A 211,756-nucleotide genomic window follows, 5' to 3' on the forward strand; every position below is an offset into this window, starting at 1 on the left:
TTTTATGCCATGAAATTCTCGGGCTGCATACAGGAGATTTGGTCCTGGCAAGACTAAATCATCACTCAAAACTTTGATTATCAGTTGATCTGTGCAGCTTATTTCATTTTTAATAAACCGCTCCAATACCCGGTACTGTTGAAATATTCACTTTAGAGAGAGACCTTCGATCTCTTCGTACCTCGACCCAAACTAGCACTACACCGAGGCTCCAGAAGTTCCGCTGTCGTCAATGTCTTCAGCTCTGGACCCGAACTGTAACTAGTACTAGTAGACTTCGTTACTTTACGGTATTTAGTCCTTTTCATTTTCGATCACTAGATCTTATAAAGCAAGCAATGGACACTGACTGGTCACTAATCGACTGTATGAATTGTCACACTTACCTCTGAAGTCTCATTAACAGATTCTGTTGTACAGATCAACAGGGAAATTGAAGCCGCGTATTTATATTCTAGAACGTTCCGCAGATAAAACGATTCGTAAATATTGCCAAGTAGTTCGACTCCTTCTCTTATTCAAGAACACTTCCTCTACAACGAATCGCCCTACGTGCAGCTTCCATCGCTACATAGTGCTTAAGTTCGCTGCGACAATACCAAAAGCGCAAGAAAGGTTTACGTACGTACAATATTATCAACAACAGAGTTATTAAACATTATCCGTCTTGCCTTGATAAGTATTTCTCTCCTTAAATTTTCGTCACATTTTATTCAAGAAAACAAGAACCTAATTTTATGTAGTGCACGCTGAAAAATTTCCTGGAGGTGCTACAGCCCCTGAACTAGGGTTACCAGACGTCCGGTTTTTTTCGGACATGTCCTACATTTTGAGCGTCATATAATATAATTAGGAAAATCCATATTTAAATTGAACAAAAATAAATCATGCAAGTTACAAGTCTAGTCTAGTGAAATTTATTTTGGTCCAGTCATTGTCCGAAAAATAAAAAAAAAGTTTGCTCTGCTATATAATGCTCTATTTCTCTTCTGGGGAGAGTAACCTGCCTTGGCTCGGCCTGTTACTTGTTTTCGTTACTTCCCCAGGCAAATAATTGGCATAACACTTAAAAAACTAACGATGTGGTTCAATCGAATTAAAGACATAGAATAACTACCATATTCTTTGCTATGGACATTAGGGGAAAACTCAGTTCTTTTATCTCAATGATACCCAGACGTTCAGTTTAAAAATATACCTATAAAAAGACTTATTTGTTTCGTGGTTTAAATATATACAAAGAAATACATAAGAAATAACCCCCACATAAGAAATGACATGATCCTCTTCAATTGAAACACTGTTATATAATATATATAAGAGAGGTTCGTACGCTGGCCTAGACCAGTAGTAGGCTACTAGTTAAGAAATGTATCTAGGTTGTCACTAGCATACATGACAGGTTTCTCTAATTCGCTCCCCTTCTTGTATATAATGAAAAATTGCCTTGCAAAAATAGAATAAACTTGATTGAAATTACAACTAATTATGCGCTATTCTTGAAATTATATAAAACAAAACCGTTATGATTCCTTTTCCACCCTGTCACAGTCCCTTTAATCCCAGATTAAATAAAAACCGGACCCTTGACAGTGTCGAATCTGCAAATTTAAACTAATAATTTCGCGCAACAAGTTACTTAAATTTTCGGAAATTTTCGAGTCATTCCCCAAAGAACTGAAAGTGTGCCACTTCAACACGGAAGGTCTGCTAAATTCTTTTGACGAATTTAAATACATAATAAACAAATTAAATTTTCAGATCATAGGAATTACCGAAACGTGGCTTAAACCACATATTTCGAATAACACGGTAGCATTAGATAATTATGATATTATCCGTAATGACAGATGTGATAGGACTCGAGGAGGCGTTTGTTTATAATGACATCGAAGCCTTAGCTGTCGAGGTAACCGTACAGAAGGTGAAGGTCGGGATATTAGTCGCATACAAACCTCCTAAAGTTAAATATACACATCTAAGCGATATTGGGGATATCGTGCAATATTTTCATTTGAATTATGCTCATTACGTTGCGATTGGTGATCTCAACGTAAATATGCTGAAACAAAATGAACCCAACACGCGATTCTTAAACGACATCATTGCCGAGGCTCACGGTAAGCAAATCATCACAAAGCCCACGAGAGTAACGCCAACCTCAAGGACTTTAATCGACGTTATCATCTGCTCTGATAACCTGAAGGTGACCCACGTCGATCAGAATATAATGTCCGGTATATCAGACCATCACCTAACATACGCCGTGTTCGGAATCAACTGCACCAAAAAATATAACAAATTGGTTCAAGTCAGAAGCTTTAAGAACTTTAACGAAAGCGAGTTTAACAAAGACGCGGGAAATATTAATTGGGACTTAATATGCAGCAAACACGACGTAAACGAATCCGTTTTTCTCTTGAACAGCAACATTATTGCGTTGGCTGACAAACATTTTCCAGTAAAAACGTTTCGAGTAACTAGACCACCCGCCCCTTGGATATCTGCAAAAGTAAAAGAATTTTGGAAAATACGCGATTACTTTCACCTGAAGTATGTTAACACCGGAGATCAAGACGCGCTTCTCTCTTATAAATATTTTAAAAATCGTGCGAAAAAAGCCGTGAGAAACGCAAAATTCCACCATTATGACCGGGTTCTCAATGAAAAAGTTATAAACGCTAGAGCATTTTGGCAGACATTAAAACGAGAGGGAGTTGTTACTAATAAGTTTAACCAAAAATTACCCTCAAGTGTACTCAATGCGGATGCAATAAATGACTTTTTTGTAAATTCTGCTTGTCAGCAAACAAACACGACCGAGGTTGAGAAATTAATCGAGTCATATAAAACACGGCAGACAAGCGGAACCTTCAAACTGAAGAAGGTTAATGAGGCTACTGTGTTGAAAGAGCTCAAAAAAATACATTCCAATGCCAAGGGCCATGATGGCATCAGTCTAAAAATGTTGAGACTCTGCATCCCACATTGCCTAAAGAGCCTAACTCACATCATAAACTGCTCTCTTTTTCAAGGGGTATTTCCCGAAGATTGGAAAAAGGCTGTAGTGACGCCCGTACCGAAAACCACTGTTTCCCTTGATGTTAAAGATCTAAGACCAATAAGCGTACTGCCTATTATGTCTAAAGTTATAGAACGCATAGTAAAAGAACAATTAGTAGACCATCTGATGTTGCATGACCACTATTCTCCACATCAATCAGGCTTCAGGAAACAGCACAGCACGGTAACTACTTTAGTTAGCGTTGTTGATGACATAGCCAAGGGGATGGATAATGGTAAAATTTCGTTTCTGGTACTCCTTGATTACACCAAGGCATTTGACTCCATAAACCACAACCTTTTGGCAGAGAAATTGAAATCTATCGGCATAAGAAATAAGGAATTGTTATGGTTTCGGTCTTATCTAACGAACAGGCAACAATGTGTAAAATTAGTACATGAGAATAAATCGTGCATGTCTAAATGGCTTGATATCAAACAAGGAGTACCACAAGGAAGTATTCTAGGACCTATCCTATTTTCGCTATACATCAAAGATTTTAATGATTCACTAAAACACTGCAAATACCACCAGTATGCGGATGACACACAAATATATATACAAACACCATTAAGAAACAGTGCAATGGCCCTAGAAGCATTGCAACAGGACCTAAATTCAATATCTAAATGGTCTGAATGTAATGCACTCAAATTGAATTCATCCAAGTCTTACATTTTAACTTTAGGCACAACGAGTAACCTCAAAAAGTTAGAACAATTACAACTCCCCCTCCCTACACTGAATAATTCCAAAATAAAGAAAGTAGAAACAGCACGCAACCTTGGCATAATATTGGACGAGAATCTACAATGGGGTTCTCATGTCACACATATAATTAAAAACTCAATAGCCAAACTGAAATCACTTTTTCCATTAAAACATATGCTAAGCAAAGAAACGAAAACTCACCTAGTCAACACACTTGTAATGCCAAAAATTGATTATGCTTCCCCAGTTTTTATAAACATCCACAGTGCTCTAAATTACAAGATACAAAAACTTCAAAACAGTTGCATAAGATTTATACTGAATGTCAAAAGAAGAGAACACATATCCCCGTACTTACAGGAACTTAATTGGTTAAACGTTAAGAATAGGAGAACATTTTTGGCATTGTCTTCATTGTACAGGATCCTGAACAATAAGGAACCAAGATATTTATATGATCAAATTGCTCCGTACAGGAAGAAAGGAAAACAAATTAACCTTCGTCAAAAAACACACTTCACGATTCCTGTACACAGAACAACATTCTATGGGAATTCTTTCATAGTCACCGCAATAAAAGAATGGAATGACCTCCCCCCACCACTGACCTCAGGGGAGCTCCACCCTGCAACATACAAAATAAATCTAAATAAACATCTGCTGTCCAAACAATAGTGCCTGGCTTTGTATTTTCTGTAATGAATGGGAATGAGGTATTGGTTGTAGTTTTAGCTGTAATAATTGTATTTTAATTGTGGTATTTAACTCTGTACCTTCAGTACATTAATTGTTTACATTATAAGTAGGAATGTTTTTTTTTAATTTCTTTTTTTTTGTATTTTTTTTTTGTATTTTTATTCTTTCTACTGCAACAAAGATTTTCAAGAAGTGGAAAGTGTCAATTGTAATATGTTTTTTTTAAAGGGTTTGTTGTAAGAACGGCCCGCGAGGCCGAAACACGCCCTCTCAATAAAGACGATATTATTATTATTATTATTATTATTATACATATATTGTACTTGAAATTAAACGTGTCCCTTAATTCCTTCGGATACGACGGTTCTCTAAGAATAATAACAATGTACTCTTGAAATTTTATATAATCGCAGAAATTCCACAGATCGTGTCGTTTATAAGAAAAGTGTACTTACGAAACAGAAATCTGGTTCCAAGTAACATCATATGACGTCGTCTGCGAGAATAAGCAGTGGCGTATTGTCTCAGTCATGGGGGCCCGGGTACCTTGTCACATGGGTCCCCTCCAAAATGCAGAATTAACTTACTTACTCCGCAGATGGCCATAGATGGCCCTCATCTCATATCTTTATAGCTACGCAGTTTGTCGTAAAAGTAGGGTAGTGTGTCAATTGCCTGTAGTTATGAATCCAGCAGAAATATTAAGTTGCTCAATCAGTCGATGCCCTATTGTTATACAACAAACATCAAACTTGGTAATTTTAAAACGTAACTTCAAAAGCCCCCCCAAGCCTTTTCATATGATATGATATGATATGATTTATTTCCATCCACTTGATCATATAAGTACAATTAGCAGCTGAAATGAATTTCGACATTGTCTACACATGTTACGTTTTACTTCAAAGGGGCCAAAAAACTCAGTAGGAGGTGGAGTACAGGGGCAATTATTCCTTTGTCCTAAGGGCCATTATCCCCTCCTCTGACACACAGGGTATATAGCGTATGAGTTAAATGTGACCATTTCTTTGTGTAATTTTGTGAAGTTCATTTTTCTTATATATTGAATTTTTTTTAGACATTTGTGTGGAACCAGTTCTTTTCCAATGTGTTACGATTTTGTGACCTGCAGTGTTCGAAGTATACATTTCTAATTGCGAATTTCCTTGTTCGAGTTTGGGGATAGAAGGAAGGATCCTTGCATGGATCAACTTGAAGACAACACAGTACGTGGAGGAGGATGCTTATGCAAATTCGAGCACTGATGATCACACTATTAATACAACGGTTCTTGTTTCATGAAGAAGTATTTTAAGAAATGATCAATGGTCTATCGAAAAGAAATGGCAGCGTAAAAATTATGGATAATGATAATGAGGTCCAGTAACACCAAAATCAAACACCATGTCTGTGGCACCATTTTTTTTTGGAGGGGGGAGGTGGGAGGGTTCAGTCCTTCCAAGCGGCATTTCATTGAGTGACAAATTTTCAGTGAATAGTGTCTCATCCCCGTTTTATTATCTATCTCTCAAGACTGGAGTCCGCGACTATTTCTTCGTAGCAGATTGCAACTGACCTTGTGATGTTAGGTCACCACCGACAATCTAGAAGTCCGGTTCAACCCCATAACTAAATTGATAGGTTTGCTTGAGTATATTACTTTTTCTTTCACTATTAGTATTAGAAGGGAAATGTGGGCGGCTCTTTCGTCGACGCTTGGCCTGGCTCAGTCAGGAGATGGCTTAGAGGCTGAAGGGGCATTTACCTGAAAGTCCAAAAGAGAAGTATTTCCTAACCTTTAACAATTCCCCTAAAATAAAATATTTGGCGGCGGGAAGCTTCCCCCTCTTCCAAAAGAGATTCATAGCTGTGCCGCTGCGTTTAAGTGAGGAAAAAATCCCAGATTCTTCTTCCAGATATTTATCAGAGATTCAGACCATCCTGATTTAGTTTCAACAAGGTACTATACTGATATATAAGTCGATAACAAAATGGGAAGGCAGAGTATGTGGGGTAAAAGTTAATTTCTTGTACAACAGGGGGAGGTTTGGTTTGAGTGCACAGTAAGGCTAATCGGGACTGGACCTACAGTTTAGAGTGGAATCCGAACCACTATGTGCCTCCACCGGGTATCGAACCCGGGACCCCTAGATTAAACTGGGGGAGGGAGGGGTGACTAGCGAACTACGGTATTATTATACGTCCGACCTACTCGAGCACCATATATATATATATATTTGCCACTAGGGGGCCCCAATATTTTGCTTGCAGGGGGCTCCAGACAACTGCTCTTCGCCACTGTGCTGAACACTATATTACATGTGAAATATCAGCATTGTGCCATGAAAACTTAAGTGGAAAACAGACTGTTTTGACGGCTCGGTGAGTTGTTCAGTTGCAGAATGGTGTCCTTTAATCCACAACACTCCATACCTTTCAATAGGCAGTGGCCTTGCCCCAGCCCTCCCAACCCCAGCAATGCGGGTGGGGGGGGGAGACAAGGTGAAAGGGCCCCACAATGGTTTTCCTATATACATTTTACATAATTCCAGAAATTCAACAGATACTGTCGCTTACAAGAAAATAATAAAAAAAAAGGTTTACGAAACAGATGTGGTTCATCAGTGGCACAATTAGAACTCCAAATTCTTTGAGGTGACCACTGAATAGAAAGACCCGATCTTTTTTTTTTTTTTCCTTGTAGGTGAACTTAGAATAAGCATCAAGGGACGCGCGCAGGATCGAGTATTCTGGGGGAAGCGTAAGAACCTTTCTCTTGAGATTTCGGCCTGCGCCTGCGTATTAACTTACTTGCTCCCAGATGACCATCAATAGGGAAAAATTCATCATCTCATACTTTATAGCTACACCGTTTGTTTAAATCGTCTACAGCTATGAATCCAGTAGAAATATTTAGTTGCTCAACCAGTCGATGTCTTATTGCTTATAGCCCGACCCTGTGGCCGAGTGGTTAGCACATCGCGCTGCGACGCCAAGGGTCCCGGGTTCGAATCCTGGTCGGGCTTGGTTGTTTGTGAATGTCCATTCATCAATTTCATCATTTCATCAATCATCCCCATCTTCGCAAATTAGCCAAGAGGCAGAAAACGCGAAGTAAAATAAACAAAATCAAATCAAATCAAAATCTTATTGCTTACACATTAAGCAAGCAAACTGGGTAATTCATGAACTTTTACCCATAATATTAGTTTCAGGCGTGTTATTTAAAATATAACTTTCAACCAAGGACGTATTTAGGGGTCTGGACCCTCCGAAAAATTTATCAAGTACTAAAATTAAATAATGAAAAATTTATTCGTTTATCCGTCGTTATATAATTTCCTCTGAACTTATTGTAAGACAAGGATTTTATTGGGATCATACGGCTTTGAAGGACACGAAGGACGTATCTCGGGGGTCCGGACCCTCCTCCCCCTACACGAAAGACTTACTAGGTACGAAAATTAAATCATGAAAATATACTCGTTTAGCATTTATTGTATAATTTCCTCTGAACTTATTGGAAGACAAGGATCGTACGGCTTTGAAGAACGGAGAGGACGTATTTAAGGGGTCCGGACCGCCATTCCCAACCGATAGACTTATTAAATATGAAAATTAAATAATGAAAATATACTCGTTTAGCATTTATTGTGTAATTTCCTCTGAACTTATTGCAAGACAAGGATTATATTGGGATCATACGGCTTTGAAGGAGAGGAAGGACGTATTTAGGGGGATTCAGTGGTCCGGACCTCCCCCCCCGAAAGATTTACCAAGAACTAAAATTAAGTATGAAAATATTAGCATCTGTTGCATAATCGATGGTTATTAATTTCCTCTGAACTTTTTAGAAGGCAAGGATTATATTGGGATCATACAGCTTTGAATGACATTACAAAGATGATTTATGTACACTACTACTCAAAATAATATGCATAAGATATTAATCAGAAACTTACTTTTCTCCAACTACATGTAACATCATTTTTGTTTCTCGATAAATATTCAATTATTCATCTACTTGACATTAATTCATTGCCAGGGCACTTGTTTTTATTTTAATTATTCCGATCTTAACTACAGGTAAGCTAACGTAATGAATATGCGCTGTTATATCTCTATTCTTATACAGTATGTTTACCTATTCGTGTAATAATAATATAATATTAATTTATGTATTGTAATTAGTATTAATTTGATTTAATTTATTATTTTAATTTAAACATTATTATTATTATTATTATTATACCTGAGACACTTGGTTCGGACCCCCCCCCCCCTCCGAAACATATTTCTAGATACGTGCCTGCTTTCAACCAAATATTTTCAAGGGGCCCCCAACTCTTTTCATATTCAAATAAGAGCTAAGATAAATTTCACACATTGTGTACATCTGTTATGTGATACAGGTTATTTTCGATTTTTAGCTATATTACAATGACTAGTAGTTGATTTTTCTTTTAGTTGTTAGCACTTCAAAGGGGCCCAAAAATGTAGCAAGAGCTGAGATCCAGGAGGCAATTATACTCTTTGCCTAAAGGCCACCTCCTTTGTCGCGCAGGGTGTACGGTATATGAGTTACAGGAAACTGCGCTTCGCCACTGTCATGAGGGAAATCTTCGATAGCTGGACCATTGATGGACACGAATGATTTCTCAGTTGTGCTTTTTACATATAGGGTGACCAGACGTCCTCTTTTGTCCGGACATGTCCTCCTTTTTAAGTGTCTGTCAGGCGTCCGGGCGGATTTTGTAGAAATCTGTAAATGTCTATCATAGAAAATGTGCTGCATAAAGAATGCTTCCACGCCTAATAATCATCATGTGTTATTTTACGTCTGAAGTATATCACTTGGGGCGCGTTAAGTATTCGAGCAATGTACACTGAGCATTTCAAGGCTGAACCACGATCACTTTGTCCAAATGAGTCACAGTATTAATCTACAGGGTGGCCAAAAAGTCCCTTTACACCTCCACTTATATAATCCCTACATTCATAATATAATGTTCTGCTTCCGTTCATGGACCCACACACTTGTCACTAAGCGCTCCTCCAAAGTGAAGTCACTGGTATTTGCCATTGTTGTTCACCAAACACGGAAAGGCAAGGACGGAAAGGCGCGACAATGAACAGGTCAACGCATAGACTTTATTCTCCCTCCGCAAGCAGTCACGTGGCAGTTACGCGGCAGGCACATGGCAATTCACGTGAGGAGCACTGTTGCCATATCAATGATCCGGATGGGAGGTAAAAATCTTAAATATCTTTCCATCTTACATTGTTACACGCATTTAGTTCGGGTGTAAAGGGACTTTCTGGCCACACTGTAACTCGTTGCATAGCTGTCTGAGCGGGAAACGCATGAAGTTTGTGCAGTTTCGTTTCGAATCATACATACGCGATGCAGAAAAGCGTAGTGAGAATTTTTATTAAGTAATTTTTACTTTGTGGAATAACGAAGCGAAAGTGTAAATTCAACAATGATCTCGTAAGAAAATATATAGCTTTTAAGGATGAAAGCAACGAATATGAGGAAGAGTGGAAAGTTGTCATTCTTCCCTGCTTTTGAAAGAGTGTTAAAAATATTCTCGGCATTAAAATCATATTTCTTGTTCCAATCTAAACTACTTAAAATGTTAAGTCAGAATTCTGGAAGTAGTTAAGCAAAGCTGTGCATTCACCTATGGGGATATTTCATTCTAAAATCCAAGAATTGGAAAAGAAGCAAAACTCAATTATAGACTGGAGGCACATAGGGGTTCGGATCGCACTTAAAACGTTAGGTCCAACCCCGATTAGCCGCTGTGTGCATAAAGTGAACTAAACACCAAAACTCAATCTCAAACAGGGGCGGCACCAGAAATTTTCGACCGGGTGGGCAGAAGCTCCTTATTGATAGATTAGGGTGGGCAGTATAAATGCAAGACGATATATAGTATATATGTGTATGTAAGACGTATGTATCCCCCTCTCTCTTACACTCCCAATTTTCCCCTTACTTCTTTTCCCTTCCCCTTTTTTGTTTTCCTCTTTAGTCTTTTCTAATCTATTGTCGCATCTTATTCCATTTCCTTTCGCTTTGTCTCTGATGGACACAATTATTTCAAGGAAGTGTTTACCCATACGCAGCCATACATTCTAATCACATCCTTTCATGCATGTTAATACAGTGAAATAAATGTGAATTAGGTTTAAGCTTGTGTTGCAAATACAAGGCACATACTTGATTTCATGTATTCGGCGACAATGATAGAAAGTGCGATGGTAGACAATCGTGAAGTTTCTCGTAATTTAAATGCATGTTCCTGAGCATAGTATTTTCATTGTATGAGTTTTTGACTCAAAGAGTTTTCTTACTCCTTGGGGTTTCTTTGCTTAGCCTGCAAGGTTTGTACAACTGAGAAATTATCTGAATGTTTGTAGTAGCGGCGATTGGGTGCCAACATTTGAGGGGCAAGGACAATATACTTTTTCTTGGCAGAAAAGGCTTAGCATAAAGAGGCCATAGTGCGGGGGCAAAAAGTGGCAAAATGTGTTGGGGAAACTGCATCCCCCACTTCCCGCTCCTCCTAATTGCCACCACTGAATGTTTGTATTAAAATGAACGTCTTATTAGGAATGATTTAAAATACACACAGAAAACAAATTCTTTGTTCATTGTCCATAAAGTATTCCTAGGCTAATGAAAGGCTATTTTGACAAAATATCACTCATAAGTAATAAACAAGTAAGATTGAAAAATCTGTTCAGAATTGAATAACTAAGTTGCTATTCGTTTTCTCAACTGTCATGTTACTAATGCGGGAGAAGCAATACACGTATGGTTACATGAACATATTTTTTGAGGTAACAAAATTATTTAGGACACAAGGAATTCATCGAAGTTGATCACCGTGCCAGTAATAATTAATAATTCATCTATTTTTCATAGATGACTTGGGTTGTATGGTGTGACCATTCGAACACACTAGAATGTCAACCTCTACCCTGTGCAGCATACCCTGGAAACTTTATTCTTTCAGGGCAACGAGTCCCTACCACTTGGAACCACTGTCAAAGCAATAATTTATGAGGGTTTGTATTTTGAGTGTCAGCATGTGTTTGTTTTCGCCCCTTCGTTACTTTCATCTAATCACCATTGAACGTTATCATTACAAAAAATATCAAAATTAGCAGAAAAATGACTTTAAACAAAACAAATCAACCACAACTTACTCTTTCAAAAATGGAGTTTCATTAGTTTATACCTCTTACAATGTTGAGGTGGTAGTTTCAATTGCATAGCGTTTTATTAGTGGATCAAGGCAGCTAATTCCGTGAACAATGACGTTGTGTCCCGAGTCTCAAATATTTGTTTCAGGCAATCACCCTATTAAAATGGACGCATCTTCTGTGGTGATAAAATGCCACGTTTGGTGCGAGTTCTCTCTGTATATTTTTCCCCAATGGCATAACACTGTCGCATTATAATGAAGAGGTCCTGTGTTCGACTTCCCCCTCCTCTGGTGGAAGCACAATGCACACTGGTTCGGACTACACGTTAAACTGTAGCTTTAGTGCTGATTAGCCTATCTGAGCATAAAAGTGGGCTTAAAAACAAACTTACAAAATCGTCTTCTGGATACTTCGTGACATAACTTTTTTTTTCTTTACTTCAGCTGTGTGTACAGATTCTGTTGATATTTTCGGTTGATTAATGTGGGACGAGGATTTCTAAATAGGATAAGTCACTCATTAGTAGATAATTGAATAATTCTGTAGCTTTTTCCATACATAACTGGTTTATTACAATTGATTCACTTCAGTATTGTAGTGATTATTGTGATTCCTTTTTATTAGTAGAATGAATATAAAGTTGATATTTCCCATACCATATTGATATTTGAAGATAACAGGTATATAAAAATTGTAATGGAATAAGAAAAGGAACCCTTCCTGAATTTCAATGCAGAGCTAATTAAAACTATATTATATACTCTCTAGCATACTTAAACCCACAGGTTTATGGCTGCAGCAACACAAGCCTTCCATCTGTCCCTATTCGGGGCAAGATCAATCCAATCTTTCCCATCCTTGCCGATTTATTTTAGGTCCATCTCCACGTTATCCCTCCATCCTTGTCTTGGCCTTCCCACTGGTCTCATACCATCAGGTTTCCCAACAAGAATCCTGTAAACTATTCTCTCCTATGCCATTCGTGTCACATGGCCTGCCCATCTAAGTCTTCTTGATTAAATTATTTTAATAATAATTAAAAAGTCGAAATAAACAATAGTGTTGCCGGAGGAAGTAAAGCTAAGTAGTTGTTTTTATTTGTTTACTTGGAGATTATTTTAACCATACCCAAGGCGGGAATCATATACATATGTGGAGGCCCGGAGCTGCAGTACTCAAGTTCAACCTAAATTCTGATCTAATCTTGATCATACCCTGCATAATTTTGAGCCTCCTAAGCCTACTAGCTGCTTTTAATCATGGAAGTATTCATTTGATCACAGTTTTTCTTTCAATAGCTCTAGTAGTTCCTCTCACTCTCTAATGACAAAATTGGCTTTTTATTGGTTAATATGTGAACATTTCTAGCATAGATAATATTCACAAGTAAAATATCGAAACATTCATATAGCTATCTCCAAGCTTATATACTTATTGAATTTGATAGGGTGGGCAATCGGGTGGGCACAGGAATTTTTGGGTGGGCGCTTGCCCACCCATGCCCACCCCTGTCGCCGTCCCTGATCTCAAATTATAGATATTCTTAGTTATTATTGTCAGGTGTTAAAGAATAGATTAGGGTAAGAGGAAATTATTGGAAAAAAATCATCGGAGAAGTATATGTGAGCAAAGTGTTGCTAAGATGAGACATTTTTATTAAATTAAGAATAATGAAAAATGGGTTGCGATATATATATATATATATATATATATATATATATATATATATATTTGCGGTGTCCTCTTTCCAATGGCTTTGTCCTACTTCTCGCCATGCTCTGTCCTCTTTTTTGAATGTATGTGTCTGGTCACCCTATTTACATAGTTAAGAAATGGTACACTGAATGCTTTCAATTCAATTTACTTTGAAAAGAATGAAACATTCCTGGCAGAAATGACAATAATTTTCTTTTTCCGGGGATATAATTTTTTGTGGGGTGAAATCTCCCTCCCTCTGTTAATTCCCACATTGTATGTATCGTCTAACGCCACAGATTGGACGCATGATCCTTTTTGGTCGAAAGTATGTGCGACCTACGTATTCCGACAAATACCAATTCCACACACCCGCATACATAACAACCTGTCCACAAACTTCATCAACATTCCTCTAAAATTTTTCACAAAATCCAAATTTCTGCTCATTTTAGCTATAAATTTACCCATACACCAGTGGCGTGCCCAAGAAGGGGTTCGTCTAGCATTCCTAAATGAAGACGGCAGAAAAGAATGGCAAAATGAGGGCTGACTACTAGAAATGTGTACGCAAGACCCCCTTTCGAATATGCTACGAACGCCACTGCCTTACACCCCTCCAAATAAAAAAATTCTGCATAACTCTGCCGACGAATTGTAAATCACGGCTACTTTGCGGTGAAGAAAGTACTGTATATGTAGCCAGGCACGTATCTAGAAATATGTTTCGGGGAGGGGGTCCAAACTAAGTGTCTCGGGAATAATTATAATAATAATAAAATAATAATGTTTAAATTAAAATAATTATATTAAATCAAATTAATAGTAATTACAATACATAAATTAAAATTATATTATTAATGACACGATTAGGTAAAAAATACTGTTAAAAATAGAGATAACAAAGCATATTCATTACGTAGCTATTGTAGTTAAGATCGGAATAACTTACATAAAAACAAGTGCCCTGGCAATGAAATTAATGTCAAATAAATGAATAATTGAATATTTATCGAATAACAAAAATGATGTTACATGTAGTTGGTGAAAAGTAAGCTTCTGATTAATATTTTATGCATATTATTTTGAGTAGTAATGTACATAAATGTTCTTTCTAATGGCATTCAAAGCCGTATTATCCCAATATAATCCTTGAATTCTAAATAGTTCAGAGGAAATTAATAACAATCGATTATGCAACAAATGCTAATATTTTCATTACTTAATTTCAGTACTTGGTAAGTCTTTCGGGGAGTCCGCCCCCCTAAATACGTCCTTCAAAGCCGTATGATCCCAATATAATCCTTGTCTTCCAATAAGTTCAAAGGAAATTATACAACAAATGCTAAACGAGAATATTTTCATTATTTAATTTTCGTACTTAAGTCTTTCGGGTGTTTGTGTGTGTGTGTGTGTGTGTGTGTGGGAGGGGGGTGGGTCCGAACCCTTTATATGTCCTTCCTGTCCTTCAAAGCCCAATATAATCCTTGTCTTACAATAAGTTCAGAGGAAATTATACAATAAATGCTAAACGAGTATATTTTCATTATTTAATTTTCGTACTTAATAAGTCTATCGGGTTGGGTGCGGGTCCAGATTCCCGAAATACGTCCTTCGTGTCCTTAAAAGCCGTATGATCCCAATATAATCCTTGTCTTACAATAAGTTCAGAGGAATTTATATAACAACGGCTAAAAGAATAAATTTCTCATTATTTAATCTTAGTACTTGATAAATCTTTCGAGGGAGGGGGTCCGGACCCCCTAAATACGTCGTGGTATGTAGCATATTACCCATATTACTTATATTAGAAACTTCTATACTGGGAGCAAGACGATTACCAGAATTACTGGCGTACGCGGGATTTTTTTTCTTCGGAGGGGCTGGAATTGCAGAGTTGGATGTTACGTAGCTGTGTTCTGGGGGGATACACTATAAATTACTATGATTTAATTTTCGTTGAAAGACAAAAATGGTGATCGGGGTCATTATAAGTGGGGGGTGTTCTTTTATATGCCGTTTTCCCCCACTAAGAGTTCTTTTGTGCTTTCATTTGAAAATTGTGATTTTCTATAAATTTCGGGAGGAGCTAAAGCCCCGTCAGCTCACTCTGTATGCGCCAGTGGCCTGAATATATGTGCCGATGACGCAATGATCGTGTATTGGCAATCCGATAATGTGTCTAGCAAACAAGAAGGAAAATAGAATCTTCGTGGGAGAACCAGTTGAATTGTCTACACTATCGCCTTATAAACAACAAGGTTAAATATTGCATTTTTGCCCTTGATTTTGTGTATTTCAAATAACACAAATTTAACGTGTACTCTGGGAGAACGTCGAAATGAAACGAAACTTCCGGATAATTCATGAAATGCACGTCTGACGTAACATTTGTCCCTTTACGTGTGCCAATGGAATGTGGCCAACTGGTGAGATTATAACCAATCACATATCCCAGTACATTCGGTTTACAAGGCTGAGCGCCAATGGCGTTAGGCCACGAAATATCTTGTATGGAAAAGGTGGATATTAGAAGGTGAGTGTACTTTTCTCGCGGCATTTGCGTCAAGATCATAGGTAGTCATAATTTGTAGCAGAAAGTGTGCATTTTTGTTAGTAGGCAGACGATTCCAGTTAGCCTGGAGGTAAGTAGAAATCTATTTATATGAATTACAAGTACTGGGTAATAGGAAGATCTATATTTAACGTGATACGAAAGCTCGCAAATGTCGAATGCATAAAATTGGAAATACACGGCGTGTTTAGCATCCGTATGGTGTACTCGGGGTCACTGCGCCTGTGTCAGCTGTACCACGAGTCCTATTTTAGTTCTAGAAACTTTTTTCGTTCTTCCCCCTAAAATCTAGTCTGCGGTTAAGAATATGTACTTTTGCCAAGAGCCAGTGAAGGTTAATCCACCGGCAGGATTCTGTTCGACTCTTGTTATACTTCATGCCGTATGTTGGGTTTCATACCTGCTAATCTGTTCATGCTGGTAAGGTGCGGTCTGATTGCTATAAGATGCTGTATTCATTAGTTTCATCTTGTCACTCGCACCTTTGAAATAACCTGTAATATAAAAAAGTCGTGCATTGGTGCACTACTGCCACGTTGTACCAGCTCGTAATGGTTGACCTCTACATGTAGGGGAAGCACAGGAATTGATGGAAGTTTGTCGATAATGCACATTGATTTTAGTATGTAGTAGAATCTAGACCTCGGTAGCTAAATAAACATGTACTGGATGATTCGTGCGTAAGGATTGCCTGCTTCGTGATCCTGAAAACTGCCATGTTGATGGCCTCGACAAGAAACTTTTGAAGCAACTTGCCTTCGTGTTCTTACAAATAAGCAAAGCTCAAAACTGAAACCTAGAAGAAAATGTTGAAGTAGTGATGTTTAAGTTGCAGGGTAGTTGTTACTTTAAGTGCACACTGACTGTTACACTGCACTGATTAATGTGCGATCTTAACCAAGACTGTTGGTATTGTACCTGTCAATTGGAGAGGTGAGGGTAATTTTAACACTAGCCACTTTTACAAGGGTGGTTCATAGTAAATGACTAACTGTAATTGAAAATCTTGTAGGTTTGTCTTTTTTACATGTTTCTGAATGAATTAAATTTTAATTTGCAATACAGAGAAATCTGACAAAATGTTTGATATTTTTTTTTCTGAAGTGTGATTAGAATGTGACCCACATACATCCACTGTAATGGTTTGTGGCAACACAGTAATAACCTTTTAAAGATGTGAAATCATGTCTAGTTTTTTTGTTAGTCTGCTTGCTGCATTTGTGTGGAAATATTTTCAGTTCCACTCTGGACTCTGATCTCCTTCCTTGCAAGTTAATACAGTCTCAATCTTTCAAGTGCACATGTTAGTTTCTTGGAGCTTCAAGCTTACTTCCACATTAGTTTTCTAACATTCTTAATGCCTTTATCATGTGAGGTTCCAAATTATTACACAATGGACCATATTAGTATGACTTCATGCACTAAGATTGAGTCCAAACAAACGAATCATACATTGTTTCCTTGCGTGATAGCATTTGGTTTTCTATTCCAAGGAGTAACTTTTTAAATCTGTGACAGCTGTTATGAAATAGAAAATATGAAATAGAAAAATTTTAAGATACTCCTTGGAATGAAAAATCTAGGACTCAAATGTTCTTCAGCTGTCTGCGCATGGCATCGCCACTGATACAGGAACAGTACCAAAGGGAGCAATACAATGTCGCCTTGTGCTTAAGAATGTTTTTTTGCTAAAATATAAAGGATTTTAACAGCTAATTCCTGGTGCATGCAGTTTTATCAAAATTTTAGAATGAGATTGTAAAATAGTTTTTTCAAAATTGACATGTTTGCTAATTTAATTGGCATATTTACCTGTGCGAGTTTGCAATTTTATATGTGCACTTGTAGACTCTCGGAAATGACACTAAACATGTAGGGAGCTCGCTGTCATTATAAAATCACTTGACAGAACATTCTCCACTAAAGATGTGACTAGGAATTGTTCTTTTCAGTGTATGCTTAGACATGAATAGAATTGGTGGAACCACACAATCACAACTTGAACCTGACTCCTCCTTTTGCATTCACTTTTTTCAATGATTGAGACAACGCAGATTAAATTTCACCTGAGTCAATCCATACCAAATGGTCCAGCACTAGTGGTTTGACTATTTTTTGTTCAGAAATTCATTTTTGTTTCAACTCCTATGCAAACTTTGAGTCCAGGCATTTTTGACTTCATTTAAATATGGCAGTCATTTTTTTATGGCTCGCGACATTTTTGCACTTTGCAGACAGTAGATTTGATAACTCCCCCCCCAAAAAAAAAGTTGGGGTAAGAATTTGCTGTTCAGTACATTTCAATTTACACTTTGACCTGTATCTTTGGTACAAATGCCTGAAACTTGCCGCCAGAGTGGATATTTGCTATAACTTTTGGCCGAGACTATTTTCACCAGGTGGTGGGAATAGCATATAAAGATGTTTTCACCAGGTGCCGAGAACAGCTTATGGGGCTATTTTCACCAGCAACATTGTATTTTATCATATTTTATTACATTCATTAGCAGTATTAGGAGGCATTCCAGATTGCATAGTGGTAATGTTTGCCTTGTAATAAAGGGGTCCTGGGTTTGATACCTGGTGGAGACACATAGTGGTTTGGATCCAACTTTAAAATGTAAGTCCAGTTCTGATTAGCCTAATTGTGCATAAAGTGGACTTGAACAAAATCTCATTGGCAGTATTATTGAAGTTGCTGCTAAGACATTAATTTAAATAAAAAAGTTGAAACTACTATTGTCACCAGGTAGTGAGAAAAGCAGAAGTGCATTGGGAAGTATTTAATACTAATGGCCCTAAACCTAACCTAACAAATTAAAGCATTCAGGAATGTAATACCCCTTCATACTTATGTCATGTTACGTTACCACAGAGTGCACAGAGAAAGTACTCTTCCATGCGAAAATAAATGCACGCCCATGTAAGCTTGATAAAAATATGCATCATACAGTTGGGAGCTGAGAAGACTGTGAGGCTGAGGAATGCGAAACTGACCTGCCTGTTGTCGCCGTGTGCAGCCAGCTCTTCTTCCTTTCAGGGTGGCAGCGGCATAAATAAAAAACGGCATGGTACGAAAACGCATTGCAAATGAATGGAACATATTACATGTAACAAGTGAATGCAACACTAATAGCGGAGTAAAACTTCATAAATCAAAGCAATCTGCTTCCAACGTGACTAAGAAAGTAAGGGTGTGTGCGTGCTTTTTGTGTATTTCCTAGCATCTTATTAATGCTTCTTTCCTGGACATGGATCAATTAATTTTAACTTATGCAGGGTAGTACATTTTCTCTTGTTTGTATTTACATTTTGGTATTTAGCTGTAATGTCTCGGCCCCAGTGATTTATCCACAAACTACGCCCTAACACCCCACACAATTTTTATAAAAGGACAAATTTATCGTCATTTTGGCTCTAAGTATACTTTTTCACACCCATAAACACAAACTTACACCCCTCAAATAGAAAATTCTGAATAAACCTTTGTTCAACCCCCGAGCCGGCTTTCCTGCTTTTCGTTGCATGTTAATTTTATTGATAGTTAACCTTCAGCAACCCAGTTTACTAGATATAGTCTGCTCTATACATATACATTTACTTATACACACATGCCAGAACATTCATTCGATTTTTAAAACAAATTTATTTCCGAAAACACGGAAGAAGTGGAGGTTCACGAATGGTTCCAAACTTTTCCGAATGCCAGACTGCACCTCACACTGTAAGTCCCGATTCCATTATCAGATTCTCACCATTTCCTACAGGGACTTCTGCATGTCTGGCAACACTGAAAAATTGAACACAAAGTCGAAGCTTCCCTCCCTACACTTCCTCCCTGTTCACCCCACACTCGCAGTCTTCTCAGCTCCCAACTGTACATGTTAAAGGTTGAAGATTGTGTACATGCGTGGTTTAAATTCGGGTGATAATAGCTCACAGGCTAGGTTCACCATCTGATGAAAATAGTCACTCAGATATTTTTTTTAGGGAAAAATGGAGCAAAAAATGTTTGAGCTCGGCTAGTTTTAATTTTTTTGGTAAAAATTTACCATTAGTCGGACACCTATAACTTAGTTTCGTCAATTTTTGACATTCGTACTTACCTATCTGCTTCGTGGAACATTCCTTAAGGTGTATTGACGTTTTTTTGATGAAAGTAATTGCAATTTTTCACATTAAGAATACGTCTTTCTCTTAGTCTTTTCGCTTGCCTGAGGAGACACAATATGGCGCGTACACCTTCCTACATAATCGTGCATCGTGCTTGTTTTGTAAATTTTCATTCGTTATGCAGCGTTTCAACCTTCGGAACCCAAGAAATACCAGTGAACAAAGCTAATCTCATCTGATTTTTTAAAACTTTTTCGCATTGTTTTACAAAGAAAATTGTAATGTTTCATGGTGCTATCAGTGAATGATTTTTGGGGCTATCAGTCCCGGAATGGGTGGGAAATTTAAACTAAAAATTATTTTAGTTTGAAATTTTTGAGTCCAAATTTCCCAGAGATTTCGTGCTCCGCCCCTGGGGTAATTGACCTACCTACCGTGGCCCCGCCACACCTCCAGCTACCAGTCTTTCTCTATAGAGTCCCTGTTAAAGGCATGTTAGAAATTGGCTGGAGTCACCTGCCCCCAAATGAGCCCCAAACTTGTAAATTTGAAGAAATCGGTTTCCATGATACGGGAAATTTACCTGAATTTCACCATGCATCCACGACACGTCATGTTTCTAACTTTCGTTGCAAACAGACTGTTTGAAACACTGGATACCCAATGAACATGAACAACACACAATCACGACGTGTGATGTACGAAGGTGTACATGCCAAAGGCTATTCTCCGTTGGAGAATTAATTTTCAACAATGAACATGAATTTCCCCTATCATACATTCCCACATCACACAAAACACCTTCCCGATGTTAAACAATGCCACAGGAACTTATTACGGTAAGTAGTTTCTTCTGTGAAAATTAAACTCTGTCCGAAGCATAGTAAATTAGTACAATTTTTTTTTCAAAATTTGAGTCCCGTAGACTTATATAATGATATTTGATGCTGTGAATAATGCATAGAATTTACATAACATAAAATTCAATAAAATCTAATTTGCTTCCCCCATACTCTCATTAGTCATTACCATTATAAATACTAAATTACCCAAATTCAGATGCTATTACACTTGAAAGAGCTCAGAATAAACAAAAAGCTCTTGTATATATGGAAAAGGTCCCATGTAGAACCACTTACCTGTCTATAATAAAACCTTTTAAGCATATAACGAAAATCTTCTGTAACACATTCAGAGTAAGTCCTAATTTCTTATGCTAGATGGTCAGGGTCCCATATACAAACCTTGACTTATCTTCTGATGAGATTTGTTTAATGAAATGTCAATTTTTAGGGTCTTGAGTACCTGTGACCAGTGTCATACTCCTGAATCTAATATTAATGTGCTATTTTAGTTGAAACTATGCTTTTAGTTTGAAATTGCAAAATTTAGAAGTAGTTACATTTTTCTTAGATTAACCATTTCACTTTCATTGTGTTTGGACACATTTATAATTTTGTTGTGTATCGTGCACATTTCATTGTAGAGAGAGAAGAGTACTTCTGAACGAGAGTAAGTTAAAATGCAAGTTACGTAAGACATTAATTCTGTTTTGTTAAAGCATAGTTTTGAGGTCAAAACTTGTAGTTCATAAATAATGCACAATTTGAAGTGTTCTGATAGGTTGTTTTTTTTTCTCCCCAGACAAGAGGCCGAACAATGAGGGTGGTCCATATTCTAGCGGGGTGCCTGTTCCTTGCCTTGTGCAATGGAGCAAAGGACGACAAGAGTAAGGAGGTTGGAACTGTAGTTGGAATAGATTTAGGAACAACCTATTCATGGTAAGTTTAAATGTACAATTGTTTTAACATGTATATACAGGGTCCTCCGTTCAGCCTTGGGGCCTTGACGGCAGCACGCTTAACAGCTGCCCGGATGCAAACTCCCGTCAAATCACGTGCGATATCTCCGCTATGGAAACAGCAATAATAAAGTAACGATTTGCCATAAAATGCCTTTTCTTGTTCCTTGACCATATAATGTAGGTGTTTATGTTTAAAGATAGTCTTGACATTTCTGAGTGGTATTGATTGATTGATTGAGTTGGTGATTTAAGTCCACTTTATGCACAGTAAGGCTAATTGGACCTACAGTTTAAAGTGGGATCCGAACCACTGTGCCTCCACTGGGTATGGAACCCGGGACCCCTTGATCACAAGGTGACAATGTTACAACTACATCGAGGAGGAGCATAGAAGTAACGTCACCTTGTAATCAAGGGGTCCCGGGTTCGATACCCAGTGGAGGCACATGGCACAGTGGTTCGGATCCCACTTTAAAAAATGTCGGCCCAGTCCGGATTAGCCTTACTGTGCACAAAGTGGACTTAAAACAACAAATCAATCAATCTATAAAAAACCATCGAGGAGGCACAAAAGTTGTAAAAGAAAGAATGCATTGACGTCCTGTGAAATTATTTGAACCTTATTAAATCAATATTGATTAGCCTGCAAAAAATTTGGATCCAAAAATTTTCTTGCTCGCATTATAGTTCTCTGTAATGCATTGTAAATTACCAGACCCACTATGTGCCTGAGTGAGTGGTATTCATGTTTCACAGGTATAGTGTTCTTTTTTGACTATTTTAGTCACAAGTGCTTCTTTGGAAGATAACAGCTTTTTCAGTGTCTAATCCATGAAAATAATGAAAAATGTTCAGCAAGTTTACTTTGATTTGATTTATTTTACTTCACTTTTTGTGCCACTTTTTGCTAATTTGCGAAGATGGACTTGTGATATGATGAAATTGATGACTGAACACTTGCAAATATTCATGCCCAGGCCAGAAATCAAACCTGGTACTCCTGGCATCGTAGGGCGATGTGCAGAACGATTAGTACCTATCTTTTATTTTGAGAGTTTTTAGTGCCTATCAATCCCCATCTTGTTTATAAGCCCTTATTTAACCTCACTTAGACTGGTAATAGTGATGACAGTGGATGGTGTAAATTATATAGGACACTGAAAAGTCTCATAAAAATTATGTAGCATTTAACAGTTAGTAATTAAACTTGCGAGAATTCAGTCTTTAATAATGAAAACTTTTCTTAATCATGACACTTTATTTCTAAAAAAAAAATATAGCAGGCAAATTGTTGGTTCGACCCCCCTACACAGCAATACTGACATCGAATGCGTAGGGACGGGAGGGCATGGCCCTTAATAATTAAGAAAAAATATTTTGGAAGGTGGCAGATCAGTCTCTGAGATGCCAATTTTTACTGTAATGACCTACTATTTTATGATAATTATTGCAAATTCATTCCTTACAATCATTAAAGTGTCAATTATAATCAAAATAAGCACGTACCTTGTCATGAAAGATGCTGGAAATGTTGTCCTGATGCATCCACACGGTTTTGGCATGTTTTTCGGAAATATCAATTTACATGCAACAGTTCAGCTTCTGAAATTGCTATTTTCTCTCCTGATATTCTTCTTCAGTTCTTCTAATGTCTGAAGGTTTGTTGCATTGACTTTATTTTACAATTTCCCCCATAAATAAACACCTTACTAATGCTAACTGATAGTCAGGGCGACAAAAGAGGAATGGGAGAAGCAGCCATGTTAGTTTAGGGATTGGAGATGTCGCGGGTTCGAGTTAAGAGATGAACACAAAACACTTACTTCCATGTAGCCATGCACACTGAATCTGTTGATTTCGCTGAATTTGGCGGGAAACTGGGAAATGGCACAACATGCGATAAAAATGTGAGAAACCTTGCAGAAGTGCAAGATTGTTAAAGAAAGTTAAATTTAAACAAGGCTGCAAATCTGGAACTTAGAGCTTTTGTTCCATTGTTGTACTTTCTATCTCATGGATGAAAAACAGATGAAGGACGACACTTCTTGTGATCAAAATGTGATAAAAGTATTGTAGGCCAGTGAGTTATTTTTTTAAAAAATGGAAAAGGCTAGATATCCCTTTTCATCAAGAGTTCAACAATGAATGAAAGGTCCCATTGTTGCTGGGAAATGAGTTAGTCACAGTGTGTGATAAAAATATTGCAGGACAGAGAAAGAAAATTAAATTTAGAAAAGACTAGATATCCTTTTTTCAAAAAATGTTCAACAATGGATGATAGGTCCCATTTCTGCTCGGAGAGGAGAGATAGTCAATTTTTTTATCAAAATGTGATAAATGAATAGTTTATTTCCAAATAAAATTAAATTTAGAAACATAGACTAGATATCCTTATTCAAAATGATTTCACAACGGAAGTAAGGTTCGTTGTTCCCTGTAAATGAAACCTTGCTTCGTTAGAGAATATTAATCGTGGATCAATTACCCCATCACTAACATTCCCCATAATTACTTTACAGAAATTTAAGACTCGTTCTCAATTTGTTCACTAGGTTTCGCACGGTATTTCTGTGTGGAACACACACACCTGGGAATTCTGTTGAACATCTACGAACATCCCTTCAAGAATTTGTAATCAGATACAAATTGTACATAAAAACTTATAGTTTTATTGATTTGAGTATGTGTTTTAAGTCCTTAAAGGCTAATCGGGACTGGACCTACAACTTAATGTGGTATCCGAACCAGTATGTGTCTCCACCGGGAATCGAACACGGGACCCTTTGATTACAAGATGCCATCAGGGAGGCCCTATGTTTGTTGTATTGTGTGTATGTGCCATTATTATAACTATAGCAAAACTCAAATAACACTTGGAACACTATACGCTTAATACGCAAGAACACTTGCAACACGTACCCACTTTCAAAATAAGACAGAACTGAGATCGTGAAGTTACTGAAATGGAATGGGGTTTAGAGAGAAATCCAAAAGTTCAAAGCCATGTGTTTCAGCTGGCACTCTGGCACCACGAGGTGTTAGGAAACTTAAGTTCCCTTTTTGCATGTCTTGTTACCAAAGCTACTTGAAATTTCCTAAAAACATGCCAAAGAAACGAGTGGATGCATGAGGACAACATCCCCCATGACAATTAATGTGCTTCTTCCCGGGTGGTCGTTAAGCGTGCCGCCGTCAAGGTGCCAAAGGCTGAACAGAGAACCCTGTATTAGATTTACTTTTAAGAAAAGTAGGGCATGGAGAATGTATCTTATATCCATAAGGATTAACAAAATGGTAGAATATTGCACTAAATTATAAGATATTTTTAGATATATTGGATCAGTAATTTTACAGATACACCGATATAGTACAGATTATTCTGTCCCATCCCTAATTTATATTTACAGGATTTGATACAACTACAGTGTGAAAGCAGAAATAAGTTAATACTTATAAACTTGATTTGCTATCTAGGCTCCATAATAGAAAATAAAGTTGCCTACTGGAATAGTGAACAAATATCAAAAAGTGGTGTTTCTAAACTTCTCTCCTCTGACTGCTTAGTCAAACTCCCCTAACAATACATAGTACACATTGCTGAAGACTGCTTCGTTACTTGGGGATCAAGTCCATGGCCTTTGGTTTCATAAAATATTATTCACTAGTTGTTGCTTCTTAGGACCGTGACATTTGTAATTTTAGAAATGTTGGGTTTCTCAAAGTACAAAATTATTTTGTGGAGTAAGGAAGCTATTTGTTCAGAAATAAAAGAATGATCTGGACAGAAAATTGTATTCCTACATTGTGATTGGATGACAAGCCCACATTTTATGACCCATGCCAAAGATGATGATTGGAGTTTAATGGATGTGACTGGAGACAATTTCAAGTATTTCCGTTGTTGCTGTTGTCAAGCAAAGTCTACAAGGAAAGCATTACCAGAACATGCTGCCATCTAGTGTCAGACTTTTGATCTATTTTCCAAAGAAATAACTAGCTTTGGTTCTGAAGGAATGAAAAAAAACAACTTGTACCACCATGTGTATGTAAACAGGATCATCACGTAAAGTTTTGGCACAGATGCAATTAGTGCTGGAGAAGAAGAAAATGACTGTGGTGCAGAAGTGTACCTTGCCGAAAGAGATGAGCTTTGGCTACACCAAACTTTTTGTCAAGTTATGTTCAGAAATTATTATTACTTATGAGGATCATTATCCACTTCAATAATAATGAAAATGTAAAGCCAAGAGGGAACCCCGCCAGTGATTCTGTTCAAAGAATAGTGTTAGTATTCATAATACTTTAGAATATACTTTTTTACAAATTATGCAATTCTGTAAATATCCCCCAAACTATGCAGTAAAAGCTATGAGCATGGTAAAATCACGCAGTGAAAGTTAGGCTGTGGGTCCAGTCCCAATTAGCCTATCTGTGGGAATGTGTATTTACAAATGTAAATGCTTTCATGAAATATGTGTGCGAAATATTCTTTTGTTAACAAATTTTAAAATAGTTGCCTCTGCATGTGTTTTAGGGAAAATTACTGTTTTAAGGGATTCCTTATATTGCCAGTACATAGGTGTCTCCTAGTGGTGTAATGGGAATATTGCTGCCTAGTAACAGAGGGACCCAATGGAAGCACAGTGGTTAGTTTCCCACTTTACACTGTAGGTCCAGGCCAGATTAACTTATCTGTACGAAATGTGGACTTATAAATCAAGTATTGTCTGTACATATTTATTCTATTTGTATATATGCTCACGAAGAGTAAATGATTTGTTCTTTTTACAGTGTTGGAGTGTATAAGAATGGAAGAGTTGAAATTATTGCCAATGATCAAGGTAACAGGATCACGCCTTCATATGTGGCTTTCACCGCAGACGGAGAGAGGCTCATTGGTGATGCAGCTAAAAACCAGCTTACTACAAACCCGGAGAACACAGTCTTTGATGCAAAGAGGATGATCGGAAGGGAATGGACAGATCAATCTGTTCAACATGACATAAAGTTCTTCCCATTCAAGGTTAGCCTGGGATGTAGCATGTAATTATGTAAATTTTATCACATTCTTTTGTATGTGTAAATTGCTCTAGTGCTCACGTAAGAGATGAATTGAGAGGTTTTGGACGTCAATTATTTTTCACTGCAGGGCATACTCTTTGTGCCATAGATAAATGGCCTCGTCCAGGCTTTCACATCAGCTGTAATGTTGAGGATGCATAGCTCAGCTCCCAGTGTCGCTTATCACACAACCAACCTCCCTGCCCTTCAATGCTTTCAATTTTTTAGGCTAAATACCTTTCTTAGGGTTAGTTCTCTTAGCATAAATATATTTTTGGTCTGGGGTGTATTTAAGGCATGTAGAACAAACCTAACATCCAAGGCAATCTGCCCACAACGGCTTGTGCGATAAGTGAGACCCTGTCTGTCATTGTGGCACCTAATGAGGTGCTTTCCAAATTCTTGCTCCTGTTTAATATTACTAAGTGTTGGGGGTGGATCAATGATATTTTGGCCAGTATTGATAATTCACGTTGTATTTTTTTTAAAAAAAAGCATCATAATGTTTGTTTTTGGCTTAGTGCACATAAATATATATATATACTGTGCTTTTGTATTTGAATGTTTTAAGGCTTTTATTCTCTTAAGCTTTAAGGTTTATAAGTGCTACATTAATAACAAGCATGGAAAAGTCTAAATTTTAAATTTTATTGTAGGTAAAAGAAAAGAACAGCAAGCCACACATTGAGGTTCAAACATCCCAAGGAATAAAGGTCTTTGCACCAGAAGAGATCTCAGCCATGGTGTTGGGAAAGATGAAAGAAACTGCAGAGGCTTATTTGGGCAAGACCGTAACTCATGCCGTGGTAACAGTCCCTGCATACTTCAACGATGCCCAGCGTCAGGCCACGAAGGATGCTGGTACCATTGCCGGCTTGGTGGTGATGAGGATCATCAACGAACCTACTGCCGCTGCCATCGCCTACGGTTTGGACAAGAAGGAAGGAGAGAAGAACGTCCTGGTGTTCGATCTTGGAGGTGGCACTTTTGACGTGTCATTGTTGACAATCGACAATGGAGTCTTTGAGGTGGTGGCAACCAGCGGCGACACCCACTTGGGAGGCGAGGACTTTGACCAGAGGGTCATGGATCACTTCATCAAGCTGTATAAGAAGAAGAAAGGCAAGGACATCCGGAAGGACAACAGGGCTGTGCAGAAACTTCGTCGTGAGGTTGAAAAGGCCAAGAGAGCTCTGTCCTCCAGCCACCAAGTGCGCATTGAGATAGAGAGCTTCTTTGAGGGAGATGACTTCTCAGAAACTCTTACCAGGGCCAAGTTTGAGGAACTCAACATGGTAAGTATTTCATTTTTAAGTTAATTTTCTTGCTGTTTTTATTTTGCCTGGGGTGAGTAGCCATTTACTTACTTACTTTTTCTTCCCCTTTGTGCTGTTAGACATCTGGGTCCTTCAGTCATCTGCTAAAATTCTTCCTATCTTGTGCCAGTCCCTTAACTTAATTTTTTTTTCGTTTTCTTTCCTAGTCATTTCCATTTAAACTGCCCAGCAACTACCTTTTGTCTTGTCTGAATAAAAAATAATTTCGATGCCACGTGCCCTACGGTGAGTCTAGCAGAATGAAGGGGATGCCTTTTTATGGCTTTCCGCCCTGTCAGTTCGAAGAGTTTACTCCCTTGTAGTGTCACAGCCATTCAGTTCCTCCAACTCTGCACGAGACTATCTCGTTCTAGACTCATTTGGACTGATGTCCTGTTAGATTCTAGGCCAGTACTGAAGAGGCTGCTGCCCCTCTTCAGTGTTTTTTATAGACTTTCCCCATATAGATCCACAATGTTTAGCGAAATCAGGGTCATGTGCCTAGAGAAGGATGTGTTCATCGAACACTCACTGCTGTCTTGGCAAGGGAGAGGTTATATGTTCTTCACCTTACCCTGGGTTACCTGCAACCCGGAAGTATACATATTGTAACATAAATCACTTGCTGACACACACTTGCACACTTTTATTTAAAACTTTACTTAAGCCAGTTATATCAACTGTTTTGGTTGTGTATGTAAGAAATTAATTTCTAAGATGTAACTCATAGTGCCATATTTATTGTAATGAAGTGTACATATGAACACCTGAAAGTTCATCATATCTTGACACACATCTGACTCATTATATTCCAATTGTAGTAATTGGGTAGTGCAAGGCTTCTTTATCATTTGACTACAGCTAGTTAATTAATTTATTTATTCAAAGTTTCAGATAAGCACTTTTAAGGCCATTTTACACTGAAAACTCTAACAAATAACAAGAACAAGTCAAGATGCTTTAAGGTAAAAACAAGAAAAGTTAAATATAAACATAAAGCATAAACAAGGAAACAAAGATTTACATATTCATTTTTAGAAGATTGGAAAATGCTTTCAGGGGCAAAAATGTCTGTTTGTGGGTAGTTTATTGTAGAACTGGGGCAGCCTGTGGAATAGAGCACGCTGTATAAGGGAAAGCCTAGCGGTGGAGGTGAAATGTTAAAATAAGTAGGGTTAGGTAAGTAAACTAGGGATGAGTTACTCTGTGAAGATGTTCACATCACCATGTCCATTGCTATAGATCCACAATCCCATCTGAAACCCTGGCATCCCCATGCTAGTGGTGCTAGTGTCACTAGTTAGTTACTGGGAAGCCTGTAGTTTGCATATTTTCCCAGGTTTCAGAAAGCTTGGTGCATCTATAGCTAGATATGGCAGGTGTAAACATCTTGAAAGGGCAACTCATTGGTACTTCAATCTGTCATCCTCACTTTTTAAATCTTCATTATTCTCCTGATGTCACATGGTGTGCAGAGGTGAAAATACAGGTGTCATAAGTGTAAATTCCCAGTTGAAAAAAGATTTGAAGGGCTCAAACACTGGAACTACAAGTTCACAAATAAATCTCAAAATTCTCCCATGTGTAATGATTAGAAACCAGATTTTAATGAAAGTGCATATTTTTTTATTGCAACCAAAATGTATCTACACTTTGTTAAATGTTATGTAATATTGTAATGCATATTTTGCAATTTTTTTCTGCAGATGCATGCATATTTTCAGTTTTTTTAGTGCATAAAAATCCGGTTCCTAGTAATGCACACCTAGTATGAATCTCTTTTTTTTTTTTTTTGATCAATCCACTACGAATCAATAACAAACTTATGGTAGGTAACATCTGTGTTGGCAGTAAATGCTAATCAATCAGTTTTTATTTTTCAGGATTTGTTCCGCTCCACTCTGAAACCAGTGCAGAAGGTCTTGGAGGATGCAGACATGCAGAAGAAAGACATTGACGAGATCGTACTTGTTGGTGGCAGCACTCGTATCCCCAAGGTGCAGCAGCTGGTGAAGGACTTTTTCAATGGCAAAGAACCAAGTCGAGGAATCAACCCAGATGAAGCTGTGGCATATGGTGCAGCGGTACAGGCTGGTGTGTTGTCTGGCGAACAGGACACAGATGCAATCGTCCTCCTTGACGTTAACCCATTGACTCTGGGTATCGAGACTGTTGGTGGTGTCATGACCAAATTGATCCCGCGAAACACTGTCATCCCTACAAAGAAGTCTCAGATCTTCTCCACAGCTTCTGACAATCAGCACACAGTAACAATTCAGGTAAATAATGCTTTTATAGCACTTTTCTGTAACTTTTAATTGTGGGTGTATGAACCTTCACTGAAATTGTAATAGTCCAATCACATTTGTATATTCGGAGTCACCAAACCAATATTTTATAAGGTTACTTGTATTGACTAAGCAGTTTTCGATATGTAATTCTCAAGGATAGAATGTTTAGATACTTGTGAACTGTCATTGTCACGTATGAAGGTTCAATCATAAGGGAAATAGTTTTTACTGGGGAAGCTAATGTTTTCATTTGTACAGTAATTAAAGATAAATTGGTTACAAAATTACTTTTTGTGCATATTGTACAGTCACCATAAATGAAAACAGGTCACCTAGACCAGAAGTACGTACTTGTGTACTGGCAAACTCTACATGATGTGGCTGTTGAAAACTTAATTTCTTGGTTAGCACTGTAGTTAGAGCGACCACAAGGAAAGGAACCTTCGATGAAGAGTCTCCGAGCACCTTTTTTCTTCCTCCGCTCAGCTCGGGCCCTACGAAAGCATGCTCCACTCTGCCCCTCCCCTCCAGTGGGAGTTGCGGGTCTGCACAGGTTTTTTTGCTTGTGGTTCCACTATAGGCAATACAATGCATTGCTGTGAAGTATTTCAGTATATTGGTAACTGTATAGTGAGAAGGGAATTATCTTGATTAATGGAATCTTACAGATCGTAAAATTGAGACTAGCAAGATAATGGTAGGAATTCCATTAAATCGCTTTTATTTCTTGAGAGTAGCATAAAATTACAATTGTTTGACATATACACTGAATAAATTAAGTAAATGATTTGAATATTTAATATTTTTCATTATTTCAGGTTTATGAAGGTGAGAGACCAATGACAAAAGACAATCACCTTTTGGGCAAGTTCGACTTGACTGGAATCCCTCCTGCACCTCGAGGTGTACCTCAGATTGAAGTGACTTTTGAGATTGATGCTAACGGTATTCTGCAGGTAAGGATTTATGCCTCTTTATTGCAACAGATTTTTCCTATTCTAATATTTGATTAGTTGAAACTAAATGATTAGTTTACCTACGTATTGCAATATTCTAAAAACTGTATGTTGCTAATCTTAGATATTTACCCCACATTTCACGACCATAGATCAATGTTCTGGAATTTTGTAAACCCCAATTCTTGACTTGATATCAACAAGTGAAGAAAGAATGTAATTACGTACGTGAAGTTTCGTATTCAAAGTTGCACAATTGGATAGTTTTTTCTGAACTCTGCTCCAGATGCTGTACCCTTCGTGAATGAAGGTAGTGAGCCTTCGAAATTAATGAGAAGATTGTCCAATTGTGCAAAGCGGAAACATGAAACTCCATGTATGTAATAGTTAACTGCATTTACCGCATGAATCTTGCAAGAATTTAACTTTTTCAGCTTATTTTAAATTTAATTCCTGAATTTTGTGAAAAGTGAGAAATTTGCAGATATCCCACCAAAATATTAATGTTCCTACTTGTAGGCGTTTATCAAGGTGTGGTGGTAAATCCCGGTAGAGCTTTAATTGAATTTATATTTTGGGAAGTGAGACATGGTAGTAAAGGGGTTTTCATTGGGAGCGCTCAAACTTTGAAATGAAAGAAAACAAATTGTGAGAGTGATATCACCATGCTTCTACTTGTATTTTGAAGCCAAGTCGATGACATTGTTTTAATAGTTATATCAGCCAAATGGCTCCGCTGGGTGATTCGAATCCTGTAGATTCAATTGTCGATGACATTCTCGCACAAAAGTGGCTCAATTTCACCAATGACCAGAGTTATGTTGGGCTTGAGGGCAGTAATCATCTGTGGTTTGTCGACATAGGCCCTAGATTTCATGTAGCCCCACACAAGAAAAAATCTAATGGCGTTAAATCACATGATCTGGGAAACCAGCTGATGTCATGCAGTATGGCACAAACCGCATGTTTGTCAGATCAATCCAATCTTGGCCAAAAAAAAAATTAACATCACTCTATCGATCACCGTTACCGGTGAGACTCCTTCTGCATTTTTTAAAAATTGACCGATTCCGCCGAACCAAAATGCACACCAAACACTGACTTTGTCAGAATACAGTGAAACCTGATGAATCTCCCGTGGGATTTAGTCTCCAAATCTGGCAATTCTGCTTGTTCACAAAGCCACTCAACCAGGAATGGACCTAGTTACTAAACATTATTTTTTGCCCAAAAGCTGGATCATCTTCCAACTGCTCTAGAGCCCAGTCAGCTAATGCATGGTGCTGTCTATGGTCGTTGGGCTTTAGTTCTTGAGTTAATTGCACCTTATACGGGTGAATACCAAGTCACTATGCATAATTCGCCAAGTTGATGTCGGGGAAATGCCAAGTTCTTGTGCAAGACTCAGAATGGACTATCTTGGGTTCTCGCACACTGTCCCGGACTGCTGCAATATTTTAAACAATCTTTCACTTCATTGACACACAGGTGTTTTTTGGTCTACCAATGACCTGGTTGCTTTGAACTTCTTGATTAGACTGTGAATTGTTGACTGCAGGACAAAGACCATAAATTGGATGCAGCGCACTCAACGTTTGGCGAACAGAGCACTGCTTTTGATAATAAATTTTTAACAATTTCCACGCATTGTTGAATTGTGTAGCATTCCATGGTGGATTGTCAAGACTAACTGAGCACGCCTACTAAAGATAACGGCAGTCACTCTCTGCTTGGTCATGCGCAGTTGCCAAACTTCGAGCGTTCTTAATGCAAAACCCTTTATATAATTGCAGGGGTCGCAGTAGCCAAAACGAAAATTAACAGAATAAACTTAACAGCAGCTTCGCGGAAACCATGAATACTAAGTCTGTAATTGTCAGAAGCTGAACATATGTGAAAACAGTCAATATTGGCAACTCTTGTGTGCGAGATAGCTGTACCCTATCGAAGTGATTCACTTCAGGCATTCCACTGTTTACAATGGGATCTGAACCACTGTGCCTGCATTGGGGATCCTGGGGCCCTGTGATTACAAGGTGACAACATACTTTATGCCATCATGGAGGCTGTACAGAATAAATTAATCTTGATCTCTCTTGTAGCATACTTTAAGTATTACATAGGGTATATGCACATTTGCATAAATGCAGTTCTGCACACTTTGTGAATATTGAGTGTAGTAATTGTCCTGAATCCTGTAATAGTTTGATATCAACTTTGAAATTGGCATAAGAGGCACACACATTTTGTACTCAGACAGGCTAATCAAGACGACCTAGTTATAAAATTGAACCTGAACAGCTATGCAATATGTCTCCAGTGGGTATTGAAGGTGGTATCATTCAAAGACAAGTGTTACCACACTTGTGTGGGTACTACACAATTTGTTTTGCTATTTACAAAATAGGACATGACAATCCTCTAAACTCTCAAGTAAAACTGGAAGTGAAGTGGGTTAGCTGCAATTAGCCAAGAAGTCAATTTCCAGCTTGTTCGAAAACGTCCACTAAAAAGAGCCACCTTTTCTTGCAACTACTACAGCATTCATATTTTGGGTAATGAGACATGCTAGTAAGTAATAAAGTTAGTACTCACATTTTCCACGAAGCTGTTTAGTTGCTGTATAGAACATACTATAGCATGTTTTCTTTCTTTTTTTCCCCAGGTGTCTGCAGAGGATAAAGGAACTGGCAATAGGGAGAAGATTGTAATTACAAACGATCAGAACAGATTGACTCCAGATGATATTGAGAGAATGATCAAGGATGCAGAAAAGTTTGCAGATGAGGACAAGAGACTGAAGGAGCGTGTCGAGGCTAGGAATGAGCTAGAGTCCTACGCTTACTCGTTGAAGAACCAGATTAGCGACAAGGATAAGCTGGGTGCGAAACTGACAGACGAGGATAAGGAAAAGCTTGAGGAAGCAGTCGACGAGAAGATCAAATGGCTGGAAGACCACCAGGATGCAGACATTGAAGAATTCAGAAACGAGAAGAAGGAACTGGAAGATATAGTCCAGCCTATAATAAGCAAATTGTATCAAGGCCAGGGTGGTGCAGGTGGCCCAGGAGCCGGACACACGTCAGATGAACTTTAAACATGTACATAAGTATGCTCAGTTTTGATGAGTTGTGGTAAAATAAACTTGTCAGGTGCTATGTGGTGTTCCTATGGAACAAATTTACTGGTTCTGGACTCATTCCAAGAGGACTTAATTTATTACATTTTTGGATGAATGAACAAATGCACGAGTGGTAATAATCACTTCAAGTAAGTTGAAATGGACATTGTCAAAATTTTGTGAAGAACAGGATTAGTTACAAATTAGTGAGAATTGTTTCATATGTTAAATAATCACTTGTTAGTTAAGTGTTGTGGTAGCATTTGGGTGTGAATGTTGTGCTGTTTTTACATGAGGATTGAGTAAGTGGTATTTCAACCTTTCTTTACTGTTTGTTCATGTGTGATTGAAATTCATTAAAAAATAAATACAAATAAAAGTATTTCATTTGGTTAGTTGTGCTTTCCTCAATTTCTGATTTTAAAACATGATTCTTTGAAATGCCTTGATCACTTAGAAATATATTGGCAATTCTCTTTAAATATTGCTGGATGGATCTGTTTAATTTTAGAAAGCAGTAAGGAGTGTAGTGTCACCTAAAATTACCACCAGAAATATTTCGTAAAAATTCAACACAAACTTAGTTTTTTTTATGGAAACTATTTTATTTTAAGGAAATTTGAAAGTACGGAAAAAATAATTAAGAATGGAGTTTGTTACATTGTAATACGTCAAATAGTTCTCAAGTAATTGTAACATGAAGTTGATGCTTGAAACAAACGCCCTCTCAAGTTGATTCGTATGTCGTAACATACATATCCCCCTTTTGACGTCATTGGTGTATCATCAAGAAATTGGTTACTCTTCTGCATATGCGTTGTGCCTAGGAAAGTTGTTACATTCCAACAACTGCGGCTTACAGTGAAATGTGTAGTTTGTATTATACACAAGTATGCTTTGACAAATTATCTAAAAGCTTCAGATAAATCTTTGAGTTAACAAATGTTTGTACATTAAAAAGTATAAATATTTCATTCTGTCATGAGTTACATTCATAAAGGTTATTACATTAACATCTTTCTAACTTTTTATTGGCATTCATGTAAGTCATAATTTTTAGTACATCGGAACAATAAACTTTGCTTTTGGTCATGACAAATCTTAAGTTTTCAACTTTTATACTATATTTTTCTTTTTCTTTCAAATTGATTTAACAAATTTATGAAATAAAGCAAAGGCCTAACAAAGTACACTGATTAACCAGACGTTTGTACTTATGTCAGAACTGTTGCTAAGAAAATATGTTCATACTCTGAAAAGGCAGAGATGATACTTGTCTATGGAGAGTGTAGGAAAAATTCAGCACAAGCATGCAGGCTGCATGCATGACTGAATTTGCAATCTGCTCTGCCAACAGGCATAGTGTGGATGCGCCTTCTGCGCTCAACTTCACATTACGGTTACTTGAGAACTACTTGACATTACAATGTAACAAATGCCATTCTTAATGATTTTTTCCATACTTTCAAATGAGTTGAAAATAAAATGGGGTTTCCGTTAGAAAAAAAAAAGTAGTTTGTTGAAAATCGTACTTCCTTCTGTATTGTGCCCCTCTCATAGCTATATATCTGCGAATAAGTTTTTAATATTGTTTAAGAAATACTTCTGGTGATAATTTTAGGTGACACCCTGTATAGTCAAGGGGAAATCTTTTTTCCTAACCAGGGTGCTAGGAATAAAAATAGTAGCAAGATATGAAAGTAGAAAATGCACGAAGTTTTGCCAATCACATTAACTTCTTGTCGGCTAAATACTATGTTGTATGTCCATCTGCACTAACTTCTCAGTAGAGCTAATTAGTGACTTATGTGGATTAGGAATACACTAAAAGATTTTCATGAACATTTTATATTGTTGATAATTCACTCCACCTGACAACCAGATACATCGCTTCTGAATCTGATGAAATAACATGTAGGGATCGATAGTCATTACCACCTCTACAACGAAAAATGGAGACAAGACCGCATTCAGCCAGAGATCTGTTGAGTTGTGAAACTTTAGTGCTACAGATGTTTTAAATAGACACCTGTGATAAAGCCAATATTGGGCAAATCTCAGGAATGAAGTTTTCAAATTGTGCTTTCTTTTTTGTCAATTTTTTCCCAGGCAAAGAGACTTTTTATCAACTGCTACTTTTCTTACATGGCGTTAAAAACTGCACTTGTCTAACATGAAAATCCACAATGTAGAGTGCACATCAAATCTGCATATGGCCTTGAATGGCTGAACAGTACCAGCGAATCAGACATGCAGTGTTGCCTAGTTCAGAACATGTTTCACCTTGCTACTAAATCTGTGTGATATTTCAACATGGCACTACTGCAGTGCGCTGCTATTGGTTATCGCCATATGCAGGAGGTTTGACGTGCACTCTAGCTATTGATATGATTTAATTTTAAACTGGTACATGAATAACTATCAATCAGTAGTGCAACTCTTCAGGTTTTGCTTGTTGTACCACAGACTATGGTGTAAACGAGGGTTATGAATTACCACTAACAAATTTGTAAACAAAATATCGAAGGTTTCTGTATACATTTCAGGAGTCGAAATTGGTACGTAGTCTCATTTTGATGAGTCGAAATTGGTACGTAGTCTCATTTTGATGAGTCGAAATCTGTACGTAGTCTCATTTTGATGAGTCGAAATCGGTACGTAGTCTCATTTTGATGAGTCGAAATCGGTACATAGTCTCATTTTGATGAGTCGAAATCGGTACGTAGTCTCATTTTGATGAGTCGAAATCGGTACATAGTCTCATTTTGATGAGTCGAAATCGGTACATAGTCTCATTTTGATGAGTCGAAATCGGTACATAGTCTCATTTTGATGAGTCGAAATCGGTACATAGTCTCATTTTGATGAGTCGAAATCGGTACATAGTCTCATTTTGATGAGTCGAAATCGGTACATAGTCTCATTTTGATGAGTCGAAATCGGTACATAGTCTCATTTTGATGAGTCCTGAATACAATCATAAATTTCATCTAAAAACCATACATATTACACCAAAAAAGTTTCTTGGTATTCCTGTCTTTTGCTGCTGCTGCTCAGTTTTGTGTGATTTCAGATATAACTCAGGATAAATCAAGAGTTCAGAAAGTAACCTTTAGTGTTTTTGCAGTTCAGTTTGAATTTCGTGAGAAAACTTGTAGCTCTTGTCTAGTCTTAATGGTAGGCAGCCTACAAGCTGGCAAGGGAAGTGTGGAGCGGGGAATACACCGCAGACTTTAACACTTTTGGAAGTCTTCTGAAGTTTGATCCCAGGAGATATCAAATTGAGCCACTTAACTAATGGACTCTGTTCAAGGAAGCAGATGAAATCCCAAAAGACTTAATTATTCTCTGCATGTAAGAATTAAGCTGACGTAAACAAAAACTTATTTTTTAAAATTATTTCACACAGCTTGCTAGCAGTTTTGGTTCTCAACAATGAGGGTGAGTGATGATTAGATAAATTGATAAAGGTACAATATCAAGTACAAAACTATGCAGTGTAATCCTTTTTGTTTTGTAAGGGAAGTGAATGTAAGTAGTAGGGATGGGCAGATATGAAATTTTGGCAGATACCGATAAAGTAGATAAAATTCCAAATGATTCACTGACCTTAATAAATGTAGGTGACCAGATAAACCAAACTTTTGCAATGCAAAAGAAACTGTGTATTTGGACATTTACTTAATAAAAATGTATGGGATAGAGATTGTTTATATCCATAGAAATAACAAAATTGCACAATATTGCATTAAATTTTAAGATATTTATAGATACATCAGATTGGTAAAAAAATCTGTGATTTTACCGATACACTGATATGCCTATATCAGCCAATACAGATAGAGTTCCGATTACTGTCCCATACCTAGTGTGATGGACAGTTTGCATCCATGTAATTTTGGACTTGACATTGTCAATTGAACTTAGAAGTATTGGGTCTTTTATGCAGTATAGGTAGATAGATACCCCTTTTCATGTTAGGTAAGTTCAGTTGTCCGATGTATTTTGCTGTTTTTATTTTTCATGTAAATTTGTATATTTCCACTTGTGTGTTGCAAGTAGCATACATTTTAGTGTTATCCATGCAGAGAGGCCTAATTTCTGGTTTTGTTAACCCTCCGTAACCTGCACGGTGGCAGTGCCACCTTTTCTGAAATTTTGAATTATTTTCCTTACTAGTTGCAACAATAGTCTGGAAAGCACTAGGTAACTTATCTACACTATTCCCATGAAAACATAGAGATGTTCACACCTTTTTTCTGGCGTTCTTTCAGTTGTTTACATGCCTCAGAAGTGTCCAGTTACCCTTAGGCAGCACTCAGTACCGCACACGGGAATGTTTTCTATCAAATCATAGCACTCCAGCCATGAATTTGGCAGATATAAGAAGAATGAAAAGTATGTTGTTCAGAATGCATATCAATTGTATGCAGAAACCATTGCAGTACCCATACAGAATGTCAGAGTTGTCAAAATAATGATATCATTTGGTTCATTTTATTTGAGTTTGTATATATCTTTTTTCATGTATATCTCGTCAAAGTAGAAGAAACACATTAAGATTTGGAAATTTTAATATTTTGTAAATATCTTCGAATTGTCTTTTACTCATTTGATTGCTTTTTCTGCGAGTGCAAGATTTTGACTGAGCATTTTTGAACAAATTTCTCTTTCTAAGCCCATGTATGATTTCAATTCGTTTTTTTAAAAATACGTTGAAAATTTTGTGAATGCAGGTCATTTTCTAGTTCCTTTATTGTATGGCAAAATTTTAATTACTTTTGGAATAATATTTTGGTGCATTTGCTTCAAGAGTCTTAAGCATGTACTTCGATGTGATATTTTCTCTTAAAATGTTTTTAGTTTTATAGAGTTTTAGTTTAGCTAATAAAAATGTCCGAAATGGACTGTTTGTGTTCATATATATACACCGCGTGAGGCACCTAAAAATACCACCTGAAATAGCGAAGAAACCAGAAACAGTAGCGATGTGAGGTTTGCGGGAAACAATAATATCAAATGGGGCTCGTAAATCGGAGGTATGGGGTGGGTCGAAAAATATCTACAAATGGGGCATCTGGAGCAAAGTCAATTTTTTTTAAATGGAACGATATACAATAACATGCATAATATAAAAGAGTACACGCAGAGAAACACAACGCCGTTGGTCTCATGCATCTACTGCACATAGGAACGAAGATATGGCCATGTGAAAATATGTAAACAAACTAACAAGTGGCCCACTTGACCGTCAGTACCACGGCATGTACAAGTATGAGATGTCGGAAGCCATTGGACAAGATGAAGACAGAACGTGTTAAAGGAAGAAGAAATACAGTAGACATCGTCAGCACCATGTATTTGACAGTGTTACAGCATAATGAAAATGACCATGACAATATGTCGAAGAACCACTGCGTAAGAAGCGAAAACCTGTCAAAGTGTGTGTTCAAAGTGGTGGCCGTCAGCTGCGATACAGGCAACGAGGCGCCCACGCAAAGATCGTTGCACAGAATGTAGCATCTCGTAGGGAATGTCCCTACAGGCCGCAGTAATGCGGTGTTGCATATCCTCTGGAGTTGTTGGCACATCCCGGTAGACAATGTCCTTCAGCTTTCCCCACAGGAAAAAGTCTAACGGTGAGAAATCTGGGGAACGAGCCGGCCATTTGACAGGCCCTCCACGTCCAACCCAACGATTTGGAAATGTATTTTCCACACATGCTGTAGCGCGTCTTGCACTGTCAGCTGGACACCCTTCATGTTGGTACCACATTTCCCTCCTTGTCTGAAGTGGTATGTTCTCCAATAGTACAGGCAGTTCATGTTGTAAAACCTGTATGTATCGGTCAGCATTCAGTGTCCCTTGTATAAAAAAAGGGCCAATGAGATGTTCACCCACTATACCACACCACACGTTCACACTCCATGGGCGCTGGCGTTCCACTTGGCGAAGCCAATGTGGATTTGTCACCGACCAATAGTGCATGTTCCTTAGGTTGACATTTCCATGATTGGTAAAAGTTGCCTCGTCAGTGAAGAGGATACGTGACAAATCGGGCGTGTCGTGTCGTAACATCCATGTGCAAAACCGAACACGGTCCACAAAATCATTCCCGTGAAGTTCCTGATGGAGGGAGATATGATATGGGTGAAACTTGTGTGTGTGCAGAATGCGCAATACACTTCGCTGACTCATCCCAGCATCCCTGGCAATTTCACGGGAGCTAACGTGCGGATTCACAGCAACAGCGGCGAGAACATTTGTTGCACCTGCCTCACCTGTAGTTGGCTTGTTCCGCACACGTGCTCGTGGTGTTACACGTCCGGTGTCTCTTAATTTACTAAATAACTTACCAAACAGACGTCGAGATGGCTGTCGTCTGTTCGGATATCTCTCTGCGTACACACGGTAGGCTTCTGAGGCATTCTTTCGGCATTCCCCATAAATCAGGATCATGTCCGCTTTTTCTATGTTTGTGAACCATAATCTTCGCTCTTACCACTACGACTGCTTGCTATGAACTAACACGATCTCGTGGACCTGCTATAAAAACTTGCTCTGCGTAAAGGCAGTTCTGTCAGGCACCTGAGAAGTCTTACATGCCGTGGTACTGACGGTCAAGTGGGCCACTTGTTAGTTTGTTTACATATTTTCACATGGCCTTATCTTCGTTCCTATGTGCAGTAGATGCATGAGACCAACGGCGTTGTGTTTCTCTGCGTGTGCTCTTTTATATTATGCATGTTATTGTATATCGTTCCATTAAAAAAAAACATGACTTTGCTCCAGATGCCCCATTTGTCGATATTTTTCGACCCACCCCATACCTCCGATTTACGAGCCCCATTTGATATTATTGTTTCCCGCAAACCTCACATCGCTACTGTTTCTGGTTTCTTCGCTATTTCAGGTGGTACTTTTAGGTGCCTCACGCGGTATATATATCGCCTGATTTCCAGTAAGCACTAGAGTAATTCAACATCAATAATTCATCTAAATGAATTGGTTTTGACAGGGCGACACTGCCCGAGTGCAGCACGTGGGACATTTGTGCTACGAGGTCACAGATGGTGGAAGGTTAAGTCCACTTTATGCTCAGATAAGCTAATCTGAACTGGGCAGTGGGACATTCCCCCTATGGTTAAATCAACATTTTCATACATATAGAAATTGCTGCAAAGATTAAAGTTCTCGGACTTATGTTTAATTTCATCGCATCATCACTCATTCCATCTTCGCAAATTCCAAAAGTGGCACAAAAGCGAAGTAAAAAAAAAAGCAAATTATTTTCATGAAAGGAAAGTGACATTTTCAACTATATTGGTTCCTAACGAAATGAAAAGAATCCTATTTACAACAAAATGTCTCTTCTCTTCTATTATTAACTATGGAAGAAGATAAATAGTATGCAAAAAACAACAACAGATGGCAGTCGTGAGGCAAGAGTGGTCTTTTCCCCATAAAACACTAGAATATATCCTATATTAGATATCTTCCTAGGTGAGAAATTGTTCGAATTTGGAAGAAAGAGTATAAAAAGTTCTCCTCGCACATCAGCAACTGATACGCAGTATAATTTTCTTTTAATTCCACAGCACCCTTTGCTAAGTTATCACCTTTGGCCATGTTGTTTACATAGATTACATGATCTACATGTATAAAATAGTCTACCTGTAGAATGTAGACTATGGTTTTTTACACGTAGACGCACATCACTTGGTAGGACGCATTGCCCCCCCCCCCCCCCGACCTTGGACGGAAGTCCATTCTAGGGGAAGCAAACATTGAAGTAAAAAAACAAGACTAGGAGAATCTAAGAATAGCAGGACAATTGGATACTCATGATGGAATTAGTTTTCACATGTTCCTTGCATTTTTCTTCCAGAGGGCCAATGGCACTTGCAAGGGGTACAGAGGGGCAATTGCCCCTCCCGATTTAAAATTTTATACAAATGAAAATACATTTCGTAAAATTTTCTTGCTCGCAATGTCTGCTATTCTTGTAGTCCAAGTTCAGAGCCATAGGTATGGAGCAGTGAGAGTTGGCCCTGGGAGCCAAACGATCTATATGAGAAAAAAACGGTAAAGAGAATGCGATGGCACCCCGTAAAATTATGTGCGGCCTATAAAACAATTTATTTCTATGAAACTTAATATGGAATATTAATGATGACACTGTAATCCAAGAAGTCATTTATCAATCAAGGGATTCCTATTTGTTTGTCAGGTGTGAAACACATGTATTTCACCTATAATTCACACAATATTTTGCAAAATGGTTAACGTAACCAGTAGGCAAACATTGTTTGTACTCTGTAGTGATGCAAGAGTCTCCCCTTTGAAGGAAATAGAGTCGGTAGCGGACTAAGGGACCCATGTTCTAATGTTTTGGCAAGTACAAAAAGATGTATTACAAACTTTTACACAATAAATCAAACTGTAGACAATGGCGGCGATTGGGTCCTAAAACCGGGTGGGTAAGGTGCCAAAACTGGGGGGGGGGGGGAAACTGTACATTTCCCTTCGTAGGTAAGATTTAGCACAGTGCAGAGGGAAAAAGTGGCGAAAACTGGGGGCGCAACTGCCCCCCCTTATCGCTGCCACGGAGTGTAGATAATATGTAACCATTATTATTTAATTAATTCGATTTTTCTTGCATAACACAACACAATGGTGTTGTTGGATTCTCGTTAGATTCCTTTGTGCGTAAAAATCTTGCGTACTGGAAACTAGAGGGAATAATTACGAAGCATGATTTATAAAGGGCTCCCTTAATCAGTTCTGCAGAGAGGCCCCAAGCTGTTTGTACATATTAATCATCTATTAACATTATCGACCTGCAAATATCAAGTAGATACAGTCCCTTTTGGTCTATTTATCTTAAACTATATCTTTATATTCTTTGGCAATCTGGAATGGTCATTATCGAAATATTGCTATTTCATGTATCTCTTTTGGGGGAGGGGCAAGTGCCTCTGTGTACCCTGCTTTATCTGCCAATGAGACACAATATATTAAAAATTTGCCCCCTCTAGGATTGACTTCGCTCCCCCCCCCCCACAAAGAATTCCTGGATACGGGCCTGATACACACGGCCGTAGACAGGAAAAATTTTCGGGGGGGGTTCATTCATAATTGTTCCCAGGGCGTTGCCAGAAATTTGAATAATAGAAATAATAATAATAATTGTACAATAATAATTAAAATTTCATAATAATAAAACAATTTTATTCCATAATAATAATACTAATAATAATAATAATTATATTATTGTTATATCCTTGAGGGAGCTTACTCAATCCAGCAGATGAGTGAATATCCAGCATAAGTTTATTTTTGTTTCTTTTACGTTTCATACAGTGTGTACTGAAATGCACAATTATTTTAATTCGTCATTAAACTTTAGATACCTTCAAGAAAAAAAACTTTAAAAGTTAGATGGAAATTTTAGTCATAAAGTTTTTGTTGTTTGACTTTAAAATTAAATTTTTGGAATTTTGAAAAGTGTGGAACCAGTTATTCTCTTTAAAAGCTTAGCCTGGTGCATGGATTGTAACCTCAATCGCGAACGTAATGCGCTATGAAACTGGAGGTACTAGGTTTCAACTCCTATCAAGGGGGGTTTATTTTCGACTTTATCGGACGGGGAATTTTTAAAGCTGGAAATGGAATTTTGGGACAATCATAAGGGAATCTTATTCCTTGTGACTCAGGAACAACACTGGAAAGATGACAGCAGAAGTGATAATGGAGGGGTCGCCGGTGGGCTGCGAATCCGAGAATAAATCCTGTTTCACTCAACTTTCAGAATTCCAAATGTATGAAAATTCTAGCTCGATCGTTTCAACAGTGTCTCCTTGTATTTTTGTGATGCTTCGAAAAAAAATTGAAAATTTGTTACAGATTTTGGTTTCTGAACATCCATTAATCCAACATGTCAGAAGTTTCGGGGGGGGTTTGAACCCTAGAAACCCCCCCTCTAAATACGGCCATGCTGATACAGTATGTCTATGCATATACAGCCATATGATACAGCTTGAGCTTCCACTAATATGGTCTATGATTTCCGCTTTCAGTAGCGGCGATTGGATGCCAAAACTTGGGTGGGGGGGGGGGGAACAGTTTACTTTTCGGTAGACCTTATTTTTTTTCTTGGTAGACAAGGCGTAGCATAGTCCGGTGGCAAAAAGTGAGGCTGTTAACCCTCTCGTCTCTACGAACTTGTGACTATATGAAAGTTAAAAACTCTTTTCGAATTGTACCTTATTTCTTCCAAGACCTGGTAACACTGAGTTGTGCGCAAAATGGCGAGTTTTTGTTGACATGTATGTTTTATCATGCAGGGAAGAAGTGTTTCGAAGTTGGTGGAAATGTATGGGGGCGGAATGCATTCAGGGTTAGCTTAATTCATAAGCAAGGATTCCGATATGTCCTCGACTCCGAAGAACGACAAAAATGTTTCCGGTAAGTTAAAATACTGTTGTTTTCATTACAGTAGTTCTAGGATGGGCAATGTAAAGGGTGTAAATATCACTATTTGTGAGATGTTGGAAACTGTGTAGAATCTCTCCCATTCTCTTTTGACAACCATGAAGGCGAATAACCGTTTACTTCAGGCATTAATGGTAATTACTACGTACGAAACTTTTTTTTGGCGACGTTTGATTTATAAAGCAATTGATTATAAAGAAAACAGTTTCCTCCCTACAATATCAATATTTAGTTTTGGTATATATTTTTCTACTATATTCTATATTCATATTTTTCACACCATGTTTACTCTCAATTTCTTGCCACTTTTTAAACATAGTCCGCCAGTTGTTCCATCACAGCGTTTATTTAATTATTATTATTATTAGATACGAATATTTTAAAATTATGGTTTACTATCATTGTCTCTAGTTTAGAATTACATTATTACATATTTCTAAAGAGCAATCTGGACGGGATTACCGGTATCACAGTTATGCTCCTGTCCCCCTTTATAAAGATGTAGCGGGCCAAAATTGTAGAGGTGAAAAGTTTCCACCCTTTCATATTTAGTCCAGCCGGACCTCTTTCAGTAGGTGACCGTCCATTTCAATTGCAGCAACTCATTTGTCACTGTGGTTTCTCTATGCATTACAAACCACGTCTGAAGTTTAATTTATTTTTTTATACAAATATTTACATACAAAATCATTTCTGTAAGGTTGAAATGAAAATGAATAACAAATTAATCTCATTTGTAAGAATGATGGTTGCAAACATAATTGGATGTGTTTCCTTATGCTTGTCATTTGTTTTAATTAGTCCTAATATAAATAGTGTTGTTAGTTCCTTGCATACATTTTTAGTGCAATATTAGTTATTGCAATATATTTAACACATGCAAACATTGCCATATTAGTACTCTGGTGCCCGAGGAATCTGGGCGTAGAAGAAAAATTAAATTTCACAAGTCTATTGCAGGAACATTGTAGAAACGAGGGTAAATATGCGATATCGCCCAAACGGATTTCTTCAAATTTACAGGAGAAACTACTTACTGAAATCAGTTTCTGTAGCATTGTCGAAGTTCTTCGAGGTATTTTCTTTCGTGGAAACTGAAAACTTCACCATAGAATGCTGCAGAACAAGATATAATCACTTTTTATGTAAGGAACTTGCATTTTCTGTAAAGGGACAACATTATGCCGTTGTTTCCATTATGTACCTGTAGATGGTGAGAGCGTCGAAAATCACGCGGTCTCGCCAGTGTTTCCAAACGTGATGTTTTGTTAAGATTTTTTTTAACTATGCTTACCTAACCCAACCTAACCTAACCTTGCTGGAAATGGTCCGTGAGGCTATCGTGAATGGTTTTTGGGGCTATCCATCAATGGTTCGTGAGGCTATCGTGAATGGTTTTTGGGGCTATCCGTCAATGGTTCGTGGGGCTATCGTGAATAATTTTGGGGGCTATCCGTCAATGTTTTGTGATGACATAATGAACACGAAAGTAGGTATTTTTCGGTTATGAAGGTTGAAACACTGCAAACCCACTCCAAATCGACAAAACAAGCACGACCTGCGATGATCCATGACGAGTGCACATCATGATCATCCTGATTCACCTTGCCTTGGTTGTCTTAAGTGACACGCTAGCAAAAATATTTATTTGAAGGACAATGAAATACAGTGAATATAAAAGTATTTTCTGTTTGTTAGCCTACAATTGCAGCCATAGAAAAAACACAAAATGTACAATTAATTGTAACACCATTAAGCCTTGTTTCCATGATATGAAAAACTCAATATGCTGACCAAGGCAGAAATTTATTTTATTATAAAACATACTAAACGTAACGTTTCAACCTTCTAGCAAGGTCTTCTTCAGACTCTGTACCGAGTACAAATGTAACAAGGTACAAAACAGGACGATATACATACACAAAAATACTTCCAATGGAAGGAGTCCAAGGAAATAGAGAAGAAAGGTGAAGAAGACCCAATGAACTGGAATGGGGGACTAAAGTTAAACAAAGAATGGAAGAAGGTGTTAGAAAGAGTGGAAAGGACAAGAGAGAAAGAGGAGAGGAGAAGAATGGAGGAAATAGGGCGTGAGGTAAAGAGTCCAACCACATTCTCTTTCAGGTGAAAGTACAGTTGACAAGGGAAAGCCACCTACTAGATTGTTCCAGAACTACTTTCTTATAGTCTAGAGGGGAGTATTTTTGTGTATATATATCGTCCTGTTTTGTACCTTGTGACATTTGTACTTGGTACAGAGTCTGAAGAAGACCTTGCTAGGAGGTTGAAACGTTACGTTTAGTTTATGTTTTATAATAAAATAAATTTCTGCCTTGGTCAGCATATTGAATTTTTCATACAATTAATTGGTGCAATATTAATTTGATCATTACTTTATGTCTAGTGGTTTTAATTGATTTGTTGTTTTAAGTCCACTTTATGCACAGTAAGGCTAATCGGGACTGACCTACAGTTTAAAGTGGGATCCGAACCACTATGTGCCTCCACCAGGTATCGAACCTGGGACTCCTTGACTACAAGGCAATGACGTTACCACTGCACCATGGGGAGGCCCTCTAGTGGTTTTGATTTTATTTATTCTAACACTAACATTTTGAGAGAGCACCTCCTCTCTTCTCTTCTGATGATTGGATTTATTTTTGATTCTCAGAATGTCAGTAACAGTACTTCATTATTAGCATGCAATGCTAATTGGACATTATCCATTGTCTGGTGATTTTTATTTTTAAATATTCTAACACTGTGTTTACAGAAAGCAGTTCTCTCAATTTTATGTGAGCATGTGTCTATTTGCTGGTGGTGGGATTTAACATACAATGGAATTTTGATTTACTAGAAATCCTGTGTGCTAACGCTAACCAACCACTCCATACTACCCATCTTTCTTCTCCCTGCCAGCAGATGGTTAGCACACCAGACTCGTAGTAAATCACAAGTCCATTGTAGGTTAAATCTCCACTACCAGCAAATACATATGCTCACTTCAAGACAAGAAAAGCGGTCTTCTCTCTACACAACAAATAACAATAATAAGCACTATACTCTGTCCAAGGAGTCTGTGGAGCAAACATACAGCCCAAGTTCCTTTTGTTTTATTGCAATTTCATCATGCTACAAATGCAATTCTGACCCCCTACCTTCACCGTTTCTTCAATAACTATCTCGTTTTTCTTATTGTTTCCTCGAAATTTTGTGACTTTTTGTAATTCTTTCTCCTTTTTAAGATGGTATATTGAAATCTACAAAATATAATTTCTTCCTGTGAAATTTCATGTTATACCCTTAGAACAGCGGGAGGGGTCAATTTGACCCCTGTAAGGTTTCATTTGTGCATGCTGCAATATCAGGGTTAGGTTGTGGTTCCTGTGTAATCCTGTGTTTAGCATGTCCCCACTTGTCACAGTTTACATGTTGTCATGTAGGTAGTGTTCTTGGACCGGGAAGGACGTCTCCAAACATGTCGCGTCAAGTAGCAGTTTCTCCTGGTGAAATGATGCATATTCTGGAGTGTTCAGTTATTGATTATTATAATTTTTATTTGTAATCAAAATGTATTACACACCACCTAAACACTTTGATTATAATACATAAAGCACAGAAAATAATACAATTTAAAAATATGTTCCCATTCTATAATAATTAGAATTTTTAAATGCATTTCTTATGAGGGGTCAAAATGACCCTTTCTGTTGTTCTAGGGGATATCAGATCCTTCGCCGTTCTAGTGTTAACATGGTTTGATTTCGATTTACTTCTGTCAACACATACTGCAGAGTTTAGCGATTACTTGATTTTTTGCTCAATATATGCAGGCCAGTTTTTGTTCTCGTAGCATTAAAATAAAGTCTGTAACTGCATTCTACTAATGTTCCGATTTACTTCTACATTTATTCCCACTAGTCTACAATACTTACTGTCGCTTGTCAACGGAAAATACATTATCCATGGGAAGCTCTCATGCTTGCGTAAGGTGATTTTTAAGGGTTTTCATTCTCATTACTTTAAGGAAGGTTCAAATTTCGTGTAACAATGATTGCCAAAATTCTATGATTCCAAAATCATAAAACAATTGGAAATGTTACCAAGCAAACAGAAACAAATCCTCTGTGCAAGTAGTGACTCAACAGGGCTTGACCAATGAAGGCGTGATACGGATGGGGATTGCTTGGGTGGGGGGATACGACTGCAGTTGCTAGACATATGCAGCAGTACACACTGTTCTGCTTTGCCACCTTGCTTTCTACCTTTCTCTGTCGACTTCGTTTCACAGACTCCTGGGATGTAGTAGACAATGGATAATGTCCAGTTAACATTGCGTGCAAATGAAGAACCATTCTCATTATCCTTCTGAGAAGTATTAGATAATCGTTTTCATGCCAATTTGAGTAATACATGATCAATAAGGAAGTGAACAATCAGTCCACTGAATGAGAGAAAACATTGCTTGTGATAGTTGGATGTGCTTCTGCTGTGACTGTTACCTTGGTGATCACTAGACGTCGTATTTTAGGTTTTTACCCTATTTTTTTCCTTTTCAGGTATGTAAGAAATAATAAGTTATGTCAGCGTTTTGTTAAAAAATCCAACGACTGATGAAGTTTTATTTTGCTTGTTAGAACCCATTTTAGGTTTATGCACCTAATCAATCCTTTTGTTAGGTTTCTATATATTTTTTAAGGTTTTACAGAATTTTTATGTCACACAGAGGCATTTGCTTTGTTCGGTCACGAAAAAATTCCATGACGAACATGTTTGAAACATGCTCTCTGTCGATTTCCCTTCCTCCAAGTCCATGACGATTTTTCAAAGCAAAATGTCTGGTGCCACTGTTACCTGTACAATTCAAAGTGGTCTGATCTCACTTTCGCGTCACTTCGGTGCTTTGTGGCATTCACGCCTTGCAAACTAACATTTCAGCATTGAAGTTTGCACCACTGACTATGTTTTTGTTGAACGATTATTTTCAGCATATAAGATGATCTTCACAGACAAAACTGTGTAGTTTGGATGTGGATAACATGATAGAAGATTTTTGCCTAACTATACGGCAAAGAGTGGATTTTAATAGCAAATTTCCAATGGTAAGTTCTGCCATCGCTGTAGGGTTAGGCAACACACATAACGTTATGTAAGATAGTGCATTTTTCAGGATATAGGTGTCCTATTAACATTGCCTGTGACTATACCTAATTAGCATTTTGCAGGAATTTTGAACTATATTAAGTCTTTTTGAACCTACATCAAGATTTTTCGAACCTAACTTAAGATTTTTAGAGCCTATTTTAGGAACCTAAAAGCACACTTTTTAGAACCTAAAAATCCGAGGTCTAGTGATCACGCTCATGATATGCATTTGAGTCCCACCCAGGTTATGGGTGTTGCATTGTGTTCGTCTTTTTTACCCATTTCTTTTGTATTTTTCATATCTGGCATACATTTTTTAACATTAGAAATGAGCGCTCAGGTAATCTGACTCTCTGGGTGTTCACCTCAGCCTCTCATCCAGAAGAAGCGTTATTACCCTGCTCAATTACTCACACATGTTTTTCCTTCATAATAATGCCAAATGTATTGCCAAATCAAGTTGTGACCATTTTTCACTGATAATGAGGCTATGGCAGAGTTGTATTTCATGAATTTTTTTTTAAAAAAATAGGAAATTTTACAAATTTCAAAAATACCCCATTTATTTTTTCCAATCTAGAAAAGAACAATGTATTTGGGTCTTTTGTGACATGTAGATAATTTAGCATTCTATCACCTGAAACATGACAATGTTGCTCTATTATATTGCTATAGGCCCCCAGAAATTTTGAGAAAATCAAAATTTTAAAAGGAGAGCAGAAAGGAACTTGAGATGTACCGAAGTGCTAGCTGCAATATCCCTTAACATGACATCCGATTACTTTTTTTTTTGTCTTTGAACAACTTTTGTAATGAAGATTAAAAGTAGTAATTATTAACTTCTTTGTAGCTTACTCTGCCTTTTCTACAACGCAGCTATTATGTAGTAATATCCACCTTTACAATTCAAGCCCCCTTCAAAAAAATCATTGCGCGCTAGGGGCTTGAGGTGCAAATTGTTGGGTTTCCTGCCAGATTTACAATCCTAGCTTGTGTTAAACCTTGTATAATTTTACCCGATAGCATTCTTTGCTAAAAATAGTGGGAAATCGTGGCATAATTACTGCAGGCGTACAGCTACACGAAATCACCAGCCTTGGACCTCACACGTCATTATAATGTGCCTGCAGCGAGCCAGTCTAAGAAAAATAACATGTCAGAGAAGTCCATTATGTCTTTCGGGGCCCCGGGTTCCCCAAGCCTAGTTACGCCCCTGCCTTTATTGAAGCACTGGCGACAACATCGAAGTCGAATGAATGAATGGGAGTCCAATAAGACACAGGGGACTTTGTTACCACCCACGCATTTGCTTGGAGAGAACAAGACAGCAGGACACGAACCATGAATGAGGATCTGCAGCTGCAGGATTGAGCCCGTGACCTCCGTCATACCAACCCAGCTGGCTTGGTTCCACCGATAGTTTATGGAAGACTCGCTAATAAAGAGACGTAAGACATTGCTTGCGGTATCCCGTAAACAGAGAATCGGGGGAGAGTCGGTCTGGCCAGCGGCATCGCGTCCAAAACTCACTGGGTACTTTGCCAACGACCGAAATAAACCGTTACCCAAAAGAGAACCAGGGCTACCGTAAATCGGGTGATGTGTCAACTTCGGTTCCGTCAATTTTCGAACAGGTACTCCTTCCCTGATGCGAGAGAAAGGAGTTGTTCTGTGATGACGGTTGCGAACGAGGGGGATTCTTCGCGTGCCTGACGCTCGCTATTTTCTGCTCGAGATTAAGAAGTTCAAGAATGCGTAACAGCGAGCTCTGAAGAGCGCGGGAACGTCGAGTGGAGACGATATTAGCTAATAAAAATGCCAGTGTGTTTGTGCGTGTGCTAGGTGGCTGACACGGTTACACCCATCGCAGGGAAAGATGCCGCAGTACGACGAGAGTTTCCTGGCCGTTCCCGAGAGAGGGTTGAAAACCTACACCATCAGCGGAAAGCAATGTTTGCAAGGTCAGTAGTGGTTTTGGTGTGAAGCGCTTATCAGGAGTTTTTGCGATATTGTTATTCTTACCGGCCAGGAGGTACCAGGTTCAAATCCTGTCCAGGGAGTTGACAAACACGCTCTTTATTTCCTCGTGGTTTTTAAAGTTGTATAGATTCTCTACGAGAAAGAGCCCACCTCCGTTGCGGAGTGGTTAGCACAGCGCGTTACGACGCCAGTGTTCCCCGATTCGAATCCCGGCCTGGGTATTGGTGGGTGTTCTTTGTGAGTTTCCCTTCATGAATTTTAATCGTCAATAATAGCAGAAAAGCGTTATAAAACAAACAAAATTATTTAAGAAATGTTAGTTTTTGACGTCCCTGCGAGGAGAAGGGGTGGACAGTATAGTAATTGTAATGTTGGACTTGGTGGGTGGCAATCTCATTCCTTATTTCTGTTAATGGTCGAAACGTGGACGGAAAATAACGCCCTGATGGACCTTCCCGATGGCTCAGTGGTAACGTCGTCTCCTTCCTTGTAAACAAAGGGTACCAGGTTCGATACCGGCTGGATGCACGTAGTGGTTAGGATTCCACTTTAAACTGTAGGCCCAACTCCGATTATAAGTGTGAAGAATATCTGTGCACCCAACGGAAAATGTAGTATTAGACGAAAAATCCATCACCATTTTCATTCACACTGTTTTTCGCAAACTGATGATCGTAGACTGATGTAAGAACGCCAATAAGCAGATAATAACACTAGATGCAGAATATAAAACAACGAAGGTAGCGGTGAACAGTTTGCCTACTATCATCTTGACTGTACAGTTCCCGGGAATCGAATCCAGGGCCCTTTGTTTACAAGACGACGGCGCAACCACACCATAAGAAAAAAAAAATATAACTATACCGCCAGCTTAGAAGTCATGGCGAAGTGTGACCTTACTTTTGACCCATCCTGTACAATTGCAACTGAAAGCAATCCTGTCTGTCGGACACAATCAAATCAAAGAGCGGAATGTAGGGAGTGGTTTGTGCCAGAGGTTCTCACCACGATCCGGTATATATTTTTTAGAAGTCAGATGCCCCGATCTCATCATTTCTACTCGTAAATATTTATTTAACTTTATACATTAATTAATATGTTCCCTCGCGATCTAGGCTTGTTTACAAGTATAAATTTGGTTTGAAATTAATTGTCAACCACTGGATCTGATGAGATCTTGTAGTTTCCTCAGACCGACATCTTGAGATTAATTTTCTGTCTTCTCCCCCTCTCTTTCTCTCTCTGTTTTCTTTCTCTGAATGGAAGAGAGAGAGAGTGAGTGTTGATTTTTATTTGACATGTTGCATTTTTGAACAACGAAAAATTTCAATTGGTACTAATTGGAAAATCGATGACTATATTATTACACTCGAAAAACTGATAACTATCTATTAATTATATTTGAATGATGTTGATTGGAGAAAAACTGTTTCGGGAGACCCTTTCGCATCACGGTAGAATTGCTGCCAGGACCCGGTACAGGAACGCGGCCCGGCGGTTGAGAAACGCTGGTTTATGCCATCAACCAGTATGTACCAACTTGAAACCATCTGCAGTTGCCTTAACCAGTGACTTGCAAAACACCGGAGACCACGTTAATGCAAGTTTTTCGAGGACAGTGAGATGAGACCTGATAAAGTGCGGTGTAAAAGGGGGACTATTTCTATCACTGCAGGCTTTTTGGTAACAGTAAAGAAAGTCGATGCAACTCCCTGCACGCGGTGCTATTGTAATATTCAGCTATGTAGCACAAGCACCTGCTGTAGTCGGCAAGGAATGAAGGTCAGAGAGAGAGAGAGAGAAGTAGGCGACATGGTGAAACTACCGAGGTATGGAAGAATGCTGACCAATGATGAAAACAAACAAGTTGCGCAAGGGAACCGAGCTGAGAGCGATCCCTGGAATCTACATACTGAATTTGCAAATGCTTGCTGGGTATTCCCCTGACTTTTCATGGAGAACCGGAGAGCTAATTTCGTTTACATCAGCAGGAGTCCCAAGTTCGAATCCTGGCCTTGTCATGGGTGTTCTTTGTGACTGTCCGTTCATCAATTTCATTATATCACTCATCCTTATCGTCGCAATTAGCCAAAATATGTTGAAAAGCGACGCTAAATAATGTAAATGAAATTAAAAGTTACATCAGGGCTAAAATAGTAATAATTGTTAATATCAAGGAATAGTTTAAACAATATTAATTTTTGTTGTGGTTATTTGCATAATTAGTCTTGTTTCTCATCGACAAGTTGGAGGGCACTGATTGCATATTCTTCTGTTGCACATATTCGTCTGTATTATTAATTAAATTAATTCATTATTATTAGGAATAGAGGGCCTCCCCCATGGCGCAGTGGTAGCGTCTTTGCCTTGTAATCAAGGGGTCTCGGGTTCGATACCCGGTGGAGGCACAAGTGGTTCGGATCCCACTTTAAACTGTAGGTCCAGTCCCGATTAGCCTTACTGTGCATAAAGTGGACTTAAAACAGCAACTCAGTCAGTATTAGGAATATAATTCTTAATTAAAAATTCTAATCTGACACTGAAAAATCCACACCGTGAAAAGTTTCAGGTTCAAGCCACACAGAGCGTGTTTCCAGGAGGCCTATACCACATTTTAGTCAACGTTTAACCTCTAACTAAGCACTAACTCTCTAGCCTTCTTAAACCCGAAGGTTCATGGCTGCAGCAACACAGGCCTTCCATCTTTCCCTATCTTGAGCAAGTTCTATATACTCTTTTCCATCCCTACCGATTTCCTTTAGGTCTATCTCAACGTTGTCCCTCCATCTTCGTCTTGGCCTTCCTACAGGTCTCTTACCATCAGGTTTCCCAACAAGAATCCTGTAAACTCCTCTTTCCTCTCCCATTCGTGCCACATGGCCTGCCCACCTAAGTCTTCTTGATTTAATTATTCTAATAATATCTGGACATGAATACAAATTATGTAGTTTTAAATTATGTAACCTTCTCCACTCACCTGTCTCCTCATCCCTTTTAGGTCCAAATATTTTCCTAAGGATCTTATTTTCAAATACTCTCAATTTATGTTCCTCTTTCAATGTAAGGGACCAAGTTTCACACCCATATAATACTACAGGCAAAATTACCGTTTAGTATATTTTAACTTTTAGTTTCTTAGATATTAAACGAGAAGACAAAAGTTTATGAAGAGAGAAGTAACATGCATTTCCTGAATTAAGCCTACTTTTTATTTCCTCTTTAATATAATTTTCATTTGTTAATATTACTCCTAAGTATTTGAATTTGGAAACAGGTTCAAACGAGTTGTTATCAATAATTAGATTTTGATTATTACCTAACACTTGGTTTCGGCCTGTAAGCATATATTTAGTTTTCTTTTTGTTAACTTCCAAACCTATCTCTTTAGCAGTTTTGAAAAATATTTTAGCATTATTCTTAATTGTATTCACATCATCCCCCAGTAAGTCTACATCATCTGCATATGCTAACAACTGAGTCACACCATTTAATTTTAGTCCTTCTTTAGTTTCTTTTACCTTCCTAACAGCATATTCTAAGGCAAAATTAAAGAGCAATGGAGATAATGCATCTCCTTGTTTTAACCCATCATGAATTGTAAATTTGTCTGACATATTAATACCCACACGAATTTTAATTTCTGTTTCACTGGTGCATATTTTTATCATACTAACAAGCTTCTTAGGTACTCCAAACTCTACTAATATATTATATAATTTCTCTCTTTTGACCGAATCATGTGCTTTTTTGAAATCAAAGAATAGCTGATGGACATTTTGATTATATTCCCACTTTTTTGTAAGTGTCTGTCTGATGTGAAAATTTTGATCTGTAGTTGATCTGTTACGTTTAAATCCACATTGATAATCACCTATAATTTCATTAGCATATGGTGTTATTCTTGTTAAAAGAATGTTAGACAATATTTTGTATGTTGTTGAGAGTAGAGAAATTCCACGGTAATTATTGCAGTTCATTTTATCACCTTTTTTAAACACAGGAACAATTATGGATTCTTTCCACTGTTGAGGGATTTCTTCTTTATTCCATATTAAACAAATTAATTTATGAATTTGACATATTAATGAATTTCCACCATATTTAATTAACTCAGCTGGTATTAAATCAATGCCAGGTGCTTTGTTATTCTTTAGCCTTTTAATAGCATCTTTAACTTCAGTCTAGTTAGGTTCTGGAACTAAAGGTTCTGCTGTATGTACTTCATTTACTTCTGATTTATCTCCTACATGGACATTTAAAAGGTCATTAAACCTCAATTGTGTTAAATAAATGATTGTAATCAACACCATCGAGGATAAATGTTAACCAAAATATGCTGCGGACCTCCTGTGCCACTTTAACACTAGTGTTATTTTTTCAGCGCATACTTGGCACTTCATGGCTTACTTCCCATTCGTGCTCACTGCTAAAACGCAATATATGAAACTTGAAGCACTATCACATTAAAAATTATTGAAACTCGACCTTGGATTTAATTTGAAAATTAGGAATTGAATTTAGAACCTTTCTACTTGGACTGTATTTAAATTTCTTCACGATCGGACCACACGTTTTTTTAAAATTTATAGGTGGGTTTCATGTGAGATCAGGATACGCACAGCCGCCATGTTTGCGGCCAAATTTATTTGTCGTTTGCAAGCAAATATCCACCACGTAGCGTTCGTTACATCTGCACGAACTGCACGTTTGTTTTAAATCTCGAATGTATGTGTTAGTATCTTCTGTCCGCCGCTTGAATTCCGTATGCTTAAGAACTGGCCTCAATCATGGCTGCTCGAAGCCACAATGCAACACTTTGTGACGTAGGTGAAACACACCTATAGAATTTCAAAGATAGCGATCGTTTGGCAAACTATAAGAAATCGAAGGTATACTCGAAAAAAGAAATGGTTACCATAGCTCAACGCTGAATTGAATAAGCTAAATGCTGAACTCGTAACTGATGTAACTCGTTTTTACGTAGGTCTACTGGTTAATTTTTAATTGGAGTCCAAACTCGAGTATCCATAATTTTTAATCCGATAGTAGGCTTGATTCGGCAGTCTGTCTCGAGGTGTAGATCACGTGATGCAAATCGTGCCATGAGGCAGATTGAGTATGTACAGTCAGGGCTCCACGCATTCGCACTGGAGGGGTGACCTTTTCGGAAGGCACCCAAATGTCAACGTCACTTCAACGTAGTACACCCTGTACTGCCCCTACCTAACTACGCCCATGATGTTACCAGTCAGTAAACTACTATTGTCAGTAATAGTACCTAAGACATTATATCTTATGATAACATTTACACGTAACTTCTAAACAGTATTTTTTTCATTCTAAGAAAACCCAAACACATACACAAGAGCTATCGAACTAGTAACAGCGAGGATATCTATTGCGCGTTCAACTCAATGACGGCGTGCGGCGAGGATCTACGTAGGAAGTCGAATTACTTTCTTTCGGAACATCTCCAGCGGACTGCGCGAGTCTGTCTAGCGAGTTAGAACCTGAGCAAGGGGCTTAGCGATAGATTCTGGGTTGTGATGACGTCAGTGGCTCGCTTGGTTAATTGGCTGCTTCGAGAGTTGTGACTCGTTCCGATACTTCAAATGCAGCCAAAGGTGTTACGGAAATAATCTTCCTCTACCTCCAACGAATAAAGGTGACGAAATCACCTCTTGCCATGGCGATAGGGTTTCGTAGTATATTTGACAGTGGACAGACCAATGGCGTTACTCTGGGAGGTTTTTGTAAAACCTCTGTACCCGAAGAAAATAAACAAACAATGAGTTATTTGAAAATAGAACTTCAGGCGCGAAGTAGGGTGCAATTGTTTTTAAGGTTAATGAACTATTTTCGCGATGTTTTTATTTCCAATTCCTTTGGCGGGGATGAAAACAACCTTGTCAGGGATTACAAATTTTTTCGTCGGCCGTATGTATGTATGTGTGTGTGTGGAGGGGGGGATCCCCTGCACCCCCCGTTAATTCGCACACTGCGGTGGAGGCACATAGTGGTTAATATCCAACTCCATTCCACTTCTCTCACGCGTTCGTTGGTCGAAACCTCTCGAGTTACTACTTGATCAGAGACTTGTTTTCGTTCGCTTGCCCCACAGACTCCTGGGACAGAATATAGAATAAGTCTCTCAGTATAGAATTTCGATGTAGGCGAAATTTTCATATGTCCTTTCTTCTAGTTTACTAAAGTATGAAACCAAAAGATACTCATGAAGAGTAATTATTAGGGCTTGGAAGTTGAAGACCTATAAACTGCCAAAAAAAGACCTGTAAAAAAACCTAAAAATATCAAAAAAGAACCTAAAAACTGAAAAAAAGACGTATAAATGTGATCCAAATTAATTAATAACTTCAGTTTTAATTACATATTTAATGCATAAAAAAATACAAAATTCTGGTGGTATGGAAAACACAGTGCGAAAAAACAATAGAAATGAAATGCATCTTCTTTCAGACATTATATATTTTTTAGATTAACATAATTTGAAGAATCATATTTGGCCTAACCACACTAGGGTTACAGAAATTGGACTTCGGAAACCATAACTCAGTTGGGTATATATATTATTTCTTTACTACAGAAAGGATGTTTAAGAGGTGATGAACTGATGATGATTCGAATTTAGAATGGGCAGTAAAAACGTAGTCGAAAGAAGGTGAAGTTGCAAAAAAAAAGCCATTAAGACCTATAAAAAGGCTAAAAAAGGACCAATAAGCCAAAAACACCGAAAAAGGCAAAAAAGAACAAATAAAACCCACCTTTTTCTGGCCTACAATGACCCAAAATGAACATATATTATGTTGGGCCTCGTCTTTGGACACTAGAAAAAAAAAAGGATATTCCCTCAACTTCCGAGCACTAGTAATTATTCTTCAAAGTATCAATTTATCAGTCAGTCTCAGCGTTTATTTTTATTTTGATTAATGTCCGATGAAGGGAGCCTGTGTTCCCCCGAAACGTTACATCAAAAAGTGTGCTTAAATGCTTGTAACTGCCGTAAACTGGAAGAGAAGTAGGGAAATATTGTAGACAAATTTGATGAAAAGGAATGTCTTTGATATCCAATGAACGGCAGCATCTTGCGTCTGTCAAGGGTTACAGAGGATTTAGGTGTTACTGTCACCACCTCCAGCTGAATATCATCGTGGTACGAGGGTCTCTATTTATATTTTGAGCCTAACAATGAAAAAACAGGAATTTGGCATTGAAAACTGTTTTATTGTTTTTCGAAGTATTCTCCTTTATGGTCAATACACTATTGCATTCGTTCGAACCATTTGTCAAAGCAGTTTTTCCTATCTTCTTGAGACACCTCCATAATATGGTTTTTGAACGCATCAACGGAGTCTTCCGCCGACGAAAATCGTTGTCCACGCAATTTATTCTTTACATTCGGGAACAAGAAGAAGTCATTGGGTACCAAATCAGGACTGTACGGCGGATGACCCATCAATTCGATTTTTTGACTGTTCATAAAGTCGGTTGTTAGACGAGATGTGTGACAGCTGGCATTGTCTTGATGAAGAATGATCCGACGGCGTTTGTTTGTTTTCCGTATTTGACCGAAGACCTCTGGCAAAGAAATTGTTGTGTACCATTCAGAGTTGACCGTTCTACGTTCCTCTAAAGGCACAGTTGCCACATGACCAGTTTTCCCGAAAAAACAGGCGACCATTTGTTTCGATGTGCTTCGAGTGCGAACAACTTTTTTGTTGGATTGGGTTCATCTTGAAACACCCATACAGTCGACTGCTGTTTACGTTCCGGCTCATATGCATATATCCATGATTCGTCACCTGTTACAATCTTATATACGTCTTTTGAAGCACCACGATTGTATTTATTGAGCATTTGTTTGCACCAATTGACGCGAGCGTCTTTTTGAGTTTTTGTCAAATTGTGTGGGATCCAACGAGAACATACCTTTCTCACAGCTACATGATCATGTAATATTTTATATATGCTGGTGGAACTAATGCCTATGGTTGCCTGAATCTCACAGTATGTCACATGACGATCTTGCAGTATTAGGTTTTGCACAGCATCAATGTTTTCTTGAACAACAACTGATTTTGGACGACCTTCGCGAATCTCGTCGGTGAGCGAATGGCGGCCACGATTAAATTCGTTATACCAGCGTTTCACAGTGGCAAAGGATGGGGCTTCATCGCCAAATGTGGAAGTAAGTTGATCGATGCACTCTTGTCTTGATAATCCACGTCGAAAATCGTAAAAAATCATCGCACGAAAATGTTCACGAGTTAATTCCATTTTATTGTTGTCGCGCAATCTCCAAGGCAACATAAACAACACAAATGAAGCTATTGACAAAACATTTGAAGTACGTTATGGTCAATAATGCCAGACAATTCCGTGCAAACGTCAAATCGCGCCTAACTTCAATTAGTGTTGCCAAGGCTCAAAATATAAATAGTGGCCCTCGTAATTAATATCATGTGTGCTGATAATAATATTGAAATTCTAATAATTTATATTATTAACCCTGTATTTCCAATTTTTGATCGAGTCTCCTGGGGGAAGCATAAAATCTTTTCTTTTGAGATTTCGACCGGTGGCCACCTACCTTGGCGAGGAAATTGGAGAGCTACAAATGAGCAGCGTAACCAGGTCATGGGAACCTGCAACAACAACTGGGGGTTCGTCGTGCTGACCACATGTCACCCCGTAACTCTCTCATCTAGCAGGTGGAAGTGAGACCGGCAGTCGGTAGGTAGGCAGGCCCTGGCCCTCACGGGCTCTTGCGCCACGGGTTATTGTAGCCCCCTCCAGGAGCCGCAGTGGTTAAGTCGGTAGGGCGTCTGACTGCCACGCTGGAAACCCGGGTTCGATTTGAGGGATGGGTGACCCAAGGTCGAAAATTTTACAGCCCTCCCCCCCCCCCACACATATACTGGCTCTGGGGCTCACCCAGCCTATAGGGTATCTGGGACAACCCGGGGGAGTAACGGAGGTTCTACCACCACATCCCCTTATATTCCTCATAGCCTTGTGCAACGTGCACTGAGAAACCTTGTTTTCTCCCTCCAAAAATGTTGAGTGTACAGTGTGCTCCTGTTCCCCGCCCCTCCCTCCTTCCTGCTCTACTGACAGGCCTGTTTTCTAAACAGTATTTCTAGTCGGACTTGGCTGAAGCTTTTATTTCTTCATAAACGACGTCACTCTTCGCCTCATTGCATATCCTTGACAGTTACTTAATTAAAAGGCGAACGGTAAATAACAATAGCTTTGTGATAACCGTTGCAATCATTTCAGTTAGTATTTAATAAAATATACTAAATATTCTCTATTGTTGTTAAGAAGGGCAGTGACTGAAGTGGAATGCAGAATGAAAATTATGGATTCCAGTTTTAAATTTTTTCATCAGGATAATTTGGAATCACGTGGGGAGCGGGGGATTGTGTTTCTTGTTCTGAAAAAGGAAAGCGAGGAATTAGCATTTGAGTTGCGGCGCATTGCTCTGAAAACAAGGACGTCTGATTCACGACTCCTGTTGAATCCGTCAAGTCATTATTCCGGTTTAATTGCAGTTCGATATTACCGTGTGTCATAGCTTGCGTAGTGTTTTTGTTTTCGTATCCAATTTGAATAGACGTTTTACAGTGCGTCTCGTACAGGCACAATTATTCTTTGTTTCCTGCAGGGATTTTCGACTTCAAAGGCCTGAAGCACCTTTGAACACGGAAGTGTTTACGTAGAAGATGTACTCAGCATGTGAAAGCGTTCTGCTGAGAAATGAACCCGCAATATGTGACAAGCGTAAGTTTTTTGTTCTATATTGTTTATTGTTTTGTCGGTTTATACTTTCCTGCAGGCTCCAGATTGAAGGAGGAAGCCTTTGGACTTTTTCTAACCAAAACCAAGACTGGTTTCTATTTCCATTCCCATGATTATCATAGTTATTTTTATTATTCATAAACAATTTTCAAGGGTTCCCAAGTTCGAATCCCGGCCTAGGCGATCGCCCCTCCCAACTGCAAGGTTTTTCAGATATTATTATGCCTAGTATTTTTGAAGATTCAAATGTTCTGTCTTTTATCACAAAGTTTAATAGAATGAAGAATTCTTGATTTAAGTTAACTTAATTCTCATCCCGAACTGGGCTTACAGTTTAAATAAGGACCCGAGTCACTGTGCAATATGCCTCAAGAGGGATCGGATCCGAGACCCTTTGAGAGAATAGGTTTTTGTTTCTTTGTTTACTCACTTTACTTCCCGTATCTGACCCTAGTCACAGGAGGAATTATGATAATATACAAAATAACCATCCATTCAAACCTTGTACCCCTATTTTTGCAAAGCAATACTGGAATCTCTAGAACATGTAAGTCACCTTGGTACATAAAACAGCGCAAGTGCAGGTTAACCTACCCAATGTTATAGTGGTAATATCGTCGCCTTTTAATCAAGGGCTCCCAGGTTCATTAGCAAGTGGAGGTACAGAGGTTCGGATACCACAGTCACTGCATAAAGCGGACTGAAAAACCAAATTCAAGCAAGTTTAGGTTCGAATTAATTCTTGGTGATGTGAGGTACCAGACCGACATTCGCCCTTCCCAACTGTAACTTCTGGATCCGTCACCGCTAGGCGTGGATGTTCCTTGCGAGTCCCTTCATCAATTTCATCATGGGGTGCAAGGGGGTGACCCTTTCTGAACACACACAAATTTCAACTTCCCTTCCTCTGCATTTTGCAGACTAGCGAGGCCCTGGCGGTTGGACTCACAGTCGTATAAGCATCCGTGGGGCTGGTGTTGTGTCGTCCGTGTGTGTTTGGAATTGTCTTTTCATTTATTTCACCTTATCCACCTTTCATCATCTTCGCGATTAGCCAAAAGTGGCAAAAATGTTACCCTAAATAACAACAATTAAATCAACTTCCATGCTTCACCAAGCCTCGAACCTGAGACCTCTGGCTTCGTAGAGCGTTACGCTGACCACTCCGCCACGAAGGTCTGCGATAATGGTATATACTGGTCTGGTGCGGGACACACTCATCTTCCAACAAACGCCAAAACTAAATGCTGAGAGCTCTAAACCTGGCCATTCTAACCTAACAATTCCTAACCTACAATGCCGTTTAGGTCTAATAATGCATAGTGGTTGGGTTACGAGGACCAGGATTACATCTCTTGCTCCTTAGTTTTGGCGTTTGTTCCAAGCTGAAAAGAATGCCAAGCTTTTCGCTGGGGATGCGTTGTCATCACATAGAGTCGTCCCATCGCCGCCGCTTCCTGGAGTCCGCTCACTTCTTTTCAAGAAGTCCCTCTCCCACTAATATCCTTGCGTTCTGGAGCACCAATCATTGGGCTACGTGAAACATCACGATTCTAAGATTGATGAGCGGACAATACATCTACGTCTTATCCAGGACGTTTCTTTGTGGCCTGTTAATACGTAGAAAAAGAGAAACGAGGTCTGCCTGACTCAACATCCTGCAGCAGCCTGAATCGGTAGAGTGAATGTTTTCCGTCGTGTCTCAAGCCAAAATTCCGTCGAGTGATTCATTTAGCAGTTACTTGCAATATCATGCGTGGTGACTGTGAATGTTCCTGCATGTAGGCTAACCGAAATGAAAATGTATCCAAATTAGATTACTGTATGGAACCACTTATGCTCACTCGTACGAGTTCCCCACGTTCGAGCGTTTACAATGGATTGTCATTTTCATGTGGCAATAATCGTAGAGACATGCACATAAAATATCCGTGCTGGCAGTTTCAGCCCACAATCATCTATTTCATTTTCATATATCACTGTAGACTAAACTATATTTTAACATGGAGATAATGACTATGTTTAATTAAGTTTAAATTTCATTGCGTCTTTCACTTTACGATCCATATTTGAGGGCCCACTACCATAGACAAATTACAGTACGTGTACTACTGGATTTCGAGCGTATGCCGCTCGTTTTGCCTGTTCGAGTGAAGAGGCTCTCAATTCCGTACGCTATCTAGCACCGTCCGTGCGAACTATTTGGGACTCGGACGAAATGCTCTCCCTGCAGCACTAATCCAAATTATAGTTTTATAACCTTACCTTGAATGGTTGATTTATTTATTTCACTTCGCTTTTGTGCGACTTTTGGATAATCGCGAAGGCGAGGATGAGTGATGATGTGATGACATTGATGATAATAGAGAACACCCATGTCCAGCCTGGGATTCGAACCGGATGCTAACCACTCCGCCACAGAATTCTGCAATTATTATAGTAACGATAAGATACAATAATAACTTACCCAAGATTTGAACCCAGATCAAGATTATCTTGGATAAATATTTGCATTTTTAAGCACAATGCTTTGCATTAAATCCATCTTATGACTCAACAACGAATCAACAAGATTAAAACTAGCTATTCCGGTTTGTAGAACGTTCAGACACTCGGCGAGTCCCTATTAATTAACCAACACATACGTATAGTACACTTCGCAACATCTTATTTGACCGCCCCGAAATAATTTTGAGTAGGTCCTTCCACTAGACGAAAAACGCTACGGTGATGGGTTTTCAATTTAACACTTTCCATGAACTTAGAAACTATAAACCGCTATTATAATACACAATCAAACAGAAATAATAAATTGGAAAAAGAACCTTGAAGGATATTTACGATTCTGCTTGCTCGACTTGAAATTTGGGGGGTTTGAAACACTGAATAGAGTTTTTCTCCACCTGGAGGAAATTGCCAACAAGTTTGTGCAGAAAGAAGCAAATTTGTGAGGAGTTTATGCGACATTTTATTTACAATACCTTGCATAATATCGAGCAGTTCTCAAAAACATATATTTTACACGAAGTGTCGAGAAAATGTGCTTGAAACACAGGAAGGTGGGAGTCTTCATAAACGTCAACATGTTTTTAAGGGTATAAAATCATTAAGTTAACGTAGAGCAGTTGGTTAGGCACTGCTATCCTTATTTTTCATCAAGCGTGAAAGGTCGCGGGTTCAAATCCCACCCTCTCCTCTTTCTTTTTTTTCTATTTCTTTGTTTGCTGAACAGTTACCGTTGATATTAGAATATATAAAAAAATGGATAAGATGTTTATATGTCATATTTCCACTTAGAAGTTGGAGATTTCCAGGATTTAAAGTTAAAACTTTAGTTATTGTTCATATGTTGTGTTAACACACACATCATGATTAATTCACAAATCACATATATGTATTCAGGATGCAAAATGTAATGTTATTTAAGTTATGTATTGTTCTTTTGTTCTTCTTTGACACCTAAAATATTGATTATTTGATTTCGATATACTAAAAAAAGGATACTATACAGTTATGTTAAGTAGTGATGTAGTGCAGTACTGTAACGTAGGAGAGCGTTTAATGAGTTCAAATTGCTAAGATTTGTAATTTTATGTCCGTTCCTTCGTAATGACTGTTGTCAATCCCCTCACCACTATCTTACCATGCGTCTAAAACTAATAGTAAATCGCTAATTAACTTAAATAACAGGTGACGGCGGAACAGTGTGGGAGGGAGACCAGCAGTCGGTAGGTAAGCCAAGGGCTGTAGCGCTGTGGGTTATGTTTATGAAAAGAGAGAGGAACGTATGCAATATAAAATATGTGTGAAATTCATGATGGGTTAAAACAAGGAGATGCATTATCTCCATTGCTCTTTAATTTTGCCTTAGAATATGCTGTTAGGAAGGTAAAAGAAACTAACGAAAGACTAAAATTAAATGGTATAACTCAGTTGTTAGCATGTGCAGATGATGTAGACTTATTAGGGGATGATGTAAATACAATTAAAAATAATGCTAAAATATTTTTCAAAACTGCTAAATAGATAGGTTTGGAAGTTAACAAAGAGAAAACTAAATATATGCTTACAGGCCGAAACCAAGTGTTAGGTAATAATCAAAATCTAATTATTGATAACAACTCGTTTGAACCAGTTTCCAAATTCAAATACTTAGGAGTAATATTAACAAATGAAAAGTATATTAAAGAGGAAATAAAAAGTAGGCTTAATTCAGGAAATGCATGTTACTTCTCTCTTCATAAACTTTTGTCTTCTCGTTTAATATCTAAGAAACTAAAAGTTAAAATATACTAAACGGTAATTTTGCCTGTAGTATTATATGGGTGTGAAACTTGGTCCCTTACATTGAAAGAGGAACATAAATTGAGAGTATTTGAAAATAAGATCCTTAGGAAAATATTTGGACCTAAAAGGGATGAGGAGACAGGTGAGTGGAGAAGGTTACATAATTTAAAACTACATAATTTGTATTCATGTCCAGATATTATTAGAATAATTAAATCAAGAAGACTTAGGTGGGCAGGCCATGTGGCACGAATGGGAGAGGAAAGAGGAGTTTACAGGATTCTTGTTGGGAAACCTGATGGTAAGAGACCTGTAGGAAGGCCAAGACGAAGATGGAGGGACAACGTTGAGATAGACCTAAAGGAAATCGGTAGGGATGGAGAAGAGTATATTGAACTTGCTCAAGATAGGGACAGATGGAAGGCCTGTGTTGCCGCAGCCATGAACCTTCGGGTTTGAGAAGGCTAAAGGGTTAGTTGGTTAGTTAGTGAAATTAAAAGAATGGAAACCTTGAAAGATAATACTAACGAACTTCAAACTATGAAAAACATATTTTCGTGGTGGAAAAATCCAAGTCATTTTCGAAATATGAACTTGATGTTTTTCTTTATTATGAAGTGGATATATGGGACGATACGATCCCTCAGCAAGAAAATTTTAAGTAAGCTATCTCCAACTTTTTCAATGGTCATAATTACTAATTAGGGTCCGGAAGTTGATGAAAAATTAACTTTTTTTCTGACCCTTAAAAACAATGCTAAACCTGATATCATGTCCGTTTCCCTTCAGTTAGAGCCGGAAAACACTTTCTATTTTACATTTTTTTTCATTTTTCGGCCTTTTTTGGCTTTTAGTTTATTTGTCAGTATTTTTAACAGTTTTTGTTGCATTTTTACTTATTTTTGAGGTTTATTTTTCTCCTCCCCTGTTGTTTCGTTCATTTTAAATGCATTTACTAGTAAAACTTACATATTTAGATTTCTTGACATGGTCCTTTTAGCAAATTCACCATGAATCGAAAATACGGTCAATGGAAAAATCATAATATTATTCTTAACTGAAATGTTTGGCAATGGATTAAAATACTTTGTGTGAAGATCTACTTTGAGATTCTTTTTCTGGACCCTACTATCGCTTTAATCTGTAGTTTTAAAGTAAAATTAGTCTCAATATTAAATGCAATTACACTCTGGTATTGGCGAAGCAGAACTGTATTTTCGGATGCTGGCCGACTACAGTATCATAGAAGGCCCACTCTGAAAGGAGATGAATTGGTTGATTTAGTGTTATAAGTCAACTTTATGCCAACTGGACCTAAAGTTTAAAGTGGGATCCGAACCGAGTGCATAAAATAACGTGAACCGTGCGGTGTAGGGGGATCGTTTGCTTATGGAATGGAAGGTCATGGGTTGAAACCTACTTCTTTGCAAAATCTTTTTTGGTAAGTAAACGGCTTTGGACGAGAATGCTTATCTACGTTTCTTGGATATTTCCGTTGATATTTATGCGATTTATGTCCAGCATTTCCGGATGCAGAAAGTTTACATGAAAGTTCTTAATATGTGTTAACTTATAACAGCTGAATGAAAGGAAAAGTATTTCCTAAAATCCTGCCAATCACTGAAAGATTAAAAACATTAGTAGAAGCATTATTTGAGGCCTGCGCAGTGGCGACGATTATGGAGTGTGGAGGGGCAGATGACCCAGCACTATGCTAAACATTATCTACCAAGGGAAAGAAACTGTCCTTGCCCTCCCCCTCCCCCACCTTGCCCCATCAGTTTTGAAACCCAATCGCCGCCACTGAGAATGCATCGCATAAATATTTACAGTAATATCATATAATATTATATTACGTTATTAGAACACTTCGTAATCGGTAAATAAAAAGGAAAAAATAATAAGGACAGCGTGGGATTTGAACCTACGATGTTTCCATCTTGACGAAAACAGTAAAAAAACGAAAGTGCTGTCATCTAACCAACTACTCCAGGAGATTGCTAACAGAAATCTCAGTAAAACACGTTAATCTCAGTTGAAGCAACATTGTACCATTTTTCGCCAAGAAACAAGGAAAAGACACACTTTGCAGAATCGTTTGGTGTTGTGCAAGGTATCTTTACTAAACATTTCGCATAAAATCATCATAAATTTGCCTTCTTGCATTCAAATGTGACCGCAATTCTTTCCAGATGGATGAGAACCTGTTCAGTGTTTCACAATGCACATACATTTTCCTATTTTCAAATTCAGAACGAAGAATCTTGAAATATTTTCAACATTCGTATTTCTACATAACAATTTTTTGTCTACTCATATATTTTATTACTGCTTTAGGGTATCTTTTCTTTATGGAATGTGAAAGAATGAAAAAAATCACGAGCGTTTTCATTCAGGAAGAAGAAATGTTGCAAAGTTGGCTACTCTTAGTTGGCTCTGAAGCGCTATGCTGCCAAATTTACGAATTCCGGACTTTGAAATTTTTCAGGGCGGTCAAATAAGATGTTGCGAAGTGTACAATGGAAACGAAATACATGCTTCTTATGTGTGAGTGCAGAAGACAGCTAAACTCGCGCAGGACATTTTTCATTGGCTGACGCGTGGTCAATACCCCCAATCGTGCTTGTATGTTTCCATGACCGGGTTACGCTACTCATTCGTAGCTTCCCAATTTCCTACGTATGTCAAGTGGAAATCGCCAGATATTAATAAATTATATCTCAGACGTTTGCACATCGTTAGCACATGAAAACACACTATTTATTTTAATAAGCACACAAATATTAATCAAGATATTAATGAGTTTATTGTGGTTTGATATGAAGATAAAATCGCCACAAATCAAAAAATAAATTTTGAGCAACTAAATTGTGCTATCTTTTTGGCATTCGTTAGCACACGTGGCGATTGTACCTTGATATCAAGCCAGAATCGCCACAATAAACTCATTAATATCTTGATTAATATTTGTGTGCTTATTAAAATAAATAATGTGCTTTCATGTGCTAACGATGTGCAAACGTTTGAGATATAATTTCATAATGTATTAATATGTGGTGATTTCCTCACGATGGTGGGTGGCCACTGGTTCCATACACTGGACGAAATCTCAGGAGAAAAGTTGTTACGCTTTCTCCCCAGGAGACTCGAACCCCAAGCCTGACGCCTTAGATCGCACGGCTACGGTATACGGGACAAAATAATAATGGGCAGAATTTTAAAATCTTTGGCTTAGAGGAATTTGATCTGTTAATTTAGTTTTATTTTACTTCGTCGCTTTTCCGTCACTTTTGGCTAATCGCGAAGATGTGGATTAGTGATGATATAATGAAATTGATGAAGGGACATTCGCAAATACCCATATGACCATGCTTGGATTCGAACCGGGACCCCTGTTAGAGAAAGTTGAATCCCGGCCATTAGGAACTACTTCATCGGTACATAACATATTGACACTAAATGTTATTTACTTGAGGGAAGGCACGGACGCTGGTTACTAACATTTGTGAAAGTAATATCCCCCAGAACTGAAAGTACCGCACTCCAGTTAGATTCACTGGATTGAGAAAACCGCTCGCTTTATATGGTAAAGGAAAAGAGCACGACAGCAGTTATGTTACATTGTGTTTCATGCACGCTTGGACAAGGAACATACGTGGAATAATATTACTTAATATAATGAAACATTATGAATTGATGAGGTAATTTGTACGCATATGTATTCTACACGGCTTAAAAATTCATAAGAACATAAATAGGGTATTAAACTGATTTTTTTGAAATTATAATGAGTGAGAGGACAGTATGGTTGTTGAATTTAATGAACATTTTTTTGTGATTTCTAAACACTTATATGTCCCTAGGTTTCACACTCAGCAGAATGCAGTACTTAATTTGAAGCCGCTATATACCACCCATCTCAGTGCTCAAGGTCCAAACACTTCCTTTCGGGCTTTGGATACACTCAAGTTGTAAGATAGTATACCAAAATTATCCACCATCATTCACTATCAGAGCATCAAGTGGACTTAAACAGAACTATATTTGTGCAGTTCGTTTTAGACAGTGAGAGCTTAATGCATTGAAGCTAAAGAATCAACCAATAAGAGGATTTCGTCTCTAAAATCGCCAGTACCAAATACAAACACTTCGTATAAGCGCATAGGATTGTTTCCTGTTTCGGTGTCTGTGGGAGCAAGTATTTGAAATAAGAATTGGATTCCCAACCTTTTTACGTTTTTAGCACCCTTGTAAATAAGATTAAAATCTTGGGGCACCATTGTTAGATTTTTTTTTAAAAAAGTTTATATCGAAGTGGAATTTATTATCAGGAGCAAGTTAAATTTATTGTCAAATAAATACCTACTCCAGTCCCAATATTATTCCAGTTGACAACGAAACACGACATATCATCCTCAAGGTTATGCAGTGTATTTCTTGCTTTGGATTCTATTGTCGCCATAGCAGAGAAGGCTTGCTCGTAAATAATATGAAGTTGAAAAGGGCAAAACTACGTTCATTGTTTTGTTCACTAGGTTAGGATACTCCCTCTGCCAGTCCAAGCCAAAAAGCAGCCACCGATGCCTCACTCTTGGTGAACTTCCTAATAATATATGTATATATATATTTTCGTTTTTTTCGTTTACCCCTAACTCGCGGCACCCTGGTTGGGAATCACTGCTCTAAAGGCTTGAGTAACTCAGTGTCAGAAACTCTATAGCCATGTAGCCTTGGTTTGTACCAAATATTTGTGGTATTTTTTAAATTTCATTGTGTGGTCTTCATTAATCCGTATAAAACCCACATAATCAGTTTGTTTTTCCGTTAAAGTTATAATGTTTGATATGCGCAAAGGAAAAAAAGAAGGTTTGAGGAATGTACTTATACATGTGTGTTCACTGTGTTGATAACATAGCCAAAGTGCAACTCTCTTGGATTTATTTTTCGTGATAAGATCTTAGAGTCCAGCGCAGATAATTCTGCCGTGCAATGCGCGACAGAACTAAAGAAGCAGTGTTGCTAATGGAGCAGATAGAAAAATCGCTGCGGTGCGCCGATGCACAGCTGTTACGTACAACAATAAAATTAGAGAATTCAGGTCTATCTAACGTTGAGTTTTAAACGTCATGCATTATACCAGGACTAGGATTAATATGTACTAACAAGTGGCTTTGTATGTAGCTACATACATATGGACTAAAAATTCGCAAAATATGAACTAACACATAAGTACAATTACCAAAAATTCTGCAAAGAAGACTTCTTCATACGATTCCTTATTTGAGTGATTTCAAACAAAATAAAAAAAAATATATACGTATATATTATTTTTCATTGCATTAATGCACTGGTGGCGTTCTAACTTTTCACTCCCAAAACCCGTATACACTGGTATGGAACTGCAACGGCAGATAATAACATGCCAACGTGTTAAACCGCTACAATTGCACCATAACACTCCTCCTCAAACAGTATTATTATTTCCTCTCTGAGATCTGTGACAGTCGGTTGCCTTTGTTGTACATTTACAAAGGATGCCGGCTTCGACAACAATAACAAGTACATATACTGCCACTAGATGATAAGCTGCGCGGCTTTTTCTTTTGTTATGAACCAGGGCCGGCGCTAGTCATTTTGCCTCCCTGGGAGGTGGCAGTAGATGCCGCTCTATTTCGACCCCCCCCCCCGGTCATTACGCAGCAACGGAAAATTGAAAATCAATATATTCCTAACTAAAACATCAAATATAAAATAAATAATGAGACTTCTTATGCTATTTCAATACTATTCAGCGCAAAAGAATATCTCGCTCGATCACAGTTTTCAATAGGCTTATTTTTTTCTTCTCTTCAAATTTTGCCGCTCGGTTCGCCCTCCCCTTCCGCCGGCCCTGCTATGAACTTGGTCACCCATCAAAGCATGGCAATTTTAACACAGAAAACAATATGTATCGCATTAAGCAGCAAAAATGACAGCCTCCTCTATGCAATTTCTACAAGAACACCTGCCGGAGCCAGAGTTGAATTGCTTAGAATTTCCCGAGCTTGGCTATGCAAGGTTTTTGATTTCAACTTCGACAGAACTGGAGGCATTATGGAATTTAACGTTCATTAGCAAACACACACTTTTACATACACACACGCAATACACGCACACAACGTCAAACCGGTCAAATACTTAGTATAAAATAAAAATATGGTGCTTCCAATCCAACAAAACTCACCGCCACTTTACCTGCTTTCCCCTTCCGTGACAGAAATAGTGCTTCATTATTACAGTTGGCAACACTAGTTACTAGCTAGCCAATGAACATGCACTGCATAAAAGAAGCAACGACTACGCCGTGCTATATTGCCACATTGCCGTCCCTGCTGACCGGTGGGAACCGCGAGCTGGAGCGCTGTTCAATTGTTTTCAATGAAGTTTGCGCGAGTGTGTCCAGGAATGGAATGACAATATGGCAACAATAGCGAAGGTTTTCGAGCAGGGTAGAACACGTGATGCTAAGAGAGAGGGAGACGAAACGAAAATTCGTTTCTACGCAACGGCAAATTTACGTGTGTGGCACTCTACCAGTGCTAGTAGTCTTATACTAGCAGTTGGGTGGGTGCATTTGGTGCTAAACTTTATATTCAGTCTTCGAATATTTTTGCTTACAATGTTACTGTATTTCCGGTTGTAACTTTATACTGTACTTGGTGATAGGTGAAATTTGTTTTCCTATGCCTTGGACATTTTAGACGATACGTGGTAAGTTTCTTTATTAACCTTTCTGTTTTTTCACTCAGATTTATTTGTTTTTTGAAATTAGATATGAGTTCTTGGTATTTCACTACTTATCATTATAGATTAGTATATTATTCTTGCGAACAGATTGCTGTATGGATCAGAAGGATGTAATTACCAGTCAACTTTGAGGAGAATATGGTCAGTCCAGCAGGAATCAATATTCAAAGTAATGTGAAGATCTTCATAGGGAAATTGCCAACCTCCGTGGCGGAGTGGTTAGCATTGCACGCTACGACGGGTTCGATTTATCGGCCTGGGCATGGGTGTTATTTGTAAGTGTCCCATCATCAGTTTTACCATCTTCGCGATTAGTCAAACGTGGAAGAATTGCGAAGTGAAACGTACCCAAGCAATCAATTCATAGGCAAATCATTCAGCAATGATACATTTCAAATTCAGATTTTCAGCTAGAACCGTATTTCGTAGTGGAGATATGCGGAGGATGGGACTCCTACAGAAGTGTTGTTTTTCACATCGTTATATTTCCTGTTGCTTCGGCTAATCGCGACGAATGTCTTGATGAAAGTGGTAAAAAGACACAGAACACAAGATTACCTTCTACTATAAAGACTCATGAAGGAAAGCGAGAACAAGCGAAAAGAAACACAAATAGGCATTTTTAGGCAAGAATGCAGAAAATTTTGCTAAAACGAATTGTTGAATACATTTATGAATTGGAGCGAATTAATTATTGTGTTCTATTTTCTTCATAAAAGTCCACATGGGGGATTTTGCACCCCCCCTCCTTCGGTGCGCCCCTGTCTATATCCCAGCCAAATTCTACCGTCGTGGATCCTTCTGGGTTATAACAATCCCATTGAAAGTCAATTGGTAGTTCGTGGTAGCGTGCTACTTGTAGCGGCGCTACTGTAGCTAGCTACAACATTCCTGTAGTTGTAGCGAAGCTTTCGCTACAGCTACAGTTCTTCTCAGTATTTTGAGGTAAATTTTCAATGTGGCAACAGCGTAAAAATATCGACAATAACATACTTTTGCAGGGGGTTCATAAAGACAGTCTATTACATGGAAATACGAATAATCTAGATTGCAAATACCTTGATATCACAGATTATAGATATCTGCGTAATTTATTTAATTAGTATTAGAATAATTCTAATAATCCAGATAACTAACTGAAATATATTAATATATTTCGGCTAACAGCTATGTTTGTTGAGCTGCATCGCTATTTTGGGGAGAAACATACCTCCTTTGCTGCACCTCTGGAAAGAAATACCTCGTTTGCATTATTGCTTCTTATTTTGATGAAGTAAATTGAATATATTCAATACTTTTTGAATGCACCTCGTGTGGATATCCATGTGGTAAGAGACAGCAAAATGTCATTAATTACTGGGTAAAACGCAAGTTGTAGTGCAAAAACGAGCGATCCATTCTCCACTACAATGACAAAGTAATAGTGTCAGCAATCAATGGCTCAGTACGTTAACAGCATTGGTCATTGTCTGGATACAGGATCTCACAAGCAAGAAATGATTGCTACAAGAACGATAGTCCTACACTTCCTGGAATTACAATTACTTTCGTCATAATATTTGTTCACAAATTTTCAAATTACGACGTGTTAGAACACTCAGATTTACACGTCCGTTTCCTCAATATATTTCTGTTTCGCTGATCACGACAATGAGGATGGTGTTTTATTTAGTAATTCTCTTGTCTAGAGTAGCTTTCTGCCACTTTTGGCTAATTCTGAGAATGAGGAAGAATGATGAATGAATGATGAGTAGTGTAGGGAATGGAGGAGCAGGAGGATCCCATCCTCCGGGCGTCTTTCCTAGTTTTTATTTTCAGTCCACCTTATGCTAATCGAGACTGCTTCCGAACCACTATGTGACTTAACTCAATATTTATTCTCAAGGAAAATGTGTTGATATATAAATGTAAATAATCATACCAAATTTTATTTGTGTATAGTTGTAATCATTAATTTGGGTATCATCCTAATTGCAATACTCATATATCAAATTTGAATTGATATGCCACTTACATAGGTACGTTATTCTCAAACACTATAGTAAAAATAAGGAACTGAAGTAACACTGATATCAAAATTATCGAATGAAGGTAATCATGATAATAAATAACAGAATCTATTTTTCAGCATGTACAACTATCATATGTACTATGGGCTTCTTTTGAATATACATATGGTTGTTTAAATTTTTTATGCAGAAGTAGCGCAAAAGTAGTGAAGTAGCGAAGAGGAGTAGCGTAGCGACCTACTTTTTGATAAATGTAGCTGTAGCTGTAGCGAAGCTACTTTTAAAATGTAGCGTTCTGATCACTGCTGTCATATATGCAACGTGTGCTGTAAATTCCTATGTGGCCTAAGGTACAACACTGTGCTTGCCCCTCTGTCAATGTATTCAAGTTAGAAGTTTGTTTTATGTCCACTTTATGCACAGATAGGATTATCAGGACTGGACTTACAGTCTACAATGAGAACCGAATTACTGTGTCCCTCCACCGGGGATCGAATCTTGAATCCTATTCATTACAGAACGACACTACGCTTTGGGGATGACTGCTCTATTCATATGGGTTAAGTGGATTTCGATTATGTATATTTTTTAGCCGTATCGAAAAATGCAGTACATAAAGTAAGCAAAATTGACGTCATTCGTGTTATCAGTTCTGAAGAAACCTGTCGGTAATGTAAACACACTTGAAAACAACTTTTGTATCAGTGTATCTGTAATTTGGTGCTTTCCAAGGTGTGGCATCTGTCTAAACGATAATATACAGATACGAGCAAGTGTAGAAATGGCATCAAAAGTATTTTCATCGCTTGAAAAGCAAGAACTAGAAAACACCTTCAAATCTGAATTTGTTAGAATAGGTAGTTGTGCTTGCGTTAATCAGTTACGAACACTATAACCTTTAACTTATTTTGCACTTACTCGAATACAGCAAGCTACGTTATCACCACCTGTCCTGATAAAAGAAAAAAACTAGTTTTACATTTTCTAGTCCAACATCAGAAAGTATTCTGTTGTAGGAAGAATTGTTTATGTAATTACCTTGTGTTTCGGCTATTCTACGTCGCTCTGGTTAATCGCGACGATGAGGTTGAATGGTGAACTATCAAAATGCATGGTGGAACAAGCAAAACCTTGCCCAGGATTCGAACCTAGGACCTCTGTCCAGTAGCGTGCGAAGGCGGGGGAGGGATTTTATAGTCAATCCTATATTTTACCATCTTTTCCCGCATTGGACTTTTTTCGGAATGTTTACCAGAGTTAGGTTTGCGACCTCCACCCCCTCGTGTCTTAGAGTCGCCACTGCCTGGCTTTCTAGTATCAGTCTTTATTTTCTTTAGTTTACGACATTAGTTGTTTGAGATTTGGCGGTATCAACGTTATGAGCTTCGAAGCTAGAATCTTTCGGACCTAGTTCGAAAGTAACTTACCGAACACTGATGAAAACATATAATCCCTCTTCTCAATTATTACGGGGTGTAAGGGGTGATCCTTCCATGTAGTACACTCAAATGCCAACCTCATTTCCACGTAGTACTCCCCGGACTGGACTGCATTTTGCAGACTAACGAGGCTCTGGGTTCTGTACATAACGGCTAGTAGAATCCTCTAGGGCTGCGTGCGCGCGCTGCCCTGTGTTTTATCCTTGTGTGCTGAGTGCCCCCTTTACAGCCTCAGCTTTTAACACAAGTGAGACTATTTTAGTCGTCCGACATTATAGTTATGTTGCATTAGTTACATGTATATTGTAGTTGTGGTAAGTGCTGGACCCCGTATAATGTGATGGGTGCAATATAGCCTTACAGCTGACGCACCCTCAATGTCAAATTCAATCAATCTTTTGGAAGTACAACATTGGTTTGGTACCTACTGTGGATTTTTTTGATCTTCCCGTTTGTATTTCAGTTGGGATCAATTCCATACATCTGGTATCGTAAAATGTCTACTTTCCAGTAGTATTTCTGATCATTTCCTGACTTTTGAAATTCTCTTAGTTTTCCATATGCTCGTACTAAGGACGCTGTGTGTGTACTATGGTCGGTAGTAAAATAGTCGATAGCATAATAAAAGAATTAGCATTCGGAGATTGTGCATTTTTGTAGGTTAACTAACGACGCAGAATGATGTGTTTATGTCGCTGTTTACTTGATAAACAGGAAGCTCTTCCTGGACCATTAAATGTTGAAGTATTCCGCGGTTGTCTTGTGTAAGTGCCTTTCTCGAGGAAAACAGGAGAGGGGGCTCGTTCTGAAATCTGCTGTGATTGGTTTGATTTGTTTTATTTTTACTTCTCTTTTTTCCCACTTTTGGCTAATCGCAAAGATGAGGATGAATGATGATACGGTGAAATGGATGAACGGACAACGGCAAACACATATTTCAGGACCCCACAGACATACGCGGATCTAGATTTTTTCAGGGGCACAGAATATGCTATAAGCGTATCATAAGACGTGACATTGGAAGTATGCAGAGTTTTTGAGACGTTAAAAAGAGCCTTATTTATATAAAATATTCACATCATCAAGACGATTACAAAGGTTCATTCTAGGTCTAATTTGTGGTCTGATAAACTAATCATGACTGAACTTTCAACGATGAATCCGGTCCACGGTACAATATAAATCTCAACCGGGAAACAACCCAGGACCCTTCGATTATAAGATGATAGCATTAGTTGATTTGTGAAATAAAAATTCTACGTTCGTATTAACAATGATTACAGAAAGGAAGAAATAAGCTTAAGCTGTCTCCGTGACAAACTGTTATCTCCCAGAATGACGAATTTAGTAATTTTATTATGTTTTTATGGTATTTCATTTTGAATAATTTTGTTATAGTATAAGGGCTTCAGAAGAGTCTATGTATCTGTATACTAATTTGTTTTGTCTACCTAAAAATTGTGGTTGCTAGGTTGTTTTGATCAAGTTGATTGAATTTTGTATTCACAGTAGCAAGGCCACAAACAAACAACAGGACATTAACATTCCAGAGCATTTTAATCTAAAAGGTTTGAAGGCCTTAGTCTCCCGGCATTTTATTATTGAAAATTGGCAAGACTTCTAGGAATACCAGAGTTAGTGCAAGTAACCTCCGTGTTGATGCACCCGTTGTAATTTAATTAAAAGCTTAACAGGCGATGTGACATCCGATATCCAGATAGAGCGATTTACAAAACTTGTTCCCACCGCTCCTTTCTCCACCGAAGATCATTGTTGGCCGTATCCTCAATTCCAAACGGTATCATCGGACGTGCATGTATGATCCGAATGCGACCGTGAAGTTATCGAGGAGTGGATGTAAGGAGTGCTGTGCGTTCCACTTGAGCGCTGTCCGGTAACTTGTCCTCGTGATTACGTTGCAGTAAAAGTGAGTTACGATAGGGACGTTAACCATGTTATGTAAGAAATGCCCTTGAAGCTCAGCGGAGTGGCGATGTGTGTTCTCCAGCTGCGTTAAGCCTTGCCGTCGCTGATTAGCGACAAGCAGTTGTGCAACTTTTGCTTTTTCTTCAAATTTTCTACTTAAGCCTGGTCTACACGTAATGTTTTGTCGCCAGTCTTGCAAGATAAGGTAAGTTTGACAGATAAGACTGACGCAAAACACGTGGCTAGGCTATTCATGCTTTATCTCAGTCTTTTCTTCCGTCGTTCCCAAAACACCATTGATGAAGCATTATTGACAAGTAAGCGTGCACGGTGAAAAAAAACAACAAGAAACACGCATTGCTCACTGTGGTCTCGATTCAATTTGCCCCGTGAATTACGGCAGAAACAATAAGCATAGGCATAATTAATTACGTGTGGATACCTACTGCAAATTATTAACGCTAGTAATCCCAGAAATTGAAAAAAAAAACAAGAAATTACTCATCCAACATTAACGAGACGCGCCGCAAAATTATGCGAAGTTTGACCTTTTTGTTTGATGACACAGTGGTAGCGTCGTCACCTTGGAGGCACATAGTGGTTCGGATTTCACTTTAAACTGTAGGTCCAGTCCTGATTAGCTTTTCTGTGCATAAAATGGACTTAAAACAACAAATCAATCAAGTCTTTAGAGCTGTCGTCAAACCTCATTCAGTTCATGCAAGACGTCCAACTTGCCGTCCACACATAATGTTTTGTTTGATCCGTGGCATCGTCATGCAAGACTGACTGCAAAACATTACGTGTGGATCACGCTTTACGCGAATAGATCCGACGCAAGGAGTGCAGGACGTCAGTTGGAAATTCTGCAGAGAAATTGATCGCTAGGCGTTTATGGGTGGTTCCGAGAGGAGTCGACACTTTTCAGTTTCGTCTCGTGTTGTCTTATTCTCAGTCTTGACTTGCAATGCCTGTCTAATTCTTGGTCTCGATTGCTAAACCCTATTCTTCTCGAACACAATTGTTCACTACACTTACTCTACACAACAGATACGGGTTGTTACCAGACATATATCTACAAATATATTTGGAGGATCCGAACTAAATGTTTCAGAAATTGCAATAATAATATAAATGTATAAATTAATACCTTAATATCATTTTTAGGTCTATTCATAATATATAAATTAATATTGTATTATTACATTAATATGTAAAACGATGGTATAACAATAGAGATACAACATTATGCATTCATTATGTAGCTTACATGTAGTTAAGCTCTCCAGAATTCGGTGTCTTCAGCGAAGCCACTTAGACATGCCAACGGCACAGAGAAATCACACTCATGAAATATCATATATGCTAACTAGAAAGAAGCTAGATAAAGAATAGGTGCTGGTATATTTCTTACATAATCTTTGTACCTGTTCATGTAATAATAATTATTATATTATTGTTAATTACATTATTATTAATAATAGACATATTAATCTTATCAACCTAAGTAGAGGTTATCTGCGCCAGTGGCAATTAGTGCATGGGTGGTCATTAATGTGTATATAATTAAGAACTAATTTGCATAATTTGAATAAATTTGCATATCATTAGAATAATTTATATTTATGTATCTGCATATCATTAAGAACTAATTTGCATAATTTGAATAAATTTGCATATTATCAGCAATTAATTTGCATAATTTGAATAAATTTGCATAACATTAGAAAAATTTACATTGATGTATTTGCATATTTTTAACTTTTATGAATGTTTAATTTTTCATTTTATGAAAAATATGTAAATAGAAGGTAATTAGTGTTATTAAACGCTATGCATATGATTTTATGTTTATTACTGCAAAGTATGTAATGTATGAAACGATAATATTAATGTTTATAATATTGAAAATAAGAGTTTAGGGTTTATGAAACGCTATGAATGGTGGTAATAGGTGTAGGTACAGGTCCAATTACGATTTAGGATGGTATCAAGGGGTCCCGGGTTCGATACCCGGTGGAGGCACATAGTGGTTCGGATCCCACTTTAAACTGTAGGTCCAGTCCCGATTAGCCTTACTGTGCATAAAGTGGACTTTAAACATTATCTCAAACTCTCAAACTATTTAGGATGGTCCCGGTACTCGAACCCACGATAAGTACGCATAATAATTATAGTGCACTAAGGAATAATAATAAATGGCATAAGATATTGAGCGGAGACGAACTATGTATAACTTGTGAGCTGAGTCTGATGCCAGACAGAAGACTGTGAACTCCGCGCAGGTAGACGAGAAAGGAATTTGGGGGATGTGCGGCAAGGTCAAATGACGTCAGAACAAAGAAAGAACCCGATTGACCAATCAGAACCGGTTTTTCCAAGGTCATCTAGAACGCAATAATAGGAGAAAGGTATGCAACGCCGTAGGGCAGGGGAGGGATTGAACCAGACACCAAAGGATGTCTGGGACTGCGCGGTCAAGGTCAAATTCCTGAATCTATGCGTCGCTTGTAGAACCGGTTTCCGCCGCCAATTAATATTCCGCTCAGGGTTGCCCCAACAGGATGCTGTAGCGCAGGTTTTAGGGTAGAACATTTGCATGTCAGAACAGGTTTCGTAGCACAAGGTTACCGAGAACACAAGAAATAAAGGATTTTGGGATACCCAATTAGATTGGAGCGAGAACTTTACTTTGAACAAGGAGAACGAAGCGTAAGGGTTTTTTTATCGGCACTAGGAAGAAGGGAGAGCTATCTGGGACGGGGTCTAAAGTTTTCACTATTTGCTTTTATCACGGAATAACGAACCTAGGACCCTTTGATTATTGATTTAGTTAGTAAATTTATATTACTTCGTGTTCTTAACATAATATTGAGTTTATTTGTTACCAAACTTTGATTTTATGTCAAATATTTTACAAGTTTTTATGTATTTTACTCAGACAACACAATTTCATCTATTCAGGCAACATTATTTATTATGTTTTAGACTCACAGTGATATTTTTTCAACTTCTAACTTATTATTTTACAAGTTTATGCTTATTTTTACCAAAATAACGCAATTTAATCTATTCAGGAAACATTTTTATAATGTTTTAGACTCTCAGAGATATTTTTTTAACTTTCAACTTATTATTTTACAAGTGTATGCTTATTTTTACCAAAATAACGCAATTTAATCTAATCAGGAAACATTTTTTATTATATTATAGACATACAAATAATTTTTTCAACTTTTAACTTATTTTTTTGCAAGTTTGTTTTTTTACTCAAATAACGCAATTTCATCTATTCAGGAAACATTTTTATTATGTTTTAGACTCTCAAAGATATTTTTTCAACTTTTAACTTATTATTTTACAAGTTTAGACCTATTTTTACTCAAATAACACAATTTCATCTATTTAGGCAACATTTTTTATTATATTTTAGACTCACAAAGAAATTTTCAACTTTTAACTTATTATTTTACAAGTTTATGTACCTAAAGTTTTCACTATTTACTTTTATCACAGGGTGTTGAACCTCGGGCAATTTGATTATTGGTTTATAACGAACAGGCTGTTTGTTTAACTAGTGAATCTCTGTTACTGTGTGATGTTTAATATAATATTGAGGTTTTTTTTTACCAAACTTTGATTTTTATGTCAAACATTTTCCCAGCTTATCCTTATTTTTATTCAAATAACACGATTTGAACGTTTTTTTAATTATTACATTTGGACGCACAAAGTGTGTGTTGTCAAGTTTTGTCTATTTATTTTACAAGTTTATACCTATTTTTACTCAAATAACACAATTTAACCCATTCAGGCAAGATCTTTATTATATTTTGGACGCACAAAGAGATGTTCTCAAGTTTTACTTTTTATTTTACAAGTGTTTGTATTATTTTGTATTTATTGCGTTTTGTATCCCACATTTACTAATTTTTAACTTAGAGTTTTGTTTTTTATTTAAATCTTTTCAGAAACACTGAAGAGAAAGTAGCTTCGCTAAAATTTAAGCCACAGAATATATTATTATTATTATTATTATTATTATTATTATTATTATTATTAGGGTTTACTGATTTCCACTATGCTATTTTTAGTTTTGTATTTCTGTATGTATTTATATAGGTCAGGTTATGCCTGCTACGTAGGAAAGTTTGTTTATTTTAGAGTTTGCTGAGTATTTTGTTACTTTTATACTAGGTAAAAGTTTTCCAAATATATGCAGTAGGGCTCTATATATTTTGGAGATGATGCGATCAGCACCACTCTCCATCTGCTTTTTATCTCAGGTACCCAATATTATTAAGGCTTAGTGAATTCTAGAGCCTATTTATGCAGAGAGGCGGCTTGAAAATTTCGATCTCAGATAACCTATAACTATGTGTCGGAGTATTTTAAGGATATTTTATATTTAGTATGTGCCACTAGAATATCAAAGCTTGCTTAATTTTTATGTCTGTAACGCTGTTATTGTATTTTTAGCTAAGGTTTGCTGGATAAAGTACACGAAATGTTGAACATTTCGACTATTTGCTCTTATACGAGGCCAAACTTTTACTGTAACGAAATTTATTATGTGTTTATGGGGACTGAAAACCCCTTTACCGAGGGGTCCATATCTGGATGCTTACTAATATTGTTTTTTTGCCTTACTTGATTGATTGATTGATTTAGTTTATTTTACTTCGCGTTTTGTGCCTCTTGGCTAATTTGCGAAGATGGGGATGAGTGATGAAATGATGAAATTGATGAATGGACATTCATAAACAACCAAGTCCGACCGGAATTCGAACCCGGGACCCTTGGCGTCGCAGCGCGATGTGCTAACCACTCGGCCACATTTTCCCCCTTAAATATAACAATTTAACAATATAATAATACGAAGTTAACAGACGTCTTTCTAAACCTTTTTTACTATCCTAGAAGAATTATTTAGCATTTTATCCCTTTTCAGGGTACTTTTGAAGTGTTACTGGCTTTTTTGAGTGACTGAATAATTATTTTTGGTGCGTCAATACCTGGGTTATTTGCATTTGTGATATTATATGACGTTTATTGTTTACTCTAAGATCACTATATGTCCCAGAGAACTAAAATACACTTACTGAAGCTAAAAGCTTAGGCTGTGACTAGGGACTTAGCATGTATATCGACAATTTATAGGACAACACGAACCTTGCAGAGGATTTTAAGTGACGTAGGACCACACGCGAGAGCTTTGTTAATCTGCAAGAAGTATTTACAGCTAATTCTACGGGGATATGAGGTTGATTTTTTACTGTTTCACAAGAATGCTATTTTTTATACACCCAATATTTGCTTTTTCAAGTAACTATACGTACCAGAAGCATTTACAGGTCAACTCTAACTAGACTTCGACTTATTCTATATCAGGTGCTAAATTTATAAAGAACTATGATTGTCTATATTTCTGAGAAAGTACGCAAAAGCAAATTACCCGATTAAAGTATCTGAAAAACAGATTTTTCTATGTAAGTATATTTTTATTGACTGGATAATTTAACAGATCAAACAGGAAGACTGCAAAATTCATTAAATGTAGTTCTATAGTATAGGTGGTTTCAGAGATCTAGAAAGAACAAATATAAGATTTCGCTTTTTTTTGCTTCTGAGACTAATCGTGACGCTAAGGATAAATGGCGAGGAAATGTAACGGAGGAGAAACAGTCCCAAAAGTTATGGGCTGGATATAAGTTAATACCACAGAGATATTACAGTAGGTGTAGGTTCTACCTACCACAAGAACATTTCTATCATAAAAATACTGGTTATGCTGTATTGTTAGCTAAAGATGCTGATATTTGAGAAAATTAAAAGCTTACTTGCGAAATTTGAAGATAAATAATAATCTGTTAGACTGTAAACATATTTTATATCCATTCTGTACAAGATCCGATGACAAAATTTAAAAATTGTAACCCTGGACAGATAGGTTAAAAGCCTAACGCTATACCAGCTAAGCTATCTGGGCACAAGGTATTATTTTTTTGAAAAGTTAGTTAAGAAATATATTGAAACACTTGAGAACGCTCTTGGTCTGGATCGACAGAGAAGGAGACAACATTTCCAAATTTTTACAGACTGGGTGTATTTTACCACTGTAGAGGCCTTTATTATATGTAATTCGAAACGCTAAAGGGCTGCTAGCTTTCAAAATTGAGGTAAAGATTGTGTTTGGCGATATTAACAAGTTACACTTATACCAATTACGGACAATAAAGGTAAAACTCTCAGATTTACTGTGAACGCACAAAAAACTAGCCAAGTTTTAGTAACATTTTCCTTGACTATAGTACAAATACCAAAGAAATAGGTATATTTTATTTATAATTTGACAAAATGTACAAGTATTTAATTCACAAAGTTAGATGAAAAACAGTATTTTTTTTAAAAAAAATATTGTTGCTGCCTTCAAATTTTATGTTTTTATGTTATTTACCAGGTCTTTTGATCTATACTTGAGAAATGATTAATTAAATGTGTAATGTAGCAATTGGTTTACACTGTTTGGCATCCTTTAAATAACAAAAGAAGGAATTATTTGTTTAGCATTTTTACTACTTTATAGTTATGTAAGAAAACAAAGCTATTTATTTTGTTTAACTTAATTTTTAACAAATTGTTACTAATTTATTTACCAAAGTTTTGTTATTTAGAGTGTATGAAGGTGTATAATGTTAATATTTGTACCTATTAGTGCAACTAACAATTACACACAAAAGATAATATTTACAGTTAAATTACTTGAATCAGAAACTAATATTTTATAGTACTTGAATTTTGTCAGCCCTAGTCAGTGCTTTAATGCATTACAAAGTTTGTTAATTTTCTATTACGCATGCTATTTTGTGCTATTTTTAATGTATTTTGTTACCCTGCCCCCGTGTCAGGGCAACAGTGTTTCTTTTCCTTATTGAAATATTTATTAATATGTTAATTAATTAGGTAATTACGTGTATAAACATATATATGTGTGATTAGTGTAAATCAATTTATTATGCATTTTTAGGTTCATATTATTCCATGTATAAATACCATGTATCTCTCTGTTCTTGCTTCGTGTTTCGAACGTTCAAGAGGAAAAGGCGGGCAGTTTAGCTGTTAAAGATTAAAAATTTTGAAAGAAGGGCGGTTGGCAGCAGACGCCAACCAAACGTATATAAACTCCCAGATGAGAGTAGGGGAGGGCGGCTGTTGGAACTGAGACTTGGAAGGGAGAGGCTGTTTTTGCTTCGGTTAGCTAGGACCGGAGGACAGGTCTCCCGAAACGGATGCTGTAAGAGATTGGATTGCCGGGCAAGCTAGTGCCTTGGTGTCCAGTTTACAGGTAAAAAGGTAGTTGTACTGGATGTTATTTTGAAGTAATTGCGGTGCGCCGGGCAGCCTAGTGCCTTGTCACCGTGGAGGTTGAGAAATGTACACGTCGGGCGGTCTAGCGCCTGTTAAGACGTTTCTTGGAGTAACGCGAGTCTACCTTGTGACAAGCGTACTTCAGATGTAATTCATGAAATGTAAAGCATCCAGGTACAAACAATAGAGATTCCAACATCAAAATTAAGAGTTTTGGCCCGATAAATAATTAGAGAAATGAACGTTCGGAAACGACTTGTATATACTTTAAATTTTACCTTAATTAAACTATAGAAATTATCCAAAATTTCCGTTTTTAATTTCACAACAGCTGGACAAGGTAATTTATCCCCCTGATCATAAAGGTTTCGCAAAGGTTATCCGTTGTCTCTTGTAGTTAATTATATAATTATGTTGACTTGTAGCAACCCACGTGCATTGTCGTACAAAGAAAGATACCCCTAGACAAATCTGAGCCGAGTTCGAAGTGCACCGAACCTCGAGTGCGGAGGTAAAGTGTGGGGGGGCCAAGCGAGTAACAATTTCTAAGGCAAATTGGTTTAATTTTCTGCATATAATGCAAAGTTGACGTAGTTTTCCCACAATGCTATGTACATTTGTTATATTCACTACTTACAAACCAAAAATTATGCTTATTTAATGTATAACTAACAAACCAACTCTCTAGCCTTCTTAAACCCGAAGGTTCATGGCTGCAGCAACATATGCCTTTCATCTGTACATGTCCTGAGCAAGATCTATATACTATTTTACATCTCTACCAATTTCCTTAAGATCCATCTCAATATTATCCCTCCAATTTTGTTTTGGTCTCTTACCATCAGGTTTCCCAACAAAAATCCTGTCAACTCTTCTTTCCTCTCCCATTCATACCACATGACCTACCCACCTAAGTATTCTTGATTTAATAATTCTAATATGTGGACATGAATACAAATTATGTAACCTTCTTCACTGATCTGTCTCCTCATCCCTTTTAGGCCCAAATATTTTCCTAAGAATGTTATTTTCAAATACTCTCAATTTATGTCCCTCTTTCAATGTAAGTGACCAAGTTTATTTCTCTGCAAATTTTGCCGCCCAAAATTTGGCGCTCTGGGCAGTGGCACGGTTCGCCCCCTCCCCCTAACGCTGGCCCTGAGAAGAAGTTTGATCTGTGGATCAAATCGTTATTATTATGACATATTGGGCTCGGTCTACGGGACACGCGTTGGATCGAGTATACTCGGGAAAGCGTAACAACCTTTTCTCCTTAGATTTCAGCCAGTGTATCGTAAGGAAAATGGGGAGCTACGAATGAGTAACGTAACCCGGTCCTGGAAACCGACCGGGGGTTCGTCATGCTGACCACACGTCACCCCATCAACTGGTGGAATGCTGAGGCATGTGGGAGTGAGATCAGCAGTAGGTACGCCCTGGCCCCTCAAAGGCTGTTGCGCCTCGGGTTGTTACTACTTCAGTTCAGAGTGACCCATCAGAATATATTCAGGAAGCAATGAACGGAAGTTGTTTTGCCCGGAAATTGAAATTACTCTGTTTAAAACCGCATTCTCTTCTTAATGTGATATGTAGAATGTCGGTAGATATCCGAAAGAGGAAGTATAAAAAAAGTCATGACCGAAAACATACGCCTAAGCTTTCACGTTACTTGGAAACTCTTCTTGCGGCAACGAGTGGAACGTCGGAGCGAGACTGATTTTTTCGAGGATTACGCTAGCAAGTGGTTTATGGAGTTCGCGGCACGTGGGTGATGATAGTCTTACAAACGAACGTGCCGTCAGGCATAACAACCGCTACGTCATTTTCCACTCGGCCGTGTAAGGAATGATTTAAGCGTGTGACGTCATAGTCTAGCCTTGAAGCGACGATGGGTGGGAAGGCCGTGACTGACATTAACACTTTTGTTCATCCACTGTGGACATTCGGTGCGATCTTGTGCGACGTACAAGTGCTTGGATGAGTTTTCGACAAGGATCACCGAGTTCGAGGTAGGTGTGTGTGTTGTTAACTGGAGAAGTCGAGTCCATAAATACTTTGTTGTCGTTGTTTCGCATTTTGCAGTGACCCCAACTCGAGCCCACCCAATAATTATCCTGTTATTACTAGTATGTTGTCGAAGTTCGTGAAATAAGTAAATATATTTTTGTAAAACATAATTGCATTGTTGATGTGCATTAATATCGAGATAGATGGAAGCGAGGTTTTGTGAGATTTATTTGTCAACTTAGAACTCAAGTATTTGAGCGCACACAGTGTTTTTCAAAAGTCGCCACTCCTGTTATTTTGTATTCTTAAACTCGAGAATGAGGCGTCTAAAAATTTAAGCGATTATCCTCCGAGATGTCGAAAACTGAAAACAAATGTGAGGTAACACAAGGATGAATGACGACCATGTCCTCCTTTTGGCTTCAAAGAAAAAGAGGCGATAGCCCTTGTTGATGTACAAGGGTTGGATAAAAAGTAATGGCAACACTGCTGTCCCGTGAAAGGGGCGAGTCACAGCGCCACAACCGTTTCGTGGTTGATAAAGGAATGTCAGACGAGGAACTATAGTGAGTGGGGTGCGATTGTATATTATTCAGTCAAAAACAGCAGTGCTCTGAAGCAGAGGACGAGAGTGCAAGCGCCCTAACAATATGTTTAGGCAAGAAGAACAACGTCTCTTAGGCAGACGGTCAACGCAGCCTACTACTGCACCTTCGTGCAACACCAGCTTCGTCTCGCATTAAGAAGGAAGCGACGGCACGTTCTGGCACGGTGTCCCATCATCCTTGACAATGCAAAGTGTCACACTGCGAACACTGTGACGGCGCTCCTGCATAACTGGTAGTGGGAGGTACTGGAACATCCGCCGTATTCACCGGTATGAGACCGTGTGATTACGACCTTTTTGCCAAAATGAAGGAACCACTGGGCGGGAAGCACTACGACACGCGCGAAGCCATCATACGTGCTATAGGGTGGTCACTGCGGGACATCGACAGAGATGGACGCGCTGACGGTGTACGACGCCTTCCATACGTGTGGCAGAAGGTCGTAGAGATGGGGGGGGGGGGGGGGGCGATTACATTGAAGGAATGTAACACGTGCTCCTCTGCCAATACAGTCAAGTAGCAATTATACCAGTGTTGCCATTACTTTTTATCCAACCCTTGTATAAAATTAAGTGATACCCCCCTCCTTCCCCAGACATCTAATACTGCCCAAACTTTCTATCAATCCAACGGGCAAATACTAGAAAAATGGCACACCCGTAAAATAGGGATGCTGATCCGCCACTCACCCATCCTCATCTTCGCGATTAGCCTAAACAAAAGAAAAGCAAAATAAACCAAATCAAGCAAAGGAGCAAACTCCTAACCCTAGTCTGGTTCTAGTAAATAAAAAAATATTTTTAACGAGTGTATAGTATTTTTGTACTTGTCCACATGTTTACCTTCCGTAGCTGGATATAACAGCGGTTCTTCTACTCCCCCTGTGATTACTGTAAATAATAGCCCCTGTGCCACACGATGCCACATGAAGAAATCATCCCAGCACGTTCTTGTTCCGGCCAACCATGGAACATCTACCAACAATCCCTGGAAATTGGCATCGTTCGTTTCAAGTTTCAAAGGAAGCAGAAAAGGCTTGGTTATTCGTATCGTTAATAACAGAAATAAAGTTCAGAACAGAATAACCAAATTAGAAAATGTCGTAGATCGAAAAAAGTGAGTGTACGCAGAAACCACGTTATCTTTTCATACCCTTTAATGTAAAGAATAAATTGTTCCACACTTTGCGAAATTCCCAAAATGAAAATTTTATGTAAGAGTTTTCACAATATAAACACTAACTACAGTTTCTCTCTAAGCTTCAAAAAAAAATTAACTACGTATATGAAATGTAAATAATAATAATAAAAACAGTCGTGTTGAATCTTCACCCATCTAGTAGATCTAGTGGCGACGTTCATTGCCACAGTGAAGATGTACTGGGTGAGTCTTTTAAAAGAGGCCACGTGGAAAATGCGCTCCTTGCTTGTAGGCAACCCTGCTACACCGAAGAGAAGAGCGGGTTAGAGAACAGTCCAGGATATCGGTGCCAAGCATATTCAACAACATGACATGACATATCCTGGACTGTTCTCTGCCCCGCTCTTCTCTTCGGTGTACCAGGGTTGCCTACAAGCAAGGGGCACATTTTCCACGGGGCCTCTTTTAAAAGACTCACCCAGTATAATGAGCACCACGCTCCTGTCGCATTTAACCAGCCAAGTTTTGCCACCAGTAACGAGAGGATCTGCACGCCCCGGACAGGGACACTGCCGTAAAAATTCCATGTGATCATCTACTCCGGGAAGCGACTAGGGGCCCCCGACCTGCTGACGCGGCTCTAAATTGATGCACGAAATTGACATAAAATCTTCAATGATCAAAATGGCAAAGAGTAATCACCCCCCTCCCTTTCCCACTCGTTCGCATCTCGAACTAGATCGCCAGTAGGGGATAGCCAAGAAAAGATCATCCGCCACTATCCTGTTAGGTAAATACAGGGTGTCCATAAAGTCTCTTTACAACTTGAAGCTTTTATTCCAAACACATATGAAGAGATAATTAAAATAAATTTGTCACATAGTAGCAGTATATGTTCGTTTTTTTTTTTCATAACATAATAAACCTCAATATGAGTACCATTGTTTGCACGAAGGACGTCAAGGCGAAAATCGATTTCGCGCCATGTCCGCTCTAGCATAGCCTCATCAATGGTGGCTATGGCATTGGTGATCCTTTTGCTTGAGGTCAGTAATGTTCCGTACCTTTGTTCCGAATTCTAGGGGCATTATGTCTGGTGAACGAGGTGGCCAGGGAATAGAGCCATCCCGTGCAATCCACCTACCGGGAAATGTTTGGTCCAGGAAGTCACGGACATTTAATTCCCAATGTGGTGGTGCATCATCCTGTTGGTAAAAGACGGTTGGTTGAAGGTCAGCCAATTGTGGTGTCACATATTCAGTCAAAAGGTCAAGATATACATTTGCAGTAATTGTTTGCTCCACAAAGAAAAATGGACCAATGATTCGATTGAACATCAGTCCACACCAGACATTCACCTTTGGACTGTCTCGTTTGAGGTCCAATGTCGCATGGGGGTTTTCTGAGCCCCAAATTCTCGCATTGTACGTGTTCAGTTTACCGGAAACATGAAATGTTGCCTCATCAGTAAAGCACACTCGGTTGAGGAACATTGCATCCTCCGATATTCGATGAAGCATGTCCACTGCAAACATTTTGCGTTTCGGTTTATCATTGGGCTCGATGGCATGCAACAGTTGCACTTTATACGCATACAATCGCAGGTTGTGGTGTAGGACCTTGTGCACTGCTGATCGTGGTAGCTGTAACTGTCTGGCAGCAGTGCGAATGGATTTCTTTGGATAATTAACAAAGGCTTGTCTTACACGTTCGATGTCTTCCTCTGATACTCGTTTTCTTCCACTTCTTGCTTTATCCAAAATTGTACCGGTCTCCATGAATTTCCTGTCCCATTCACAAATTTAATGGACGTGCTGGTGGTTGTTTCCCATACATAGTCCCGAAGTTTCGCTGAGTCTGAGTGTCACATTTTGTGTCAATGAACCTCGCCACACATTGTGCCTTTTCTTGCGGAGTAGCCATTTTTCTTTCGAGGACCTCTCTTTCTTCACAATGTTACTTGAAATACACAAATTGACTATTAGTACAAACTTTAATAGTAAACGAGTACAATTTAAAAAAATCACTCAAATATCTCATCATTTGCATTTGCAGTGAATTTTTGAAGTTGTAAAGGGATTTTATGGACACCCGGTAGTTCAAGGAGAACTGCCAAAATCTCGAGGTTTTGGTTCCAAACCTATAGTGTAAATATATTGTGTGAGTAGCCAACCCCCGCGGCGGAGTGATTAGCAGATCGCTCTACGACGCCAGGGGTCCCGGGTTCGAATCCCGGCCTGGGCATGCATGTTTGTGAGTGTCCATTCATCAATTTCATCACTCATCCCCATCTTCGCAAATTAGCCAAAAGTGGCATAAAAAGCGAAGTAAAATAAAACCAATCAATCAATCAATATTGTGCGAGTAGTCATTTTGGAGAATCTCATATTTGTTAACCTAAGTACAATGGACTCCCTTTAATTCGAACTTTGATAGTTAGAATTATTCGCCAATTCGAACAGAAGTTTATTTCCCTTGAAATCATCGAAATCATCTTTAATAATGCACGTTTTTGTTAATTCGAATTTTGGATAATCCGAATCTTTTCCGTGAAGTTCGAATTATAAAAGTGCACTATATTTTGTATTTTCACCGTCGCCTTTCTTCCACTCTTGTTTGCTAGCGACGATAGGACGAGCTTATTACGAATTAAATGGATGAACGGGCTCACAAACACACATGCGCAGGCCGGGACTCGAACCCATGAACTTACCTGATCTTAGGTTCAACACTTACGCACTCGACCTGATTTCGTTGAAGAATGATGTATTATTAATTTGAACGTTTGCGGTTGCTGCGATGTGAGGAGGAATGAATCAGAGGTTCAAAATGTCATCATCAAGCCCAAGGATGACGTCATAGGACAGGACGTGAAATTATATTTTCTCTCTTTCATGCCCCATTTGTATTAGATTGCATATTCCCAACTTGAGGTGCATCGAGGGCTGCGAAGGCAAATTAATTACCATGCATTAACTTCGTGAATATATTTTATCAGAAATATACGAGGTGCGATTCATTACATTGTGGTTATATTCTTACTTAATTGAACTGTGTCGATGTAAACGAACGCTTGAATTAGGATCGAAGTATTGTCACACGATTCAAGTGTGATTGGGTGGAAGTCTGTGAAAGAAAACTTGTTACGTGGCGTATTAATTATTGTATACGCAGCTTTTCTGCCTCTTAAGGCTGATTACAACGAAGAGGATGAATGAAGATGATATGAAATCGATGAGGGGACTCACAAACATTCATGCCCACGTCAGGACTCGAACCTAGAACCGTCTTTGCCTTGTAATCAATGGATCCCGGATACGATACCCGGTGGAGGCACATTGCACAGTGTTTTGGATCTCACTTTGAACTGTAGGGACAGTCCCGATTAGCCTATCTGTGCATAAAATGGACTTAAATAATTTAAAATCGATTGTAGAACATCCGTCATCTGATGTCATTTTCAGGGCGGCAAAACGTGAAGAGAAAAATAAGCCTATTGAAAGCTTGAAAGTTATAATATTATATTAGAGGTGTAAGGGGTGCTCCTTCCACGTAGTGCACCCAATAGTCAACCTCACTTCCACGTTAGTACACCCTGGACTGCAGACTAACGAGGCTCTGGCGACTGGCCCCATGGCCAGTATAATTTTGTCTGTGTTGTCCTGTGTTTTTTCCTTATTTGTGCTGAGTGCTCCTTTACAGCCTCAGCTTTTAACGAAAGCCAGATGATTTTAATATTTTATGGTTTTAGTTATGCAAAGGTAGAGTTGTTATGTGTAACGATAAGGGGCTGGACCCCGTATAAATTCAAATTCAAATAATATTATATTATATAACTTGGAAGTTAATATATGCGAACCCACAGTTTTGAAGGAACATATCAGTAATCACTTTGAAAACCACTGAGTGCCACAAGGTGGGAAAACAGATTCGATGCCTTAACTCCGTTGAGATGTCAAATGGGAGAGGTATATGATGCGCTCCTTCAAATAATTGGCGACAATAAAACTGTCCAAATGGTCGCACATGAAGCTCCGTGTATTGAAAACCAGTTGTGTGGCTTTACATTCCTTTGCTCACTAGTTATATGGTATGACTTATTATTCCACGTAATGTAATGAGCAAATGCCTTCAAAATATTAATCTACGATGTGTTTGATGATTTCTTGCAAACACATCGGCGTTTTGAAAAAAGAAGGTGTGATGAAAATTTCAAAGTTTCTTAGACGCCACTTGGCAGCCTGGCAGGGCCTCCCTCCCTCCACTCGTGGAGGGGGGGGGGCGACCTTTGAGTCCAGGTTGATGAGAAAGAATTGGCATCGAATTTAGATATATGTAGATGATCCAAAGATAGGCAACACCCACAAAAACGGTACAAAGTTGATTTTTATTACCAGATCCCTAGATCTTTCAATCTATTTTATGATATTAGTAAGCATAAAGACATTCCATCTGATATTTTTTCTGAAAAGTGTAGAAAACTTGCCGGAATGTTAACACATGAAGGCTACTGAATTAAAAGATGAACTAAAGTGCTTTCGGCTATATTAAAACAATTACACCAAAGGAGACCTTAAGCCGATAAAGGGTCATGATTTTTCACCTAATGTGAGTGTAGAACTTCGAATTTAGTAACTTTGTCGGTAACCGTGGCAAGTGGCGAACAAAGTTTTTTTTTAATGAGACTAATAAAAATACGATCTTCGGTCAATCATGTCCCAAACACGCTTGTTTCCATTTTATGCAAGATAGCTTTATACGAAGAAGAATATTACATGCGAAGGTAAAGGTAAAGTTCCCTGTGCATATAGCACCATGTCATGAAGGGGGGGGGGGCTTTGAAAGGGAGCGGCGTCTACCACCACCGCCCAGGGCGGCAAAATGACTAGCGCCGGCCCTGCATGGAAGACAATAAGTACAGAATCAGTTAATACAGGAAGTTGTGAAGTGATGGAAATGGTTCTTGGAAGCCTTCGATTCTTGTAGTGAGATTATTTTTCGAAATATCTCCAGCTGATTACGCGAATCTGGCTAGCAAGCCTACCAAGCTAGCGAAAGGTGCCGAGGTGAGATGACGTCAACGGCTTTCTTGTTGATTGGAAGCTTCGGGAGTTATGACTCGCAATGAAGCTGCAAATGCATAACACCTCAGAGGTTATGGAGCTAAAACATGTCTTCCTGCTAATATTTAGCGACGGCAGTGGCGTATTCTGAAAATTTGACCTTGTTTACCCCAACAATTCTTATTTATTGTATATATTTATTATGAACCCCGTCTACATTAATTAGATATAGGTAATAAGTAATAAAACACCAATGCAGGCATGCAAGTAAAACAAAAACAGATTTCCGATTTCAGATTTTTCAGCAAATTTTACCTAAAATTGGACCACCATTCCCCTGCAGAAATGGAAATTTTCCTTCATGTAGCAACACCACCTCTGTCAAGCGCGGCGCAGAAAGCAGGAACAAGCAGAAGTCTTCCTTCAATGCTGTTTGTAGCGGTGTAACTCACCACGCAGGCCGCCCACTTTGTCTTCGCTCCCTCGCGTACAATAGGGGAGAAAATCCGGTCGTCAGAAGAGTGGGATGGAGAACGATCAGTGGCGTACGTAAACCAGTCTTTTAAGTTCTTTAAATAATTGACTTAAATTCTGGTTTAGAAGCTTGTTTTAATAGTTTGCATAATATATAATGAGCAATTACACATATATAAAAAGCTTGATCTAATTGTTTGCATAATATATAATGAGCAATTACACATATATAAAAAGCTTGGTCTAATTGTTTGCATAATATATAATGAGCAATTACACATATTAAATCTAAATGTATAAAAGTATATGATTTACCGGTGGTAAACGCGGTAACATTTAGAATACTCCACTGAGTGATAGGAGCGTCTCTAAACAAACGTGCAAAGGTTAAAATATCCATTATGTAGAAAATCAGCGTAGAACTGGACGTATTGCATAACTGGATCAGAAGCAGTTCTTGCAGGAAGATGGTGAATGTGGGCGGCAACACCGGTGCACTCAGGTTCTTGAGGTGACACGCCCCACAGTGCTTTCGCACCTACACGAACGTGACTGTGTGTGTGTGTAAACTGGACAAACGCGTCCCACACCCACTCACCGAGCAGCAAACGTTCGTACGCTACACAACAGCCGTGTCACTGATGAAGAGGCAAATATACAGGTGGGTTTCTCGATGAGAATTGTCGTAGAAAAAGATCATGGTTCACGTATTTCTAATTTCTTTACTTTTTTATATTTCATGCCATTAACATATTGCATAGTTATTATACGTATGTTGTTACACACCTGATGCAAGAAAAATCTTTAGTCTGCGGATTGTTTAGTACAGCTCGCTACAACACCAGAGGTTCCTGGTTCGAATCCCGGTCTGGGCATGCGTGTTCTTTCTGAGGGTCCCTTCATCAATGTCATCCTCATCCTCATCTTTGCTATTATCCAAAAGTGGCAGAAAAGCGAGGTAAAATAAACCATATCACTCAACCAATCAAGAAAAATTAAAAAAGTTAGGATAATTTTTAGTCACGCTTTTTACACTGATTTAACCACACACTCCAACACCCCCCAAAATTCCAACACCTCCCTAACTGTACTTACAAATACGTAATTTATGGTTATTTTGGCTCTAAATTACCCTTACACCCCTCCGATGAAATATTACGGATATACCCCTGGGGCCAATTTTCACATGAAGTATCATTTTTTTAAATCAAAAGTCAGGTTATAAAGAACGTACAAACATGCATATGATTGGTATGTAATGGTTACAGTTACGATACATGTTCATAGGCATGCGCACGGGAGGGCATGGGGGGGGCAATTTCCCCCCTAATCATGGACGCCCGCTGATTTTTCCCACGGAGGGACAAGCAAGGTATTTTTCCATGAGGCATATTACCCCGATAATATTGTTGCCCCCCCCAAAAAGAAACGAATTTGAAACTATCGCAGTAATGTAAATTACTGTGACTGAAATCAAAATTATACGCTTGAAATATATATTTTTTAGGTTGACATTTGATTTCTAAGGGGTACGTGTGGCCATCCTTGTCCCCCCCCCTCTTTCCAGACGTCCATGTTTCTACACTATTATACTGGTATTATATAAGTGTAGAGGAATCTTATCGCCGTTATTAAACGATATATTTATATAAATGTAAGTATTTTCAAGCCTATTAAAGTTCAAAGCAACTATAGGCATGGGAGTGCAGTGGCGCAACCACAGGGGCACAATGTTAATTGCTCCTCTCCAACCTTGGACGAAAATCAATTGTAGGGAGTCAAGGGGGGCAAACATTCAGGCAAAAGAAAGCAAGACTAGTAGAATCTAAGAGTAGCAGGGCAAATGGATACTCGAGATGGAATTAGTTTTCACGTCTTTCTTGCATGAGTTTTTCCAGACGGCCAAGAGCACCTGCAGGGGACACAGAGGGGCAAATTAACCACTCGATATCAAATTTTATATAAATACAACCTACATTTCGTAATTTTTTTTGCTCGCTTCGCTCGCAATGTCTGTTTTCTCACAGTCTTGTCAAGTTCAGACCCGTAGCAAGGGGGCGGCGGGAGTTGGCCCTGAGCGCAGAACGATCTAACTGAAGAAGACTGTAAAAGGTGATGATATTTGTGGTGCCATATTAAATCAATATTATTTTCAGTGTGCAAAAATTTTGGATCTAAAAATGTTCTTGTTCGCTTCGCTCGCGCTTGTGTCCATTTCAGTAGTGCATTGTAGATTGCCAGAGAGAGAAGTTATAACTACTAAGTACTTAAGACTCTTCCTGCTAAACAGTTTTGTATTAAATGCAAGAACATAATTGTTTGGAGGGAAAGGAGCGCGCCATATTTTAAAGACAATTTATTTATTCGTTATGGTGCGTCTATGTTGCTGCATTACATACATACACCCATGTAATGAAACTAAAAACAATGAGGTTTTTCTTTCCCGACTGAACTTTTATCAAGGTTTTACCCCCCCCCCCTCCCTCCCCTAAACAGAGGGTCTGAGCATGCCTATATACATGTTCAACATGCGCACCATCTGCTTGAATGCATGCTTCAATTCGACGCTCCCAGTTGCGCAAGGCATTTGCTTGGGGGGGGGGGGTGATTTGGGAGATGTCTGTGATATGTTCTTTGAAGTGGGCCAGGATGTTAACTTCTCAGCGTACAGGATGGAGTTTACGTGTCCACACGATGTAACCAAGGTGTCCCGAGTTTGATACTCGGTGGAGGTACATAGTGGTTCGGATCCCACTTCAGAAACTGTAGGTCCAGTCCCAGTTAGCCTCTGTGCATAAATATAGTCTTTAAACTCTACAACAACGTGTCCTCACAAGTAAAAACCCAAGGATGTTAGGCCTGGCGACCGTGGTAGCCATTCATTTATGGAACCTGAATTTTGCTTCACCCTGTAGATTAGAATATGAAACACGAAATTCCGGCCGGGTTCGTGGATTTTTAACCCAATTTTTCGACTTCGTTTTTGTCCTTTGGTGATTCTGACGGGATACCAATTAACATAACTTTATTTCTGTTATGAACTGTCAAAATAATATTTTTCGTTCTTTCTAACTTGAAATGAACGATGCTAATTTCCGAGGAAATTCGGCTGACTAGTTCACGCCTCGGTTTGTCGCCGTAAATGGATGGACACTTCAATCTGGAGTGAAGATTGTGCAAAGCATCGCCACACATTTGAAGTATGTATTCGGAAATTTAAATGTTGACGTTGATAATTTATATTTTATGCAATAACTGCAGAGATTAGAAGTGTGTGCGAGAGAGATAATGAATCGTAAGGTTCCGTTATCAAAGAAAGCCCCAGTTATCATTCACTGAACTTGTACATTACCTTGAAGTACAGGGTGTTCCAAAAGTACCTTTAAGCCGACCTCCGTGGCGGAGTAGTTATCACAGCTTGCTACGACGCCAGAGGTTCCGAGTTCGAATAAATGTTCTTCGTGGGTGTCCCTTCATGAATTTCATCATAACCAGCGGTGAACCAGGTCAAATTTTCAGAATACGCCACAACTGTAAACCCAGTACCGTCTAGCCTACCTCCGTGGCGGAGTGGATAGAACAGCACTCAACGACGCCGGGCATCACGGGTTCGAATCCCGGTGTTCTTTGCGAGTGTCTCTTCATCAATTTCATATTGTCACTCATCCTCATCTTTGCGATTAGCCAAAAGTGATAGAAAGGAGAAAAATAACGAAACCAAACAATCAAAGTATCTTTACAAATCAGACCCTCCATAAAACCTTAATGAGGGTATCCTCGATAGTGTTAACACGTTTGCCCTGTAATTAAGGGGTCCTGGTTGGATCCCTCGTGGAGGCACATTGGACAGTGTTTGGTATCTCACTTGAAAAAGTAGGCCTAGTCGTAATCAACCCATCTGACCGTAAAGTGGTCTTAAAGGAGAACATAGAATTGATATTTTTTCTGTTTATTCACAATATTTGAAGTTAATGCCTATTGAATGCTTCTTTTGCTTTTAGTGTCTATTATCGTGTACTATATATTCTACTGATTTTTTCAGTGCGTTAAGTGCTAAATGTATATTGAATCCTGGATTCCCAGGGGTCCCAGGTTCGAATCCCGCCCTGGGTGTTCTTTGTTAGTGTCCCTTCATCAATTGCATATCATCACTCATTATTTTGAGAGTTTATAATAATAATGTCTAATAGTCTAATAGTAAAATCATAAAGTGACAAATTATATCTTTAAGTGGACTAGTGCTGTAAAAGTACAATATTATATAGTGTATACAATCTAAATTTATTTTATAAAGTTATTTAATTCCTGAAATTCATTAACTGAATATAATGTACACTATCTGGCCATTCGTCACCGGACACCCCACCAAAGGCATGTGGAAGCATCATGGTGTGGTCATGCTTCTCCTGGTATGGTCTTGGTCCCCTTGTGTTAGTGCGTGGAAACATGAATGCAGATGCATACCTAACGATCCTGGACAATTCTGCGCTACCGACATTGTGGGCACAATTCGGTAGTGGTCCTTATCTGTTTCAGCACGACAATGCCCCATGTCATACGGCAGGTGTGATCAACACGTGGTTCGAGGATATGGGTGTGCAAAAACTTGATTGGCCCGCCCAAAGTCCTGATCTCAACCTGAATGAGCATCTTTGGGACGAGTTTGAGCGCCGGTTGAGAGCCAGGCCACACCCCCCAAAAAACACTAAAGAGTTGTTCGCCGCTTTGCAAGAGGAATGGAGCAGGATTCCCGTCGAAACCTATCGCAATTTGGTGGACAGTCTTCCTCAGAGGGTTGTGGCTGTACTTGCTGCGAAAGGTGGCCCCACACGATACTGACGGACGCCTGAAACCGGATTAAAGTACTCGTTCCAGGTGTCCGGTGACGAATGGCCAGATAGTGTATATTGCAATAGCAATTTTTTCACCTTACTTTTAAAGGCCGTGGTTCTTTCAAAATTTTGTAACTATTTGGTAATATATTATATAACTGGATGCCTGTGTAAAAAGGTCCTGTTTGGTATGCAGTTAGCCGCACTTTAGGAATGTGGAAGTTATTTTTCTGTCTGGTATTGTAATTGTCAGTGTGTATGTTCTTTGGATAGTTCGATTTTGTTTCGTGAATGAAAGTAAGTGTTTCAAGTATGTACAAACTTGAAAGTGTTAATATGAGAATTTTTTTTAAAAAAAGGTTTACATGTATCAGTTTTGTGTGCATTTGCCAAAATATGCAATGCTCTTTTTTGAGTGGCAGAAAAGCGAAGTGAAATAAATCAAATGATTCTAGGCACTAGAAACGGATGAAATATGCGGTCAAAAACACATGAGGATGCATTTTTGAAAATTCACGTCTGTCTATAATTTCTTTTAGAACATTCAAGCGAATCTTCGTGTTGTTTGGTTCGCTCTTATCGTCGCCTTCATTGAAGGGGGCAAACCCGTTCACAGAGAAAGCAGAAACGTAATATTTAACGTTGTTGAAGTTTTGACACCAAAGCAAGGGGGGGGGAAGTTATAGAAAGGGCAACGCGGGGCACTCGGACACAAGCGAGTGACTACGACAGGAATAAACAAACGACTGTTCACTTTAATTCGCCAGTTGGCCACGGTCTTTCTTATATTGGTACGGCTGTAGATATTTTTTATTCGAAAGTGCGTGGCGGTGTTTCATGTCTCGAAACTACCCTTTGGTTTCAATCACAGTTGTCTTAAGAGCAGGAGGAACAGCTTGCGTCCAGCCAGACGCGAGGACCTTAAACTGCTCCTCCCCACCGTCCTTTCCCTGTGGTGAGTTGATCAAGGATGAGTCTGTGTCCTGGATGGCCCTTAAAGGGTTATTATTTTTACTTGTTCTCTTGGAGATCTATAATTTTGGATGACACAGAAAGAGACATGAGCGAAAAGAGGAAAGGTTGAAGATTTAATTGGCAGGCGGAAAAGTCGAAACTTTCATTCGATTACCCGTAACTTGAAGTTGTTACGTTTTTTCCTCCATAAGGCATACATGAGATTCTGAAAATTCTGAACAATATTTTTCAAACGACGTATCTAGTTTAATAATCAACTCGAAAGAAATGCATGCGCCAACTTGCAACATGGGGAGAAATTCACTGTACAGCGGGATTTTTATGCAGTAACAGTGCCAATTCCGACAATATTGAAAAGAATATACCTGTTGCGAAACTGTCACTCTTCGCCTTAAGAAGCAAGACACTTGTACGCTTACTCCAAATCGCTCGTAGAAGAATAAAGTATTTCGAAGATAAGCCCATAGAAGCGAAACGAAGCGCTCAGATTCTTAAAGCAACTTTGCCGCCCCAAATTCGTGCGCCGCTAGTTCCTGACCTACTGGGGCTAAAGATGAGGAACGTCAATTGAAACATAATGTTCCGAATTCTTAAAAAAGGTAGGAAAACTTTCAACAGACAATTATTGTTCGCAGCCTGTAAAGAAACCAGAAAGACACAATCAAAGTGGATGAATAGGCAATGAAAATGTGTCAGAGACGGATTTTCTCTCTCTTCAAAAACTGCAACTTGAAGTGAAGAAATTCAAGACAACAGAAAATGCCACGGGAAAGTAAGACATAAAAAGGGGTGGGTCACTTGAGAAAATTTACTACAGTAGTGTTGCGAAGTACGGACTTAACAAAATTTAATCTTCTGTGTCGGAACATTCTGCACTGCTATCATTGGTTTCGTTGTTTGACGCTCGAATGTGACAATTATGCATCGAAGGATTACAAACCAATTTTAGAGTGCAACGATTATAAGGTGAAATACGGTAGACACTTCAGCTGCAAAAACCTTCCATATTATCTCTGCATTGGGATCTGTACAATAGACAGCAGTGTCATCGTTCAATGACAAGTAACATTTTCTAGACATTCATAGAATCACATTTGTGAAAATCTTAGTTGTTTCTTATGAACCTAATGCTTCAAGGTCAGGTGGTGTAACTTCGCTTAAGGATGTCTGTTTCGGCTGAGTGGAAAATTGGAGTGACATCATTCTTGTACTTGTCGCGTTGCATGGTCGGAAATTTCCTTGCCAGAATGTGGTCGCAGAAGCTGACTTCACTTCCTTGTTAGCATAAAGAAGGCAGCTCCAGTGATGATCTTCTCATTGCATTCTTGGAATGCGTAGAATCTTGGCGACACAGATGTTAGTTATTTTTGTCAATGACCTGCAATGTGGCTGTAGATAGCAGTTTAACCCCACCAAGCGCTTGCTATAAGTGGAAATGTTTAGTTGGGGGCTGTTTGGTTGAACCTTGGGGCTAGTGATGGGAGGGGATGCTCCTATGGTTTAACATGTTGACAATGAGAACTGGGGGTGGGGCGCTTTGTGCAAAGTTTGCTAGGTGGGGAGATACCATCACCTCGCATGCTCCTTCACGTCGGACATTGATTGACCCCTCCCCAAAATAATTCGCAGTCAATAGTAATAAAAAGGCCTGAAAAATTTGGCAACGTTTGAGTTGCAACTCTGCACCCCTTTTCCTTGTCCCTCTTCCTCTCCATACCCATGTATGCCATGCCTGCCCATAGACACACACACTAACACAGGATGGTATTGGAGGGATATGAAGGGGAATTCCCTTTATGCTTTCTACATCGCCTCCTCCAGGGTGTAAGCTGTGAACCTTTTAGATACATTCTTCCATGTAGTACACCCTGGACTTACCTTATATTACCACATGGCGCTACAGCTCCTCATGGGCTTTGGCCTCCTCAACTATGTACCTCCATCTATTCCTGTCCTCTGCAATCTCCCACCATCTTTTCACCTTCATGTGACGCAAATCTTCCAGGACACCATCTAGCCATCTTGTCATTGGTCTTCTTGTTGTTGAATAGATTTTTTCTTGCATCACTTTCCTTTGCATTCTATCCTTTCCCATTCTCTGTACGTGACCCAGCCACCGCATTCTTTGTGATTTAATAAATCTCACGATATCCTCTTTCCCTAGTATATGGTTAATTTCTTCATTAGTTCTTATTCTCCAGAAATTATTTTCATTAACCGGTCCATATATTTTGCGTATCACCCTCCTCTCAAATCTGCGCAATGCTTCCTCTTATGTCTTATTCATTACCCATGTCTCTGAACCATATGTTATTATAGGTCTTATTAACGTTTTATATATGGTAATTTTGAGATTCCTGTTTATTAGTTTGCTCTTTAATAATTGCATGTTTGCATAATATGCTCTATTCCCCATGTATATCCTTTCCTTTATCATGCTATCTTTTTTATTTTGTTCATTTATGATCAGCCCTAAGTATTGGAATGACCTGACTCTTTCAAATTCCTTCCCATTCATTTCTGTTCTTTCCTCTCTATATTTGTCAGGTTTTTGGGTAACAATCATGTACTTTGTTTTATTGACATTTGTTTGTAGTCCTAACCTATTTGCAGTTTCTTCTAATCTCTGGTATGTTTTCTTTAAATCGTTTCCTGTTCGTGCTATTATTGCAATGTCATCTGCATATGCACATATTTGAGTGCTCTTTGTAGAAATTGATCCTCTCTTATCTACCTTTTGAACGGCCACGTGTAATGCTAGAATGAAGAGTGTGGTTGACAGTCCATCTCCTTGTTTGACTCCTCTGTAATATGAAAATTCTCTACTTGTTTCATTCCCTATTTTCACTTTTGCTCTGGTCTGTTTCATTGTCATTTCTATTAAATTTATTAACTTGATGGGGATTTTTAATTCTTGCATAGCTCTACTCAGTTCGGGTCTCCTTATACTATCAAATGCTCTTTTGTAGTCAATGAATAGAATTAGGAGGTCTATTGCATATTAATAGTGTTTTTCAATTATCTGTTGTATAATGAATAATTGATCTGTTGTACCCCTGCCTGGTCTAAATCCACATTGAAATTCTCCTACTATAGCTTCAGTATATTTCTTCAGTCTTTCATTAATAATACTGGTAAGGACTTTGTACACCACATTTAGCAGCATTATTGGTCTATAGTTACTACATTCCGTTCGATCCCCTTTTTTGTGTATTGGGCATATTATTCCAACTTTCCATCCTTCCGGCATTTGTTCTTCTTTCCAGATCTGTTCCTGGAGTTTATGGATTTCAATTTTCATTGTCAGTCCTGACATCTTTAGCATTTCTATTATTATACCATCTTCTCCTGGTGCTTTGTTATTTTTCGCTTTTCTAATTGCTATTTCTATCTCCTCCATTGTTGGTGGGTCTTCAATGCTTCCCTCATTGTATCCATCTATTCCTGTTGTTCCCACTAGTTCCTCTTCTTTTCCTAGTTGTTCTTGATAATATTCTGCCCATCTCTCTAATTTTCTATGCTGATCTCCTATCACTGCTCCGTTTTTATCCTTATAGCCAATTTCCTTTGGTTGGTATCCTTTATTTACTTTTTTGATTGCGGTATATACTTTTCTTGTTTCATTTTGTCTACTCAAGTCATCTATCTCCATCAGCTGTTTCTTCATTATCTCCTTCTTTTTCTGTTTGCATGTTTTATTAGCTATATTCCTTTTTTCTCAATACCTTTCGACATTTCCTCTCGTTTTTCTTTGTATCATTTTTTGTCTAGCTTCGTTCTTTTCCTTTATTACTTTCTCACAATCCTCATCGAACCACATTTTTTCCCCTACTTGTTTATCTTCTATTATTTCTTCTGCTACTTCTTTTAGAGTTCCTTGTATTTTCTCCCAGGTTGAGCTCCTCTCCTCTGCTGTCCAACTTTGCGTTTTTTGAGCTATTGCATCTTGGTATCTTTGTCTGATTTCTTCTTTTTTCCATTTCTGCATATTCCATTTTATTCTTTTTAGTTTTTCTGTCTGTTGTGTTGTTCTTATTCTCTCTCGAACTTTTACTTTCAAAAGAAAGTGGTCAGAGTCACAGTTAGGTCCTCTGCAACTTCTAATATCTGTGACTGAGGAGGAATATCTGTGACCTACCAAAACATAGTCGTTTTGGTTTGTTGTTGTTCCATCTGGGGATCTCCAGGTCCCCAAATGTATATCTTTATGTGGGAAACACATGCTTTTTATTATCATTTTGTTTCTAATTGCAAACTGATAGAGTAGATTGCCAATATTATTGCTTTCTCTATGTAAGGTATAGACTCCACTTATTCCTTTTCTCCTATCCTCCTTGCCAATTTGTGCATTAAAATCTCCCATGATAATAATTGAATCATATCTAGGTGTTTCTTCTAATGTTTCCTCCAGCTTATCATAAAATTCTTCTTTCTCTTGATCACCTTTGTCTTCTGTAGGTGCATACACTGTTATAATTGTTATGTTTCTGAATGATCCTTTAACTCTGAGCTTGCTTATTCTATCACATACTGGCACAAACTGCAGTATACTTTTTCTTGCTTCCTTAGTTATTATGAAGCCTGTACCTCTCTGCCCTGTCCTTTGTTCTGTTCCACCATAAAACATTGTGAAGTCTTTTTTGTCTACTCTACCCGTTCCAACCCATCTAATTTCCTGTACTGCTGCTATCTGTATACCATTTTTTTCTATTTCTTATGCTATCTCCTGCATCTTTCCTGAGGCTAGCATTGTCTTTATATTCCACGTGGCCATATTCATGTCCGTTATCCGTTTAGCTGGCCCGTCATCATGTTTATCCACTTTCCGAGGCACAAGTTGTGGTTTCTGAACGATTGATTTTTTCCGGATAAGGTTGTCAGCCTCACGCCAACCCCCAACCTGGAGGACCAGGTAATTTTCTTTTAGGGTTTTCTTCCCTTAGCCTTTATAGATCCCTCTATGACTACAAGGCAGCAGTATTTGGGACTAGGAAGGAATATTAGGATAGGATATGGTAAAGATGGGACGTTGTAGAACACCTTAGTCTGGCTTCTCTTCTGAGACCTGTCCAGCATGGGTGACCCTGCCAGTAGGTTCTACCGCTGGCATAGCTCTCAGCCTCAACAAAGCACACAAACCTCTCTGCCCGCACGGTCAGTGCTACTTTAAGGCGGTGTTCCCTGGAGGGGTTCTGGGGTGCTAAAAATGAAAATTAATTACTTGATAGTGATGAAGGGATAATCATAAACTAACACCGGTTAGAAGTTCGGTAGCAAGATCGTGAGAGTCGAACACTCAAACGCTCAAGTCCAACAAAGCGTAGGTCTTTGTAAAACGGACTACGGATATGAATATACATGGATATTTACCTCAAAAGACCTCCCTGGTCCGTTTCATGCATTTTGTAAGAGTTAGCCTTGCTTAGATGTCACAGCCAGCCGTGCGTGTTATTACCCCCTCCTCTCCTCCTCCCTCCCAGAGTTGTTCGCGGAATTGAAACACTTCGACTCATGGACAACGAATTAAAATCCCGATACACCGCTGTGGAAGTTTTGAAATAGCGGGCTTTATGTTCGATTCAGAATTTAGTGTTGTCGGATATCAGTGTCCTTTTCTGCTGTTTAAATGCATTTTAGATTTAAGTTGATGGGGTTCTTAATGGTAAGTGTTTTGTCCCATGGAAAGAAAAGGTTCCAGGTACCCTTCATAAGTCACTGTGCCAATGGTTCTCTCTGACTATCTTTTTGGTTGCGCAGTGCTTAAATTCACCAGATGGTAAAAAAAGAAGTAAGTAAATATTTCTAATCTCCAGGCATGTGTTGCAATTATAATCTTTCCTCATGCATGCTTTTCCTTGTTGCAGATACTGAGACTCCAAAACCTCGGGGAGGGAAGTTGGCTCGGCGAGCTCGTTCCTTCAAAGAAGACTTCCTGGAGATCATATCCCAGATGCGGTCCCCAGGGTCCCAGAGGTCCCAGTCCCCCCACTCTCCCAGGTCGAGAAGTAAGCCCAATTCGGTGGATGTTCCTGACAGCACAGAGAAGATGCCTCTCAAGGACCTGGATGGCTTGGTGCGGCAGGTATGAAGGACCTTCTTTGTATTATTATTACAAGGTCATAGGAATAAGATTTTTTTTCAAAACTGAAAAAGTACATATATAAAAATTATCATCAAGATAATTCGTAAAGTTCTCCATTCCATTCTATTTAATGCATAAGTTTTAAAATCTCTGAGTACTTACATTTAGTACTTGTCCACCTATTCTTGCAATGCTTTTGTCTTTCACATGCTGATGTTATTTCATAGAAGAAAATTAGAGCAATTTAACATTCAGTAATTTCACGGGTGCAGGTTTAAAACAGTAAAGTTATAGGGTGGCTACTCACGGGGAATTTTCTGAATTCTGGTAATTGTGTGTGAATTATTGGCTCCGGGAATTACGTGTGAATTTTTCTTGTAGACGTAAAAAATTGCAACTTTTATTTGTCCAAATCCCATTGAATTTATACATATTTATAAATGCCTTGAGGTAAATTTTTCAGTTTAGCTTTTATTTTTATTGAGGAAGGAAGAGAAAACTGTGTGGAAAAAATAAAACATAATTCTTTCAGTCAACCAAGTTTACTTTGTTAGTGTCCTTTGCAGAACAATCTATCTGACAGACTGAAGATTATTTCAAGATAATCGTGAAGTTGATTAGCATATTCCGTAACATTTGAGACTTGTATTTGCAGATGTATTTCGAGTCTTGAGTATCTAAAGGGGCAGATGTAAACTCCTCACCTTAAATTAAATATTTTGAATATATATATATGAAGGGTAAGGGAAAAAAAAAAAGAAATGTCAATTTTTTTCGATTTTGAGGTTTACAGCTCATTCTGTTGGTTGGAACTGGTACTAAACAACTGTACAAAAACCACTGGAATGAAATGTGAAATGTGCATTTAAGAGACGATGGAATATTTGGGGTACTGGGAAAGAACATGGAAAGATTAGTTTTAAAATGTCTTTCTCTACAAAAACTGGTATTGTGACATTCCTTGTTCTTTCCCCTTACCCTTCATTATATATATATATATACCATTTAATTTAATTAGAATATTTGGGTACATTGGAATCACAGACACTTTATATTGTTCATATAGTTGAGTGTGTATGTGTGAGAATTGGTAATACGTAAGATTGAAATAGAGAAAACATTTGCTTGTACCCTTGAATTTTTGAAAGTTATGCAAAATTGGAAATTTCCATTGATTTTACACCAATATTATGTTAAAAAAGTTTGTTGTGATTACATAACCAGAATTTTTTATAATCTGATGTATTTTTTTTACATATTTTAAAGCAAAACTTTGGTACATTGATACTTATAATTGGTGTGGAATGCTCACCCACTATTATTAATTAATATTTTAAACAATTTTCGTTACAATTTTCAAGCATTGGTATTGGCACCGCTGGGAATCAGTATGGATATTGGTTCAAAGCAGGCGCGTAGCGTTCATGTAAGCCGGGTTTACACTTTATTAGTTCTAGTAAAATGTATGTAATTATATGGCAAAATTAGTAAAAACTTCAAAGTTCAACTCGGCCCGATACCAGTCTTCGACATCCTGTTTGTTAGATTGCAACACTTCAGCACCAGGGGACACATGGAAACTCCCGCCTTTTGCTTGCGGAAAGTTGTAAGCCGTCTGAATGTTGCCTTACAAATTTCTGACCGCGAAGGAGCAGTGCCTACCGTATCTGGATGAAGAAGAGCAAGAAATATAGGGAGAAGAGCGGGCCAAACCCTAGGTGTGTAAACCTATGGCCACAGGCTTACAGCAGCGTTGCAAACACCATGTTTAGAAAAAGTGTTGTTCATGGACGTCCGCAGTATTTCTTTCCACCAGGGAGGATTAAGCAAAGTATTTTTTTTCAGGGGTTGGGGTAAACTAGGTATATTTCCCTTCTCAAAATATACTAATTCAATTTGAAGTTAACTTTTTTGTGCAACGCCCTTACAATAATTAACAATTTGATGTGACTGAAATGAAATTGTATGTGTGAAAATGGTTGACATTCATTTTTCAGGAAGTGTCTCCTTGCCTTGCCCCTTCTGGACATCCTTGGAGTCGTTTAAACTCCGAAATTATGCTACATACAACTAAATTGTTCTGTGATTTTCATATTATTAATATTAATTTATAACAAAAATATAAATATAAATTCGAACGGTTCAACCAACGGCATGGGTTCAACGTTATACGTGAAAAGTTTGAGAAAATTCAACCACAACGAAAAGTGGCCCTCTTGTTTTATTTATATCCCTAACTGACAAACGACTTTTTAAATTTGTGCAAAATTTAGCACCATTATGCTTGGGTTGGCGTCACTGAATACGCGCCAGCGAGACACAGGTCCTGCAAAAGGAGGGGCTCCAGCGTTGTCGGGTATGAATTGTTGACTGCAAAGGAAATTTGAGCCGGCGGTGCTTCAAGGAGGTTTTTTCCAGGAACAGGGAATTCTGAAGCAAAAATCTAACCGGAAGGGGAAAAAGGAGAAACCTTAAAAATGAGCGGGATACGGGAAAACTAGATACACATTGATGTGCTAAATTCTTGTTTCTGTTTTTAGCTTATAGGAGAGCATAAACATCAGAAATATTAAGATCTCTGTTTTCCGTTTATGTATGAACTCAGCTGGTAATAATTGAGCTAAAAAGTGCAAAAATAAATAAATAAATAAATGTTAATAAAAGCTGAAGATTGAATCAATTTTACAAATCTCATGTCAAATGTGAACAAAATATTATTAATTACGTAGTCCGTGATTCAAACACTCTTCGAACAGCGAACTCTTTGAAGCCTGTTTATGATCTTTTAGGTGCTAGATTTGCTTTTACAGTATCCTAAGAAAGCACTTACATGTCCTTCGATAGAAATTTCTGGATATGTCCTTACAATTAGTGAGCATTTCTTTTATAATTAATATTGTAATTTTTTTTTATTAAATATAGGGAATTTTAAGGCAAGAGAGGGATTTTTTTATATCCGAAAGGGATATTCCCCTCACAGTCCGAAAGATCACTGCTTTGAGCAGTGACCAATTTTGGATCTGGTTTCTTTTTGTTTCCCCGTTCTTGTTGTCGAGGTCCACTGCGAATTGCGAATTCCATCTATTCAAAGTGGACTGTTGGCCCTGTGCTGTTGTGTGATAGTGAAGTGCATTATGGAATAAAACGAGTGTGATTGTGCGGTGGGGTGGAGAACTTGGTGCAGACACCGTTATCCAGCAAGGATTTTGCTGCCAAGAAGAAACTTGTGGATGTAGGTAGGCCCACCCCTTCCTTCTCTAGCAGGCATAGTAACAGAAATGAAAAATAAAGTGCGCCGATTTTGTGATTCAGGGTACGAAGCTGATACTTGGTTATGCGGTTGTAAAAAGTATTCTGCACTTTTCTGTTTCCTTCTGTTTTCGTTTCTTTATTATTATTATTATTATTATTATTATTATTATTATTCATTTTATCTAACTTTGCATATTTTTTATCGTTACGTTACTCATTGTGATAGGAATAAGACTGACTTAATTATCAGTTGAAATGTAGGAGATACTCAGCCTAGCAAAGAAAACACCAATCCCAGAGATTTATCCAGAATTTTTAATTTGGTGAAAAATTCCAGGGACGTGTTCTGAAAAAATGGGGGGGGGGGGGTTTGATGTGTGTGGATAAATCACTAACCATGTCAGCCCAAAAATAAGCACAACGGGAAATAACCTTCATCATGATAGGCTTACACTGTTGAAAAGGTCACGCTCCGCCACTGGCTCAAAGTAGTATCAGCTTATTCCTTATTCCTAGTTGAAATGTAAAAAGAAAGCATGTTAAGATATACATAATTCAACATAACTTTAACCATTATACTATTTGAAACCCCACATACGTTTCGTTACAGATGATGACTTGATTGGTGATTGGTGATGAAGTTAACATAATAAAAAAAAACTACAGATGTTCATTCTAATTGTGTTGTGACATTTCAACAAATGTCCCTTAACAGATTACAAAGTTGTTGAACAAATTCCGACAAATGTGCACAGTTAACATAACCATGTTTAAGTCACCTGTAACATTTTGGGTTCAAATAATAAAAAATAACAACACTTTATTCTTTGTAGGGAGGCTGAGTATTTTATTCAGGGTTCCCTACTAATGACATTCCACTGCCCTATTGATGTGTCCAGTCTGACCCAAGGCCATAATCACATGTTTATATTCATAAAAACGACATAATTTTGAACTAAATCACATGTTATTAATAGCTACATTGGGTCAGTAAAATTATTTACAATTTTACCAATAAACTACTACATTGATATGCTTATAATGGCTGGTTCCAATAGGGTACAGATATAATCTTGCCGTCATTGAAAAAAATATAAATAGTACCTCTTTGTTTGGAAACGACATTTCCTGTTTATGTTTGTATTTTTGCTTACAGGTTCAGTTCGCCCTGAAACACTTCCATGATGTGGTGAACAAGAAGAAATTGGAAATGGTCCCAGGAAATGGGACCATCGTCTTGGAAACTGTGATATCCATACACATGTTACTAAAGAACTACATGCTAAACGAACAAAGGTCAGTGGATGGAAAATTTATGTGGAAGAATTATTTTGTAGAATTAATTTTTCTTTACATACACACACCATCCTATAGTGTGAAGAGTGGGAATTGCAAGCAGAAGTAGCATTTGTAATACTGAATTATTTTTATTCTTCATGAACTTCATTGTTAACTTACCATTGAATTATCAAATCATTGGTACTATATGGTGTTGTTCATGTACATTGTCATGATATGTTGTCATGTTTCTCTGGTAGCATCAGTGCCCAAAGTATCCCCCCAGCTGCCCTATTGCCACCATTTTAAACCATAGGAGCCCAAAAATCCACCCAGCTAACATTTCCGATCTCAAGCTCTGAATATCATGATTATCTATAACTGTGTGTTACCTCTATGCGTTGTCCTGTACGAACATACAATACTTTTGACCAGGGACGTCGGAACTTATTTCGGTGTGGGGGGGCAAGTTCTTAAATCCACCAACCAATTTTTACAATCTATTTTCCTACATACATATTATATATATATAAAAAGGGGGCATGCGTGAGTGTACACACACACACATACATACATACATAGGCGATCGGAGATGAACTAACTCCCTACCAAGACTAAAACCCATAAAACTTTCTTAAAATCTCCAAATTTTTGCTAAAAGCTGAAGATGTTAAAGGGGCATTCAGCACACTTAAGGACAACACATAACCCCACAGAGGATTATAATGGCTGTGGGACCAGGCGCCAGATTCTTCTTGGGAAAAGTAAGCCATAATTTTTTCTTGTAGGGCAGTCAAGTGACCTTTGAACTTCCCTTTGGGTGCCCTTCAGATAACACCTTGAAATTAAATGGTCCCTGGTTCAACAGCAGGTGAAAGAACTTGCCAGTGAGAAGTACTGTAATATTTCAATTTATACTGTAGCATTACTCCCTGTTATCGTATTAAAATAAAGAAAGAAATTTTAGGGGACATCCTGTACAAAGAAAAGTATTACGTAAAATACGTCTTGAAGTTTTATGCTGCTGAATGATGTTGATTATCTTGAGATATTGTTGTGGGGATGTTATAACATTTTCGAGGCTGATAATAAGCCTACACAATTTAGTCTGGTCGACATCCAGGGAAAATTATATTTTTATTCAATTTTTGTCACATTTTTATTTCTTGAGTTAATCGCGATATTGAGAATGAATAATGATTAGATTAAGTAGATAATGCTAAAACAACAATAACACACTCATGCGTGGCCCAGGATTCGAACCTAAAACCCCCCCTTCTCGATTTCAAAATGTCAGATGCAAGTGCAAGGGAAGTCAAATCCTTTCTTGCAGGCATTAAAAGCATGTTCCTATGTTTGCTATGTGTACAGGAATTTAAATGTTCAAATTATTTATAAAAAATTAATGCATTTTCAAAGCTCAAAATTCACGAGGGCTGTACTGTTTGAACTTAAGTGGAATTACTGTTATGTAATTTTTGCGAATCATAAATGCAAGAACTAAAATTAAAAAATTGTCTGGTTTCAATTTTGCATTGATATTCCATGTAGAAGAGGAGATAATGTAACTGGCAGGCATGTGAATACCATTTTACTTTGCAGGTGTTGTATATGTTTCCATGAGTGGCAGGTTGTAAGATTCCATATGGGTACAATCATTCTAAATTCCTGCCGATGGCTTTCGGGTGATTAAAGATGCCAGACTGTTCAGTTATATTTTACGTTGATGTTGCACCTTTAATAATTAATAGACAGCGACATTTCTCTCCTGTTTCATTGCCGGTTTTTCAACAGTGAAGACTCCAGTAGTAAATAACCTGGTAGTTTAATGAACTTTCGTCCGCAAAAGAGAGATTTGCATGTGATATTTAGGAATATAGGCTATATTGGAATAGTCTCGCTCGTCGCCTACCTCCTTGCTTTTCAGTCGCCGTTGCGGTTAATCTGATTTTGTAAATAAGTGACGTTAGAAATAACCTTTTCGAAACTGTCATGGATTTTCAAGAATGTCACTTACAGATATTGTCAATTGTAATCAACATTACATATTATTTGGAGCTGGGTATATATAGTTCCGAAGCAGTGAAATTGTCCCCTCTCCATAGGAATTGAACTGTGTCCCTTTAATGATAAGATGGCTGCATTAACCACTATGCTATCGACGGTAAACAGCCAGTTTTTGTAATATTAAGTTGTTCTCGGAACCTTCACTAAATTATTGGAAATATACAGTTAATGGATGATACAATCCATTAAAAATAGTCTTAATTCTCTTTAAAAACTATGTTCCTTTTTTCAAAATTTCTAATATCCACATGCTTCTTGGAAATGCTGGTAAAGTAAATCTTAACTTATAGATATCTGCGTAATTTATTTTATTAGCATTAGAATAATTCTAATATCCATATAAGTAACTGGCATACATGAATATATTCCAGCTAATAGCCATTTATTTTATCTGCATCGCTATTTTGGGGAGAATCATGCCTCATTTGCTACACCGCCAGGAAAAAAAATGCACCGTTTGAGCCAACCCTGGAACAAATCCTGTGGATATCGATGACATAACAGACAGCAAAATATCGATATTTACTGTGTAAAACTCAACTTACAGTGCAAAAACGAGGGATCCATTTCCTACTAATCTGATAAAGCAATAGTGCCAGCAATCAATGGTTCAGTACGTTAACAGCATTGATCATTGTCAGTGTATAGGATCACACCGGCAAGAAATTATTGTTACAAGAGCTATAGTGTTTCTGGAATTACAATTATTCTGGTCATAATGTTTGTTCGCAAATTTTAAAATAACAATATGTTTAGAACACTCGGATATACACATCAGTTTACTCAATATATTTTATCATATTGTAAAAAGAACGTACAAGTTATTGAGTTTCCTGTAGAAATGACAATTTTCTTTGTTAATACAGTTTTCAAATTTATGGGTTTTTCCTACTTTTGCGTCCCTTTTCTGTAACTTTTTCTAATCGTGGCAATGAGGATGCATTGTATATTTAGTTATTTTCTTATCTATAACCGTTTTATGCCACTTTTGACTAATTGTGAGAACGAGGAAGAATGATGAATGATGAGCAGAGTGGGGGAATGGAGGAGCAGGAGGTGCCCATCCTCCCAACTAGGCATCTTTCCTACTATTTGTTTTGAGTCCACTTTATGCACAGATCAGCTGATCGAGACTGATACAAACCACCATGTAGCCTACCCTCCGCTGGGTGTCGCACCTGAGACCCTTTGAATACAAGGTGACAATTACAATTTTCACTGTGTCGTCGGGGAAGCATTTTCAATGGAAAAACTTACGTAAAGAAATTGCTCCACTTGTTTCTCATTTATACCATTAGAAGCATTCACCAGCTATCCTCAAGGTTTGAGCAAATATCCGCCATCCCCCAAATAACATTCTGTTTAAGTTAAGAAGATTAAATGGCTAAATATCACATTATTATCTTATTCCCATTTTGCGCAACACGTTATAGTTAATTTCTTCCAATTAATTTTAAAAGGAACTATGTCACATAAATATTTTTGATATGACAATAAGAACATCACGGATTCGTGTAAGACCTAGCTTTTTGAATTGATATGCCACTTACAAAGGTACTTTACTCTCAAACACTTTATTAAAAATATGTAACTGAAGTAACACTGCTATAAAAATTATAGAATGAAGGGAATCATAGTAATAAATAACAGAATCTATTTTTCAGTACGTACAGAAGGAATCAAATGAAACGTACTTCCCTTTTCCCACCAACTCAGAAGCGAGTTGGAAACTCTTCATTGCTCCTGTATAGATAAGAAAGTGGGAGAGGGCAGTAGCAGACAAGGCCAGCATGCAAACTTGTTTCCAGCAAGCTTTCTGTTGGAGTCTTGGCAGTTTGTGGAAGAATTTTGTGTTCCCACCCCCCCTCCCCCCACTGCCTCTTTCTCTCTCTTTGGATTGAAAAACAGGGTGCGATGCTTATGCGATGAAATACGGTAATATATAACGATGAAGCTTTATTTGAAGAGGATGATAATAATAATAACCCGTGGCGCAACAGAGAGTCCGTGAGGGCCAGATCCTACCTACCGACTGCCGGCCTCACTTCCACTTGCCGAGGTGGGAATTATGGGGTGACGTGTGGTCAGCAAGACAAGTCTTCAGTTGTTGTAGGTTTCCGTGACCGTGTCACGCTACTCATTTGTAGCTCTCCAATTTCCTCACAACGGTGGATGACCACCGGTCCCATACACAAGACCAGGTGTCCCGGGTTTGAATCCCGGCCTGGGCATGGATGTTTCTGAGTGTCCATTCATCAATTTCATTATATCATCACTCTTCCCCATCTTCGCAAATTAGCCAAAAGTGGCACAAAAAGCGAAGTGAAATAAAAGCAAATCAATCAATCAATTGCTAGGGCAGAACCATATATCACACAATACAGGTGAAATTGTTGTTGGTTGACGTGAATTTTTAATATGCTTAACTCTTAAAATACTCTAATATCAGGTTTTCTGTTGCAATTATTATTTCAATTTTGAGGGCCTCCATGACCGAGTGCTTTGCATACTGCTCTATGAAACCAGGGACCCTATGTTCTATTGATTGATTGATTTGCTTTATTTTAATTCACTTCTGGTGTCACTTTTGGCTAAACACGACGATGAGGATGGTGGACAAAATGATGAAATTAATGAAGCGACACTCACAATGAACACCGAATGAACACAATGCCAAGGCCGGTCATTAAGCAAACTGTGCTAACCACTCTACCATGGAGGCCGGAATCCTTTTTAATGTATAGGAAAAATCGTTCTTTGACATCGAACTAAGAACAGTTAATATGAGCTATTATATTTTAAATTTCAAACAATAAATTGAGATTTATTCCTCACCATTCTTTTGCCTACTTCAAAACTTCCACACAATAAGATCAATTACACTAAGGACAACAGCGTTAGAGTCTATGATTTAAGGAATGATTAAGCACACGATGATGACTGAAAATAATTCACATGATTATAGTGATGCATTACATCAGTGAAACATTAATTTTCGGTCATGGTGTTAAATTGAAAAACGCAGGAACACAATAACCGATTTTGTTTTCGCTTTTCTTCCACTTTTGGGTAATGCAAGGTGTGTTAAGATGAAAGTTGTGGAAGGACAACTACAAACGTAGATGGATAGGACACAGTCCAAACCCCACAGACCATTATACTGACCTTATATCTAGACGCCAGATCCTTGTTAGTGTGCAAAATGCACTCCATGGTCACAATGACGTAAGCATTCATAGATTTTATTTGTATATTTTGTTTTTATTATTATTATTATTATTATTATTATTTTTGAAAAATGCGAGCCAAACTATTGCGCATTGTGTGATATGCTCATTACTTCTCAGGAACACTCGCGGCCTTCAGCCAGTTTTATCCTTAAACAAAATTGCACGTTAGGATGTTAACAGACACTTCCAAGACAATATCCAAAAAATAGTCACATAAGCGAAATGTAAAACATATTTATTTATCCCTGGGGAGTAAAAACCGCTGGAACGTGATGCTGATCATTGACCTCCAAAATGGCCAAACTCGAGAATATGCAATGCCCTACTGCCACATCCCCTAAATGTGCCTTCATGGCACGGTTCTATACGGACGACGAACTTTACCTTACCTTTACTACTACTAACTGCCCAACCCTGTGGCCGAGTGGTTAGCACATCGCGCTGCGATGCCAAGGGTCCCGGGTTCGAATCCTGGTCGGGCTTGGTTGTTTTTGAATGTCCATTCATCAATTTCATCATTTCATCACTCATCCATATCTTCGCAAATAAGCCAAGAGGCACTAAACGCGAAGTAAAATAAAGTAAATCAATCAATCAATACTACTACCAACTAACTACTCATGCCATGAATTTTTGTATTTTTGATCCTTCATTATGTCTCCATTGATAACCTGGTTCATACCCAGTCACAACAGCAATTAGTCAATGCAATGAAATACGTCAAACTTAAAATGAAACAGGTGTCGGCGCGCGCGCGCACACACACACACGCATACACACAGAAACACAAGGAGAATGAGAGACAGGGAGAGAAGGGCGGGGTGATAGGAACACAAAACCTTCCACAAACTGCCAAGACTCCAACATAAAGCTTGCTGGAAAGAAGTTTGCGTGCTGGCCTTGTCTGCTACTGCCCTCCCCCACTTTCTTATCTATACAGGAGCAATGAAGAGTTTCCAACTCACTTCTGAGTTGGTAGGAAAAGGGAAGTACATTTCATTTGATCCCGTCTGTACAACTATCATACTAGGGCTTCTTTTGAATAGCCATATACTTGTTTTAAGTTTTTAATACAGAAGTAGCGCAAAAGTAGCGAGTAGCGAACAAGAGTAGCGTAGCGAGCTACTTTTTGGTAAATGTAGTTGTAGCTGTAGCGAAGCTACAATTTGGAAGAGTAGCTGTAGTTGTAGCGAAGCTACTTATAAAATTAGCGTTCTGATCACTGGCCAGCCCTAGGTGGAGGCATACAATATACAACCAAAACCTACAACCAAAATATTCAGAAGTCTGAAAAAAACAAAGATTTTTGTTCCTCAGTCTGAGGTACAGAAGTTCTATAAAATCAATTTTGTGCTACTACTTAACCACTTGCCTGACACATTATTTTCCCAAAAGTGGTCCATATTTTACACATTTTTTTTATTGTGTGTTTATAATGTACCGATATCGGCAATTAAGGAACAGTAATAAAATTCTATTTTTGGGGTCAAATAAGGTTACCAAACTATTCAAAAGATCTCCATAATTATTAACCCGAGTTAACTCGTACATACATGGAAAGTACTACAAATGTTTCAAAATAGCATATAAACTGTGGAAAATAAAATGTCTTCACATTTTAATGTTGAATTCCAAAGAGACAGATCCAACAGATGAAAGAAAATCTTTTTATAATACTTTTTGCCACGCTTCGTTGGTGTGGCGTACGAAGCAAGATGCTGATGAACACCACACATTTTGTTGTTGTAATCGACCACCACTCGTGGTTTAATTTTTGCTTTGTGACGTTGTGTTACAGTCATCATTTCAACAGAATGGATGGTTGACAATAATGTCACATCCTTCTTATCTTTCTATTTGATGACTGTCACTTCGCCGCATTGCAACTCCACTTCTTCACCTTTCTTCAATTTGGCTGTTCTTAGAGCCTGTGGTAGATCTTTCCTACTGCGTTTCAGTTCCAAATACATCAGTCTTTTTAGAAATCAACAGATCTGCAAGTTGTGGTGAGTTATAATAATTGTCCATTGTCAAACAGTACCCCTTTCCCAACAAATCATATACCAAAGCAAAGATTTTGGAAGGCGACTGTACACCACCACAACTATCTGTATCTGTCTCGTCAGTACACAAGCTGTCCACTGTTGTATCACTTTCACTCACATCTAGTTCCTCCTCCTCCTCTATCTGTTGTCTAAGCTTGTTGTCACTCATCTTGTCGTTCTTCACACGATGGAAAACACTAAAACATGAACAGAATGTATTCACAACACAAAAACGCTCTGTAAGTTTTGGCACTACACTCACACAACGACCACAAGTACCACTGGAAAGGTGACAACTACGTAGTGTCATGGGAATCCGGTAGATGCCAGCAAGCTATCTACACCTTCCATCTAGTGGCCAAAATGGGAATTAACACCTTTTAAAGCTCAAACGAGTCTGTCCGGGTAGGCAGAAAAGTGCACTGCAGTTGCACGATTTTAACGAGATAACTCGGGTAAATAATATGTAAAGCAAAAACAAATTCCGAGTTAACTCGGGTTAATCAGGCAAGTGGTTAAGAGCAATAAGCAGAACATGTTGAAGGTTAAAACCAAGAATTATGTGAGCTTGTAAATTGGTGTTCCTTTTCATGGTTCGATGTTCATTATATTTACACACATCCAAAAAAAGTTTGGAAACACCCACAGTACCGGGTATTAGAGAAAGAAAATAAGGTATAGGTGTCATGAAAAATGGATAGTATTTGTGGAAACCTTTGACCACAGTACAGTGAAACGACATGACAATCCCAGTCAAGTGACAGACGAAAAAACAAAGTATGCCATTATGGCGAAAATGGAACAAAATGAGACAGCACATGACCTGATCTCTGCAAAGCACATGGTCCATCTCAGTAGCGAGTAACGCCTCCTTGTACACGTCTCGGGTCATTCACACATCGTGTCATACCATTGACGAGGCAGTCAATGAACTCTTGGTCCATCCTATTCCACTTGTCTTCTGCCACTCGTTGGAGGTCATTCAGTGTTGAAGGAGGTGGTACATGCTTCTGAACAGCCCTTTTCAGCTTGTTCCATACATGTTTGATGGGGTTCATGTCTGGGGAACATGGTGGCCAGTCCATTCCAGTGATACCTGCATTTTTGATGAACGCTCCTACAATCTGCGCCCTGTGAAAACGAGCATTGTCATCCTGCAACACGAAAGCATCTCCCACAGCAGCATGAAAAGGTGCAACAAAATGTCCCAAAATACACTCCCGATATGTGACAGCATTCATAGACCCTTGTACAGCAACCAGTGGCGTGCGATGTCCCATGGTGATACCATCCCCAAAACACACCTGTTGATGCCGCTCCACCACATACCGAGCTCGAGCAATGCTACCTGACTCTCGCCAGTATTCGGCCATTATCAGGTCGCAAACACAGGCGGCATTCATCAGTAAAGAGAACACCCAGTCGTGGTGTTGTTGAGCCCACCGATTTCGCACACTACGGCATGTCATGGTTAACGGGGACACTCTCCAGGGATGTCGTGCATGCAACCGTGCATTATGGAGCCGATTAAGAATGTTTGTGGAGTCACGTGTACACCTGTAGCTCTGAACTTGTCATTTCTGAGGTCTGCAACAGTGCGTTCGGGGTTTCTCCAGGCACGAATTTGGACATAGTGTTCCTGTGCTAGGGTGGACGAACGCGAACGACTACTGCGAGAACGATCGACGATGCCTCCAGTCTCCACATACTGTTTCCATGTTTTGGACATGGCAGATACACTCACACCCACTCGTTGGGCAACTTGACAATAAGAATTACCTTGCTCCACTAAGGTACATGATTGTATTCTGATATTGTTACTGGAGGTATTTTTCTACCCAGGCAGGTGTATTTTACTCACTGCAACACATGGAAACACAATGCGTCTTACTGTACTGACAACTCGGAGTGGTTGTGCGTTGCACTATTCCCACCCACGCAAGCACAGTGGTTATGCTATTTCTGTCTGCTCTGCTGGTAACATCTCGACTGACATCTACCATGAGTTACATGCCAGGCACCGTTCCATATTTCACTGTTTCACTTGTCAACAGGGGTGTTTCCAAACTTTTTTTGATATGTCTAATTACAAAACTCTGTGTGTTCAATATCAAACTATTGTTATACCTATGAATGTGGCAATTTTTAATCATATACAATAACATTCTCTATCATAATTCCTTTTGGTTTATATAATTATATATATTATATATAATTAAACGAATATTGCATATGAACTATAGTTGATTGAAATAATTTACTTGTTTACAATATGATTTAAATAATTTTTGATACTTTTAAGTATGTCAAAACAACCCATGAATTTATGAAAAAATCAAATTAGTTGCTTTATTGGAACCACCAAGCCAAGGTCATATAAACCGACAATAAACTGGGCACAGACAATTATTTTTATCTGGCGCGGGACACACTGAAGCGCTTGACCTCTGGAGAGTGGCCGAAATGCACCCCCACCTCTTCCTTCCTCCAGCTGGTGCGATGTGTTGCAGAGCATCGTGCGATCACATTTTTACATTCCATTTTAAATGTCTTACGTTCACACAGAGGTGATTACTGTAGAACTTGTTACTGAAGTTTGCACAATGTCTAAAGGATACGATGATGATAATCACGAATGAAGGAATCGTGTGTGCTTCTCCGGAAATCGAACACCTTGTTGTTAAATTTTTAATTTTGGCGGTTTTACTACAATCGCTTCCTCTCATGCAAATGATCAAGGAAAATTTTATTCTACTGCTTAGTGCTTACCTCAAATAAGACAAATTTTGTTCAGGTTCTTCCCCTCTTCCCCTGCAACCACCTTTTCGTAATCAAAATTTGACTATTAATAATGTTACGACGTGGTGGTCAACGGACACACTGTTTCGATGCACCGGGGCGATTCACCATAGATAACTGACCGTAACTGGCCAACCCAACACCAAACTTCAACTGAAAAGTTCCAGACAAAGCATGCGAAACTCGCATCTGCTTTTACTTAACCTTCATATTCTCCCGCCAAAGAGGTTGCAAGCACGAGGCATGCAGAGAGGAATTCGTCAAAGGACATTTGGTTGCTCCATGGCACTGTTTCGCAGAAATGTGTCAGGTAGTATCTATCCTATCTATTTAAGAACTGCAGGCAGTTATCTGAGTGAACCGACCTCTGCCCCCTCCCCGGAGAATTGTTACAAGCGAGCGCACCTGTGGTGGTACTTGAAACAGAAGTAGCAAATTCCTAGGAGGGTCTTCCTGTTCTTGCTGTTAGCAGAAACTTGAGCCCAGTTTCATATAACGAGTGCAAAAATATTTTCTCAAAATTTCTTCAGAATCAAAAATAAGTTAGAAAAATATAGTCTCATTTTTTAGGGTGCGACTCAGGGGGCAAAATGACCATATTGCCCCCCCCCCCCATTTCCGACGTCCCTGCTTTTGACATCAGGTTAATGTGTAAACATTTCAATGTGCTGCATATTACGGTTAATCCAAGAAGCTGTTCAGAAAACCCTGAATCTAGAGCAGAATACAGTAATGAAGATAGTTTTGTTGCTTTATTGAAATGTAATTTCTCTTGTCAACCAGGAAGTTGGTTAAGCATATGTGCAACAGAGGTACCCATCACATCCCAAGGTCAATGGTCCCCCCTCGTGCCCAGATCATGTCATAATCCCTATAAAGTATTTAATTATGACAGCATGTCCACTACTATCCTATTAACTGGAAATCACTTTTTTAAAAGCTTTACTGAACACTTTACTTGATTTGCTCCACCCAAAATTCTCCCTTTTCTTCATCCACCAGCAGATTAAACATGGTGCACCTATGGCAAAAGTGACTTGGAACCAGCTAAAGTAAATTATTTATGAAGGAAATATATCCTGATTCCTCCATCCCCACTTCATTGCCAATATACACAAAAATACAAACAAAGTCAATACAATTAGCATACATACAAAAACATACATAGACCGATAATACAAGTAATTAATTAGTCACAAATAGTCAATAGACAATCGAGATCTTTTACTTGCCTCTCACAATACAAGAACAAGAATTACATATATTGAATTATACATGTATAATTATAGAGTATGCAAGAAGATACAATATTGGTTACAAAATTGGTACAGTGTATTTTTAATTATAATTCTATCATTTTTTTTATAAAGTTTGAATGGCATTGATAAATCTAGGTCTGCTTATTAATTGTAAACATATTGTACAAATGACATGTTCTACTTAATGGACTACTCTTATATTTCTGATTTTTAGGTATTGTACGGATCAATAAGTTTTGGCCACATACATTATTTTTCCTTGTATTGAAATGCAGTTGGCAGATGAAATATCTATAGTGTGATATACAATTTACAGTTTTATATAAGTATAATTGATACATCAGGTAATCCCATAAGTAATGTTGTTTTTCGAGCACCACTGCAATGATGCCATCTGACGAGTGAATTGTGAAGTACATGGCATGTGCCATAGCTGTGTGATATAGGGCACATCATTGTGCATGAGTGTGTAGAGGGAGAACTGTCTACTCCATGTTTTCGAACAGTGGCATGTGCTTGATCATGGCAATGTTGGAGGAACACATACGACATGTCATGCTGTATGAATTTCACCAGAGACATTCAGCCAGTGCAGCAGCATGAAACACCAATGCCATATACGGGCAGTGTGCTATGGATGTGCGGAAGTGCCAGAGGTGGTTCCAGAGGTTTCGTTCTGGAGATACCAGCCTCACCGACAAACCACGAGAAGGGAGACCTGTTGAGCTGGACAATGATTCCCTGCGAGCAGTGGTGGAGGCAAATCCAATGCACACTGTTGAAGAACTGGCCAGCGAACTCCATGCCACCCATTCGACCGTTCGTCATCTGCAGGACCTTGGGTACGTGTCGAAACTTGGAAAATGGGTACCGCATGCGGTAACACCTCAGCAGAAGCAGAATCGAGTGGACATCTGCAGTTCGCTGCTCACTCATCACAGACATGAGCCATTTCTGGACAGAATGGTGACAGGGGATGAAAAGTGGATCCTCTATCATACCATTGGGAACCTAAAGGTGGGGCCGCAGGAACTGTCCCAAAACAGGACCTCCACCCCCGCAAAGTGATGTTGAGTGTTTGGTGGGATATCCGAGGCATAATCCATTTTGAGCTCTTGCCATGTAACCTGACTATCAATGCATATGTTTACTGTCAGCAGGTGGAATGCCTATGGACTGCATTGTTGGCAAAATGTCCTGCTCTGGTTCATCGCAAGGGTGTGCTCATCCACGGTGATAACGTGCAATAACTCCAATTTTCGCCACTTTTGCATATGATAAATCTTATCTACAAAGGGAAATATACTGTATTTGCCCCCACCCCACCCGCCTGTCCCATTTTGGGACCCAATCGCCACCATGCATGTCATAAATCTTGTCAACTTTTTATTTTTAGTACATTTCGTATCATTTGAAGAAACGTCCAAGGTAGCGATGTGGTTATAATGTAACATATCATATCAAAATAAAGAGGAAGAATCAAACTTTTCAACAGTGTATCATACATATATATTTTACATTTTTAGTTTTTGGGATATGATTTTTTGAAAAGTAGTGAAAATAGTCAGCATTCTTGGAACGGAAAGCGACTTAGAGGTCAGCACTGTATGTTAATCTCAAAGAGTCGGCTTGCACTATATAGCTTCTTTAGCTACTTTCTAATAGACATTACTGCTTCATAAAATATGTATATGTAATTAATTCTCCATATCTCAACTTCTTATACATTTGTTGTTTCTCCAGTTCCGTGCTGGTGTCTGCAACTAACCAAGTGTACCAGAGTCTGGCGAATTTGATCAAGTGGTCAGACAACATTCTACTGCATGGAGATAAGACTTTGAACAAGGAGAATGTCACAGATGTGCTTAATGCCGTTGAAGATGCCGTAAAGGTAGGACTAATGGTATATGTTAATACAATATGAATACAATGCTAATACAGTGGAATCTTGATAACTCGAACTTGAGGGGGAAAAATAAAAAAATCGAGGTATCAAGGATTTCGACACACACACACACACACGCCACCCACACTTAAGGGGTTAAAATGCAGAATAATGAAAAATCCAGGAAAGTTTTCTAATGTTACCTAATGTGGGCCAGAAAGGTAAAATGTATAACGGAGGAAAGTTTAAATTCCAGCAACATAAAATTGGAGACCCACTGTATTTTCCTGTATTTCCGTGCATTAGTATAAAAATTAAACTTTATTCGTGACAATGCAAGAAACAAATTGTATCAATTTTGAACTTGTAATGCAGGAATTTCATTAAAAAAATATGTTTTCCATGTATTTTTTAAGTTCGAAGTAATCTGTTTTTTAATTTTTCTGCAGAACCTCGTGGAACTTGCTCAAGATAAAATAGCCAATAAGGAAAACATCAACAAAGGCAATCAGAATTTTTCATATCCAGACAGAACTTCCCAGTATTCTGCTGTATCAAGGAATTCCGACCTGTTCCAACGAAATTCGTTACCTGATATCCCCCTAACACCAAGAGAAATGGAGATCCTGAAGCAGACGTCAGTTGATAACAATAGGCATGTCGTGCACTCACAAAGCTCAGAGTCGATACTAAATCATGATAGCACAGATCAAGGAAGTCCACCACCGAAACCACCTCTTCCTGGAAGGTAATGTTAAGGATTATTTAATTAATATGTATTGTTAAGATTTCACCTTTTTAGCATAATATTATTTAATTAATATGTATTGTTAAGGTTTCACGTTTTAGCATTATGCTAAACTTTAGGAATGTATGAGGACCTGGATGACTACCTAACTGGCAACATTTTTTTTCCGTTCCACAGCACAGATTTTACCGTCAAGCTTTTAATCAGGGGGTAGACAAAACTGAAAAGAATTCAGGTGCCAGCCCTTTTTCTCAGGAGCCAACAATTTTTTTTTTACTTTTTTTTTTTTCAAATATGGGCTAAGAAAGCCATGAATCCAACTAAGATAAGCTTTGAAATATGAACTTAAAACATTTCATTTATTAATTAATGCAACATTGGATTAAAAGTAATTAATTCTTGTGCTCGAGTGGCCTTCGTAAAGAAAGCTCAACTGATGACAGCATGAATAACTATGTAATACATTCTAAAATATGGCCGACTCAAATATATCACTACAGATTTTAAAATTCAGTTAGCAACACTGCAAAAATTTACAATGGCATGTTTATTATTCTGATTTAATGATACACGTGATACAGAAAACACACACACAAATTTAAAAAACACATATTGTACTCGTTATTTAAAGAAAATGTAATGGAAATTTTCATAAGTGAATTCGAAATATTAAAAAAAGAAAAAAAAAACCTTTTAGAACTGAATTTATACATTTGAAAGCCAGGTGAAAATTTTCAGACGCCCTAGTTCTGCTTTTAACTATCACTAATAAAGCAAACCCTCCAAAGGTAGGTTATGTTCGGCCATTCAGAAAATACTAGGGAAAAACCAAAGTTGCACGCAAACGATTCAAGCTCCTCACAGAGCCACTGTCTGAAACTAAGACTGACTTCCCAATTTTCATCACACACCTGCTCCTATCATTCCTTGTGGAATTTCCAAACTTTTCCCCCTTGAACCAATAACCCCTGCCTAAGAAAACAATGCCTTACTTGGCATAGTTTGGTGGCTATGAACTTTGTGAGGATTACTTTGGTTCTCTTGGTGAAGTCATTCATGCCCTTACAATATTGTCTTGAATTTTGGACACATGTAGCATAATGTGTTTTGCCAGTAATCTAGTGATTATTTTCAGTTCTTACTTGCACTTATGGCACTTTTCAACTAAAACTGATATGATTTTCCCATGCAGCATACAAAGTTTCAGTCATTTTTTTCTGAGTGTCAGTTATACAGGGTGTTCATAAAGTCCCGGCACCATTACAAAAAAAACATCCAGGAACCAGTTCACATTCAAAGGGAGGAAGTAATCTTGGTCCAGGAATGAGTTCATCCAAGATATTGGTCCAAGGATGTTTGAGGTCTTCTGGATAGGTATTTCCCTGGCAGGTGGGTAGGTCGTGATGGACCTATTCCCTGGCCACCGTGCTCTCATGATATCACACCATTGGATTTCTTCTTCTGGAAGTATGTCAAAGATTGTGGTTATCACACTCCTGTTCCAGATGTTGCTACTCTTCGAAGAAGAATAACTGAGAGTATCCTAACTGTTACTGGTGATATGCTGGGGCTTGTATGGGCAGAAGTGGATTACCGCCGTGATGTTCTGAGAGCAACTAGAGGGGCACACATTGAGGTGTATGGCATAAACATGGAGAGTTGTAGCTCATTTTGCAATCAACAGCATTGTTCTATTGTATGTAGTTAGTTTTCGAGCTATGCTTCTTGTAATGGTACCAGGACTTTATGAACACTCTGTATTATGTTACATTACATACCTAACTGTTGTGTACTTATCATTTGTGTACCGTATGGATATTACTTTGTACTGATGTGAAATTATCATTGCATATTAATACTTAAATTAGTATGGGAATGAAATAGAGAAATTATCATGGCATATTAATACTTAAATTAGTATGGGAATGAAATAGAGAAATTTGCATATTTTGTTCTTTAACTTTGTCCTTATGCAAAATCCACACATATATACAGCTATTTACGAGAAAAATGTAGGAAACCTAATTTTTGCAGCCATTTTTTTTTTAAGATGGCAACAGTCTGTTGCAGTATTCTTTTATGTTTGTACCCTACTAGATATAGAGTTCATGAATTCTGAACCCGATTTTAAAATTCTGAATCTGGATCTGATATCTCAGGATTCCCACTAACCTGAAAATATAAAGGAAACCAACCTTAAGTGGAAAATCCTTGAAAAGTGAAGGAATTTTGAGAATGCATTCAAATCAAGTGTACTTGCTAGGATTTGGGGATGAAACTATTTCCACTTGTTTCTTGAACCATCTTCCTCATGGGAGATTATCTACATAAAATATTTTTATAATTGAATAACCTTTATTCTATTGAATAACGTGCAGTTTAAGACTTAAACTTTGGTTATTATCAAATTAAAGCATTACAAAATGGCCTTGAAAAGCCAGGGAATTTCGTTTCCAAAATAAGTGGGAATCCTTTATCTGAATCCAGTAGAATTTGATGTATGAAGCTTCAAGGGTTCAGAACCATTGATCCCTATTACACACTGCATACATGTGATCAGCAATTTTCTACAATACCTGTTCTATTTCTAGGTCTTGGGTTATGAATGACTCTGCCAACGATGAAGCCCCTCCTCTCCCTCCTAAGCGCAGGCCAAAAATCCAGAAGCAAGGAAGCTTATCCCAGACATCCGGAGAGCAAGACGATGTGAACTCCACACCACAGCATCCTTCCATCAGCCAGGTTTCGGTAAACAATGATCTTCTGAGCGTGAGAAGCAAATCTCCAGACAGCTCGTCACTCTTGAGTGCATCGGCAGGAAGCCTCGACTCAGTGTTGAATCAGTCGCGTGAAGACGTTGGACAGAGTGGAGTTGGCAGTTTTTGGGACAGTTCCTCTAGTACTTCGACCGAGTGTAGAAATGACAGCAAGAACTCTTCAGTAGTACTTGGACAAGATTTTTCCCTTTTAGATGCACCCAGTTCGCCCTTCCTAATTACTGAATTTCACGGTCCAAATAGTCCGAAATTGGATGGTTTCGGTCTACTCAGGGATGATGTACATGATAATATCTGGAATGGTGTCGACAAGTTAGCGTTGGACATTAATTCGGTTTCAGAGACATTGGGAAAATTGGCCATGAAGGACGAGCAGCTCTCCATGTCCCAGTCAGAGTCTGGATTTTCGTCGTTGCAGTCACTGCGAAGTTCCAGCCAGAGTTACACGTCACAGAACTTCAGTTCAGTTTCCCGCAGCTCGCAACAGAGCATGTCCTACAGTGAAAGCAGCACCAAATCTTCACACAGCGAATCGTCAACGAAGCAGATGCAAAAATCAAAATATTCCCAGAAGCTAACGTCCGAAGTGAAAACTTCATCATTGTCATCCTACATGCATGCAGAATCGTCAAACGTTGCACTTAAAAAGATGCTAAATGATTCGGAAGTTAGTGGTTGTGACTTTAGTGCTAGTGAACATGATTGTTGTGATGGTTCCAGCTCACCCCCTGCATTACCCCAGAAGACAAAAACTAGAAGAAAACGCTTCCCATCTCAGTATGACAATATCCCGGACATGGTTGCTCAAGAGTTCGGACAGCAATCGACCAGTGCAAATATTCACCCAGTGCACCAGTTAACATGTTCATTACATTCTCAAAGCTTCCAGTCATATCACGCTAGTTGTCGTAGTCCAGATGGCAAACCCCCACCTCTACCACCAAAGAAGAGACATAGTAAGTATCAAGCATGACAAAGTATACACAGTTATTGTATATATTATATTATATATATATATATATATATATATATATATATATATATATATATATATGTTATATATTATATATAACAACTCATTGAATAAGAATTGTGGGACCTGTTGGACTTCAGCTCCCTCTCCAAATGTCATCTAAGTGGGAAGAAGTTATTGTCATTATTAGAAACCTCAAAATTCCTTCATTAAAAACATGAAAAATCATTCATGAAATTTAAGAAGTCATGAGTGAAATCACAGAAATTTCAAGTAAAGGTATTGACAATAACCCATGAAATTTTGATTAAAATTGTTTATCATGTAAAAAAATGAATGGCCAGTCGTTTTTACCCAAAGGTATAAATAAATATGCATGAAAAGATACAAACGTAATGTTGCCCTTTTTCTTATAAGGATACTGTCTTAAAATCTAATGGGTATTATCATTGCATGCTGAAGTGAAATCTAGTGAAATCCAGTTTTCACTCCAGTGTGAGGCAACAAGGGTTAGTGCCCTTTAAGGAATGTTGTTGGCAGGGAAAACTGCTTCTAGCACCCTCAGTTATCAGTAGCAGGTGTACCATAAAGCTATCAGCAGAGGGTAAATGTTTATACACTGTTGCCTGTACACAAAAGATTCTCATACAGTGACATTTAAATTAAGTGAGAATGAAGTGCAAAGGGCATTCCTTGTAACAGTAAGTTACTGGTAGTTGGAAAATAACTGTGATATAGTTTTATTAGAGTTGAGCCGATACTGATGTATTAGTATTGGCTGTTACCAGTGGTACCGGTATTGAAAGGTATCGGTTGTATTTTATTTACCAATACCTGCCGATGCTTTTCCAGCATTCTGGTTAATTGCAGTCCACAAAAATGCCGCCGAGTCTAACTATCCTGCAAGTCATGCAAAGTTTTCATTGATTTTGTACCAATATTATGTGAAAGATGTTACGTACCTTCAAGTCTATGTAGGAATTTACCCTACACCCCTCACGTCATGAGCAAAAGACTCTGGTAATCACTAATCATGGTAAATGAAAAACTCTGTTTTACCTTAATAAAAGGTTTATTCTTCGTAGGGACATAGCTAGGTTGATCAGTTTGGGCGGCCCCAAACGTAAGATATTTTCTATCAAACTATTATAAATTAACAAACTATTTATACACCATATAGGCCTATACTGTATACATACATTATATTTATACACACACAGGAATAGGATGAGAAAAGGTGCCAGAAGGGTGGATAAACACAAATGAAGAAGTAACAGTAAACACTTATCATATTAAATTAAAAAGTTTGATATTTTGTAGCCTCGGCCACATTTTCAACGGAGAATAAAGGGGTTCACAGAATGACGAAGAGTAGGAGCACCGAATACTAACTGTAGCGTTGGTATAATGTTGCCAGAGAAAGACTATAGGAGACAAATATAAGGTACTTTCAACAGTGTTTACTGCATAGGGTGGGTGGTTTCGGGGAAGAAGGGAAAAGGTTATTGGTTGGCTAGGTTAAGTCCGGAGGGTATAGTGGTGTGCATGCCTGATATATAGGCCCTTTCCCATCGCCTGCGGACGTGTCTGAGTGGGGGCGTAAAAGATGGATTATGGCAACACTGAAACAGTTATTGAAGGTGGTGTTATGGCTGTTGGTGTGGATGGCAGCTGTGAAATCAGAGTTTTGGGTGGAGGAACGGTGATTATTGATTCTTAGATTCGAGAGGGTGGAGGTTTCGCCCAGGTAGAAGTTGCTGCAGATTTGGCAGATGTGGGTGTGTGTGTATATATACATATACACACACACACAAATGATGAAATGATGAAGGAGACAGTAAACACTTACCACACGAAGAGAAATAATTCCATATTTTGCGATATGTGTCGCATTTTCAAGGTAGAAGATAGAAAGATCGGCGTCAGATGGAGTAGAGGCACAGAATACTGACCGTATCATCTCTACGATCTGGCAACACTGATACAGTGGATGCTCATAGTGGTTCGGATCCCACTTTACATTGTAGAACCAGTCCCGATTAGCCTTACTGTGTATAAAGTGGACATAAAACACCAACACAATCAATCAATAAATTGGAAAGGAACATAATTTTCTTTTGTAGCCCCCAGCAGTCTAAGGATATAGACTCACGAAATCCACAGCCATTATTCGGGAAACTAAATGCAGAATGAACTCATTAACTTAATAGCTGATACACCAAGAACAATGTTATTTAGTCTTTAGATTTGTAAATTTGCTCGAAGAAAATTGAGAAGTAGATAAAACCCTTTTCCGTGGTTTTAGATATAAAGTGCTGGAACCAGGTTTACAAGTATTGGCAACAGTGCAAATATGAAATGTGTGCGTAATGAGTTCAAGCTAGGTATCTCATGTATACAGTTCATACCGGAATCGAGTGCAGTATCTCTTAGTTCAAGGCGACCGCGTTAAGCACTACTCTGTACGGCATGCCCGAGACTTCTATGGCATTTGATTGTTCACTTGGAAAAATATGACGATAATAAATTTTATGCACGCGTCTAATTTCTTAAAATTAATCTTTTTGTGTGTGGAAAACAATATATGATGGCACTGGATAAAACAAAGTTCCCACATGCTCAAATTATTACGCCCTCGTCTTTGGTTCGGCAGGTTCAACAAGGGGTCCCAGGTTCGATTCCCGATGGAGGCACATAGTGGTTTGGATCTCACTTTAAACTGTAGGTCCAGTCCCGATTAGCTTTACTGTACATAAAGTGGACTTAAAGCACCAGTTCAATTAATCAATCAATTGAAAGGTTCAAGGTTCGATTCCTGGTGGTCAGGCGGGTAGCCAGAATTTGATCTCTGAAGGAGCTTATCCCTTATCAGCAGCCACCATCTAAAGGCCAAAAGGTTGGGGGAGGAATAAATGCGCTGAAGATGAATGTCTTGGTATATTGCAACTAACCATATACAAGATGTTTAATCAGGTTAATGAAGTAAATTTAATTACTACTACACATTATAAAAATCAGATATTTATAGGATTTCGGGAAAGGACTGCAGCCCCCGAACCCCTTCCCTGGGTACGTGCCTGCTGTATTAGTTCCAAAATTTCTGTGCTGTTCCAACATCGTGAGGACAATTTGGGAAATTCTTAAGTGATATGGAAGCAAAATCTTATCTCAAAACTATGGGGCTCGATGTGATGACCATGCCCAACCGAATGAACTAATTGTAAGTTTTTCTGGGTCTCCTCGACGACGCAGTGGTAGTGTCGCTGTCTTGTAATCAAGGGGTCCCGGGTTCGATACCCGGTGAAGGCACATAGTGGTTCGGATCCCCGATTAGTCTTACTCTGCATAAAGTGGACTTAAAACATGAACTCTATAATTGGAAGGTTTTAGAAGAACTAAACATGGCTTTTTATGCATCGTACAATTTTGCCTTTTTTCACCCTACTTTTAGTTTTTCTTCCTAAGAATTCCACTGAGTATAACACGCTATGAAACCAGAGGTCCAAATATGTGATTCGGACCTTGGACAGGTATGGTTGTATCATGTGTGTCGCATCGCCATTCCTTTGGCTCATCATTTATCCTCATCATTGCATTTAACCCGAGAGGTAGAAAAACGGCATAATATAGAAATATATAAATGATTGATTTGGTATATTTTACTTCGCTTTTCGGACACTTATTGGCTAATCGTGAAGATGAAAATGAGTGATGTGAAATTGATGAGAGGACCATCATAAAGAACACACATGTCCAGTCCGGGATTCGAAACCAGGACCCTTGGCATCGTAGTGCACCTTGTTAACCACAGCACAACAAATAGAAACAGAAAATGCTTGATAAGTAATTTGCTTCTCCATACCTCATGATTATATTATATAACAATTATTCGCTGTATGACTAGGGATTAATTATATTTGTATGTCTAGCCAACCTAAGCCTCGCGTCAGGTTAAGTTTGCAGCAGGTTTTCGCATATGTGGATTTATACGTGTTTGCAGAATATAGTTCCGCTGAGACGGGTGCCATTGCGACACAACTGCACACTTCCAACAAAACAGTTATTTAATGTGTAATATAGACAAATTGATACATCCATTAGCAGGTATGGACTCGATCGGTTGCAATCACTGTGCAGACGAACTTGAATCCGCAGATTCGCGAACTGGGCATTCGGTAGCGCTGAAGTAACACAAAAGCTCAAGAGCGAGTCGAGTGAGACTGAATACGTTGCAAAGTGCGTGGAATCAGTGATATCAGTGTTGCACATCCCACTATTTTAACCCTATTTTTGTCGTGATTCATTGCTATTCGTGCTGTACAGCGGCGAGAATGGCTGAATCGAGGTCTCCTGTTCAGTGCCCAGCTTTGCCCGAGTGTTATTTTGATCATCATCTGAAGGAAAAAGCTCTTCAAAGTTAAACAAGTTGTTTTAAATACATATTCCTCCTTACGGCAACAAGACCAGAAATAAAACAGGGCGTGAGGTGATTTGCCGTCAATGAGCGCATGAACTGTCTTGAATGTTGAATGATTTGCGGTTGAGTTTAGGAGTAGAAAACGATTGTTTGTTGTTTGAAGACAAAATAATCTCCGCGGTATTAAAAGATATCGCCATGAAAAAGAAAACATGTTAATTATTTGGACGAGGCATGCGTCAACCCGGGTCGTACATTGATTCAACTGTGGGAGCATGCAAAACCACCGCCAGGGCTGAAGCAACCGAGGAAGGGGGAACGGGGAGGCTTATTGTTCCACGCACTGGCTTTGAAGGTTTTGTTCAAGACGCGTGTTTGCTGTTCCGTGCAAAGAAAGGGAAGGGTGATTATCACAAAGAAATGGACAGACCAACATTTGGCTCCTGGTTTAGTGAAGTGATTCGTAAATTGAAACCAAACAGAGAAATAGTAGCAGACAATTCACTACATTGTATATATCACCCATAACAAATCATGCTTTTTTGGCAGTATAAACTTGAAGGGCGTGTATCTTATAGTAACGTATGTATTGTGAACAAAGTAACCAAGATTTTCATTTCTTTCTAAACGAGAAACAATAACTCATTAAATTCAAGAGGGGAGTGTCATTTACTTTTACCTTTTTTTCTTTTTCTTTCATTTGCGCGTGCTCGACACATACACACATGCTTTCTTGTTTTGAAGCTATTTCGTGATTTATATTAAGTAGGGACACATTTATTACATAATCTATGCGCAGAAAGCACTTTAAAAATTGTATGGTTCAGGAGACAAAAAGAAGCAAAAATGCATTCTTCTTGATATGCATTATGGGTTTTGATATGTTAAGGGGTTGGCAATACTGCCGATTCTCTCATTGTCTGCGATACGAAGAGTTCGGTGGTTCAGGCAAGACTGGCACGGATGATTCTGAGCTCAGTTCTCGCGCGGATTAATACATAAAACCTTCTGCAAACTTAGCCTGACGCGGAGCTTAGCCACCTAAGCAGCAGCAGCTTCCACATTTGCAGGTGGAGGCAAAATAAAATAAATTCACAGAAAGTCCGAAAGATATACAAATTTTGTAACATAATACTTATAGAGCATGCAGACGGCTGAAAATAAAATTGCTAGATACTTAGTTTCCTTCCTTAATTGGAACGTGGTTTATTCTTCATTATGCATGAGATCAACCACCCTGGAAGTCGAACCCAGGGTCTTGTGTGGTAATCAGACTCTTTTAGAATGTCAATATGTTGGACATTTGGTCGATCAGTCGATCCTGATCCATTGTTTCCAGAGGAAGACAATCTGGCAGCTCATCATTCGACATTTCACTCGCGATGTAGGAAAATGAGATCACAAACACTTCTTGATTCTATCTTCTCGCGTTTACAGAAGTTAACCACCGATCGGACCACAAACCCTATACTTCAAACTATCTGACATATCAATCGTCCACCAAATCAACAGGTGAACCGACTGCTTTGATGTTTCTCCGAATTTTCAGAAAGTGGCCTTTTCCTCCTTTGAAGGGCAGGTCATTAGCAAGAGGGTTGAGTGCATGTGAGAAGAACCGCTATGTCATTCATTCCGGCACCGAAAAAGGGACAAGCAATAGAGTTCTGTTCTTGGAATTTGAAGCATGGGGATATCTTTTCTGAACCATAAAAATAATTAACGCAGAAAGTTCTAGCCACCTGCAGCTAAATCTTCCTGTTTGTGTTGTTCTTTCGGCGCCCATGGTGCCAGTGCAGGGCCAGATGAAGAGAAAGTGCATGTTTTGGGTGGATCCTGGATCTGGTGTGCAGCAGAGAGGAAAAGTGCATTTTCAATAGGTGTCAGACTTCCCTGACCGAGGCAGACCACAAAACCATTAACTGCATCCTCTGCTATCTGCTAATACATCTGTTTGTGTTCAACAAATAAGAAAGAAATGCCTTGCTTGGGTTTGTGCTACTGAAAATTGAAGAAGTGTTTCAAACTGAAAGCAAAATTTACTGAAGAATTATTTTGCAATATTTGTCATCAAAGTAAAATTTCCAGCAAATACAGAACAGTTTCCCGGGGCCACGTGGATGTTTGCCGGGGCCAGTGCCCCCACGTGCCCCTTCTTCCTTAACAACGTCCCTGATTCTTTGTGAACACATTGAACAACAATTTACAATCTTAAATACACACATCGATTTCTTGTAGATATTTCCATTTCCATCTTGTTGATAATTCTTTTTTTTTTTAAAAAAAAAATGAACACAACATTCCAAGTGAATAGCAGCGAACTATAATATAATGCCAGGGCATTACAAAGAACTGTGTTTTGTGATTACTAGAGCCACATATTTATGGTGAATAAAAATCAAGATTTCGGTACAAAAACTGGTCATATTTCGGGATCAAAAGCAGTATATAAAATGTCATTTCGGTGTTAAAATGGTGAATAAGAACCAAAACCTGATGTAAAAACTATGCTTAATACACAAGATTAATATTTTACCTCTAAAAGCACATTTACGTGTATGTAGTTATGAGAGTATGAAGTGTATTCCTGTGTAAAGGAGTTCATTTTTGCTTCTCAAATATTTACAGCAGAATTATTCAATTTTCTGTGATTTGTATAACTCCCTGGATAATTCAGACCTAGGAAGGTGTCCTGTCAGTAAGTACTGTACACCCTAAATTTTGTATTGAAGAGTTTATGTTGCATTTTGCAGTTCATTTCGCATCATTTCGTGACAAGATATATGGCAGGGAAATGCACCTCACGCCTTTCAAAAATCTGAAAAATTAACATTACAATGTGTTATTTCACATTTCGTGTTTTCGTCAAAAACAAAATATGCATGCCCCTAAAGCCCGCCCAGCCAAAGAATGAACTTGAAGAATACCAGGCTTTTCGCCTCCAGTTCAAGGAGGGCAAAGCTGTGTTGCTACATGCCTGATTTTTATTCAGTCCTATCAACATGCACCCTTGACTTGCATTTCAGGGAGAGGTAGGGAATTGGAGACCCATTCACTTGCTGCGCTGCGGCAACCATGCTTGACCTTGTTGAGGGTGCCACCTGTTTCGAAAGCGCGACTAAACGAAAAATTAGGTAACCCAGAAAACCACGAGAATTTCCCCTCACCACCACAACTGGACAAAGCTGATTGGTTCAGCGATTCATGTGACCCTCCCTGGCTTTCGACAGAAAAGACAAAAATAGAATTTCCAAGTCCATTCTTTGGCCGGAACCACCTTAGTGATTACATAACAGAAATTTTTGTATCCTGCTGTAATTTTTTAATATTTAAAAGCAAAACTCTGGTAAATTGATGCTTGTAATTGGAGTGGAATATTTACATACTAATATTAATCAATATTTCGAACATCTTTTAATTGTCACAATTCTCAAGCATGAGTATCAGTCGGAATAGATTAAGAGTATGGGGTCAAAGTGGTATCACTTCAAAAGAGTGCATTTTATGGTCCAGAGAATACTGCTATGGAAATGCATATGCTCATGATGCAACATTTAGATGTATGTCTTCATTGATTTTTCTCTTTCCAGTAATGGCCTACATGGAGATCTTTGGAAATTGCTCACAGCCAAATATAAATGAATTCTTGCGGCATTCGGTTCATTCCTACAATTGGCTCCAGGCGGAATGGCAGCAGAAGCACGAAATGACTCTCAGTTCCACGCACTCGTGCTCCTTCTCATTGTCCTCTGCCAGCCAGATGCTGTCTTCGTCAAGTCTTATGGACAGGTGAGTGAAGACACATTATTTAGCAACTGATGTAGAAAGAATAGAGATTGACTAGCAGTTAATTAGTATGTTGTTATCTAAAAGGGGCACAGTGGACTGCAATGCCAAAGGTCCCAAGTTCGACTCCTGGCCTCCTTGGATGTTCTCATCAATTGCATCACTCGTCTTCATTTTGCAATTAGCCAAAAGTGCAGAAAAGCAAACTAAAAATAAACTAAATCAATCAATCGATCATACAGAAAACCAATTTAGTATTTTAATAGTGAAGAAATATGTGAGCTTGCAAAACATAGAGTATTGCTTCAAATGCAAGAGGATGTTTCATGCAGAATAGGTATGGGTCATTCCATGTCAAATCAAGCAGGAATTGATCTTCATAGTTACCGATTTTGATGATATTTGGTATACAGCTTTGCTTTGCTTCCAAAAACGATACGTGAGAAAGGATTTTGCTGAAATATGAGTCTTACAAATTATATGAGGGTTGTTCAAAATGTCATTTTTGAGCAACATGCTCTTTTGAATTAAGCATATCTCAGGAACGAATGAAGATACAGAAGTGTTCTTGAGCTCGTTGTAAAGAGGAAAGACGGTTGCATGTTATGAGATGATCAAATGTTGAAACTTAGTAAAATTTGAACACACTGTTCAAATTTCAAGTTTGAACAGCTCAAAACACCTCCCAATCGATTTTTCTCATTTTTGGATATCTTTAACTACCATCCTTCCTCTTCATACTGAGAATGTTTTATCGAGGTGTTTTTTGATATAAGGGAGAAAAATGAGACTGAAATTTGTCCTGCATCAGCAATGAACTGACCTGCAGCGTCCCTATGATGAGACCTTTCGTTTGTGTCACCCTGGACAGATGATATTCCACTTGATAATTGGCTTCATTTTGTGCTGTTATTGCTAATTTATACCTTACTGTTTCCATATTTTTAGCCCTGTTCGTGGGACGAAATGAGCAATTACCCCAAACTTTTTGCCACTTTTTTGCCTTGCACTATGGCCTCTTAATGCAAAGTCTTGTCTAATAAGAAAATTAACTGCCCTTTCCCCCATCCCCCAAGGTTCGGCACTCAATCGCCGCTACTAGTTAGCAGTCTTAAAAATATTCCCGAATCAAACGATAGTATTATATATATTGTAATATTGTGTAATGTTTGTTAGAAGTTTTAATTTAAATTTTAGATGAACTGAATACTTAGAATACTATTTTTTTTATTTACAAAGTTACTGGACATATGACAATTATACAAAATTAAATTGCTTGAGACCTTATTTCAAGCTGTTGGAATGAGCTCTAATTTATATGACTGAAAATGTAAGAAGATAACCATTAACATAACTCTCAACATGCGGTTAAGCTCACAAAATGCTTTAAAAAATGAGTTTTTCACAAAAGAATAGTTTATTTTTAAAAATAGATTTATGGATTTAGTGTGAAAGTTTATACTATTTGGAGCACTTCTGAGAAAACCAGACATTGATAGGTGTGACCATTCCCGAGATATATCAAACCAATATGGCGGACTCTTTTGAACATGGAAGGCATCAGCACACACATAGCGATTGGCTCCTCGACTAAAATACATTAAATGCATAACAATTATACTACCAAGTCTCTTGCTTTTATCAAAAAGTGTTACACTATTCGTCAATCATTAGGGACTTAGCCGCTGGACAGTAATCAAGATGGTGGGTACGAAGTACTCTATTTGGTGACAATATCAGTTTAACGCTTATAAATTAGGTTATAATTTTTATTCCAAATAATTTTCTGTCGCATAATTTCCTCGAAAGTTACAATGGAGAAATTTCTAAAAGTACAGGAAGACTTGTGTTTTTTTAAAAGATGATTTCTTACATACCGTGAAAACCACTTACATTACATTATTGAACAACGAAACCTTACCTTTTCTTCAGTCCCATCTAATGAGGATCAAAAGTTTAATATAAAATAACTGCTTAGATATAGGCCAGTAACTAAGAGTCTGTGAATCTGATGCTTGAGGGGAGAAGGGCGTGAACTTTTGAGATTTTATACTTCTACGTAGTAGTGGTCTAACAACTGACCAAAATCCATCTTTTACGGAATTATTCCCAACATTTGTTGTTTTTTCCCCTTCATTTTTTTGGCTAACACATAAGTTTTCACAACACGCCCACATCTCATCCCCACGAACGCGGCTAAAAATCAGTGGCATGTGGTGACAGACTAGGGTACGCAACATGGGCCAACCAAAATGGATTATGGGGGCCCAACCCCCCCCCCCCTTCCCGGGCCATCATGTTATTCAGAAAATGACTTCTTTCTACAATTGTATAATGGGAAATTTCTCATCCTTGTATCAGTATCCAAATGTAATGAGGTAAAATATATGTATGATATTTTATATTCGCAAATATATTCTGATAGTAGCTATGTAGAGTCCAACAAATCAACTTCAGTTATTTCCTTCATGCAGTGCGATGAACATTGAACGGGAAGGAAATGGCACAATCATTTTCCGTCCTTTCAAATTTCATGTAATAAATTTGATAAGTCTCAGTATCCTCTACTATTTCACACCTTTCGCAGAGGAAACCAACGAATAAGGCCAACAATAAAGTTTCACTGTTTTTCTACTCAGTCAATCACTCTGTAGAGATATTTTTTTTCTCAAAATGCCTAATATACTGCTTACCATCCTTCACAATTCCTGCCTGAAACAATTTTTCCAAATCAGGAACAGACCTTCCATTTTGGATTGTTTACACTTTTTATGTAAATGCCAAATATCTCATCAATAACTCCCGGTCCCCCTATTATATCACTTCACTGCACCGACAAACAATAGAGATCCTGTAATGTAAATAATATGAACGAAACACTCGCTGCAAATTTCACACGACAGAAGAATGCAAAAGTCAACCTCCCACGGTACGGTGTGTCCGTTCTGCTATGCCCGAAAACCGCACATTCTTGTGGACGAATGAATTGGAGTTGCTAGTCGACAAAGTATTTTGTAGAAGGGAGATAATTAAGGACAAGTAGAAAATACATCAGCATGCATCCCAGAACACTTCAAAAGCTAAAATAAATTATGATAGGCACAATATAACATCCAATTACATCACTTTGCAATGTCTGTCAGGAGGGAGGGGGCTCATTCGAATTCCATTGTAAGAATTGTGTTTTATTATGTTTTTCTTTTATCATTCATTGATATCGTCGGGTCAACAGTCAACACCCATGCTATGGAACTCAAATAAAATGTTGATCCCGAAAGGAGATAAACAGATACTCTTGTACTCTGAGAATTGTGCTAAACTTGCAAATTGTTCACATATTTTCTCCTCGACACAGTGATGATGCCAAAAGGGGGTTCACGCAAGACCCAGTCTTCAGTCGGCCAGTCCATTCTGGTCCTCACCTCCCTATACTTAAAAAAAACTTGCTAGTGTAACTTTAACCTCATATAAATATTTTATATGTGATAGTTTACGGGTATATTAAATATGATCTTCCACCACTACATATTCTTGCTCTCCTCTCTGATTCCTGTATCACTTTTTATAATGTATTTTTATTGCAACCCACACAGTGATCTATTTACGCATGGCTGCTAAATGCTAGTAAGCTAACACTGCATACCCTGTCAAAATCTTTGGTACCCTCGATGCTTAGAACAGGGAAAGAAGTGAGAGAGAGGGTGAGTGCGGGCAGTCCCAAACACGTGGTCGGGGCTGATCTGAGCCAATGAGGTTACCTTCCGAATTTCTAAGGTACCAAGCCGAAGAAACAGCATCTTTCTGCGGAAATCGACACGAACATGGATCGGGTGGCTGCCGAAGTTACAATCGGGATCATTCGGGACTGCCTTCAGGAAGGCCAGGCTAGGCTACACGAGCAGCGTGTTCGTGGGGAAAGCGGAATTTCTTGCAGTGGAACTGCTCTCGTAACGTTAATTGTTGAATTTTCATGTTCGAGGAAGATGAAAAAATGACTGTGTTGTGGGTATTCATTGCGTACCTTGCGTACCCTGAATGAACGCCGCTGCTAAAAATATGGAAACAGTAATGTATAAATTAGCAATAACAACAAAATTAAATGATGTTGTAGCATGCTGTACTAACCACTGGAGGTCAGTGGTAAGTTTTTGTATGCCTACAGAAGGGCATACATGTGTAATACAATGCAAGTATTCAAATAGGCTTACAAGCCAATTTGATTTTTTTTTAAAAAAATGTTTATTTTTTATGAACAGAGGTAGAGGCATTCCAGCATTATGTGTGTGACATTTTATGCATGCAATATAAGGTTACAGACATGAGATTGGATCAAAATATTCACAATGAACTGATTTCATAGAATTATGAAGAACTTTGTGGTGTCTGCTAACAAATGAAAAAAAACTTGGGTTTGATGACATAGCCTGAATGCACGAAAAGCATTAACAAATATATGTTATGTGTGTGACACGTAAATGTAGCAAAATTTGACTTCATTTGTCTGTGAAGCATATAGGCTACGAATGCTAATAATTGTTTTTGGTGAAATATGGAAATTATATGCATTCACAAATATTTAAACCTTAATGCAATTAAAAGCAATAATAATTTCCAAGTTAATTAATTTTATTATTTACATGGAGTAGGACCACGTTTCGTTGAATGCCTCGGTAATAGAATGTTGGGTTACTCTTTTAACATTAGATATATTAACTAAACGTCTTTTCCATGAGGAAGAATATTTCAAGTGACAAAAAAAAATGATCCTGTCTGTTTAAGATTTGAAAAATTCAACTTTGTGCATTGAATTCAGATGTTGTTTATGTATCAGTCGCTTCTGTTTGTTCCTTTAGCACCATAGAAACTCCTCCCCAGACGCCTCCAAAGGAGAAGACTGTTGTGCCTCCCGCATTGCCTCCAAAATGTATCCGCACCTCCGGCGTGAAGTCTTCATCAAGCACCCCTCCTGTGTCGCCCCATGCCGTACCTCATGAAGTTCAGCAGGTGAAGACCAACTGCGTGGAAATAGAGCCAGTTAAACTTAGGTGAGTCGAGACTGATCATTATAATAATTAATTAATAAATAAATAAACTAGGTGAGGAATGAAACTGTTGTAAAAATGTTCCAGACGTAACCACAGAGTGTATGTTTTGGGAGGGGTCATGTTCTTAAGAGCTCCTACGTAACGAAATGGTTAGTGCTCTTGCCTTTGGTGCAACAGTTCCCAGGTCCGATTCCCAGTGGGAGCCCACAAAATTTCAGTGTTGATCCTGCATTGCGAGAACATCTTGAAAAGTAGTAGGCTCTGGTCTGAAAAGGCAGAAAATAATAGGGACTCGGATGTGCTGACCACACGTCGCCCTACAAAAAGCCACTTAGCAGGCCCGCAGAGGGCTGTTTCACTTTGGAGTAAGTAAGTAAGCAAACATACATTCGTAACTTTTATATATGAATAAGTACATTTTCATAGCATACCATACTCCTACATGATGTTTAGATTCTGTGAAAGTGAGTGTTGCACTGTACAAAAGTGTCAGTCAGTTTTCGTGACTAAAATCAACGCATTCTGATATCAATATTTGGGTGATGCTGACACAGAAGAATCAGTAATTTTTTTTGGATTTAGTATTGAGGTTATACTGTGTACAGGCACCAGCAAAGTAATTTTTAAAAATCCCTCTTTATTTGAAATCCACTAAGATATTCCAAACTCTGAAAAATTACATCCCGTTGGAATTCCTTTCTAGATCAGTTAAGTGAATCATCCCATGGTTTGCTCTATCTGTTGCATGATATCAATGAAAGAAAATAGACTAACGCAGAAATATCTAGCCAACAATGAAACCAAACCGCACAAACATTTACTTGAAATCTAAGCAGATTTAATTTTTCAAAATTTCGGAATAGCATAGTGGTTTTCGAAAATTATTTTGCTGGTGCAGGCCAAAGGGCTTAAAGTTAATAATGCGAAAGTATGAATTAGAACTAACATTATATGAAATCTGAGCTCTTAAATCGGTAACTGCTTTCTAAAGTAGTTGTCTTTTCCTCAGGGAAGAGGAAGTTCCTGAAACGAAGCCAGTGGAGTTGGTGAAACCTGTCCCTCCTGTGCATCCGAAGAAAAGTGAAAGTGATACAGACTTTGATGAATTAAATCCTCTGGATGAATTGGATGTGACGCATTATCTAGTCTACAAAAAGTCAGAGGAGGAAGGTCCTGATATTCGAGGGGGAAATCTGGAAGCACTTATTGTTCATGCCACAAGAGCAAATAAGAATGGTTAGTAACAGAGTGAGAAGTTTACCTGTTTCTTTGAAGTTCTGTAAACTTTCATCATTGTTTTTAATAGTGTTTTAGTGGAATGTAATGCATGGTACATCATTTTGGAGGTGTATATCATGGAATGCTGGAGTTCATGACGGTAAGATTGGATTTGGTTATTTTACGTCACTTTTCTACCACATTTGGCTTTGATGAGACAAAAAGAACACCCATGCTCAGACTGGAATTCAAATCTGCGAACCCTGGGCATTGCATAGTGATTCACATGCTACAATGCCAGAGGTCCTGCCAACCTCCGTAGGAGAGTGGTAGCTCTGCATTATGATACCAATGGTCCCAGGTTCAAATCCCAGTCTGGGCATGGTTGTTCTTTGCGAGTGTCCTTTCATCAGTTTTATCATATCATCATGCATAATCATTGTCATGATTAGCCAAAGATGGCAGAAAAGCGAAGTAAAATAAAACAAATCAATCAATCAATCCAAGCCAGAAACCCTAGGTTCAAATACTGGGTAAAGACATGGAAGTCTTTTTGCCCCATCATTGTATTAGCAGAGAAAAATGTACTGTTAATTACAAAAAATTAATACATAAGTACTATATGATTTATCTCATATGCCCTTGCAATTATTATACTTAAATCCTGTACAGTTTCCAAGCATATATACAGGGTGTATCATAATAGAGTCAACAACTTTAAGATTAAACTATATGGAATACACTAATGATATTTGTTGTGTATCAATCAGTAACACTTCAAGTTTCTATGAATATATACAAATGTGTACAAATGTTCAGCGATACACATCCCATCAAAATTCTAGTTCTTGCTATACTTTTCCAGATAACACCTCGTCTACCAAAGCTAGGGTGTTTCTTATTCTCTCCTTTTCTGTTGCACATTCTTTGGCATAGGTGACACATAGACTTTCCTTTGACAAATCCCAAATGCAGAAGTCTAGGTGGGTAAGGTCTGGGAACTTTAAGACACATCCTGCTTTTTCTGCACCTACGAAAGTTGCCATTTTCTTTAACACTACACCAGCGCCACAGTGACAGTCTTGGGCATGAAATCAAAACTTGAAGATTTTCTTATTGTTATGCAACAAACCTCATTGTTGTGTTTCAGATAATTTTTAAATAATAAACCTGATAATTCATAATTGGGAGAAGAAAGATGCGGTAGTAGATAAATACGGAGAAACTAGTGCTCACTTTATCCACTGAAATTAATAGAACAAAGAAGAGAAAAACAGTTGTGCGGATAAAGTGAATACGTATTAGTTTCTCCGTATTTAAACCTGATAAGTTGTTTACTCTATTATGATACATGCTGTATATGTATATATGTATATAGAAAATTTCTAATCATTATCATAGCTGGTCCTCCTAACTTTTGTTTTGTTGCTGTTTCTACAACAAATGAAAACCTTGAAAGTACGAGGCGTATTCGTAAAGTAAGTACCGTTTGCAAATATTGCCGCTGTAGCGCTGCAGTCGCGACCATGTGATTTCTCACTGACGTCCTTCATCCGTTAGTAAGCCACAGGCAGTCGTGGGAGCAGGTCATGCTTTTTCTTCGTAGGTTTATGAAGGTTTGAAATGTTCAAGAAAATCAATCGGCCCGCTGACTGTGAAGTCCGGTCTGTGATTAGTTTTCTCAATGAAAGAAACGTGAAACCGGTAGACATCCACCGTCAACTGTGAGAGGTCTTTATTTTTTATGTTTAAAGAAGGTCGTGAGACAGTTCACGATGAGCTAAGGATCGGTCGGTCATCTGTTGTGACCGAGGATTTGGTGTGTGCGGTCGACGTGGAAATTCGTGAAAACAGACGCTTCACAATATCGTTGCTTTCCATGGAATTTCCACAAATTTCAAGAAAACAGTCCTCTACGAAATTGTGATAGATCGCCTGGAATCGAAAATTGTGGTCAGCGTTTCGATGAGGATGATGATGTCGAAGCAGGAGTGCATGGATGGCTTTCATCACAGGCGGGAACATTCTATGACAATGGAATACAAAAACTAGTGCCACGCTATGATAAATGCTTGAAAAATGGTGGAAACTACGTAGAAAAGTAGTTTAAGGTCTGTAGAATGCAATTCAAATAAAAAAGGGTACAAAACTACTTTACTTTATTTCTTACACCCTTTCAGTACTTACTTTCTGAATACGCCTCATATATAAAACGTAAGCGAGTTACTAAAGATATATCCGCGAAACTTACTTGTAAATGTTTTATTAATTTCAGTGGCCTCTGCCACCATCCACTTGGGAACTCTATGCTTTACTGTTAGGTTGACTTCCGGTTCCTGTTGTTGTTTCCTCGACTACTGCTAGGGGTGCTAGTGTAGCCATTTCATCTGCTGCGTGCAATGGGTTTGAGCTGTTGTAATAGCGGGAGTCAAACATGATGAGCCTGACCGCTGTCAATATTCAGCTCGTGCGGAAAGTGCATAATTGCATGCGTCTCTTTGATTTTGGTGTCGACTAGGGTGTGTTATGTATGCCTAACAGAAACTTTTTGGATCCTGTGTTTATTGAACTGAGGTGCCTTGCTAGTCCGGTAGTGGGTTGAGATTTTTATGCATCCGCTAAGTGCTGTTGTATACGCTTGTTGACAGATCTGATGGATCTGCCAATGTAGTGAGAGTTGCACTACCTAACAGTAAAGCATCAAGTTCCCAAGTGGATGGTGGCAGAGAATAGAACATTTACAAGTAAGTTTTGCGGATATATCTTTAGTAACTCACTTACGTCTTATATTATCAACCGCGTTGTTTATTCCCCATAACATGAACTTGAAAGTATGTTAATAATTCCAAATTACACTTGATTGTCCTGTAACTTCGCAGGTGTGAAGGGTGACTAACAGATGGCAGCATAATGCTGGAATTCGACACACTGGCATGTCAGTAGTGTAAAGATGGTGGGTTTTATACATTTTTTTGAGTAGTGAAAGGAAATTAATCAAAGATTGGATGTGAAGTATGGTGATGCATGTTTGTCATTGAAACAAGTGTACAAATGGTGTATGAAGTTTCTACACAGTGTTATGTTGCATTTCTAAATGTGGCAGACTCTCCTCGACTGGGTCAGACACATCGAGTAGTGATGCCAGAGGCTATTGCTGCAGTTGAAGCCATGGGGAAGGAAAATTGGCATTTAACAACTGATGAAATATCTTTCTGTATGGATATGAGTCATGGATCAGTATGGCATATCATCCATAATGTTCTGCAGTTCCATAAAGTTTCTGCAAGGTGGGTGTCACATCAGGTCACTGCAGAATTGAAAGATCTATGTGTCGAAGCATGTGAGGAACTTGTGCAGCTCTTCGCAGCTGAAGGTGATGGCTTCCTATGAAGAATTGTCACTGGAGATGAACCTGGGTCTGCTACTACCAACTGGAAACCAAGAGAAAAGTAAAGAATGACATTCATAACTCCTGGCCAAAACAGAAAAAAATTCACACACAACCATCACCAGGAAAGGTTATACTGCCTGTCTTTTGGGATGATTGAGACATTTTGGAGCAATACATACCCAGCAGAGAAACAGTCACCAGTGCAACATATGCAGATCTCCTAAAGAACCACTTGCATTCTACAATCAGCCCAAATGGCATGGATTTCACAGTACAGGTTTTTTTTGTTGTTAAAAACACAATGCATACATCCACCATATTTGCCAGACCTTTCTGCCAGCGGTATTAATGTGTTTAGACTGCTCAAAGAGGCGCTGGGAGGCAAATTGCCAAGTCCGATGAAAAGCTGAAGCAGGCGGTGCATGAGTAGGTATGCTCACAGAAAAAATCCACATACTTAAGTGTAAGGGTTTAATTTGACTCTCCCTTGTATAAAGAAGATATGTTCACTTTGCATTACATTTTTTGCACAATATGTTAGCATATTATGATATAGGGGCTTCTCTTGCAATAACATTGTTAATTCATTGTTGCATAATCTAATTTTCTCTCTCTTTCTATTATTCACTGAAGAGGAGAATGAGACAGGTATGGCATTCTAAGTTTTCTTCAGGCTTGTGTTACTTGTTGCATTATTTTATTGTTGTCACCTGAATGTATTCTTTTATTACTTAGTTCCATTTATTAAGTTTTGCTTTTAAGTTTGTGAAAAGCATAATTACACTTACATGAATGTTCTCACAATTTTATCATACAGTTGTAGTGGTGAGAAATAAACTGTTCTGAGATGAGAGAGATTTTCAAATCCCAGGCTTATATTATTACACTCACATCCATAAGATAAGGGATTTGCGAGATCCACTAGAAAACATTGCGTCACTACGATAATTGATGCAATAAAATGTGCCCTGACAACACTGAAACACGTGACGGTGATACAGATACAAGGTATACAGCAATAGTGAAAAATGACAGTGGGCAGCACTTATGTGGTGTGGTCTCTCTTCGTCGGTGGCATACATTTTGTGCATGGTCTTCTTTAGAGGTTTTTTTTTAGGGTTCACCCCCCCCCCCTGAAACCTCTGGCATCTTAGATTAATGGAAGTTCAGAAACCAAACACATTTTCAAAAATTTATTCACAGTTTCACAAAAATACAACAGGGAGACAGACAATCCTGGAATGATTGAGCTAGAATTTTCAAACATTTTGAATTCTGAAATTTAACCAAAAATAATTTAATTCTCAGAATCGCAGCCCACCCGCTACCCCTTCATTTTCACTTCTGCTGTCCTCTTTCCAGTGCTGTTCCTGGATCAGACTGAAAATTCCCTTGTGATTGTTCCAAAATTCCAGTCCCAACTTTTAAATTCCCCATTTATAAGAGTTCAAACCTAGGATATCCAGCTTCGTAGCACGTTACATTCACTATCCTTTACCCACCCAGCGGTTCGATATAGTAGATACATTTAACCCATATCCGGTCCTATAAAACACATATATAGTGCATAGTGGTTGTATATAATGCTGTTTGGTAAGCATAGGAACAATATGAGCGTCGGAAAGTGGGATCAAACTGGTTCACAGAACCCCCCCCCCCCCACACACACCTTCTCTCCGAATGGACATCGTTTATTGCTAGGGTTACCAGACGTCTGGTTTTCCCCGGACGTGCCCTACATTTTAACCTTGTGCCCGGCATCCGGGAGGAATTTGAAAAATATCATAAATGTCCTACATTTTGAACGTCACACATAATATGAATTAGGAAAATACGTGTTTCAGTTGAACAAAGAGAAATCCTGCAAGTTACAAGTATATGGACTACGCTCCCAAACTCAAGTGAAATTTATTTTCATTCAGTCATTGCCCAAAAAGAAAATACAAGTTTGTCCTGCTGTAACAAAAACAAAAGCAATTTATGGATAAGTTTTGGGGCCACATTCTGATGATGTCACTTGTTCGGTGCATGAGCGAAATTTCTTTCCTTGGGGTTTTTACTGATGGAACAAGGTGTTTCCCATTGTTAATCAATACTTTGATTTTAAAGCAGGGGGTATAGAGAACAAAGTTATTGAACTAAAAACTATCCCAGATAAAATTTCTGGAACCATTTCAAGATACGGTAAATGCTGAGTCATGATGCAAATGTTGAGAGTACTTTCATTACAATCCTCACAACGGACTCATGAGAGAAATATTTTTTTCATAAAGTCTGTACAACGTTTGGTACTGGTTCAATATATTTTCAAAGAGTTTTACTGTTCATCATTGTCTCAGAAATATATTTTGACTAAACCTGAAATTTTTATAAGTGTATTGTATAGTTTTGATTACAAGTTTGGGAATTTTGAATTTAATAAGAATTCATTAAGAAATCATATTTTTAAAAACTGAAAAGTGCTAATTTTAAATTACTTTCTAACTCGTTCTAGAAATGTGTATTATTTGTTGCGAGTGTTTTGCATCCTACATTTTGACTTAAAGTCCTACATTTTGGGACATTATGCCCTTACAGCGATCTGGTAACCCTATTTATTGCAAGTTACAAAGTAGCATAATGTTTGTTACTTTTATTGTTAATAACGGAAATAAAGAAAAACTGCGTTAGATCGAAAAATTGAGGTTACAATACAGACACCAGGTTATGTTTTACCATTTAATCCAAAGAATAACTGGTTTCCACAGTTTTCAAAAATCCAAAAATTAAGTTTTTTGTAAACAACATAAACTTCATGACTAAAATTTCTCTTTTATTCTTAAAGCTTTTTCTTTTTCTTGAGGTACCTAAAACTTAACTCTTCAGTGCATGGGTAGAATTGTTGTTACGTGACTGGACAGGTTGTGCCTGGTATGCACCGAAAAATTTAATTAAAATAAAAACATATAAGAACTTTTGTAAATAAAATAGTTATTTGTTTGAACAAATACATGTATTACTAATTGATACATAATTATGGAAACATGAAAATCATTATTTTTAAGTTGTTTAACACTGTAGTGTTAACTTTCAATACACGGGTGAAATTGTTGTTACGTTATTTGACGGGTTGTGTCTGACAGGTGCATAACGAGAACAATGCCTTCCCGCTCACTGACAGCTGATGGACTAACTCCACGATTATGAACAATTGACTCAGGGTAACCTTAACGAAAGGTACACTGAGTCACACAGTTATATCTATATGCCATCTATTGGAAAAAACGAAAATACAATTCATTTGTCTTGTTGCGTGCTTCAGGCACAACCCGTCCACTGTTTTTTGTAACAAAATATGATAACTGTATGATACGTAAAATAAATAAATAAAAACAGTTGTGCTGCATATTCATACTTCTGATGGATAGAGTAAAGTCTCCTCAAGGATATAAGGACAGCAATAATAATAATATGTTTGGAATTAATTAGTTTATGAAATTTAAAAAAAATATTATTATTATTATTTCTATTATTCAAATTTCTTGTGACACCCATGGGAACAATTATGAGTGAACCACCCCTGAATTTTTTTTCTGCCTACAGCCATGATTTTGTGGTGGATGGTGCCAGAACCATTCAATACAGGGTGTGGTGACCCTGGACGGCAATACAGGTTGCACAACGGCTCCCCAAACTGTGAATCAGGCCATCCAGCATGTCCTGCGGTAATGAATCCCATTGCTGGACAAGCACCCTTTGGAGGTCTACAATGGTCTGTCGGCATTTAAAGCAAGATAATGATCCTTACGCTGGGTTGTAGCATGTGGTCGATCTTGCCTGTATTGCCGTTGAATGTTTCCGTCCACCTGGAATCGTCTGTACAGACGAGATATGATGCTACTTGTGACAGTCAACTCCTGACCCTCTAATCTGCCGATGAGCGGGCCATGCGTAATGTCATTCAAATGTTTTCACTCTGCCATCCTGCTTCCCTACGACTAGATTACTGTGCTCCAAATGCACGCAACACACAGTCGGACACACTTTACTAATCACCTCTTCCCACTGTTCCAGTCACACTAATCTGTCTCTTACAAAGCGGGCATGGTGCCGACCTGTCCGACACATGTGTCACTTGTTTCAGTGTTGCCAGGGCATGTTTTATTGCATCAATTATCACCATGGTCCAATGTTTTCAAGTGGATCTCACAAATCCCATCACTTATGGACATGAGTGTATTATTATTATTATTATTATTATTATTATTATTATTATTATTAAGAACACATAAATTTTCAAGTCCACTGCATTGATTGTCCCCAGGTTGGTGGTAATGAAGACAGTGAAGATTTGAAGTTAGTAGGTTCTTTAAGGAACGCAACTTAGAAATAGTGTGTATCTCCTACCATAGTTTACTAAGCTAAATTATAAACTTTATTACCTTGTAGGATTGTACTTACTCTTTAAGTATGAATGTCATAGACACACATAGAATTTTGTAAGTAAGGGGTAAACCATTGAGAAATATGCTGTGTGCAATTATCAAGACTATGATGACGATGCGGTGAGATAATTACGTTGTCCTATTTTTTCTAGTAAAATTAACTAAGAAAAGGGAAGGGAGTTTTAACACCCATAACTTCCTCTTTGATGTAGCTGTTAAGATTATTGTTTCTGTATCTCGCAAAATCTTCCTTCTGTAGAAAATTTAAATTAAGAATTGAAATGAGTTACAGTCATGTAGTTAGTATTGTAGCAGTGCCATTATATCAGAAAGAGGTGTTTGACAGTGTCATAGCATCATATTGATAATATATTTTTTAATTTAGTATCTATTATTATTACATTTAAAAGTATTAAATTTAGAAACACAACTCAACATTTGACTTCTCTACCTGATTGACAGTGCTAATAGGTAAATAAAAATAAATGTTGAGGAAGGAATTACAATTATAAGAAACAGAAACCATAAAAAAATATACAATAAAGACAATAACATTTAGTGGCAGAAGATATAAATTAGTTACAAACAGAAGACCTGCCAACTAAGATGATATGTTTTTGTCAAATAAACAGTCTGCAATTTTGGATATGATTCAAAACAAGTGTAGTTCACACTTTGAAATTGAACAATGAAAAGTTTCTTGTAAATCTACTTTATATCTTGGATAGGCTAATTGAGACTGGATCTATAGTTTAAAGTGGGATCCCAACTACTGTGCAGTTCCCACTTGTGGATTTATTCTGGTACACTTTGCAAGGCAAGAGTGACATCATTGGGAGGGCCTCAAATCTGCTGGGCTTGAATCTGCAAATGAAAAGTTTGTGAAATCGCATTACTTGATGTAACAAGGAATATACTATTTATAGCATTAAATAGCGAATAAAAAGATGGATAAGTGTTTGGCAGTCACTATTATTTGTATTGACGTTTACTTTTCTCCTTTCTCATTGCAGACTTCCTGTATCAGGAAGCATTTTTAACAACATACAGAACCTTTATATCTCCCTTGGATCTAATTTTCAAGCTGATATACCGTTACGAGCGTTTTGGCTGTGCAGCAGATCACGTGCGACAAAGAGCAGCTCGAAACGCTTTCTCCCTTCTAGTCAGGGTTGTTGATGATCTGACGTAAGTATAAAAATGTAATTTCCAGTGCTTTTGAGGTTACACCTTATTTGGCCTTTTTGTTTACTGTTTCCTCAAATAGAATTTCCAGTATTTAAAGCAGGGTGTAAGGGGTGCTCCTTCCACATAGTGCACCCAATAGTCAACCTCACTTCCACGTAGTACACCCTGGACTGCAGAGGCTCTGGCGACTGGCCAGTATAATTTTGTTGGTGTTGTCCTGTGTTTTGTCCTTATTTGTGCTGAGTGCTCCTTTACAGCCTCAGCTTTTAACGAAAGTCAGAATATTTTATGATTTTAGTTATGCAACGTTAGAGTTGTTATGTGTAACGATAAGGAGCTGGACCCCGTATAATGTGACGGGTGCAAAATAGCCTTAGTGCTGACGCACCCAAATTTTTAAATTCAAATCAAATGAAATCAGTATTTAAAGCAGTTCCAATATTCAATAACTTACTGTCAAAATCTTGGACATATTGATAGTTTTGGAAAGTTTTCTGCAGTACAGCATTGCATTGCTCTCATGAAAGGATAAATCTAATAAATGGTCTTTTGAAAGTTTATTTTCCTGTAATGATTCCAAATCTCAGTTCAAATTCATTGTCACTCGTAAATATGTGAGAACGCTTCTGTACTGGTATGAAATAACTAATATACAACCCCCCTTTTTTTTTCTTTCTTCAGCATTATCACTTTTGCCATGCAGAAAGTGGCATTTTTATTTTAAGTTAATAATCATGTATATTTAAATTCACTAAATAATTAATTTTCGACAAATATCTAAATATGCATGGATTTTTTTTCTCCATAGGAGTGTAGTGGTCAAATACATGAATTTAAGACAAAATTACTAATTCAAGATCTTCACAGAATAATCACTTCTTTGTAAAAAAAAAAATAGTTATAATAATAATAAACAAAGTTTGCTGTGCCAAAAATGGCAGAAAAGTGAAGTAAAAAAAAAAAAAATCAAATGAAATCCAGTGCATGGAAGTGTAATTTGATACTTTTTTCTTCAGAATATCAGATCTTCAAGACAAGCTGCTTCAGACGCTGATGGACTTTGTTTACCAACTGGTGTGCAGTGGAGATCTCACTCTGGCCAAAGCATTGCGTGTGAAGATTTTGGAAAAATGCAATTCAAAGAAATTCAGCACTCCCAACCCGTTGCTTCCTTCTCTCAACGTGTACACCAGGTATGTTACTCACATCTCTCACAGTGCTACAAAACCTCGTTACTTCTTATTACAAGAAGGAAGCTGTACAATTAACTACATACTGCATTCAATCAGATCAAGCATGGTTTATTTCTGGCAAAACCTATCATCTCATAGTTGCCAGGTCCTCAATTTGTATACAGAAGTGAATAAAATGTATTTTCCATTGCAAGGCACAAGACAGTATCTTGTGTCACATAATTTGATTATATTTATCTTGTTTGTTATATTTCTTGCCTGCAAGTTTATTTGTAAGTTTTTCCATAATTGTTTTTATCTAAATTTCTTTAGAATGTTGTAAATTTCAACTTATAGTGAAGTTCAATGTTGCCTCAGTTATCATGCTGTTTACAATATGGATGCTGTTCTTACATTGATGAAGTGAGAAAGACAAAGTAGCAAGGGTTACAGTTTATATTGCTGGTAGGTCTAGTCCCGATTAGCCTTACTGTGCATGACTTAAAAACTCAATGTTTTAGTGCTAAAAATTCTAAAATTATATAAACAGGAAAGAAAGAAAATAGTAATAAACGTAAAAGATGTAATCCTGAAATATTGCGAAATAATGGCAGTATAGTTAATATTTTGTGAGTTGAACAGATTTTTTTAAAGAAAAGTTTGCTTACAGTAATTGTTACAACATGCAAAGAAATCCATCATGTAGGCTGACAAATCTTCCCACTTAAAACATTTTTTTTTGGTTGGTTTATTTGTATAGGTAAAAAGTTCCCCGTGCATACAGCACCATGCCATGAAGGTACATTTTGGGGATGTGGGGGTAGGGCCCCACGCATTCTTGATCTCAGTCATTTTGGAGGTGATGTCAGCACCATGTTCCTTTACCCTCTAGGCTTGCATCCAGGTACCCATTGATTTGAGGCTGGGTGAGTCCCAGAGCTGCGTTATGTGGGAACAAGGCTGGAAAAATTCCGATCTTATATCACCCACCCCAGGAATCAAACCTGGACTCCCAACTGGCAGTCAGATGCCCTACATACTCGACCACCTTGGTTTATTTGCAGTGGCGTCGCGTACGTTTCGCATACGAGTGTTCACAATAATGTTTTTGTACTGAATGCAGATTTACTCATCTCCCTTGTAACTTCATCTTCAATTGAAAGAGTGAGAATAACAGTTCAATTTATTTTCAACAATTTCCCCCAAGAATCACACTATGTTTGAAGTAATATAAGAAGGACGTAGGGGAAATTGTCCCTCTCCCCCTTAAAATCCACCAGGTTTAGCGAATTCTCGCTAAAGTTTGCAACTATGTAGCACAGACCTTTTTGAATCCCCCTAGACATGCCTTGTATATGCTGAACTCTGGTGCCGAATGTAAGAAATATTGCCACTGGCATCAGTGTTCGCACAGTGAAGTGAACATCTTCGGGGTATAGTGGCCAACAGCTCCTTAGCTGTCAGCTCTATGCAACATGCACAGCAATTGTGTTAAATGCTTTTCGTGGAACACCGTGGGAGTCAGTGTTACCAACTATCTAGAAAAGTTAGCAGACGTGAAAGAAGTCGTGGCAGAGTAAATTGTGTGTATATGCTCGTACATCAAACATAGTATTTTTTTGAATAAATATACGTATGTGTGCGTCATTTAATATGTACGTAATTTAAGACATATACATGAGTGTTCACATGCTCATGCGAACATTATCAGGCGACGCGACGTGCCGGTTTATTTGTATTAAATGTAAAATTAGTCAGTTATCTTTTGCCGTAAAACAATATGCTTTCTGTCGTTTAAAACTTTAAAGACTCCATTGTTCTTATCCCTGACTAATCACATTGATGTATATTTCCTTAACTACTAGATAAATACTCTTTTGGATATGGGTGATAATAACTGGACTGTTGAAATAGTGAAGGTTAAAGTAGGGTGACCCATGCACTAGATTTAGAATATGGTCTTATAACAAAGAATAACATTGCATACTTGTTATAGGCAACCATCCTTGGTAGATTTTAAGTCAGAGCAAATAGCGGAACAGATGACCTTGCTGGATGCTAATCTTTTCATGAAAATAGAAATCCCAGAAGTCTTAATATGGGCTCAAGAACAAAATGAAGAACGAAGTCCAAATTTGACAAGGTTTACGGAGCATTTCAACAAAATGTCATACTGGTAAGTTATTTCCAAAGATTTTCTTGGTTTTCTCTCTTTGCACACTGATCGAACATGACACAAGACAAGAGGAGTCATTCTTTAATATTTCTTTCATGGCAGTTAACGTTAATTATTATAATGGACTTATAATAACAGTGTTGTTGAGGTATCTGTTGACTTCCAACTGGAGCATGATTTTTTTTTACAGGCAAGAATGTTTTGGAAAAAAATACCTTGCTTGCCAAAATTAAAATTTCAGCGTAAAATTATGATTTTTTATATGTTACCCATGTTTGCTGGCAATATATTTAGTAGTATTGCTATGTGTAGGCTAATACTATTTAGTGGACCTCCCTGATGGCACATCAGGGTGTCTACCTGTCAAGAAAGTCAAGAAATTGTGCTTGTGGTCAAGAATTTTTCCTATTTTTTACAGTCTAGCGAATTTACATTGTTATATACCTGTACTGGAATTTGATAAAATTGAATATTTGGAAACCAAAATTGTATTGAGTTCTGGTTATGATGGCCGTGGTGGCTCAGTCGGTAACGCGTCTGACTACCATGCTAAAGGTCCCGGGTTCGATCCCCGGCCGGTTCAAATCCGGGAACTTTTCTAACGGTGGAAGCGGCCCCGGCGCACACCCAGCGTCGAATAACATGGGTACCTGGGGGAAACCCTGGGGGGTAAAGGCGGTCAGAGGCGTGATGCTGATCACATCACCCCCACTCACGATCGGATCATGAAAGTGTGGGGCGTTACCCCCACACCCCCTATACGCCTTCATGGCGTGGTGCTATGCACAGGGGAACACTTTACTTTTTTTTTTTTTTTTTTAAAAAAATATTGAAAGTCTGAGGCATTAATTATTACATGCATTAATAATTAAAGCAAGTCTAAATCTCTTTTTGAAGTACAGCTTTAGTTTTCATCTTAACCAGCCTTGTGGTAGGAGTTTTTCATTGAAATAAAAATATCTATTTTCTCAATTTCCAGCTTTACCTAAGTAGGGGGCGATTAAATAAATGTTAAGAAAAATGGGGATAAAAGTCAAGAAAAAGGAAAGAGAAGTCAAGAAAAAGTCAAGAATTTTGGATTTGTAATTTTGGTAGACACTCTGCATATTGGTAACACTGTTGTCTTGTAACCAAGTGGTCCCATGTTTGATACCCATTGGAGGCACACAGTGGTTCAGATTGTTGCCTATATGTGCATAAAATGCCAATACTATGTAGTGTATGCCAGTAAAATATTACTGGCATGAAAAGCACTATTCATAAATTCACACAAGTGCTGGACATAATCCCCTATATCATGCCACACAATTCTACATATGAGTATCCATTCCACATTTTATAAGCCATCTCAGTATGGCATTCAAGCAAATGTGGTCCCCTCTCCTCAAAACTTAAAAATAGTAGCATAAGTGGGGCAAAATTGAGTACAGAAATCCAGAGACCACCATGGAGTAGTTAGTGCACAGGATTTGTTGTAAAATCACAGGTGTGTAAATTTATTCTTAATTTTGAAGTGAAGAGTGCCAAGATCGAATTGTTTAATTCTGAATTTATCGTGGTGCACAGGCATTTAGGCTCGATCCCCACCACTGGCACAAATTATTGTTCATATGAAGATGAGAGAAGAGGTGCTCTCTCAAAACATAGTGTTAGAATAGGTGTAGTTAAATGCACTAAACAATGAATAATGTCCAACTAACATTGCATGTTGAAGGGGTAGAAAAACACAAATTTTTATTTTCCTATTTGTTCAGCTATTGTTTAGAGACCATGAATATCCTGCTTAAGTAGACACATATTGAAGAAGAATTATACTGAAATGTGTTTTCGTTCCAGGGCAAGATCTCGAATATTGGAACAGGGTGATGCCAAAGACCGGGAAAGATACGTCGTCAAGTTCATCAAAATCATGAAGCACTTGAGAAAGATCAACAACTTCAATTCCTATCTCGCATTGCTGTCGGCATTAGATTCGGCCCCCATTCGGAGACTGGAGTGGCAGAAGCAGATCACCGAAGGCTTGAAAGAATACTGTGCTTTGATTGATAGTTCCTCCAGCTTCAGAGCTTATCGGCAGGCTCTGGCTGACACACAGCCTCCGTGCATTCCGTACATGTAAGTATTTTGTTGACCAGGTAATTTGTTTATTGATAATTTTAAGCGACGAGGGCCAAGTTCCTATTGTTCAATTCTGAATTTATCGTGGTGCACAGGTTTTTTATATATTGTTCAATTTCTAATTATGTCTGTTTACACATACTTCACAGTCTTAGTGATAACGTACTGCATGTTTTCTGAGAACAAATTTTTATTTCGATATGCTCTTCTATGATTGTTTGTGAGCAGCCATTCCTTTACTGTCATCTTGAATACAGACTGCTGCTGCCATTTACTTCACATTGTGGTGTGCGAAGGGGTAATTTGTTGCTAAATGCTTTCGTTTTTAGGTTAGGCAGATCAGATTTGGGGCTCTTAGCATTAATATAATATCCCTAAATTATTTTGTTGTTTAGGTGGGTCAGATTTAGGGTTTCCATCATTAAAGTAACATTCCTAATGCTTCCAGTTCCCTTAAAGCCTCGCATGAAAATTCACATGTAATCTCATTTCCAAGTCGACCGGAAACCAAGTACACCTGCTCATGTAAACTACATTTCAAATCATAATTTCTCCAGTAAATAATACTCAGTGAAGCTTTTAATTGTGCTAATTAGTTTCTGCAAACTTTGAACTTGCTCCTACTGCTTGTAGTGTTCTAAAGCACTTCCTCATACTCCTATAAAACTTAAGAAAATCATTAAACATTCAGAACTGTTACCATAAATAGATTCTCTTGGAGATATCCAGCAGGAAAGACCTGAATTTTTTCAAGTGCTGATGTCACTCTCATCTTCAAGCTGCAGAACTCGCATGGTCATTATCTTGAGTAAGTCTCTGTGTCATTTGTCAACCGAAAAGCTTCAAGAGATATTTCATTTCATATTTACGTGGAATTTTATAGATATATAGACTTAGAGTTGAAAGGAAGATTCAATACTTAACAGTATATCTACATTTATAATAAATTGCTTTATTTGTTCATTTATAAATTCATTGTGCATACATTGTGTCTTTATAATCATAAGAATATTAACAAAATTGTCATTCAATTGTATATTATTTGTAGCAATATTGTAGCAGTAGGAAGGATGAATTGGTACTGTATCGCTGTTGCCTGATAGTTATTTTTATTTCATAAGTTTATTTATAAAATAAAATTCTTATACCTTGATGTTGTAAGTAGTAAATACCCAGTTTTTTTCCAAGGCAAAAATCATTAAATACCTCAGTTAGGGCAGCAAATGAACCATTTGAATTGTTGAACTAACTTCAGTAGAATATTTGAGTGTGTTTTTGCTATATTACATCAGTTTTTTATCACACCTGTGTAATTGTGACAATGAGGATGAATAATAATTAGAAGAAATTGATGACATTCATAAATAGTATTCATGCCCAGACCATTTAATGTGTACAACAAGCAGTGTCTATCAAATTTGGTAAATTTTATATCTGTATTTTATCTTTTTTGCAAAAATTTCACATCACACAATACTTAGGGAACTGTAGAATTATTTTATTTTCCAACATGCCATTGTTATCTGGTACCGATAGTGCTCTGGTTATTCTATCCCATTTTCTAGTTTATTTTTAATACAGTAATCTTCAATTCTTTTTCCTGCATTTTAAGTTGTTTTTTTTTAACTTCAAGTTTAACCATTTTTCAACATGTGACAACTGTATAATGGAGGTGCCATCCACTGTAATTGTACAGCTACATGATAATGCAAGAGCTCATTTTTTTTTACAGTCTTAAACATCTCGTATCACATTATTTTAATTGTTGCAGAGGATTGGTGCTGCAAGACTTGACGTTTGTCCACATTGGAAACAGTGATCTCCTGCAAGATGGTGCCGTCAACTTTTCGAAAAGGTGGCAGCAGTTTAATATAGTGGAGAATATGAAGAGATTTAAAAAGTGGTAAGAATATTTACTATGTTGATTTATAAATAATTTCATAAAATATACTACCATGCATATATGTACAGATCCCATTGAATTTTGACTTTTCTTGAAAGAATTTGAAATATGTGAAGAACTTTATTTTTAAATACTTTTTTTCTGATTTACTAACGTCTAAAAATAGATCAGTTTTGCAATGAAGAAGTTTCGCGTTTTCACATTGTTGCAAAAATAAGAACAATAATGTGGAAACATGACACTTCTTTCCATAGAATATTTTTTTGTGCGTTTACCATGTCACACCATATAATCATTTTTGGTGAATTCTTTATTTATTTTTCTAATGGATTGGTGATAGTTGTTCTCTAAGAATATAAAATATTCATTTGTTCAAGGCAAGTTCAATTTGAAGGTGGTGAAATGTTTAAAGTCATGAGTGTCAATCATAAATCTAACCTCATCTCACCTCACCTAACTTCACCTAATCCCACTTCACCTAACCTAACATAACCAAACCATAACTGCCAACTAAAATTTTACAAAATATCTATTTACAATAATGTTCATCTAATATATTTCAGGTGTACATTAATTTTATCTGTCTGTTGGAGGAGACTTTCTGAATCCAGACCATTTTTTTTATAGCAAAAGAAGAGAAATTGCTAATTAAAGTTTATTTTTCTTTATGATACTTCTTTACTAATTATAGTTGATGTATAAAATAAGTATGATATCACTTATGTGTCTTATTCTAGTTTGGGTCCATACTTTTTTTCATTTTTCCACTTGCTACCTTTTACGGTTTGGTCTCAAGGAAGTTAAAATGTCATAACATTTTCCCAGATTATACAGAAAGTTTCCTTCAAAACATATTCTCAGGATTCCATTGTAGTTGTGTGTAGAGGTTCATTTAAGTATATTTTTTTTATTAATTCACTTTTGTTATACTTTCAGCCAGTACACATTTAAGAAAAACGAGAGAATAATAGCATTTTTCAATAACTTCGATGACTTCTTGTGCGAGGAAGCTATGTGGCAGATTTCTGAATCCATCAAACCACGAGGCGGGAAAAAGAACCAGGCATGAGAAGGACGTTTCTAAGAAGAGATGTTTATCCTTCCATCCGTAACGAATTCCTCCGCGATGCACACTTTGTGCAGAAACATTGTCACCAGCCATGAAACTTTGAAAGGAAGTTTTGTGAAGATTATTCTTTCGAGATAAGAAAGTATGTTTTTATTTGTGCATGCGAAGGATTGTAATTGTGAGAGTGCGTATATTAAGATTTACCCTGCTAATTTATTAGAAGTAATTTTATTTGTTTCTCTGCACTGTGGTAGCTATGTAAACAATTATGACTGGTGGATGATAACTGGAATGTATGTGCGAGTGACGTAACGTGAAATGTATTAATTTGTGTCTTGAAATATTTAAAGGTGTATTATCAGCTAAGCTGTTCTGCATGTTTTGTATTATTTTCGGAACTGTTTGACAGTTTATGTAAGGTAAATGACTGTTGTCCTTGGTTGAATTTTATTTTACGCAAGTAAATATTAATAACATATCAATTACTATACACTGTTTAACAAGGTTTATCTTTCAGTTACAATTGTACAGTGTGGTATTTGAAGATTCTCCAGTTGTGGAGGGGGATTCCCCTTCATCCCCCACAAATACCACCTTCCCTTTGTATGTTACTTCTTGTATGGATGCATTGCATTTGCAAGAATGAAACATATCGTGGTGCTAAGTTTTTGAGTAATTTTTTGCCCCTCCCAGGTTGACGTCAACATACAGGGTAAGTCAAAGAGAATGAAACAACTTTTCACAGTTATTATGACGTTACTATTTATGATAGAAAATCAGACAAGGCATCGATATAAAGAAAGACTCTGGAAGTTTTACTCGCATTACAAAGATTCAACATGGGGACCACGTGTAACCCAGAAAACGTCCAATCGTTAATCAAGTACTTGCTATGCACGAGACAGCAAGTCGTTGTAGACTGTTTCGAAGGCACTAACAATTCACAGTTGTAACTTTGACAAATATTTCGGAAGGGTGAAATATATGTATTACTACCGAAACGCATGCGGAAATATCTTTGCACCATTGTGATTGAATCAGTTCTCGATAGCTCCAACACACAATATGCCTTGTACTGGTCAGTAGCCATTTTGCGACACTGGCGATCCTGGTGGAGCAGCGGCAAAGCAGCATTAGCTCACTAAATGGGAATAAAACTTCCAGAGTTTTTCTTTATATTGAGGTCTTGTTTGATTTTCTGTCACAAATAGTTACGTCATAATAACTGTGTAAAGTTGTTTCATTCTTTTTGACTCACCCTGTATTTGGTAACTTTTTTTAAAACCAGTTTGTACATAAGTATACTTCTGTAGTCCCATATTGCTAATTTTTCATCCTGTATCAAGTTTGTATTGTGTGTAGTGAAGAAAACGTGATGAAATCAAGCAGTATTATGTTTCATGTTGCTTTATACGTCAATCCCCCAGTGAATTAGTAAAATAGAAGCTCAATAACAAAAGAAGCAATAATACTGAATATGCATATTAGTATTGAGTTTAGTGCATTAAGGTTTGCATCTGTTTTAAGCATTTTTATTTTGCTGACTGGTACTAACAAATGAAAATCTATGGGTGCAATTGAGTGCATATTTTACATTGAAGTGTACATGTCTTTCTAAGTGAACCTCTTCTAACTCCTTGATTGTTTCCTGATGCTGTCCTCCACTAATGGCAAATATGAATTTACCTCTGAGAAAGAATGCTTGACTTGTGATGTTTCTGCTGAAAGTTATGGGCAGGAATGTGACAAATCCAATCCAATCAAGCTGGCCCCCGTGGCGGAGTGGTTAGAACATTACACTATGACGCAAGGGGTCCCGGGTTCGAATCCTGTCCTGGGCATGGATGTTTGCGAGTATCCATTCATCAGTGTCATCACTCATCCCCATCTTCACAAATTAGCCAAAGGTGGCACAAAAAGCGAAGTTAAATAAAGTAAATCAATCAGATATCACCCAAAAATTGCATTTAGTAACCAGGACCAGAATTGGTTTGAAAAATAACTAAGCAATCCCAGAAAAATATCAACCTTCATAGTCAAAATTATATATCAGTAAAGAGCATTGTACTCTACATATTTTTAAAGAACAACTTTATATTGCAAACATACTATACATGTGTTTCTAAACCCTAAAATTTGTCTGTAAAAAATTACCTCGTCAAGTAATATTCCACTAACTTTGATACAGAAATTGTGTCAATTGTGTCAGTTTACCTTCAAATTTATTTTTATATAGTGCTTGTAGAGTGCGTTTGAAGAAATTTTGCTATGCAAGAAGAAAGATTATTACTTGTAAATTTCCTGAGTTATATATATATATATATATATTTTTTTTTTTCATGATTCATATAAAGTAAAGTCTACGACGCCAAGGGTCCCGGGTTCGAATCCTGGTCGGGCTTGGTTGTTTGTGAATGTCCATTCATCAATTTCATCATTTTCATCACTCATCCCCATCTTCGCAAATTAGCCAAGAGGCACAAAACGCGAAGTAAAATAAACTAAATCAATCAATCAATCAATATAAAGTAAAGTGCTGATAACCACTTTGAACCGATAACGGCACCCTTACCGATTCCCACCAATACCGATGCTTGAAAAATGTAACATTTAAAAGTTTTTCAAAATATTGATTGATATCCATGGCGCAACAACCCTCAAAGTGTCAGGGCCTGCCACAGCGACTTTTCATTGGGTGACGCATGGTCAGTTCATCGGATCCCATCGCTGCTGTTTTTCTGGCTTTCATGACTGGAGCCTGTTACTTCTTGAAGTAGCTTCTCAATTGTTCTTTACGATCCTGGGTCAACGCCGAAATTTTGGGGCACCCACCAGGAATCGAACCCGGGACCGCTCGCACCAAAGGCAAGAGCGCTAACCATTTGGCTACGCAGGTGCCCTGGTTAATATTAGGGAGTGAATATCACACTCCAATTATAATCATCAATGTACCAGAGTTTTGTTTAAAAATATACAACAGTTACATCGGAATATAAAAATACCCTGTTACGGAATATCAAAATGCAGTTTTTGAACAACATATTGGTACAAAATCAATGGAAACTTTGAATTTTGCATAACTCTCAGAATGGTTAGACTCCACTTAAGTGCAGTGGCATTTTTGCAGATCCCTCAAATGATCAAAATGGTAGAGAAGCATCAGCTGGTATCTGTAAATAAAATCCAACTGATACGGATGCCATTAGTGTGAGCCAATACTGATACATTGGCATCGGTATCAGCTCAACTTCAGTGGAAAGAAATAATAATGAGGGGAGGCTGCAAGGGGTACAACATCTATGTCGGTTGTGTTTAGCTCATTAATTGCTTCTCACAGGTTTGATCCAAAACAAGACTTGTCCAATCAAGAGAAGAAGTAGGTTCACTGTAGTAATTAGATTTTGAATGTGGTGCTTTTAATTTGTAATGAGTGTTTGAAAGTCATTATAACATTAATTTTATGTATAGAGATTTTTTTGCCATAAATTTCCTTGTTCACTTGTTCCGCTCTACAGAGAATACCTAGTCAAGACTGTCAGTTATAGTTCTGTAAAAAGTTAGTAGCATATGGAGGTTTTGTGATCTTGCAACCTGGCAACATTGTCTTGGCTGGACCGTTGGCTGAATCCAGGGCAGCTGTTTTTGAATTATCCTTTCCTTTTGAAAATCCACCATTATTAAAAAATCTGAAAAAATATTTCTGCTTAGAATTCCTTCTAGAGCATTCACACGTCGTGTGGTTGGCTTTCGCTGTTGACTAGATATTATCGATAGTTTAATAGACTTATGTATTTACGAAAATATTGAAAATATCTAAACAACTGTGAAAGCAAAGCCACATAAAGATTCACATAAATGCTCTAGAAGGAATTCTAAGCAGATGTAATTTTTTGGATTTTGGAATATCATAACCAGGGCAAGGATTTCTATGTATTCACATATTTTTTTTAAACTCCTATCAGACCTCTGAGAATTTGCATGGTCACTGGTCGTATGTTTTGGAACCTCCTGACAGAATTTTTTAGCACATAAAATTAAAAATTACATATTTTCAGTGTGTTTACGTAAAATCAAATAACTCCACAATTGAGCATGTTTAGTACATATTTTCCCTTTTTAAATAACAAATGTTACATTTCTGTTAAGGTAATCAACACTTCAGAAACCTCTGATTTGCCTTTGGCTGATGCAGTACATGAGCTTGATAATGCCCTTGAAGTACTCGGAAAGGTAGGCGGGAAGAAGGCTGACACAGGGAACTAGCGTTTTGTATGAAACCAAGGTTTCCAAACTATGCGTACTGTAGCTGCTTCTTTGAACGGTGACATATATGCATTGCTTCCAGAGGGATTCTAGTGCAACAACTGGCTTCGTTTAAATATGCAAAGTTGACAACCTTTACGTGTTACAAAGCCTTGTTCCGGAACAATCGTCGCTCTTTCACAACTGACAAACTAAGGATGATATTCACTGCAATGCAAGCTTGTAAAGAGCTTTTCACTTCCTTTCATTAATGCATATTTTCTAGGGATGGGACCGATTAATCTGTACTCTATCGGTATCAGCCGATATAGGCATATCGGTGTATCGGTAAAATTACCGATTATTTTACTGATCAGATATATCGATAAATATATGATAATTTAGCGCAAAATTCTGCCATTTTGTTGTAATTTTTATGGATAATCTCCGTGCCCTACTTTCTAAAAAAGCAAATGTCTAAATATGCAACTCCTTTTCCACTGCAGTCACCTTGAAGCGCACATATATTAAGGAGGTCAATGAACCTGTTAGGTTCTTCAAGGACCATTTCTAATTTTATATTGGATCGGTAGAATATCGGTTATCGGTATCGGTAAATTTTATATCGGTACTTTATCGGTATTTTCACTATTTCAGCACATAAATACTTAAATATTTTACATGTTTTTACCACATAAAAATCAGTGCCCTAATCACAACGGTTTTTCGAAAGGAAAGGAAAATTCAAAAATACCTGCCCTGCGATCAGGCAAAAGTGCAGCCGAGCCTTAAGGTGAGAATTAATTAAGGATAAACTAACAAAAAGTTTTTCTGTCTATGATCATGTCCATAAGGAAAAGGGTAACAGTAAAATAAATAAGATTCCAAAATAGAAATATTTTGCTGTTATGATTGCAACACAAACCTACCATGTGCTATACACAGGTCAAAGGTAATCCTTCCTAGATCACAAATATACATTACACCATTAAGTTTGGAATTAGGAATAGCATATTTAAATTGGTGCATGGAAATTCAAGTATCAAAGTCACAAATTAAGAAATAATTATAAAGGTGGATGCTTGTATACACTGCAATGCAACCATATTATTTTTTACTAATTAAGGTTTTTCAGATATTAACTATTTTTTTAGGTTTTATTAAGGTAGATTTTATGAAAAATCTAACAATGCTTAAGTTTTGAGTGAAGGTGTGTGCCATGCTTCTTTTAATACAAAAAATGGTTGTTAATCAGATAGTGAAATTAATGTGTGAATTAGTCTGCGTTGTTTCGGAATTTATTATGAATAGTTTTTATATTAATTAACACTTTGAAGGAGGTCACAGTCTTATTTTGATGAAACATGTCCAGTGTGTGTAGCGTTTTTGTCGAGAGCATGGAATAAATAATACAAGTATGTTTATGCTAATTTTACACTATAAAGTAACAATTTATGGAAGTGTCCAAGTAACAAATTTTAGCTGATATTAACGGACTTATGCAAAGCACAAAAAGCATAGATTAATTTCATGGTAAATATAATTTGGTGAAGAAATCACCTAGGTTATAAGGTGACAGATTGATTGATTAATATTACATATATTTCACAACTTAAAAAACTTAAATTTTGATGAAAAATTGCTGTGATTGTACAGGTGCATTACTAACATTGTGCCATAATTGAGTTTGTTTATAGAAGCTAAGCCATAAATGCCATTAAAAATTATATATTTATAATGGCAGGTTATGCATTTCAATGCCTATATATATTTCTTCAGTATATATTGGTTTTTATTATTTATTACCTTAATAAGCATACACTTAAGCCATACAATATTTTTTATAAACAATATTAATGCAAATATGGACTTAGATATCAAGAGTTGTATTTTTCAGGTAAAAATAGTGTAAAAGTACAATGTAAACACGTTATACAATCAGCGCATGCCATATACTTGAAAAATGATTATGCTTACCTTTAAATGTAGTATACAGCTTGCCATATATGATGGCCATTGAACTCGTACACTGTGCATAGTGGAGACTCATGTAACAGCGACAGCCAATCCACGTGCTGCTAGTGAAGACATGACCACCAGGAATTTTGACAATGTCTTTGTCTGTGTCCTGCAGTATTTTGCACTCAGCCTGTACAACCATCATATGTGGCAAGCTGTATTATTTAATTAATACTCAAGACATGGGAATTACATTTTGTAAGGTGCTAGCTTTGGATTTATATTTTAAATCAGTAAAATAATTTGTTGTAGTAGCTGGGTAAAACATTTACAAGATTTTTTCTTACTGTGAGATCAAGTCACGAGAAATTTAACTGGAAAAATATAACATTATGTACAATAAATATTTAACATAAGAAACAGTCAAATTATAAAAGAATAGCAGGTTTATGAAAAAACATTAACACATGACTAAGAGTGGTAAATGCCTGTATTGTATTTTTGAGGTTGAAATGTCTAATAGATAAGATAAATTAACACAAGTCAGTGTATGATACCAGTGTTGTGATTTTTAAGGAGCTATGAAATCATTAATGAACTAGTGAAAAGCAGTGTAAGTGTTTGTGAGGGTTGTAGTGTTCTTGTAAAAGTCCTGACATTATTTTGATTCACCAGAAGGTAAAAAAATATACATTAGAAGCCAACTTCTGTGATGGAGTGGTTAGTATGATGTACTATGATTTCTGGATTAGAGGTTCACGTTCGTTTGTTTGTCCAATCATCTATTTAATTTAATCATCATTTTTGCGATTAATATAGAAGTAGTAAAACAGGCAAAATAGAAATTGAAATGACAAAAGAACATGGAGGACTTTTGGAAAATTGTCATTTAAAAGAAGAATATCAGTGTCTTTCGACTACCCTACTAAAAATCTCTAAACTCCATGGTTCAACAGCACTGACTTTTATTGTTTTTTAAGGCCTGGCTGACGTCAGGACAGCTTTTTTAGATTTTTTCTCTCCTCGAAAAACCGCTCCAAAATTTCAAAATCTTAAAAATTATATCTGCTTAGAATTTCTTCTAGAATCTGGCGTAAATCTTTGTGTGGTTTGCTGTTGCCTAGATACTTTCAAGAGTTTCATATCTATGTAATTCTATTAAACTATTGATAATATGTACACTATAGTGAAAGCAATCACACAAAGATACACGTGAATGCTCTAGACCAGGGGTTCCCAAACGTTTTTGTTTCACGGCACCGTTAGTGTTTCAAGACTTTCCGCAGTGCCCAAGTCAGAATGTAGGCCTATCTAACACTTGTAACACTCAATTAGTGATGTTAGGTTGCTTGCCTAAAGTTGAAAAATAAACACACATTTCAAATTCAGAAACATTTTGTGTGTAGAAAGTACTAAATAAGCACATATTTGGAACAATCATATTTCACTGAAAATATTGGAACATTTTGTGGTGCCCCTGTAAGCAGCCACGGCACCCCACACACTGGGAACCACTGTTCTAGACTGAATTCCAAGCAGATGTAATTTTACATTTTTGGAATATCATTGTGGTTTTTTGAAACGAGAGAAAATTCGAAAATAGCTGCCCTGACGTCGGCCAAAGGTCCAGCCTTAAGTGCATTTTATGCTGGGGCAGGCAAGCCAATACTGAACTTACAGTTGAAAGTGGGATCCAAAGCACTGTGCTTTCATTAGGTATCGAACCCAGGATCCCTGACAAAGAAACCCCTATATCATCAAAGAGGTCAACAACCCTTTGAGGACCAAGGAATACTAAACGGATTGGGAGAGAGAGAGGGAGTGAGTTTATTTTCCATGTGCCATTTCGATACAGAGTTTACAACCCAAAGGTCCACAATGCCATGTACGAAACTTATAAAGTAATAAAAATATGTTGTGAACACACTAAGTGAACAAGGAAACTTCCAATTAACAATATTAAAAGGTTGTGTTGATCAAATAAGCGAGTTTATGTCGAGAGTGAGAGTTGAGCTAGCATTAATTTATACGTCCAAGAATAATTATGAAGTCAGGGCAACAGTCACTTTTATTTAGTAACAATATTATGTAATGAGAAAAGTGTTGAGTGCAATAAAGACAATGTCGGCTTTAATATTCTGTACTGGATTGTAATGGACTTTAGATGTTTGTGTGTATGTGAAAATACTAATTGCGTTGTGAGAGTGGAATTAATTGCATATTGAAACTTCATTTATTTTTCTATATTGAATAGGTTAGTAGTGCCTAAAAATTGCGACACACTTCCCTTTCAAATCATTTTTTGTAATATTTTTTGCGAAGTGCTTGTTCGTATTATTGCATGTGAAATTATAGATCATAGGATTATTTGATTTCTTTTAACATTTATTTATATTGTTAATAACATTTGCACTACTATATATGTAAAATATGTTTATACACTATATAAATTATAAAGTGCCATGGTTCTTTTGAGGCAGATTTTTTGTATTTGTATTTTCTTTTAATAGATGTACATCACCATCTACATAGTATTTACAGATGTCTGTTTGTACGAGTCACAATATGTTGTTGCCATGTATTGATTGTACATGTATATGTAATTTTATCCATGTATGCATGTAATAATAAACATGCAAACACATGTATGAATATTTAATGATATATTTGTTTGTATAAAAATAAATGTTAAGTGTTGATGTACTTTTATTTTCTTTACTTATTTGGGTCATTCCACACCATCTATTTCAACCACTTTTGAACTTTGTCACTTCACCTTTAAAAAATATTAATAATTTTACCATTTATTTATGTGACATTTAAGTGTTCAAAACATTTAGAGCTGGTGGCCATTTTCAATTAGCTGCATGTACTAATTTTATTGTTTTCACTGTAACTTGTATTGTGTCATTTCAAACTTTATAATTCAAGACCTATTTTCTTCTGAAATAAATGCTTTCTTCTTGTTTATCAACACTTTCTGTCCACAAAGAATCAAATTAATATTTTTCATCTTTCGGCCACAAAATAACCTTGAAGGGAACAAAACATGTTAACGTATGTTTACTGTGCAGTGGCAGGTAAATTCGAAAATTGTTAAATACTCGAAGTGCTTGTATCCCCTCCCCAAATTGACAATTTTGTAAAAATCAAAATTTTGATGCTCTGCAACCCAAATGGGGGATAAAGGATAAATCTGAAATTTGCACCACAGTGAGACCTTTTGAAGGGTAGTATAATATTAAAATTTGGTGAAGGTGTTTTTCCGAATAAGAAAGATGTTTCTGCCTAAAATTCATGCGCGAAAGTTGGTCACTTTATCAGTAGGGGTATTGTACTTTCTAAATCATAATGTTAATTCCTTTGATACAGGCTAATTGTCTTATTTTTCATTCATTGTATGTTTAATATGTGTACAAATTGTATTTTCTGAAATATCGATTACGTGTAAAGTTTACTAATTATTATAAGTTATAAAAAGTATTTTTAAAAGTGAGTAATTAAAATTACATTAATTAGCGTAACTTTAAATTGGCCAAAAGGTCATTCTTACTTAAAAAATTATCATGGTCAGTTTTTGCAATAGGTATTTGGATGACAGCTTTTTAAAGTCGTAACAAGAATCCATTCATGAACTCGCTGCCGAAGATTCTCGGTTCGAGTTGCGATCAGGGCATAAGTGTTTCATATATTTGTTGTTTCATATATTTCCTCTACTCGTTTATCATTCTCGTCATCGCGATTAACTTACAGACAGAAAAGCAATGTTAAATATGTAAATAAGATAATATGGGGGATGATGTATGTATATTGCTTGCTCTTTATTTCGATAGTGCCTATGGGATATTTTTGAACTGAATTCTTCGTTTTTGTTTTTTAATTAAATCTATAACCATTTATGAAAAATAGCAATAAGCATAGCGCTGAGAATAGACTGAAATGCATGTAACTTTCTTTTTGGAAACTTTGACCTGACCTACGTTTCGTTGCTCAGGAGTAGTCTGTTGTCAGTAGTGGATCATTTAGCTTTGTATGACGTGCAAGGAAGCTTTACCTTCATACAGCTTCCGTCTGCCAAGGAATGGTCTGTCGTCTGTGAGCTGTTGCTGCCAAATGGGTGTTTCGTGCAAACACTGCGACTGAACGGTGCCCCTGCAAGCAAGACACTCAATAATATGGTGACCATACGTCCGTTTTGACCGGGACACTCCCATTTGATGAAAGTTCATTCAGGAAAGAAAACACTCATTTTATCTTACTGTTCTAGTTTCATTGCATTGACGGGTGTATGTATGTGTTTAATGCAGCAACATTGAGACCATAACGAATAAATAAATTGTCTCTGAAATGTGCTGCGCTCCTCTTCCTCCAAACATTTGTGTTCATTCATTCAAGACAAAACTTTTTAGCAGCAACAGTCTGAAGTACTTAGTAGTAATAACTTCTCTCTCTGGTAATTTACAATGCATTAGAGAAAACAAAAAATTGCGAGCGAAGTGATGAAGAAAATTTTCAGATCCAAATTTTTACAAACTGAAAACAATATTGATTTAAAATGGCACAAAATATTTTATGGGGCGCCATGGTATTCTCTTTTACATTTTTTCATGTAGATCGTTTGGCACCCAGGGCCAACTCTCTCAATCCCCCAGCTATGGCTGGCTCTGAACTTGACAAGGCTGTGAGAAAAAAGCAAATATTGCGAGTGAAGTGAGCAAGAAAATTTTACGAAATGTATTTTTATTTGTATAAAATTTGATATCGAGTGGGCAATTGCACCTCTGCTCCCCTGCAGGTCCTCTTGGCCATCTTGAAGTAATGCTAGAAAGACTTGAAAACTAATTTCATCTTGAGTATCCTTTTGTCCTGCTACTCTTAGATTATGCTAGTCTTGCTTTCTTTTACCTCAATGTTTGTCCCCTTGCGCCCCTAGAATTGGTTTCTGTAAGGTTGGGGAGGGGCAGTGCCCGTTGCACACTGTGGCTGCACCACTGCACCCCATTCCCTCGTATTTGCTTTGAACTTGAATCGGCTTGAAAATACTTAATTTTCTTTAAGAGTATTATAATATTTAATAATTCCTCAACTCTAAATTTCTAGGTGAAAGTATAATGTAGGGGAATGGACATCTGGAAGGGGGACAAGGATGGTCACACTTCCCCCTTAGAAATTGAATGTCAACCTAAAATTATATATTTCACATTCACACTTATAATTTGATTTCAGTCATTAATTTACATTAATGCGATAATTTCAAATTTAAGTGGCATGTTTTAGGGTGCAACACTGTTATCGGGGTAGTATGCCCCATGGAAAAATCTGCGGACGTCCTGATACAACACAACTCGGGTGATTCATCAGTACGAAATTAGGTTACTGCTCGACGGCTGTTGGTAAAAATACCTGGTGATCAGTGGCGTCTCGTGGCCTCAAATTTGGCCGGGGCTTATTTTTTAAAGAATTTAAAATATAATGACAATTCACATGATTACAAAAAATAGGTATTTTTTCTTCTAGACTACAAAACTGGACTTACTTTTTTGAAAGAATTTAAAATGTAATGACAATTTACATGAATTACAAAAAAACGGGTATTTATCTTCTAAACTACAAAACTGGACTTATTTTTTAAAGAATTTAAAATATAATGACGATTCACATGATTACAAAAGAAACCGGTATTGTTGTGAAACATCCCTTTCTACGAACGTTGACTCCTGTTCTTCTGCTCAGCAAATTTTGTTATTACTTTTTCGTTGAAGCCCTCTATGTTTAAAATGTATTCTTTCTCTATTGTAAGCAAGTGCCAAGGCATTTGGTCTGTCTTGTCCCATTGCATTTCTTAAGCAGGTTTTAATACGCTTCAATGTGCTGAAACATCGTTCAGATTCAGCTGATGCCACTGGAGTTATTAAAACTATGTTTGTCATTTTTACTGTTTTTGAAAAGGTACCCTCTAAATAATTTTAAATAAAAAATGAATGCAATCTACTGATAGAGTTTATATTTTTCAACTCTTCACTACAATAAAGAACACGAAGTTACCTCTTCTATGAAGCAGGCCCGTAGCTAGGCGGGGGCCAGGGGGGCTGAGCCCCCCCTGGCGTTGTCGTCAGCCCCCTGGTATTAGGTAAAACTATTGCATAATTTGTTTGCCGTGAGAAGTGAAAATGTAGAGTGTGGATATTATTTGCTCATAACTTGATAGAAAATTCACAGTACATGAAGAGCAGCTATCACATTTGTTCATCTTGTTTATAAACCGAAGTTTAAGTAACGGGAAGTATTTAGAAGGTTCTCCAAATTTCTTCCACAGGGGATCTATGCACCTTCGCTCCCCCTCTTTCGGCTTCCCCTTGTAGCAGGTCCTTTCCATCTGCATCAAAGGTCATCGGCTCCCAAGTTTTGCGAAGGGAAGTTTTATTGCCCGGTCGGGGGTGGAATATAAGGGCTTGCCCATGCCCTGTCGGGGAAAAACATTGACAAAGACACTTTGTTGAGTTCTTCATTCGTGTAAAGAAGGTTTTGCGTTTGCGCGGGTGTTATTGTGTTTCGTATCTTCGTAAAACTGATTCCTGTGATAGTGAGTGGTTTTAGTGACGAATAATATAACCATGTTTCGTCCTTGGTGTGTAATAATAATCCTTTGCGCAACAGCCCATGAAGGGCCTGGGCATACCTACCGACTGCCGGTCTCCCTCCCACGCTTTCCTTCGTCACCTCTAAGCGTGGAGATCTTCAACCAGTATTGGAATAGTCGGGGGGTCAGCCCGACGTATCCCCACGGCGACCACCGTACCTACTCTTTCCCCATCTACGGCTGCCTCCAATCAAGAAGAAGATTTCTTGCCTACAGAAGTAAAGGACATTTCCAAACCAGGTGAGGAAATTAAACAGCTAAAACTCAAACATTACCCCCGAAATGCTGATGGACGGTGTTTTCAAAGTGACTGGTTTAAAAGGTTCAAATGGTTAGAGTATTCGCAATTTTTAGATGCAGCATTCTGCTATGCATGTAGACAATATCGGCCTTTCGGATGCAAAGAAGTGGCCTTTACATCTAAAGGTTTTAAGAACTGGAAGGCAGCTCTCGATAAAACCAAAGCAGGGCTAGTGAAACATGATGCGACACTTACACACATAGAAGCAATGTCAAGGTGGGCAGAAAAGCAAAACCGTTCGTTGGTAGGAAAATCTATTTCTACACAGTCAACCAGAATGTTCTTGAAAAGAATCAATATTATATCAAGAGCATTGCTGAAGTTATTCAGTTCCTTGCAATAAACGAATTGCCTCTTAGGGGAACGTACCACTTAGAAGAACATCAGGAACAAAGCCTGTTTCGAAATCTTTTCGAGTTCACGCTTCGAAAAGATGAGAAACTGGCAGACTGTTTTAAGCAGGTGCCTAAAAACGCATCTTACTTGTCCCCTGAAATTCAAAATGACATTATTGAAATAATGGCTGACATCGTACGTGAAAACATTGTTAGTGACATTAATAGTGCAGATGTTCCTTTGTATACTTTGCTTGAAGACGGTACACGAGATAAAAACAACAGAGAAAACGTAGCCATAGGAATCCGCTACGTAAAGAATGGGACAGTCATGGAATCAATTCTGTGCATAGAAACACTGTCAGCTTTTGATGCAGAGTCTTTTGCAGATCTAACACTAAATATTTTTCAGAAATATGGTTTGGATAGTGCGAAATTGCTCAGCCAGTGTTTTGACGGGGCTTCAGTTATGAGTGGGAAGAAAGGGGGTGTGCAAGCTTTAATCCAGCAACGGCTTGGGCGTCTAATTCCTTACGTTCATTGTTTTAACCATCGGTTACATCTGGTAATTGTTAAATGTGTGGATGAAATTTCTCCAATTAAACACTTTTTCGAACAGAGTTCCATGTTGCACAATTTTCTAAAAAAGGGAAAAGTTGCCATTTTATACGAGGGGAGAAGTCTTTCGCGACTTTTAGAACAACGTTGGTCAGGACATTTAAAAATGGCGAGAACAATATTTGAAAACTACAGAGATATAATTCATGTTTTGCAGTTGGTGAAAAATGGAAATTTTAACGGGGATGACGTAGCAGCAAGTGTTGGTTTGCTTGTAGTCATTAGCAAACCTCAGTTTCGGTTTTGCTTAGTGTTCATGAAAAAGATCCTTGAAATATTAAGCTAAGTTGATAAAATGCTTCAAGCACGTAATGTTCATTTGGATGCTGGTAGAAAGATGATTGAAGCTGCCACAGAAACATTAAGGAGCATGCGTCAGGAAGATGTGTACGAAGGCATTCTGCAAGAAAGTAATGTACTGCTAGAAGAGGATGGAATTCATGAAGATATTGTTGAGCACCCCACAAGAAAGAGAAAACGAAATACACAGTTGCAAGACTTCGTTATCACTGACGTCCTAGGAGAGGAAAAGCTCACATCTCTCACACAAATATTCTACGAATGTTTAGATCTTGTGCTAACAGAAATAAATAGACGTTTTACCAATAACGACGACTTATTGGAGGCTATATCATCGGCTGAGTCCCTTCAATTTAGCAACATTGAATATTTATCAGCCTTTGGAATCACCATTCCGTCAAAAGAGGAACTAACTGTTGCCAATGCATATCTCAAGAAACTGGATTCCCCTGATACTTTTAAAGAACTGTACAAAACTAGAATGGCCTACGAAGACACTTATGCTCTACTTGCTGGCATAAGAACTTTTGCATGCAGTACAGCGTTGTGTGAATCCACTTTCTCCGTGTTAACCCGCATCAATAGCCCTCAGAGACTGTCAATGTGCAGCAAGCGCCTGGCAAATCTTGTTTTTCTGGCATTTGAGAAGAAACGAGCATCGAACATAGATATGTCGAGACTGCTTCACAGGTTCAACAACATGAAGAATCGCCGACTCCAACTTTTTTAAGGCAGAGGTATGTACTGTAGTCACTATTATTGAATATTGTGCATTTTTCATATGCTAACTAACTAACTAACTAACTCTCTAGCCTTCTTAAACCCGAAGGTTCATGGGTGCAGCAACACAGGCCTTCGATCTTTCCCTATCTTGAGCAAGATCTATATACTCTTTTCCATCCCTACCGATTTCCCTTAGGTCCATCTCAACGTTGTCCCTCCATCTTCGTGTTGGCCTTCCTACAGGTCTCTTACCATCAGGTTTCCCAACAAGAATCCCGTAAACTCCTCTTTCCTCTCCCATTCGTGCCACATGGCCTGCCCACCTAAGTCTTCTTGATTTAATCATTCTAATAATATCTGGACATGAATACAAATTATGTAGTTCTAAATTATGTAACCTTCTCCACTCACCTGTCTCCTCATCCCTTTTAGGTCCAAAGATTTTCCTAAGGATCTTATTTTCAAATACTCTCAATTTATATTCCTCTTTCAATGTAAATGACCAAGTTTCACATCCATATAATACTACAGGCAAAATTACTGTTTTGTATATTTTAACTTTTAGTTTCTTAGATATAAAACGAGAAGACAAAAGTTTATGAAGAGAGAAGTAACATGCATTTTTCATATGGGATACAAATATTTGTGTAATCAAAAGTGTATGAAGTGTTTAGTAAGGAATGAGGTCAGTAGCATTCAATTAACACTTCGAGAAATGACCGTGTTTTAGAAGATATTGAAAAAGAGGATATTATTTGTATTATATTTCTATTTCTTTAATGTTTTATATTAACTTAATGACCCCCTTAACACACACAAAACAGCTTACCTTTATTTAATGTGAAACGTTTTTTTTAAAAAAGTCACCTGATAAACCGTGAGCCCCCCCTAGAGATCAATTCTAGCTACGGGCCTGCTATGAAGGGATAATAAATCTGGGAAGATGCCTCTGTTTAAAGATTGTTCTCTTTCATTATGTCCTCGTAGAGCAAGTTCATGTCGACCACAGAATTTTAAGCAATCGATAATTCTATTTAATATATGCCTATTTTTCCGGACAAATTCATTGTGTCTTGTAATTGACAGCCTATGTCCTTCATCAATTTGTGTTCGAACATTAACCCTGCCAAACTCACTCAAACATAGCGAATGAAAGCCACCAAAATACTACAGAACAACACGCGACGCGACGCGACGCAACGGAAGTAGCCCCGAATCAGCACTCAAATCCATTGCACTCTCCCCTCCTCTCTCTACTAGCATGTGACCTTCACTGTAGCGTAGGTGGGTGTAGGCCACGCCTTCCTTTGCGACGTGCCCCGGAAAGGGATAATTGACATCAATGCCGCTGGGAGCACTGTCGTATCCATTGCAACAGACGATGAATTTACGTGGGTAAAAATCGCCTTTTAAAAGACTGTGTGATAGTTATGCGTTATGGTGATTGATAATTACGTGAATACGTCCGTTTTTTCTTTAGGGGCTAAGCCCCGGAAGCCCCAAGGGACGAGACGCCACTGCTGGTGATGAAGAAGTACAAGCTCTGAGGAAGAAATCCTTATATTTGACACCTTAAGTGCGATTTGGGAAGATACTCGTACGTTGTAAGTAAAATCTAATTTATCCATGTACATTATTAATCTCGAAGGTATTGTGCTTTACATACTAAACAGTTAAGGAGGGATTAAATTACTTTTTTTTTTTTTGTCATTTCCGCAAAACCCTTCGGATGAAATCACCAGCCTCGGTGGTCCAGCTTATTGAATAATGGACTCACAATTTCGACTCCGAATGTCTTGGGTTCGAGCAGAGACGTCGCAACTTATTTTGGGGTGGAACCTACTTTTACAATCTCTTTACATAAGTTAATGTGCCGACCTCCGCGTGGGAGTGGTTAGCACAGAGCTACAACTCCAGGGGTTACGGATTCGAATTCTGGCCTGGACATTGGTGTTTTTTGTAAGTGTTCCTTAATCAGTTTCATCTTTCATCAGATCACTCATCGTCATGATTAGCCAAAAGTGGCAGAAAAGCGACGCTAAATAACGATAATCAAATCGGGTAATTGAGAGTTTGTTAATATAGAAAATAACATTTTGTTAAACATTTATCAGATATGCATTTCTGTCAAGCGACTATAAATAAATTAATCCACCAATCGATTCTCTGTTGATTTAATTTAATTTGATTTTTGTTATCTATCGTTGCTTTTCTGCCACTTTGAGCTGATCGCGACGATGAGGATGAGTGATGGTATGATGAAATTGATGAAGAGACATTCGCAAAGAACACCCATGCCCAGGGCCGGATTAAGGTGGGTGCTAATAATGCTACAGAATTAGGCCCATTCCTGATATAGGCCCAGATGAAAACAGACGAGAATTTTCCAAAAGCTGAACAGTTTTCCTTTGCTATATTAACCTGAAAATAAATCCTAGAATGAAATTTGGAGCCCCAATTTCGGACGCCTATAGATACAGCGTTACTTATTATACAGCTACTATTATTCTTTGCGCTGTGACGTAACTATAGCGTCATTGTGTTTATTGTCCACCGAAGATTTCAAGCATCAGGCCCAATTTCGTCTATCCGGCTTTGCCCATGCCCAGGCCGGGACTCGAACCAGGAGCCCCGGGTGTCTCAACACGCTGTACTAACCACATCACTACGAAGATCTGCTTTATTTATTTATTTATTCTTACTGTATGCTACACAGCGACGGAGGAGATGAGAGGACGATAGAAAAATCTCTCCTTTAGCAGGTACTATTTTTGTAACACGAAAGTGTACGTACGTACATGTTGTTCATATATTTTCATGGGAGGATTAGGGGGGAAGGGGTAATTGCCTCCAGCTCTAAGACATCTTAGTTTTTACGTCACAAGTTGTGTGAACGACCGCAACTGCCATAAATTTAGTCGTTCAGGTAAAACTGCTTCTGCCTTACGATATAGTGGAGCGATGAAAAACTATATCACTTGAGTGAAATAGGATGACGTGTTTGAATATTGCGGACTAAAAAAACTATTTTCTCTAAGTTAGGCGACACTAAACCCAGTAATGTCAAGGCAATTATTCGGCCACAAGATGGTAGACGAAAACAAATTCTGCTAATATTTGTCTAGATTACAGTTTAGTTGAATAAGAAACTAAAAATCTCAGCAATTTTGTCGCAGCACTGGAGCTATAAGTTTATGTTGTACAGTGGGATCCATGAGTATTGTCGTGCAAGTTGTCCATGACTATTGTTTACATATTTTTTTCTTCCATCCTAGGTGTTTTTAAGCGACATATTTTTATGTATGCTGGTGCAGAAGTTGTCAACAGATTGTTTTGAGTTTTCTTTTAGTTCTGGAAGTTGTTATTGGGTCAAATAAAGTGCACGAACTTGGTGATGGACAATTTGCACGGTAATACTCATGGATCCCACTGTACAAACCTCTTACTCTAACTGTTAGCAAGTACTCATACTGTACACCAGCCGATGTCTTCCCAATTTATTTGAAAGCTCTAGAAATTACACAGGAGAAGCCTAATAACTTTCAATGAGGTATGAGCAAAATTGTTTTTGTCTGTCTTGTTAGGCAATAGCAACAATGGCGTTTCGTTAGGAAAGTTCATGGAGCAATTTATTCGCCCCCTCGTCTTGATTACTCTTTAAATTGAGAAAAAGAAAAATATAGAGCCGAAAACTTACTCTTCTTTGTAGAAGAATACGGTAATATGGGCGATGTAAGGCTATTTTAAAGACGGGGGCATAAAATGAAATTGTTGGAGATTTATCTCTAAAAACTAACCACCATATATCTTTTTTATATATTCTTATATAACATAACTTTTCTCTTGCTCATTTTACTATGCATTTGTTTCTATATGACTTCAATCGTTTATTTTGTGTATATCCAGTGCTTTAAGAAACCTGCACTCCCATTGGTCAGTTCATATCGGGTGCGGTGCCTACTTGCCGCCATCTTTGCGCGGTAGCTTACTTCCGCCAGTGTTCGTGCAGAAGTCACTCCGGCAGCAGCCGAAAGTCACCGCGTTGCGGATATTCATAAAAAAAACGTAAGCCTAACGTGGCTACGTTGCATTCGGCATATCAGTGAAGTGCAGTGATATGTAGTTCAGTATCACAGGAACATTACAGTGCTGATATCATTCAGTGAAGAACTAGTGACGTGTTATTGTAACATCGGCTTCCAACTTTATATACACAGTTTACTGAGGCAGGAGTGCAGGACAGTGTAATTACGTGTTATGTGTACATATTTATTATAATACAACGTTATAGTTTTTAGTAAGTGCCTTCATTTTCTTTACACCTCAAGAAGATCGCGGTGAACTCAGCTCTATGGTGATACAATCCATTCCAGGGAGACAATCAGGGTCCTACCGGGCAGCAAACGCAATCAGAAATTTTGCACTAAAGTAATAATTTTAGGTGTTGTAGAACATTTGGAGTTCTTCTTAACAAAGTACGTTTTGAGTTCACTTTATGCTTAGATAGGCACGACTGAACCTGCAACTTAAAAATGTAATACGAACATCTGTGCAATGTGTCTCTGTAACGAGTGCACTCACGGTCCCCGAAATGACGTGTCAATCATACCCCGGCACGGGGCCAAACGTCGTTATGTGTACGGGAAACCGGTCGTGACTCACGGTCCAGTTATCAAGTTCGGTACTGAGACGGTCGTTTATTGTCATACTATTGCGAGGCGGAGATTAATACCTAGAAATGTTACACTGTTTTGTTTACCTTTGATATGTAGATTCGAACAATCATAAAAAACTAATAGCATAATATCTGGTACCTGAAAAACGTCAAATAACAACACTGACGAACGGTAAAAAAGTGAATATATATTGTAACAACAAAAAAATATTGCATTCAACAACTGTTTACAAAGCCTCCTCACTCTCACAACATTCACTCTTCTCTCTTTCACACACATGAGGTATTTTTACATGTGAAGTATGGATACAAGTCATGGATCTCATTAACATATCATTCCTTTTAATTTTTAAACCTTTATGTGAATTTAGGGCATTTGTCTGCCAGCTCCTGTGCTCTTTTAAAGTAACTTAAGTGCCAGCCCTCGGAAAGCGGTTAACTAAGACAATGGGGTCGGCGTGGTTAAATCTTTCGTTCGAATGAACGTATGCATCGTGTCGTAAGCACGACATTATACAAGTTTCTCGGACGGGGGTATTACACACAAGCCTCTCTCGTCCAATGAGAACAACTACTCAATTACATAGTGATGCAAAAACTTAATTGGCTCCAGCTGCCGGAATACACTAATCAATCGTCGGCGCGAGCAAAAATTACCTTAAAAACCACTATGCAACAAATAATACTATTTCACGCACACGACCTTGCAATAAAAACAACTACGCTTTCCACAATTAAAAGGACTCATCAGTCAACTATTGACAAATTAAATGGCGCGACGGGGCGGTCGGTTACACAAGAAATGGAGCACACTTTGACAATTTATACTAAATATTAAAGAAATGAAATGGAGCTTCTAACCCTGAATGCAGACAATTAAATTAGAACATCTGAACATGAAATTACCCTTTTTTATAACAATACCAAAAATTATCAGACGCGGGGGCTAGGTTCGGGGTTTCCTGAGTAACTTTGCGAATAAGTGAGACTTCGGCGCTAACTGTACGGTGTTGATACTAACGACGCACGTTTACATGGATATGGGACCCTCTGAAGTATACTGTACCAGACTCTGCTACATGGCGTGGTCCTTCATCTCTCCTGGACGCGGGACTTTCACACGGTTCCTTTGTGGCGAAATTGTCCTCCGAGGTCGATCGCGACGAAGAATAATTGCGACGATCTGGTGAACTTGCACCTCCTTAGTACTTCGGGCGTTCCTCTTGCCACTAGCGTCGGATGTACGTGGTCACGCGCCGGTCAGGAATCTCTCCAGTGTCGGGCATCAATTGGACGTCGATCTGCAATCATCTCTCTCTGGTGACGGGCGTCGTTCTGGAATCGTCCTTCCCTCTCTCTCTCTGGTAACGAGCTTCGGTTGGAACGTCGACCTGGAAACGTCCTTCGGGCTTTGGTTGGGACGTCGATCTGAAAACGTCCTTCGGGCTTTGGTTGGGACGTCGATCTGAAAGCGTCCTTCGGGCTTTGGTTGGGACGTCGATCTGAAAGCGTCCTTCGGGCTTTGGGCAGTGTTTGGTTTTGGCGTCGTCTGACTGGCTTCGGCGTCGTTGCAGGCGTCAGGGAAGCGACGCCCCCCTTCTCTATCTTCTTTAGTCCTCCATCCTTATGTAGTCCGCGCTTGGCAAAAACAAATCACCGCGTAATCTTCACCAAAATAAGGCGCACACTGGTAACTCTATCTGCAATTCGCTCACGATACGTAAGGAAACAAAGTCCACGGACACAAAACAATGATCACGCGAGAGTGTAGCGCAGAGATGCTCTCTCTGTGAAATCCGGGTAAAAACTGTTTCTGGGATGGTAGCACCGCGTATTTAAGAGAGATTCAAATTCGTCCGTTGAAACCCACGCTCAGGTAGCTTCGCTTCGCTTTCTCAGGGGATGGAAATGACCTCTGTCCATTGTCTTGAAAGGCGCGTTCGGCGACGCGTCCTGGATCCTTGCAGGCTTGTGCTCCCGCTGGTTTTCCTGGTCATCCGTGAACATGGGTTCGAACGCCTGCTGCGACTCAAGCCCGGTAGCGGCGAAAATAATCTTTTCTTATCTCCGCGTTGGTGCAAATATGTCATGTTCTAGGCGGCGGCTGTCACTCAAGAAAAACCCGTCCCCAGCTCCCGACGTCTGGCTCGGATACAAATTTATTCACAAAATAAATTCAAACCTCACACTTTCTTGTTTGTGCATAAAATGAATCAATAAACAAAAAATAATTTATATCGAACTGCGTTTCACATGTCACTAGATACCGTGACATCTCCACTGTGAATTGAACCCGATAAATATGCAAATTATAGAGTCAAAATGAATGTTGATTTCACAATATAAAATATAGATTGTTTTCCAAACAAGCAAATAAGCATATAATCTTTCGTGTTTCGTAAATGTCAAAATTACATATTCAGTTCCATGTATCTGTTTTAATTCCCGACACACACACAATGTGCAAACGCTGCTATCTCGGGTACCATCACTTGAACTACAGATTTACCTCCCATAAGAAAAGATTGGATACCTCCATTTTAAAAGCATAATTTTAATATATTTGATTCCAGCGCCATCACCGGTAAATTGTTAGTTGAACTACATATTATTTACCTCCCTTTGGAAAATATTGGATACTCCATGTTAAAACAGTGATTTTAATGTAGTTGGTTCCAACGCCATCATCGGGAATTGGCTGGACTACACATCACTTACCTCTCTTGGGAAAAGGTTGGATAGCACCATGTTAAAACCATGATTTTAATACATGCGATTTCAGCGCCATCATCGGGAAATTGTTGAACTACAGATTTACGTCAAATGAGAAAAGATTGGATACGTCCATGTTAAAAGCGTAATTTTAATATCTATTTGATTCCAGCGCCATCATCGGAAAATGGCTAAACTATAGATTAATTTCGACCTTCAGGGCTGTTGCGCAAAGGATTATTATTATTATAGATTATTTACGTCCCATGGGAAAAGATTGGATACAACCATGTTAAATGCGTAATTTTAATATATTTGATTCCAGCCTCATCATCGGGAGATTCTTGAACTACAGATAATTTAGCTCCCTTTGGAAAAGATTGGATACCTCCATGTTAAAAGCGTTATTTTAATTTAGTTGATTCCGGCGCCATCATCGGGAAATGGCTGAGCGGGGTTAAGGCGTTCACTCGTCTTAAGATCGTTCGCTGCGGGACGGCGTAGGTTCGAATCCGCCTCTGGTCGGAATTTAATCGGCCTACGTATAGGGCCGGTGGCAACCCACCATCGCGAGGAAATTTGGGAACTTCGAATGAGTAAGCGTAATCAAGTCCCGGAAACCTACTATAACGGCTGGGGATACGTCGGGCTGACCCCCCCGACTTTCCCAATACTGGTTGCAGATCTCCACGCTTAGAGGTGACGAAGGAAAGCGTGGGAGGGAGACCGGCAGTCGGTAGGTAAGCCAAGGCCCTTCAGGGCTGTTGCGCAAAGGATTATTATTATTATAGATTATTTACGTCCCATGGGAAAAGATTGGATACATCCATGTTAAAAGCGTAATTTTAATATATTTGATTCCAGCGCCATCGTCGGGAGATTGTTGAACTACAGGAAATTTACCTCCTTTTCGAAAAGATTGGATACCTCCATGTCCAAAAAAAAATAAAAAAATAGTTGATTCCAGCGCCATAATCGGGAAATTGCTGAGCTAAAGATTATTTACCTCCCTCTGGGAAAGGATACATACCTTTAAAGGGAGGTACGTACATGATTTATAGTTCTGCTACTTCCCGATTATGGCGCTGAAATCAAATATACTGAAATCTCGCTTTTAAGATGAAGTATCCAATCTTTCCCAGATGAGGTAAATAATCTGTAGTTCAGTCATTTTTCGATGATGGCGTTAACATCAAACATATTACCAATCTTTTCCCAAGGAAGGTAAATAATATGTAGTTCTACCATTTCCCAATGATGGAAATGTTCCAAAAGATTTTAAAAAAACAGTTGTGCTGGATAATCATTCATGTGGTGGATCGAGTTGAAAAGTCTCCCCTAGCATATAATAATTATAATAATAATAACAATAGTGATAATGATAATACATTTCTAATAAATTGTTTTATTAATTTATAATAATAATTATAAGCATACTACTACTATTATACTACTTATTATTATTATTTTTGAAGTTTTATCATTGGGCTGACCCCCAATAAAAAATTCTGACAATGTCAGTGAATCTAATTAGCCCCCAGACAAAAAAAAATTGTGATTGCGCCTCTGACTACTTGTAAACCTTCCCCCCCCCACTACCCTTCATATATGTATACATATATAATCTACAGCGTGTTTCAAAAGTCCTGTGCAGTGGTAGCGTCGTCGCCTTGCACTCAAGGGGTCCCGGGTTCGATACCTGGTGGAGACACAAGTGGTTCGGATTCCACTTTAAACTGTAGGTCCAGTCCCGATTAGTCTTCCTGTGCATAAAGTGGACTTAAAACACCAAATCAATCAAAATTCCTGCAGGATTCTAAAAAGCTAAACATAATTTTGTTAAATTTCTTAATGGTTTGATAGAGAAAATTCTGACATTTGCCTCCCCCAAACTGATCAACCTTAGCTACGTCCCTGGCTATCAGACTAATGCAATATCATTCTCCTTTGTAGTTATTTACTACGAGTGTCTGACAAATACAAATGTTATTACTTGGAGTAAAAATAAAACAAAGTAGCAACTGTGAACCATAAATGCGTACGAAAATATCCACTTTATGCACAAATAAGCTAATCGGGGATGAAACTATAGTCAAAGTGGGATAGGTGCCTCCACCGACTATCGAACTCTGGATCCCTTGATTACAAGGCCACAGCGTTACTACGACTCCGTGTAGGATATGTTTTGTTCTCTTTGAGTGCGCTAATATTTTTACATATTATTTCCATATTTCAGGACATTTCTCAAAATATACTACTTCATTTTCGCCAAATATCTACATGTCCCCGTGTTACCGAAAAAGTTGGGTGAATTTCTTGCGAATACAAAAGGAAGTTTACGAGCTCTTTATATCCTCCAATTGCAATTGCGTTAATTACAAGTTTTCTGTCATCCGAACGATATATATACAGAGCATTCCCTGACATTCGCTACGAGACTCGGCCGCAAGCGGCCCGGCATCAGCGCTTGTCTTTCCCGGTGAACGGGTCCGCGACAGTCGCACGCTACAGTTTTTTTTTTCGCTTTCCCTGTCTTCGCTCTCTTTCCCTTTCTTTTGACGTTGCAGACTGATGCCAGTATAATCCTCCCTCGGAAGTTGTGTTGTATCGTGTTCGTGTGTTGAAGATTGAAGATTGTGGCTTAATATGGCACCACAAAAGTTTACATTACAACAAAGGATTTATCTTGTCGAGTGTTACTTCGGAAAGAGGAATTGTGGAGAAGTCCGACGACGTTTTGCAACGAAATTTCCTGGTGTTCCCGTTCCACATAGGACCACTATATTAAACCTCGTAAAAAAGTTGAGAGTAACAGGGTCAGTTCTGAATAAAAGTGGAAAGAAAAATGGGGAAATCTAAAAAATAAAGTATACAAAGACAATCCGCACACCATTCGTGAGTTAAAAGAGAGTATTGTACGAGAAATCGGGAGAATTACAGTAGACGAACTTGCACGTGTAAATGCCAATTTCCTTTGGAGATGCCAGGAATGTGTTGCAGCAGAGGGACATCATTTTCAACACCTTCTGTAGTCAAGTTTAGTACACAATATGAAAACTGTAATTTTAATAGCCGACTCTAGCGACTGTCGCGGACCCGTTCACCGGGAAAGACAAGCGCTGATGCCCGGCCGCTTGCCGCCGAGTCTCGTAACGAATGTCAGGGAATGCTCATATATATTTAACATTTCCAAAACGTTTGTTTTTGCTATTATAAAATACTTGAAATTCCTGTATGTTTACAAATGTCGTCAATAATGGAGAATGAGGGTTCAAGCATGAGCTCCTGGCTGTTACAAACGTTATTTGGCAACGTTGGAAGAGAGTCCCAAGTGGAGGAGCCCATTGCTAACCCCACCCTCGTTGCGCGCCCAACAGCAGCACCAGAAGCAACGATTTTGTGGCACACGTACAGGATTCGCTTCTGGTTTCTCTTCAAGACAGTCACGACAGCAGCGCCAGAAGCAACGATTTTGTGGCACACGTACGGGATTCCCTTTTGGTTTCTCTTCAAGACAGTCACGACAGCAGCGCCAGAAGCAACGATTTTGTGGCACACGTACGGGATTCCCTTCTGGTTTCTCTTCAAGACAGTCACGACAGCAGCGCCAGAAGCAACGATTTTGTGGCACACGTACGGGATTCGCATCTGGTTTCTCTTCAAGACAGTCACGACAGCAGCGCCAGAAGCAACGATTTTGTGGCACACGTACGGGATTCCCTTTTGGTTTCTCTTCAAGACAGTCACGACAGCAGCGCCAGAAGCAACGATTTTGTGGCACACGTACGGGATTCCCTTCTGGTTTCTCTTCAAGACAGTCACGACAGCAGCGCCAGAAGCAACGATTTTGTGGCACACGTACGGGATTCGCATCTGGTTTCTCTTCAAAACAGTCACGGTAATAGTTATAATACCGAGATTGTATTTTATGTAGCTCGTCTAGTACCTTATATTATTAAAGGTATTTTTTATACAATTGTATGTCCATATTTAATTTCATGTTTTGGTGAAAACATATTTAACACATTTTTACTACATATAAACCCGTTCCGTGGTGATGACTAACTGTTGTCCCTTGTAATCAATGGGAACCGGGCTTGATTCCCGATGCTGGCATATTCTAGCGCTAACTTTGGATTTGTGCAGCCTTGCCAGAATTGAATCAATCAATCTTTCCTGGATTATGAAAGTTATGAATGTCTCACCAGATTTGGAGTCTGAGGAACACACAATTAGGTTTACCCTGCTAAGGTAAAAGTTAAAGCTACCCTACGCATTGCAACGGGATGCGGAGGCAGGGCCTCACACATTCACAATATCGGCTATTTATGGAGATGATACGATCAGCATCACGCTCCGGATGAACCCCAGAGCCGCTTTATACAGAGTAATTGCTGGCAAATTTTCCACCTGAAATCACTCACACCGGGACTCGAACGGGGGTCTTCCGCGTGGCAGTCAAACGCCATATCGACCTGACTGCCGTTTGTCTCCCTCTTCTCTCTCTCAACTCACCCCCCCCACACGTATATTTGTGTGTTTGAGTATGGGTATCCCACCCCTCTCTCTACACATACACTATACACACAGCACAGAATATTCTAGTTCTCAAATTATAAAATAAAAATTGCATAACCTTATACTGCCAATGAAAATGCAATATTGATAAAATAATTTTGAATTTTAAAGAATTATGCTATTTTTAATGAAATTTTTACAATTTAAGCGGAGTGACGTTCTAATCTTCACTCCTTCGTTCTGAACTCATTTTAAACAGTTATAAAGTTTTAGAAGAGCACAGACCAATTAAGGTTGCTAGTGTGCTTGTACCAGGTCCGTAGCCAAAATGTTATTTCTGCAGGGGTTTATCTCTTATCGCAGCAGCATCTAAAGACGAAAAGTGGTGAGGGGGGTAGAAGCCCTGAAGACGAATTTCTCAGCATATTACAACTTATGTAAAAGATGCTTAATCCTGATAGGGAGATACAATTAATTACCACTATGTCACGGTATTCAGTGACGTATAAAATCACAGTTCGATATTTGTCATTTTTGTATAATTAATTATATTATGACTTGTGTAAAGTGTGACATTTGGTTTTTGTCATTTGAATATTTCCAATGAGTATTTGTGGTAAATTTGAAATTCGAGCAAGACATCGGGGGTTGGGGGACAGGTTTTCTGAGTCACAGCACAAATCGTCAACACGGCGAAGTACATGAAATTTGGGCAATCGAAGTGACTCGTTACGAATGGAAGATGGATTTAATTTTATCGAAATCAACAGAGTATCCACTACGTGAAGGCGAGTTGATTTTCATCAGAGATTCACGGCGGACCACGGATTCCCAGATAGACGCCAGGCAGGCGATCACTTAATCCGCTGCACCAACCTGAAGACACGCACTTTATAACGAATACTGTTACAAATATCTTTAATTGTGGACTGTATTTATTTTTATGATGTTTTTTATTTTCATTTTAAAATCCAGGTTAAAAAGGAGTAGGTTAAAAACACTGATCTTGATGTAAACTGTAAATGGATACATTCAAGGAGTTCAGAATTTCCTCACTAGGTGGCAGCAGTTTGTGGCACAGTCACAAATAATGTGAATTTACTCAATAGATGGCCTATGCTATATCTGCGGGCATAGAGATTAGGTAGTGGTATATAAACGGATTATTACAACATTTTATTGATGATCTGTGTGTTGATTTCTGCGGCAATATTTGTGTGGTAAGTTTAAGGATTTACGTCGTTTTTGCGAACTTAAATTGTGATGAAAAAGTGATTGACATGAGGAAGAAAGAGTGAGCATAAAATCTCTTAAAAATAAAAGAAGAAGAAAATGGATAGACGGGAACCGGAAATGAAAAAAAAAGACTTCCGGAAAGAAGTAAGAGGAAGGAGGAGGCGGAATAAGTGGATGATGGGAGAAAAATCAAACATTATCGGGATTGTAAAGATAGTGCCAGTCTTTATACCTATCGCCTATTAAGTACTAGGCTTTGAGAATTAAATATATGTACTCATATGAAGGCGAACGTCCAACAGATCGGAAGATGAACGAAATTTACAACGGGCGACGTTAGTCACATGGTTTGTACTGGTTGCGGAGATGTGAGTACAAAATTCTGCTTATAACTGAATGTCAATTGGAGGGTTGTACTTGGAACTTGGAAAAAGACACGTCCTGGTGTTCTACGCATGCTGGCATATGTTTGGTGCGAGTATGACCATGTTTCGCGTAATTTCTGCGTAAAATCCGGAAACATAACAAAGGGCATTGCGTTGTTATTTTGTAACGCTGCTAATTCAAAAATTGGATGAACTTTAAATCACTGGAACGGAGTAAAATTTGGACTCATGTAGTGAAGAAGTTGGCATTTCTTATAACTGTATGTTAAAATGAAAAATGGTGAATTTTCGCTCTCGGTCATGTGACTATTCTCGAGCGTTTAAACAAGTATTAGTAGAGGTATGAAACCTCTCATACTCGAAGACAGCTTTGAAATGTAAAACAAGTTGTTTGTTAGCATGTTTTTGTGTAATAGTTATATTTGAAATCCGTCTGATTTTTTTTTAAGAAAGTCTATGTTGAGTGGCATATGTATAAAACATTCCAACTTGATTTGAGGAATTGTTTAGACATGCTTGTTATACAGAGTGTCCGAAAAGTCACGCAACCCGGTGTTTACGACCGTATAACGGAATGGCGAAACGGAATGAGAAGAAACGCTTTCTGCCAAGAGAATGCCCTGTATATTGGGAAAATTTAGAGAGACAAACATATGTAAGAACATGCATGTTTTAATAACAAATAAGGAAAGTGTTGCCAAAGGCGGAAAAAAAATATTTGCAAATCGTGTATATTAGTAGATCACAAATATGCCTTTGACGCCAACTCTGATTTCTTGACCAAACGACCACAAAAACTTGAAAAACTCACTTTCTTTCCCTGTTTCGTGCCTCATTTATTGTGCTGACGATGTTTCACGGGCGCAAAAAGGCAGTGATGAGTGAAAGATGAGCTCTCATCCTCTCATCCTCTCATCCTCCAAATGTTTGTAGATCGTGACCTTTGTAAACCTCTCATCTTCTCATCCTCTCATCCTCTCATCCTCTCATCCTCCAAATGTTTGTAGATCGTGACCTTTGTAAACCTCCCATCCTCTCATCCTCTCATCCTTCAAGAACCAAATGTTTGTAGATCGTGACCTTTGTAAACCTCTCATCCTCTCATTCTCTCATCCTCTCATCCTCTCATCCTCTCATCTTTTGAAGGATGAGTGCATCTTATCGTAATTTTCCAAGTCCGGGACCAAATGTTTATATATTGTGATCTTCGTAAACCTCTCCTCTCATCTTCTCATCCTCTCATCCTCTCATCCTCTTATTTTTTGAAAGATGAGTGCACCTTATCGTAATTTTCCAAGTCCGGGACCAAATGTTTATATATCGTGATCTTCGTAAACCTCTCTCTCGGGGAACGATGTACCACACACACACACACACACACACACACACACACACACACACACACACACGCACACACACACGCGCGCGCGCGTATGCCTCTTATTATTTTCTGTATTGTGACGCAAACAAACAAACAAATAATAATTGTTGTTTTTTAGGATACCTGGCCCCTATATAACCTCGCCAGGGGTGCGTGTGGTGGCGGCGAAATCATCACGAGTTTAGATTTGTACTGCGAATATTGTCAAAAATTTAATCAATGTTGTTTATTCTCAATGCTAGAATCTTACATAGATTATTCTCTAAAAAACGAAAATCGATAATCCTATGCCAAGCCCCCAAGGTATTCAGGCAATTTCTAATGTTCGCGTGGATAGCGATGCTTGGTATAATTTTTCCCGTCCCTGTGGAGAAATTGTGTTTCGTCGCTCAATGTAACATTTTCATCACGGACCAAACTATCCACAGCAACCCCTCCCCGAACCCATTCACCTTGCATCCTCTTCCGCCCGAAGAGATTCTATTTTTTTTTCAGCTTTCCCACGGTCCTGAATAAAGAATCCATCACATCCCCCGATAACAATAGAATTAGAAGCGGATGCGGCGGAAGCGAACACAGCAGCATCTTCCGCTTTTTGAGTTTTGTGCTGGGGGGATCGTCCGTTTCACACACCACACCCTGACGGGGCGTGGAATAGAGGCCGAGGGGGAAATGATCGACAATACATGCATGGGTGAAACTGTCAACGTCCCGTTTATTGTTATTTGTCCCCCACAGGATATTGTGCGCATCACAAAAGTCTTTTGTTGAAAACAATATAGCATGAGCGAATCAGTCAACAAGGGTTTTATTTGCTAGGACATTGACTATAGCGCTCATTGTGTTTTTTCACCAAAGAGAGTCGTGTGGAGTAGGAAGGAGGGAAGGAGAAAAAGGAGAGGAGTTCCTATATAACGTACCAGTTTCTTCTTTTGTACATCATTATCATAGTGAACGTCAATCGTGGCAGTTCAGTATTCTTAATTGTTTGTCTGGCAGTATACATATATATCATCGTGGAAGTTTTAGTGAGCTACAAGTTTTATTTTGAAGTTTTTCTATCTCTCTTGAAAGGTGAACGTCAATCGTGGCAGTTCAGTATTCTTTAATTTGTTTGTCTGACAGTATACATATATATCATCGTGGAAGTTTTAGTGAGCTACAAGTTTTTTGAAGTCTCTCTATCTCTCTTGAAAGGTAAGTTCTTTTTCATGATATATATATATTTATTTTGTTTTGCGTCTGACACACACACACACACACACACATATTCAGAGGAATCATAAAAACTGACACACACACCTCCTACAACAGTGTGTGCACTGTTCGCGTCTAATATATATATGTACTTGTGGAAGGAAAAAAAAATGTTTAATATTTTTCAACTTTTTTTTCCTTCTGTTTCAGTACGCTTTCCCCTACCACCACCACCATCACCACAACCCCCCAAAAAATTTCTCTGTATATATATATATATAAATAACAGAGGGGAAAAATGGAATCGCAACCAGGTCCCTCCGGTCTTTGCGGGAAAGTGGCATGTCGCAACTGTGCGACGTTGATTTCTAAACCTAACATTGCTAGGCATTTGAAAAAATGTCGTCTACCGGATCATGATGTCGTAGTCCCGCCGGCAAAGAAATCTCGCATTGATGCGCATGAAGGCGGTGCTTTGAATAAAAGTGCACGCATCATGACCTATAAATCTGGAAGCGAAAAGTGTGACTCGAGCATCTTCCTCGACAATGTGAAATCTCTGGTAGTCGATAAATTACGTGATTGCCTTGTCAATGTTGCAATTAAAATTCATCTCGTCTTGACCCTGCTGTATGAGAAAGTTGTCTCGTCCGAGTCAAGCACTTTTAGTTTTTACGTAGGGTGTGAAGGCTTACACGATGACAATAACGAGGATCTTGACGAGATAGTGACACGGCTATTTGAGCACTTGACACAAAAACAAGAAGAGTTTGAAGGTAGAGGAAGTGGATGGAGTCTTTGCGGTCGCAGCCACATGTTAGAACTTCGAGTCTGCAATTTCAAACCATTACGCAGCGCTCAAAAAAAAAAAAAAAAAAAAAAAGCAAAATGCAGTGTTGAACATACAAAGTAATGATCAGAAGAGTTTCTTATGGTCTGTCATCGCTGCATTACACCCAGCAAATAATGATAAACCCCAACGTCTGTCCAATTACCGAGGATACGAGGGAAGATACGAGAATATGATGAGAGGAATTTCCTATCCTGTGCCCCTGAATAAGATCAATCAAATTTTAAAAAACTATAGAGAGGAAAAAGGAGAAGATATTGATATTTCTGTCTTTGGGGTTGACGATTCCGGCAATATTCGTGTCTTAAGACCTGCTAGAACCCAGAATAATGTAATTCGACTCTTGCTTGTAGATGGGCGTTACAGTTTAATTCGGAATTTCTCACGATTAGTAGGAAGACAGATCACCAAGGATCACGATAAGATCGAAATTTGCGATCGATGTTTGAGAATTTTTCGCGTGGGAAAGAAGATGAAAGAACAGCACAAGTGTTTTGGCTCCGTGAATGCAGAACCCGAAGATGTCATGCCGGAACCCGGAACCAAGATGAAATTTCAGAAACACCAGGCTCTTCTCCACCATCCCGCTGTCCTTTATGCCGACTTTGAAAGCTTCCAAGTTCCCATGACGTCTTGCAACCCTGATCCCTCTACCTCAAGCACGATCCAAATTTTTCACCACGAGCCTTGCAGTTTCTCCATCTACGGAGAAAAATTGAATGATGTCATCTTGTATTGCGGACCTGATGCGGCAAAACATTTTGTTAAGAAGATAGCGGAATGCGCGAGAGAACTTGCACCCAGCCTGAAAGGCTCTTACGTTTCTCCACCTGCTCTCACGACGGAACAACAACGGGGACATGACGCGGCGACAAGATGCGCGGAGTGTAACCAGGTTTTCACCGCCGAAAATTACAAGGTCGTCCACCATAACCATCAGAATGGATTATTCCTAAACACCATCTGTAATTCGTGCAATCTCAAGATTAAGGAGTCGCATTTCGTTGCCGTGTTTCTGCACTACACGGAGAAGTACGACACGCATCTCTTCGTCAAAGAGCTCTACAACATAACTTCTCGAATCAGGATCATTCCGAGAACGAGCGAGAAGTATATTGTGGTGAGAGTGTGGATCCCTCTCGAAGAAGGAGGAAGCGTGGAAGTGCGAATCCTGGACTCTTACAATTTCCTGTCCTCCAGCCTGGCCACCCTTGCATCTCAACTTGGCGACGAAGATCTTGTGGCCACCAAGCAAATGTGTTTTTCGGGGAGAGATGAGAATTTGAATCTGTTGCGTCGCAAGGGTGTCTACCCCTACGAGTACGTCAACGATTTCGACAAATTTGACTAGACGGAACTTCCACCCCGGGAGGCATTTTATTCTCATCTCACGGAGGACGTCTGTTCCGAAGAGGACTACGAACACGCTCGTAGTGTATGGACGGCCTTCAATTGCCAAACTTTTCGCGATTATCACGATCTCTATCTGAAATTGGACGTGACTCTCCTCATGGACATTTTCGAATCGTTTCGTAAGAGATGCATCGCGATATACAAGTTGGATCCTGCGTATTTCTTCACGACGCCGGGATTGACTTGGGCTTCGATGATGAAATACACCAACGTGGAACTAGGGCTCATCGCAGAGAAGGAACAGTATGCTTTCATGGAGAGTGCGATACGCGGTGGCATCGTCCAATGTCCCCGACGCCATGCTCAGGCAAACAATCCTCATACGCCTGGTTACGATGCATCGAAGCCCAACACCTATATTGTCTACTGGGATGTCAACAACCTGTACGGCCACTCCATGTCCCAGTGTCTTCCCATCAGCGACTACGCGTGGATGACCGAAGAGGAACTCTCCTGCAAAGATTTTCTCAACTGGAGCGAAGATAATGAATGGGGCTGTTTCTTGGAAGTGGATCTCGATTATCCCGAAACGCTTCACGAGAAACATCACGGATTGGCCCTGGCCCCCACCAAAAAGAAGCCACCTGGAGGATCATCGGAGCCAAAACTAATACTAAGCATGGAGAACAAGCGGAATTACATTCTGCACTACCGACTCCTCCAATTTTACATAAGTCACGGCTTGCAGTTGAAGAAAGTTCATAGAGGATTGAAGTTCCGACAGGGCAAGTGGCTGGAACCCTACATAACCGAGAACACGCGCCGCAGAGCGGAATCGACATCGCCTGCAGACAAGGATCTGTACAAACTGTTCAATAACGCCATCTACGGCAAGACGATGGAGAACGTGCGTAATTACATCGACGCAACGTTGGTCACGGACGAAAAGAAATTTGAGAAGATCGTCGCGTCCCCCTACTTCAAAAACTTCACTATTTTCGACGAGAATCTAGTATTCGTCGAGAGGAACAAGAAGCAAGTGATGCTCAACAAGCCGATTGCCATAGGTGCCACTGTCCTTGAACTATCAAAATTGCACATGTACCAATCGTACTACGATCAGTTTCAACCTTTTTATGGAGATAACATCCAAATATGTTACATTGACACGGATAGCTTCATTTTTCTAATCCAAAACACACCAAGCCTCGAACATGATCTGACTAAGATGAAGCATCTGTTTGATTTTAGCAACTTACCATCAGGCCATCACTTGCATTCGGCAGAAAACAAAATGACGATTGGAAAATACAAAGATGAAGTTGGCGGGAAGTACATCAGCGAATTTGCGGGGCTTCGTGCCAAAATGTACTGTGTAAAGATTGCAGAAGAAAAAGAGATCAAGAAAGCGAAGGGGGTGGGAAAAATAAGTACCAGCAAATTTAGCATGCAAGACTACAAGGAATGCCTTTTTCATGGTAAAAGGCAACACAGCACCGATCATCGCATTGCAACTAAATTGCATGATTTGTACACGACGCGAGTAAGCAAGGTCGCATTGGATGCAACGGACAATAAGTTACGTGTTCTCGATTGTCAAATCCACACGAGAGAGTGGGGGCACTGCAATGGAAGCGATAAATGTGACGTGTGTTAACTGTAACCCCATAGCCATGAAGTCCGCTGTGTCTTTTCCCCTTCAAAAACAGACGGAGGAAAAGAGGAGCCCTCAGGCGATGAAAAGTTGAAACTCGTTATTATGTTGTTAAGGCTCGCTCTAAACACGAGGCTCATTAAATTCAACTTTTATTTTTTTTCTTCTTCATCGTGATGTAATCAGATAATTACATGTTCTCGAGCCCTTTGAATTTCATCGCCTGAGGGCTCCTCTTTTCCTCCGTCTGTTTTTGAAGAATGACAAAAGACACCTCATGTAGAAATTTAATTTAAATAACAGGGACAATGAATCTTTTTGGTTTCCGTAAACAAGGCATCATGGACACTACACAACCAAATTCTAATAACCTCTTACCTTTCGTGTTATCTAAACTCAATGGTCTGTTGGTTATTCATCTCAATAGTATCTGGACGAAACTAAATGACGATGTGGGCAAGATATTTTATGTTTTTAATAACAATTTATATTTCTACGAGATTCCGATCGACGGGAAACTTCAAATCACCGTGAATCCGGAGAACGAAGGGCAAAATATTAAAATTTCTAGCGGCAAGAACATTTTTCGAATCAAGCACGACAAGATGCTTTCTAACATTACGTACGATGTTTCCGCAGGAGATTACCTGTACGTGGAACTCCTCGGAGATTACGACAAACTCATTCCTCTCTTCGTAGAATTACGAATCACCTATCCTATTATAAATAACCGTTAACCAAAAATGCCTAACGACATTTTCGGCAACACCAAGCGTGTAGACCATGCAGAAGAGATTCTCATGTTGGACGTTCGAGTTAAGAAGTTGAGGACCGATTTGATCGCTTTGCAGGAGACCTTAAACAAAAGTTTAGAGTCGGAAATCGCCACGCTCCAAACGCAATGTCTCGACCCCATTCTGAAAATCGATTCCGAACTGAAAACACTGATAAAAAATTATGTCGACGTACCTTCTTACGACAGCGTTCAAAATATACAGTTGAGTGTGGATTCGCTTCAAAATGATTTGGCCAAATTACAGCAATTTCAATCGAAAAATGAAGATTTGGAAAAATTGAAACTCGAAATCGAAGAACGAACTTCCGCAATAGAAAAGAATTTCTCTGAACTTCAAACCGTGGTGAACGATATTGATGTAGAACGCTTACATGTCGTCGTTTCCAAATTACAAGAAGAATTCACCGGCACGTTAAAAGAAATTAAATCCAAGTTGCAGACTTTGGAAGATACAATGACGAACCTACCATCGTCGGACGAACTGCAGGTCATCGGTAAAAGCGTCGCGAACATAAAAATTCAATTGGAGGCCTATCAAGATTTCGAACACATTCAAACCACCATCGCTACGCTTCAGGCGTCCTTGGAATTGATCAACGAAGAAATTAAAAATATTCACGCTGAAGCAAGTGTGTTGACGAGCATTCAAGACACGTTAAGCACGGTTCAGCAGAAGATCCAATATTTAGAAAATTTGAACGTCGAAACGAATCTCGCTCATTTTCATCACGTACTGGACAACATACAGGGTGACTTGGAATCGTTACGGACGAGCGTACCTTCGAGCGAAGATTTGGAAAAATTGAAAACGGCGGTGACGGCACTATCCGATTCGAGTGACATCAAAAGTTCGTTGAGCGATCTCGAGAGTAGGGTGGCCAATCTCCCCACCTCCAAAGAATTACATGCTTTGAAAAGGAACATATCTCGAATGCTGAAACGACTGGAAACGGAAACGGCGAACGTGGAACAGATTCGAGACGAACTTGCTTCCCTGGTGTCGACGCTGCCCACTTCGCAGAGCGTCGCCGACCTTCACATGCAGTTTACAGAGATGCGAATCATCGTGAACGATCTTACCGAGAAGAGCTCGAAATTGAATCAAATCGAGAACCTTCAGAACATTGTGGTCAACATCAGAGATCAAGTTGGAGTGCTGGAATCAACGCAGGAATCGACGCTGGCCTCTTTCGGTGCCAAGTTGCAAGAACTCAACGAAAGCTACAAGCAGTTGAACGTGGAAGTGAAAATCAAACCGTCATTTTCTACCGTAACGGATACCATAGTCGAACATTTGTTGCCCGTACAAAACACACTGGGTCAGCTTCACAGCAACCTCGTTAGCGTCGATACTAAATTCGCTAAACTGCATTCTCTGCAAGCCATCGAAATCAACAGCGTACCCAATCAACAGAGAATCTCCACATTCGTCGAAGGTAACAAACTGTACATGCTACATCCTTATCATCCGTACTACAAGTTTCTCCTCGATGGCACAATTCAGATAAACGAATTTTCGTACTGGTCTCACGGCAGAAAAGCTAGCGTTCCCACCATGACTTTGATATCGAATCGTGGCGTCCAGAAAGCAGGAAACATTCCTCTGGCACGTTGGAACGAAACGCGCAACATATATGAAATACACGAAGACGAAGATCTTACCGTTTTCGACGTGAGTGCCGGCGATAAGCTGATCATTCAAAACACGAGCGAAGTGCCACCCTCTTTGAATCCCATCACGCTGGTGCTTCTCTTCAAACGTAATCTCTAAAAATAATAAAAATGTCTAGGCAAGCCATCGTCCAAGAATTGCATAAACCTGCACGCCGCAACTACAAACGTTTGGCTGTGGTAACCAAGGGAATCGACGACCTCTGGGAAAGTGACCTCGTGGAGATGAGTAGCGGCAAGTTAAAAAACGTACATAAATTGAACAAGGGCAACAAGTACCTCCTCACCGTCATAGACACATTTTCGAAATTCGCATGGGCTCTACCTTTGAAGGCGAAAACGGGGACGTGCGTCACGGAAGCATTCAAGACAATTTTTTGCGAAAGCGGCGGTAGACGACCTCGGTTTCTGCACACGGACAAAGGGAAGGAATTTTACAATGCCGTATTCCAAAAGTTTATTCGGAAACACAACGTTCAACATTACTCGACCTTCAGTGACGTCAAGGCCAGCATCGTGGAAAGATTCAATCGCACTCTGAAATCGCGCATGTGGTCACGCTTCACGCTTCAGGGAAGCTACAAGTGGGTCACTATTCTTCCGGAACTTGTTAACGACTATAATCACACACGGCACGGAACGATAGGCATGAAGCCAGCTGACGTTACCAAGTCTGACGAGCAACGTTTAATTTCTAGCGTTTACTGTCCAAAGTACACGCCCACGACAAAAAAAGCTAAATACAAAATTGGAGAACAGGTGAGGGTCAGTAAATTGAAGCGAACGTTCGACAGGGGTTTCACACGAAACTGGAGCACTGAACTTTTTACCGTGGTTCGAGTTCTACCCGGGAACCGTCACACGTATATAATAAAAGACAGTGGCGGTGAAATTTTATTGGGGCGCTTCTACGAAGAGGAACTCTCTAAAACGAAACACCCCGACACGTACCTTATCGAAAAAGTTTTGCGCAAGAGAGGCAACAAACTTTTGGTGAAATGGCTGGGACTTCCGGAAACAAGTTGGATCGATTCAAACGAAGTGATTCTATGAGTACGTGGAATGTTGTGAAACGTTTACCTAATTCGGAAAGTCAAACGAGAAAAAAAAAGAACGGCGAATTGCTTCCCGACAGCATCCGCTGTCTGATCGTAGGTCCTTCGGGGTGTGGGAAAACGACACTGCTCGTGGACAATTTTCTCCTCGCACCGAATTGGTTAGATTGGAAGAACAGGCACCTGTACGTGTTCTCGAAAAGTTTGGAGCAATCCAAATACCAGCAACTGATGAAACTGTACGATGGTCTGGACATTGCAACGTTCGCCTCGGAAATAAAACCACTCGACGATTGTTGTGAAAATTCAGTCGTTGTGTTCGACGACGCCATCCTGGAAAATCAAAATGAAATTCGCAACTTTTTCACGCAAGGTCGTCACAAAGGAATGGATTGCTTCTACCTAGCTCAAACATTTTCCAAAATTCCAAAACAGTTAGTACGCGACAACGCTAATTTCATATGTTTGTTTCGTCAAGATCACACCAACCTCAAGCATGCGTACGATGACTACGTAGGCGGAGACATGAACTACAATCAATTTTCGGAAGGCTGCTCTTCTTGCTGGAACAGTGACGATTTCGGATTCGCTACGATCGACATGACGAGGAAACCCAACGACGGAAAATACAGAAACAAAATCAACGACTTTCTAAACGTTGCAACGTTGTGAGAAACGACGTATATAAATAACGTCATGACGAAACGAAAAATTGAAGACGAAAATCTCAAGCTTCGCCATTACCTCGCGAAACGCTTCAAAGGTTGGAAATCCGAGAATCGCGGATTCTACGAAGAGAAGAAACGTCTGGATCAACCCGTGATCGATGCCATCAGCGGTCTAGGTAAAGAAATTAAAAGTGTCACGGAACAAAATAAAAATTTGATCAACGAACTCGTACCGCTCGCAGCCAAAAGTTACGCCGTACCCACGCCCATTTCGAGTATTCCTTCGACGCCGTTCGAACTGAAGGATGCACCGGCACGACGTCGAGCCATAGGCAGCACGTCTTCGGATAAAATCGAGTTGGGGCCTTTGGCACGAGACTACCTGAGCACGGGGAAGTTCGACAAGGATGAAGTGTTCGGATTGTATCCCAGCATGGAAACCAGCGAAGGCGGCGGTGTGGTGTGGAAGATTGGGAAATCGAAGGTGACCTTCGAAGGCAACGACATTAAAGTCAATTTAGGCGACAAGGATAGTTGGAACAGGTATCCGGGTACGGTGGGACTGTGGGAACTCGTCGCCAAAAAGCAGCCGAAAGATTACACCGACGAAGATTACCAAAGTTACAAGGAAATTCTCATCATGACGGATGCCTTGTACCAGAACAACGACGCCTCGCAGAATAGGGTGAAATCGAGCAGCGGCGAGAAGTACAGGAATCTCATCAAACCGATTTGGAACCAGGTCAAAACAGGCAGCGGCGTCAAACGTTATAATATGTTACCCAAAGAATTCGTTTGGGTGGACGACGTTAGGAAACTCGTGGACCGATTGTTGGTGATAGCCGGCGAAGAGAATGCAGGCAATCGTAATTTCTACAACGAGAAGGTTGGCATCGTGGACATGATCAGCACGCAACTTTCCAACTTCATCGTGAACGACGACAAGGGCGTAGGTTACCTCATCAAAATCATCAACACGCTGCCTCCGAGATTCTGGAACGTGGCCGAAGGAAAGGGACTCGTAAACGACATCATCAACAAGTTACCTTTCGAGATGCATTTACCTGGCTACCAGTACTGCGGACCGGGTACCAAACTCGAGAAAAGATTGGAGAGAGGAGACAAGGGTGTGAATCCGTTGGACGCCGCATGCAAAGATCACGACATCGCTTACAACACCACGCAGACGGATCTGGATGCACGTCACGAAGCAGACAGAAAGTTAGAGCACGCAGCTTTCGAAAGGTTCGTGAGCAGAGACGCATCGTTGGGTGAACGGGTCGCCGCACTGGGTACCACCATCGCCATGAACACAAAACAAAAATTGGGGTGGGGTATATAAATAACATCCAGTAAAAAAAACAACATGGCTTGCATAACTGATTTGCCGCACGAACTACTATCTAAAATATTCAAAAAGGTAGTTAACGGAGATGTTAATAAACTTGTGATCGTAGCTAAAACGACGCCGGCATTTCACATGGGATGCGAAATAGTTCTCAAGGACCGTCTTCGGGAGATCAGTGGAATGAGGTGCGGTGATCTCGACACTCTTCTGTCGGCCGCGGGGGAGAAATTGAACGAGAGGTTGGATGAACTGCACGAGGCGAGGCAGGGGAGAAGACGGTATACTGATGATTGGCGTAAGTCCAAACAGGAAACTGAAGATATCATTACACTCATCATCGCGTTTTCGGAAGCACGAACTTTCTTCCTCTAACACAAACACAAAAAAATCTTTGATACAAAAAATCTCATGAAAAAAGTATATATAAATAACACACATCGTGAAAAAAAATTAAATTTCTCTCTAACACTCTGAAATTTTTCTCTTCGATATGACGACTGAAAAAATGAGTGATCTCCAAGCATTAAAACAAATGCTAAATTTGTCAGTCGAGTATGTAAAAATTCAGGAATTGGAAGTCGACAAACCTTACACGATAACTTCCGGTTCAATCGTTTCTACCCAGTATGGTCCCAAGGTATGCCTGTTGCTCGACGCACAATACAGTCTATTTTTACCAGATCGATACGCTAACATGTTATCCGACGAGAAGCTATCTATTTTAATCGAGAACAAAACTCGAATCGTGTACAAGGGGACAAAGGAACTTCTTGGTAAGAAAACGAAGCACATAATAGAATTTGTGTAACGGCTGCGAGGAGTATATCCTTGAAAAAAAGTTACATGAAACAAAAAAAATATCTCAGAACATTTATATATAAAATAACATACCGTGAAAATAACACATAGAGCATCAACATGAAGCCCAAGGGTGTCGTGTACCAGATACCATACTCCAATCTGAAAAATCTAGGTGCCCTGGATGGGTTACTCACCAAGAAACAACGCGAGAAGAAACGTTCTTGCTTGTCCAAAGGACACGGAATGAAATTACTTCTCAGCACACCTCAATTGAAAAGATTGCAGCGTTCGCGGAAACAGCAAAAGATCGGAGGTTTCATATTCAGCATCCCGGCCATCCTGGCAGCATTGGGGGCCGTGGGACGTTTGGCCGGCGGAAGCGCCGCCATCGCGAAAACCGTCATCGACTCGAAGAAGAACAAGGCAGAATTGGAAGAACAGAAACGCCACAACCTGGCCATGGAGAAGAAAGGGGGGAAGGGCATCATGAAAAAGTTTAAAAAAAAGAAACAGCAGCACTCACCAACCGAGACATTGAATCTCTGATCAAACCATTAAAAATCAAACACTTCAGAGGAATTTTCATGTCCGACTCGCTACCTTTAACTGTTAAAAAAGAAGAATGCGGAGTAGTCAACTTGGACGGTCAAGAAAATCCAGGCACGCATTGGATATGTTACCACAAAAATGATAATAAAGCATTCGTTTTCGATTCTTTCGGAGGTGTTCCACCTACAAATTTAATTCATTATCTGAAAACAAACAAAACCTCTATATACTACAACGACGAACGCATTCAAAATTTCGGAGACGTGAACTGCGGTCATCTCTGCCTCTCCGTGCTCGCGTTTCTCTCTAAAATAAATAACCCTACGATCGAAGATTTCCAGAAAGCATTGTGGAATCTTAAACACCATCACGACAATGGGGGTGTTCCATCTCACGAGCGAATCTTCGATCTTGAAACTCACGCTGCACGATGACATCGTCTATCCTAAATCCATAGCTCTGCATGCATTCTACAGCATGTACCTCATACCTAACGTCACCCAGCACAACAACAAAATTAGCGTAGGAAGCGAACATATCGTCGTCACGCCAGGCCAATACAACCTTTCTACTTTGCAAGCTCAATTACCCAAAGGCACGTATCTTTCTCAAAATTCGGTCACGCACAGAGTGGAAATCCTGTCGGCGACGGAGACCGTGGACCTGGGCACCATAGGAGAACTTTTAGGTTTCGAGAACAACACAAAACTCGAAGCTGGCATCAAGCACACGGCAACAAACATTCCTAAATTTCTAGCCATAGAGACTCTGAACGTACACTGCAACGTGGCGGAAGGCATGATCACGAAATCCTCGGACGGATTGTTAGGAAGTCACAAGCAGACGGGAATCATAGCCACTTTCAAACCAAGTTCCGAGTTCATGGAACCGATCATCTACACGCCCTCTTCGCCGATCTATTTTCCAGTATGTCGCAACCGCATAGACGACATAGAGTTGGTGGTGACGAACGAGAAAGGAGACGTGGTGGATTTCGCAGGTGCCACTACGACGGCCATCGTGGAGATCAACGTATAATAAATAACCATACATGTAAAATGGAGCAAATCGAAAGTTACGAATTGCAATCTTTCCCTCCCAACCGTCGCACGTTCGCCAATCTGAACGAAGCGAACAGGGAGATCGAATACGACGTGGACGTAGGCGACGGGTTCATTCATCCTCACAGAGCGGACCTCTACCTTCAATTCGACGTGGTGAAGAAGGAAAGCGGAGACGCGTTTCCCGCAGCAGCAAACTTGATACTCGTGGACAACTTCGTGCCTCACCTGTTCTCGCAGGTGGAGGTGAGGAAACACAACACCGTCATCGACAGAATCGATTATCCAGGCATCACGTCGACGGCGGTGGGAACTTTGAAATTATCCAAAACAGACGCAGCGTACTATCAAGCAGGAGGATTCGAAGCCGGGACCAAAATATCGACGAGAAGTCGCACGGTGCTTTTTCCCATGCGTCTGCTGCCTGGTTTCTTCTCGGACTACAAGGAGATCATGTGGAAGGGGGGACTGCGCGTTACGTTTCGAAGAGCGGCCAACGACAACGACGTACTGATGCGATACGCTACTTTGGGTCCGGACGGCACCACGCCGATAGCCAACACTTTACCCGAAGCAGCCAAGTGCGTCATCCGGAGCATGGAATTGAGAATGCCGGTGGTGGAATACGAAACGAACTACGCCCTCAAGTACAAAGCGGAGATCTTGAAAAGTCCGCAGGTGCCGATTCACTTTCACGGTTACCAGTGCGTGCAGAAGGTGGCGACGGGAAGTCACATGGAATTCGACGTGACGACTCAGTTCAACAACATACAGTTCGACATGCCAGATTTCGTCGTGGTGCTCTTTCAGACCGGACGCGATAAGAATCAGGAAAAAGATTCCAGCAAGTTCGACGACTGCAAGATCAAGAACGTTTATCTCAAAAATGGACGCAACGAAGTGTTCCCGCGCGAGAATTACAACCTCGACGTGACCAAAGACGATTACCTCAAACTTTACGAAGCTTACACCTCTTACAAACGCGTGACCGAGGGAAGCGTGGACATGTACTACACGCCCAGCGAATTCAAAATCCGCAGGCCGATGTTCGTCATCAATACATCTAAGAGGAAGAAGGTTGTGGTCAACGATCGAACCAACATCAAGGTCGTCTGCGAGTTCCACGATGCCTTGCCCGAGGATACCCTATGCAGTGTCATCCTGATTGCAGAGAAGTCCTTCGCCTACGACGTGAAGAACGAGAGGGTCACAGAGCAGTTTTAACAAGTTTTTTAACATCTTTTCTTGCACAATAAGTAATTTTTTGGACTAGCACAATCAGTTACAATAGCACAATACGAATTTCACTAGTTCAGATCAGTTACAAATGTCAATTTCATTAGTTATCAGTTACAATATCTTTTTTTGCACTATAGCACGAGACAATCAGAAAATTTGCACAAAAATTTTGTTGTTGTTTGTACATGAAAAAATTAACAATAAAATTTTTTTTTATCGTTTCAGATGCTGTCGAACATCAAAAACACATACACACACACTAAAAAAAAAGCATGCAACTTTATTTGTAACACGCACATACATTCTCCATCTTCATCAAGAAAATATTATAATAAACATAATTATTTTTATCTATCACACAATAAAACTCTATATCCAAAATATTACAACATCAAATAACACTAGAGTCGTTAGTACACGTTGCATGCATTACGGGGGTCCTCTGTAGGGTTTCATGGAAGTTTGGGGGAAAAAAAAACACGTGAAACCCTACAGAGGTGTGGTTATCTAGAACCGCAGCCGTTAGAACCTTTTACTTTTTTGGTTGGGCACCACGCACCCTGGCGAGGTTATAGGGGCCAGGTATTCTAAAAAACAACAATTATTATTTTGTTTGTTTGTTTGTGTTACAATACATACGCGCGCGCGTGTGTGCGTGCGTGTGTGTGGCACATCGCCCCCGAGAGAGGTTTGCAAAAGTCACGATATACGGAGTTGGAAAATTACAATATGGCGCATTCGCTCGTTACTGTTGCCAGCCATAAATCTCTCTCTCTCTTCATCTTACGGCAACGTTGACATCTCTATTTTTTTAGTTGTAAGTAAATTGCCAACACACTCTAGTTAATAATACTACATATTATACACACACACGCACACACATACTATATTACCATCCACCCATCTCTCTCTCTTTTACGGCAGTGCCGGCTCTCCTTGTTTAGTGTGTGTAGGTTACGCCAGTATATAAATTGGCTAAGCCTCAAAAAATAGTAGCTTTTGCTAAGTAAAAAAAAAACTGTAGGTAGGCTGTCGGTTGTTTAACTCTTCCCTTTCTCTCCTCTCTCTTTTGTAAAAAGCCATGGTAAAAGTACCAGTAGGTTACCAACCTTGCTTTATGCACTGTAAGGCAAGCCTCAAGCAAAGTTGCCAGCTCCTTGCTTTAGGTTAGGTTAGACCAAGAAGAAAAAAACTGTAGGTAGGTTGTCGGTTGTTTAACTCTTCCCTCTCTCTCCTCTCTCTTTTGTAAAAAACCATGGTAAAAATACCAGTAGGTTGGCAACCTTGCTTTATGCACTGTAAGGCAAGCCTCAAGCAAGGTTGCCAACTCCTTGCTTTAGGTTAGGTTAGACCAGAAAAAAAAGGCTGTAGGTAGGCCGTCGGTTGTTTAACTTTTCCCTCTCTCCTCTCTCTTTTGTAAAAAGCCATGGTAAAAGTACCAGTAGGTTGGCAACCTTGCTTTATGCACTGTAAGGCAAGCCTCAAGCAAGGTTGCCAACTCCTTGCTTTAGGCTAGGTTAGACCAGAAAAAAAGGCTGTAGGTAGGTTGACGGTTGTTTAACTTTTCCCTCTCTCCTCTCTCTTTTGTAAAAAGCCATGGTAAAAGTACCAGTAGGTTGGCAACCTTGCTTTATGCACTGTAAGGCAAGCCTCAAGCAAGGTTGCCAACTCCTTGCTTTAGGTTAGGTTAGACCAAGAAGAAAAAGGCTGTAGGTAGGCCGTCGGTTGTTTAACTCTTCCCTCTCTCTCCTCTCTCTTTTGTAAAAAGCCATGGTAAAAGTACCAGTAGGTTGGCAACCTTGCTTGAGGGTTGCCTTACAGTGCATAAAGCAAGGTTGCCAACTCCTTGCCTTAGGTTAGGTTAGACCAAAAACCTTGGTGATTTTTTTCGAGTAAGATGTTGGCAACACTGCAAGTCCCACTTTCGGTTGCAGAACTCTCAAGCAAAGTTGCCAGCTCCTTGCTTTAGGTTAGATTAGACCAAAAAAAACCTTGGTGATTTTTTCGAGTAAGAAGTTGGCAACACTGCGAGCCTCACCGAGCCTCACTTCCGGTTTCTGAACTCTCAAGCAAAGTTGCCAGCTCCTTGCTTTAGGTTAGGTTAGACCGACAAAAACCTTGGTGATTTTTTCGAGTATGGAGTTGGCAACACTGCGAGCCTCACCGAGCCTCACTTTCTGTTGCAGAACCCGTGCACCTGCACTACTTATATTGATGCACAGAACTCACTGAGGTAAATTATTGCAACATTTCACAATACCAACGAACAGTTTGGATGGCCATCTAATGAATTTGTCAGAAAAAGAACTTTCACGAAGTTTCAAAAACATTGCAGAAGGGAATGAATGGGCTGTTCCAAAAATCGATGTTTTCACAATATTACGAGGGACACTGGCAACACTGTTGGTGTCACGTGTCACTAACAGACGTGTTTCACCTCAGGCTATCACACTAAGGCACTTTTAACGACAAGGGAGAAAGTTGGTTATTCTCGAACATATGCAATAAATTACATACACCTTGCAACCCTGAAATGTGGTTTCAATTGGATAGGTATGTCAGCAGCCAAAGTTCCAGGCATTGGTCGACAGAAAACCCACATCAGTTGCATGAACGTACCCTTGCACTCTCCGAAAATCGGTGTATGGTGTGGAATATCGCGACGTCGTATTGTGGGAATGTTATTCTTTGAGACAACAGTGGATACTGCTGTGTACGGGGATCTCATTATGCAATTCGTTGCTCTCCTGGAAGAAGACAAACGTGATGTTTGGCTACAACAAGATGGAGCAACTTGCCATACATCTAATGAATCTCTTCGTATGCTGAGAGAATTTTTTGGTGATCGTCTAATATCCAAGGATTTATGGCCCAGTCGCTCGCCCGATTTAACATCTGGAGATTTTTTTCTGTGGGGTTACTTAAAGGGGAAAGTATACCAAACGGGAGCCAGAACATTGGAGGAGCTGAAACGAAACATTACACAGGAAATTAATAATATCGGTGCTGCAACCCTCAGGAAGGTATCTGAGAACATGATCAAGCGAACCAACTTATGTATCCAAGAAAATGGTGGACACTTCGAACATTTGCTTTAATTTGTCGTGATACCCACATTTCATGGTTGCAAGGTGTATGTAATTTATTGCATATGTTCGAGAATAACCAACTTTCTCCTTTGTCGTTAAAAGTGCCTTAGTGTGATAGCCTGAGGTGAAACACGTCTGTTAGTGACATGTGACACCAACAGTGTTGCCAGTGTCCCTCGTAATATTGTGAAAACATCGATTTTTGGAACAGCCCATTCATTCCCTTCTGCAATGTTTTTGAAACTTCGTGAAAGTTCTTTTTCTGACAAATTCATTAGATGGCCATCCAAACTGTTCGTTGGTATTGTGAAATGTTGCAATAATTTACCTCAGTGAGTTCTGTGCATCAATATACACGATTTGCAAATATTTTTTTTCCGCCTTTGGCAACACTTTCCTTATTTGTTATTAAAACATGCATGTTCTTACATATGTTTGTCTCTCTAAATTTTCCCAATATACAGGGCATTCTCTTGGCAGAAAGCGTTTCTTCTCATTCCGTTTTGCCATTCCGTTATACGGTCGTAAACACCGGGTTGCGTGACTTTTCGGACACTCTGTATAAAAAGGTGCAGGTGTGCAACCTTAAAACTCTATAGATTCTTGAGCAGTTGCTTATGTGGAGCATTTATAGGAACAATGACGGTAAATCAGTAAAATTGAGGGTCAACGTCTGTGTGTTTAAAAGTGTTTAATCCTTTCGCTGTCAATAAACTGGTATTTTAGAATCGCGGTGTGGTATTCCACCTAAACGTTTTTCCCAGTGTATATTTTGTATGTTGTGTATTAATGACTGTCTTCCCTTCCAGGAGGAGGGGGGGATTCTAGTACGCACTGGTCATTTAAGGAAAACAAAAATCTTTGCGAGTCATCGTCAAGTAGTGAGAGAAGTTAGGAGTAGATAGGAGCCAGTTGGGAACAAGATTTGATTGGTCGAGATTCTGTGACGTCACAGGGGGAGCATGCTGTGATTGGTCGAAATTTTGTGACGTCACGAGCGTGCTTCGTAGCCTTGTACGAGGTGAGTAAACCTCACCATTGCGTAATATTTCTGATGTAGGACTTTGTGACGTCAGAGGGGGGAGGTGTACACTCTGTGACGTCAGAGCGATAGCTCGTAGCGTTATACGGTGTATGTTAACCTCAAGTGGCAAGTTCAATCATGTTGAATGTGGTGTGTGACGTCAGGAGGGGGAGGTATACACTCTGTGACGTCAGAGCGATAGCTGGTAGCGTTGTACGGTGTATGTTAACCTCAAATGGCAAGTTCAATCATGTTGAATGTGGTGTGTGACGTCAGGAGGGGGAGGTATACACTCTGTGACGTCAGAGCGATAGCTGGTAGCGTTGTGCGGTGTATGTTAACCTCAAATGGCAAGTTCAATCATGTTGAGTGACGTCAGGAGGGGAACTCTGTGACGTCAGAGCGATAAGGTAGCTGGTAGCGTTGTACGGTGTACGTTAACCTCAAATGGCAAGTTCCAGCATGTTGATTGTGGTGTGTGACGTCAGGAGAAGATTTCCGATAGATGTCGTTGCTATTAACTGATGAAGAGTACCGTTTTTTACAAGTTGCGGACGAGTTTGGTGGTGTTTAACGTGAATCGCTTATTTGAAAGTCGAATTATGAATTTCACGTTGGAAAAGTGTGTAAAGAAAGCAGGTGTGAAACGTTGTCTGGAAGAGATGATGGGGAATAATAATAATACTCCGAGGCAGCAGAAGAAGAAGCTTTTTGAGAAGCAGAAACAAGTTGACCAGGAAGTTAAAGGAGAGGCGAGAATTGAGAAGGATGAAGAGGATAAACAGGAGCGGATTCCACGTGAGCCGATTCGACAGGGTGTACTAGAAGTAAGTTACAATTTAAATGACAGTGCATCGAAGCAGATTGTTGTAGGCATGGATCCACACAATGCCTTTAATGTGTTTATACGTGTTTTCAAAGCAGGACAACAGGGTGCAGTGATGAATGTGGATGAATGGTATACTTTGCTGGGTGTACAAGGGATTATCACTGAATACTTCGAGAATGATAGTGTGAAACGTCAACCTACTGTGAAACTTGGAGTGAGCACGAACGTTCGTTTTTGGTCTTATCATGGAAAGAAAGTGATCAGTCTTGAGCCAGTTTTGAAGAATGATTATTACTTGTGTGTGTGTGTGGCCAAGAGTGGCTGGGAAGTGCTGCTTAATCTTCGTTCCTGTGTGGATCATGCCGTACTTCAGAGGCAGAGAAACGTGAAGTCTGTGTCGGAATGGTACGAGAGGTACTTGTCAAAATGCGCGGAAAATGTGAGTGAGAGGTGTGATGCATGCAGAGACGATTCCGCTATTCATCGTTGTATTGAGACTGATTTTATTCAGGAGCATAGGGGAGGATGTTTGGAGACTGTTGGTGAGGACTGGGTTGGAATCGATGGGGATAGATTGCTTCTCGAGATGGAACAATTTTATAAGGACATGACAGTTACTACGCTGGCTCCTATGTTGTTGGAGAGTGCTAAAACGATAGATTTGTCGCTTTTTACTTTTCCGTAGAGAGACTTGAAGTGATGCTTGAAAAGAAAAAAAAGAATGTACTTGTCTGTATTACAATAAAATAATGGCGGAAAAAAATATAATAAATTGTCATCTTGAAATTATTGATGTTTTTTGTTTGCTATAATTTTACTATTTTAGTACCTTTTATTACTTTATTGGTAACATAAATACGTAGTGGAGACGGTATTTTCTAGAGCAGGTTTCGCAGAATAACTTTCGAGAGAATGATGTATTGTGCGACAGCTTCGCTAGAAATTGCAACGCGCGGGCCCCCACTCCGTATTTGCGTTACCAACCTGATTGGTTTATACAAATATTTTATTTGTGAATAAAAATATGTGCCGGAGTACATAGAGATATATTATTTGCGTGACTTTTATACGAGAAAATTGAATTTTTTATTTAATATAAGATCATGTATTTTACCGGTACAGATTTTTCTTCACGATTTTCAAAAAATTGCATATATATATATATATATATATATATATATATATATATATATATATTCGATGTTTTTGTATTGAAATAAAAGAGAATGAAATCTTTATTTTAAAATAATAAATGTATTTTCAGATAAATATAT

The 211,756-nt window shown here is 38.6% G+C and overlaps 2 protein-coding genes across 7 annotated transcripts; both read left to right on the forward strand.

Annotated features, from left to right (window-relative positions):
* Positions 1-15,786: 15,786 nt before the first annotated feature.
* Positions 15,787-35,003, forward strand: Hsc70-3 (heat shock protein 70 cognate 3). Of its 2 annotated transcripts, none has more exons than XM_083109923.1 (7): positions 15,787-15,920; positions 21,717-21,853; positions 26,668-26,899; positions 27,594-28,232; positions 30,137-30,532; positions 31,363-31,500; positions 34,166-35,003. In XM_083109923.1, exons 2-7 carry the CDS (start codon positions 21,732-21,734, stop codon positions 34,595-34,597), a joined length of 1,959 nt encoding a protein of 652 aa, XP_082966049.1. In that variant the 5' UTR covers positions 15,787-15,920; positions 21,717-21,731; the 3' UTR covers positions 34,598-35,003. The 2 variants fall into 2 exon arrangements, with proteins under 2 accessions (XP_082966049.1, XP_082966048.1); XM_083109922.1 differs by having other exon boundaries at positions 15,872-16,029; positions 34,166-35,002.
* Positions 35,004-44,930: 9,927 nt separating this feature from the next.
* Positions 44,931-170,172, forward strand: C3G (C3G guanyl-nucleotide exchange factor). 5 transcript variants are annotated; one of them, XM_083144535.1, is made up of 15 exons: positions 44,931-45,088; positions 106,838-107,055; positions 111,464-111,603; positions 124,729-124,876; positions 125,320-125,618; positions 128,210-129,351; positions 137,373-137,571; positions 142,422-142,613; positions 143,623-143,849; positions 152,660-152,834; positions 153,851-154,027; positions 156,003-156,182; positions 158,019-158,297; positions 160,072-160,203; positions 161,140-170,172. In XM_083144535.1, the coding sequence occupies exons 1-15, from the start codon at positions 45,052-45,054 to the stop codon at positions 161,270-161,272; spliced, it is 3,678 nt and encodes a 1,225-aa protein (XP_083000661.1). In that variant the 5' UTR covers positions 44,931-45,051; the 3' UTR covers positions 161,273-170,172. The 5 variants fall into 5 exon arrangements, with proteins under 5 accessions (XP_083000661.1, XP_083000659.1, XP_083000660.1 ...); XM_083144533.1 differs by lacking the exon at positions 44,931-45,088 and adding an exon at positions 51,950-52,221; XM_083144534.1 differs by lacking the exon at positions 44,931-45,088 and adding an exon at positions 61,953-62,041.
* The last annotated feature ends 41,584 nt before the right edge of the window (positions 170,173-211,756 follow it).

The sequence above is a fragment of the Lepisma saccharinum genome, chromosome 23 (assembly GCF_977018435.1).
Source record: "Lepisma saccharinum chromosome 23, izLepSacc3.1, whole genome shotgun sequence".
Classification (NCBI taxonomy): Eukaryota; Metazoa; Arthropoda; class Insecta; order Zygentoma; family Lepismatidae; genus Lepisma; species Lepisma saccharinum.

Excerpts from the sequence above, each read along its gene's own strand:
- Hsc70-3 (XM_083109923.1), top strand. The coding sequence starts at position 21,732 with ATGAGGGTGGTCCATATTCTAGCGGGGTGCCTGTTCCTTGCCTTGTGC. Across the intron at positions 26,900-27,593 it reads TAAAGTTCTTCCCATTCAAG|GTAAAAGAAAAGAACAGCAA; the intron begins GTTAGCCTGGGA and ends ATTTTATTGTAG. Across the intron at positions 30,533-31,362 it reads AGCACACAGTAACAATTCAG|GTTTATGAAGGTGAGAGACC; the intron begins GTAAATAATGCT and ends TCATTATTTCAG.
- C3G (XM_083144533.1), top strand. The coding sequence starts at position 52,137 with ATGCCGCAGTACGACGAGAGTTTCCTGGCCGTTCCCGAGAGAGGGTTG. Across the intron at positions 125,619-128,209 it reads AAACCACCTCTTCCTGGAAG|GTCTTGGGTTATGAATGACT; the intron begins GTAATGTTAAGG and ends TTCTATTTCTAG. Across the intron at positions 129,352-137,372 it reads ACCACCAAAGAAGAGACATA|TAATGGCCTACATGGAGATC; the intron begins GTAAGTATCAAG and ends TTCTCTTTCCAG.